This window comes from Streptopelia decaocto (genome assembly GCF_964273445.1).
Source record: "Streptopelia decaocto genome assembly, chromosome: 13".
Lineage (NCBI taxonomy): Eukaryota > Metazoa > Chordata > Aves > Columbiformes > Columbidae > Streptopelia > Streptopelia decaocto.
Window position 1 is genome coordinate 7,530,849 of NC_138668.1, and position 238,546 is coordinate 7,769,394.

The window sequence follows — 238,546 nt, forward strand, 5'->3', positions numbered from 1 at the left end:
GCCGGGGAAAACCCCCGTGAAGCTCCTGCTGGAGAATGAACGTGGCACAAATGTTCGGCCGCTTGGCTTCCGTTTCAGAGAGCACAGCGGAGCGTCCCTGCGCACCGCGCTCTTACCGCCTGGCGTTGCGCGTTGTACAGAACCCGTTGGCGGCTCGTCCCGTGCGTCGCTGCTCGGTCCCCGTTCCGGTCACACCCCTGGGCGGGGAGGGGCGGGGCTGAGCCCTGGCGGCGCGGGTGCGGTACTGCGCGTGCGCGGGGCGGCCGTGTGGCGAGGGGGCGGTGCCGCGGGGTCCCGCGCGGGGCTGAGCGGGGAGCGCAGCGCACGCCGCGGTACAGCCTGAGGCTGCTGCACACGCGGCACCGGCGGCTGCTCCAGCGGCGGGGCCGGACCGGACCGGGCGGCTCCAGCGGCGGAGGCCTCGCTGCCGGCGGGGCTGCCGGGGCGAAGCCGCCGGTTCCCGGCAGAGGAGGTGGGGCGGCGGCGCTGCCATCTCCCTGCGGGGCGTTACCGCTTTTTTACCCACCTGTCCTCTGTGCTGGTCGGTTCGCGGGCGCCGGCACCGCTCCTCTGTTGTAACAATGGCAGTCGTTTCTTGCTATTATTTAACTAATTCTTTATTATTTTCTTTACTACGTATCGCAGTATCGGAGTTCCCTGCTGGGGTCAACAAACTGGTTTGAATTGCAGCACGGTATTTGCTTTACTAGAGACGTGAACCACGTTCAGCTGGTTATGGATTTGGGGTTTGTGTTTGGTTTTTTTGGCTGGTTGGTTTTGGTGCTGTTCGGTTTCCTGGGCTTGGCCTTTGCAGTAGCTTTAAGGGCCGTTATCCGGGATGTGCTGAGATGCGCCCGCGGAGCGGCTGGTGCCGCCTTCTACGTGCAGTGCTCCGCGAGTTCGAGACCCCTCAGCGGCTCCTGTGCCCCGAGCGGGGGCTCCAGCCTGCTCAGCACAGCCGGGCCTGCTCACAAAGTCTGTGTCTTATCAGGCACGAAAAATTTGTTCATGTTATATTTTTTTTTCGGTGGAGCAACTATAAGAAGGATTATAAATTATTCTAACACTTGTTGAAATGCATCCTGAGGTACCTACATCTCCATTAGGCATAAGCTGGGAACAGGTAACACGTTCTCAGGTAATGTGCATGATCAGTCATGAATCCTACCAAAAAGAAACCAAACAAAACAAGGCAAAAAAACCCCTTAGATTGCTAATTTGAGTAGGGCATAATTTATGTGTTAAATGTTGGTTTTAAAAAAATACCCACAGATGGTTTGGTTCATCTGGTCTTTACATTATGTTTTTCCCCACGTTACGCCAGATTCAGTATATTCTAAGATAACAGCAAAGTCTCTTTGGCCAAACTTTGAATTAACTTATTCCAAAATCTATATGAATGCTGTTTGGATTTGTATGTGTCTAAAACTTTAAAAATTCCAGGTATTGAATCCCTCTTTATTTTTTCTTCGCTTTTTAAGATTTTATATATATATATATATCCAACCTAAATTAAGCATGTGATACTGGTTTTTAGTCAGGAGAACTGAAAATCAGTAAAATGCTATAAAATGATTTTTTCTCAAATCATTCTTCAGTTTCAGTAAGAGATTTTGCAGGACTTAATGTGGTTAAGTCTTAAGACACGTGTAAGAGAAACTGCAGATAACAAACATGTCCCAGATCGTTGTGTGAGTTCTGGGAGTTGAGCCCCATAAATTCAAAGGGAGATCTTTCTACAGCTGTGGAGTTTTTGGATTTGATTCTTTGTTTTCTTTTATTGTCCTTTTTTTCTAAAAAGAACGGTCACCTTAAAAAAAAAAAAAAATGAACATGTGTATAGTTTCAGATACGGATTTTAAAGCAGTTGGGCCAATGTGAGATAGAACTGACTTAGAGCGTTCTTTCATGAATCTAGAATTCATTAGAATACAAAATTATGTGTTGTAAAGTAACTTATAGTACTTCCGGCCAACAATGTAAACAAATACTTTTGTTGGTGCTGCAAGTGATGTCATTGTGGAAAATAACCATATGGATACAGGCTTGTTTTCAAATCAGACTGATTGTTATTTCATTTTATACTGTAGAGAGCTTTTCTGGAATGACATTGAAGTTTAACTTTCTTACTATAAATAGATTATATCAAAGCAATTAAGTTTTCTAAGCTGTATATATATTGCTTTCTGAATAAAAAATGATTCAAATATTTTTTTCAGTGAAGTGATGCACAATTTAATATGTGTGTTTACAAGTTATTTTTTCCTCCCTTCCTCAGAATCATATTTTGGGGACAAAAGTTCTTGTGTAGAAAATACCAGCACACTGAACCTCACGAGTTCTTCTGTGCGAGGCCTGAACAGCGTGTGCGTCAGAAAAACCCCCTCTCTTCCAGCAGGTCTGTGTGTGTAATTACCATATGTAATCTAAAATACCTATTATCTTAACCCCTAAGTTGCATTTAAAAGAAGAGTTAATATTGTGATAGGCTGCTACTGATGGGCCAGGGGTTATTCTGAGTAGAAGATTCAGAATAACAATTACATTATCAGCAGGCCTCAGATGGAACTTTATGTGAATGCTGTTGCTGACATCTTATGGCCGGTTAAATAAATAAAGGTTCAGACTCGGCTGTGTGCAGCATCAAAAGTTCGCTCAGGTGGTGGCCAGTTGCAGTTCAAACAGCCTTTTAATCTTAAATTCTTAGATAAACTCTGATTCTGATCTTGCTCTTCCAGATTTCTGGTAGGATTACTTTTGATTCTTGGAGTACAAATGGAGTTTACTCAGAAGAAAATGACAGGTTTGGTGTATTCTGTGTTCTCAGCAGGATTGTTCTGTTATTTCGTTACTCTTATTTCATTGCTTTTCGAGAGCAAATTCTGTGAAGAACGAGGTAAGGTAATGGTGGAAAAGAACATAAATAATCACAACGAAGCAAGTGGAGTTCATTGGTGTCTAGATGTCTGTGCTATCAAAATCTAATACTGTTTAGATGGTTTTGGAAGGTTAAATGGGGCATTCCTTATCTATGCAAGTGTTTTTCATACTTTGAGTACTTTAACTTTCAGCTGAACCATTAAAGACTAAAATTTACATCATGAGGGGTGTTTCCAGTTTGAGAAGTTACACCAAAACGTATGCAGCAGCTGTTTTTCAGTATGATCAGTGCTTAAAAATCAATGGAACAAGTAGACAAAAAGTTTAAAAGAATCCCTTCCTAAGCTGTGCACAGACTCAATATAAAAATCTGCTGTTACAAACACTAATCTTGGTGCAGAGTTCAAAGGAATTGCATACATTTTAGATCTTTCTCGCTAGTGACATAGTTTTAAAATTATGGTCTGTGTAGGAATGAAGTGACTCAACTCATATCCTTACGTATGCCATTGCTATGAATGTCAACTGCGGCATGCACTTGCATGAATATTTCTTTCAAAACAAATACCAAGTTTTGTCCTTGTATTTTTAAACGCTAATTGTTAACAAGCCATGGAAGCAATACTTTCACCTAATAAACTAATGAGATATGAATAGAAACCATAAAATAAAGCACCTTTAATAGTTTAAACGTTTTCATAGTATAAAAGACTGCATGTAACTAAAATCTAGCAAGTGATGCATGTACAGCATTTTAAGTATGTCCAAATAACAGAAATTCAACCCAGGAGTCTAGAGTTCTTTAATATATCAAACAGATCTTCAGTCAACAATTTTTTGAGATGCTGATTTTTTCCACTATCTAGCAACTAACTGAAGTACACTTGGTATAAAGTGTCCCATGAAAACAGCTAGCACCAGGAAACCTCTACCTTTTAAAGCAGAGTGCCTTCATGGTCCTCGACCAGATTTGATTCTATAAGCCAAATACAAAAATACTTCTCTCAAGTATCTTTTTAACTGAGATTTCATCTATATTTACATTAATTAATTTGGAGATACTTCAGGTTCAAATTTCAGCCTGAGTATGCACACTAACCCCAGAGCTTTACAAGCCGCTTCTTGTCAACAGCCCACCACTTTGCTCAACCGCATATTAACAATTTTATCCTAAATGCAATTTTCAAATATCCATCAAAATATTTAGATTATCTGCTCGTTCAGCTTGATAAGCAGATCTATAAGCAGCTCCCTGAGCTCCTCATTCAAACGACCACAGAAGAGGCAGGAAATGAAAACCACGGCTGTTTCCAGCCTTCCTGTGGTTTGCAAAGTGGCTGCAGACGGGCTGTGGTGAGGGACGATGGCACCTTCCTCATCGCCTGGCAAAAGCCACAGACCAGGTACGGACTGGAGAAGTGTCTGTTCTGGTTAAGTCAGAAGATGGAACTGCATTTTTTCCCATCTCCATCACAAAAAATGAACTCTCAAAGAGCAAATGAAACGTAGGTGCATTTTTGTGTATACGTTTAAGATGTACTAATATGAAGCAAGATGCAAACAGTAGATCACTTTACAGGAAAGAAAAAAAATGAAGCTGACAAACAACTTGAACTGAGTTGTTTTGGTTTGTTTTCTTTCTGAAGCAAATTTATTTGTAAGAATAAAACTGATTTTTAAGATACTTAAGGATGATTGTGATGCACATTTTCAAGATTATTTTTCACGGAGCTACAGCTGTAGAGATAACTGCATTTCCAAGTGACAAAGTTTTTCATTTTTGCAAAAAGTTTGGTGCAAAAAACTTCTACTGAGAAACCTAAAATGAAATATAAGGTTATTGAAAAGATGCCCATTCTAAATGTTCAGTTTTAAAAATAACCTTAATATGACTGTGAAAGTCATTACATTATGTATGTCATTAACAAGTGTCACCTTTTTTTCTTTTTAAAGAAGTGCACATTCAAGCCTTTACAAACATACTTAATTAAGTGATTTATGTAGTAGATATTAGGGCTTTGGAAAGGTAGAGATTTCACCTCTGTGTCTCCCTGGAGTCCCTCCATGGGTCTTCAAATGAAGACTTGAGAGACTCCTTTTCCTCAAATTCCATGAGCACCAAGACAAACGTGCTTCACACTGACATTACCAGCAAACTGACAGTCATTTCTCACATCACATTTGGCTCAATTCCTTCCTACACATTAATAAAGGTCCCCCCAGCTTCAGAAAATTTGAGAAGTAGTTCGAAAATCCTTCAACAAAAACCTTCTAACAATGCGCAAACAGGCCTCTAGTGCCATGACTAATTAAAATACCCAGCATCTGACACAACTCTTTACACTAATTGGTACATCTGGTGCTGAACCTTGTTTATGAAATAGGTTCAATTAGAAGTTGAGGTGCCACACTTCCTTACCCAGATGATGTGCTCTTTAATTGTACTACAATGAAATCATGCCTGAGTATCCCCTGCCTCACTAGTTAGCCTTTATACCGAATAGGTTAAAGCACAGGTGTTGACATTTTGTGATTCACAGAAGGCAAATCAGTTTCACAAACTTCTAGTGGTTACGACTGTGTTAATACAGATGAGCCAAAAGAACAGACTGTTTAAGCCAGTGAGACGCAATATGACATTACTTGCGTTTCTCCCGGAGCTGGATGACAATCCCTAAAAGAAACTAGAGCATGAGTCTTAAAAACAAAAGTGGATTCCCAGGCAATGACAAATTTTGACTGAGGCCACCGGCTGGCATCGTGCGCTCAGCCTCAGACTGCAGCGTAACACCCACAGCCCCGACAAACCGGCTGGACACAAGCATCTTCCTCATCTTTCTTCCATGACTTGAACCACACCAAGACAGAACTAAGAATAAACGCTTTCCTAGTCCCGAGGGCTAATGCCAAGGGGAAATGCTGCTGAAACAGAGAGGAGAGGCCAACAGGGAGCACGGGGAAGGCTGCGCTCCTCCAAGCCCGCGATGCTCCGGCTGCCCAAGCCCTGTAGCACTGTGGCTCCTGGAAGGCAGAGGGCTCTGGGCACCTGCAGAACTGCAAGTCTGGAGATGTTCGCCTGTTAAAACTGGGCAAATCAAGCTACTTTTTTCCTCAGCGGCTCCTTATTCCTTGTAAGGAAATGAGAGAAGCGCTGACCGACAGGCACGCGAGGCGCAAGGATGGCGACGCCCGCCTGGAGCCGCGGCAGCTCCCGCGCGCCAGCGCGTGAGGGGATGCGGCTGAGAGGAAGGGCGGCTCAGGGGCCGAGCCTCTCCTCACAGGCACCCCGGCGGCTCCCAGCACGGGGCAGCTAGCAGCCACAGCTTTCCCTACGCCTAGTCGCCGCTGTACCAGCTCTGCTTCGCCGCAGACACACCGGAATAACCCCCAGCAAGCGCTCCCCGCCATCAACCCCTCGGAGCCACAGCAACCACCGCCCCTTCCACAGGCGCTAACCCACCTCCTCTAACCGGAGGCTGCGCAGCTGCCTGCTGAGGCGGAGTGTCATTAGCCCGGGTCCACCTTCTCGTCGCTCTCATTGGCGGCATAACATGAATTCGCCTTGTGATTGGCTCAGGCTCCTTTCGATCTGTCCGCAAGACGGCTTCCCATTGGCTGCCTGCAGGGGAGGTGAGGGTGTTGTGTTTGAATCGCGGAGAGACGGTGGGCGGGTGGCTGTAGCTTGCCACGTTGCCGCCGGTCGCTTCGCGCAGCCCGACCAGAAGGGGGAGAGGTTCGGCAAAGTCCGGAAACGCTCGGCAATGGCCGGAGGCGGCTTTTAAAGGAGAGGAGCGGCTGCCGGCTTGCCCTGCCTCGCCGTCGCTGGGCGTGAGGGGACTCGTTCGCGTGGGCGCTGCCGCGTCGTCCTCCCGCCGCCCCGGGAAGGGAAGGGGCGCGATGCTGGCCGACAGCCTGGTGGAGGAGTTCGAGATCCGCGAGGATGAGCCCTGGTACGACCAGCAGGACCTGCAGCAAGGTGAGCCGGCGCGGGGGGCGTGCGAGGGAAGGGGCCGTGGCGAAGAGGGCGTGTGAGGGAAGGGGCCGCGGGCAGCCGCTGCGGGGGTCGGCGGGGGAAGGGGTGGCGGGCAGCGCGGGGCACCGGCACCACGGCGCTGCGGAGCCCGGAGGGACGCGGGGCGCTCGGGCGGGGCGGCGGGAAGGGCGTGAGGGGGCAGAAGCCGCCGGCGAGGGTCGCGGAGCGGCGGGTCTTGTGCCGCCCCGCCACGGTCGTAGCCGGGAGCCCGGGCTGCCCTGCCGGCCGCGCTCCCACCGCCCTGGGCGCGCAGGCAGGGGGCTCGCTGGTGTGGCTGCGGGCTGCAGCCGGCTTTGTTTGACGGAGGGGCTGCTGCAGCCCGGCTCAGGCGTGCTGGGTCGCTCTCCGCCCGGCGGGGAGGGAGGGCAGCGGCTCTGGAAAGTTGCACCTTGTCGGGACGTCGTCAGCTCGGGCGGGCGCTGGAAGTAGCGGCCAGGATGCTGCATCGCGTCCTTTTGAACCTTTTATAAGGGCTTCCAGTCGGTGAAGTTGCAAATGTAGCTGTGTTCGATTAGCTGTGCAGGTCCATTATTAAAAACTTTGAGTTTTCTTCCTAAAATACACAACTCCACTATGTGTTTGAATTATTTGTACCCAGCTCCTGTATGTCATTCTATCAGTAGGTCTTAAAATGCCACATGCAAGAGGTAAATACTGTTCTCATTTCACCAGTGAGGGAGGAGTCACAGAAATGCACCGAGTATGATCACACTAAAAATCTTCTACAGACACGATATGGAAAGAATGTGCAATTTCCTTAAGCGCTCGGTGGCATTTACAACTGGTATTTACTTAGTTCTACTTTTTGTTATTAATCCTGAATTGGTGTTAAAAGGACAGCTCATAGCTGTGAAGTGGCTCCCTGCAAACTTGCTCCAGCCTTTGGCTTTTTACATTGAAGAACATTAGTTCTTGGGACTGGTAGGTGCTACCTTACTATAAACCATAAAGAAAGACACTATTGAAAGCTCTTCCTAGCTAAGCGCTTTTTGCACTGAGATCAGGGATCTGACAGCAGAAACTTTTTCTGAGACAGGAATAGGTCTCTAATTGTATGCTTTGACTATAAAATAGGTGTTTGAAGGCTGTATTTAGATACTCTTTGCTTGAAATAGATGTTTTCATGGCTCTAAGATATAAGCCAATCAGTTTAAATAAGATCTTGAATCTGTAGTTTGCTGTCAAAGGGAAGAGAGCTGAAAATTTGAAGACAAAATTTAGCAATCTCTTTACTACGTCAGTAGTAAAAACTACTTATGGGGTGGAAGACCTACAATGAGACTTCACAATGTATAGCAACTGACTTCTTGCCTTATTGAGGGTTTTTAAATTTCATTTTTTAATTAAAATGAGTCAAATAATCACAATTTTCTCTCTGATGTGAGCTTTTGAGAAACAGTATTCCGTTCTAGAGGTTAGTGCATTTTGAAGGGGATTATCTCTTTACAAGCCTAAACGGAAGTGACTAATAACCTTGCCAAAAGGGAAAGGAGAAAAATAAACTGATGGGCAAGTTGAAATGCAAAGAAGAAATTCCTTACAGGAATGTTGTTTAAATATTCTATTATAGTTTATTCCTGAAGTCTGAAAGACACTCTTCCTTCTCCTCAGACTAAGCAATACCAATGTATGTAAATAGAGTAGTAAGATTCCTTATCGAGGTCTCTTTAATCTTTTCAACAAATCAAACAATCAGTGCACGTTTAAAAACTGAGTAGGTTTATGAGAAAACTGAGGTTGTAAAACATTAGGAGGCACCCTGAAACAAGCTTGTAGACCTAATCAGCCAGTCTTTAAATCTTGAAGTTAGGGTAGGGTTTTGGAAAAGCTTTGACAGTCTTTGTATGCACCAAAAGCTTTTGCCTTGACAATGGAGGTGGGCTTTTCTGGCATGCCGTTCATGAAAACAGAATGCTCATGGAATTCTTTTAAGGATGGGATCCGCCATCCTTCCTTCTGCAGTATCCATGCTGTGCTGCAGTATGCTGACACTTGAATTATTGTCTGTGACCGCTCTTTTACATCTTGCTGTTAGTCTCTTTAACAGAACAGAGGGTGATCTGAACATGGAGTAGGAAATATGAAGCAAGTAACAAAAATTAAGGGTTTAATTTTACAGTCAAGTAAACTTCAGCCAGGCTTTCTTACGTATCTTGTACTACTTTTGCTGTTGAAAACAACAGGCTTATTTTAGATTGAAAATTCCCTGTATCATTTTGTTAGATGGATTATGAAAAAGTAGGATTTCGGTACTGTTGTGGGTTTTTTGTTTTTCTCGATTATAGTAACACTGTCAGAAGAGATTGTGGAGAAGTGCTGCTAACTGAGGGCTGTTCAGCATCTCAGAGGAGCTACCATTCAAGTTTTGTTTTGGTTTGGGGATTTCTGATGGAGCTGTTACACACCCGTACAACTGATCAGATTTACTAAAATGAAGATCTTAAGATCTGCGCTATGCAGTTTGCATTATTAAAAACCTCTCTGCTTATATCTTCCTGGTAAAAAGGAAAAAATGCATGTCTGTGACAGAGCTAGCTGTTACTTAACATAAATTTACAAAAGAAAATGCTGGGTGCATCTGGTATTGTAGAGCAACTCTAAGAGACATGTAAATTAACTTTTGTTTCTGTATCTGGAGAACACAGGTATATTGTACATCTCGCTGTTAAAATTTGCTCTTCAGAGGGGTTATAGGTACTTAACAATATAGAAAAATGGATGCAAAGCAAATTCTTATTTTTTGAAGAGGTCCAATTGTTTCAGTTCTTGCTTTCTCTGGGGGTAGGAGGTTAGGGTTTTATTGCATATTCCTGAGCTCTTCCATTTGTCTTCTCCCGCTCAGAAACAAATTGCCTTAATTACAAAAGAGCATGCTTCTCTTATAGTAGCTCATTTGTGCTTCTGCCATTCTAATGAACAGAATGAGTCTGTAAATATAATGACATGAATTCTATTATTCACATTGTATTCAAAGTACTGTGTGGTACGTGCTACTTGGTTTTGTAGATGAGGGGGCATGTAGGAATGAAACTATCAACTCCTAAATGTACTTAAACATTAAAACAAACTTTCACTTTGGGAAGGGAAATGGCAGCAAGTAATTCCATTATTTATTACATCTTTAAGGTAATCCTAAATCCTCTCTAAACCTCTTACTCTATTAAAATAAAAGAATGCACTGTTTAGTCTTTGCTTTGAATTGTTGACCAGCTTTAAAGATTGTGGCTCCTAGTAAAGATTTGTGTAGTATGAGAACTTGTGAATTGGGACTCCAGTTTAAATGGGATGATAGATTCACTGGATTTGAAGACTACAGTATTCTGTAATGCAACGGAACAAACAGCTTGGTGTTGACTGGGAGTTACTCTGTCCATGGGTAAACAAGGTGCAATCTCTGTTTTAAAATGGGAAAAACTTAAGCAGGACACTTCAAGGTTTCCTTATCCAAATACTTTAAACCCCAGCTCTAGAACAGGCTCTGTTTCTTAACAAGTGGTGTTGCAATGAAAAAGCTGTATGAGGATAAACTCCTAAGCAGAGATCAGTATGCCATGTGGCTCCTGGTCATACATCTTCTCAAACTGTGAAGAGCTCCTATGCACTGGAACTTGTTTTAAATATTTTTTGTGGCATTTATTCTAAGAATCTGACCTTAAGGTAGGAAAAAATGCACTGCAGCTGTAAAGAATGTGTAAAGAATACCACAGCTGTTGTTTTGCCAGAACTAGACATCTACAACTTAATAGACAAATGCTCCTACTCACTTGTCCTTGTACGTCCAAGTTTGGTCTTTGGCTTCTGTATGTAGGTGGAGTAATTGTTTTGGACAGGCTGCCAAACTGAAGGTTAGCGCAGACCGATCTTGGAACAGTGTTCTGTCTGTTACAATAACTAGTTGATAAGATTATTGGGAAAGGGCAGGAAGGAAAGAGATAAGTTAAAACAAGGGCATCTTAATCACATGAAAGTGGAATGTATTTTCTGGTCTAGCTGCCACTACCGATGACGCAATACGTGTCTCTTGTATATTAATTTCTTGAAGTGAATCTAAATTTTTCTTGACTTTTCTTCTGTCTCCTTCCCATTGGTGATGCTAGTTCTTTGTGAAAACTAACAACGTTGTATGCACGCAGGCGAGAGACAACCTGGTCGTGGTCCAGGTGATGGGAAGGAGGTGGAAAATGAGAGGGTTTGAAACCTGTTGCATTCTTAACATGTAATCCCTGTACAGAGTAATTACAATTTTAGCAATAACACCGAGATTGATGCTTTGTCACGTTATGTTCGCTTTTAAATTACGCGTGTCTTTAAACATCAGAATATAGAATACCTAGCGCTACTGATGCTGTTGAACAAATATCAAGCTTCCCTGTAGAAGGAGACTGAGTGTTCGGATGACTTATTTCTTAATTTTAAACAACTACAGTCACTGCACCCTGGAGGTGATCGAGGATGACTGAAGTGAAATTGAGATTAAGTGCCTGAGAACAAGTGACATTTAAAATGATGTTTTGGAGCACATAAAACAATTCTTGTCTCCTAGGTTTATGAGCTCAAAAAGCAGAATAGCTACATTTCTTTAGCAGTGTTATGTCTTTTGATGTTATTTTTTTCACCATAAAAAGCATGTGAAACTTTCATTTAGCACTTTGATCCAGTATGACCTGCGCTCCTCGGTGAAAGGGCAGTGGGGAAGAACAGCAAATGAATTAAGAGGGCAATCAGCTTTGGGCTGGGTTTAGCCTGATGAACATTTACAGGGCCTTTTATGTTTTATGTGGCTGAAGGACCAAAGGAGAAACTAAGGAAGATTCATTAAATAAGAGCAACTTCTAGGTTTTAGGGCTGACTTGTGTTTTAGATGGCATATGAATGTTCTATTTAAGTGTAAGCTAACTTTCTTTTTGGGTACTGGAAGTAACTTAGAGCAGTTAAAACAGCAATAAAAATACCCCTCGAGTATTTGCTTAAAATACCTTAAAATTAGATTGTATTGTTTGCTCTATAACTTAAGTGCAAACATGATTTCTTTGTTTAGATCTTCACCTTGCTGCTGAGCTTGGGAAGACACTCCTGGACCGTAACACTGAACTAGAAGAATCTTTACAACAAATGTATGCAACAAATCAAGAGCAACTACAGGAGATAGAGGTAAATATTTGTGGGATCCAAGTGTTAAAGCATCTAAACCTGCAACATAACAGCACATAAGTTGAGATGTGAATTTCTTGGCATCTGATGGATACTTTAAAGAAAAATACTCAACAATGTTTAACTACCTCTGCTACTTTGAGAATCTGAGAACCTCTATAGGCTTGATCATAGTTAGAACTTTTTGTCTGATTACTGGAAGCTTTGTGCCATTAAGCTTTATGTTGGATTTGGCTTGTTTAATGCCAAATAACGGGTGTTTTTCTTTTTTGTACAGAAAAGTTACTTCAGTTATTTTATTGCTAAGCTTTGCTGATCTTACCAGGTAAAATGGCATTAAATTAGATGATGAATAAATTAATAATTTAAATCATTATATGACAATGGTAGTTGTTACCATACTGAAGTTTAAATGCTAGTAAGTGCAGGAAAGATACGAAAAATCTGAGGCTATATACTTGCACTAAACTGAGCTGTGGTAAAGGAAACTAAAGTCTATTTCATTAAAAAACAAAAGAAACAAACAATAAAAACCCAACAACAACAAGCAACAACAACAAAAAAAAAACCCAAACACACACACAAAAGGCAAAGCCAAACACTAAAATAGTATCTAAATACAGGATGTAGTGGATATATTGTTCTGTATTTTCTAGGGTGGGGAAAAAAAATCATAACCACCCTTTCAAAACCACTTGTCTTTGTGCTATTTTGTGGAAAAATCTGGCCATTTTTGGCAATTTTCCTTTTTTTTCTGCTTCAGTATTGCTCATGTTCTTGCAGATCCAGCATTTGTCAGCATAATGAATTTTTTTTCCAGCTATTAGAGGGCAATGCATGGTCTCTAATAATTAAATTATTAAATATTCAGTGCTTTGCTGACTGACAACATATTGGAAACGTAGTCAGCATTTCAGTTTGGTTTCGGTGCGAGTCACAGAGAACTGGCTGTGACTGGTATACATGAGATTTTTACAAAATCCGAGTTCTTTTGTGCAAGCAGTACTTACACAGTTACAGATGGTATGTGGCTTTTGTACAGCTGCAACTTAAGACTTAAAACACGTATAATTGGAGTGGTAACAGGTAATTTAAGGAATCCTAAGCTTAATACTTAGAGATATCTAGGTATCTTTAAAGTAGTCATGTTAACAAAAAATGCAGCATTTTTATTAGGTCATGCACAATTTCTGGGTGCAGGTTTTATTTTCTTTATAAGGTATTTTTGCTTTCTACCTGATACTTTGGCTATTTCCTGTATTATGTGCTAAATGTCATCTTTGTTATTCTATTAATTCTGTGATACAGTGGTTGGAATAGCTGATACTGATATTAGTGGCACAGCATTACAAAGAAATGTATTTAATGCAGAAACTTAAAATATCTCATTGCCATTAATGTTTTTTATAAAAGATTAATTATTTCTTAAGATTTAGAGAGGACAAACACTTTAAGGTGCTATACAAATACTGATCTACTTAAGGTATGAGCAACCGTGTCTAAGGAAGTGTTCAACAGTTACAACACACCTTTTGAAATAACACAACATAACTTCGCAATAGGTAACTAACCTGCCTCATTGAGTGTAGCTACTCCTTCAGCAGATGTATTTGATTGCTATCTTGAAATATGGACAATATATTGTTGCTAAGCTGCATTCATTCATAGAAACAGTCTAGTGCCATTGAAGATGTAATATCCTGTTGGCTTAAGCCAGTTTATTTGCTTAAGCTTTTTTGGTGGGTTAGCATTTATTGACTAGATAAGAGAGCTCAGCAGGACGTGGTCACAGGTGTTCTTCCAGTGGTGATCTATAGTTGATGTGTCCCAGTGTCAAGTACTTGTATGTTCAGATAACCTCAGACAGTGACAGACTCATTTATTCTCTCGATACCTTGCTTTGCTTAGTCAATCAAAAAATAAATCAGGACTTGTGCAATGCTACTTTTCAAAGCTTTTATCTGATACCTATTTCTTCTCTTTCGTCCTCTCTTCCAACATGGGTAGGAGCATATATTGGGAAAATCAAATGAACCCCTTCTTCAAATACACAGAGAACCTCATGATGGAAGAACTGAATGTATTAACTTATTGGCATAAGGGTCGATTCTGTGATTCTGTGAATTCACTGAAACAAATGCCAGTGAAGTTAGCGTGTGCAATGTGCAGTACTTTTTAGCTGGTAAAAGCAGTTCAGTCAGTTATTTTCAAACCTGTATTTCTGTCTTTTGTGGGAAAGCAGGAGACCCCACTGCACAGGATATGTGTGCAAGTGGCATGTCCAGTCTCCATGCTTGGTGTTTCCTAATTTTCAAGTGCATGTCTCTGTAACCTAAAGGTGATCTTGCAGCTGTTCCTGGTGCTACGCTGCTGCATTTTTTGCTAGCTTTTTCAGTACAGTGTATCAGAGTAAATCTTTGGGTTTTTTTCCTATTAATTCATATCTTGTAGGTTGCAAAGTCCAAACTGGCTAAGAAATCATTCTGAAATACAGTACTATGTTATCTGCACTGAAGGGGAAGGGTCAAAGGCTTTGGGATGCTTAAGATTACATCTAATACATTAAATGGTGACTTATTAAGTATTTTACAGCCTTAGATCATTATATCTGACCTCTGTGCTGACACGTGTGCCACTAACTAATTATTATAGATGTAATAAATGCTGGATTGAAAGGGCAGCTTTATTCCTGCCTGAATGTTCTCAGCACTCAGACTTCAGAAATACCTACGCTCTCCTTTTATCATGTGGGAGAACGCAGCAAGTCTCAACTGCTGCTGCATGTTAGGTGCTCAGTTACAGGGGAGCTGGAATAAATGTGAACTTGTAAAGCATTTATTACCACATCTATACTTTGTTTTGGTGGCCTGATAATTCCAGGCCAACTTGACACCAGCACTGAACATTTGGGAGATGCAAGGTGGAGAAAATGGTGCTTCACCTCTTCCATTCATCTGAAACTTCTGCAAAAGCCCATTGTTGTAAGTGGTAGCATCTAATTCCGGCACCAAAGCCTTGGTTTCTGTGCTTAGCCACACTTGTACTGCTGAAGAAAATCTGAAGATCTCCAGCTCCTTCTGAGAATAACCAATAGGGAAAGTTAATCTGAAATGGGTCACATTGAGATTCTGCTGCTAATCCACGTACTATTTTTGTGTAAATCCTCTGTCATGTGCACACAGGCCACAAAAGGATCTGGCCAACTGCTGTCATGTTGCTCTTCTAGGAGTCTGTATGTAGCAGTTACTAGTCCTAGATTAACTTATTATCTGTTCTTAAATTGCCTAAAATGTAAACCCATCAATCTTCTAATGAGGTAAAAGGTTAAGTAGAATATTAGAACTTTTGAGTATCTAACAGGCTTATGTAAAGAGAAGTAACTGCCCAGAAGTGTGCTGGATGTTCCTACTGGAAGTTTATTTTTCAGTAAGTAGCATGTGGTAATACAGAATATATTGCAAGAAATACATTCTAGGTAAGAACAAAGTATTTCTGATTTAAAGGGTTAGGGGTTTTTGTTCAAGTCTGATGCAAACTCCTGTGTGGAGTTTTAGAATTGGATCAGCCCTATCCTGGGTGGGACAGTATAAGACACTTGTATTAAGAGCCGTAGGTGATTGTTAACTGCTCTTAGACTGAGAATTCCAAGCTTTCTGACATAATTCAAGAAACTTGATGGTCTGTGTTGTTAATTGTAAAACTAAAGAGGATTAAAATGAAATACTTCATGTTGAGTTGTTGGGTTTTTGGCAGGAGAACTTTTTTGGGGGTTACAGTAACTGGAATAGCTCCATGTGGGTAATTATAGATTGAATTCAATAATTTGATTTTACTTCCTGACACATAGTAGCCCACATACTGTCTTAAGTGCAACCACAACCTAAATTCTGTTCTGCTGAACGTAGTGCTGCTTCAGACTGGAAAAACTTTGGTCAGTTGAAAAGAAATGTTAATTATGGATAATGCTACCCAATATTTCAGTTTTAGTGCTAAGAAAATGATTGGGTCAACACTGTTGGAACATTTCTGTTGTAGCCCACTGCAGCTCTTAGAAGGGCTGTTTGAAGCCTGGATCCATGGCTGTGTCAGGGACGGCTGCAGGACAGACAGCCCAAGGCGGAAGGTTTGGGTGCTGGCCGAGCTGCAGCAGGGCTGGATGAACACGGCTTGTACAACCAAACCAGCCCCTCTGGACAACAGGCTGCTTGATCAGCCTGCGCTGACCTCTGTGACAGGGCAAACCGAGCTACTGATAGCGCCAGACAACCAGGCATTTACCAAAGCAACCACTGGAATCTGCATTTCTGAAACTTAGCAGTGTCTCTATGAATGTGAATAAAAATGCAGAGTAGTAGACCTGTCTTTATGCTTCAAGTATAAACGAGTAACAGCAATACTGTCTTGCAGTACCTCACGAAGCAAGTGGAGCTCCTGCGTCAGATGAATGATCAGCATGCAAAAGTCTATGAACAGCTGGATGTGACAGCAAGAGAACTAGAAGACACTAATCAAAAACTAGTTGCGGAAAGTAGAGCTTCACAACAGAAGATATTAAGGTAATGAACTTAGACTAGACTCCCTTCCCCAAGCCCCAGTTGAGAATATGAAAAAGAGCTGTCCAAGTGTATTTGTGTAGTTATTGGGTGGCTGTCTCTGTCTAGTGTTGTTCTACAATACTGTTAAATTGAAAGGATAATTTTATTTAAAGGTCTTTTGGGTCCAAAGAGCAGTCTTCAGAGAATAAACTACAATATAAGAGGATGAGAAATTCCCATGTCCTTGACTAAACACTCAAATGTTTTAACAGCAGTCCTTCACCTTTTTAGCTTGACAGAGACTATTGAAAATCTGCAAACACACATAGATGACCTGCAGCGACAAGTAGAAGAACTGAAGAAGTCTGGACGAGGTCGGATGAGCCATGAGAGATCTGACCAGCCAAGATCAATGCACAGTTTCTCTTGTTTGAAGGAGCTGTATGACCTTCGCCAGTAAGACTTTTTACCTTGCATAGCAAATATGATATTGAAATTATTTTAAGCAAAGCTTTAAACATTAAGACACAAGCACAGATGTCAAACAAGCTAACAGAAAAACATCTAATGTTGTAGCCAAATACCTGCACTGTGTGGTGTTGCCACAGCTGCTGCCACACTTTGAGACTGCACCAGTCTTTGTGCCACAGAAATGGCAGGTTCTGCTTTTTGTCTTCGAAAGTTCTTTCCCAAAGTCTCCAACCATATCAAATTGTAGCCTAGAAAGCGTACAGCGATTCGCACCCCACTTTTTTCAGTCTGATAAAAGCCCACACACAGAATCTGAAAAACTAACATCCCAAATGCAAAATACTTTCTGTAACTTACTCTTTCCTTGGATGTCTGTGGATGTTTTCTTGACAAGGAAGGTGGGAGACCTGCAATAGCTTTCATGAACTTAATCTAGTGAAAATTATGCTTAAACTGGTAAAATGGTGCCTGGAGCTGTGGGCTGCTTTTTAAATCTAGAGCAGTTTGACCCAGCTGAACTGCATTAGCATGCCCATCAGGACAATCACCTGGGGTAAAAGCTCAGACCAGATATAGTCCTAGGAAGTAATTTTATAAGTGAGGCACCTCCACAGACAGGCAGAGCAGGCTCTTGGGGCTGGGCCCTCAGCACTGAATGGAGAATAAATCTCTATATCCAAAAAGGTGTTATTTCTTGACAACTCAAAAATAAGTGGATTCCATCAAACAGCCAAAGGCGTGTAGAAATACCAGCCTACAGAATTGCCTTGTCAATTTTGAAGCTTGTTTCCACAATCAAGTGACAGAAGTTACCAGATTGGAATGCTGCAGAAAAAAAAATCTGAGCATCAGAAAGCATTGCATGTTTATTTAAACTTAAATTGTAGGTCTAGTTATTGAATAAGCTTGTCTGTAACTTGAAACTGTTAATAAGCTGCCATTCTGCTTGAGCTGGGAGGCTTGATTTGATGGCATATAAGTACTTAGAAACTCTGATTACTAAATGGACTGATAGGTTAGTAAAATGACCGCTATGTATACTTGGAGGTGTGTTAGCACACAGTTTAAATCTGTCATTAGTTACCCAGGACAAGAAGACTTTAGAAGGTGTGGGCAGCTGTACTTCCTACATTTGATAAAACTTACTTTTGTTTCTGCAGGTACTTTGTTTATGATCACGTGTTTGCAGAAAAGATTACCTCAATGGATAGTCAGCTAAGTCCTCTAGAAGAAGAAAATGAGAACCTCAAAAAGGCAGTTACAGTTCTGCAAGCCCAACTTAACCTAGAAAAAGAGAAGAGGATAAGAATGGAAGAGGAATATAGTCTTATGGTAAAAGAAAACTGTGACCTCGAACAGAGGCTTGTTGATACAGACTTATATCGGGCTCGTGCAGAGGAGTTAGAAGTGGAAGTGGCTGAAATGCGACAAATACTTCAGTCTGAAAACACATTCCATAATGCAGAGAAATTGGTGCCAGAATCCTTTTTCATTTCATTCAAGGAATCTTTAGAAAGGGAGCTTGGTCAGAGCCCGGCAGACGATGGACTTCTGACTGTATCGGAGCTCGAGAAGAAGGCGCTGAAACGGAGCAGCAGTGAAACTTTCCTAAGCAGCGCTGCAGGGGGAGACATTCTAAGGGGCCATGAAGAAACCTGCATTAGGAGAGCTGAAGCTGTGAAGCAGCGAGGAATCTCTGTGCTTAATGAAGTCGACGCTCAGTATAACGCTCTGAAAGTGAAGTATGAGGAGCTGTTGAAGAAGTGTCAAATGGATGAAGATTCTTTGAAACACAAGGCTGTACAAACGCTGAAGCAGTATTCCAAAGACCTAGATATGGGGAATACCCAGTGTGATCTTGCAGCTAACACTGAAGAATGCACAAATGTGGAGCTAAGTGACTCTCCAACAAATCCTCCTCCTGAATATAAAGCACTCTTCAAGGAAATTTTTAGCTGTATCAGAAAAACAAAAGAAGAAATAGATGAACACAGAGCTAAGTACAAGTCTCTCTTCTCTCAGCCATAACATTGGACACACTGATTATCCATTTTTGGTTGATGACTGTTAGTCAAGAAGGGGAAAAACAACACACAAATGTCAGAAGCCCCCGATATGGATGTATTTCTTGAGCACTCGGAACGAATGTTTTGAATTGGCTTGTAGACCTGTAGTTAACAAGCTACTTAGTTACCCACTAGTTTCCCTATACCTATGTAGCAATAGATTTAATGTTGTTTAGCACTGTCACACAACTAGTGGTTGTAAAGTGAACAAATATCAGAGCTGGACTGCTACTTTATACCACACTTAATCTCCGGCCAGAGCAGTAACTGACACTAGTTTCCTTAGTCCGCTTCAGAAATAACAGTGCTAAGAAATCTGTACTGTACTTCTCAAAGGAATCAGACTAAAGCTTTCCTTTGGTTGGCAGGTGATGCTCTAGCCCTGTAACTTCATCCGTGTAGAAGATGAACAAAAACAAAGCCCCTGACCAGCTTCATGGGCAGCCTCTCCTTGATTCTGGAGAATGAAGGCAGCTGTCTAGTTGAGCTTGCTTTGGCAGGGAGCAGAGAGCTGGCACAGCAGCTTGCACTGTGCTTTGGTTAAGCTAAAACCACGTTTTTACGTGCACTAAACTCTCCCACAGATTTATATAGATGTCTGCCTACTAAGAAAAGATTTGATGTAAAGTTTGTGTGGCTTTCTAGGTATGGTTTCGTACGTAGGGCACTTTGTCTTAAGGCAAGATACTGTGAATTGACTATGTATGTTATTTGGGACCTACTGTTCTTTGGTGGAATGTCTGCAAAGTACATTTGTATGTGTATTTGGTAAGAAGATAGAAAGTTGCGGTGTAGCTATTTAACTTTAGCGGTAGCATTGACGTAGTGGAATAGCTTTTAGTCTTACATACCACGAAGTCCAAGTGCTTGAAGGAGAAGGGCCTGGTAAAACCTTATCATACTGGTTTGGCTGTTGATTCCAGTATCAGCCTGAGTGTCCATGCTGCCTGGGGGTGGGTGGATGGACACAACGCTGCCAGAATGGATCCTACCGAAAACAAGGCACCACGCTCGTGTTCTTTCTCTCCTTCTCCACTCCCTAGTCATAATTCTTATGTATTTAAATTCTGAAAAACAAAGAATGTGGATTAAAATGTTCTTTAAAACTGCTTCAAAGTGTCAAGAACACAAAGCCTAAGAGGTGGTGTGGGGGGAAGGTGCAACGAGAGGCGATGTCCTTTTCCTCACAAAGGGTCTCAGAGCTTAAAGTGGTCAGTGGTTCTCGGGAATCAGCTTACTGCCTGTTGGAGCTGCTGTTATACCAAAGGGCTGACACAGAATGTCGACAATTTCTCAGCTTTAGCTCAGCTGCTGCTGTTGCAGGTCTGTCTGCCTTACGTTGTACCCTGCCGAGTTGGTGTATAGTTGTCCCTCAGTTGCAGTCTAAGACTTAATATTGTGATAGTTTCTCTAAAACATGTATTGCATTCTGAAAGTTATTTAAGAATGGGAATCTGAATCTTGTGAATATTTTTTCTAAGCAAATAAATAATCCAGTCAAGCTACATGTCTAAGTAGTAGTTGTTATGCCCATTTGTGCTAAGCAGGAAACAGCAACAGCACAGATGGCACCTCTGTTATCTAGTCTTGCCATCTTTCCTGCACAGCTTAGATGGAGTTCCCATTAAATTTGCATTTTAAAAAGGTTACACTAAATAGGAAAGGATATGTCTGGGATAGAAATCCAGAGGGAACTCTCTCTTCCTGGTTGTGGTGTTTGTCAGTGCTGTTCAAAAAGGAGGGGGACACAAACAAGGCAGAAAAGCTGCTGTTGTGCCATCAGGTTAACTGTGTGGTCATGGTTTCCCCAGCACTTGTATCCTCATCACCTGGAGCTCTGCCCCAATTCAGATACTGGAAAGCAGTAACCTTGCGTGAGAAAAGCACGACACTGTTAGTCACAAATGATCTACTGCTAATAGTCCGCACCACTTTAGGGGAAGGGCAACCCACACTGCTGGACCAGAAGACATGTAAAAGCACCTCAGAATCTTTGGTAACGTGGGTGATCTTTATGGTGTATTACCGTTGGTTAATTTAGAGCACTTTCACATATACAGTTTTTACGCTTTAAAAGTATGAAAAATGTTCCTAGATTTCCACAGAACTAATTGATTGTTCTGTAATGTCACGTCCCCTCGACTACATGTGCCATTGCTAAGTGCTGGCTGTACTGTACTTTGAATTGTACATATTGTGCAATAAAAAGCTCCACGGCTGGGTTCTTCTTTCCTACCTTCTCTCACACTGTGGCTTTCCCAGGGACAAGCTTCCCAGATGCAGCCATAGGTGACACTACGGCAGCAGGGCTGTGTCAGGGACCAGGACAAAGGCTGCAAAAGCTGCCTGAACTTAAACCACCTCCCAGTCATACTTATGTAGTTAGTTAATAAACTGCACTAGATTGTTAATTAAGGTAGAGTTTTAGCAGTTTAAAAATAGGTATTTTCCACAGAAATGTGAAATGCCGTAAGTATGGTAACAATATTCTTAGCCAGTCTTATCGGGATTAACTACCTTAATCTGCTTATTTTAGTCAACAACTCAGCCTTTTCTGAGCATTAAGTAGATGAAATTAATAGAATCGCCCTGAGCTCCTCATGTGATGGAAATTATAGCAAAGAGCACAAACAGTAAAGTAACCATGTTCTACAACACTTACTTACAGTGAGATATTCCTTATCTTAGTGCAGCTAAGCTTCCGTGATAAAGCTGTAACAAAGAGATCAGTTACTGTACCTTGTGCCACAGGCCCTGAGCCAGCTCCCTCTGGTACTCCTGAAGAACATGATGTGAGCAGAATGATGTAAAGCAGTTTACTATCTACCTCGGAGCCCTACTAAAACATTCCTCACATTTCCTTCCTCTGTAAGCCCTCAGGCTATAAAAGGAGTAGGTGCAGCTTCCACTTCTTCTTGGACAAATACAAGGCAGGTAGAATTGACCTTCAAGATAAAATTTTATTAAAAACATTACACAAAATAGAGGTTTTACACTGTTGCCATGTTGATAACTACAGCTGGATGCTTTCCAGAGGTTGCACTCAGTTACTTACCTTGCTGCATTTGCATACAGTACTGCAAAAAAATCCCTCAAACAAACCCCACACCAATAAAAGAAATCCCATAGTTGTTCCACATCTGTTTCAAAGGGAGGTACGTTCCAAATAACTCATTTCACAGAGAAGAGGTGAGAACGGTTGCTATGGAGTACAGAGACAGAGATTTTGTTCCGCGCTCCCTGTCCTGGCATTTCCATGAATATGATGAACAAGGGCTGTAAGGGCTACTACACTGCTCAGACCAGAGTGTGAGCATCTAGATATTTAACAAAAACTGGGATGTTTGTAAACAAATTAATTTATTGGCATTACTTACAAAATAAAGTATTAGACCATGATTTTCCATCATGTCTGTGTCAGTATATCGTTTTATTTTCTTATAATGAAACAGAACAAGAATTGAAATACACTAGAAATCCCAGATTCATCAGGCTGCAGACAGGGTCCCACATTGTCTTCCTCGCTGCCCCTGCACCCAGGCGCCCGTGCAAACAGGCGCGTGAGCGTGCCGGGGTGTCGGTGACCGTCCGTCTGCAATGCCCACGTGCCCCTGAGCGGGTCAGATCCTGCCCCACGCTCCCCAGGCTGCGGCGTTACTCTGTGCTGCCCACTTCAGGTTTCCTCTTTCGTCCTGGAGATCCCTTGAAGTAAAGAAACCGCTACCACCGCTGTCAGGACTGCACCGTCCCCTTAAGATACCACATTCCACCGTAGCTCACACAGCAGTCCTGGGGAGAACAGGAAAGTCTGTCAGGTCTCAGGAACCACCGTCTGGCTTTGGGACAACAAATGTGATCGATAACAAGAGTCTCCCTCCAGTGCACAAGAGAGCACGAATGCACCCTGAAGACCACACAGCTTAAATGAAGATGACAAACACAAGAGGGGGAAGGTTGAGAGACCATAAGGAGGACAAGCAATGAAGTGGCAGCAACGGAGGACAGGTTGCGGGGAGGGGTGAGGACAAGGGAACTGAGGGGTGAACAGCGGCTGAAGCTCAGAGTGAGGGCAGCGGCCACATCTGAAGCCTTTTCAGAAACAACGTTCTGCGACCATGAACTGTCAAACTTCAGGACTGTGCTCTGGCATTCTGACCACACGTCTGCTAAGCTTGTAGTGGGTAAGCACACAGCAAAGGACTTCAGTAAACGGGTTTTCTTGTGGTTCATTTTCTTATTTCTATTAGATGAGCACCAAGTCCCTCGAGCTCTAAGCTAGTGGCTTCTCTTTCTTTTGCTCCCAGCCCCCCTTTAGGTAATTCAACCCCAGCTCGAGTACTGCGACACAACCCATGCTCTGGAGACTAAAGGGAAAAATATCTTTTTCTCCTGAAGTCTTGGGACTTGCACATCACAAAAGCAAATAAGAAATTAAGCATGGAAGCTAGAAACATGGTTTGCAGACTTGATCTGCAGATGCAAAAATACGAACCCTGTCAGCCTGTTCCTCTGTGTATGAAAAAGGAGCACACGCGGATGGGGAAATAGCAGTCAAAAAATCCAATTTCATTCAAAGAGGAATACAATCTCTCATGGTTTAAAGCTGCCAGCGAATCTTCCTAATTCATTAAATCATACTTCTAACATTTATTTCAGAAACAGAGATAATGTCACTTTGGTGACAAATGCATTCAAGGCGAAGAAGCCTGACACAACATGAGGCTGGTCACACCATGACTTAGTGACGTACGTCAACTACCCAGTTTATTTGGGCAAGGTCTTTTTTTCTAGAAATAGGTTATCTGTAAAATAGCAACAGCATCATGAAAAACTAATGCCAGTAAATTGTCTGGATGTTCCAGGAGAGCTGATATTTGAGCTAATCTAGTCATTTAACAAACCTTCCAGCACAGGCGAGCCATGTGAAATACTGTCTGGCAGGTAAAATGTCTGAGCTTATTTTAACGCTAAGACCACCAGGTTCTTTCAAGCAAGACCAGTTTGCTTCTTATCACAGCAACAGATCTGTAATTTTTCAAATATGCTATTACTCCCTTTTCAGATCCCAATGTAATAAAGTACTTAAACACTTGTCTTACTCAAGTGGGTGACAGTGAGCAGAGGCCCAGCACAACTATTAAAAGTATTACATTAATTGGCAACTTTCTACTCAGCCATCCTGCATGGCTTTGAAAGCCTGTTGATCATGGCCTGTGTGGTCTGTACCTTAAACTTCTTTAGCAAGTAAATGGTGTACCTTCAAAGACAGAGATGAAAGGATTCAAATAAACTTTCACAAGGAAACGTGTTAACTACTACTTTGCCTGCTTGTTTTGGCTACGGTTTTGCTCCGTACACTGCTGCACGTCCTGCTACGCAATGAAATGCGTTTCCTTCTGAACATGTGGCACTGTGCTCTTCAGCATTACCCAGCAGCAGTCAGCCCGCAGGCTCAGCAGGCTGCGCAGAGCCCTCCCACCTCCGTCATGTCTAACTCCACGTTATTTAAAAATAACTCTGAAGTGTCACTTCTACGATACTCTATTCTCTGCTGGTCCAAGATGACAAATAAAGATTTATTGCAATAATACAAAACAAACATGCATCAAAATTGCTACTCCTTGGAGAGAAAAAAGGTGGCATGAGACAAGCGTATTTTTAAGAAAACAAGCTAAAAAACAAGCTCTGTCCGCATTCCAATAACAATTGTTCTACCATGCTTATAATTTGTTAGTTCAAGGTAAAAATATGATCCTTTGCTCAAATTAAGCATTAAAAATTCACGTATTCATTGGATCAAACCCAAAATAGAACAGAAACTTACCTTTAACACTCTATCCACCTCCTGCTTGTTTAGATCTTCCCCACATTCTTGACTCAACTGATTCTGGATGACGTTCCTGCGCACTCGATAATTTTTCGAAAATATTTCAAGCAAAACTTGGCGATGCTTTAAAACAAAACGCATCATAAGTACAAAAAGAACAACAATTACTCCCGTCTTTCTATATATCAAAACTGTACGTGCCTTAGACTGTACAAAACCTTCACAGAACTACATGAGAGGATTCTTGCTTCGTAATCCTGAAGCCGTCCCCTACAATCTGCTCTCCGGCAGCGCCCCAGCCCCTGCGGGCTCTGCGGGGACCTCTGCACCCCCGGCCAGACCTGCACCTGCACCTGTCTGGCCTGCGGCACCTCCAGAGGCACAAGAACATGCTGAAGAAGGGGCTGCAACATATTCCTCTCTAATGCTTCCATAGGAGTTCATGTGGTTCGCTCCAGCCAGGAGGCTGGATACATTTTTCTCTAAAGCAATGCATGAGTCTTTCCTATAAAAATTTATTTAGATAATGGACACAGGATTTACATTGTCCATTCACATTTTGTTAGGCACCTTCCCTTTCACTTCATTTACTGTGATAGCAATTAAAACTCAGGAGATGTTCACATATGCCATCATCATTTTCTGTTCTAAGTATAAACAGATACATGAGGTAACAACATCATTTCACCTCTGGTGCATGTTGCATTATCATTAAAAGAAAAATTGACTGGATCTGGAGTGAGGTCTGCGTTGGAGCCCTCTTTCTCCTCACAGGTCCAAAATTATTTATATTCCACTGAGCCAGTTCCTGACATGCATTACCAACACACTGTGTTGTCCTGACACAGGAATGACCACGCTGTGGGCTCAGAGCTCCCTCTCAGCTGGAAAAAGGTTGGTATTGAAAACCAGACACTTCAATGGGGAAAGAGGAAAACTGCCTGCTGTACCAGTTCCAGAAACACAAATCTAAACAATGCCAATAAACATCTATTTAGGAATGTAACTTATTTTTATGTCTACCTGATCATAAGTGTCACCAGCTTCCCAAAGTGCATAGACCTTTAGTTCATCTGGTGAAGCAGCAGTCTGTGGAGGAAACTGAGAACAAGAGGCTGTTAAAAATAACCTTCTATTTAATGAGTTCTATGATACAGTATCCCTGGGCACCTATTACTGAATGAAAAATGTCACTGCCGTGTAATGAGAACTGCTGGAACAACATAAGCTGCTGTCCCACTCCCCACTCGAAGGGGTGACTGCGCTCAGGCACGGCCTGTCCTGCTGACACCTTCACCCAGGCCCAATGGCTTCAACACACAGGATCCGTATCAAACCCGTCCTGCTGGCTGATCCTGTGGCACAGACCCCAAATTAACGAGGGGCTAACTATGGGTGCGTGCCTTGATACACCCGGGTCACAGCTGATCGGTGCTTCTGGTGACAGGGGGGTCACCCACCCCTGCACCATGGGCCCCGTCTGGCACACCAACAACCAGTTCAGAGCTTTAAAAGGAACTGCTGGGCACACTGGGACCCTATGAATTTAGCATGGGGACAGTTCCCTTGGACAGTGGACAACCACCACACAGCAGAAGAACAATCCCAGGGCTTGGACCTTTGCCAGTATTTCACGACAAGATGTCTAGATTTATCCTGTCAGCAGTATCTGCTTCCACACCACCCAGAGCAGTATTCAGCTGGGAGCACCATGTGCATTGCAGGGTCTTTCTGGAGGTTTTTACATTTACTGTGGCAGGTTTTAGAGATTCAAACTCTATACTGTATTTATCTGCTTCACTAATCCCAAGTCCGCATTACTGACGAGCACCGTACTTCTGCTGTGTTCGTCATCTCTGTTTCAGTGCAGACTACAGGACCCCAGAAGACTGAACACTGACAGACAATGAACAAGACACGTGCTCATTTCAGGCTCCAAAAATGAAGTGGTTTTGTTTGAATTTTTTCCCCCCATGTGCCAAGCTCAAAAAATACATTTGGGGTTTTTTTTGTGAGACAGAGGCCTCAAACCCTGGCACACACAAAGGAACACAACTGCTTCCCTTCTATACCCCAAGCTCCTAAAAAAGTAAAGTACCATCCATTTGCCTTAACATTTCTTGTTGGAGCAGTGACTAACGAGTGATGCTGGAATGCGCCTTCACTCCTGACACGTTAGTGACAGACAGAAGAGACAATTTATTCCTCGCTAACCGCCCAGATGACCTAAATCAATCATCTATGAAAAGCTAACAAGCCAGCCCCGATTGTTCCAGCATCCCTCTATCCCGGCTGCTGGTACAACCCAAACCTTTCTTCCCAGCCTCCCTTACAACACACCAAAAGACTAGCGCACCGCAGAGTGGAAGATCAGCCTAGCCTTTCACGCTTTGCCTCTGATCTTATTGCAAAGGGGAAGAGTTTTGTCGAGTGGGAGCTGCCTGGCGGGATCAGCAGCTTTGGCTCTCACGTTGGTCCAAATGCCTGGACTATAACAAGGTTTTCACACTTGGTTTAGAGCCAGAGTTCAGGTTTATTAGGCTTGCAACACCTGGCATAGTTCTGTTCTCCTAAGGACACTTGCTTTTGAGGAATGCTATCTCTTGTATGCTTTCAGGACAGATAATATCGAATCTTTCAGCTTCCCTCCAAGAAAAGCAGCCGCAGGAAAGGTGAGTGCAGGGCACCAGAGTGCCCAGCCAGAGCCACCTCGCTCAACACAGACCAGAGCGCAAACGCCTCCTGCCTCCGCCACACGGCTGAAATGCAGCTGTGCTCATCCAGCCATTCTGCGAGGAAACGGCTTCCAAACCAACACAATATTTGGGAAGAAAACCCCACCGAATCTCCTCCTCTTGTCCAGCCTTACTCTGCCAACTGTCACAAACACGAGTGCCCACAGCACCCTGCTCGCCTGCTGTCACACAGCCCGGCCACAGGAGCGGGAAATGCCGTCAGCAGCTCTTCAGAGACACCGCTGTGTGCCAACAGCTTCGCTGTCCTGCCATCCCCTGTCCTTTTGCCACTTTATGTTCGCTATCTCGATCTCTCCAGCCTCACCTCAAAACAGCTCTCTACTGCCTTAAAATCCTGCTTTAAGAGATTTCTCCTGTGCCTCATCCTGCTCTAAGGCCTCAGAGCTAATGTAGGGCTTGCAGGAGATGAACTGCTGCCCCAGGTCCTCGGGGCTGCCACGTTAAAACAGAAGCTGTCGGGGAGGAGCCCTTGGCTTTGGGCTGTGTCTCACTCAAGCACTGAGCACACCCTAAAAATAGCCCCTGCCAGGCAGCCTCGCATTATAGCTGAACCAGACTGAAAGAGGCTGAGTCTGCCAGAAAACAAAACCTTTTCAACTGGAATAGTCCTCCAGGTAAACTGCTGAGCGTACCTCCCCGGGAGCCTGGCAGCGGCACTGCCCCAAAAGGCTCACGGTAAGGACGGGGCTGCGTTCCCATCCTGTCACCCTCGCCAGGCGGGACACCGGCAGCGGTTACATCATTTCCTGATGCCTCGAAAATATCCTCCAGATGTGGGCAGAACCTTGCTGCTCCGCAGCCCATGGGGAGGGAGCGGGCGTACCCCACCGGTCCGTGGGGAATGGGTGCAGAGACTCAGAAACCAGATTCCCGTGCAAACGTTTCCCGTGGGGCTGGACGCAGGCTCGGCCCACGCGAGCTCCAGACACACGCAGTGCTGGCGCCGGCCGAGGCGCCTCTGCCGCCCAGGAGCAGCACAACGCGCTTGGATTCGCTGTTTCCTTACGTGTGCTCTTCCCTCCCACCCAAGGACAAAACAAAGCGCTGCAAGCACAGCACCCTGCAGCCATCCCCACAGCCTCACCTGCACATGGAGCAGCATCTCCTCTGGCTCTCCACAAACACAGGTTCTCATACACTGGGTGCAGTCAGTCAGCTTTATCATAAATCCTACGTTCTCCTGCTATGGTTTCAATTGCCATCTTCAGCAACATGTTTTCTATAATAGGGCAGCGTGGAAGCCAAGAGTGTCTTCGCCCCCCACAGAACATCATTTTAATTACCTCAGATCATTGATTTTTATCACCAAAGCACTTTCAATTACAGAAAACTAATGAGCAACTACGAAATCCCACACTAAACAACCCTCCAGGCTTTCCCCGAGCTCTGGCACCCCGGCTGGGTTCTGACAAAATTGTCCAGGGGAACAATCAAGAAATACCAAAGTGTATGAGCCCATGCAAAGAATAAAACCAGCCCTGGCACCTTTGCCATCTGCACAGAGCACTGGGGGGAGGCTTGGGGCTAGTGATTTACATAGCTGGTAACAGCACAGGCTTACACAGGCTCCTCTACAAGATCTCAGGTTGTGCAGCAAATTTTGGCTTAGCAGACCTCTAGCAAGAAATGTTCCAGTGACCACTTCTATACCTCTGCAGGTCTCCTGTGACAGGGTTTTCCAGACAGAAGGAAGCTCCCAACCACCTCTCTTCAGGAGGATTTTATTTTGGTGGGGATTTTTTTCAGAAAAAGAAACTATCCTACTTTCACTCCTCACAGCCTTCAATCAAAGAGTGGATGTAATAATTTCGAAAATCCCAGAACTTCCAAAGCAAACAAGTCCCAGTCCCAAGTGACAGAGCAGCAATGACCTCAGCTATTTACCATCAGCATGTCAAATGCACACACTACACTGTGTAAAAAGGAGAGCCCAGTCAGCACTAAGAGGCAGTTCCAGGCAAACATTACCCCAGGACTTGGAAGCTGTCAAGAGAGAAAGCAGAAAGCACTGAAATTGGTGGTCTCCCTAGTGGCATTTCCAGTCTGTTACTCAGCTCCTAGGTGCCACAACATGTACTTTGCACACGACTGAACATGTTCTTTCTGCCCCCTCGTATAACCCTTGTTCCCCAGCTGGGTTTCAGCTCCCATGCTGCAGGCTCTCTCTCTCGTCAGCCTGCCTGCTTCCTCCTCTTCCGAGCAGTTTGCACGTCTTCCTCTCTCCCCAAAGGCAGCTGACTCCCAAGCTTTGTCTGGTTGCAGCCCAATCAGCACGGCCAGATGTCTTGTAAAATTAATTTCCTTTTAGGCTCTTTCCCATGATGCCAAATTCCTTTTCCTTTCCCGAGCAATCTACTGTCACACAAACCTGGTTGTGTCTCACGCAATCACACCTTTCATTTCCAAAACAAAGACACCCCCTGCACAGTCTAGGAGGAACAGGACTGACCCAAGAAAGCTGCCACAGATATGGTTTGTTGCTTCCCAGAGGGTTCTGCTGGGTGTGCCTTGCGGCTCCCAGGCAGGCAATGCCACCTTTCCTCCCCCCACTGCGTCCCTGTCCCTGAAACAAGGAGCTTGTGCAACCAGGAGAGCTGGTGGGAAGCTGGGACTGCCTTAGATCACGTTAACAGGAGCAAGCTGGGACAGTGAGTCACTGCAGCCCAACAGCCTGGACGTGCAAACAGAGCCCCAAATGCAAGGAAGCTACACAGCGCACCGCAGAGCACAGAGCTGAGCTCAGGACCTGCCAGAAACAGGGGGCCAGCCAAACCCCCAGCAGCTTCAACGTGTCCCACACTGGAGAGTCACCCAGAGCACATCTGTTCTTCCAGTCCAGCAGCACAGGACATAAACATCTTACCGCTCAGATGTTTAAACACATCTCTCCTCCCCAAAGTACACCAAGAAAAAAAACCTACTTACAGGCACCAAAATCTGTTTGCAGCCAGTGTCCAGCACCATGTCCTGTAACATTTTGTCCGAAATGCCACTGAACAACGTATGTCCCGGAGGAAGACTGGCCAAGTGAAGATTAAATAACCGTTTAAGCTCACTCAGGGTGAGTACAAACTGTTTCCTAAACGTTGACGACACAAATGCCTTCAGTTCTTGGGCTACCCGGTCAATGCAGCCTCCAGGCAAGTGGCCGTTTAAAGAGTCCGTGGAGTCCTCTGCGTGGAGGCCGTTGACAATGCCGTTGTTCATACCCTCGTAAGCCGAGGTATCCATTGGCTCCTCATCACTCACAGGCTCCTCTTTAATGTGGATATTGGAAACATCTATCTTGGCTGAGGTGTCATTTGATTTCATCTCTGCCTTCTGCTTCTGGAACTCCTTCTCCAGCTGCCCATAGTTCTGCTTTACTTTTGCTTTAGCCATGTTGACCCTTTGCTCCCCAGAAACCAGCAACGCATGAGCTAGTATGAAAAAAAAGATACCATAAATCTCACCACAATCAGAGCTCCAGTCTTGCACAATGCTTCTTTATGAGCTCATAGTGAAATAAAACCAGCAAACATCATCTGCTTGTGAAATCCAAGGCATAAACCCAGTTTGTTGATTAGATTTTACTTTTGGTTTTTTACTGACTTTTTCAGTGTGTGTCTTTTTTTTAACATGCTGACTGTTGTAAGCCAGATGCTTGGGGAAGGGTGTTCCAGTCAAGGAACCTGAAGCAAAGACAAAGTGCACCCGTTCAATCACTAGGGCCTTTTCTGCAAATCAGGAAACCAGAATACAGACTGCTTATACCTCTCTACTTGTGATCCAAATGCTTCTTTACCCAACAACCTTATATTTTAAGAGTACCTAGTGGCTGGTGGGGACTGCTGCAGCAACTGCCAGAGCCATCACAAGGACATCCTATAGGCAGAGTGAGGACAGTGAAGGTGTTAACAGTGAACCTGAACACCATTTTAGCATAATGTACACAGCATGAAAGTCTGAGACCCTCTTCTTACTATTACTATCCAGTAATGAGGAGCAAGGGACAGGAGGGAGTCTTTTCCCAGGGAAACCTGCACCTCTTCCCCTGTGTCCGTTCCACACCAGCTACCCAAAGGTGAAACAAAAAGGCATGTTGGCAGCAGACAAACCCAGTCGCAATGCCAAAGGACGGAGCGCTGTGTTTAAGGCAAAAGCACGCACAGCACACACACTGTTATCTTCTCTGCTGTCGGGTTTGCTAATCCTCTCCAAATAACTCAACACTTAATCCTTCCAAGCAGGGTATTGAAATGGACACAGGGTATTGAAATGGATTCATATCCTTGTTTGTCACTTTTGCTTGTATTCTTCATTGGCTCTCGTGCCTGGCAATGAGCCACATGCCTAGTTAAAAATCTCTGGAATCTCAAGTTTTCACGATTGTCTAGGATTATAGAGCAGCCACTTTAATATTCTCATTAGCATCATGGTGGAGAAGGATGTCAAATAGAGACAGCTTCACACCTCCTTACAGCCCCCAGCCAAACACATTCTTCGTTAATTGCTCAGCCCTCAACCACGGCGCAGAGAGCACAGTGCAAATGAGGGGAAACAAAAAAAAATAGTCACCTCATCCAGGTTAGCTTGCAAACAGAGAGGTCAGAATTACCTGTGCACTGGTCCTGTCCTCTCTTCAGGAGCTGCCTACACCCTTACACCACACAAGATGGCTCAAATGAAGTACTGGATTAAAAGAACCATCAGATTTTATACTATCAAATAGCAAGTCCCCAGCGCCAAGGAATCCTCTCTGCTCTGCTACAAGGGTGCTACAATAAGCTTGTGTCACCTCAACATCACTGATGTTAGTACAGACCAAAATCTGGCTCAAACAATCCAGTGGAAATCACAAGAAAGGAAAAATATTAAACAAGATCAGTCCCCAACACATTCAAAACACCAGAGAGGAACTCCAAATCGCCCAGGAATACAGAAGGATGCATGTGCTTCAAGATGATCCAAGCACAATTCCATTTACCTGATTGTGCCTCTTGTTTCTTTGGTGTCAAATGTTCCTTTACGAAATTATAGACCTTTTCTAATCTGAAAGACAAAGATAAAATATACCAGGACAGTTTCAGTTGTTATGCCTGCATGCAGCCACGCCAGCTTTAGCCACTAGCTAGAAAACTCAGTTTCTCCAGGGAGGCAAGAACAGGAATGGCCTGAATGATGCAGTGACACCCCCACCACACCACTGCCCAGTGACTGTGAGGGGGAAACCTCTGAGGCAATACACATCAAATTATCTATCAATGTCTATGGAAATTTTGTATTAGATAGTTCTCTGGTTTTAGCTTATTCCCCCAAATAAGATAAGTCATTTACTTGGCCTGAATGCCCATCCACAGCATATGTTGCCTCTGAACTATATCTGGATGCTTCTTCACAAAATCTTCATCATAAGGGAGCATGAACTCCCAACCTTTGTTTATTCTTGCCACAGACATGTGCTCTAGGAAGTCTTTCACATCTTCTGGGCAAAGCTAAAAGAAAAAGCACAAAAAATATGGAAGTCAATTTACATAGGACATACGCAGGCACGAGCAACGGGCATCGTTCCATGAGACAAGACGAGCTGGACCAATTTGGTGTATATGGGCCACGTCCATGAAGGCACACCCAGCTAAGTCAGAGACACTCACCCTTCTCTGCAGCACCAACACTTTCACACAATGTTAAAAACACAGGACTTCAGAGAGCAGTGGTGATTAATCACCTCAAAGTCAAATAGCTAACAGCATGTTTTGTGAAGAAAAGGGAGTTTCCAAATGGAGATTAAAAGACTGTTGTGAAGAGAAGCATATTCTACAAAGTTAATCTTATTTTAGAGCTGCAGGTCAGACATGCTGCACCTACACACGCACAGCTTTTAAGTAGTAGTGGATCTTACATTCAAAAATACACAGTCTGTGCATAAATTGACTCGTGTTTCATCATTTTACTGCATTTTGAAGAAGGATTGTCCTCTTTACTTAATGTTTCTCATTCATTTGCCAGTTTTAGCAGAATACTCAGGTGCCTGACTTGCTTTAAAGCTTTTATTCGATATCAATAACTGGCAAATACCAACAGAAGAGTTGCTCTTTTATAACACACCTAAAGCAGAGTAGCTAGCGTGGACTGCACAAGCACTCAGTTGGTCAGCTTAATTCAAATTGTGTCTGGCTTTCCACTGAAAGAGATGAGAGGCCAAGATGCATTCCGGTGGCTCACCTACAAGGACAGTCACATCCTGTGCAGTTGTGTAACTGTGGGAGATGCTTGAAATGTTTCTAAAAAGGGTACGTATCTACAGCTGCTCCACAGGGAAGGCATGCCTGGTGAGCAACACTGCAAATCAGCAGTAATGCAGATGCTGTGAACCTGAGAAAAGGCTTGAAGCAGCATCCACTACTGACCTGCAGACAATGTCCAACACTTACCACCAGCTGCTGATTTAGGGAGGGGGAAAAGAAAAAAAATATATCACTCACTTTTGTAACTGCTGCCACTTCCTTTCTCACAACCCAGCGGTCCTGTGTGAACTTCCACATCTAGGAATGGAACAAAGGGAAAAAACCTAATAACTGTATTAGGCAGTTGCTTTACTGAAGTTGTACTGACCCTGTTCAATGATGTTACCAGAAAAATGGAAACCCCCTTCCTTTCAAGTAGGTGATTCTCAGCCAGGTAGCAAGAAAACACTTTCTGGCCTCAAACAGCCATGAACACAGTATCAAAAGCTTTGAGAGTGCGTGGTTTGCCTTCATGAAACCTGTGACTACAAAAGCTATGAAGACTCTCTTAACTCAAACTGCAGTGATGTTGAGACTCATCATCTTAAAGAAACTCCTCATCCACTTCTGCTAATGCAGAGCCCTGTAAAGGCTGCTGACTGTTGCTTTTCTGCAGGACACAGACCCCAGGAAGTGCCTGTCCCCTTCTTCAATGCACATCGTGGCCACCGACACTTACGCTGGGATGGCTGCTCACTCACACACTTGTCCCCAGGTAAAGCAAAAGCTGGGGGCTCTGCAGAGCAGCTCCGCAGGTCTGACACCCTGAGAGGCCGAGATGGGCTGACAGGGACACACGAGGACTTGAGCAGAACGCTGAACATGACCACTGATTTCTTCCTAAATAGACTACAACCTCTTCTAGTATTTGTGTGAATAATGTTGTGAAGAATACAAAATCTCATTACTGCCAATTTCTTCCTGCCCCACGACATTGTCTATGCATCCCTCTCTCTGCCCACAAACACACATAACCACCACGCTTGCTTTAGGGCACAGGGCTTTTCTGTTTGAAAGCACAAGAAGCTGCTGTCCAGAGGAGGCAGATCTGCCAACTCGCCCTGCACACCGTTCTGAGGCAGCTGTTTCTCATTAGGCCCTTTGCCCTCAATCAGAGCCCCTGGTACTCAGGTCCTCTGAGTTCATTATGTGAGGAAAAAACAGAAGCTTTCCGAAAAGACACAAAGTACGTTTCCTCCTCCCCAAAGTACAGTATGGAACAGGTGGACACTAAAAGTCACTACTGGCCATAAATATTTTTTTAACCTTATTAATTACCTTACACAAATATATACAGGGAAATAAAGTTCACTTTTTAAGCTAGAACACATTTTCTCCACAGATGCAATACAGCATTACATACTATTTCTGAGCCTTATAACCAGACATTTCACTTTGTCTAAAAGCCAGAAATACTGATGCTTTCTATTTTCTAAAATTTTAACTTTTTCTCTGTTGTAGAGCTAATCAGCAAATTACTTGTCTTTGGGATGAACACAGATCCATTTCTCATGCAAGGTATATCTGACAGAGTTCAAATGAAAATAATTTCTCTTTACATCTTAATCGCTAAAACACTACTGCTTACTTCACTGAGCGTAACTTCTGGTCCCTAGGACTTTATACATGACCTGTCACCTAATCTGTTGTGTCCTGAAGACTTATGTCACTGGGTCACACCTGAATCCAAGTCTCCATATGGCAGATGTCTTGGGCAGACATCAAGACACCATAAAAAGTCAGTTTCAATCACCATCACTTTTATCTTACACTAGTACTGTAATACCCTTAAAGTCTCTTGCACACCATGCTCCTATTAAGACCTAAATACCACAAACAAACTTTGCAAACAAGCGGAACATTCAAGTCTGACTGAAAAAAGAGAAAGCAATGCACTCATCAGCTTCTCTTTGATGAGGTAGAAGCCATAAACTGAATATGAACTTAGGAACCACTTAGGAACTAAATTCCTTCCATGGTTAGTGAAAATAAACACAATGCAGAGGTTGTTCCTTTTTTGCTGTGGCCACGTCTGTGTTTACAAGACCAGTATTCATTTTGACTTCCATGTGCAGCTACTGCTCACAAAAGGTGCCTGGGAACAAAGTCCTTTCACTGATTAGCAGCTCTGGGGAATAAAGTCCTTTTCAAATATCAACAGTGCGTGCTCAGGAAGCACAAGGCTTACCCAACCTGCCCTCACGGTCCTGAGCCCACAGAAATATATCTGGAAAAACAAGCACTTTGTTATTCAGTCCTGGGTTTTCTGTAAGCCCCACAATGTGGCGGCAACACGATAGTGGCTCTACAGCATGTGTTAGAAAGGGATGAATACTGTTAATGACAGATGATCTGAACCTGCCAGCCAGCCACAATGTCAGTCGACACCAACCCTCCCATGACACACTTGAAACACCACCTTCAGGATTAAAGGACAAATAATTTCTTCGGGGGAAACACCTTATTGCAGGAGAGCAGCAGAGTTTTGCAATGCCATGGCCTCTCAGGCAAACTTCACCTGCGTTTTCCTTTAAAAACAACACATACTTTAATACTTACAACAAAGTCTCTCCCTCTACAGAGCACTTCTGCAGGGACTCCACTATGCGGACTAGAAGTATCTTTTGGGTAGAGGACATCACTGTTAATTAAAAAGGAAAACGGATTAGTTACTAGGTACTCCAGAAGAACTGCATTGGTAACGATCCACATAACAAACATGTCCTCCCTGTTCTGCAGTTAAATTACACCTTTATCCAAAGCATGGTTTTCATTAAAGGAATTAATATCAGTGTAATTACACCACTGCAATTACACTAGTGCAAAAAGGCTTATACCTGCAAAGCACAGCCTTGTGGCTAGCAGATGCGTGCAACACAGGTACAAGCTTTGCTAACAAAGCAAGAACAGCTTGCAAAGCCTATTCTCTCTTGGACTGGTGTAAACAAGACCAGGGTGATCCTAAGAAATGCTTAGGCCAACCTGGTACACAGCCTTGAAGGCGGCATTTAGCCAAAATGCTGATGTATGGGCATAAGGGTTTTTTATTTCCTTCCCAGGAATCAAAGGCTTAAGAGAACAATAGTACAGAATGTCAAGCTCAAACCAAACAGCCTTGAGACCAACTCTACGCTGTGTCTTTGTCTGCTTGCAAGACCAACTGGCTGACACTGGTTAGCATGCCCTCCAAAGCCTCAGGGCAACCCAGGTTCAAGATCTTGATTCTACCCAGGCCAAATAAATAGGTCCCCCCTCCATTTAAAGCTCTGATGTGTGCACATGCTGCACTGTTCCCAACCTTCCCAAACACACCACACCTACCAGAGATGCACACAGCTAGAACATAAACCCAACCTGAATGCTAATACACTGTCTTTCAACTTGCTTCCAGCTTCTTTCTGGAATGGCTGGATGGACAGCATAAAACTGCTGTAAAAACTGTTCACGTTATTAATCCAGGTCTGTATCACAACAGCTGAAATATATCCTGGTAACCGACCTGCACTGGTAGCTGGTGCCACTCATCTTAACATAGAGAGATACCCCAGAGACCATCACTCTCCACATGTAGTGCTTCACCCAGGAAAAAACAAACAAACAAACCCAAAACATACTGCACTTTAGACTGCAATTCCCAGTGGTATCCTTCATCCTAATAAACAGGAGGATGATACAGAATCCATTTCATGGGGTACACTCAGTACCCCACACTTGATCTACTAAGTGGGCAATGCCTTCTAGAGGGTAGCTTGCAGCTGGCAAGAGCAGCATCCGCTGATGAAGAGCAAGGTGACTGCACAAAGATCTTTCTTTGACTGAATTCAGCTAAGAAATATTATAGCTGACATTGGTTTCATTTTCTGTGTTTATATTTGACACTGATCTCTGGAAGAATTTGGGAGTCCTCTTACAAAAGAACCTGAGTGAAGACAACATCAAAAATCTGACATAACTCAAATGCAAACAACAGATTACATCACTCCTTAGCCATAAGTCTAGCTGGGGTAGGTATTAAGGTATTATCCCTTAACATCAGCCCTTTGAATTTTGAATATCTGACTGCATTAAAAAAGCACCAAACATTAAATCAAGGTTTTACAGTGCTGTGAGCTAAGAACATGGCCACTTTGGGACACAAGGAAGATTAGTATATAAAATCCATTGTTCTGATCCTCTCCTTAAAGCAGAAAATCATATTCCAGTAACAAAGAGGAGCCATACCTCTTCACCACCCAGTTTCCCTGGACCAGCATTGCCACCTGCTGTATACAGCGCAGAACTGCCGTAGAGTCAGTCCCAGAGCCCAGCAAACTCATCAGATTTGCAAATGGCATGACCTTCACTGAAAGGCAAAATACACACCAAATTGAGGGTTTCTTCAGAGCACATGATAGAGAGATAGATTTATAAATCTAGGATAATATGATTTATAAGGAAGTTCATGGTCAAAGATATATCTTGGAAAAAAATCCAAAACCTAAGTTCTAAGTACCCCCCTTGCACTACAGTCCAGCATCTGTTCTAAAAATATCTGCTAGTGCTGCATTAAAGTTGATTATCTTAACTGGTCCCAAATTAACACATTAAAAAAAATAAAAAACAAATCTATGCCTTTGGCAATATTTGGAAACAGAGACACCTGACAAGACAGGAAGCTCCTGAGGCAAAGTCCTCAGGATTTTGCTCTTATCAGATAGTAACTCTGAATAGACAAAATAAAAACCCCAGATGACACTCATAAAGTGGGTATTACTGAAAACTTCCCAGAAGATGCTGAAGTGCAGCTTGCTGCATTAACCTTCAACTTGTAATTCACACTCAGACCCCACATTCTAGGAGATACCTGCTGCAATACATGTATCCAGGAAGCTACCATCAGATTAGGAATTATTTTAAGAGTAAATTGACTGCAAACATTCAGAGCAGCAGTCACGTCTGCTGTTACTGCTCTTGCCTGCACAGCAGGTCTTCTTAAGGAAAGGCTCAAGATTTGGATTCTCCACAGAATCAGAGAGCCAGACTCCACCTGGTGGGGTGACAGGACTGGTACTCCTAGGAAAGGTCCCTTATCTGAAGCAATTAGAAGTCACAGAGCGAAGTGCAAGTGTTATTAAAAAAACTACAAACCGTTCTTCATCAGGATCTTAATCTGATCAGCGAGGGGTAAAGTCCTCAGCTGGGCCATGGAAAGCACGTTGCTTGGAGCCATTGGTTTGTCACTGCAGATAAACAAGCAGAGTTGCAGCCCATGAAAAAGAGCATCCAGCCTATCTGGACTTCAAACATTCTGTACAAGTACTTACTTCTCTTCCGCTACGCTTGGAGGCATCAGCATCATTAAATATTCACTATAAGAAAAGAAAACACGTCCTTAATGCTTGTCTTGGGACTTCCCAGGCTTAAGTACAGTTATTTCTTGCTTAGAGCAACCCTACTTGTGTGAGTTGAAAAAACAAACATTAGCCTGAAAAGAAAGGTCTCCCCTTTCCTCTCTCACTTTCCTCTGTGAACTCAGCACTAGAAAACGCTACTGACATTCATGTGCCTGAAGAGAAGGTGTGAAACAAATGTGAGCCAGAATCCCAGCTCTTCTGTACATCAGAAGTGTCCAGTGGAATTGCAAGAGTAAATACATTAAACACAGGTGCTCTGCCACAGCAGTAAGAGAAGCCACGTGAGGTCCTGTAGACACAGAATCAGGCCAGCAACAAGCAAAAAGTCTTTTCCACCCATGTAATTATTAGTGTCTGTGAGGAAAGAATCCAAAAGACTTCTCAGAACACCTAGCACTCTTCCACTGAGATGTTAAATGTTAAGACAAAACACACCCACACCATTAAACAGAGAGAGAGTTGCTATTTTCCTATTACTTGGGCCATGGTTCTATCAGATTACGGCAAAGCGCTAGTACTGACTGGATCATGGGAAGATTCCTGTACAGCTGCAGTCAGCAAGAAACAAAGCCAAACAAGTTTCAAGTGGTTTCAGCTGTCTCTCACAAATCACAAAATAAAGTTTTCTAAGATTTGCTAACCACAGAAGTTACTGGCTTCAGAGTTTGAATTTATTTTAACCACAAGGAGCTTTTATTTTAGCTTTCCTTTACAGTATTCACAGCCCAAATAATGCAGGGTTGTGATAACGTACGAGAGGCTACAAACCCAAGTGAGAACAACTAATTTTCATCTCACAGTACAGGGAAACAAAGAAAGAAATCTGAATAAGTTGAAGGCTAGCTTGTTTCTGTATTTTTTAAACAATTCCATTTTTATCATGTATAGAATTATCAAAGATCGGACTTTTAAACAATACACTTACTTATTACTCAGAAAACAATCCCAACAAATGACTACAATTTCTGTAGGAAACCACCAACCATTACCTGGGAGATTTAATTAATTCCGTGTTTTCAGCAAGGCCGTGACCTTGACTAAATAAATACTGGCGCTCATGTTCAGAACGGCTATCCTGGAGATACAGAGAAAACCAAGAGTCACTACCACATCCTGAAAACATACAAAATGCCAGAGAGCTGGATTCTTCATTCCAGACTGTGACCACCCTGTCATTACTGCACCATTCAAGCATTCCACATCACTAACTGATGTTCTATTTTCACTTTCCTGAATAACGCTCATGGGATGTGGAAACGTTTCTGTTGCTATGACTTAAAAATCTCCTGACATGCATGCATGTGGGTCAGACAAACAGGATTTCTGACACCCAACAGACTGAGTTCACCAAGTCTTTCACAAAGTCCAGTTCATATTCCAAGACCCAAGTGATTCTTGTACTCAGACCTCCCTTCTTGTTTGTCCAGCTCTCAGTTTTAAACCTCTTCCAGTGTGGAGATCCCACAGCGTTATCCAGTAGAGGAGCTACAGAGCACTGCAGGCTCTGTTCAAGCCTGCAGACCTACTTTTGTTCATTAGCTTTTGATGATTCCCTGACTCTCACGGGCTCAGATTTAGAAACAGTTCTAGACTTGGTTGAACCTTCAGGCCCAGACAGCCTCTTCAGCAGCCAGCACACACTTACCTTTAAGCCATAATAATGTAGATGAACCCAGTGCTCTTCTGCTTGTCTCTTCTGCAGGAACTCATAGGACTGAACGCGTCTTTGACGAGCTTGTTCGGTCTCAGGGCGGGAGAATCTTACCTAGAAGATTTGGGGATCATTAAATACAGCCCCCAAATCCCCAAAACAAAACATGTGCATGATTTGTTTGGTACATCAGCTAGGGGCCCCAGCTCAAATGAATCACTCCTTGTTGTGAGTGCCATTTTTATGCTTGTACAACAAGTGCAAGTCCATCCTGCTTCCCCCTGCCAAGCACAGGGTCAGCAGAACTAGCTGAGGTTTCCTGTCCTTTTATTTGGCTGTGAACTGTTATGCTTTCTTGTGAACTGTTGCCTGAACTACTATAAAAAGGAAACTTGGACATACAGTAATTTGCTTAACATCATCTTCAGCTTCATCCTGGGATGAATCACCACCTGCCAAAAAAATAAAACAGAATAAACACAGTAGTGCAGTAAAAGAGCCAAAGCCCAAACTTTAACTGTCTGGGGATCCATGCAGGAAGAAAATGGTACCAAGAACTAAAAAAGTGAGTTCAGTCCCAGCTTGCCAAACTATGCAATGTATGACAGCACCACACTGCTGCTGTGACAGGAGATACTGCACCCATAACCTCTGCAGTGCAACTTCGCAGTGGCAGGGGGGACACTTTCCTTACTGCTGCCCTTTGGCACAACCCACCACCTCCCACCCCACTCCCAATCCCTCACACTATTCCCACAAAAGCATTTATGCAGCAACATTGAAAATAAGGTCAGTGAAACAATCTGAGAAATAGCCTTATAATCAATATGTTGTCAAAATAAACAACTTCAGAATAGAATGACTCTTATCAGTAGAATTATAGAGAGAACTTGTATCTCAGCTCCTAAAAGAAAACACAACTTATGGAGCATTTACCTTCATTAGCAGCTTCTCTTTCTCTGTGTTTTGCATCAGCCTTGTCCAAGTAGGTGAAGCTTGGCCTCAGCTGAAGAATTCCATGTAGTGGAGTCAGGTGAAGTTCACCTGAAAAAGAGAACTAACGTTGGTTAAAATCATTTTTTCCACTGCGCTAGGACAGCACTTTTCATTACCTCTCTAGCTCTGTAAAGGCGCAGCTTCAATTGAACATAAATATTTAATACAGTAAAACGGGATTGAAATGAAAAATTCAGCCAGTGTGCAGGATTTCGCAGGAGTATGAAAGACCAAGACCTATTTTTGTTACTGTCCTTTCTGTGTTGAAACCAGATCTTGTAGAGAGCCACATTCTGGCTCAGACCTGACCTAGAGTTCAGGAGACTCTCAGTAAAATGGTTATTCCTGAAAACAACCTACATATTTTCATCTCAAATGATCCTCAGATAAAAACTCTGTGATGGCATTAGAAGGCAAGAGAGGGGCAAAAGATTTGAACATGAAAATGAGACAGACACAATTAGCTGGAGATAGTAATATAAATAACAATGATAAATTTATGCTACAAATGTGTATTATTTCACGCCATCATGCACTGTTAAGATCCTGGAGGCATTTACAAACCCACAGTGTTCAGATATAATATTTACAATTTTGCTAGACCTTGTCAAGCACTCTGAGGGCATTGATAAGGAAAAATCTTCCTTTCTCTAAAGACGCATCAGTCAATTAAAATTGAGGCTAGAAAAAAAAAGAACTGGTCTTATTTTAACTTTGAAAAAGCATGATTCACTGATGTGAGGGGTCTGCAAAAGAAACTTACCTTTTTTATAGACAGCAGCTGCATAGCGGGAAACATTACTCGCAGCTTGCGAAGAGCAGAAAGTTTGCTTGTCCATCAGCTTCCTGCAGACAGATGAATGCTGTGAGATTGTATTCTACAGGCCATGTGGCATTAAAGGTCTGAAAGCACCAATTCTCGGACTAGCAACAACTGCAGCAAATATATATACTCATCTTTCTGTTTGCAACTCAGAATTCATGAACAACACCAAAAAACATAGGTTACCTCCAAGAATTCTTGCTATATGTGTCCAAAGCAACCCCTAAGACTGTACAGCCACTTGTTCTCACCGTTCCCTGGTGGACATACCTATATCTATGCTCACCACAAAAAGGAAATGAGGGCAAAAAGGACACCTACGAGGAATAGGTGCTTGATTCATCTGTACATGTGCCGTCTACGTTGAGAGCAATCTGTTCTCCTTTGCTGCGACAGTAGTTAGGATTCAGAGTATCAATGGCCATTTCAAGTTCAACCTAAATAATACGAAAGACAGCGAATTACCATGGTAGAAGGCACAAATATATAAATTAAAATTCAGTCTCACACTTGCTAACATTTCCATAGGTTTACAGCAAATCTACATCCACAAGCAGCATGATTCCAACCCACAGGACCAATCTCAAGCATAAACTTGAGCATGTATATGGGGTTTTTGTAGGATGCGGACCTTTTCACAATAGGCTGGAGATATACAAACTCCCATGTAAAGGAACAAGAGCAGAGAAACAAGAGTTCTTTAGGAAGCCCCGAAAAACACCTTCACTTTGCTGGATACCTTCCACTACACTATGAGTCTAGTTTACCTACCAGTACACATCAAGTGCACAAGCAATATCCTTCCAGCCTCCCCGACACTGAGGATCCATTCAGAATCTCTCAAACTTAAGGTACATTTCTTTCTAGTTTGAGTACCAAGCAGTGTAACATAACTACGTCCTCTCTAGAGTCAAAGGCCTTGGTGCTGGTAAGTTTGAGACTGCAGCACTTACCACTGACTTTCTGGTTATTCCTGATTTACACTGGTCGAATTAGAGAAACAAGCTCCAGGCTTTTACTTTCAAGGAGAACTATTGCCCACCTCAAACTTTATACTTCAGACTAATGTTAAAAATAAGTGTTTTCTTGCATGACATATCTCTTTATATACTGTAACCATACAGTATATATTCTTCCTCAGGTGTGCCAAAGCCTTCATAAATTTGCATATCACAGCTGTTGCCTCATTTTTTCTTCCCCTTTATATTACTCGTAAACTGAACTAGTTACAAGTCCCTGGATGAGACAGCAGATTTACAAGCCTACACAGGGCTTACAATGCAAATATTTGCTAATTTTAACAGAAGACTTCCTGAACACAACATGAATCCTAACTCCAAAGTTTACACAAGCGTTCTCCTAACCACTTCCCAGAACAAAACGCTAATATTACAGACATTTATTTCTGCGTTTTTTATATAAGGCATTTAAAAATCATAGCCATGGTTTTCGGGTACCTTTACAAGCAAGTGTAATCATTCTGGCTCGGGCTACACTTTCACTACCTGTACATCCTCACTGATTTCAAAAGGACTGCAGATGATTCACAGCCGGGCAAGAGAGAAATCAAGAGCTGCACAGACACTGACAGACAGAGCACGCTTCCAAAGCTCAGCTTTTCTGAATGCTGTAAAGGCCTTTTAAATCAAGCTATATTAGCACAAGCACCTACAGACTGAATTAGTACCAGTATCTACGTTTCCCTGAGTGACTCTATTTTATATTAAAAGAATGACTTTTCTATCATGACTTTAATTCCTCTGCTTTATAAACTACTCTTATTCTAACTTCTACTTTACAGACACAATGAAAGACTCCCCCATACCTCCAAGCACAGAGATCTGCTCCTGCAAGTAGTTGCACAGTTTTAACAACTTAATAGCACAATACACTTTTCTTAAGTACATTCTACCCAACATTAAACAACTCTTACAGACTGGACTCAAATGATGACCAACCTTTTGCTGCTTTGGTTTTATCTTCGCTGATAAATGTGTAACATCATCGTATGTCATGGATGCTGGACGAATAGGATACTGGAAAACAAATCCATTTTATAAAATCCTCCTCATTTAAAGATCAAAGAATTTCACAGAAATGAACTCAATCTTCCCTCTCCCCACACATGTAGATCCACTTGCCAGATGGATACAAGACATCAAGAAAAGAAATAACGTGACTGATTTGTGAGTCATCAGGGGATTTGGGAGTATGACCTAAAAGCCTGTTGCTTTCCCGCCAAGCCTTTGTCACAACACAACCTTCTTCACGGCAGAAATCAGTGATGACAGAAGATGGCCTAGAGACTGAAGATTTGTCCAAACCATGATAAAAAGACACCATCTACTAAAAGCACGCCCTTAGGGTGGTTCAAGGCAGTGGTTTAATGACAAGTCTGTGCCATAAATGACCAACCCTCTCTTGGCAATGATTTAATACTAAATGTTTGAACTGACTGAGACCCAAACAGACTTGCCCATATCCCAGATCTTGGCATGCTGAAGCAGTAAGGAAAGTTACTGCTCTGAATTAGTTTTACACAAACTATCACCGCATAAAAGTTAACTGAAATACCTGAAACAGATACAGCTTCTCCAGTAGACTTCTGGCCAGGAACACGTCAATCTAGAAAGCAAAACAAATTACTTTCATCAGACACCAACTGTAATTGATGGAGCCTCAGACAAAACTACAAACCCTAGAGCTCAAATACAGGAAATTTTAGCTTTTCATTACAAACTCTAACATAAAACACATTTGTGACTCTCTTGTCAAAGGTCTCCTCTCTGCTGATTTTGACATGAATATCTGCAGTTAGCCTTTTTTAAAAAAACAGGCAACCCCCCCACTATGATAATGCAGCAGACAGTGGCTCTAGCTGTGTTTTTTTCTTTCTAAGGAAACTTGACAAACAAAACTGAAATGAAAGATGAAAAATTTTTGAGGGGCTGAAGTGAATCTGTTATCACAATTAAAGAAAGGGGAAGAAGTTCTCTCTTTGGCAGTATGACTGAAAATAAATTAATTACGAGTATTTTGTCATAAAATCTTTCTAAATTAGACAAGAGACACCCACATCCAAAATCTAATTCAATACCATTTTGCCACCAGCACCGAAAATCCACAGATGTTTTATGAATATCACATACAGAAGCTGCCTTTTTGCATACATTTAAATACATTCCTCACAGTTCCTACCCCTTTTCTTATGGCTTTCCTCCTTCCTATGAGCTTGCCCTTCCTTGTACTTCTGGTGTGTAAATTCAGACACAAAGCAAACAGGATACTGTGGCTACTCTTTGGGACACAGCAGTTCTTTGAAGAAGACCAGAATCAGAGCACAACTGCTTGTTTTAGCAGAAGACATGAAAAATTTTAGCTTCACATTTAACAGATAATAACTCATCAAAGTCATTCCAATTTTTACAGGTCTCAGAGACATGAGATGGAGTCACCGGAGATACAGAGGCAGAACAAAGTTCTCACCTGTATTCCTTTTCTGACATGGAAAGACTACAAAGGGTGAAAAACCTAAGCGGAATCTGCCAACATGGACACTGTTATTTTGGCAAAATACACCATGAGCCATATATTCGGCCCGTACAACATATTTCCTTGCACAGAGCCAGATGTCAGTTATAAGACAACCACAGATGTTGACCACATATTGTTTCAGCAATGTAAGAACACTGGGAACTAGAATAACAACATAAAAAACCCCTCATGTACAATCACTGCTGCCACAATGCAATTTTACCTCTTGTATAATTGGATCATCTTCTTCATTTGCCATGCTAGGATACAAAAAGCTTTTTCTTGGCTTATTCCTTGGCACAACCTGAAAGAAAACAGAAATGGCATATGAGTCATTACATCTGTGCCATGCACCACGTGTAGCCTAGAGTATTTGTTCAAGTTAACTCCGTTCCTTTCAGTGGTAATCTGTTCAGTCTGTTTTTCCAAGGAGTATATGTGTTTGCATGATCAGGTCCCTAATACTCCACAATCTTGAACAACCGCCACCAAATTTAAGAGACATGCAAATGTCTCAAATATAGGCAAGTTCTTGTAACCTTCCTGAAAGCCGGCAGTTAAGTGAGAATGAGGGCACTGAATCAGTGCTCTACAGAGGGAAAGGCCTTTTGTACTTGCACAAACTATCTATCTTGTATACTGCATAGCTGTAACACACGGGGAGCAGCCGGTTTTCCAGTCAGCACATTTACAGTGCACTGGCTGGTCCGTCAGCACGTGTGAGCTCTGAAGCTGCCCCTGCAGTTGTCACTGTCACTAAGGACGATGCCATGCACTTCACAAGCTTCGCTCCTCAGAAAAATACCTTGAAAGCAGAAAATTGAGAAAGCTCACAGCTGAAGAGTTGGGAGAAGAAAAAAGCCTGTATGAACCCTGTGCTTGGGACCAGTCAATACTCCCACCTCTGAATGTGCTGATCTTGACTTAATCTACCTGACCTGTTGCAGCCTTGTCTCCTGACCCATCACCCTTCACTTCAGCCTGTATTGCTACATGAGAGCTCCAAAATACCTTTCTCTGTCTTTCTTAGGGTCATTCAAAATCATCAGAACAACAGATTTTACTTCATAAATACACCAAAGAAAACAAGATATTAACTGGGGATTGGGTGCTCTATAACAAAAAATCATCGTGTTCAATCTAGTGCTGGAGTCAACAAAAAATGATCCCTCAGCTAAAGCAACAATAGTTTTCTCCCTGCTGAAATCAAACAAAAGGATTTGCAAATTATTGGGATGCCACTGCAACAACGTTAATTAATCCAGATCATTTAAGACACCATTAACCAGCCAGTGCTGGTCAAGACAGGCATAAAAAACAAGATCTCTCACAAACTGACCACCATGGGTTTTAACACCAAAGATAATCAGGCAGAGAAATAAGGTCTGTGCTCAGGAACGCTCCCTCCTGCCTTCTCCTCCCCAGCCCAGCTCTCGCTTCTTTGCTGGGCCTCCCCCAGGGCAGGGAAAGAAGCAGCGTCCAGGATCAGCTGGCGATAGCAGCTGCAAGAGAAGGAGCCAGTGGCCATGGTACATCCTAGACAGTGGCATTTTTTTTTAAATATACAAGCCACCACACAATTTAACCAGCAAAGTATAGTTGAACACACTTGCAGATTCCTCAAAACATTAATATACACACAGCTGAAGAAACCTTTCAGAGAGGCTGGACAGGCATTCTGGATAAGAGTGTTACATTACTACGTAGGCAAATTTCCACTCAGGCAACACCTCTGGTTTATTTACACTGCTTCTGCCATTCCACCTAGAAATATGAGTTCATATTTTTCACTTACGGGTTCTCCACGACCAAAAATGTGTCCCTCCCAGTACTGAACTGGAACTTTCAATTTCTTTATGCACCAGCATATCTCGGGCTCTTCCCACCATACACCTGTGTTTGAAAATTTACCACTCAATAGTATTTCAAATTAATATTTGCACTCAATAATATTTCAAATTAATATTTGAAATAATGTTGTAGAAATGCAAAACCTTCAAGGCAAAAAGTCAGTATGTTCAGCTAACCAGCTGTGATCAGGCACTCAGTTCTCCCCAAAAAATACATGCATGAAAACATTGTTTTAAAGAAATGAGATTTGTCATTCCAATCTTGCTTTCCCCACACACAACCCCTGGGTGGCCTGACACTGCAGGCCCAGGGAAAGCCGGCCTGATAGCTCTGCATCAAACGGACCGGTCGCAGCTCCCATTCAGAACAGAGCTGATGACAGGAGGATGCCCCAGATGTGCAAGAACACGTGATAACACCCAGAAGGTGGGAGACTTGAGTCCAAACCTTCTGTCCTCACCCCTCTGAGAGGACTGAGAACCACCCTTCACTTCTTAGCCTGAGCACCAACTATGTGCTACCTGTCCTTTCTCTCTTGAGAAAGTGATCTGCTTTCCAGAGGAGAAATTAAGATTCCTTGGGCTAAGGAGAGAAAGAGAAACGGAGCCTGAAAGATCTGGTCTCTGGTCCCTCTTCTAACGCTGCTTACACAATTACACACAAAATCTCTTTGTGAATCCAGATGTCAGTATTCAAGGAAAATGTCATATTACAGAGATTACATTTCTTATTCATTTAAGGATAAAGAATGACTATAGTTCCTTTTATTGGAGTATCAGGATGACAAGTCTATAAATAAGAAGCAGCATGTCCCAGCACAATTCGTAATACTCATGAAGGAATCCTGTGAATCAGAATGAAGCTTTCATGGAAGGCATGCAGACACAATTCTATGTCTACGTTATATATATAGATATATATACACGGTGATGTTCATTTCTGCATTTGTCATATGTATTTGCACATATGACACCACAAGAGCTACAGAATGGAATTAAGCACAGGAGATAGCAAACACGGTCAGCGCAGTTTCAAATTTCCTTTAGGCAGAATTGTTTTCTTTTAAAAGGGACTTTTCTTTGAGATGCAAATCAATATTAATGCAAGTTACTAGTATGAATCATTAAACTTTAGAGCAGCTTGCACAAGAGCAAGAGATTTACATCTTCTCATTTCTCCCGCAACGTGACCAAAGCCGGGACCAATGAAACCACTCATTAGCTGCCCATAACATCACCAATTTAGAACCAATGAAGAAAAATATTGTGGTTAAAGAACCGTAAAAATCAGTGATGAAACAGCTGAATCCTATCTCTGAGTTTGAGCTCAGAAGGCCATTTGGGTACTAGAGCTATCTTTTCTTAATACCAAAGACTTTAATATATTAAACTGTAAGCAGGCAAATTGCAAATCTGCACGCCCTCTGACACACTTTTAGCGAGGCCTGCAAGAAACGCTCCAGCATTTCACTGGTACCTAAATTTGTCAATAATAACAGATCCCTGAGATGCCAACAATGAAACTTGAAATATCCTTCATACATAATTATGCATTGCAGAAAAGGCTGGGAACACCTGCCACATCAGTGCCATGAATGAGCAAAGTGGGAAAAGTGCCACCTTCTGAATCACCACCATCATTTCCTCCAGCACCTGGACTTTCTTGTGCAGGGGGGCTCTCAGTCCAGCCCCAGCACCGACCCCCTAGCTCGGGGTGGCCCATGGCACATGGTAAAATGGAAGCTGCAAAAGAAGCTGAAGCACCTTCCAAACATTTATGATAATTACAATTTTGACCCAATTATTTGCCTAATTTTCTCTTGCTTTGCTCGTCTGCAAGCAGCTTTGCACCGTCATCTTCTGGTAGTGAACACAGAGAGCTCTTCCGCACCAGGACCTCTCTTTGGAGGTGATGTCACTGAAGCACATCTTCAGCTTTTAAGAGATTATGCATTAATCATGCATCTTTAACACCGGAACGTTTACGTAGCAAAGTGCCGGGCGTGTTCTGCCAGGGCAGTGATTAAGCTGCTCGCTGCCGCGTGTGACTCTCAGCCCACACCGCGGGGTCGTGGCCCCAAGCCCCAGCTCCACGTTCCAGGCGGGCAGCGTCCCACCCGCAGGGGCTCAGCACCCAACGCTGACAGCGGCTTCGTCAGTCCTGCCAACTCGCGAGCCCACTTTCCCCTGACACAGCAGCCCGGAGCAGAGCGGGACGCCGGGAAGCGGGACCCGAGCAGCGAGGCCGCAGCCAACCGCCCACCCTGCCCGGGGCTGGGGCAGCGGGTGCCCCGGCGGGGCAGGGCTGTGCCGCAGCCCCCGCACAGCCCATCCCCGGGCAGGGCCAGCCGGCCGCAGTTTTTAGCGTGTGAGCTGCGCCCTTGCAGGGCGGGCGGCGCTGAGCTGCCAGCCCCCGGGAAGGGCCCCGGCCGCTGCCGCCGCTTTACCGCCCCGGGAGGACCGGCCGGCACCCCCGGCTCGCCGCGGAGGGGAACCGAGGGGTCGCGGCCTACGAGCGGACCCCTACCCGCTTCCCTCGAAGACCCCACCACGGCGGCGACCACCCGCGCCGGCTCCTGTCAGGGCCCCGCACGGAGGGCGCGGCCCCGGTACCTACCGCGGTATCAAGTCCTCAGAGAGTCTCGTCTTCACCGCCCTACCGGACAGGCAAAGCCCACCTCACCCCAGCCCAGGCCACGCTGCCCCCTCTCCACCACCCGCAGAGCCCCCACCGCCCGCGCGGCCCCGGCAGAAGCAAAACCGGCGCCGCCCCCGCGTACCTTGCGGCGGGGCAGCGGGGCCGCCGGCTCCCCGGTGGCGGTGCGCGGCGGGCGGGCGGCGCTCAGGCAGCGGCCATGTTGGCGTCACTCCGGCCGGCACGTGGGGACGCGGCCCTCCTCCTACCCACAATGCTCTCTCGGAGGCGGGCGGGCCGGCCGCCAGGGGGCACTGCAGCGACGGCGTCCCGCGGCAGAAAAAGTGTTACTGGCAGCGGTGGGATTCGAACCCACGCCCCCGAAGAGACTGGAGCCTTAATCCAGCGCCTTAGACCGCTCGGCCACGCTACCGCCGTGGCGGCATTTCTTTCGCCGCCACTTTTACTTCAGATCAACCTGTTTTCCACCCCGTTCTTCTCACCAGCCCTTCCCACCTCCAAGCCCCGGTTCCCGCAACCACTCTCACTACACGCCCCTTCCACCTTAAAAATAAAATGCTGGGGGTTATTTCAGTCGCCGCCTCCAAGCAGGTGCAACGGTAGCGGTGCAGTGCGTGCGGGGAGCCGGGGCGGACGGGGCTGGGCTGGGGCCGAGCTCCGCCCCGCTGCCACGTGGATGCCTGTGCACCCCTTCGAAAAGTCTAAAACAAATCTAAAAACTGGGCATTTTAATTTTCTGCTGCAAAGCCCTAACTCACTGAGTTTGCAAAGTGAAAAGCCAGGAAGCTTTATGGTTGTTTTGGATTTTTTTTCTTTCTTGCAGCAGAGGGACAGGCATGGCAGGCTGTAGTAACACCAGTAGTAGCAGCAGCAGTCAGAACTGTGAAAAGGGGCAGTAGCACACTTCACCTGCCTCATGCCCCGCGGAAGTGCCCTCGGGACTCTCTGACCACGTTTTTTCTGAAAGTCTGGCCAAGTTTTCTTGGGGAATTAATGCTATTGTCACCCTTTAATTAGAGGTGAAGGGTTGTGCTTGGAGAAAAGTTCCAGCTTCTCTAGGGCAAGGCCACAAAGTCCTAATGCAGCAGAATTAAAAATTCCATAGTTATGGCAGTCCATTTAACCAGGATAGAGAATATAAACCTGTTGGAGCCCTCACCCACCTCCTGCAGCATGTCCCACAGCCGGCCTGTCCCTGCAGCACCCTGCAGTACCAGCTCTGTTCCCCAGGAGCTGCTGGACGTGGTTCTGCCAAGAAGCCACAGCTTTGCGGTGTCTTGCTAAAAATTCCATTCACTGCCTACAAGCGCTGAGGAGTAACAGCACACACATGTAATCAGGAATGGGATCCTTCTTCAGTGCTGCTGCAGCTTCACACCCTCCATTCAGTGCCTTGTCAGAAAAACATGGGGTGTTTTGAGAACAGAGGGAGCTGACACTCCTCCCACATCACCCGCTTTGCAAGCAAAGCAAAAGAAGTCCAGGGAGAAGGCAGGCAGACCTGAACTGGCCTCACACAGCAGATAATCTGTAATCTGTTCAGGCAGAAGTTTAGAAAAAAAGTCTGATTGAGCAGGCTCCCGGCACAGCTGCATGCAGCAGTGGACATGGGTACCACCCACAGCACTGCACCTTGGCGTGGAGCGGGGAGATGTGGTGCGAGGCTGCAGGGAGCACATCTTACAAGTGGTGTTCTCAGTGCAAGGGCTGCTCAGCACCACTGGTCCGTCTGCCCAGGCAGTGAGAGGTACCAACACGCTCCTACAGAATTTTTCTGCCACGGTTGAGCTCAGCCTCTGTCCCTGAAATGTTTCTGTGCCTGGTGTTATAAGGGTGTAATTTAGGGTTCTGCTTACTGCAGAACAATGTTTAGATTTGCTAAAGAGAAGTGCAACTTAAGAGTTCGGTGATGGATTGACTCTATTATTTACTGCATGGGGGAAATATGCCAAGACAAATGCTGCTGGCCTGATAACTGTATGCAGAGCAGACTTCCAGGACAATAGTAGGGCTGGCCCAAGCTCGGTACCTGTGCAGAGGTCTGCCCGAGCACAGAAAACCACAGACTTTTATATCTTTACAGACCATTCATACCATGATTCAGCCCAACAGCAATATTTCACTTTGGGGTTTTCTTGCTTCTCATTGGATCTTTTTTCTGATTCCATGTGGGCCTTTGTTTTGTTCAGCTGTACACACTGTTTATGGCTGTCCCCATGAAGTGTTCAGGCCCCCAGCAGTGGGAGACACCGGAGAGATGCCCCTGAACTTAAACCAGAAAACAGCCTGACTCCCCACCAGGAGCACCAGCCCTGAATCCAACCTGAGGTTCACGTGAAATCCTCCCTTTTAACACTGAGAAGAAAGTAGCAGCAGCTATAGCTAAAGACAAGACTTACAAGTGCCAAATTTCACCATTTTTCATTTTAGTTCCACTACAGTGGAATGAGGAAGCCCTACTGGGGCTTTTTTGTTAGAAGATTCTGCTATTTCAAAGTGCCTTTGCTAGAGAACAATTTCATATTGTTTAAACTATGCAGGTGTAATAAATTATACCTATCTAAATAAAGCAATAACAAAGCTACACTAAGAGCTCCATTTTTAACAGTTTAAAAGGGCTAGTAGCAGACCTTTATTCTTGAACAGATATAGAAATAAATCATACTGAAGAGGACAGTGTACCATTGGATACTGCAGCCATTACAAAAAAAACACCACCTTCTCCCACCTCAAATCATAGAGGCCAAGTATTTCCATTATTTTCTCAGGACTAAGCATAGATTGAAGGCATAAGGATGCCTCTGTAGCCATCCTGCCAATGAGCATTTCAGTCCTTACATCTTATTGCTTTAGTTACAGACATTGCATATCTAATTGAATGCAAATAAAACAGCACATCAACTATTTTGTTTTCTTGAGGAAAACCCAGATTTTCATGCTACACATCTAGTTGTTTTTCTTTCCACTTAGTTATTTCTGACTGTTGAAAGTGAATGAAATGGGGGATGGAATACTAAAAACACCACAGAGGATTTCTGGAAGCTTGCAAGAGTAGGATTGATCTTTGGCAAATTATAAACAAAAAACCAAAATCAACCCTCCACATGGAATGGCTAAAACACTACTGAGAAAAGTGACAAAAAAGAACAACTTTATTGACCAGGCACAATGAAACCAGACAAAGTGAATGGGAGGACCAAGCGATGCAGGCAATCAGTATTTGCATGTCTGACATACAAAGGCTTCCACCTCGCTGTCCTTTCCCAAGCAATATTCCCACTGACATCCAGAAACACTAAACCCGGCCAAGTTCTGTCAGGCTGAGCCTCAGATTTATTTTCACTTTTTTTTTAAATATAGATTTTTATTTATTCATTGTGAATAGATTAAAAATACAGCATATAGCAATATCATTTCACAAGTCGGTCAAATATATTGGTTTCATCTTCAAAAGAATACAATATTAGTTGTGCATATTCTGTAAACAATTTCCATTTTCAATTTATTGACAGTCCTATTTATTGTATAGCTATATAATATCACCTAAGGGCAGAAGGTAGTCCACATCACTAAAAAAAAGTAGTATAATTAAAACATTGTTGGCAAATAACTTTTTTACTGAGCTGTGCATACATTTACACACCAGATCTACAGAGAAGTGTCAGCAACTTTAGCAACTGATAAATTTAGCAAATTACACCAAAAAGTGTCAGTAATTACACTCTACGTCCCTTACTTACACATTTTGGATTGGCACATCCAACCTCCTCCCTACATGGTTGGTGGTGGTGTTACACACAAGATCTTCCTTGGAAGGAAGCAAAGACTTGGCATCAACACCTTATGAGGGAAAACAAAACCTTTTGTCTGAATTTGTTATAGTGCCTACACTGTATCAGTTCTGCACAAAACACTCTGACTGTTCACCGTTAATTGAGAGCTGATATTATAATGTTATGAACTGAAAAAGGTCTCATCCAGAAGAGGTTTTGAGCACCTAAAGCAGAACTTTGGAAAGGCACTTAACACACCCATCTGACCTGCGAGCCTACAAAGTCTAGTTCTATGTCAGCATATTAGGCCCAAATAATGAGGCCCCCCAAATTTGGTTATGTTAGTACCTAGCTTTGTATCTACCTGAGCACAACTGAGATCTAGAAATTAGACATTCCTCCATTAATGGGTGAAGAGCTTCACCTTCACTCTCAAAACAAGAAACAAAATTTAAAAAGGCCACGAGCACTACTTCCCCACACCCCCCCGCATTATACGGCAAGGAGATGCTGCCATGTGTTACAAAGCCACTCATGGCTACAACAGCCTGGCAGTTACAGCACCCACCCAGAAGTACGACATCCTTCTCTCCTAGAAAGGATTAAAATCATCCCATCCGACTGACTTAACCACTAGGACATCACCTCCCAGACAGTGGCAGCTGTTGCTAACATCATGCTTGGATATTGTTTAAACATTAATTCAAGATCCATTTGCCAGAAAGAGAATAAATGGGGAGCATAACTTTGGAGTTCAGTGAAAGGCACTCACACAGGAAAGGAAGAACTGATTTCTGTTCCATAAACACTTTCTACATTTTACAAAAAAACTACTATTACTTAGCTATGCATGCAGAAGTCCCAATGAAATCAACTCCATAATCTAGCAGCCTGCTTAGTTTTAAGCAGACTTTTAAATGCTTGGCTAAAGTGCAGCTGGTGAGCAGTATAGGTCAGTCAGCACTTCATAGGGGCTGCCCCTTATTATCAATTTATAGCCTTAGGAGACTGTAAGGCCAAGAAGGCCAAAGCTTCCATCTTCATCTCCTGCAAAATGACTGTTAACCACAACCACAGAATAGGAACAGCTTCTGTACTATGCATGAGATGGCACAGCAGCTTTGGAATAAAATACTGGATTTGGAAGAAACTTATCTCTATGCCATGATAATCCAACCACCACCATGTATTTGTCCTGCCATTACTAGTTAGGTTTATGCAAATGGGACACAGAAATTCAAGTGTTTAATTTCTTCCTTTTAACCAGCAATTTTCTCTAACTAGGATTTGAAACTATTTGCAGATAAAACACTATTTTAAAAGCTATTTAAACCAGATAAATTATACTCTATATATAGAAGTAGGTGAATCAACATCCTCTAACCTTTTCAAACATCCCTCTGGAAAGGTTGGAAGCGTATTCTCATTTCAAGTGAGATGATCTAGTTTCACTGAGAATTGAGAGATCACTGTAAAAATAACTTCAAATTACCCATATATTACAGATCTTGCTACTATACATCATTGGACAAATATATAAGATCAGTAAAATTTTATACAACTAGGTTACTTTATGGTGCAAAATGTGAAAATAAGAGAGGTAGCTGGATGCCTCACCTCATCAGGAACAGTGATTTTCTGATGGTAAAATATGCAACGTTGGTAATGAATAAAACATATTCCACTGTGAATATCCTCACTGCCAATCTGAAATATCTTCCCCAGCCCTCCCCAAGCTGTAAGGATTCTATCTGGACTTTGTTTGAGAAGGATAACAGAAGTGCCCAAGGACACCACTGTGATAGAGTGGGACTACTTATTAAAATGAGTAGCTGCATGCTTAAACTGAAAATTTACATTCACATGCAAATTTGGTGTGATACACTAAAAATTATGAAGAAATGCTGAAAATTAATGAAAATTTAGGAAAAATGCAGGGAGGAGAAGAAAAATGTAAACAGACTGAACATTTGCTGTGTGAAAAAACAGGACACGTAAAACCTAAAAAAACATCAGCCTCATTTTTTGTCAAAAAAATCTAGGGTGCTCAGTTCTAACAAAAAAAATACAAAAGGTCAAGTGTGTCTCTATTACAGCTTTAAAACACTAGCAAAAGTAACACTATGGCACCCTACATACCACTTACATTTGGATTTCTCCTCTCAAAAAAAAAAAAAATTAGAGAACTAAAATACAAAAAACCCCTGGTACCACCACACAAAAATACATCTTTTTAGCTGCAAATGCAGCAAGTTTATAAAAAATATATATATATATATATATATATACAAAAGCTGCTGAATTGTGGTATCATTCTTCCATCATTGCCCAAGCTTCTTCTGCTTTTTGATAGTACTGATTTGCCAGTCTGCCTTTCATGGCTTCCATTGCTGCTTCTGCTGCTTCTGTGTACAGCTCACCTAGAGGAGGAAATAGCGTCAGTTATTTCGATAGGGTAAAGAAGTAACAGCTCTCTACCCCAAAGCAATTAAAGGACAAAAAGAGCAACTGAGGTCAAACTACAGGGCTGATGTAAGAGTGCATTTTAATAGTGACAGCAGAGTTACATCAGCTAGGAATCTGACTTTAGCTTCTTCAAGTTGAAAGTTATACGACTGGCTGCTGATGGCTCTCCAATGTATTTGCAAGGACTGGAAATATGACCAGCCCACAGGAGCCCCGAGACGACTGACAGACTTAAGAGGCCTGACACGTGGGTTACACAACAACAAAGGCAATGGTGTGTAGGGCCAGAGAGTCATGGGTGTAACTCAAAATTCAAGCAGCAACCTGCAGTTCAGAGGCCTCACAGCCTGACAGGAGGGAAGGTTGCTTGCTAGTGACTCAGGGTGTCACAGGATTGCACCTACTACCTCCGCCATCAGAGAGATCTCTTATTTCACTGTCTTCAGCCTTTTATCACTCAGCATCATTACAACTTCATCCACAAATCTGAGGGTATTTGACTCTCTGTATGTCTTATTAATAGCTGAAGCAGAGAATGTATTTTTGGGGTACAAGTTGGGGGAAAAGGGAAGAAAAAGCAGGATTACCGATTACAGAAACAAAACGAGGACTCACCTGATCTCTGCGGATCCTTATTCAGGTGGAATCCTCCCATCATTAACATCTCTGCCTCCCTGGCCAGGAGCAGATACCGGGGCTCATCCTGGGTGCCATCATATTCACCTCCCTCATCATAGTCAGTCATGTTCAGTGCAGCATTGTACCAGTAAAGCGCCTCCTTCCAATCCTGTACTCTAAAGTGAAAAATAATTTTTTAAGATTATACAAATGTTCTTTCCCTTTGAGATTCAGAATTCAATATTGCACTGGCTTCTCAAAGGCTTGATGCTCTCCAAAAAAGCAAATGATCTCACAGAGCCTCACAAACTCAGTGCACTGCATCAGGTCACTAGATCACAAGAGGCTGGGGTCACTTTATTCAGTAATTACAGAGAAGAAACTATCAGACTGAAGTGTCTTGCTGAGCTCAGGTCTGAGCTTTCACTACTAGCTGTATGGGTTTGGTCTGTCATTTATATTTGTGACGATAACTGACTTAGAAACAATCTGAAGTTGCAGAGAGTCTTGTTTCATATATACGTTTAAACCAGCAATTTTCATATTGAGAATGCTCAATGTACCTCAATGAGAAGTTTAACTTTATCATAAATTTCATCATTTCCATGCGTTTCACTGTTGCGCAAAACAAAACTCATGTAAATAACAAACACATGCTACAACACAAAAGCAAAAATCCCACTATCAACACCTGTTATATTTGGTACTGAAGAAAATTACTACTTGTCTACTTTTAAAAACTCATCTAAAATGCTAAAAAAAATAACATCAAGCCAATATGTTGTATAGCCTTTTGGCAAATCACAATCTATTTCTTAGTCACAATGCTGGTCCTATGCCTCCTATCAAGACAGGAGTGCTAACCAAGTTAAGAGAGACTTACTGAGATAAAAGCATTTTTAAACTTCTTAGAACTTAAAATCATTCTTAATTAAAAATAACATCCTCAGCATTAAGACTATGTTCCTATGTTCCTACTTTTATTATGAGAAGCAGTGAAAGACTACAACTGTGACAAATACTTTGTTCATCTGACTGCATCTTGTCTATAATCGCTTTACAACTTCACCTATTTCTCCTGTTCTACAGCATCTTTCGCAGCCTAATTAGGCAAAACAAAACAAACCACTTTTCAAAGAAATTATGCTTAAAAAAACAAAACACACACACACAAAGAAGGAGCCATGGCAGTTGTAAATACTTTTCACTTATTTTTAGGGTTCTACGTGTTCATTTTTTCCCCCACTGGTCTCACAATTTATAAGTATGCATCTCCCAATGAAGTCACCAACTTCAGAGGAAAAAAACTTGGCTATCATTGGGCAACCTTGGTATGAAGGTTAAACTCAAACATACAGGCGAAGCCAACAGCAGAAATCATCTCTGATTTTCTTTCTGTGTTGATATATCATGGCCTAAATGCTGCTTTTGTTTACAGCTGGCTAAGTCTGAAGTGACTCAAAAACACTCCTTCATAGCAGCTCTTCATGGGAATGACAGACACACAGCAAGTGCTTCTCCACCCCCGCCCCACCATGGAGTACCAGCAAGTTAAGTTACTCAGTCACACACAGTACCTGTCTGAACCAAGATTTACACCTGTATCATACGCTCTTGCTACCAGAATCATGGAAGGCCGGTCTCCAGCTTCTGCTGCTCTCAGCAAGTAATCAAATCCTTTATTTCTGTTCTCCTTTGTGTCCTAGTAAAGCAAACAAAACCTTTAAAATGTGTGTTTCTAGGTAAAACCATCCCTTCCTTCCTCTAACATTAAATGCAGTTTCTCTAAGTCAGTAATGGCTGCAACTGTTTAGTATGTCTGAGAAACAGGCCCAACCACCAGAAAATAAGAAGCTGAATAGTAAAGATCACCTCAAAAACTTCCCAAAATTATGCAATAATTTGCTGGCAAAACCAGGAACACAGCATTTTTTGCTGCTTTGTCCAAGTCCTTAATTACAAAGACATCTATTTTCTCTGAAGAGGCTACAGAACACTTAACTATGGTTATTGTTTCGTCTCCATCTCCTGCCGTTCTTACATTATTTCTACAATGGACTACAATTCTGCATTTTGTCATTTTCTTTGATCTTTCTGTTTACCTCCAGGGTGACCTCAGAAAGAATGTGATGTGGCAGCTGAGAGCACATGAGTCCTAAGCCAACAATGGCCTCCAGCTCCCCACAGTCTGCAGCACGCTCCAGGTGAAACAGCGCAGACTCCTGATCCCACTCCTTGTCTTTCTCACAGAAACGCCCAGCTTCGTGATAGCGAACCATGGCCAAATGAACCTAGAACACCATTATACAAGAAAGATATACAAGTATTAAGTATGGATCTGCTGCTTCAAAAGCCCTGTGCCGATGCTTTACTTACACACCAAAATACCTCTCTGATGTCACTATTTAATTAAAGCTAATTTCATACCTCTGTCACTGAGCAGAGGACTAGTTTGATAACACAAGGACTCGGAGCCTGACTTGTGCCTGAATAGATCAAACAGATAAAATGCAATGACTATATGCAGTGCAGCTGCCTCTCCAGTTCTGTAAGTTCAGTTACACACAGTTTTATAAACTTGACTACTGGAGATAAAAGACCTAATTCAGCAAGACAGTAGCTCCACGATGTTTTCCCACATTCATGCACCCTGAGCAGTATCACAGCAGGTTGCCACACCAGAGCACCAGGTCTTAGGGGCCTGTCCCAGCAGATCTGCTGGGGCCTTTGAGACCTTTAGGAGGGAACCATAGCTAAGGGCATCCAGCCTGCAACTGCCTAACGTGCCAGCCAGCACGGCAAACAGCAGCGACCACGGGTCACAAACTTCTGTGTACAGCAAGGGCCCTCACAGGAAAGGAATTAACCTGGAGCATAGAAAATCAAGAATGTTATCCAGGGTAAAATCCTCTTACTACTGAAGCTTTTATTGTCAGTGGGGGCAGGATTTCATTCCAAACATGTAATTTTTTTCCTCACCTCCCCAAGGGAAAGTCAGGTTTCTTCTCAAACCAAAAGGTTTGAGAACATTTGAGCCCTCAGGATGTTCAGGAAGATCTACACCATGTGTTTTGAGAGTGGGCTTAAGCTCATACATAAACCCAAACTTATTTCACATTTGCATTGTCTGGGATAGTCTAGAGTAAAAAGAGTTGGCCCACACTACTGTGTTTCAGGAGCCCAACCCTGCCTATTTGCAAGGTATGTGGGTCAGACACACCACATTTATCCCCACTGGATCCTCCTGCATGATGCCTCTGGAAAGGCAGATGAAACAGCACAGTCCTTTCCAAAGGAACCCAGATGTTCCAAGTCCAAAAGCAGACAGAATCCATGGGTTCCTGAGCTTACATGTCACTTATAAAATATGATTAGGTGACAGAAAGCTACAGACAGGTTATTTGTTTTTACCTGCACAAGTAAGTCATGCAGGGCAACACCTCTAAGTAAGTAATAAATACAAATGTTTCTTTCCAGTTGGGAAGAACAGGATCACTAGACCCATCCTACCTTCCCAAGGACCGACTTCCCAATTTTCTTTTCGAGTTCCAGTGCATTGAGCCTCTGAATTTCTTGGGCGACACATGACGGTCTGTGGATGTGGACTCTGGAAGAGTTGTAGAGATTCCATTTCTCCACACTGATCTGAAATAGGGAATATACTATTATTTCTATCCAAAATTAAAATTTCCATACTATTTATTTGGATTACCATCCAGAAATCAAAGCCTCCATTAATATTATTACTTATTAGTAAAGACTGTAATTTAAGACGCAGCTTTCAAAAGTCAGGTTAGTAACTGAATAAGTGGTTATTATTCTTCACTAAAGATACATATAAGCCCTCTATTTCTAATTCTAACATAAAGTATCTTCCATAAATGACAGCAGCAAAGCATTATCTTCAAGTTCTGAATCACAAACAAAGGTACTTATAAAAATAAGCACCTGAATAGTCACACTGCAAGCACTGAGGTTATCCATGCACACAAAAATTAAACCCATACTTTTCTGGTCAGAATTTGAGTTCAAAACATTTCAAATGCTGATTGCATGCTACAACTCTAGAAAAATTAGAAGTAACAGTGCAGAAGATGATAGGCAGATGTATGAATTGACATTTCTCAGATGTTTAACATAAATGAGAACAAACAACTTTTCAACAAGACGGATGGATGGGAAACAGTAGCCTAACCCAATCCTATCAGAATGAAAGCCTTCGGAGGTAATGCAGGGGAAACAGGACAGGGAAGATCACTGGCACAGAACTTCAGTCTGTTAAAGCTGTTTCAATTTCCTGAAACAGCAATATATAATCATTACAAGAAAATTCTGAAAAGCATCTCTAATTAAAGTATTCATTGTTGTCAAATCTCTGTTGTTTCCTCACTTGCAGAATAGAGCTATTTGTTTAAGCTTATAGCCACAGAAACTAATTATCACAGAAGCTATATTTTCTAAAAAAAAAAAAAAAAAAAGAAAAATACAAGAAGGTCTGGTCTTCCCTAGCTCAGTGAGATACACAGTGGAGAGAGCTACTGTCACATATTTTAAATGCTTCACATTTTAAAAAAATAATAATCCAACCATGTATGGACACAATTCTAAAAATAAAGTGCAGAAAGGGAATACAATCTAGTTATGCAGGAAAAAAAATCCATAGAATTATAATTTCTTTTAAGTGAGAAACCCAAGCACAATCACTAATTTATGTCAGGGAGCAGTTACAGAGGTGACATTTTGGTCCTAACTGTACTTCTTTAATTGGGAAATAAAGACAGAAATAAAAGGAAACAACACAGAGTGGTAAGTTAGTATTAATAAACACATTCTGTAGCTGGAAAGGAAGGAAAACTGACATCTGATTTAGTGATGTGAACTCAAATGGTAGATGAATGGAACAAAGGACAAGCAGAGTGGCAAACTCATAGTCCATGAACATTTCTGCTTTATTTACCCTTGCACAGCTTCCCAAACTGTCTTCATCAGATTCATGTCTTCGGTTGTTGTTTGAATGGGCCTATGTTAATGTAAAGATTTACATCATTTAATCTGCAGCAACTGATGTGTGCCAGTTATCCCTCTAGACTATTCCGATCCAGCAAAATTAATAGTGACAATGACCAGAAGAGTTTCCACGGGATTCTTTTCTCTCAGTGGCATCACAACATAAAAAGAAACATACTGAATGGTAAAGAATATGACACACCCAGGCTTGAATCCAGTAAACTGGAAAATCCCCTGACAAATACCTCACTGCTTCAAAGGTGACAAAAGGAGTGTAATCTTTGGAAGCAGTATTCTCTTTCCTATGTTCTAACTAAATATCTAGTTAAGATCTTCAGGTAAAAAAAGCATTTATTTAAAAATTTGTATTTTAAAGGAGTAACAAACTAACCCACAGGAATCCTAAAGTTGGATATTATTAGCTGATAACAACATTAAGTTTGGTGAGCTCTCAAGCCATAAAAAGTCATAGAGAGTCGAGAGGGTAAAGGAGTCTGGAAGTACATCATATTGATGGATTCCATATAACAAGAAGCTGGCTACATTTCTCAAATGCAATACAGTATACTTAAAAAATCCACAGCAATATGCAATCACATGTGGTGTTTGAAATTAAGCTACTCATTACAAACAGTTTTTTTTCCTGTAGAAGTGTCATTAATGTTCCCAAGACGAATAAGTAATTTTGCAACATGTGGGAATTTATTTCCTCTTTTTACAAAGTCTAGATCAAGGGGGTAAAAAAAATAAGATTCTTCTATGGAAGCAGTTCAAGTATGAACAGATCCAATTCTGTTAAACCCAGAGTCAGGTTCTTACCCTCTCTCTGTGATCCAGATCTTCTAGCTCACTTCTCTTTTCACTGGGATATCCGCTGTCTCCACCATTTTCAAAATCCTACAGAAGGTAAGAACAAAACATCAGAGCATTAGCCCCATCCTTTGTACGGATCTCAGACTGACATTTCGCACAGAGAAAACCTTCCGCTGGTTCTATGAGACATGTTGGATGGATATGCTGGATGAAAATGATTGTATGTTGTGCTGCTTCTGACAGACAGAACAGGATTTAATGACCCAGGAGGTACTGCCCAAGCTTGTGTCCTCTCTTAGATACATTAAAAAAAAAAAAAAATCAACGATTCACATACTTTATCAAACCAGGAGTCCACTTAATATAGTTTTCAGTCTTTAGCCAGTTAAAAGATAAAACAGTAACTGACAGTCCCTGGTACTAAGGTCCTCATTATTGCAGGTGAGGTTCTCTAACATCCCACAGCACCAGTATTTGCAGAGACTTCATCAATGGGGATTCTGTTTAGCTTTCATACCACAGCAGTTGGCATTGGTGCCAAAGACACAACATGCAGGCAGCGGAACAGACACACACTTTATCTGTTAAAATACAATAGATGAAAATAAATTTCTAGAGGGGGAAAAAAAAATACTATTTTAAAATAAAATGTTCTTCCTTTACTAGAAACAGCAAATGCATGCAGGTAATGTGACCTGCAGCAATGAAAGCAGGCAGAACATCTTTATGTGCTTTTACTGAACACAGCCTTCAGCCAGTCCTTTAAATAAGGAATTGAGGAGTTGCAATCTTATTTTCTGCTGGAAAAATACTCACCCTTTGGTTATCAAGCTGATCATAGTCTCTGTGAACCAGGTTATCTACTTCATTGAAAACAGGCCAATCTAGGAAGAAGAATATTTGTAAGGATAATGTGCTTGAGAAGAAAGCTCTAGATACCATCATTTTACTACAGTTTTTCCACAGAAACATATGTGCATTAATTATCTGCATAGAAGTACTTTTAGTTTCATTTCTTCTCAAAGAAGAATGCTAGAGACAAGTATTCTGGACTAAATACAACATGCTTTTGTGTTTAAAACCAACAAAATAAAACAAGTTGCTGCCAAATGTTCAGAAATCCCCAAGGAAGTTATATATGGGGCTTACTCACTAAGCATGTCCATCTTTTGGCTGTGAGGGGTTGCTGAGGAAGGAGAGCAGGGTAGAGAGTCAAACGCTACGTCGCTCATGCTTTCATCTCCAGAGTTTTCAGACAGGCGGAACAGCAGAGGAGGTCGACTACCAGAGACTGTTCTCACCCGGCTGCTGCCACATTTTTCCTCTGTGCCACGGAGAATTGTTTGAGCAGATTCCTTGACAAATTAACAAGAAAGTCTCATGAATAATGCTTCTCTGTATGCTAAGCACGCTACATAAGCCAACATGAGTGTTTATTAGGAGTCCTCTACAAAAGGGGGAGTATAAATATGCACACATATACATAACAATTTGCTTTGAAAAGTTCTACATCCTAATAGAATACCAAGTCCTGTCACTGTTACAGTCAGAGAGAGTTCTGTTTAGGACTGAATTTCATTCAAGGTGTTTCATCAAGTTCCATTCCCACTAGTATCAGTTGAAACCAAGATCAGTTAAAGACAAGCAGATCTATTCTTTTTTTCTCCACAAATTAGGTTTGTGAGATACTAAACTGATTAATGATTTTACCCTTCAAAGATATACTTGGCCCTAACTATACGTGTTACAAGGATCCCTATTAATTAAAGCTACAGCATTAATTCAGAGACAAGTATAGGTAAGTCAGCTTTAAACTTCTGTATTTTAAACAGCAACATTAGTGACTAAGGTGTTTTTATTTGCCATGTAAAAAGCATATTGCAGTTTTATTTACAGGTCTTTTAAAGTTAGAATAAACCAGCTATACTGCTTAGTTACACTATTTTAATCAAGCACTTACAAGCAACTTTCTATTACAATCCAAGGCATCTTTCTCTTTGGGTGAAAGATCAAATGGTTCAAGCCCCATGCTTTTGCAAATCTTGTTGCAGAAATGTGAATGAAAGAACAAGGCCATACCTCGAACACCTATGGCATTAAGAAAAAAAAAAAAAAAGTGAAGGAAGAGTTTACTCAAAGTTTATATGATAGTTTGCTTACTAAAAGTGAAAGTCCCAAAGCCTTTTCTAAAAAGTCAAAGGAGAAAGAAAGAGAGAAAATGCTTTGTAGCACACGCAGCTCAAACCCACTTCCATTTTATTTTGACACCTGTAAGGGCTTTTCACTCTTTCTCCAAAATCTTCAAAAGCTTTGTATACACAGGATATACCAATAAATAAATTGAGCTGCATCACTGAGAAATATGCCTAAATTTAATCCTGCTTACAAAATGTGCTGTGCCCTATGAACAACTTCATGGATAGACACCTGGAGTTTTTAAAACATGCAAGGTTTATCTCTCCACATTCAGCTGTATCCATTTCTGCAATGTTGCAAGGAAATTCAAGAACACAATTGTTTCTTTCACATCACAGGAAACTACTAGTTTCATGACTTTAAGAGTAGGCCAGGAGACATGAGCTGAGATTAGCTCTCATTTTAGATCTGCCCTTGTGTGGCAGCTGCCATGTTCAGGGACTCCTTACAGTAAAACTTCCCCAGCTGTTTGCAAGACCCTCAGAAATGTGCCAGCTCGCTCAGCCACATAGCAACTACCCAGCAGGCAGCTGGGAAGAGAAAACAAGCATCCATTTGTATGTGAAACAGGATCATTGCTTTTACCTAGGTTGCCATCTCCAAAATCTGTACCGTTCTCTGTATGGATCTGAGGGTCCGTGTAAAGATCTCCAACTCCCTGGATATCAACAATAATCAGCTGGTGTCCTGAGCGCTCAAACGTAAAGTGACTAAAGGCCTGGGAAGAACCATAGAAGACATGTGAGAGAATTCACCCTTCAACTACTGAAAACAACACATATTCATCTCTTATAAATGGACAAAGAAGTCTGATAACCATATTGGTGAAATATGACTGGTATAAACACCATGATGAAAGGAATGAGAGACTAAAAGATGTAGTGGATTGCTTCTCCAACCTGTCCCCGCTCAGAAACAAGCTAAAAGAGGTATGGTGAAAAGCAGCAGTGAGAACGTGCAGGGGAAAGGAGATTGCTTTATTCCTCCTTCCTGTACTGGAGATTCTGTTTTCCACTACAGCCTTCACCTCAGGAAGCAGAGAGCTGCCTGGCAGAGGGAACAACTGTGGAACTGTGAGCTCTGCAGCCCTTGGACACTATTTCCTTCTGTTAACAGGCAAAGCTGTGCCATATTTTGAAAAGAAAAAAAAAAGTGAGTATCCCCACAAATTCTCCTTCCCCTACTACACCCTCTGGGAGGGTCCCCTGAATGGCTGATCTGGCTCCATATTGTGTATCAGATAATGAAATGCACATTGGAACTCTTTAAATGCAGCATTTCAAGAATCAGGTATAAAAAGCTCTTCTCTTTGGCATAAAGCTGAGACATTAGGAATCTTCTGGGAAGGCCTCCAAAAAAACACTGCCAGGCCTGGGGGAGGTGACTGGTGGCAACAGACAAACATTTTAACTGCAGTAAATCTCATAGAACATTTTGTTCCCAATCTGGGAAAGCATAGCACTGATTCAGCGTATGAAAGACAGCCCAGAACATAAACCCTCTACTTACATTAAAGCATCATGACAAATAACTAAAAAAGTGAAAAGAACAAAACCCTCAAGCGCCAGTAAAACACTCCTTTGCTACGCTGACCTGTTTGCATTTTTCACCAGTATTTTAAAGTTCTTTTATGAGATCCAAGAATCACTTGAAATCTGCAGTTGTATTTCTACACACAATCTCAGATTCAGCTGTTCAGAGGTTGTAGCTGAAAAAAACCAGATTCTTATATGCAAATGGACTCGATGTTTAGTTACATGAGTTGGGTGTCTGCGACCTCCTTTTGTACATTACGTTAGGCACCAGAAGACTATTTAGTTCATAGTACAGAGGTCTCCCTCCTCGTTTTAATTTGAAGAGAGTTTGAAATATATCAATGCCTGCAACTATAATTAGTCAAAGGGCTTAAGGTTTCCAAAATGTAATAGCCATGTTCAACTCAACTAATATCAGACACTGAAATGCAATAAAGAAGTACGCAGCGCTTGAAAGAGTAGCCCCCAAAAAAGGGGCAGACATACTGCAAAAAGAGAAATTAATTTGGCATTGTACTGGAAAGCCTGCAGTTTCCTTTCTTGGCAGTAATGCAAGACCTCTGGATAGAGCCAAAAAATTCCCTGCAGCAGACTCTATGGAAAGCATTAAACAAAGCCTTACTTGCGGAGTAAGACGAATGTTGTCGTCTCGCACAAATCCAGAATTTGAGTTGTATTTTATGTATTTGCCCTCAATGTAATGTTCTAGATGAAAAAGAGGCTTTCCAGGTCTGTTCTTCATTTCAATAATACAGGTCTGCACGATATCCACCTGGGGAGGGAAAGAAGATAAACAATGACTAACAGAATACCATCTTCAGATCAAAGTGTGTGTGAACCCACCAGCTGTGAAAACTTCGCCAATGAAAGAAGCTGAACAACTGCAAAGATCTGTCTGTTTAACAAGGGAGTTGGGCAAGAGTCACATGCTTGTTAGGTTATTGGAGATATTCCATAAATTAAAAGCAGTCACTTGAGCTCACTTCTGCAACAAATCCCTCTGAAAAATTCTTAGTAAGTGTTGGCTTCCTATTTTATTTTTGTGTGTACCTTAAGAGTACTGGAGCGCTAACAGTTAAGTATTTGCTCAGACTGCTGCTGGCAACAAATTCTGTGACATCTCTGGTTATCTTAAAAGCAGCTGGGCAAATATCAAAAAGAGCAATACAAACACTCTTTTATTTCGGTCTTCAGTCAACAGCTGAGAACACTCAGATATTCACAAACACATAGTCCCTAATTATGGAAATATAAAGCAATTTCTGCATTTACTTCATTAAAAATCAGCTGCCATTTAATGGAAAATACAGTAGGGCAGAAAAATCTAAGTAATTAAATTTAATGGAATGTGCACAAGTAATTCTCTCTAAATTAATGTGAAAACTAATCTAATGGGAGAGCAAGACCACATTTTTGCTTAGCAAGATCTTTGAATGTACCTGTTTTGGTGGCTTGTGCCGGTTGTACTCTTCTCCCCAGAGTTTTGCTTCCATCTGAAGTCGGACATCCTCAAAATACACATCCCTGCCCACACTGTCTATGTATTGCTTGGCAACATAGTTATAGGCACCTTTCCAGTTCTGTGTGTGTAAGAAGTTGGACAGCTTTTTCCTGAAAGACAAATTGATCATTGGTGAATCGAAAACCAGGAACTTTAATTCAATCTTCCCTATTTCTTTGCCTGCACAGAGCGAGCCAGGCCCTGAGATCAGCGTTAACCTCAGTTATTTACCAGACATTCTAGCTGAAAAGTGAAACACAGGTAGGGGGTGAGGGAAAAAGCGACATTCCATATGAATGGCTGGGACATGCCAAAGTGCCTGTTTGATTTGACTGCAGTTAGTTCTACCCTGCACTTCCTCACTTACTAATTTTTTTTCCCTCCCACTTCCTTCAAACCTAGAGTACAAAGGGCTGGTGCTACCTCAACACCCTGTCCTAATGTCAACAATTATTTTCTGCAGAAATTAACAGGTAGTGGCCTTTCAAACATGATCTGAGAGGAGAAAGTCCTCTCCTATGATGAGAGCAAACTGCTGCCTTCTCAATACACAGAGGTGACTACTTAGTATCCCCCATGACATCAGAAGGAAAACTGCTTGTGACAGTTTTTATGATGTGGCTTTTAACTTTTTTTTATGTGCAAATCTTGAATCCACAGATTTCTAAAGAGCAGGGGAAAAAAAAAAAAAAAAAAAAAAAAGGACTTTATGACTTTAACAACAGAGAATCTGCTGGCTGCCAACAAATAGATTAAGCAGTTACCCAGTGGTTGCAGAAGATGCCAACATTCAAGTCAAATGGGGAAAAGCTCCCACTGTTATCAAGAATTTCAACCCAGACAGTCTTCTTTCCTAGAGCAACCTCATCCATTTATATGGGACTCAAGGGAAAAAGCACTCATCCTCCCTTCAGCTCTCCCAAGAACTTATTTCAAAAGAGAAGATGGCAAAAAGGTATAAAACATCTCTACTGTGGAGACCCCAGCAATGCCAAGCCAGTCTGAAGGGGGAAGAGGAGTATCTAGATGAAGGTATAGCCAGCTGCCGAGCAGTTCTCACATTCTGTTCAGCAACAAACAACGGTTTTCTGAGCCTTTCTTTGTGACATGGCAAATTGTACATTTTGAGAAACAAGTAGCAGCACTCAGTCTCAGCCGTCCCTCTCCTTCCTTTTCTCTCCCCCTCCCAAGACCTTGGTGCAGAGGTAGGAGTACAGGGATGCTCTAAAGGCAAAGCAACTCCCGATTGTCTGTCCTCCTGCTGGGGCAGGCAGACAGTTGCTATAACATAGGCCTTGGAAAGAAGGAACAATCAAGTGAGATAAGAATTTTGGCCAGGATTTGAAACCTTTCCAGTTCTCTGAAGAAACAGATTTCTCTCCATAAAACAAGGCAACTCGTGCTCTTCCAAAGCAAACACTCTCTAAAGTTTGTTGAGCCTAGTGTAGCTAATGCTGTCACGGTAATGACTAAAGACTTGCAGACTTTTAAAAACCCACAAGAGAGAGCTCCAGAAGGGAAATATCAGTGCATCACCTAGAGTTATGGAAAATCCAGGAGCAGGAAGCCAACTTTTTTTTCCCTTGTACAAGAGGTTAAGGCAAAGCTGCAAATATACATTTCTGTTTATGACACTACTCATGATATTTTGTAAAGGGGAATTTGGTCATTCAGAAACAAGAACTAAAAGCAATGCAAGCAGCAATGTCAGCAGGCTGAGGTTTGTTACTTTCTAGGCTTCGTTCACTGCTGTCCCTATCTGACTTCCTAAGATCAGAGCCACGAGCATGAACTGATACTGAAACAATGCCAAACTGGAGGACTGAGGGGTTATTTTCCCCCCTTTTTCCTCAAGTTCAAAACATCATGTTTTGTTATCCAGAAGTTTCTCTATTTCCAGAAGTGAAACCAGACACAAAATGCAGTTTCTCTGGTTTCTGTAGTTGGAAAGACAGAGGAGCAGCCTTAAACACACACATGTATGTTTTCCAGGAAACATTCATTTCCAGAGCCTGAGGAGGGTGGGGTACTCTTCTAGTAGGAACTATCTATAGTTGGATGCTGATGCCTGCAACTGTATTTGCTAACACTCTCTGCGAAAAGAGAAGTTCCTCCTCCATCTGCCCGCAAACTTTACCCTTTTTGAAAGAGTAACTGTTAATATTCAAGCTCTGCCTTACTAAGGACAGCATTATTCTAGTACATGTGATTCAAACTAAACTCTGGGTGGAAGACCTTCTCTACCAAGGAAGGCTTCCCAGTTGAGATTGCACCATCCAACTATTCTTTCCCCTTTTCTCTGCCTAATTATGGGCCTTAAGCTGGCCTTCAGATTGCACATACCTATGGCCTCACATCAAATTCAAAGATATTTTAGAACACTAGGGACACAGGAATAAAGTAGTTGCTTCTGTACTTTTATGAGTATCTTGCCTCCAAGAGATGGTGGAAATAGCATAAATCTATGAATTGCTGATTGAGAGGCTGATCATACTTGCTGGAAGTGGACATGACTGCAATTTATCCATCCCATTGCAGTTCCAGGCATGATGCTTGCTCGTGCTTCCCTTAAGATAATGTTCTGCTTTCTGAACCCCACCCACTGTGCTGTGGCTGAAGTCACACAAACAGGAATAAATCCCTCAGGTATGTCTTTTAGAGAGGCACTGCAGGGAGCTAATGGGTAGCCACACTTTACACAATTTCCACCACACCTAAGTGAAATTTGAGTCACCACAGAAGAAAATACTGCATGGAGGCCAAAAAAGATAAAGCCAACAGATACTTACGTTCTGAAGCACTCTCGCATTGCTCCACGGCCAAAAGGCTAGAGAAAAAGAAAAAAACCCAGCATTGACATTTCCACAAGATTAGTTTTGTCTCCTACTGGTTAGAAAATATGTCTTCCCCCTTTATATCCCACAGAAGCAGTTCTCAAACAGGCTCTATACAGTATCTGTCTCATCAAAGAAAAGTGAAAACCCACTGGCAGTATATGCAACAATCTGAGGAAGAGACATTAGGAATAAGCTCCCCCCTCAGTATCCCACGGTGCAGGTGTCACACATCTTTCTAAAGAAGCTATTTAAATTTTCTCTCCAGTTTGGAAACAGCTCCGCTGTCACTGCCTAGAGAAGCCAGCTTCACAGACCTCATGCTCTCTGCCTTGACGCTTCAGTGCAGGATGTGCCCAACAAAGCAGCACCTCCACAGACACCAGATACTATGTCAGTAGCACACAGCAAGGTGACTCCAACACATCACCAACCCCATGATTTAACTGGGAAGCAAGAGTAGCTTCTACTCACACATACAGAAAATTCAGTCTGTTTTCATCCTAAGTGCAGAAATCATTTGGAAGCATGCAAAACAGTAGGACTATTGCCAGGCAGGGAGATGAGGCCAGCAGGAAATGAGAGGTCTGAAATGGGAGGGAGATTATTGGGAAAGGAACAAATGCCTCATGTTGTCAATGGAAAAGGGCTGACTCTGTATTCTACTCTACTCTGGGGAGAAAAGGCTGTTGAGACACCAAAACATAATGGATGTGCCAAGGAAAAAGAGAGGCAGGAGAAAAGAATAACACTGAGACTTCAAAACTTCTATATGAGGAAAACATCTTGCTGCCACCGTTTAGTAACAGGAAGGAAACTACAAATTTGGCTGCTAATAAACATGAACGATGGTGTGATCTTACTTGTGAAGCCATCTTGATGAGGACTTCATCTTCAACCCAGTCCCCAGTAACTGCATTGTACCTGCAAAATCAGACATGCCTCTTATAAAAATGCAGAGGGAACCCAAATCCTCCCATCTCCAGCACCTATCCTTCCTTATCTGTAGCTGACTGCTAAAAAGTGCTACTGCCACTCCAACACAAAAACTTCTACTCTTCCCATCACATTCCTGTCCTCCTTACTTCAGGTGGGAAAGAAGAAAAATGTATAGCTCTTTGAAATAACACTGAATTGTATTGACAATGAACAGCTTCCGCTACCCAAGCTAAACTTTTGCAACAGTACAAATTAGGCTTTACCTGCTCTGGCTTTACATCTCCTCTGTGACACACACGCAGTACTTCAGGGCAGAAAGAATATTACCAAGTCCTACACACTGGACAGGTTGTCCCCTCCAAACCTGAGCTTGCATAAACCTGGTTCTGCCTGGGAATCTGCTGCAGGGTTGTGGAGGACGTGAGCAGAATGCAGCACCAGGTGTGGCTGTGAAAAGCAGTGGGGCCAAGAACTGCCCAACACTGCACCACACAAGGAGCAAGTCTCTGCACAACCCTATGATAACACAAAGAGTACGACTGTGGTTTCTCCCCACCCACTTAACTCCCAACACAGTAAAAGCCAAATTGAGAACCACGCTGGCTGAGTCACCAACACGATTGTTTCCAGCTCAATTCCCCCAACCTGCACTGAGTACTTCACGCACCCAGATATCCCTTTATATATTCTGTATCACCACAGTTTGCAGCAGACAAAACAGGAGGAAAGAGGAACACCAAACCCATCTCCTTTTAACAGGGTATTCGGGTAGCCCTAAACCAATATTATCACTTATTTGTATTTTAAAATATGCAAACTATTTCAGGACTGCGTGGCTGACCAGGGACAGATGCACTCTATGGGGAAGAAGTGCACTGCAGTGTCATGTGATTGGGAGGCCTCCCTGAACACGGATGCTAAGTGGTAATTAACTGGCCTCTAACTCCTACCCCTTCCACCCAGAAACCTGTGTCAGTAGGGTAAATGTCTTGGCAAAGCCTGTACTAAACCATAGAGAAAAAATTAAGGGCCAAACTCAGTTCCAGCACGTACGCCATGCTGAGCTATTCTGGGCTTTATAGGGATTTAAATTCCAGCCACATGCAACAATACTGCATGGACAGGCAACAGTGAAACTGCTATTTTGGGAAAGGCACAGAGTGTTATGTTGCTTTTTTTTTCTAAACTATTTAAATTAAGTATGCTGCCTCTTTATTGGGATTCATTTCCTTATTAGATTAAGTTTACAGCATTAATAAATCAACTAGAAAATACTTTTCAGCTGTGCTTCCTGTCTGTATGGTGAAACTCACAGATACTACTTAGGTGAGAGAAAGAATGGGACACTGGTTTGCTGAAAGGTTTCTTTTCTGAGATGTGCAATATTTACATATTCCTGGGAGATCCAGTTGAGACACTGGGCATTATCGAAAGTTCTTCAGCCATGTAAATACACATGTTCTGCACTACACAAACACAGCCTTCACATAAACAAGCACATTTTGTTTAACATCAGCAATAAAAGCAGAAAGACCCACAGACCTGTAACGAGTGGCTTGTTCCGTCTCAATGTCCTCAAGATGAAATTCTGCCCATGGATCAGGCATGTGCTTAGCTTTCTGAATTGCATGTTTCCAGGTTTCCTGAAGAAATTACAAACCAGCAGGTAATTCATAGTCAGCTACAGCTCACAACAACAGCAAAATGCTACAAAAATGGGCAAATTCCCAAGACCCCAAAGAACCCACCCTTCAGAGCAGGGACCAAGTGGTACAGAGGACCACTCTGACATTTTATAGCTTCAAGTACAATGAAACACAGTTCAGAAATAAAAAGCAACAGGTTTCAGTTCAATTTACAACATCATAAAGCTACTGAGAACAGAATCTGGTTTAGTGTATATCAAATATTATTTTCAAAACCTGCTGTAATTTGCAAATATCTCTAACACGTGCTGCAAACAGTAACAAGTCACACCTAGATTATATTCATTCACTTTTCTGTTTTCAATTTTTAATGTTTTGTAACTAATGGCATATGCTGCCAGCATAAGCATAAAAAAGACCATACAATAAATAAATACAATAAATAAAACAAGTTTAAAAGACACGCTGAGAAATATTTCCTGCATGTTTCTTATCAAAATGAAGCTGCCTCAGATCACGTGATGATATGCCTTTCATAGGGAACTGGGAACTTCCATACTTGAATATATGAGAAAGAAATAGGGAGATAAAAACAGGTAGTATTGCTTGGTGAGTTATCTATGTCAAATCATTTGTGAGTAGGGTCTCTCTCCAAAAGATTATCTGTGTCTGTGCTAGATAATGTTTTAAACAAATTAAATACTTGTGCTTAATCTTGTGAGGTGCTTTGTACAAAAACTGTATTCTAATCCTCAAGCAAACAGAAGTTGGACTTCATGGAAATGGTGCTAACAGTGCAATTTTTCTCCTGCTGCAGGCACATGGCTGCCATACACACTAAGTAGATGGCCTGCATCCATTGTTATTGTCCACAGTAGGAAATACTGTAAAGAAACAACTACAGATACACACTCTAGGAGAAGGAATATTTCAGGGTAGAGAACAAAAGATGGGTATTATCTCATTTAAGAGATAGCTTTTTTAGTTTTGACTTAGTGATTTTTATGGGCTGAGACAAGCAGTTCTCCGAGACAATAAAATAATGAACAAAAAAAGGCCATAAAGGGGGAAAATAATCTTAATGCATATATTAGATATGGCGTTCACATTTTCTTTTTAACCTACCCGACTATGGTCAACCACAGAGCCGTGCTTAGAACGATGCTGTGTGTCATTCTAAAGGACGCATGAGAGACATAAAAGTAGGAAAAAAACGTGATAAGACAAACAATTGACAAAGAGTCTCTGTTCTCTTTGTTAATTAAAAAAAATCCACTTAAAAGCCACTCCTCAATTTATATTCATAATTTAAGTTAATTCTTAGAATGTGAACAAACCAATTGGCAATTTTTGTTATCGGAAAATGTGTTAATTTAAGTTAATTCTTAGAATGTGAACAAACCAATTGGCAATTTTTGTTATCGGAAAATGTGTTAAAAGGGTCTTGCCTATTAACTAGTTAATTAAACACTGCTGAGTCCCGTTTGAACAGGGATAATTAATAGTAATTCTTCTGTCTCTGCACTGCATTACCAATGGGCGACACTGCAATCAGCTTTGGGGTCCGTGAGATAGACCCGGATCAGTCAAGGCCATGGTGGTTTAAGATGTTAACAGTCCTGGCTGCCCAATTCACTCTGTGTCACAAGTCACCATTCCTGCAACTTAAGCAGCAGATGGAGACTTGCTTGCTCCACATCTCAAGCTAACACATTTTATCTGTGATAGGAGCTAAAATGCCAAACGAGGCATTGTGAAGCCCAAAGCACAGGCATGTTTATTCTGCAGAAGCAACGTGATAGCTTAGGAAAGGGGAAATAATTGCAACTTCTTCAATCCTTATCAGTTTTATCTCAGGCCACATGACTCAGAACTCACACTGTAAACCCAGAAGCAAGTGTTTAATATGTGCTAAAATGTACAAATGAAAACTAAGTTCCCTATCAGGTCTTAACTTGCTTATTAATAGCATATATACCATCTGTCCCCTTATCTATACTAAACTTTTACTGTTCACCTTCCTTAGGAACATGTACCTTGTAATGTTTCTGTTAACTAGCCTTGGTAAAAATCTTACAGCAGACAAGACAGTTTCACTTTTAACATGTTGTTTAATATGTTACCTGACTGAAATAAAACACCTGGTGTCTCTCCAGAAATAAAGCATGTATTAGGCATGATCAAGATTTAGAGTATCTACTAAATAAATATGTTAATATTTATCACAATAAATGTGTTAATAAAACGCATTCAATCCTAGTCTAGATAAAATGTAAGAGACACGCCAGTTTACCACAAATGGTGCATACTTGGAATATCTAAAGAGCAAGTGTCACTTGTCTTCTTGAAGCGTCAAGGCCTGTCGTTTGTCTCCATTGCCTGGTCTGATCTGTGCAAAGGTGGAACAGGACACACTGCCAAGGAAGCACCAACTATGGCCCCTTTAACCTCTCTGTGATGCTGTGATTGCTGTTCATTTCAAAAAGGTCAGATACTGCTCAAGTACACCAGCAGGAATTACTGTCAGTGTGACACTTCATGTCCAAGCACAAGAATCAACATGTTAAAAGCTCCCTAAGAAGGAACGATAATCTGAAAACCTATCATTAAAACTTTATCATTTGCTATTTTATTTGTCCAAATAAAAATATTATGGATTGTTAACTCTGCCTGGCAAATCCATAATAAAATATCTTCTGCCAGGCCCCAATTTAGCTTACAATAAGTATCACCTTTTAAATCTCCTGATCAGTGTATTGCTTTTTTAATGGTTTGATCATAATGGCAGTGAATTGTTTGCCTGGAATCTGCTGCTTATAGATTAAGACCTCCCATTGAACTGAAAGGGACAGTATGCAGTTCAATGGCAGTGTTGGACTATTGGCTTAATAGGAAACTGCAGGTCTGGAAAAACAGATGTATTTTTTAATTGAAAATGTTAGTTACAAGAGATGAAGCAGTTAGAGAATCTCTCATGCCAACTAAGTAAAACCAAAACCTTAGTGAAGGCTGGAGCCAATACTTACCTTAAAGCTAAACGAGTTTCTAGGAGAAGAGCTTGAACCATACTGTTCAGTTTTTGCTAAGGTGCTATAATAATTGTCATGTTTTATACTGGCAGACTTGTTAGAAACAGGATCATCAGTTATCGGACAGATAAAATAATTGTCTTCATCATCACTATCAGCATCAAGGTAATTTCCAGAGTTAGCTGTAGTCGATCTAGCATTATCAATTCCTTCCATACGAAAAATGAGGTCCTCGTCTGCCATGTTTGCGGGAGGCCAGTTTAACTTCTGCAATGATTAGAACAGCCACTATTCCAGTGCACATGCAAATGGAGGGAAGAAGCTGGATGGGAGAGAAAAACGCTTTTTATTAAAAGAACAAATGATGCATGAAACAGATGTCAGTACATCTGACAGAAAAAAAAATCATTTGCATATGGCTCTACAAAAATGATCCCTGAGTACCTACAGGTGGTTCTGAACACCTCGGTGCTAGATCTGCATTTCCAGAAGGCATTCAGTTTTCACACTGCTCCAAGACTGAGAAAATAAAATAATCACGTATAGCATAATACTTTAAAATCTGAGGGACTGCAAACACCACCTGCTGCCTATGGCTGACATATGTTAATGCTCCTATCTTCTCCTCTGAATGTTTTTATTCTTCCTTATCTGAAAGGTTGAGTTTCACAACACTGATCTTAGAAACTCTACCTGAAACACCACAGTCAAATTTTCAATTTTTTTTCAGGACAAGTCTCAAGGATTTCACATTAAAAAAATTGCCAAAGGAGCTAGAGACACCACAGAACATTGTCCTACCACTGCTGAGACTTACTTTGGCTTTTAGCTCACATAGAGCCAACAGTTCACAGTGCAAAGCATGCTGCTGCAAGTGCAAAGCATATTGCCCAGGCTACCCAGAGTGACCTCAGAAGCTCAAAGTACAAAAGAGGCCAAAAAAGGAGTCCTGCCATTCCACTGCTGCTGCCCAAGTGTGCTCACTAGCAGACTACAGAGACAAGAGGAGGTACGTGTAAGGGCTACCTCAACCCTTCTGTAAAATACACTCTGTGAAGGGATTTCACTTTGGATCAATCTTGTGTGATCTAAACGATCCTCTTCCAGCTCCAAAGACAGCAGATATGGCAGTCTGCTCAGCAGCATCAAGTCTCTGAGCTGTGTTCACTTTAAGCATAGAGCAAAATGAAAATATATTCTCCCTTATTAATAGTTCTTTTCCAAAGATGTTAGAATGCTTGATTTTTTTCACTGGTTATTTCAAGCTTTTTAATTGCCTCCTGGATCCTAAGAGAACAGAATAGGTAGGGTTTGGCTCCTCCTGGTTCCTAGTAAACTAAGCAAATGGAAAGTGAAAGCAACAGTATGAGGCAGTATTAAAATCTGATCAATTATTTCTAAGCCCAGAAGGTAAACATTTCCCTAAGGCATTCTGACACATTAAAGAATGTTAGAGTAAACGATACAGGGACTTCCATATGTGTATCAAAACTGCAGCTCTGCAAAGTATCCTATCTTACTGTAGCTTTTCCAAATCAGTGACACCAGTTTGAGTGAGGCATAACACAGACCCAGCACAGCCCAACTGCTGCAACAGTTGTGTTATAAAAAAAGATAGGTGAATCATGGAAGTATTTTTCCTGAAGCTTGGGTTCTAGCCCTGGAGATTTTACAACAGGAATGTGCCCAGCAGCCTCCACCCAAGCAACAGTTTGTGATGATTCAGCAGAACTCAAACAGAAATAAACTCCTACAGACCCAAGCTACAGAAGCCAAGTATTGTGTCTTTCACATGCTAGCAGCCACACAGATGCGAACAGTTTCCATTCTGCTACATTTCACCACCCAGAGCCACTGGCAGCAGGACACCACCCCTGACTTTTCAGAAAGTAGAGTTTGCCAGTCTCCAGACCAACAGTGTCTCCCCTTTCCAATCCAAAACACAGATTCAGCAAGGAGGCCTCTGAAACACATGGGGACAGGTGACCATGACACCCTTGGGGTACATTAGCATTGCACCTTCTGTGCAAGGACTCATTTTAGTCCACCACCTATGACTTATGATGCCAAGCAGAAGACAGCTGGTCTGGTCTCAGGGAGTGGATGTCACCAGTGGCTGTGCTATGTTTTCCAGTTAAGCTGTTGCTGGCTGAGCTGTGGGAATGCTGCCTCCGTCAGAAACATGTTAGTTACTGCCCTTCTGACAGAGGTAGCACTCCCACAGCTCAGCTAGCAACACAGGTAACACCAGAACCCCACCTGCCATCAGGCAGCATCAGCTACAGTAAACCACTGCTGAAGGAGTCTGGAGCCAACTCATCTAACTGTGCACTGAAGCAGCTTTGGAGCATCTATGTTCTGCTCTTCTAGCAAAGACTATGCGAGAGCTGTCATTTCTTGGAAGAGGGAGTTGTGCATAACTGGAAGGGGGAGGTATCCTTAGTTGCCACTACCATTTTACAGCGATCGTCTTACTAGAGTCTGACAAGTATTTGAGAAGGTTAACCTCTAGCGCTTGTCAGCACACACTGATAGCAGATGTAAAATGATGCTTCAACTAAGGGAATAACTCCAGGACATCCTGTAGCACTCATTACCCACAACTGCTGTCCTATGCCCATTTCTACTACTGCAGTCAAATACACATCAGCAGATCCGTTTGAGATGGTCTGAGAAGCAGCAGCAACAGGAATGCACATTTATGCAGTGATGATGGCAAATATTCACAATTTCTGTGACTTGCTGTGTAAATGGAACATCATAATGTAAATCAGTTTGTATTTAAAGCTAATGGTGTTTATAAAACTCTTGTCAGTTTTTCTTGGAACCATACTTCCTGTAAAGGACTTGTGGTGTTTACTTTGGAAGTGTATTTACTAAAAAGCATCATCACATAGCATGGTCTTTAAAACAGAACTCAATAACCCAACTTTAAACTCCACAAACACATTTTTAAACCGTCACAGTTTATTTGACCAAAAGCCCTACAAAAAAGCCTGAGCTTCATCCCAAGGCTTTTGCATCATGGCATAAAGCCACACTATCTATGAACCCCTGCTTCTAATGCTGCTACATTTTCATCATTTAGTCTTTAATATCCATTACAGAAGCTTCCCTAGAGCTAAGCAGTAAAGAGCATCAGACTGCACAGAACCCAGCCTACAAGCCTGCATTATCACACACAACCTGTAATTTAAACTGCTCACTCCAATCTACTTTGAAAATTTATTCCTTTTTTAATCAGCCTTGTGATTTAAAATTAAGATAATCTAAAATACAATCATTTATTAAATCTGCTCAAGACTCTTTTTTGTGAGGGGCTTTTCCAATGCCCGTCTGAAGCATTTTTCTTTCTCTTGCTTTTATATCCAAGAACCACACCACCAGGAGGGGCAGCTGAGGTGCAAGGACAATCAATCCACTGTGTTGCCAAGCACTGTGCATGTGCAAACACAGATAAACAGAAGGGAAAATTCACATCACATTGCTGGCAGAACGTGACTTGTTTCTTGTAGGGTGTCTGTTGTTACAGAACACTCCTGTTTTGCCAGGACTCTTAAGCAAGACCCCACAGCTGCCTCAGCATTGAAACCTGCCTTCATTCATCCCAAAGAGCTAAGTGACAGGAAGGCTCTACTCTAGGCAGCAAAGGAAGAACAAATGGAGCATCTCCAGCTACTTCTTAGTGCCTGTTCCAGCTCAGACACAGCTCTCTGCACCACTTCAGCATAGGACACAGGAACAGGAACTGCCCTATAACAGAGGAAGTCCAACCTTCTCTTGTAGAGAGGCGTTAAAGCAAGAGTAACCCCCCTCTCCCTGGTATAATACTAAATCCCTTTTGGTTTAATGCCACATCAACTAAAGCCATCTAGCAGGATACCTGTAACAGTAACAAGCAGACTTTTCTTTTACAAGAAAAATCACTTGTTTCTGATTAACCCTCTTTCAAAACACGGATCTGAAATTCAACCTAAGCAATGAAACAGGCTGCGCACCTTACAACGTAATGTTATCATCTTTATGAACTGCAGACACAAAGGTACATAACATAGCCCAGAACAATCTCACTGCTATGTTAACATTCTGCAGCACCTCACAGAACTGCAGTGCTTTCCAAACACCCAACCAAGCTTGTGAACCAAACATCTACTCTCATCTGCACCACGCACTGGCAAGAAAACAGGTTTAGTGAGTCAAGGCAACAGCTCTGATAACAAATAGGATTAAAAAAAAAAACCAAACAACTAAAAATGTTGCAGCTCATTGGCTACCTTTTACAAACCTGGTCCTACCAAGTACAGCTCTTCTAATGAGAAGCCTTTACTTCAGGTCACTTCCAGTAGTTCACTACTGCAAACACCGTGGCACAAATCGCACCCAGTTAGTCTGCAAGCACAGCTGAGACAGATAATACATTGCATTAGCCAGAGAGTGTTAAGAGCAACAATACAAAATTCATGAAGCGAATGAGAGAGTTCGCCTGCGCCAGCTCAGAGTACGAAGCATTTGAGACTCAAAACCCTGTGCAAAGTAACACGCTGCAGCTTCAAACACACAAAAGGCATTTCGAATTGCAAGCAGGACAGCACAGGAACAACCCTTCTCAGTCAAGTCAACCCTTCTGCCAAACACACAAATACTACATCAGCAGTAGCCAAAACATGAGGCTATAAAAGGCCAAAAAAGGAACTTTCAAGATAACTTTAGAATGTCCTTCCATTGCCATTAATAGCTCCGTTATTTCAACAGGCTTTAAATATACTGAACGATTAACTATCACTGACTTTTTGTAAGCATTTGCTCAGTACTCCATGTTGTTAATCAACCCATGCTTTGTGCAAACTGAGGCATTTGAAAAGCTATCCAAACACGAGCAGTCCTCTGCCCCACCGGCTGCCCGTGTCCCGGCCGGCTGCCCCGGCTGCCCCTCCCGCCCGCGCTGCAGGGCCGGGCGGCTCCGGCTCCCCGCAGCCCCGCTCCCGGCTCCCCGCGGCCCCGCTCCCGGCTCCCCGCGGCCCCGCTCCCGGCTCCCCGCGGCCCCGCTCCCGGCTCCCCGCGGCCCCGCTCCCGGCTCCCCGCGGCCCCGCTCCCGGCTCCCCGCGGCCCCGCTCCCGGCTCCCCGCGGCCCCGCTCCCGGCTCCCCGCGGCCCCGCTCCCGGCTCCCCGCGGCCCCGCTCCCGGCTCCCCGCGGCCCCGCTCCCGGCTCCCCGCGGCCCCGCTCCCGGCTCCCCGCGGCCCCGCTCCCGGCTCCCCGCGGCCCCGCTCCCGGCTCCCCGCGGCCCCGCTCCCGGCTCCCCGCGGCCCCGCTCCCGGCTCCCCGCGGCCCCGCTCCCGGCTCCCCGCAGCCCCGCTCCCGGCTCCCCGCAGCCCCGCTCCCGGGCCGTTGCACGCTGAGAAACGGGATTTTGGGACTTTTAAACTAGGCGTGCCCGAAATAAATCGCAGTCCTGAAAACATATATGGATGAAACTATTATCTTCAGGCGTAAGTGCAGAAGCGTTGCCCAATACAAAAATATCAGGTTATTTTTAGGTCCCAGCAGAAGCCCGCGGCTTGGCCGCCGGCCTTTCAGAAATTCCAACCGCCAAGTTCTCCACATTTTCTGTCACTAAAAACGCCCATTCCGCACGTCACCCCGCGAGCAGCCTGGCCACAGCTTTCGGCAGCCCGACTCCCCCCCGCGCCGGTGTCAACCCCCGCACAGCGAAGGCACCTACCGGGTTAGCGCAGCCCAGACGCGTCGCCCCGGCCGCTGCAGCCCGTCCCCGCTGCAGCCCGACCCCGCTGCCGCCGCCCGGGCCAGAGCAGGCGGGCGCGCAGCCGCCCTGCTGAGGGGAGGCGCGCGGCGGGGCCGCCCATCACCTCCGCGCTACCGCCGCGCGCCGCCCTCACCCCTTCCCGCCTACCGCGCGCGCGGGCGGCGCCTCGCGCTCCCCTCAGAGGCTGCGCGGACGCCCCAGGACAGTGGGGTGGGGGGTCCTGCCAGACACTTTATTCCTGTGAGGAAAACGTTGAAAATTTGAGGAGACACCCCTCCCCCCCTTCCCGATGAGGTGTTAGAGATGAGGGAATCCCGGGCGAAAGGGAGCAGAAGGGATAGCAGCTGTGCTGGAATCCTGCATGAAGCCAGGTCTCCTGAGCGCTGCTCACAGGACAGGCATCCGAGTTTCATTTCTGCTTCCTTGAGGTTTGGAGCCAGAAGGTGGGTGTCCCGGGACAGGTGCTGCACTCCACAGCAGCCCCCAAGGGCCCCAGCCCCGGGGGAAGGCAGGGAGCAGACAAAGACAATAACCATGGGACCTGTGGGGGCTCCATGCACTTCAGACTGGCCTTTTCAGCTAAATTAAAGTGCACAGCGCTCTATTTCCCCATGAGAAATGGCAGAAATGTGCACCAGATTTCAAGTTTCAAAGGCTTCAGATTTCCGCAAATCACCCGTATTTGCTTTCTTCCTAAAGAATGGGTTTTCTGGGTTGAAAACGTCGATGTTTAAGTTTTTCCTCAAGCTAGAATTTGTGGAAAATTTAAACGCAACTCCTTATCCTTACATGGCAATTAAGTGGGTTCTGGATTAATTTTATTACTTGGCAGCCTGCAAAGAATCTGCCCCTTTTACTGTCATTTAATCTTGTATTCATGTAAATAACCCTCATTAGTGCTTCTTACTGTAAGTAAAGGTTACAAAACCAAGATGCAAGATGTCAGTATGTCCTTTGTGACAGACAGACAGACAGACAGACAGTCTCTTGTGGCATCACAGACAGAAGGATGCACAATCCTCACTCTCTCCAAACAGGGAGCGACTGCAGAGAAACACTGCTGCAGGACTAGCACTGAGATAATCTTCAGGAGGAAGATTACTAATATTTAATTAAAAACCCATGGAACAGATGCTCTGACTCTCTGCCAGGAACACCCACTTACACCACTGTTACTTACATAAATTAAACTGTAACTTTATTCTGGGGAGGGGAGGGAGCAGCACATGCCTGCAGGAACGCTGCCTGCAAATTTGAGGGTACCTGTAATTTTGGCAGCAATTTCCAGCACTATGCTGAGGGTGCAGCCCTTGTTTGAGAATGTAAAACAGAGACTTGACTGAGCCCCCATTTAATGCTGCTTCCTACAGGCACGCTTCTAGGTAGCCTCAAATTCCTGCAGTTTAAGCTCAAATTAAACACATTTACAATGTTTGTGGATTGCACAGAAAACCTCTGAGGTCCTATTAATCTCCCAGCTGCAAATCACTGGCATAAACGTTAATAACTGTTGAAAACTGAGTGCTTTTGCCCCATTAGCACCAGAATGCGTGTCTCCCCATTTCCCATTCCGTGGGTGGCCCAGCTGAGCACCCTGGGGAGAGCAGCACCTGACAGGGCTGCCAGGGATGCCTCTGGGAAGAAGACAGACTCGACAAATTAATCCTGAAGGCCTGGTGGAAGCCAGATGTCTGGTTCCCAATGCATGAACATGTGCTGATAAAGGTTAATAAAACCTCCATCTGCTATCGTAGGCTACTAGATAACGGTGGAATGCTATTACCGGTGTGATTCATGAGCACGCTGCACAAGTCACAAGAGTAACTGGCTTTAAACTCATGCAAATACACAGCATCGTTTTGGACTAAAAGGGATGCAGTGGTACACAGTAGTACTGTGCTAATGGAGCATCTTCTGCTATGTTAGGAACACAGTTAGGTCACACCATCTCAAGGTACACATTTCTCATCCTTTTAAATAAGCCAGCTCTGGTACCCTGATGCAAGGATGTTCTTATTTTCAGGTTTAAGCGTGGGGTTTCTCTTCTCTGCAACATTTTCTTAAAAGAACAATCAGTGATGATAAAAAAGGGTTTAATAAAATACTAAAGATAAAATACTGAAGATAAAACACTAAAATGCTAAATAAATTAGATATTAGCCCAGACATGCTGCATCTTCTGGTTTTACTTTTCTATTGAGATGTTACCTATTACATCCTTAACACTTAGGGAGTTTGATTCACATTTATATTTTGTTTGAAAATATTAAAAATTACATTTAAAATTACAACCTAGGAAATCGGTGACCTGCAAGTCTAGTATGTTACTCTTTCATTTAGTATGCTCAGCAATTCATATATATTTTTCAAGAGCACTGAAGCTTGTGAAGTTCCAGTATGCTCATGTTAAATGAGGGTCTTTAGGAATTGCTGTTCTAGGGAACTGTAGTTTTTGAAAGGAAAAAAGGAAAGCATACCCCAGATGACACTAACTTTTAGACCAATTTTGATTTGCATTCATTTGAAAATCAAGGTGAAAAATTACCTTTTAAGTAAATTAATTCTCTTGACAATTTGTGCCTACATACTCCTATGACAGTCCCTTCTTAGATGGTAAATCCAGTTGGTCATAAAGCTCATTTCAGCTATACTATAGGTGCATATACTATACATGCATAGAACTTCGTGAAGAACCAGTGCATGTCTTCCTATAGGAAGAGAGGAAGGGTAGACATCATTTCTCTGTATTAATTACACAGCATTTAGTCCTGGTTTTAACTCTGTCTACAAAGTAATTTTACAAATTCTTCCTGCAGGCCTCCCAGGGTAAGAGAATTTGTCTTTCTACTCACCAGTGACAGCTTGAATCTGATTGCCAACCCCAAGCTCCCACATTGAGATGGGAAAGAAAAGCATGTGCTTACACCATGCCAGAGCTCAGCAGCAGGTGAGTGAGTATGTGGCAGGACCACGAGCTGTGCATGGCCAGGTCTGGCCACAAGCTGCACTTTGTACCAGCCTCCACAGCTCCATGTTGAGCAGCACAGAGATAAAGGCAGCCAGGGGTCTCTGATTTCAGGTGGGAACAGTTCAGCTGCAGGTACACTGAGACGCCAAGCCAGCAGCTGGCAGTGAAGGTCACCAGCCCCACAGCGCGCTGGCAGCTCTGGGGTGGGCAACAGTCCCTGCACTGTGGTGGGCCTGGGGGCGGCTCTCTCCCGAGCGAAGCTGGGACAGAAGGCGGTGGGTCCTGCTTCTGGGGCAGGGGGCGGGCCGGCTCCTCTTGCTGCAGGGAGGTGTGTGCAGAGCTGCTCTTGTGGCTGTAAAGGCACGGGTGAAGGGCGGCGCTCGGCCCTGCACGGACAACCCCGGGGTGGTGGATCCGTGTGGCCGGGCAAAGCCTTCCTGAAGACCGGCTGGCGCTCCACTGCTGCTGTGGGGCACAGCCCCCAGGCACCGCTTTGCTGCGATGCCGGCCCGCGCCTGCAGGGGTAGGAGGGTCCAAGGCCCGGTGCCGGCTGGGCCCCGGAGGACGGAAACCGGGCCGCGCGTCGGGCTCCCCAGGCGCCGGCCGCGGGTCAGGGGTCAGCGCGCGCGGCGCCCAGGCCACGTGTGCAGCCGGCGCCGGGCGTGCGGCAGTGGCGCCACCTGCCGGGCGCGCGACGCCCGTCCCGGCCGCGGGGAGGACGTGGGACCCGGGGCGGGGGACGGGCCCCGGCAGCGCCGGCCGTGGAGCCATCGGCCGGAGGGCGGGGAACCTGTGCCTGCTGCAGTAGTTGCGTTTCCCGGGGAAGGCGGGCGCCGACCGGCCGCGCTGGGGGCTTGTGGTAGGGCAGACACAGGTGGGCAATGTGTAGAGGTGGGTGGGGAGAGCGGTGGCACCGCCCCCTTGAAAGAGGCCTGGCGGGCGGCAGAACACCCAGACGGTAGCGTGGCCGAGTGGTCTAAGGCGCTGGATTTAGGCTCCAGTCATTTCGATGGCGTGGGTTCGAATCCCACCGCTGCCAAGTTGTTTTGTCCCTCCCGCGCCGGCGGCTCGTTTTCTCCGCCCGAACTGTGAGCCCGCAGGGGCGGCCCGGACACAGTGCGGCTCCCACGGGCCGGGCACGGCGCCCCGCGGCCACTCGGGGTGGGCGGCTGTTGGGCGTTGCCAGTCACGTTTGTTAAAATGGGATTGTAGAAAATAGTGGCACGCGCTAAGGAAAATGGCTTCTCCTCTCTGTGTCTTTTGTCTTAAAAAATTAAATCAGAAATGGTCATTTCAGCAGTTCTGCCTTCTCGTGCCATGTTCGACTTAATGCAGGTTCAACCCACAGTCACTGTACCTTGCCTTTGCTGCCCTCCCTGAGGCGAGATCTAGGTGCTCTCAGCTTCTCTAGATTTCTCAAATCCACCTGTGATTGTTCCCTGTCCGCTACCCAACCCTGATTCCTCCAGATCTCCTGCCTTAGCCCTGGTACTGTTTCCCAAGCTGACTCTTACGGCTCATATCGTGCTCCTGCTTGTTCCCGCCCCATGTTACAGGCTGGAAAAGCTGCAGAGGGGAGATTTCTGTGATAAATCACCAGTATGAGTGGTGGATGGGAAGGAAGGGGCCTTCAGACCCCCTGTTGTTTAGGCCCACATTAGCTGAACAGTAATTCAAAAAGCGTGTTGTTCACTTCAGCTACTTGCAGGGACTTGCAAAGCACAACTGCTGTACTTTAGAAATCAGAAGCAAAGTCTAGTTGTGCCTAAAGTTCAGCTGATAATCAACTAAACTCTATTGTTAGTTATTTCCCTCAATAACTCCAGGAGTACAGTATAAAGCAGTACAAAGCTTAGTGCAGTCCATAGTGGCAGATTCCTCTACTGTGACATAAATGCACTTAACTAATGTAACTTAGATAATAACTTCCAATTTAACTAAAATACACAGTTTTGACTAATGAAAAAACATACCTGCATGTACTGCCTAGGCATCCAAACTGTGTCGAGGTGCTGTTGCAAGTGGCTGTGCACCCCAGGGAAGGGTGGGGAGCGGTTCTGGAGCCACCTGCACAGAGGCACAGGGTGGACTGCAGCCGAGTTTCATGTACGCATTTATTTTCCCTCATATGCAGTGATACAGCTAATTCACAAAATAAATTTACACAGTGTGAACTCTCTGTATGGTTTGTATATGTTATTTACAGTAGTCTGTTCTGTCTGTCCGTTGGGTTGCTCCTCAGTTCCCCAAGGCAGTGAGCCGTGGCAGCAGCTGTAGTCAATCTTTCTCTTTATTTTAGCCATTCTTTTTTCACTGGGGAAGCACTGCAGGCTGGTTGTAGCTCTTGTTCTTTCTGCAGATTGTCATTTGCTTCAACAATCAGTTTGGACAGTTGTTTTTTGGGTGTGAAATAAACCTGTTTATTGGACTGGCGCTAGTGACTATTGAGGAGATTAGAATGATCCAGGTAGCGCTGCTGTGAGTATGTGCAGTTCATGCAAGTCACTGTTGCGTTTCTTTAAAAAAATGCAAAACTGAAAGGCTGTCAAATTCTAAAGAAAGAAAGATCAAACTTAAAGTAACAATTAAAGAAAGCAAAACTTTGAAGAAGATGTGATTATTTTGGGCTTCTGGTCTCGTTTTAATGTAATGGTCCACGGAGTCAGCAAATGCAAACTTCTCTGGGCTGTATCCCAGCTGACTCCGTGCCTTGTCTATTCGAAATGTATGAGTTGTAGAAATGTTCTGTACCTGTAGGGCAAAAGAGTCAACACAGAAAGACACGAATACATAGGAAATTGGAACAAAGTCTGTAAATGGTAGCAAAGGCACAGTTAAAGGAAACTTAACATAAATACCTCCCCCCAACACAACATTATATCAATGTCCTATTGACATACGTCATGTTATCTTTAAAATTGTTCACTCGAAAGGAGAATCTTGAAGGCCTAAATCTTGAAAGATTTTGAATCTTGAAAGCCTAATGAGGCAGTAAAATCTGCAGAACAGAATCTTCTAGTCTTGAAAACATCCCTGAAAATGCTCTGCACTCTTGTTTATATACCTAAGCAGGCACATAAAAGCCATCTCCTAGATGCCTAAATATCTTCAGAAATGAGGGCCTGACTGACCAGCTAGAGCAACCCAGGATGGGCCTTGGAAGGAAGGAGCTGAAGCAGCCTCTCCCACATTGCAAGCACAAGCTCTTATCTTTTCTAAGATTATGGTAATGAGCACAATATGTCTAAAATGTATGATGCATACACCTGCCCTGCAAACTGGAGGCTGAAGTAGTACTGGGTGGATTTTACTTTCTACTGACTTAATCTTAAATTGTGCCTCAGTATTAATGTGTATGTGAGCATTCTGGGAAAGCCAAGGGGAGCTGACAGACAAAGATTTTACCTCATTTCTGGTCAGCAGTGGGGACAGTTCAACAAATGGCTTCAGCATCAGATGAAGGTATTCCATCACTATGGCTGCATAACAAAAGATTTCAACTTGAGGTAAGAACAGTAAATTGCTATGCCATTATGATTTTGGCATATCTCGCACTGTATACGATAGCGAAGGATAATCACATGCCTAAATGCTCAGGGCATTGGTACTAACATCAGCAGGACCACTTGCTCACAAGGGGGTAGGTTTAATCTTAATACTTCAATCAGCCTGATTTAGGGCGCTTCTGTGAAAAGGGTTTGGCGGGTTGATGACAGGTCTAGTGAAAAGATCATGAGATTTCATAAAAAATACGCTAACAACAAAATACTCAAAGTTGCATTCTGTCTTAGCTGCACATGGGAGTTGGTTCTGGAGAGCACACAGGATACAGACAAGAAATTTACCTGTGCAGCAAAGCAGATACTCTTCAGCATATTTCAGAAGTTATGGATTTTTACATATAACTTTTTATATTTAAACCATTAACTCTACAAAGTTTTACATGTATCAAGTCCTACACAGAACTTGTTTTTGTGGGACTTCAATAGCAGATCATTCTGGTTTCAACACACTGCTTAGAGCTGAACTTCACCCCTAACTGCTGTGCACTAGATAAGCCCACAGCATATTATTTTATACATTAAAAATGTGGGCATATAAAAAAACCAAAACATTATCTTATTATTAGGAATGAGGGTAGTGTGGACAGAAATAATAAATGTTGATAACATATTTTTACCTGATGCATAAACTAAGGAAGTAGGAATACGTATCCGTGGTTTACTGCAACCTAATTTTTCAAACTGAAAGAAATTTTTAAAATAGTGAAAACAACAGAAATGTCAAACAAGTGTTAAAGTTTCAATAAAGAAGATATTTGTAGAAATATTTACTGATTAAAAGGAAAAAATCATCAATGCTGTTTCTATTTGAGTTTTCATTTTGCAGGGAATTCCAGTTAAATGTCACGTGCAGACACTATCTAATTTTCAAGTGACAGTCTCAAAAAAAGGAAAAAAATGGTTTATAATAATCAGTTGAAATGTCATAGTGTGCTGATACCTAATTTAACATTGTGACATGTTTATGGTTTTGAGCCCATCGTTAACAATAAAGCAATCTTTTGAAAAGAATGTATATTACAGATTAATAATTAGGATTTATATTTTTTGTCCACCCAAAATAGCCACCATTAACAGGTGTGTGCTCAAGAAACGACGATAATGGCAACTCAAAGGATACTGGTTTAAATGGTCCTTTGAGCTCAGTGAAGACAGTTACTTTAATGTCATGTTTTAGGTAGATTTTGTTCCAGCACTAATTGCACTGAACTTCAAGCAGAAATTAAACCTGCATTCAAAAGGGAACTCTTACACTCAAATCAAACACCAAGCGTAAAATGCGCACAAAAGCTGCGGTTGTTTACAGTCAATGAAATTAATGTATTTGCAGATAAAGTATATATTGTACGTACAAGTGGAGTTAACCATTCAAAAAGGTTGAATTTTTCGCCATCATTAATGAAATATACCTGGCCACTCTGTTAAAGAGGTAGAGAAGAGACAAGTTAATAAAAATAATACTGCATATATCTATTGACTTCCTGCCTGACACACTGCACAGCCAACACTGCCAGATCCCACACTGTGCATGGCACATTTGTCAAGTAAAAACAGAGACAACAACATAAGCCAAGGAACCATAACATGTACATTAATTATTGCTACTACAGTTGTTATTATAGTATGGAATACAGGGGCAAGATCCACTGTCCAATGACAACTGTGTTGCTTTTCTTGTTCACTTACAGCTATGTAGTTCTTTTCAGGGGTGAGAGCAGCAGCAGCGAGAATTTGAGCTTGTATAAGATTCTCTGCGTGTACCCAGTTCATTTTAGCAGAAGGATCCCCAAATTTGAAGTTAAGTAGCCCTCTCTCTATGTTTTTCTGTAGACAGAAACAAACATGAAAGCAAAGCAAAGTGGGTTTTAAAATGGGGCACAGTGCACCTTCTTGTCCAGCTAAGTGTAGGTTTGTCCCTATCTAAAAAAATTACATTAATCAATTAAAAACAGTCAGGAGAAGTGCAGAGAGTCTAACTTCATATTGTACTAATGCTTTTAAAATAACTGACTCATACAATTCTACAGGGATTGCATTCTAAACACTGTACCAGTCCTACAATTTAAAATTCAGCAAGTGAAAAAGAGTAAAATGTGAGCACTTCAGCTGTTTGCCCTTTAGTAACCTGCTGTACCAGAAAGTGCTTCCGACTCCATCACTTGTTTCATTGGATAGTGAAAGCTGTTAATAGCTGAGGCTGGAAATAAGATATTTTGCTGTATCTCTTTTCATTAATATTTTATACCATTTGGTGTAAGTTGCATGTGAACAGACATTTGAAATACCATAGATTGGCCTGAATCTTATAGTGAACATTGGATTATAAAGCTGTACTTACATGTGTTTGTATTTTTTTTAAGAAAAAGCTTTCTTTATGTAATATACATTCTTTACAGATATCATATAGTGCCTGTTAACAAAAGTTATAATATCCTCAGCAGACAATTGAATTATTGAATTGCTGCCCACTAAGAAGGTTTGTCAATTTATAACACAAATAAGCGATGCTGTTGTATATAATGGAAAATTCTGCTGAATAAGGATTAAAATACATACTGCCAGCCTTGGCAAGTGCCTTTGCTCTTCTGGTCCATAGATTCCTGGTGGGCGAAGAACACATGTATAGAGTATTCCACCTCCTGGAAGAATGGGTAAGACCATTTTTAAGTGACTTTCACATGACTATGATACATCTTCGTTTGCATGAACCGAAGCCTGTGGTAGCAGAACTCACTCTGAAATAAATTAACTTCACCATCTTAAAAAATAATACACAGCAAAATGTGTGGAATTAGTAGCTGAATGTTAAGTTGGCAGAATCAGAACATGAGAAACAGCAAGACAAGATTCAGAGAAGTCCTGCCAGCATAGTCAGATTCCTAGAAATTAACGGATATTTGGAAACCTCTTTCTAACCAGTTCTTTGTCTCTGTGCCAAAGCAGCAAATGAATGTGCCAACGGTGGTTTGCTGAACTGAGCAAGTCATTGGTAGGAAAGTGGAATGAATCCAACTAATCTCATACAGAATTATTGGTGGGAAGCAGTGACTCACTGGCAGCACAAGGTAGAGCTGCAGGGCTCTCAAGCGTGGGCACAGCCGGCTCCCACTAGAGCTGCTGTAGAAGCTTGTGGGAACTTCAGTGGGGGAAAGTAAGGACCACCATCAAAATCCAGTTGCTTCCCAAGTACATCAGTTGGCTGGTTCATCATCTGCTGTAACTGGTCTTAATAGTACTTGAAAACATGCGAAATACTCATATGGCACAGGATCAAAACGGGATGTTTGGAACAGTGACTGGATCTAATTTCATTGACAAATGCAGAACTGTGTATTGCTCCTAAAATTAAGAGGGTCGTTGATGTGCAGAGGTGCTGAGAAAAGAGGAAATACGGAAAAAAAATAAACAAAATAATTCTATTGGGATGGAGTGTCCATCAGTGACTATATCTCTTTATAGCACTCTGCAAGTATCAAATGAAGAGAGTCTTTTCTGTAAGTTGTCTACAGCTAAATTTAGCTCAGTATCACTTGGTCACAGAATCATGTTGCACTTTACATTAATTTGTTTTGCACTGGCAGTTATAGTATCTCACAGGTGAGCTTAAGTATTCAAGTGTATAACCGGCTTCCTCAACACGGAAAACTTTGGGAAGCACTAATAAATAATTCCAGGTTGTAGTATCAGTTGCCTTCTTCAGATTTTAATATATAACTGGGGGGAGGGGAGGTAACAACTTAATCACCATTCATGTTTTACTTATGTTGCATAATACAGTGACATTAAATACATGTTTTTGTTTAATTTATAGCTGTCTTCATCTTTTCAATTAACATACTGAACTCATTGCTCCCATGCTAAAACCTTTTACAGACACTATGGGAAGTAAAAAAAACTAAAGGTGATTTTTAAGTGAAAGTCTTTTGGTTTGTGAGCGGGGGTAGAGAACTTGATTTCATAATTGCTGGACAATATTGTCCCCCAAGGATGGATACAGGATACAGGATGTTAGGGAAGAACAGGAAGAGGAGGAGTAAATCCTACTATGAATTCATGCTAAGACAAAAGTACCTGCTAGTGGAGTTCCGTTAGCTGCTAGTACCATTTGTTCTGCAATTGATTTGGTTCTGGAATAATGATCAACATGCTACAGAGAAAAAGCAAATACATTTTTATCTGTTCTTGAAATGACAGGGCAGAGGGGCATCTCTACCCCACTAGTTTTTACTTAGCGGATGGCAAGAAATACCTTAAAATATAGAAGCCGTGTGGTATTACTTTAGGGTAAAACACGTGCATATTGCTAAGGTAAACAAGCATTTTAATTTATGCAAATCCAGTTAATTAATTCCAGCTCATTTGAGAAGCAATAAATATATGTATGCTTTGAATGCTGCCAAGAATGTAATTGACCACTACTTTGCAATCTGGATTTCTTTTTCAGGTAATGGAAAAGTCAAAAGCCAAGTTTTGAAGACATTACAATTGGTCTGAATTATCCTGTTCACTTTCTTGTGGCACTGTCCTAGAGAAAATATTTGATATAGTATTCAAAATATTATTCAATATTTTCTCTATCCACCTCTACTTCTTGGGAAACTGTGAAGTACTTAATGGAGTGAGGAGAGACACAAAACCCAACTATGCATGCAAAGCAAGCAGAAGTACTTTCTTCTTCTTAAGTGCAATAAAACCACAGAAAAATAGGCTGCTTTTCCATATCAGCTCTGTCTTAAATATATGTCATCTTAAATACAGGAGAAACAGAAAAATCTTATAAATAATAAATAGCTAAAGAGGCACTGAGCCATATAACACAATCCCTATGTCCAGGTGGAATTTCATTGATGTTAATGGGTCACACTATGAGTTATTTTCTAAAATCAAGGCCTGGATAGGAAACAAATAAATATAAAACACAGTGTACATAAAACTGCTGTGCCAAGTTTGTGAACAGCATCTACAAATGGCGCAAAGAGTTTTCTTTCTGGGCACTGGATTCTGCCATCAGGCAAAACATGGTCATGTAAACTCCAGAGCTTTTAGAAACAAGAAAGTAAACAATGAGGAAACGTGAAAATGTAAGACAACCAAAATACCTTTTCAATTGGAAAATATGGCACAGTTTCCTCATCACCATCTTCAATAGGAAGCCCTCCGAACACCACATTTACTGTACTGGTGTATATCAGTCTAGTGATGTTCCTTCGTTTGCAGGCTGCGGCAATGTGGAAAGTAAATTAGTTTAGTGCAAACTGAAACAATCTGGAATAAAGTTTGCATGACCTTTTTCTGAGAACCTGTCAAATCTTAAAAGAGCTATTTTTATGATTAGGTGACTTAAAATGCAAAGCATGTTTAAAGTGAAGACTCGGCTTCCAGCCCTGCCCACTGCCTGTGTACAGGCTGTTAGACGGCAACCGGGCTTAGTGCTACAAAATCCACATGGAAATCGTTAACTCCTCACGTGGAGACAGGTTCTGATATCACGTCCAACACAGTTACGAAAAGCTGAAGTAGTTGAACCACAGTGCTGGCTCTCTTATCACACTCCATACCAGAACTGAGCATAAAAACCCCCCAATGACACATTTCCTCATCTTCTGCCAAAAACGTAAAGTATTTGGTAAAAAATAGTGTGTGCCAAAAAGGCCAACTGGCTTTTTCTAAGTGCTGTAATATTTTGATATGCTATACTAACACCCAGTGGCAATGTTAGATACGTACCATCAATGATGAACTTTGTTCCATTAATGTTTATAGTTTCAATCTCTTCTCTGTACAACTAGGAAAATAAAGAAATTGGGCATTTTTAAATAATAATAAATTTTAAATTCAATAGAGGGGTGTTATAAATGTCCCCAAATAAAGGTCATGAGTTTAGTGCTTTGATTATAAAAAAAGATTGTTCAGACTGGTATTTCAGACTTCAAGAATCACTATTTTTAAATTATGCCTGTATTTTTGGTCTCTTTTTACAGGCTAGCCTACTAGAAGCAAAGAGAATCATGTTACTTCTAAACATATATCTCCAATTATTATACATCTTGCAGCAATATGTTAAATATCCAGGTTTCAATAGCACTTCAGTGACCTGTTGCCTCTTCCCAATTCCAAATACAAAACTATTTGGACTCACTTGCTCTCTTCCTGACATTCCATATGAAGCGACGTGAAACACGCAGTCAGCCCCTTCACAGGCTGCAAATATGGCATCATAATCCCTGACGTCTGCCTGTAACACATAAGAAAAGATACTTGGGACTTGAAATCAAACCTGCAGGTTAGCATTTGTCGTGCAGTGGGTTAACACAGAGGGAATGCATATATGTAATTGAACTTACTGCACATCCTGGGACTGAAAACCCATTTCAGTACTTGCTGATAATCGTACTTTCCTTCCATAGAACTCAAAGGACTTTAAAAACAGTAACTAAGCCTCATGATACCTCTGTGCTCATTCTACAGGTGATTAGACTGCGGTAGTGAAGGCAGTGACTGGGTGCTGAGGAGTACTTCGGAGTCAGGAGGTGAAGTGGATACTCTACACATTACAGGTTTAATTGTTTTCCTTACTTCAAATATACTTAAAAATCAGTTGTCAAAAAAATCACGTGGGATATCCACACAGTTAAACCAGTTATTGGTATTTGCAGTCATTTGCAATTAGGTATTTGGATTCTATGAAAACTAGTAAGGCATTGTGGAAAAGGCGAATGAACTAACTGACTGTTGTGAAAATATAATTAATCGTACCTGGATACACACTACTCCATTGGGAATTTCCCAAATAGGCCTGTGTACATCATACAGAACAACTGAAGCTCCTGCATTGGCAAGAGCACATCCCAGCTTGTACCCAAAGTAGCCTCCGCCTCCTGTCACCACTGCTCTCATACTTCTTCCAGTCACTGCTCCAGCATTTCCCTTCGCTTTAGAGTTCAAGGTTTGGCGCCAGGGTGTTGCTACCCCACTGGGTGTGAGTTTTCTGTCAGTGAAATACTGTCTTCTGTTACCAGACACGTGTAACAATTTCTCCTCCATGTTGAAAATTGCTCCATAGCGCTCCTGGATGCAGTCGATTCCAGTGAGTTTCATGTTAACAAGCTCTAGTCACACCAACAAAGTTTTACTTTAATGCAACCTGTTGAAAAGAGACAAAAACAAAAGCACGAGCTACAAAATTTCTAGATTTCAAAGATGTATTTTGAAAGACCCATTTAAAACTTCTGCTTAAATTAAGAATTTGTTTAATTGTAATTCTCACATTTTACAAACATTTAAAATGCCTGTATACTATATTAAAGACAGCATCCTGAAAACACGTAGCAAAAGTTGCATGTTTTGGACTAAATATTTATTTGCAAATTGTATCCAGAAGAATAAAAGAAAAAAAATCCCTAATGCAGAGAACATAGTTTCAAATGTTTTCCACAAATGGGTCAAAAATAGAATAATGGTACAGACCATATGTTTTTATTAGCAGAAGAGAAATTGCTGCCTATGTAAAATACATCAACTGGTCTTAGTTCAATTAATTCTGGTCTGTCACCAGCTCAAAGATGGTCACAGGTGATACAGAGCCATGCTGGAATTTGAAATCTTGAACTGTCAGGAAAACTCTAAAGATGAACAAATTGCATTTAAGTTTCTGTGCTTAAAAAACAAGCAAGCAGGGCCAAGCAGAACAGCAGGAGAACAAAACATCACCTAGAGCAAAAGAAATCTGTAATGCTTCTTCCACTTGTCCCCACTTTATCACAAAGCCAGACATCTGAGAAAAGGGGTATTTTCAACTTATTTCTAAGTAGCAACAACAGAGTGTAAATTAAGAATACACTGTGTTTTCGTCATTGGCCATGATGGAGTTGAAATATGTGAGGATTTCAGCAGGAAGGACGAATGCTTGATACTTGCTGTGTATCTTTAGAAGGTGTATCAGAGAACAAGGCTATCAAATCCCTCGCTTTCGAGGGGAACTAGAATAAAATAAGTGCTATGTGACAGAAAGGGTCAATAAGTACATCAAGGAAAAAGTCATAGTGAATAATTTATTTCTTACACACAGAGGTTCTTCCCCATTGATACCAAATGGTCAAGAGTTCACCACAGACAGAGAAGGCATTTCAGAGGCTGCAGCTACCGATTTCCTTAGTTACCCACATCCCTCCGCTGCGCCGCAATGAAACATTAAAAGTCACCCGAGCTGCTGCTCGGACTCTCCGCATCTCACTTGCAAATTCGCGAGGGACCGCTCGCTGCCCGGGAACAGCGCTGCGCTCCGCGGCCTCAGCGCGGCCGCCCCGGGTCCCTTGCGGGGAGCGGCCGTTGCGGCTGTTGCCCCCGCACCCCCATCCCCGTCGGGGCCGTTGGCGGCCGCTGGGCGGGTGCGGCCGGGCCGAGCGGCGGGGAGCGGCCCCGGGAGACCCCGCCGCTCCGCAGGGGCCGCGCCCCGGCCGGGCGCTCACCCCCCCGCCGTGGGAGCGGGGCCGGGGGGCTCCCCACGTGGGACGCATCGGGCTCCTTGGGGTCCCGCAGCACCCCCGGGGTCCCGCTCATCCCGCAGCACCGCTGGCAGCCCACTGCACTCCCAGGCTCCCACAGCCCACCCCTGGGGTCCTGCCAGTTCCACAGCCCCCGTAGGGTCCCCCAGCACCCTGGGGTCCCACTCATCTTGCAGCATCTTTGGAATCCCACAATATGCCTAGGATATTGCTCATCCCACAGCACCCCTGGGTTTCTGCTCATCCCACAGCATCCCTGGGATCTTTTGGCATCCTGTGGTAGCTCTTACCTCCATGTGTCTTCATACAGCTGCGACCACTGCGTGAAAGCATCCTGTTGTGGCTGGGGCTCTGTCCACACTGAGACACCTGTTGAACAGGTTGTTCAGGAAAAACACACCATCTCTTGGTTACCAGTTGGATCACTGGTGGTGGGACATGGCTCAGACAGATGCAGAGCATCAGAAACACCTGCAAAACAGCAGCAATCTCCAAAGAGGAAACATAATCATAAACAAATAGGCACCAAGGTCCCTGCCCTCCGGAACCAGTAGCGGGTCTCTGTTCCGTTCTGTAGTCACTCGTGTCTGAGACGATATGAAAAGGGTCAGGAGCTGCAGAATTTCAGAGTTACCCATCCCAGGCAAAAATTAAACTTTGAACATGTTTACCTCTTCCGTTGTAGCTGTGCCATGTCTGAATGTTCATATTAAATTTTAATCATTTAAAGACACACTTGCAATTACATTAGAGCATAACTCAAACAACAGCCAGCCTAAACTAAGACTCAGTAAAGACTGACAGAAATTAGACAGCTGCAATTCCAAGCTAAGAGTTTGCCTAAAACTTCAAATACTGGATTTGTAATAATGATAAATCAATTGAATGAAGCCAGTTAGTATTAATCAGTACTGTTAAACACTGATGTAAAAAACCCATCTTGCCTGAAATAACAAATCAGAGGTTTGGGATTAGAGAACTGGAGTGGTGCTACTCTACAGGGACACGCAACCACAACAGCAGCGAATTCCTCGGTCGGTCCTTACTGAGGAGTACCTGACATCTCTTCTGGAAAGTGTTAGTGTAATCCAGGATGCAGTCCTGAGCTATTGGTCTAATAAAAGCAATATATGAAAGTTTCATAAATAACTAATTTAGAGCAAATTAAATGTTTGCATAGTCAAAATAGTGGGAAGTAACTTTATACTTGTGGTTTTCTATTCTTCATTTCCAGGGAAGCAAGGTCCACACAGTACCTCTTGTGCGTGCTTGTCTGTCAGTGAGCTCCACCTCTGTACTGATAAACTATGAACTTAACCAGTTTTAACCCAACTTGACTAAGTGGATGAAGGTCTCATATATACACTGAATTTCTTGAAGTATCCAGTCAATAGGTAGTCAGGAATAGGAGAGGGGTGAGCAATGCCTCTGCTAAGGGAAGATGTACAGTGTGAGTTCAGTTTGTATAGACAAGAAGAACCTCTGAATGCAAATCCATAAGACACCAGGCTTTACTGCTTTCCCTCCACACATAAATATTTGTTTTAAAAGGGGAAAAAAAAAGAGTGAAAAAACTCTTTGCTCATGTAAATCGCAGCAGTAATCTGGAATCCCACAATATTCCTGGGATATTGCTCATCTCAATAGCATCCTTGGGTTCCCACAGCATCCCAGGGATGGGATTTGTGGTTGCTCACACATTTTCCTGTCACTGTATATCATCTTTTACCCATAGCATTTTATTCTTGTGGGGTTGCTGTTGGCTCTCCTGTGTACCCTGTAAACTTAAAGATACAATGAGAGAGTCTCCATAAACTTACCAGTCTAAAAATCCTGTAAAACGCTAACACAAAAGCAAGATAAATGGAGAGTGGAGATAATCAGATGGCAGAGCTTTTCCATCACTCTCATCTGTGTCCTACACTGCCAAGTCCAGCTCTCCTGAGCCATGTGGGGTGCAAGGGAGGGAGCAGCTGCTCCCAGGGGAGAGCAAGGCCGGCCCCTGAGAGAATCCTTGTGACGAGTAACCTTACGAAAACTTGTCTGAGCTTGCTGAGCAACAGGGTCTGTGCCCTCTGTCCCCCTTCCCACAGACTCCTTAAACCAGTATTTGGTTCAGTTATTTTTTATTATTGCATTGAAAGGATATTATTTGATTTACAAACACACATAATGTTATTTATTACATTTTTACAAAGCTTTTGAACAATACAACTATTTTACATAAATATGACTTTCAGTCCTCTCCTCACCACCTGTTATTTATAAATATTTACTTTTAATATTTTGGGTACTGTTTCCCAGGTCTTCATAATTCCTCATACTCACATACAGTAGTGGCAGCAGTGGCTTCATCAGAGGAATTGTTTAGTCAACCTTTTCTTCATTGGAGCCACTGGAATTACTACAGCACTGCAGTCCTACAATGGTTTCTCTTCTTCCAATTTCCTATGCTTCTGAATTATTATTTTTAGAAAATAATTCTTGGCATGAAGCAATCTATTAAAGAAGATTCATTAAAACTATTTCCGCAACCATTAGCCGTTTCCCGTTGTGATACTGCCTTGTCCTCTGGGAACATTTCCTGATATGTCACTGTGTTTTCACTTTTTTTTTTTAATCAAATCAGAGAGATGCCATCATAATCATAAAAACAGTAAAGTCCACAGTGACTGAGGAATGTACCATGACCAGATCATTAATACCCAGAAGTGAACCCAGGTTTTCTGGAACAGATGGGTAGTTACTCAATCTTAGAAGAAAGAAAGAATGATCAAACTTAACAAAATGCCCAAAGCAATCAGCATTTTAAGGAATGTGTGATCTTCTTGACAAGTAGGTCTTGTTTTAAGATAATGATCCACAGCATCAGCGAATGAGAATTTCTTGGGTTTGTAACCAAGTTGATTTCGTGCCTTGTCTATTCGGAACGTGTGAGTTACAGTAATGTTCCATACCTGAAATCCAACAGGACAGTGACAGAAGTGAGTTTAACATTTGATTTTCTAGAACTTGCATGAAAATATGTCAACAATGATATTACAATGAAATCTAAAACATTAATAAATCCTGCCTACATCCAAAGGGTATATCACATACTTCATAAAAATTTTGGTCAAAAATATATAAACATTCCCTCTTTTTATATATTTACCTCATTCCTTGTCAAGAAAGGTGTAAAGCTAAAAACTGGCCTTAGTATCAGGTGCAGATACTCCATCACTGTGGCTGTGAAACAGAATGTTACTTAATGAGACAGCTGGAAAACAAACTGAGATTATACTGACATTGCACATCCTACAATCGCTATTGATATCAGAGGATGCAATGAAGGTGGTAGAACACAGTGTTTAATTTTAAAAGTAAATGATGGACTCAGTTTATAAAGAACCTTTAGAGTTTATCTTGCATAATTAATGCCAAATGGCATAAATTATTATTACATTAATTAGAATAATGTTAAGCTATATAATTCCTACAGTTTGGGTCCCCGAATTTGATGAAACCATTACATAACTTTATAGGAGTTAAATGACATAATAATCTATGTTATTATTTTTACCTGCTATATGAACCAGAAGAACAGGAATATGTATCCAGGGTTTCCTGTAGCCTAATTTTTCAAACTAGAAGGGGTATAAAAGGAAAGAACAATGGAGCATTTGTACCAAATCGAGGGTGTCAGTGAAGCATGAAAATGGAAAATGAATACTGATAAAACATGTATCTAAACTTTTTCCAGTTATCTTCCTACCAACGCTGGCAGTAGGAAATACAATTGAAACTCGCTACTCGTTCTTTGGTGTCTGTCCCCCTCCCACCCTTCAAATGCAACTGGATGGTAAAGGGGAAATAATCTACTTCCAAGGGACAGGTGACCAGACTGCAATACTTAATTCCATTCAGATACAGGTCCCTTGCCTGACTGCAGTCATTTTCCTGGAAGACTTTTCTGTGTAGGCATTGCAGAACCAAAACTTTAGAATATTCCTAAAACCCCAGCCTGATGTTTATGGAAATATAATGCTGCCTCAGTTTAGCTTTTAAGTATGATTCTAAATGGCTTTCCCATTTGTGCCACAGCTGATGGCAGAATAAAGAAATAAGCAATAGTTGTAAGAAGCACCTGCCAGGTGCTAACAGTAGAACTTTTAGTGCGCTATGAACTTGCTTTACAGAAATGCCACTGATCTGTAGCGGGTTCTATATCTTGTGGAACTTTGGGACATGCAGGGAGAACAGGACTGACTTCAATGTTAAATAATGCAGTAATTAATATGTGTTGAACTTCATTTAGTTAATATGGTCTTTTAGTTAATGATACAAACAGGGTCCATATGGTGCATTAGAGCTAAATGCATGTGCAATACATACTAAAGGGACTATCCATTCAGAAAATACGACGTTTTCACCATCATGTATGTAATACGCCTGACCACTCTGTTAAAGAAGCAGAGAAAAACAATTAGAAAAACACTATACATAGGATGGCATTTTCTTTCTCTCTCATATCCACCTCTCTTTCTTGATTATGTGAATAACACACCAGCATGCATATGGTGAATGTCCACAAATCAGCACAGCAAACTGCCTTCATTGGAATTCACTGTGATCTCAAACATGTCTCATACTTTCGGGCAACTTCATGACGGTTGTAGAGCTAATCATGATTAACCATGGTGTACTGTAAATCAGAGTTTGATTTCACTGTGTCGTGAGCATTAAGCTCCTCATGATGTGCAGGGGACGGAATTATTTTCAGGAGTCCCACTTCCTTGAGAGCTGTGCTGTGGGTGAGGAGTCTGTCCAGCTGTGAGCACTGGGGACACCTGAGCACCCAGGCGGATCCTGGTTGTTCCGACCTGATGTCATTCTAAAGCAGCCGTGTGGCTTCCAAGCACTTCACTAGTGGAGAGCACATGGTGAGAAGTTCAGGCACATCTGTACCTGTCCCCTACATGTTCCTACCACTATCAGTAATGCTGGAGCCTCCAGCTGCTACAACACCGTCAGTTCTGTAACGCTTCACAGTCCTTAGGCAGTTGTTGCAACTATGACCAGTAGAAGAAAAAGAAAAAGCTTTTTAAATTGTCGATTAATTTTGTACGAATCTTTTTGGAATTTTCAAATTTGAAAATTAAACTGGAATGGCTCAGAATGGTTGCTCTAAATTTTGTGTTACGCACCTAGAATCAGAATCTATTTTCAAAAAAATAATAACATACAGATTTGTATGATGGTGAATGTATTAACCTGGTTAAAAATACTGTTTTCTCCAATCAAACAGCTAATTATATATTTTCAAAACAGAAAAATACATCAAAATATTAGCAGAATGTACTTGCATTTGCACTGTCCATGTGTTTCTGGAGCCAGACACAATTTTTGAGAATTTAGCATGTGACCTTTTGGAGAAGACTTGATCTCAAAACATCAAAAATTAAACCTTAGAGCTAAGGCTACTAGGACACAATGGTTATATTGTCTACTTACAGCTACATAACCTTTCTCAGATGTGAGAGCCTCCGCAGCTAACAAGTGAGCTTCTACCAGATTTCCTATGTGAACCCAGTTCATCTGAACTTTGTGATTCCCAAACTTGAAGTTAAATAGTCTGCGCTGGATATTTACCTGTAGAAACAGAAAACATGAAATAACTAAATGATTCCTCCACTATGCAGTATAATGTATTCATTTTGGCTCAGCCTGAACACTTAGAATTTGCTGTATTTGTGAACAATTACAGCACAAGAAACGTGTCACAAGAAAATAAAACACCAACTAGTTGGTGGTTTTATAAATCGAGGACTGTTGCACTGATATGCAATGGTAAAATATGGTGACCTTATAATGTTTGGCTGAAATTAAAGTGCATATTTAAACAACAATATTTACATTAAACAATCAGGGATGCAAATCTAGTTCTTCTACCATGACATTTCAGCCTTGCATTTTTTTTTTCTCTTCACTTGCCATTTCAGCAATGCTCATATCACGCTATTTGTTATCTTGTGTCATACAACCTGTCACCAAGTGTTCACAGCAGTTTTCCTGGAGGAATTATTAAGAATTGTAATCAAGTTACTTCCACTTGTATTATTCCCTTACGACTACTTGTAGTGTCCTCCAGAGCTGACTATGTAACACATACAGCTACTCGTGGCAGGTGGCGCTGCTCTTCTGGTCCATAGATGCCTGGAGGACGAAGCACACAAGTGTGGAGCTTGTCCCCTCCTTGGAGAGAAAACAAAACGTGATTTGCAGATAGCTTTGATATCAACATATGGCTGATACATATTGTAGGAGTTTTACACTGTGAAAGTAAAGGGTCAGTCGGACCATTCAATGTGATTGTCTTCCTCATAACTTGTTTTAATTTCTGTATAAAATTGAATTCAATAGTAGTAAAAGTCCCTGGCTTAGCAGCCTGAAAACCTGAATCCTTCTGACCACAGAAGAATTTTAATAGGGACAGGACAAATCAAACTCTCCTATAGACATGTCTCCTGCTTGATTGACTTTTGCTATTTGCTATAGATGTAAGTTTAAAACGTGTGTATTTGTCCATCATAGTAGACACATGCAGAAGATCATTCAATCTGCTATATTTAGATGCTTGCAGCTCAGTGGCATCACAGAAGAATGGAAAAGGTCTCTTAAACAGAGGCTTTCACATTAGAACATTTTAAACCAAAGTGAATACAGCTTTACTTGGCAATCAGTGAGCAGCCTCCTCTGACTCCTGAGACGAGGCACAATTGCACCTTTCACGTGGGAAGTGTAACGGGCAGCAGGCATTTGCTCAGTAGTTAATCAAGGATGCTAAAATTGAATCCCCACCTAATTTATGTTTGCCAGTCCGCATGACCCTGGTATCGCCAATCTGTTTAAGAAACTGCAGTTATTGTTGCCAGACACCTGCAAGCCTTTGGGGGTTCTGAGAATGACCTGTCAGACAGTGCTTAGAGACTGGGATTATCAGAGAAGCTCAAAGTGATACACAGAATGGGAAATAAAAGCACAAATCCTGTGTCTATTGTAAAACTGGTAAACTTTTAAGATTATTCAAACAAGTAAGGTTAATTTTTTGGAAATTTCTCATCTATTGCTCACATATAATCTCATATCTGTCTGGGTATACACATAAAATTAATCACCCACCAAAGGGAAGAGTAGAAACAAATAAAATAAAACCTCACTTCATGTAGAGTATAGTATTTATTGATAAACGAGTAACCAGAGAATGGAATACCCTTTAGCACTACTAATGATTGGAAAAGCCCAAAGGTTTTATACATACCTTTGAGTAAAGTTCCATTGGCAGCAAGCACCATTTGGTCTGCAATTGCCTTTGTTCTAGAATAATGATTAAATTGCTACAAAGGAAGGTAGAATATGATCAACATTTTAATCACATTATTGCATCTAAAGGCAAACGTACTGTTTCTGTCTGACAACATTTAAATCTAGCCAGCTTTAGACATCAGCTGACAAAAACAAACCAGAAATACAACATTTAACAAATATATACTTTGTTTATGGCAAAGAAACTTATCAGACTTACATTTTAGTTATACAAGTTTAACTTCAGAGTGAATTTAGGTCCACTCACTTTTTGTGCTGGGTGTATTGAAACAATGAATATCAAGCCAAATGTTCTGATGGGTCAGATAACTTTATTTTGAAAAAACATCCATTTTGAATTGCAAAAAGTTGTTTAAAACAGTAAGATAAATATGAAATTAAAAATTCAGAATTTCCTAAAAACGTTTCCATTTCTTATTGAAGCTATTTGGGAAGTTATCAATAATTATCTCCCAGCTGTACCTTTCACTATTAACTTTAAAAATCGCACCCATGTATATTTAAACAACGGGATTCTGGACACAGCGCGTGCTGTGATTACTCATCCACACGAGGCTATTTATGTGTCTGTTGAATTTTGTATTGCCATGCTTTATATTGAAAAACATACCTAAAAATCCCACCATGGAAAACTTTTCTACTCTCCGGTGGCTTAATCCACCTGCTCCACCTCTCTCCACGCTGCACCTACTCTGCTGCTGCTGTTACGTGAGCACCATTAGAAAAAACAGATGATTAGGGCTCAGACAAATGCAACTAATTGCAAATTCCTGCAATGGTTTCTCAGAAGCCGGAGGTGCCGTGCGGGCTGGGCACAACCTGACGTTCCCAGCCACGTGTCTCTGGAGGCACCAGCAGAGTGGCAGTCGGTCCTGTTTAGGATTCCTGACACGGGATGTACTTTCTGAAATGAAATTAAATAGCTCTGAACTGCAGGCAGTGTGGTGGGAGCAGGACAGAACAACCCCAGAGTGCCCAGGATGCACTGAGCTTCAAATTTCAGCTAGAAAACATTTCCTAGATGACCACAGCAAAGAAGGAAACGGTGTTTCAGAGCAGCCCTGAGGTGACTGGAACAACCACCCGGGCTGCCGTGGGAAAGCCGGGTTTGAGAACTTGAAAGAGGCGAAAATGTGTGCGAATAAAGATGTAGAATTTGATGTTTAACCAATCATTCTTCAATTCAAAGGCTCACAGGGGCCATAAAATTCACTATTTACATAGTGAATGGTCCCCTGGAAGCCCCTTCTCTTAAAACACTATTGTTAAATATCACATTCCACTTTTCTTAGTCAATTTTAGGTATTTTAACATCTCAGATCTGTCAAGTTATGGCAGATTAAAGCCACTATGATTGGAGTATTTCTTCATTGATCATGGGTCGATTTTTATTAATGAAAAATAATTTCATAGAATTTGATGTGATCTATAGTAAAACAGCTTCTACTCTCAGAACAGCTTTCAGATAATCTGTCCTTCAGAACACAGCAAATGCCACGGCATCCCACGAGCAAAGTACCTTTTCCAGTGGAAAATACGGCACCGTTTCTTCATCTCCTTCTTCAATAGGGTTCCCTCCAAACACCACATTGACTGTGCTGGTATATATCAGCCTAGGGATGTTTCTTTGTTTGCAGACTACAATGGTATACAAAATAAATGATTTTAAAACAAAGACTAAGAAACAACATATGAACTGTCAGCTTCTCGTTTTGAAAACAAACATTACACGTTTATAGAAAAAGTAATATTTTAATATTAACTTATCATGTAACGTGATATTATATTTCATTCAGCTGGGATCAAATGACACGTTAGCAGTGTCATTTGCTGCTGCTGTATATGCAGTAGTACAGTAACCACAAATGAAATTAATATTATTTATAGAATGAAGTGTTAATTATGGATTCCATTTGGATGTCAAGATATTTTGTCTAAATTCTGCTGCGTATATGTCATTGCAAACTTGAATAACATAAATTTCCATTTGATTTAACGATACTTCTAAAGTTTAAGTGAATTAATATTCAAAGTCAGGAATTTTTAGATTCTCCAGAGCTGTCAGTCCAGTTGGCTCATTGACTCATTTTGAAAATAGTGAATGTAATTACTGCGTTGTGACTACTTGGAGCACAAGACAATAATATCTATTATTAAAATGTAGATTAGCAGGTTCATGCTCTTCCCAAGGCTCTTGCTCTGTTGGTAGCCCATGGGAATTTGACTTGACATGTTTCTGCAGGTTCAGAGGTTGGGGTAAGAAGAAGGGAATATGTGGCAACCTCTTTCCTTTAACTTCTTCAGGGTTTTACTTGCCTAATTCAGTCTAATTACTCCTGCTTTTTTCAGTAATAATCCACAGGCAGATGAAAATGGGTCTAAATTAAAAATGCTTTTGCATTTTGATTTTTTTGTCATTTGGCTTTGGAGGGAAAAGCAGAGAGAAAGGAGCTTTGCTATTTACCATACACTTTGAAATGCTCTTTCTAGAACTGAATATACAGAAAGAAATCTCCTAACGTTTTCCAGAGACAGAGGTTAAAACTCCCTGTATAATGAAAAGAAATCCCATTTAGATAGATAATCAGAAGGAAGATAAATGGGATAAAGTAATAGCTAAATATACTTAGCACATCTATGGCTCCTGTTACCAAATGTTTACAACACAACAAACAGCACAATATGTCTCATGTCATTTCTACTTCTCCATTACAGAGTAAAGGGAAAAAATAACCCATCCATGGAGCAGAGGTTAAGTTGGGCTGTTGAGGAATGAAGTACCAGGTTGAAAACCAGTCCTCATTTCCAAACAGTGGCAAATCTCCTACCGGTTTTATTGGGACCTGCACAACTACCTTTACATCACACTCTGAAAGGGGGGAGAAAAGAGCCTCATTTTACTGCCAAATCAGCACAGGAGACATTCAATTAGAAGGTTTTTCATTCATGGTTTGGATCAGATGCCAAAAAAGAAATCTAGGTACATACCATCAATGATTATTTTTGTGCCTCCAACATTTATGGATTCAATCTGGTCTTTCTTTTGAAGCTAGAAATAGAGTTTGCACAATATTTAATTAATTGAACAAGTCACATTCATCATACTATTATTACAATTGCCAGATCTAGAACAGCGGTGGCCTTTTTGTGACGTGTGTTAGTTCTCTGTCCTTCTGACATACAGTGATTTCTAGTAGTTCTCATTTTTATTGTCTTGTTCAGTGTCTGAATAAAGAAAGTTGAAAAATGAAAGATAAAATGCATCTGAAAGGAAATTAGAATGCTTTGGGGTTTTTTTTGTTGCACCCCAGATAATCCATGATATAGAAACAGGAATTACAGGCAGGGTTTATGCTCCCTGAGAGTTTCCACCAAGTCTTGTTCCAGTGGCAATCTGTCCTGTTCCTAGAAATAAATCAGTAATTTAATGACTGTTTTGCTAACACTCTGTGAATCTCACTGTTATTCAGCAGAACTATATTGAGTTGCTGGTCTGGTTCCCCATGGCTCTGAGGTCCCAAGAAGAAAACCCATCAGCATTAGTTTTACAGCAATATTGTCACATTTCTTCAGATCAGAGAAAAATGATTTGCCTTCTTATCCAAGATCTTCAATCTCTCATCTCATTTTTCTAGAGTATTTTGTGTAGTACCTTAGTTTCATACTTTGACATGTATTATTTAAGGAATACCTCTCTTGTTGCCTGCGTGGATGACCTGACCTTTATAACTAACTTCTGTCTGACATAAATATCATATAATTACATTCTTTGCTACATACTGACAAATTTTTGCTTTCACAAGAATAAAGAAAGTGTTAGGAAAGTTGTACTTGCTTGTTCTAATCCTGACATTCCACATGCAGCCACATGAAAAACACAGTCGGCTCCTTCACATGCTTTGAACACTGCATCATAATCCCTCACATCACCCTGTAAAATGAGAAAATAATGGATTTTGACTGATTAACCATAGTTATTAATGAAATCTAAAGTAATTCTGATACATTTTTCACAGTACATAACTAGCATTAAATGAAACATTACAAACAGAGAAAAATCTGTAAGGATTTTGTTAGTATTGTGTTGCAAAACAAATGACTCTTGTTAGCTTAGACTATAATGCGTATTTTCACACTTAGTCCTGGCAGCCTGGCACAACTTGTTTTTCTAGAATGGGAGCAGCATTCCCTCGAGGGCTGGCCAATCAAGCCCCAAGGACAATAAATCACAGCAGGCAGGGCTCAGCTCTTTGCCATCTTGTCACCACATCAGGGAACCCCTTTTCTATTAGTGCCTTAAGATCTGACCTGTGCACCCTGGACAAATGGCTCTTTGCCCATCTAAGGTTTATTTTAGGTGCACTAAATGACAAATTTAGTTACAGTTTTGTACGAGATTAAACAAAAGAGTACACACTATAAGCATTTAATGTCTTAGTATACATTAGTGTATTATAATCACTTTATATGAAGCACTACATAGCACTGAACGCTGTACTGTATTATATACACACACACTATATCTAGTATCAAATGCTATGCTGTGTTTCAAATATTATATTGCGATTTTGTATACCAGGTAATACTATACAAATAATTCTCCACATACATGCAGATGTCAATAAAAATATACTACCTTTCTTTCCAGAATTATGATATTTCAAAATAGTATATGTTATTTAATATACTGTAATGAAATTGGTAGAATAATCACAAAATACCCTGTGTGGAGCTAGAACTTGTGCAAGATGTGCAGAAGATGTGTGCTACACTTTCCCCTACAATAGTCTTCCAGTCTCTAATACTAATACTCTAATCTCTAATACTCTTCCAGTCTCAAGTGTTCTAATTCAGATTTTTTGAGCCTAATTCAGTTTACCTAGTAATCTTCAACGGAAGTAAATGTTTGGCGAGGCTTTGTACATGCCTGTTACCCACTGCATGAAAAACTAAACTCGTTTTGTTTGTATTGAAGTGACTCCTCCCCATTTCACCTGCTGGCCCTTCCTTCTTGTATCGGAAAGGACAGTGAACCGTCAGTCCCCACCCGTCTCAGTGCTGCTCACGGTTTGTGGAGCTCTCCTGCTCCCACATCATCTCTTACCCAGACTGGAACGTCCCAGTTTCCTTAATCATTCTCTGTAGGGCAGTCATTCTACATTTGTAATCATCTTTATTGCCTTATCTTCCTCCCACCTTTTTACTCCAAATAATTTCCCTGAGCACTAAACGTTGTTGCTCCACTGCTCACTCATTCACCTGGGTGATCTACAGATGTGTTGAATGGCGCCTCCCAACCTCCAGAACGTCCCTGGTGCCACTGAGAGAACTGACCGCTTGGACTCTGCTGTCTCTTCATCAGTTCCTTATGCATGCGAGGACAGTTTCCCATGACTTCTTATTGTCCTTGAAGGCTTTTCAGTGAATGCTTTAACAAAAAACCCTTAAGAGGAAGCCTTGCTAGCATCCATAAAACTATTGGAACTTTATTTCACTGCTGTTAAATATGTAACTTCAACATACCTTGACAAAATGTGCTCCATTTGGAAGTTCCCATTTAGGTTTCCGCACATCAAACAGAACAACGGCGATTCCTGACCTGACCAGAGCACATCCCAGGTGATAGCCCAGGTAGCCACCACCTCCGGTCACCACTGTCCTTCTGCTCCGGTTGCCCGGGGCCCCAGCACGCTCTGGGAGTTTGTTCTCACACCCTTGGCTGCTGTGGAGCTCTTCTGTAGATCCCTCTTGCATCACGACTGCGAGACAGAAGATTTGTTAAAAATTCCTGTGATCTGGGTAATTTCAGTAAATTCCATGTTACAATGCTCCTTTAAAGACTACACTGCTTTTATATATATACTTTTATTACCTTAACATGTTTAAAATGTATAAATTCATCATTTTGGTGAGGGTTTTTCTATGTACAATGAATACTTTTGTCTTCCAAGATTTAGTCTGTTTCTCATACCCACAAGTTTCTCTTCATTTCTATATAACATGAAATTGCAGGATTTGAGACACATTATAATCACCTTGCTTTAACAGGTACAATTACATTTTTGAATGCTTGGTATATCAAACATTTTATCCTTGAAAACTCACTGACTTCTCATATATTAATGCCAAGCAGATGTTACCCTACTTGTCAGGAAAAAAAATAGATAAGGAATTTAAGAAAGGATTGATTCTGCTTTTAAAATACACTTTATTTCACATTTGGGTGACAGTTCTTCAGTACTGAGAAAAAATTGTTACCATTTTAAACTTTTCTGGTTACACACTAAATATGTTTAGCTTTCTGTCCAGTTCTTACTAACTTTTCTCTATATTCTCATGGCTCCATTCATATACAGCTCACCTGACAAGGCACAGAAGGGATAAGCCACGAGCCCTGGGGGTTCATCCACTTGGGAAACTGATTAGAATAGCATTCTGTGATAAGCAATTCCACAGTTACCCATCTGCGTGCTTTGTTCTGTATTACAAGCAAGTTTATTCTACAATAATCACTTCTCTTCAGAAATTTACTCATATTCTGCAATTGAAATTACTGATATTCCAGATCCCAATATACTCCAATAAACCAGTCCAGTTCATTTTCCCACACAGACAGCCCCTGCCAGGGTGCTTGCACATCAGCATCTAGGCTCTTATGTCCCCAAATAACAGTCCAGAATAAATACACCTGAATTAAGTCACTGTAAACTGGGAGCCAAACTGGGTGTCTGTCTGTCTAATATAGGAATATAGACTCAATTCCTGCAGATTATTATGGTTTTCTCCTCATGTCCCTCCAGCTGGCCAAAGCCAGTTCCGCACAGTTCGCTCCCAGTCATTTCCAGCGGAGACGATGCACGAACTGGCAGCTGCCTCACTTCCAGGGGGACAAAAATACTAGAAAAGCAATAGAAAACACAGCCCATAGTGCACAAAGTTCTGAGCTACTTTTGCCATTGCCTGGTTAAGAAAAACATCCCAAACAAAATTATAAAAAAATATTTTATGCATTGTTTTCCAGGTTTCAGACACAGGGAAGTAAGTACCAGATCCTCTATGCTCCTTTAACACAAGTGTCAACTCACTAAGTTCAAGGAACTGAGTCGCATAACACAGCAGAAAACACAGGCTCCTTCTGTTTAAAAATATCCTGACATTTCCAAACTGAAAAGTAATCCATATTTCTAAAATTTAAATTAGAACCAATACAATAAAACTAAACCAAATACGCTTCTCCTGTTCAATCAATTACATTTAAATTTGCATCTCTAGATTATGCTTTGCAGTAGTTTTAAGCCATATCAAATTATTTTGCCTTGTCTTCTGTGAAAAATCAACTTTGTATACACCGTAAGAACTAAGGTCAAGCTTGTCATACATGCCATAAAAAGACACATTTGAACAACAGCATGTATTTGAATACTTGTCATTAATATCTCCTTATATTCTAAGTAAGCTGGAGGTTCTATCAAGAAGTTTGAAGATTTTGCCAGAAAACTATTTCTTAAAAAGCACTAATAACATTAATATATTAATCTGCTTCATGGAATTAGAAAATTGTCATCAAATTCTGAATGCAAACAATTTCCTGTAAGAAAACACTTATTTCTAGAATCAGTAACTTTCTTGTTTCTCTAAATTTATAAGAACTATTTGGAGTTATTAAAAGATTCTACATGATGAACATCAGTTACACCTTACGCAGCGCATGCGACGTGGGTCGTTCTCAGCTCCCCTACTGTCATTCCAGATAGAAACTCAGAAATAACTTCCCACAGAAAGCTGTAGTCGAACAGTTCAGGTTGTTAAGAACAGCTAAAGGAGTTGTGAGTACCCTGGGTAGGATCCGGGTGCCAGCGCCGTCCCAGGCCTTCCCGCCCCACAGAGATGCTGAGACTTGTCTTTGCCGGCAGGAACTGAGGCGAGGGCATCGGGTGCTCGCAGACAGACAGACAGATGTTCACGTGTGCTCCGGCCCTTGTGCTGCTCCTGCTCCAGAGCTGGTGGCTGGGCTAGGAGCCAAAAAAGGGCAGGGCTTAATGTGTATATAATTTATGTTCCTTTTCAGGAAAAAACAAAATATATTCTTCACATTAGACCCTTCTAAATCAGATGGTATCTCTGACTGTTACCTGGTAAAGGTATTGATAAGACACTAGGCAACACAAAAATACTATTGGTATCATCATTCTGTAGGCAAATTGTACTGGATTACTAAAATGTCTCACATGGTGTTTTTTAAAAGTACAGAGGAGCAGGTTCTTTACTAAAGAAAAATAGTAAAGGAATTCTAACACTAATGTTTAGAAGTGAACCCCTCTCAGATGTGGGACACTTCCGTAGGATACTTCTCATCTAGCAGGAGAGTGAATGGAAATACTTTCTCCTACCTACGGTTTTCAACCTGAATTTGGATAAAGAGAAGGAACAAGAATCTTGTTTGGCATTGGTACTTCGCACTTGCATCCTGACTTTATCTTCATCCCCAACGCAATTATGTATTTGCAAAGAGGCTTAACTGCACGCACAAGGGTTGTTCCTCAGCTTCCAAGAGAAATGAAGTACAGGCAGCAAACTAACTGGTACACAACAGAATAGGAAAAGGTGACTTACTATTAAATAATGCATTTTAAATGAATAATGAACTAAATTATTAAGTTATAGATGTTCTCTGATCCTAAGATTTTAAATCACTTTTAAAACACTCATCCTTTTGTGAATTAAACAATGAGAAATCAAAGCCAACGTTTTAAAATGGGTGTGTCTAAAATTAGGTCTCAAAGCAGTAGTTAAGATGCTAAAGAAACACTCCCAAGCCTAAATATAAATGACTACAATTTTAAATGTTGGCACATTAGACATATCTCAAGTTCATAGGTGACTCTGCAATTAAAATGGAATTCAATGTTCATGTGCTGACAAGAACTCAAACTGACACCCAGGCAAACGTATTTTAGCACAACTTCTATGTATTTAAGCCCCTGTAGTTTGCGTTAGAGCTAGAATCTTCGAACCTGTCGAGATAATCTGCACTTTGATTGCTGGATGGGTGACAAACTCAGCTCAGGGTAAAAAAAAGAACCCAAGAATACCAAATTGTCTCCTTTGAGCCGTCCACAGCATGGGTCGCCTTCGCCATCTAACCCAAGGGAGAAAGTGGCTGTTCAGTCCCAGGACCACTCCAGAACTCCTCCACAAACCAAAGCAGCTGCTCAGCTCATTCAGCAGTTCAGTCCCTCATTGCTCAGTGAAAATCAACATGCAGTATTTGAACTCGGCCTTGGGTTCCACCTTAGCCAGGAGGAAACGCCTCACAAGAGTTTACAGAACTGGTGTTTTATACCTTATCTGCTATTTTTATTCTCGTATTTTTAATGAAGATGGGTGGCCATATTTTATTCACTGCATCGTACTAAATCTTTTTGACAGAAACAGAAGTTACAACATGAAAAGCTGTTGCATTAAGATCTAACCTTGCTTTTGGCCTTGAATCACAACTGCCTTTTTCTACTTTTTCTCCTATAACCACTCGCAGTTCACGTAGGCACACAGAAATAAACAAAAATCCAGTACTTCTGGAGATAACTGTATAAACTACAATGGCAAGGTGTCAGAGAGTTGATTTCTATGGAGAAGGTCCACATTTCTGAAAGGTTACGCTGGCTTATCAAAATGTTACTCAGATCCAGACTGTAAAGCAATGTTGAAATAAAATTGCAGAGTTTCAGAGAGGAAGGCAGTGCGCTCACACCCGCTGATTTCAAATTACATGCTGACAGATCCACTGATAAATCTGAATTGAGTCAGAGTGAGCAGAACCTAGGGCATAAGAAAGACAAGATGCCACATGTCTCCAGCGTCCAAAGGAACAGTCGTGTCCCCATGCTGGGTCTATGGGCACCAGTGTTGGGTACGGGACCACAGACAGGTGTTGGATTATGGCCCAGGAGATGTGTGGGGGAGACTGGGGCTCTGTTCCTTCCAGCCAGCAGGTCACTCTGTACATCTGCATTTCCAGGCCACTGAACAGGAGCGATGCTCCAGCTGTGAGGCGAGAGGAACCTGAATGAGAGTTTCCAATTGTGCGGAAGATACTATGCAAAAAGGAGCCTTTAACAAAGACGTACCCAAAGCATGTAGAGCCAGACAGAGGTCTGAGTTAAACGGCAGCCGGATGCTCGGCCTGAGTCACAGGCCGGATGGGATGTTCTGCAGCGCCCAAGGGCAGAACAGCAGAGAAGGTTAAGAGCCCAAGCTCTCGCTCAAAGCCACTTCAAGGGCAGGATTTTGCTGAAATACCCGCATCATAAAAATATCCTCTCTTCATCTGAGTTATTAAAAATCCTGTATCTAAGCCCTAAATCAGTAGAGTTGTCCAGGCTCTCCATGTGTTTGAACACCTCCTTGTGCACTTGTTCACATCCCAGTGACAGGTACTGACACAGCCACATGAACTCAGAGCGGTGAGACTCGTCTGGGCAGCGTCCCAGCCTCTGATCCTCTCTGCAACCCCAAGGAGTCTAGACAGATCTGCTGCAGGCTGTAAGAACATTTGACTTGGCTCTTTGTGACTACAAAACCAATCATCCTCAAAACAAGGACTGAGTCTGAAACAACAGAGTTGAGAGATGTGAAATGACAATGGTGAGGTATTCACATGTTAAGCGAGAGATGACAGAAAATGTCAAAAAGCATTTAAAACAGAAAGTATTGCACTGCTAATGGAAAAGAGGAAAATAATGGAACCCTCCTCTAAACATCACACCTTGCTGTGCCTAGAATTTTTGCTTCAAAAAGAGAATTAATGGGATCTGAACTCTGGAAAGGAAACTTAAGAATATTTATTTTTCATAAAATCAAATACTAAACATTGGTACATATCAAATATTTCTACAGAGGGAAGTCATCCTTAAAAATAGCTCCCAACACTGTATTAATGCAACAACAGGTGTAATTTAATACTCCAAATATACATAATTCAAATGGAACATTAAATGCTTTATGATCATACAACATTCTTCACATTCCTTGCTACGTTTCTAGAAAAGTAAGAAACAGAGACAAGGCAGCTTACCCATGTCCTGCTGTAAGTCCACGCCAGAGAGAAAAGACAATCCAGATGTTTATTCCTGTGATGGGACAAAAGGTGTATTTTTGATGCCTAAGACAGCAAAAGAACCAGTGCATGCCAAGACTAAGTTAAGATGCCTTGGGCAGGAAGGTCCCTCTGACTGCTGGTTCAGCAAAGATGTTCAGCATTCAGCACTATGAATTTCAATAGCTTGTCTTTTGTGAAGATGTTTTGTCTGTATAGCAATGCATTTTGCCTGTATAATGTAATAATAACAGAAGAAAGTTACAAATATACATTTAGTAGACATGATACTATGTTTTTTCTTTTTCTCATGTCCTGTCATCTGTTAATGGATTTTGCATTTTAATACTATCAGATATAGTGTTTCTAAACCAAACAATACCTAGTAGTTTAAATGTGTGTTTCCTTCTTAAAAAAAGCCTTACAAGTCAAGGTTTTCTACTATATTCTTCAGACAGCTAGCTGCAAAGCTAAGAGATCATATTCTTCTTAAATGCATCAGTTCCTCATTAACATACATAAACATTCTTACTCTATTCCTTCCTTTTTCCTGTGGCCTTGTGTATTTATTTGTCTTACAATTTTGCGTCTTTCACCGTTTCCTCATGGAAGGAATGAAGCATACGGAAGTACTTCAAAGCACGGCCTTGGAATGTGTCCTATAAAATGCTTTCCAAATGATGTTGTTCTTGTTTACTTTGCCTTCACGGTTGCTTTGCGTGCTACACAGATTGATTTACTGGTCCAGTGAAAGAAGTGTGAGACTGCATTGCCACGTCAGGTGGAATTACCGGAAGAAACAGCCACTTCTAATAGCAACAATGAACATGCTCTTTATCAGCTCCTATGTCTTGTTAGAAAAGGAGACAGTTTATGCAATATTTGAAGGTAAGGAATACAAATACATCATACATAAAAACAGTGCATTAACTTGTACTGAATGTTTCTGGTGGTGGATTTTCCCTTCTTCTCTTTCAACTATTCAGAAATCAAACATCTAATAAGTACCTGTTTGAGATGGTCTCACAGAGGGCTGAAGTTCAATGGAAAAGTATCCTACACACATCTAACTGGTTCACATGTGTTAAAATGATTCAACGAAAATTCTTGTGACTTAGTTATATTAACAAGTTTGGTGCTAAAGTTTTGGGACTTTGTGGTTATCAATACAAATCTAGATACACAGTAATAGCAGGTAACATGCTTATAAAACAGAGAAATTGTTCCTGGAACCAAATTCTAAAGGGTGCAGCACAACACACGCAAATTGCTGTTAAGTTCTTTGGACACAGCACAAACTTCCTGGGGCTGAGTCACATCCAGGCATATTTAGATGGAGTAATTTGTCACTATCCCAAGTTGTCCCACCCTTCCGAAGGCTGTTGTCCCCTGAAGGAGGTAAGCGGAACCACGCACAAGGGAGCTCCTGACCTGCCAGCCCACACTGAGGCTTGTGAACAGCCGCACCAGTTCAGTGCAGCACGGCAGCTGGAACTCGACTGGGAATGGTGGCAGCACATGAACTGTTCACACGGAAGCTCCCCACTCCTGCTGCAAACCCAGCGCTCTTCTGATGGGGTCACAACACGCGCTTCAAGGTACCAACTGATTTTTGTCTTTCATTCACTGCACGCAAAATCAACATATTCAGTGAGTCGTGGCAACGACATGATGTACAAGCTGGTAGAAAAAATAGAAATATTTGTCAATTATAAAACTCCTATTTTATTATGTCTTGAATACAGTGAATTGCATGGCAGGAAATATAAACCAGGAAAAGGAAATGACATACACATGACAGATCAACACAGAAAACTCATTAACAGAGCACTCAATCAGGTCATCATAGCTGAACTGTCTCCTTAAAATGACTTCCTGACTAAGTAGCACTCAGATTGATGGGAGGATGTACGACAAGAGTTTCCAGGTAGGCGGGCAGAGACAGAAACCATATTTTAAGGGAAAGAGCTGCTCAGAATAGACAGCAGGACTGAGCAGCCTGTGAGACAACAAGGCTCCAGCAGCACCGAGAGAGGCTGCACAGCCTGAGAACACCTACAGAACTGAAGCTGGATGGGATGCAATGGCTAAAGACCAACTATTTTATGGCTTCTGTGGTTACACGGATACTAATGTCAACATTTATTCCCTACTTTTACGTTGCATTTTTCTTGAACCTGTCCCATTTATTAGGGATAGTGAGCACCAGCAAAGAAGTCTTAAACCACTGCCAAAAAATACATCTTATCTTGGACATACCACCAATTGACTGAAGCAATTATTAGTGTGCTGCAGTAGCAGAGAAACAAAAATTGTGATCCTGTATGGCTACTAATTATATTAGAAATACATTACACTTTTAAAATTTGTATTAGCTATATGGAAAAATATCCTCTACTTATGTCTAAAGTTTGGAGAGTTCAGGGCTTGATTTACTTTGAGTCCTGCAAAGTCTGCAAGTGGAATTAAGTCAGTAGCATTTATCATCTGTAACTTCTTCTCTTGCCAGCAGTTCAGAGAAAACAAAGAATGCATCTTCCCTCCTTCCACTTGAAGCTGGAAGCTTTAAGCACGCTCTGCAAAGCAGCAGACTAGTGGTACCACTCCAAACCTCTTCAGCGCATTTTCTTAATGCAAAATTTAATCCTATAAGTCAAGCACATGAATAGTTTTTTTAAATACAATTCAAAATAACAATTCAAAATATACAAGCTGCATAGACTTACCATCACCCTTGACAAAATGGTCTTGGAAAAACAATATAAATTAACTTGATTAACTTCCCATTTTCCTTACTTTCGTGTTTAATTATGTATTTGTTTAATGCTGTGTAATTTCTGAAGTACATCAACAGGAATTCCTTCCTATGCACTCCACAAGCAATACAGTTTACCTTGGAAGGCTGAAAGACAGAGATGCTTGTGGAACACCAGCCTCTGCCTACACATGCCTGTGACAACATCCTTGCTGCTACAGGACAGTTATGTATGTTTCCTCTCCAAGAATCTCTCTTTTAGTGATCAGCCCTTATATGCTGAATTCTGCACACACTTGACCAGGCTCCAGGTTCCATTCTCACTATATATTCACAGTCTCACTATGTATCTGCTTTACCCAGTTCATCGATGAATATCATGGCAGCCCTAAGCTCTCTAGTGCAACACTCTGTATTTGTCTGCATGTCTACTTTGTCCCTCCAACAGCTCTGTGACAAATGCTTGTCTTGTTTAACCCTAAAAAAGCAATTTCTCTTTTTCCTGTAATTTTTACTTTACCAGTCTAAAAGCAGCATGTTGGCTCTGTGAGAGCTTGAGTTTGTCCAGCTGCCTCTCCTACAACTTTCTAATGACAGTCCAGTGTTTGCTGAGGCTGCCTTTAGTATTAGTGGGGTCTTGTTTCAGTCAGCCTTGCCCATTTAACTGATAAATCATGCAACCCATGTAGCAATTACTATTATAGCCATTACATCTGGTCCTAACTCTCTAATGTCCTTAGCTGTTTGCTCTTAGAAAGAGCCGAACCATTAATAACTACAAGTGCACATCTGCCTTGCTCCTTTCACCCCAGACATAGTTGATTTGAACTGCTCTTTATATAGATTGGGTTATACTGCAGAGTAGCTCAGCTAAGAACTAAAATCGTTACAAGTGTTTTCAACTTTCGTAAAAGTCACTGCTGGAAATTAATACATTTTACATTAGACTTATGAAATATTATTATTCTTTTGAAATACATAAACTATATATAAACCTTAATCTATTTGTAGTGCCTATTTACCTGAGCACTTTTTTTACAGCAAGACTTGTCCTTTTGGTCTATATTCCATTTTTGCAGTAATAGCCTGTTGGAAAGAAAACCAAAACAATTACAGCAGCTTTTAACAGAGACATAGAATAACAGACACTGGAAATCAGATATTCTTGTCTTCCTTCCATGAAATAAAAAAGCAATTATTGAAGATTCTTCATAAATACTCACCTCAAAGATTTTGCCTGCTTTAAGAAACCTCTAGCTTTTGTCACTTCTTCAGTAAGTTTCTTTAAATCATCTCCTTCAAAGTAAGGGAAAACGGGATCCTGAAAACAGAATTAATATATTCTACTTTACCTCGCACCTATTTATTATTTACAATTTCTATCAACTTAATTAACTGAGACTAAGCTTTAAATCTCCCTATTCCTATCTACTTGCAGAGAAGGTCTTGGTCTTACAAGGGAAGAGCAGAGCAGCTCGGGATTGAATATGGTTCTGTTCACTAACGTATTTTTCGGCTGGGCAATCCCTGAGGTCTCCTACTGGAGCATTAATGTGCTTGACACTGTATAAGGGTTTTACACTTACATACAAGAAATCCAAGAAGTAAGGATAAGAAGGCACAGTAGAAGCTGAAGTTAGCTTAAAAGCCACAGTGTCAAGATACAAGATTTTTTTTTTGCTTCTCTTTCAAAAACAACATTGCATTGTATACGTCTTTCTTGGGTTGGGCCACCTGGCCAAGGCAGCTAGCAGAGAGGCAAAGCCAGATATTGAAATTTCTCCTTTCATTTTCAATGAGAAGTATCTAAGGAGCCCTATATTAATTTTTCGCATGACTTTTCTTCTTTAAATGTAGTTTAACTACTGATGAACAACTAAGTTGAAATGAAACAAAACCAAATACAACAAAACGGAACTATTTAACATACATCTTCATCATCAAGCCCCTCTGTCAACATTCTGTGTGCTGCTAATTGTCCATCCACATCTCCAAACCCGCAATGGTAGCGCCCTCCTGTTTGGGAAGCAAGCTTCTTCAGAAATTCATTAGCTCCTCTGTTAACAACAAAGTAGTAAGTTACTTATGAAAATTATTTCTCTGAAAGCAACAACAGTAGAAGAGAATTTCAAGGAATTCCTCAAAAATATTACATCAAAACAGTCTGGAGGATGTGATTATAAACTTCTGTTAGCACCTGACAATCAGAAATGATAATGAAGAAAGTAACATTGCTTAGCTGTCATAACCTCCAAACCCAAGCTATTTTTGGACAAGAGGTTCAGTATAGCAGTAAAACCAAAAGAAGAAACCAAACCAAGAAGCCCAGAAGGCACGCTGGCAGGTAAAGGGCTGTAATATTTTACACAGGCAAAGAAAACCACAAGCTGAAAAACTTCATAAAGGAAAAGAACATTTTGTGCATGTCTCAGATTTATTCTCTTGCCTAAGCCTCTATTAATTGCCATTGTCCAACAAGAACCATTGGGATAACTGGCACAGTTGTTACTATATTCTTGTTGCAAGTATGTGCAATCACACACTCATACTGCTGTTTCTACATTGTTTGAGAGTCCTGTCTCCCAAGCACTAGCATTGCAAAGTCAAAAATAGTCACACATCCATTAATTTCAAGTAAGCTGCAAGGATTGATTCCATTCTAGAACTGAACACTAAAATCTCCACAAGTCACTAGATTTCTTTGAAAGGAAGCAGCAGATTTCTTTTCAGAGTAACTCGTAGTCAGAAGCGACATCTTCCTCCCTTATTACCAGATTGCCTTAACATAGTTATTGCCTACTGACCAGTTACCCAAATTATATGCAAATAATTTAACTCAAAAATATTCATAAATAAAGACTTAACATAAATACTTAAAGTTGGCTTTTTCAACTTAGGACCAATAATTCTATCTCCTAAGAAGTCTACTACTTCTCCTCTTAACAGCTTGTAAAATGACATCCAAACTGTCATATTTCGAGGGGTTTAGCTCTGAGGTCTATGAGCTACCATAGCAGTAGCTTTGGAGCAGTAATGAAGTTTTGAAGCAAATCCTCCAATTACTTTTGTCTGTGATGTGTTGGTTTGGCTCTCACAGCCACTCTGCTGTGTGCAAACTATATTTATTTAGCAAGAGCCTAGTCTAGAAACTCCAGTCTATTATACATAAGCTCTCAACATTTTATCAGGTATTATTGTGGTTATACAACCACAACATTCTCCAGCGTACACCTAGCAGACATGCCCACAGATGACTCCTGAACCATCCGGAGCTCTGCAAATACCCTGAAGCTCTAATGAAGGGTCCAACCCTCGCTGTGCCCTATTTTCTCATTGCTATCATCTTTCAGACTTCCTTAAGATCCTGCTGGCCCTTCCTCATCCATCCTCACTCCTGCTTTGAAATCTTTTGCCTTTCCTATGACCATATTTTCTGTTGCACGTTCACCTTCCTAAACCTTTTATTTCTTTTACTTTTTAATCTCTTTTTACAGCTCTATTCCATTGCTGTGGCAACCTCTACCTCACAGTTCAGCTGGTTGCAATCTGGGACCTACCAGAAATAAAACTGCTTGTCAGCTTATGCTACAAGGGTAAAAAATTTCTCATGGCATCTAGATTACCCAGTGGCATTATCCAGAAGTTGTTAACCTCAGGACTGCTACCGGGATGGGAGGGCTGGCAGGCAATGCTGCATTCAATTCAAGAATACAAAGGCTGCATTCTTGAAGACCTGGGACAACTGCTGTATTTTGAGGTGGCAGAGTGGACGTGCACCTGTTCTAGAAAGCCTGAAGAGCTGGTGACCTGTTTGGCCATCTGTGCCCTGCATCACACAGCCACAGGCATGAATGAGAACCTGGAGGAGCACACACTTTTGGATATTATCGCATGATCTCCAATACTGGACAACATAAAGATGCCTGAGATATCCAAAGATATATCTTTATCCCACATCCCACCACGGCACGCATTAGCACCTTCCCAGTGCTGATTCCAGTCCAGGTCAGCGTATTAACTTTTTATGCCTCTGTAGGGATGTGTATGTGACTAGAGACAGGACTACAGGAATCAGCTCAGTGCTGCAGACTAGTGATGAGATCGCTTCTCTGGGTGTGAAGACGAGTCTCTCGAGGACATGAGCTGTAGGAAACGTAGGCCAGCGGGCAATTCCCTGTGCCAGAACAGCCCTCCCAGTGCGCGTGGGCACACATCAATGTCTGGCTCAATCCTGGTGCTCAACGACCTGGGCACGTGGCACATTTTGATAACACAGCCTTTTGATAATAAATAACTAGTAATTTCAAAGATTTTTTTGTTGTTCTTACAAAGTATCATATACCTGTCTGTACAGCTAAAAGAAATGGTGTGGATTTTAGTATCTTGTTTCTTTCTCAATCTTTCAATTTCTTTCAAAATCAGACTGCAACTGGTGTCTGGTTTTCCATCAGTCAACACATAAAGTGCCTCTACACCTTGGAAACCAAGCGCTTTCTGAAAAGCAGAAAATAAGCTTAAATAATTAGCACATTTATACAAAACCTTATACTTCAGAATGAAAACACTATTCCAATGATTTAAGATAGCTTTATATTTACCACATCATTAATCAAGTTAGTATTGTCTTTTCCTTTTCACTAAGTACGAAAGAGCTCAAGGATACAAATTTGAAAAATAAACTAGTAGATAATTTGTAGCATATGGCAATATATTCATAAGCAGGGCATCAATAAAAACTGACTCACTGAAATAAGCAAATTAACTGGTTTTGGAGAACTGCTGACAGAGATTTTTACATCACATTTTGTGGGAGTTAAAGATGCTTAATGTCTGCAAATCAGGCTCACAAGGACTTGGCCTTTTTATATTATAAAAACTGGCTACAGTAATTGACAATGTGACATGTCTGTCATACAGACATGCCTTATAGTTCTACTGGACTCAGTTCACCATGAATTCCATAACATTTATAAGAAGATTCTGAAAGGGTGTCTAGAACAAGAATCATCCATTTAAGACAACATGTATTTTTTTATTCACATGATATTGCAAGTTCTTTCAGTCTCTGTGTTAAATTATTATTGCTAGTTAATTTCTAAACAGAGAATTTTTATAGGAGAAAATGTTCTTCACCTGTTACTGAAGTTCAAGAATTGCTTCTTTAAAATCCCTGTTTGGCTCAGAGCAAATGTACAACAGCCATGGTTGTACATAAGCATCACTTTGAGCAACTGGATATTTTCTCTCTCCGGTATTCTTTGAACACAAATATTAATGCAACCATTAATATTTCACATTTTTCTTAAACTCAGCATGAGCAACGGATTCTAGTATCTATGAGCCCTGGGGACAGGAACAGCGGCTTGATTACAAATCTGTTCAGTGTTTTGTATAGACAAATGTTGTATGCTTTGATCAAATAATTTTCCTAAAACATTATCACTCAGATGGAAGTGTTTTAGCCTCAAAAGGCACAACGTCTTCTCCAAAATGTGGTATACAATTTACTAACCTGTAAAGCCATAAGGATGCGTGTATTACCATGAGCATGGAATTTGGATGCCCACTGCACAGCATCATGACATGTTTCGTCAGTTGCCTCTACAAGACACTCCTTCCAACTCTCTGTATTTTCTGCAAATCTCAGCAGGTTAAACCTAAGGAGAAAGATGGCCCATAACATTTAACCCTAACCAATACTATCAGTCACCTCAGATAAGCCAGTATTGAAATAAATAAAAAAAACCTCAACAAACCAAACGCAAAACTAAACCAAATCAGTAATTCATCATACCTGACTTCATTTTTTCTCAGCTGTTCCCAGATAAGGGAGGTAAGTTCTTTTGTGATATGTGGCAAATATGGGTCCATGGAACCAGATGTATCAATCAAAACACAGACATTCGCTTCTAAGATGGTACCAAACAATCTTCGGCTTCCTGGGCCAGAACATTAAAACTAAGTGTCATTACATATGCTTATTTTATTGAATATATGACTTTATCGAGCATACTGTAAAATCTTCAGTCTTTAGTGGTTTTTCTGGGCATGTTTCTACAGAAGAAATTATACTCTGTGTGGAAACTAGGTAGTTCAACGGTTGATAACAGAAAAGGCTTCTGCCATTTCCAATCTAGTACTATCAAGCATTAACTACTAGGCAATTGTAGCAACCTGCATTAAGCAGTTTGTAGCTCCTACTTTACCATCCAGCAAAAAACTGTTTCCCAACAAAGATCTTCATGAGCAACAGAAGGATCAAAATACTTTTCACCAGCAGTGACGCTGAACTTCTAAATAGGGCATGTTTTTAGCACAAGAAACAGAAAAGCTCATCTTGTTTGTATATGTTATCGTATATATTCTGTTGATAGGAAGCTTCTGACACCAGGAACCTTGTATTAATGAACACAACACACAAAAAGGAAAAACATCGCAGCCCTATTTCTTTCACAGCAAGCTAGATGTTCATCAGCTACAGAGATGCTGAATTCTCTTGCATGCTATTTTATTGACATAAAAATACTTTTAAAAATTTCAATGAAATGCAAAACGAATGACCTTTATATCCAGATTATGTTCAAATTTATTCCATTAGAAATAGTAGACAAGAAGATTTTATGTACGTTTAAGTTGTGCTTTATAGAAAACCAGGTGCACACCAATACCTGACAGAAGCCACTGCATTCTTTGTATATAGCGCTGCAACACTTTCTCCAGTTGTTCAGTGTAGATTTCCAGTTCTTTAGATTGAAACTGCAGATGTTTCACAACCCCCTGGAAAAAATCAGTTTGTATAAGAGTATCTTGCTTCAGGAGATTTGAGCTCAGCTGCTATATATGCAATGTCTACATTAGAAATCAGGGAGATTAGTTTTTTGTCTTTACCTCCATGAAATAGCGTTAGAAAATTTTTGTCACTCTCTTGCTACTAAATAACTGGTTTACCCAAATCAAGAAAGTCTAGTTCTCATCACAGCCAGTTGCACTGGGCAGTAAAATGATATAATTTGAATGGACAGGTGCATCTGTTGCATTATTTCTGACAGTTTTATAGAGATAATAGAGCAATAATATCCTGGACTTAACTTTCAATGCTTGTCTCCAGTCATTACACAAACCGAAATAATCAAGATCCAAAGATCCCATGTAGTTTGCACTTGAAACATACTAAGTGTTTTTTGTAGTGAATAAAAGACCTTCCCTAGCTTTGTAATAGAAGAGTGACTTAAAAAGAACAAGGAATAACGGCGGGAACATCATACTACCAAGCCACAAACGCTGAACAACATGGATTGTTTTAAACAAATACAACCCTTTCAATGACGTAGGCAGATGACATCAGCAAAAGCTTACTTTGATTTCTACACTTGGGAAGATACGACAGTATTTTGCTGATACTTTCTTGTGCAGAGAATCCACAGTTTTCTTTTGGTGAGTACAGCCTGGACCAAACAATCTGGGCAGTTCTAGCTTAAGCTTTTTAATACTGTACTTGGTCAGCCACTTGTAAGACAAACAAACAGAACAACAGGTTGTTAGTAAATAGTAGAACAGTTTAAGAAATAATACATTGTACAGAATTAACATGTTCACGTTAATTCAGATGGATAATTCTAAAATGAGAATTTATAAGTAATGAGCAAAATACCTCTTTGCTTGAACAGATTTCCTCTTTTTTTGGCAACGTAACAGAGGGAACAGACTTTCTGATGCACATTATCTTTGGATACTTTCGGTATACTGTACCTAGTTAAGAAAATTACCAAAGTAGTATTGGGAGCCCTAGGTTTAAATCATAGTCCTTGTGAATCACATCTGACCGGTGATTAAAAAAAACCAAAACCAAACAACAACAACAAACCACAGAAGCAAAAAACCTCAAAACCCACAGACTAGCATTTCATAAACAATTACACATTTGAAAGAAAATAGTTTCTGTAGAAATTACTTAAAACCCCCTTATTTTAAAAAATTGTCACCTTAAAAACATTCCAAACCAAATCTTCCATAAACATCTAAGCTGTGACAACATTTTTCGTTAGAGCATCCTTGATCAAAACATCCCAAAGGACTTTACAAGAACAAAACTACCAAAAACCGGTCCCCCGACTGCAAAAACAAAATAGAAAGAGCCAACCCCCTCCAGATCTCCCAAAAAACAAACACCAAACCAAAACCCTCACCACTATTTGATAAGTGAAATTCACTTTCACTCACTATTTAAAGCTAATTGATTATCACTGACGTAACATCCTACCAATTTTATAACATAAACACTCATAAGCAAAAATCTTCACCCATCATATCCTGATAACACATACCCACGTTTCTTCCTTTATCAGTATAAAATACTGACATGGAAGACTCTGGCTCCTTCCTGGGTTTATTCTTTCTTTTATTCTCACTCTGAGGCCATTCTTTAATTGCTTGTGCTACAAATAAAAAAGATTATGACTTACTCCAGTCAGATAAAACCACAACCACAATGCTTCCTATCAGTCTGATTAAAGATTAAAATTGCAAGTGTTTCTACAAACTTAAATGAAATCGCTAATTAATACAAAAGCCAAAGAGACTGAAGACAAATAGCCGCTCATCCATACACACCTGGTGGAATTTCTGCTTTGGCACTAGTGGGACGCCATGCCAGAGCTCTTATGGAAGCATTTCTCTCTGCACCATGGTTCTCTTTAATATTCTATAAGCACATATAATTAAACAAAATTTAAAATTTTAGAAGTATTTCAGTTAGGTCATAACTGAATTATTCAAAACTGACACTACCCTTTATTATTCTCTAATTCCTGCAAGTTAAAACGTAAATTCAGAGTACTATCACAGTGCTGTCTTGCTTCCTTCAAATTTTCAGCCTGAGCACTTCTCTTACAAAGAGCATCTCACATCTGATAGTTGGGTAGAATCTCAAATTTAAACACACAGTATCTTAAAACGGGACCATTTCAAACCATTCTAGCCAGACTCAGAGCTGTGGGTTTAGGAGATGGCAACTTGTGTGGCCTTCTTTTCTCATTCTTCCTGAGCATGTTTGAGTCTCCTTCTGGTGTAAATGGATTAACAGACCGATTTACTGAACGTTGCTTGAAGGATTCCACTAGGAACGCACACTGAAATGGAAGTTCACATCGTTTAGTTATCCATATATGTGAAATTTAAGTAAGTGACATTTCAAAGACATTTATTACTTCAACAATAAATAAAATTCATAGCAAATGTATTAATCTGGTAATACTTGGCATCTAAGTGAACAGAAAGCCCTTTGTGCTGTGCTTGTTCAAACACATAGCAGGGAAATCCTTCTTGCTCTGAGCAAACATTCCAAAAGAAAATGCAACAATATGCAAACCAAGACCAGAACAAATTGGAAGATGATGAACCAAGTATATGCAAACATTAAATGATAACAAAATCTTTTAAGATCCCATTGAATATCCGCCAAATCTCCTTTTTAGAAATACTTTCGTGACTCAGACTTGCTTGCAACAAGGTGCTTGGGCTTCCGGACATATATCTTGCTGCATATATATTTTTAATGACACTTTTGTAAGAAGCAACGACCCTACTGCTAGGCTGGCTATATTGCCGCAGTTGCTTCTACCTTTGGAAAAAGTCATGTGCTGTAATATGGAGAGATACAGTCTAGTTCTACATCCTTAGTACATTTCAAAAAACAATTGGTTTAGAATTGAACAAATGTGTTTTGAAAATGACAACCTCTCCCTCTACTGTGACTTATATAATATTATCTATTTGTTATATAATATGTGTAAGTTTTAAATATATTTATTTTTAATATATAATTATAATAAATGATTAATTCTACTAGAGAGGAATTCATTAGAGGATTGGCAACAAAAAGGAGAATCACTTCAGTTGTAAATTCCTTGTATTTCATAAGGAATCATGGCCACTGCAGCACCAATCACTGCAGTGCTATTGTACAACTGCTACCTAGGCCACACTTACTCTATGGTGACTATTCTCACGTTCTAGAGCATTCCTGCCCATCTTACAAGGATTTTCATTTTGTCCAATCTTTTGCATTGCCAGCTAAACAAATGCTGTTGAATTTTTTTCTGAAGAAAAACATAACTTTAAAAGATATATATAATTAATACCTTTTGGGAGTAGTTGTTTGCTTTTTCCATTTCAGACACAATGACAGTGATATCATCACTTTCAAAAATACCTGATAATCAAATATATGCTAATCAGTTTGGAATGCTTAAGTGTACAAAATATACTCAAATAGAAAAAAATATTCAAATATTAAAAAAAATATTACATTCCTGCATTAAGTCTTCATTATAATATTCTGCAATACAATCAAAAGCCTTAATCAAACTAGGACCTCTGTTTTTATATCAATGCTAGTATTGTATTATCACATTCTAAAAAGTAAACTACTTGGTTTCTGGGGAAAAAACAATAATAAATATTATTTCATTAATGAAAGAGAAGTATGTGCTGACTTTTCACATACCTGCTTCTCCAAACCAATGAAATCTCCCATTGCCTGCCTGTGCTATTTCTCTAAAAGCAACGGCAGTTTCTGTTGGGTTAGCATAGCGGGCTGGAATAATCCCACTGGAGTCAACAGCCTCCGTTACACTAAACAGACAGACGTGAAGCTGCAAATCAACACCTCTGCAAACCTGAGCCACATAAGCACTGACTCTGTGCTGCAAGACAGAGAAGACAAACAGAAGAAAAATCAATAGTGACCCTCTGCCTTAGATGAACTCCCACCTACTCCACTGGTTCCTGAACCGATGTACAAACACTCCTGACCTCAGCAATTCAGTACGGGAACACACCCAGAGTAGCTGAGTGCCTCCTCAAACCACGCACATATACAAAAACTGTCATTATTACTAATGGCAATGGCAACAGCACTGCTGCAGCCATGACATGAGATGGGGCAGCTGTAGGAATCAAAGATGCATAGTCAAGGACTTAAAGGTAGCCTTGCACTGAAGCAAAGAACTAGGGATGGAACTATTCACTTGCCTTTTTGCACATATCCGTAATTTTCCTGCTATCCACATGGGGTTTTAATGACTTTTGCCCAGAATTTCCAGAAGTTTGGTAACAAAAGCAAGAGACACCCTACTGTGCATGCATGGTTCTTCCAGCTGGATTTCTGCATGTTCAGAAATCCCAGGCTGTTCACGTGTCTGAACAGCCACAGAGCACGTGCACTATGACCATACATGCAAGCAACGGATTCCTGTTATTAAAAACAGGAGCCATCTCTACATAGTGTACCACGTAGTTCCACCATAAAATTATTTGTGGCTTTGTTCCCATGAGTTATACAGAAATTATATTAAAAAAAAACAAATTGGTGTGTTCAAACTCAGTAATGTGCAGTGAAATGATGGGCAGATGGGAAAGGAATCCTAAAAAACACCTCTTGAATTTTCTACGATTCACACAGTACTAATAACTGCTACCTCCAACACATGAATTGAGATCGCAGAAATGGAAGTTTGAGATCCTGATAGTTGTGCTGGCTTAGATATGTAAAGAATTAGTATTCTGCCAACAAGCTAAGGTGACTAGCCAAAAGAAACAAACAAACAAACAAACAAAGAAATTCATTCTGATAGGAACTTACAGAACAGTTTCAAACCCTGTGACGATACTTACTGTTTCCTGATCAGGTACTCCAGTAGCCAGCAGGTAAAGTCCCTGGGATTTGTGTACATCTTTGTCTTTGAAGTCTACTTCCACAGCTCTCCTCAGAGCACTCATGACGTTTCTACTCCCTCTGCACTGCAAGCCCAACACCCACCTAAAAGATGTTTGCAGTTCAAAGAATGAAGCAACAAAAGCTTTGTTTTCTGCTTAAAGAAAGAAGAGAACTAGACATCTCGAATAACACTGCACAGGAGTCAAACATTTTTTGACAAGAGAAGGCAAAACTAGATTATATAATGACCCAAATTATTTGTTCTGGTTACTGTACTGCTGCCATGGCAAACCAGTTTTTAAGATAAGACTCAGAGCACAGAGATGAAAGAATTCTCTCTTAATTTTACATAGAAAAATTGTGATATAGTAAACTTAACAGGAATAAAAATGAAACCACAGAGGTATAATAAAACCAAGGGTGTGACTCCACAAACATTTGTTTCCATTGCATGTGGGTAAAAACCATAGTTTAGCTTTCCCATACCAGCTGAATTTGAAGCAGTTTTCAATTATTTATGTAACCTGTTCATTTCATACACAGACACTTCTACGTGTGTGCACATATATATTCTGTATACGTATGAAACACAAAGTCACTAGGACATATTAAACTTCATAATGCTGTTTTCACAAAAAAAAACATCACAAACAATCAGTACAGAACAGTTTATCACAAACTATTTTTGTAATATGATACATTTATAAATTTTGTAAATTGTTGACAATGCTGTTTAACTCTGTTTCATGGTACCTACAATCATTTAATTCAGATGTATGGGAAAGTTACTTGATCCTACCTCCAAGCATTTTGCAAGTTTTCTGGTTGGGAAGGAACCAGTTCCAGCTGCCAAGGCAAAACATCACTCCCAAATCTTTTATGGAAAGATAAGAGCAATTAATTTTCAGACTACACTTTAGAACAAAAACAAACAAACAAACCAACACTGAGTAAATTAACTGAAAAATAAAAATCTTATTTGGAGTATTACAGACGTAAAATTACCTAATGCTCTTTTCTCTTTCAAACAATTTAATTATTCACATTTATCCATCACTCAGGGGTTGTCGGATTTTCAAGGTATTGGTACATTTTTCTTTCCTGAACAGGACACTAAGTGAGCTGGTAAAAGCTCAGCAGAATTGTGACAAATCAACCCCGACCCTCAGATGCTGCCTGTATCTCTCTTGTGAAGTGAACAGCTCTGCTCTCCTACCAGGTTTGAACTGCATGAGCTGCTGTCTCTTGCCCAGCTGTTGCGCCACACATTTCTGACTACCGGTGCTGAGTACAAAATTCTAGTGCTACTATATATTTTTAAAAGTATTGAAATTACTGTAAAATATAAAGGGGTTCTGTTACGGCACCTGAGACACCTCCAGAACCCTCTTCCAGAAAAAATTTCTGACATGTGAACTGATACTGTTACGAACAATATAGCAGGAAGAAAATTTGTTGCAGGTAAGATGCAATCAGTTTCAGTTAGCCTCACCCAAAACGGTGATTTTTAATTACTAATCTTGTCTCTGCACATCTGATCCATACACCTACCCACAAACGTTAAATCAGTGCTGCTCTTCATCATAAAGTGTCAAATACAATTAAAAAATCTTAAATATGCCCATTAATAACTACGATGTCTCAGCACACTCCTTTCATTGCACTGTGTTACAATTATTTTAAAAGCATCTTAAATAGTTGCTTACGCTATAATATTGAAGTAATCCTTATTTGACATTTGTTCCTCAAGCAAAAGCCGCAAATAATGTTGGATATGGACGATGTACATGGAGTTTGTCACTGATATATCAACAAGTATAACCACCCTATATAAGAGATGTTATTTGTCAAAAGAATATCTTATTTAATTACGTACTCTTGTCTTCACTGCACTCTAACTCACCAAAGAGAGTATCTAGATATGTATCCAAATATAGAAACACTGAATCAAATTAAAATTAAAAAATCTGCAAATCATAAGTAACGATAATGGAAAACTCTATATTTCTTAAGCTATGCAACAATCAGGGTACTGGCACATGTAGTGCCATAATATAACAGCTGTTGAACCCTAACCAGGTCCTCTTCCTTCTCTGTACTTGAATATCGAAAACACATCTGAAAAGTGTGGCCTGCTTGCTGGGTAACTCAAATTTAAGACTCTCGTTCTGTCTCATGGAAATTGCAGTTCACTGGATTCAGTAAATCTACTAGATCATGAAAAAAAGCTGAATATCTGTTCTCAAAAGTGGATTTCTTACACTGCTCATATCTGCAACTGTTGTCGCTACATCCAACTATTTTCTGCCCTGCATTACTTGGTGCCGACTTAGCCACAAAGCAAAGGCTGGCAAATAAGAACTACCACCAATACATGGAAAAAAGGACTATCGAAGTGCAATACCTCCTTTCACAAACACTTCCCCATATTCTTCTGCTAGCAACAGATAGCCAGTCAATTCGTTTCTCATAGATTCTCACCATTTTAGCGAGCATTTTCTGTTGATAAAATATAGAAAATTTAAGTTAAAAAGTTCAAATAAGTCTTTTATTGCCAAATGTGCTTAATCCAGAAGTAACATGACAGCATAATTTTGGAAAAAGTAATGACTTTCATTCATTTTGACAGTAGCATTTCATTCTCAGTAAAGGCAGGAGAGAACAGTCCATGAAAACAACATACAATGATAAAAAAATAACCAGGGGTCTACAGTCTTTTCAGATTTGCCCTTGCTAGCATGTCTCAAAATGGTGGTCAAGCACATTAAAAAAGAAAAAAGTTTCAAAACACAGTTTTTGCAAGATTACCATTTCAATAGCAATTCTAGGCAGTGTTCATAATAAAACACATCATTTAAAATAAGCACAACATTTTCAAACACATATCATTCTTTAACACAGTATCAATTTGAAGACATTAAGGCACTTTGCCCAAACTATATAGAATATGACCTTTGCAAGCATATATATACCTAATACATAATACATATGAGGGCAAATTAAGCTAGAAAAGGACACCAAATCAGAAAAAAAGCTATAAGGTAGCATGCTTTTGGAGCACAAAATGTGGAGTAATTAGATGGTAATCTGGCTCTGACAAGGCCACATCACTATGGACAACTCACCTGATAGTTGTATAATACCGGTAGGTCAACGTGGATATTTTTCACAGTTCCATCGTACCATTCGAACTGCATCATCGCTTTCTAGAAGGATAAATAATACAGTTACATGTTTACAGAAGCCTGTATAGGCTACACCAACATGGAATTCCTTCCTGAATCATTCTTAAGAATGGCATAAGTATCTGACTTGAATCCACGACACAAATTTTACTTAAAGCCTGTAGAGTTTCATCATCTTATAAAGTACCAATTTTAATTGGGAAAATGTAGCAATAGAAAGGAAAAAAAAAAAAGGTCCTTATCACTTACCTCATGTAGAGTTGATGATACTTTTTTTTTAAGAATAGGTACAAATTCTTCCACAGGAGAGAAGGCACTGGGAGCCAAAACTTGATAAAGGTTTAACTTTTTAGCTATAGCAAGGAACAAAGAAATGAAATAAAACACATTCTGTGTCTTTAATTCATGTTTCATACCTGTTAAGTTTTTTTTCTCTGTTCTACCTTTCAATCCATTTGTCTTCAACCAGTCTGTTGAGGTTGTGCCCAGGACACATGGCGTTTGAATAACTAACGGTCCTTCGTGCTTTGGAGGCTTTGGTAAGAAGCTGGAAGGTGCTGTATTTGCAAATTCTGTGGAAACCTAAAATGGGTTTTAAGAAAAACTCTTGCAAGTTTTAGCATACTTTTTCTTTTACCCTCAATCAAAAATATCCAGCATGGAGTATTAGTTTCACTTATGTTCACCAATACGCTGGGATTTCAACAAGCAAAATACTTTGAAAATAGCTATCTCATTGGTCCTCCTAAAAAGTAATGGATTTAGACAAGCCCTTATGATTTTTCACCTCATTTAAGTGTCTGCCTTAATCGGGTAGGAGTAAGTATCTTTTTCCTTAGAGGACTCTTGGAACTTCATTAAATGATCATGCATACAGTTAGGCTACCCATTCTCTTAGATTTCCATTATGATCATGGCAAAATGTTCCTTTCATTGCATTTTGGTTGGTCTATAAAACTTGCTGCATTTTGGAGAATGTCTAGCAAAATGTCTCCTTTACTGGTCTTGGACTTAATTTGTTCTTGCAATGGATGGCCAATACAAAATATTAAAAATTCACTTATTTACTTGATTAATCATACATATTTTTTTCATACTGTGAACACTAAAAACTTCTACTGCTGCTACTTCAAAGTACATCTGAAAATAAAAAGATACATACCTCTTCTATTCTACTAATAAGTGAGCCACCTATTCTTCTTTGAAAAGACTGTTTGATGCTCTTGAGTAGGTTCTTAGCCTTCTGAGATTCCTGAAGTAGCAGATGGACATCACTGCTATCAAAATTCTGTACATATGAAAACAAATGAGGAAAGGTATGTTAACTATCATTCAAACACCAATCAAACACAGCTTTCTTTGATGTGCATACATCTATACAAGACTGCCTGGCATAGCAGAATTTAGTGTAAATACATCTAATACACTGCATAGAAGTAACACAGTCTCCCACAGCATCCTTACAGCTAAATTGAGGGAGTGCGGTCTGGATGATTGGGTAGTGAGGTGGACTGCGAACTGGCTGAAGGGAAGAAGCCAGAGAGTTGTGGTCAATGGGGCGGAGTCCAGTTGGAGGCCTGTACCTAGTGGAGTGCCTCAAGGGTCAGTACTGGGGCCTATATTATTCAATATATTCATCAATAATTTGGACAAGGGAATAGAGTGTAATATCAACAAGTCTCAGCACCAGGTCTTGCTACAAACTTCTACTCAGATGATAACTACCTTCTAAACATAAAGAATCATCAAAAAGAGAGAAAAACACATTGCCTCTCTAGCTGTCACCTACCTCTCCCTTTGAAGAATAGCAGTGATAACGGCCCCTTACAGCTTCTGCAAGGTTCTTTAGAACTGCCTACATGTATAAATAGGAAGAAAAATATTAACTTTGATTTGGTTGTCTCTTTTGATAACATAGGTTGTTGGTATTCAATTATCAATTAGAGACAGAGAAAGAATCTTTGAGGTACATGCAGTGAGAAAGCAAAGTAATTATATTCTCTTTGTCTTCTTATCAGTCTTACTTTAATAGGGCTGAAAAACTAACTCAGTAAAGAAATTTACAGAAGAGGTGACAAGGGTCAAGTTCATTCACCTTGTGTTAAAAGTGCCAGTCGCTTTCTCTTCCTTTGAAGGCAGGCTTGTGCTACTCAGATCACAGGCATATTGCTGAAGCCTGCAGCTATAAACAACAGGCTATCCTTTCCCCACCTGCAATTACCTCTTAAATACTTTGCTGCCATTTTCCACTCTTCCATCTCCTTCTCTCCTATCATCTGCCACTGCAATCCTTTTCCCCACAACCGCAATACTCTTACTGCATCCAATCTTCTCTTCAAATCACGATTTCAACCGCGTCCTCCCTGCCACCAAGTCATTACATGTCTTAGGGATAAGCTTAAACAAGCAATCAACACCCAAACCCAAGTTTCTATGCAGAAGCTAATAAAAAGTAACTGCTTATCCTTCTGTTCTCTTCCTTCGGGTAATCACTAACATCCAAACCATTGTTCATGACGAACACTGTAATTTGAGCAAGGCTACTAGGTCTTGCACTAACGCTATTCCGTACAAAAATATTTCTACCCCAGAGACCGCTACACTCATTTGATCTCGCTCCCAAGTCCTTGCCTTTCTCCTATGATCTCTCTCCCTACCCCCCTGTTCCTACTGCAATATTGCCTTCCTGAAGTCCTCTTTTTTTCTGCTTTCACCTGCAAAAGAGCTCTTAGCCCCAAGTCATCTAACACACAGGATGATTATCTGGAAATAACTGCTCCCCTTCAGCTGCCAAGCCTGTCAACATTACTTGGTTGCCACTCCTAGCTTTTGTATGAACTAAGATGAATGCTCCAAACAATTTTTTTTCAGGTGTGCAAATCTGCTCTAAAGAAAATACAGCTCTAGATGAAGAACTCTTTAATGAATAAGTTAGCTTCCCCACACGTTTATGAGAGAAAACATTGCAGGTGAATAGGAAACAAATGACAGGACTCTGAAGGAAGTAAGTATTAACACAAGTACTTACAAGAGAAGCAGGATGGCTGCAATCATATGTAACAGCATGAATCTGCAGTTTTCTCCCCAGCACACACTGCTGAGCATAGCCGGACAATATTTCTGAAGACTGATCAGGGCTGATATATAAATAAGGAAAAAAAATAACAATGGCAGTAATCAAATGGGGAAAAATGGCCATCCTGAAAATACAGGGAAGAAAACTTAGTGGGGAAAAATATAACAAATCATGGGAATGTAATCCAGTAATTTAACATAACTTGGCCTCCTCTCCCTCTTTCAACAGTTACTGAGGTACCACTAGTGGGGTTTGAGAACTGTGTGTTCAGTAAGTTAGCTGAAATGTAATCTGTTACCCTAAATATCAAGCTTGCCAAGCTTATACCATCCCTTTTCTGTACATTTAAAATAAATAAAATGAATAAATTAGGAGCACAGTAACACTCCCAGAATCCTTACGGTAGTCTTTGTCTTGTAATCTTGACTCCAGTACTGCAAGTTTGCAAGTGATAACAACAGTACTGCAGAATTTAAATCCAAAATTTATCTAATCTCAGCCTGATTTTGTTTATTTCATCAGACATTTTAACTTTTCCATCAGCACCCAGATGACAGAGAAAAGACAATGCTTATTTTACAGCAAAATCTAGCTTGTTGTCTAATCTTCCCAGAGATGTAGACTCTTTCAGTGACATCCTTAATGGTGCTGAAAGATTTTTATTGATGTAACATTAGAGCTAGAAGACTCTCAATGAGTTACTGTGATAACAGATCTGCAAAGGAAAAACGTAGGTTTATATGAGAAAAGAGAAGTTTTATAAATAGTAAAAAAGGGAAGAAATAAAGGAATTCGGTGGTATGAACTACAAATACATAAAACCTGGATCTTAAATTTTCTGTTTATTTTTGTATCAAGTTCAGATTCTAGTACCAATTCGGTATCCAAGTTAAAGCTGGTTGTTGCAACAGATAACGAATTTACCAGCTTCCTAATATGAGAACCAGAGAATTCAGTTCTTTCATCGTAAGGACATGTTTTAAGGCTTTCAGCAAATTGCAGCCTCGACCAGGCTCCAGCTGTTGTATCCACTGTTTTGCTTCATGTAGCCTAGGGGAAAAAAAGGGACATGTACACTTAATGTGCAGGTACTAAATAACATAGATCGTGAAGATTACTACAAAGCACAGGAGCAGCAAAGATACTTCAGGCATAAACAACCAGCTTGAAATCACTGAATGCACTTAAAATTCATTACTTTCCCCTCTTACAAATCACTGCAGGCACAAGATGAAAGCCAGTACTTGTTATCTACAAGAGACTGCTCTAATTAAATGGAGACCTTGTTTGAAACACCTTTATTTTTCAAAGAAATGAACTTACACGTGAACACTGATGCTTTTTGGACTCTCCCACAGAGGTGAAATTTCTGTACTGAATGAGAGGCAGTAGAGTTGCTTCTTATAACATAGCTGTTCATCTATTAAGCACTAATAAAAAAATAGTAATGCATTACTATTCATGCTGCTTCTAGTAGGGTTATTACGTAAAAGAATCAAAACAGTAATTTCCTAAAATAGTTGACAGCAGTATTTTCAGCTACCACTAAGAAAAGCTTCCAAGAAAAAGTCATACGGGTTCAAACATCTGGAACAGAGACGAAACCTGCAAATGTATAGTAAACCAGCCAGTTTGTTAATGAGGCACGAGGCAGGCAATATTTGTTGTACTGGTATCAGTTTTTCTCTTCAGTTGATGATCACATGAAAGAACATATAATACTGATCTAGAATGGGCATATTCACTCATCAAGCAACTACTAAAAAAATGTTTCACGCATATTAATGGATAGGGCCAAACAATAGTTCAGGTATTAAGGCTGAGCCAACCAGACACTGTGGAACTTGAGTTTTCCTGAAGTAGTTTTACTGAAAATGCACAAATGAAAAATGCAAATAATAGAAATAGAAGTTAAATAATTCCTGAATGCAGGAAATGAAACTGTACAAAGTTTCAAAGTTATACAGCAACACAGATAGATTGTATCTTCCTTATCATAGAAGTTTTATAAAAATAAAGAGCACAATGAAGCACAACTTTCTTTTGGGACTTCAGGAAGCGGCAAACTTACCAAGGTTCTGATCAAAATTGTGAGGTGTGCCTTGTTGTGACACAACATAAAGGCATAAAACCCCTATATTTAAATCAATAGCTCTATGTAGAACTTGGTTCTAGCTCTTGCATCTGTTTCTGTTAGGCAAGTTTATTCCATTGAGAATGCTGGTGCAAGAATTAAGACATTTCTAAATATTAATATGAAAAGTATTATTATTATGGTACATACTGGAGTTTGTTTGGATCTAGACATGACCAAGGAACATACTTTCAAAGACACTTAAAACATACTCTTCCACAACAGAAAACTTCTACTGTATTGTATATTATGAATTTAAGCAGAGTTTTTTCTACTTAGTTCCTGGCTTGCACTTACACAAGAACTTGATTAATATGTTATAATTGCCACAGTCTGCATTATTATTATTTACCAAAAGGGCCTTCTGAAAATCCAGTAGTCTATGTCCGTAACTTGTATCAGACACATGAACCACAAGTCCAACTTTGGTTCCTTTTATAAGGCCAAACACCTTGAAAGAGAAAAGTACTTGTAAATACTAAGCTTATCAAAAGTTCAAAAATGTTCCTGATTCTTCTGTACAAAACCACTTTAAAATTAAACATTAGGTATTTATTTTCACTTTAAGCTTTTTAGCGTAAAGATGACAGAGTGGCAAAGCCAAGAAAAAAAAAAAAGATAGGTCTACTGGCTCCCGTTTATCCTCATCAGTGAGTCATATTCACTCCTTCCCAAGACAACCTATTCATTATTTCAGAGGATGAAAAATAACTTTGTCTACAGCATCTCCTTCAGGTTAAATAAAGCAACTTAGTGGAAGCTAGAGTTTGAAATGCTGCTTCTTTCTCTATCCCCTTCAAGAGGGAGTCATGTCCACTTCCCATTTGTGACTATTCGCCCTGCTATGCACAATAACTGATTAACCAGCTGTGCAAGAGAGGGCACAACAGACTACAAGACAGCTCCACTCCAGTCACAGAGGGCAAGCTCAGCATTGCCTTTAAACTGCACTGAGAGAACTTGATGATTAAAATTGCTAAGAGAAAGAAAATTACTAGATCTAGAAAGCAAAAAACTGCATACCAATGAACAATCAAGAAAAACAATCCATTGTCAAGATAAGTATCACTGCACATGATCATGTGTAATTCACAGTAAATAAAATACATAAGCTTTCTGGAAGCCACTTTTCACTACTATTCAAAAGTTCATTTATTCTTTAATGCTGTATACAGTTCAATTCTAAAAATATACTGCAAAGTTAAAGTTACCTTTCTGCTGTCCTGCAACAGCCACTGAATTCGCTGCTGATAAAGTTCAATCACTCTGACAAAAGGCATAGCACACATTTAGCTAAGGCATTCTCTTGCATTGTGTATCAATGTAACTTTCAACCATTTGTTTTCATCACATCTTTTTTCTCACAGATGCAAAATCACCTTTTAAAAATACTGTTTTCAGTGTTCTCATACAACTAGTGGTTGCAGGGCTAACCATTTACATCCTTCTTCCCCTAAAGCTGTGTGACTGACCAGATATGTAGCTGTCTGAAAAACTGGATCACTGTTTTCTAATCAGTTGCTGACTTATTCTGTTTAGAGACAGGAGAGGGGTATTCACCATGGGTATCTCTAAACAACAGAAGCTCAGGCAAAACTGAGTTTAGTTAATTACACATAGGTTATTGCCAGGGGATGTACTTAATACAAACTGCACTATTATTAAGACACTCATGAAATATAACCTTGTGATTAAAAGGCAGCATGCTCACAGAAGTGCCAGACTAACTGCAGCCCAACTTTCAACAATTTCATTTCAAAATAGGTGTAACCTGAAATAAAACAAAATGCTTGCTGTCCTCCAAAATTGTTTTATTTCTATCAACTTATTTTTAATACCATGTGCACAGTTTTTACAATTATGTGAACAAAAAGTTTAAATTGACATTTCAAAGGGGGAATACTGTTTGCTCTTTCCAAACACAAAAGCTACTTCCTTTTTAAACCAGATTTGCAGACAGTTTGCTTAGATGGCACAGGACCCAAGTACTGATGCTGAACCTTCTGACAGTTCTGGATCTTCATGACTGACACAGTGGGGTGTGTAGATGTAGTGGCACCCCTAAGAACAGTTTATCAAGTGTTCTGAAGACCAGCAAAACCACTATGATTACTCTACAGCTTACTGAACCTATTCATTAGATGTTTTCCTCCATTTAAGTTTCCTTGATTTTATACATTTAAAATTCACTGAGAAAACTCTTACCTTCCGCATATTGTGACTAGATCCATGACCTGAAACTCATCCAAGTTACAGTAAACGTAACCCAAAAATATGCAGTATTACCTGTGAAAACCTAACCATTCACTAGCTGCCTTTCTAAAACGATGCAACTGTTTCAGTTCAAAACCTGGTTGATAGGCATCCTCATTAAAAAAACAAAAAAAAACAAACAAAACACCACCACCAACAAAAACCAACCACAAACCTCAGCTCTAGTGACATATAATTATCACCTACCCTAAATCTCAGCAGAAAGGATTTAATGCTGAGATACTCTGAAGTCCCTAGTGATAACAAATTAAGACTTGCAGCAGTACCTGTAATCATGGCAGATGGGGATACAGTCAGTTATACATCAAAATCATAAACAAGATGGATACTTACTCAGAAAGTCTGGACTCAAAATTGGTAATGGTCTCTTCTGTAAATTCAACCTCTTCAACACCAGTTCTTGAATCCCTGGAACACTGTGCATAATTAGCATCAGAGATGTAGACAAATTAGGACTGAGTAAAGAAAGGACGGTGTTGCACTTACAAAATAATGTTGCCTTTGTTTATCAGATGCTTTAATGTTAATTGCAAGGATTCTAAACTGTAGTTTCTCAGCCATTCTTCTGTGGTTTGCACCTTTTCAGACTGTATTTTCTTCATTTGTACTCTCTATAGATCAAATAAGAAAAAATAAAATGTGGTATAAGAAATGAAATGTGCTGTTCAAATGTGACAGAAACGTAAGTCCTAAGGACAGCTGCTAGTAGGCAGTGCATATCCAAGAACAACGTAATTTTAGGTATTGGCATACTCTTTCAGATGTGGGATACCACGGAAAAGCAGGTTTCAGAATACTCTCATATTGTGAGCTAAAGGTTTCAGAATACCCTCAGATTGGGAGCTAAAGGAAGGGAAAGGAGAGCTTAGTTCGGAGGAGACAGGAAGGAAGACAAGGAATAGGAGATTTTAGTGAAAGAAAGAAAATCAATACTCCAGTGATTTACCAGAAAGGAAGAAAAATTGAGTATCTCCAAAACCCACCCCACAGAGTTTTAAGGGATATATATTGTCTTCTGCTTTTCTGAAGAAAAATGCACTGTCAGCAGTTGATCTACCTGTATTGTTTTGCCTGATTTGTTCACAGACTGATACATCTCTGCAGAGACACTGTATGTTAGTTTCATAACTTTCGTTAAATTGCCTGTGTGCATATGCAAGTATATGTAAGGAAACATAAAAGTTGTCTATCAGCTTATTTATTCTCCACTCTGTATTTATACTGGGCATGTGTTGCTTTTCTTGTTGCTCCATTTAGCAGGAAAACTTGACTACCAGCAGATCCTGTGTCTCGTTGATATGTGTGACCACCAATCCATTATCTGGTCCTACAGCAGATGTAGTAAAATCTTGCCATGGTGGACAATCAACCTCTAGACTGGATGTTGTGGTCACCCTACAAGACAATGAATTTTATGGGATGACTTCATTACCCATAATATTTCTGTATTATCATAAAGTCTTTACAAGTTTTTTCTGTAGGAACTGTTCTATATTTTGACATTTGTCTACACGTCCCACTTGATACATGATATATGTTTTGAAGTGATAGAGTACCTAGTTTATACAGACTACAGTTATTTACTCTAGATCTACATACAAAGTCTCAACAAGATTTTGCAACTGTAACCTTACCCAACTTTTTCCAAAAACTGATCATTGTCCAACAACTGTGCCATATTCCTCATGCATGTATCCATTAGATGAATAGACGTAGCCTTATTAAAAAAAAAAAAGGCAAAAAGACAAAGCATTAGAGTAGAAAGCTTAAATCCTCAAGAATATACGCTATTAAAAAGGTATTAATATTGTCGGCAATTATATGATAATTACATTGCATGTGGGACAACAGCAAATTAAAAAATAACTGCAAAGAGAAATTACAGTTACTCATCTATAGAAAAGCCATATAGGAACTATTCTGCAAGTTATTTGTTAAGGGATTTGACGCAGTTAATTATATGTATGCACAGCTGCTGGGAGAGCAGCTCCGCAGCTCAAACAGAAAAAAAAGTAACCAAAGCAAAATCCAGAGCTCCACGGCTGTGCAGGTAGGGGAGCTGCCCCTCGGGTTTAGGCAATAAAGCCAGAGCAAAAACCATAATAAAAATCCTGCTTTTCATTTCGTTGGGCCTCCCGCCTCAGTCCGCTGCCGGCCCCCCCCAAACCCCCGCCCACCAGCGGGTGTCAGAGCAGCCGCCGCCCCACGGGCCCGTCCCGAAACTCCCCTCACCTCACGGGGGAAAGGCTCCTCAGCTTCCCCGCCCCCGAGACTCCCCTCACCTCACCTCACGGGGGAAAGGCTCCTCAGCTTCCCGACCCCGAGACTCCTCACCTCACGGGGGAAAGGCTCCTCAGCTTCCCCGCCCCCGAGACTCCCCTCACCTCACGGGGGAAAGGGTCCTCAGCTTCCCCGCCCCCGAGACTCCCCTCACCTCACGGGGGAAAGGGTCCTCAGCTTCCCCGCCCCCGAGACTCCCCTCACCTCACGGGGGAAAGGGTCCTCAGCCCCCGCGCCGTCCCGCCCCCGAGACTCCTCACCTCACGGGGGAAAGACGTCCTGAAAGCCCAGGCTGCCGCCACGCCGCTATTCGGGATCCCCCAATCCCCTCAGCATTGCCAGGCCACGGCACCCACCCGACCCTTCCCCCCGTGCGGGCCCGGTGCGGACGCGGCGCAGCAGCCGCCCAGCCGCACGCCCCGCCGGGCGCAGCGCTCCCGCCGTGTTACGGCGTTGCCGCTGGAGACGCGGCCACGGGCGGGAGCCGCCAGCGCCGCTTCCCGCCGCCTGAGGGCGGCAGCGGGCGGGGCAGCGGGCGGGGCAGCGGGCGGGGCAGCGGGAACCCCGCCGCGGAGGCGGCACGTGCGGGCGAGGGGCGGCGCCGCGCCCAGTCAGCGCAGCCGGGGCCAGTCGCTTTCGTAGACAATTTATTTTGATAAACTCGCTCAATAACAAAAATACAAGTGAAGAAAATTATGTTCATTTTATACAGTTTGTATTAACAGTTGTTCGGAAATCATTAATTGAAAAATGTTCCAACCAATTAGAAAACAATTCTCAGTAAAGGCCGAGGGACGCAGATGGTCAGGCCTCGAGCGACGCCCGGGCAGGACAACCTGCTTGCAGACACCGTTTCCTTCATCATTTTCATCCTTCACAAAGGTTTTAAAGGACAGCTTTCACTTTGTGTGTGTGTGTGTGTGTGTGTGTGTTGGGGCAAACAGCAACCTACGAGTTGTGTTCTCAAGTGGTTAAACGATGGCTCTGAAACACCGGAGAGGACAGGAGGGCCCTGGTCTGGCGCTTTTCTTCAGGCAGAGGACGGGCTGGGGTGGTGCACGCCGCCAGCACCTCAGGAAACCGGCATCGCTGCAAACCGACCTTAAAGGGTCAGACTGGTGCATCAGGGAGGCACAGCCCCCCCCAGGGCTCCCACAAACAGCTCCCAGGTGATTGTTTCAGCTGAGCTCAACAGTAACATTCATACAGACAGATTAACTAGTTCTTCCTTCTGAAGGTTATTTTGAGTTTCCGGTCTTACATTTTGTTAGCCAAATAAACAACAAAGTGTGCACAAATCACATTGTGATGGGACATCATACCTTTGGGGGAATTTTGAAGCGAAAGGCTAATTAATCCCTAGTGATGCATGAAATGAGGTGTCCTTCAACAAGTTAGATATAATGGCTGGCTGAATCAGAAAAGTTTATGTAAACACTCACACAAATATGGGATTACCTTTGGAGAAGATTCATATGGAAACATTTGCTTTCCATGAACTGAAAAAGTCTACAGCTATTCAGGCATGTTCAATACAAACCTCCTGTAGTTTAAACCAAAACCTTGTGCAAATAAAACCTATAAATAGTCTTCAGCAGATTTTACAGTGATGCTCTTCGGTATGAAAAGAATGCACACAACTTTAAAACAAAAGTAACAGACATAAGGTTTGACAAATGATTGCACCATAAAACAGTGTTTTATATACAGTTTACAAGATATGATTTTCTGCTATAAATTAATACTGTACTATATAGTACTTAGTGACCTTATTAAAAGCAACTGTTGACAGCCGTCTCTTCAATTACTGGGTGTTTTTTTCTTTAAATGCAGACGGTTGCATCTATTTCTGGACTTAAAATGCTCAAGTATTTAAACAATTACTAGTTAAATCTCTGCTATCATTTAATAATTCATACCAGTAGCATTGGCAGATCAGATCCATTTCCAGCCAGCCAGCCACAGTCTGGGTATGCTCCAAGAAAAGTGTTTGTATTTTTTTTATTAAATGAAGATCCCTTTAATCTAAGCCTAAATCCACTGTATACATTATGTTACTATAACTGAAGTAAGTTGGGGGATGAGAAACATCAGTAGCTGAAAAATTCTCCCCGCCACCTGTGTTCTCATTACAAAAATCTCCTAGAACTATTTACAAGAGTGACATTTCTGAAAAAAGGTGTTTTTTAGTTTTTTTTCCCAACATAATTTATGATCTAAGTTTTAGTGAATACTTCATCTTAGGACACAGCAGTGATAACATCAAATATTTAGACACATACAGAGCAGCTGAACCCTGCATTTTACATCCACCAACATCACTGGGGATCTCAGCCTACCCATGCAGATGAAGGCTTAAATTAGGAACCAAATAATATTTAAACCACTACTTCCAAAAGTAGATACCTGACTGTATTTACAGATTAGTGTACTTCAGAAAAATTTAGTGATTCATAAACACTCCCTTCTACCTGTGAGTGAGCTGACTGGAAAAAAAAGACATTTATAGACCATTCCATTGGCAATTTGTTCAAAAATCTCAAAAGAAAAAATATTTAATTCAGCAAATAACCTTTTTGTATTAAAACACTTCGGGGAAAGGAGGAGGAGGAGGAGGAGGACAGGGACCCACTAGGGTCTGAATGGCACACATTTTAAAAGAATTGTGCAAATTGTCTTATTTTCAAACACTTAAGCTTATCTGATAAGTGACTATTTTGGAAACTGCTGATTACATTAACAACCACCTCATTCTAAAATACAGTCTCACTAACATTTGAGAAAAATGTCTATTCAGTAATGCAGTTCTTCTTAATAAGCTCAATGAAACAGCTCTTGAAACATACACATTTTTGTTTGTTTGTTTTCATAATGAATCTCAGGTAAATCACTTGTTAACTGGAAAATAAATACAGTGCAGGCAGCTTTCCTGGGACACTAAATGGTACTTGCTGCAGCGTTATATTGAGTAGTGAATTATGACATCCATGGATTCAAAGGTTTATCTTTGTGATGAGAAATAAAACTACCTTTAGTGAGGAATATTTACTCAAAATCTGGGTGGCCCTTAAATCCACATTTAAAAGAACAAATTCAGTAAACAAGGTATATATTATTTAAACTATTATATTGCTCTTTTTTTGTAAAGATGAATTAATGCTCAAAATAAATTCATCCATCATTGCAGTGGAATAGTGTTTGCATTACTTTAAACACTGTGTTTTACTTGTGCTAAAGAAACACTTATCTATGGTGAAATGCTGTGCTTGAATACATATGAATGATAATGTAACAATGCAGTAGAAAAAAGAGACTCTCTGTACAACAGTTGCTAATAATTTAAATAGTGTCAGTTTCCCAAAATTAGGATTTTAACTTTAAGGTATGACATGATCTCACCTTCTACCCTCATATACAAATAAATTACCATAAAAAGAATTTTAGCTTAACTTAAAATTGCACCTAGAAAGGCATGGGATCGTTTGTACCTATTACAAAAACTGTTAAAATCAAGGGCTGCTACAAAGAATGAGGTAAACTGAAGACTCTCAGCTATGTGGCCTTCAGAGAAATGGCTTTTTTTCTATTGAGTTCTAGTTTTGCACACCACAGTGTTTTGCTAGCAAAGCGTTCTGACGTCTTTTCCAGGAACCATTTGTGTATATATACATATATATACATATGTGTATATACACACACGCACACATACACACACACTGTATACTGCATCAGCAAAATATATATATATATTTATATATATATTTATATAAATATAAGGAAGAAATCCCCCTCTAAAATGTTCCTTAGTGTTTTTCTAGAGCTTATGGGGGAGGAGGGGATGTATGTCTTCTTGCTGTTACATACATTTAGAGAACATGTTTTGATCTATTGGCTTCTTGGTGCAGTAATGCAACATTGATCCACATTGGTGCCAAAGGCTTTGCTCATCAGAAGGAAGATGTAAAATACTAATCTCCTAAACAGTGAGGCCAGCCTCACTTGAATTCCTCTGTAACCCTCTGGTCTACCACAAAGTTCATAAATACTTTGACTTCCAAATCATTAGACGTTAAAAACAGGAACAGTACAGTAACATGGGACATTATGCTTCTCAGTGTAAAGCATTCTTCATTAGTTCCTATCACAGTGCAGACCTGACTGCATGAAATATGCTCAGGAGATTAGTCAACGTTGTCTGTATTTGGTTATGGGAAAGGCTCTCCTTTTTTTTCATCCAAAGTGCATAGTGAGAACAAGTCAAAGCATTCTTCTTTTCAGTAAGTGTTCGATAGTCTGATCTAGGCATCCTCCTGAGAATGCAATTCTGACGTCTTGTTCTTTTCCAAAATAAAGTCCCACAGTTCAGACATTCATCAGCCAGGCAAACAAACTTTGCCAGCAAATAGAAGTCCCACTATTGTAAAGAAAATGGATAAGACAAACAGTACATACGAAGACCCAACCACTGTGTTATTGGGTAATTTATATGGTTGACCTCCAACTTCATTGATGTAAAATCCTATTGGAAATATTAGGGCTGCCATGCAGAATAGAATCACTGCAAAGAAAAGAGAAAAGAGACAATGGTCACTGCTGTGCTGAAGTCAAAATATTTACCAGTTCACAGAGTCGTCCGGAAAAGCAAGTAAAGTATTCTGACCAAACTGAAGAGCTGAGATATTCCAGTACATAACTTGCTTCAAACAGCTGAGTAGGCTTTATCTGGCTTTTAAAACATCCCTCATCTACTCCCAAGAAAGCCTAAAAGACCCCCAATTTGATGGTAATTTCGGTCCTATTCAATACATCATGAAGTGTCTTTACAGAATAAAAATGTGGTGGAGGTACTTCTACCACCATCCACAAGATTAGTCACAGACTTCATCACTTTCCAGTTAGAGTCATTTTCCCCCAAAGTCAAGATAAACTAGCATTCAACACTGAACAATCTCCTTTCTATTATCAGAGTTGGCTTTTTACAACCATAGTCACCTTCTCCCATTCTTCCACACAAATTCATTTTCTGTGTAAGTTTTGCTAAAAAATAGAAAACACACAGATTGTCACTGCAGCTTCATTTCGATTAAAAGATACCAGTTTCCTAACGTTATATGAATGTTTCCTTACATAATGAAATATCCTTAGGACTTTGCATTAGAATACAAAGAAAGTTTTCTGATTCAGTTTAATCTAAGCTTCTTGGTGAAAAACTTCCAAGTTCAGACTCCATGAACAAAGAGAACCAAGCAATGAGGTTTTTTATTTCACCTGAACAGACTCAGGTACACAGTTCGTGCTTACAACTGGCTCTGCATGGATGTACAAAAAAGAAACCACAATTCCCACTAAAGCCATTTATTAGAACTACATTATGGATTTCACAGGCCTTCAGGTATCGATAGCAGCCAACATTCCTCGTGACGCATTTCAGTACTTGGACCCAATCCAGGAAAGAACATCCCATGTTATAATCTTTCCCAGATGACAACTTCAGTGTGCCTGTAGCGTACCTTTGGATGAGTAACCCTGGTCAGTTTGAACATAGCAGTGTGCAGGGCTCTGCTCTCTCGACCAAGGGAATGACTTCCAGATATGGCTCCTCTAAGAGGCAAGACACTCTTCACAATAAAAAGGATTAGCTTTTGAATTTGTTGATTGCATATGCAAGAGTATATAATTAGGGTTTTTTTAATCAGTATTAGAATAATACAGAATTTTATCTGATTCTACCAGTTCAGTCATCTATTAGTGCTTTACTTTTATTTCACATCCACGTATTTCAGCTTTGTTTCAAACACTATTTGTGAGTGGAACATGGCATCCCAATACCTGTTCAAACAAATTTAAATTATAACTGAGGGGAGAGAGGGGCTGAGCTTACTCTGTTCTCCCACCAATCCTACAAATCCACGTATTAACACCAACATCTCCTAATGTGATGCACAGCTAACACTGAAGCCTCTCCTGGTCCTCAAAGTCTACTTGTAAACCTAGCCACAGGAAAAAGAAAGTTCATGCCAATTTACAATGCTCCTGCCTGAACAAAGTGCATTACATGCTGATTTTTTCAGTCTTCCCTCAGTGAACTCAGACTGCAGCTCTTTGTTAGTAAGGGACACAGGTGCTGTCCTCATCTCCCCTTTCTCCACTCCACCACTAAGGGACAGAACAAACTCTGTGGATGCTGTTCCCTGCTTGAGCTTCCCCACAAGCCAAACAAGCGACAATAAAAACCTCTGGGAACAGTGATAACCATCGCCTGACTCCTCGGTTCCTGTGCAAGCCAGCAGCGCTGCAGCTACTTTTGTTTCCAAAGGTACATAAAACAAATTCAAGAACTTGCCTGTCCCCTTAGGCCTTACCAGGGCAAAGTTTCTAGTCTTTCCAAATGAGGAAATTATGGGCTGAAAGAGCCTCAACCATTTTTAACGTAACTTCACTACTAAATACATAGGCTCCAGTGTTACATGCCCACTCTACCTTTTTTTTTTTTTTGTGGACTCCATGTTTACCCAAGACAAACAGTTTATCACGTATTTCATACCTTAATGCTCAAAGCTTGTGATTTGCGTAGTACAGGTCTCAGCTTCGAGGAAAAAACTACTGATGTTGTATAGAACAGGCTAGTTATGGGTGTGATGAATTTGAATTCCAAAAGTGTTCAAGTATGACTTGGGCATAAACAAAAAAAAGGACAGTTTCATAAACCGTGATCTGCATCACAACACCACCTTGCAAAAACACCTCGATTCAAAAGCAGCTGGCACCAGGATAAGACTTTCTTTCATTTGACAACACTGAGCAGGAAAAACGGAAATGTTCCACTAGAGTGAGCTCGTGTCTTGCTTTTAATGTAACACTACTGGCAGATCATTTTTTAAAGGGGAAGAAAAAATATATAAACAAAAAAAATCCAGCAACTGCACAGTTACTACATTCTGCTCAGTGCTACCTCATTAGGCCATTTATTAAAATAAAACCAAAGAATCAGCAACCAGATGTTAAACATTAAATAATATAGAAGTTTTAATCTACCTGAATATTGGCCCACTACACAATTGAATCCTCAAAGACTGCTTCCCTTTTTAAAATTGTATCTTAACCAACAGCTGGTCCATCTGAGGACAGAAAGCTTGGGTGTGTATTTCTTGTGCAGATCGGTGTAAGCACAGAAAAGCTCTACACCTGAGTGGTCCAGAAAACAGTGGTGGGTGTGTAATTAGTAACACAACATACTATTAATAACAGTTTGAATATTTTGGGTATGAGTCACATTATTGTAACCCAGCATGCTTCCTTTTACATCCAGTTTGACCCTGACGAGCATTCCAGTTTTGTAGAAAACTTGTTGTACTTTAACAATAACACGCTTACAGGAAATAGCTTTAGGATTCTGAAAACAACCTGCACTTTCTAGATTAAATCTCCTTTATTACATTCAAGAACTACGCATCTGGAAAAGTTCTGGTGGCCTCATGGATATGGTTGAAGAACAGATCTTCATCCCTCTCTACTAAACCGCTGTTCTTTGGGGTGCATTGTACATACGCACACCGGCGCTCCTAAGCCTAAGCCCTGCCAGCAGCACCGTGCCACCAGCTCAGCGTCTGCCCTGCGTCTCCTTGTGTTCCTGCCCAAGGACAGAAGGGTGCGGGTACCTCAACTCCCTCAGTTCACAGCAGGAGGAAAAGATAAATTCTGCACGTCCAGGCAGTATGCAGAACGCTGACATGCACACACATTTCAAACATTTATTACAGAAGTAACCATCCATCTTTTCTCTTCCAAATAACAGTGCACATGTTCTGCTGTGAGTTTAATGAAATAGCAAATGAAAAAACGGATGGATCTAAGTCTCTGTCATGTTAGGAAGCCTGAATTATGGCAAAGTTTTGAGAAGTCATTAAGAAAAGACCACATGATAAATTTCTAAACAACAAACTAAATAACCAAAAACCAAACAACTAAAATCCAGACACGAAGTTCTCAGGTAACTTAGTGTGAATTCTTTCAAAAGGAGGTTTGTAAGGTAGAGGATGGGAATTCCTCATACAAGCTATAGTCCAAATCTAACTCACCATATCTGTTAGTATCAACTCAGTGAATTTCCAGCAACATCTTCAGCAACCCATAAAAAACTTCTCCCTCAAGAGCACTTATGATTACAAATTCTTCCTTAGGTAGAAAAATTTGCAGAAAAGACACTTATTGAATGTAATTTCTATTACCAAAATATTTAGGTAACAAAAACCAATCATTTCTAGTCTGCTTCTGAATGGTGTCTGTCAAAAAAGCAAGAGGTTTAGAGAAATTTGAAGTAGGAACAGTAAAAAAGGAGCCATTTTGGAGACAACGTGGAACAATGCCAAAGGAAGGTTATTTGTCCTGCTCCCAACTAATGCCACTATGTCACAGGAACGCCAGGAGGAACCCACTCTCCATTACATTGTACGGATTTGGTACTGCAGTTAACAGGACTCAAACAGCAATGATAGTTTTGATAGTATCTATGCCTAAAGTGACAATACCTATTGCATTGGTAGGAATGCTCTGATTCTTGAAAGACTCTTCAGTGCAGGATGTGAAGGAAAACTGTTGCACTTGCCTGTGACTTTTGTCACTCATGCAGAGTGAGCTGGAGGAGGGAAATCTTCTCTCAACAGAAGTGTTTTGCAGAGAAGCCAGAAATACAAGTTTCTGCGCAGTAACACCACCAATGGATGGCGAAGGATGCAAATACTGTGCTAGTAAATAATCCCTCAGGTACATCCTTTTAGCAGTGTATAAAGGAAAGAGAACTGACAGGTCAAACTTTTGTCCTTCATGTGTCCCCTTAGCTAATCAAGACAGACAAGAGCAACTCTCAGCAATAACTCATATTTATAGATGCACAGCTGAAAAAAATCTGGAGTCATCCAACATGACAACAAGAAAAAACTTCACATAAAACACCAGCTATATATTTATACATAAATTCCAGCATAAACCAGGCAAGAGTGACCTCTTACCAGACTTTCCTTGCTGTTGTCAGAGGCAAGGGCGGAGCAGGGGGATTCCTTTGTGCTTGGGTCATTTACTCTAGACCCCTGTGCATCTGAAGAGATGGGAGCTGCCTGTCCCACAGCTGCCCCTGCAGTCCCCGCAGACTTCCCTGCCTGCCTGGGACAGCGTGTCCTATGTTGTATTCAGAAAGTTCTGCAAGAAGAATATCTGCTAGCAGCCTACACTAGGCTGTTGAGTCTTGAAATTGCCTGCAGAAGAAATGTAATACAAGCATGAAGTTTTCCCTGCCCCCTTCTAATGAGTTACACACGTCCTCATCATCCAGCCCTGACACTTCTCAGGAAGGATCCGTTCATGGTACTCCAGGTTGATTCCACACAGCTACATTTCCTAATGCTATCTAAAATAGATTACTAATTGCCATCCAATGAACCACAGAAGTCACTCTCATCAACTTGTTGAAAAACAAAGAGCTCTTCCTCCCATTCACTTCTTTTCCAAAAGTGACTTTCCTTACAAGAGACTTAAGTAGTAAAATTTCCCATCATCATTGTTAACAGGAATGCAAAGGTCACAGAGTCGTATGCATTGGAGATGAATAGTTAAGACGTTGAATTTTAGAACTGAGACAAAACAGCAATCGTATCTTAATAGATTTATGAATAATTCTAAGTTGAGAAAAACCCCAAATTAATATGTTTCATTATTAAACATCTCATAACAAAAAGGCAAGTGCTGAAATAAAATGAATATCATTCTATATTTGGACTTCTAATAATGGACCTGTTGCAAGCCTAAAGAAATCTGCAGAAAAAAGAGCTTTAGGGTATCAAATTTTTTGACTGAATTAACCATCACAGTTGTAGAAAACTAAAGATGTAGGGATGTGTCAATTGGAGATATTTAAAAAAAAAGACAGACAACAAACCCACATTAAAATACACAAAGCCCAAAATACAAGCACTTAATTAAGAAAAAAGACCTCAGTAAATAAATGATGACTTCAACTATTAATATATAGTACCCCAAAACCCCTCTTTACCTTAGAGCTTTCACTTCAGCCCGCTGTAAGCATCTTAATTTTATAAGGAATTTTGAGTTTACACCCTCTCTGCACACATTAGATATACATGAAATATGTATAAACAAACAAGGGCACTGGAAAAGTTGGGATGGAATATTCAGTAACACTCTTGTCTGCTATTTTAATCATTCACCAGAAAAAGAAATAAAAGTCAATCATAATGGATACAGCATTTCAATAGCTCCATTGTCTGCAAGAGCTGCACTACTAATTTAATATGCCATGCAGCGAAGTTGTCAGAAGGATGGCTTTGATTGTACAAGTGCCTCAGTGAAGTACCTTTGCTGAAGCTCGGTGCTTTTTAAATATTATTCCCTCCCCCAATACAAGGTTAAATCTCATTCATATTAGATATCATTAGCTGTCACAGAGCTCCATTAAACCTTATTTATGCCTGTGTAAACCACAAACTTGCATTTTCTAGTTAGTGTTCACACTACCTTTAGTGGTATGTCATAATTCAAGTCAATTTAAAAGCCCTCAGGTTTTGAGTTTTTTCATGCTGTCATCCCCACCATTAAGGCATCATTTCACAGTTGGGCTAAGCCTGTAACACACACCAAGAAAAGGAAATTTGAAAATTATTTCCCTTCATTGTTATAACTACTTTTCTTTTGCACTGAAGTAGCCATAGGATATGTTTACATGTGCGGGAACACGGGGCTGGCTAGAGGAGGCTCAGCCTTTGCTGTGAGCAATTATGCTGGTGCTCAGGGGGAGCAGAAGGACGCCGGTACCCTCCCTCCAGCCGAAGCGCTGCTGCGGGTCACTAATGGCAGTGAAAGTCTCGGTGCTGTGAAGCAGAACAGATGCTCTGCAGTGGGCAATCCTCCTGCATAGCCAATTAGGATGCAGATATTCTGAATAAAACACCTGCTGTGAGCGTGAAGCATCAACCCTGGATGAGGTGTTCACCAGACACATGAAGCAGGGATGGATTTCAGACTGTACTAAGTCTCGGATGCCTCCTCTTCCTAGGAGAGGGAATTTCAGTCATTCCTTTCTGCTAGGAGTTAAGTACTGGATTTATGGGAGTGGGGAAGCATGAAAGACTATCAGACACATAATTCAGGACTGACCTCTCCTATCCCTGCCCATTTTCTTAGGCCAATTAATGGCACCATCCAAGGAAGATAAAGGGTTCAAGCCTTCCTTTCTCTCACCTTGGGCCCACAGACTACTAAACCCTCTCAATTATACTTACTTAAGATTCCAACCCATTGATTTTTGAATATTTTTATTTTTCCCTTCGATGTGGTATTTAAAGAGAAGGAATCGTTTGTATGGTAAGAGCCCTAAGCGCTCCTTGACAACACTGTAGTGTTATTTTAGACTCCACCAGTTTATCCTGCATACAGGTCAACTGTGTAGTTGAGGTCACTTACTTCCAGTGAAAGCTATCCAGCGGGCATATTTAGTAGCTTCTCTTCGCCAGTGGGAAGCCACCAGCAAACCACATGTGACAGTTAGTGAAATGATTCCCATAATGATGAAAAATAACGTAGTGACCCACTCAGGAGGCAGCCGTGGAGGAATACAGGTCCTGTCACGTCCATGGATGGTTTGACACTGTCGCACAAGGCCAACTGTGAAAGCACCTGAAAATACACAGCAGAGAGGCAAGTAAACTTTCAAAATCCTCTCTGAGGGGGGCTCAATTGAAAAGCAAAGCTCAGAATTGTCCAAAAATAAGGGATTCTTTCTTTGATGAACCTTAATAAGCCTTTGAAGTGCAGAGGATGGGGGAGGCATGCTTTAAACATCTATCTTCATGTTCTTTCGTCATACGCTTGCACAAGTTGAAGTGCAATGGCTGCAAGCTGTATCTGGCTCTTGAGTGGCAATCAAGGTCTCATCAAAGGGATAAAGCACCCCTATAAAGCCTGCCAATATCAGCTAAAGTGGTAGCTGAGTTGTACAGAGGATCACTCCCCCATCTGTGCAAGATGAAACACTTTTATAATCTAACAAAAACGAGCTCCAGCCCCCTAAAATGCCTTTAGTTGTCTAATGCCTTTTCCCCTCAACTGTAAATACAGCTTTAATCCTCAAAGTCTTGCAGCAGAAACTGCATTTAATTCATACTGATTTTTAAAGAACATTAAATAAACCACTTATTGACAGTAACTCTTTAAGAGCCCCTCTCTGCAAAACCATGGTCAATTCTTTTGGTAGCTTACGAGAGTTACTACACACTTGAACTGGGATATCTACACAAAAGGTCTATCAAAAATATCCTAGAAAAAGGACAAGACTGGTATGGGAACCATAAAGTTTTACACAAAATCAAGTATTTTCTGTTAAACAAACAAAAAATCTGATTTAAAATCAGTGTTTTTGAGACTCACAAAGAAGTTTTAGTAAGGTTTAATAGTGGAGTTCTCTTTATTTAGAGAATTTTAACCCAAAATTAACATGCAAGATTAAAATCCATTTCTCCCAGTGACTTTTAAACATCAAGCCCTATATTTCTCAGTGTTGTCGCTTCTTCTGAACTGTTTTCCTAAATAATCACAATTGTCCTTTATCTAAATTAGCAGTGAAAAACAACAGTGGATAATATGAGAGTCAACATGTTCCTGCACAAATTATTATAAGTAAATATTTTTATTTTAAACAGGTCAACTATAACAAGAGGGCAACTCTGAAACAACTACAGTAAGATTTGGAAGCTTAGGTTTAGCATGTCTTTTGGAGGGAGAAAAGACTGTCGTACTTTTAAGCTTATTTTTGGGAAAAAAAAACAAAACAAAACACAAACCAACATGAAATAAAGAAGTAATTCAATATCATCACCTCCTAGCACCCTGGAGCCAATTTTTACGAGTGTTCAGACCCTGTCTGCTTACACCTCAGCAATGAGTACCAGCAGAATCAGCTCTGAGCTTAGAATCTCTGGGTTAGGAGGCAGAATATCACATTAGATTAGGTGGAGCACTTCTGATATACTCCTAGAGGGTGAGAAGAGCCAAGAGCAAAATGTCACTGAATCAGTCCTGTTGAAGCATCCCTGTAACCTTTGTTTAGACTACGAATTTTTAGCCTTATTCAAATACATCCTTTTAATTACATATTCATCCACTGGAAGATTCAGAGATGAATTTTCAGCTGAAAGTCGAAGTAAAATCCTTTAAAAAAGTGTCAGTTACAGAACCAACAAAACTGGCATTTTCTACTCCAGGTACAGAGCAATCACACCATTGCTGTGCACCAGGATTACACAAACCTGAGCAATCTTGCACAGCTCCCACACCTCTACAGCAGAGTTTTCCATGAACTGCTTCTCAGTTGCTTTTCCATAGCCTGCAATGTTTTCATTTTCCATCAGCTACTGGGACAGAGCGAAGACCTGCACGTGTCCTGAAAAGTCAGGCTCCCTGAAACACACACACATTGCAGAACCTCCTACAACACAATAAGTAGTTTCCTGTAGTCTGGGGATGAAGAGGCCGTTCACTGCAGGACTGTGGAACAGGAAATTAATCCAAATCACTCTGCAGGACTAGGATTTGACAACAACTTCACTATACTTACAGTAGAAGTCAGTTTTCTCTAAACTGCAGTTCTAAAGAATGACGTCATAAAATGACATCACACACTCAATAAATGTTTTCTGACTTCAGAGACCTCTCCTGAATTCAGTGGCAATAATTTAGTGCATTGTTAACCTTGGCAAAAGCTGCACTGATAAGAACCACTGTGCTGGACTCCGTTCCATTTTGTGTGTTAACTGGAACTGAAGAACAGTTGCTATAGATGACAATGTATTAGAAAGAGACACTAACAACTTGCGATGCAATTTGCAGTTTATATTGAGGATGTTTTCCAATTAACAAGAGCACATTTAACATGTCAGATTCAGGACCAAAGCTAAACCTGGAGGAAACAGAAAAGAACTCCACCTTGAACTACTATTTTTCAGCGCATTTTTTTTGCTGTCAACATCTACTTTTCCAAAGGCTGATTTCTCAAAGAACCCCCCAACACACCCACAACTCAAAATAAAAAACATTTCATTTATTTTATTAAAAAATAGCAAAATTCTCCCAATTGCAAGTACCAGGGTAGTATCCCTTTTGAAGATACAAGATCGTTGCAAGAAACCACTCAGAGCAGGCTTTCCTGAACATCAGTTCTGGTGCCCAAGTGTGTCGTTCTACTCTTCTTTTTTCTTTTCCCCTTAAATCAGAGTTTTAAATCATCAGCAATTAAATTTCAGGATCTGCCATTTGGAGGAAAAACACTGAACTGTATGGTTAAGCTTTTGCTAGCATATATTCAGTATTTTCTCTTAACTCTGCTTCATGGATTACAAACTTGAAGTTGATATACTCCATATTCAAGGTTTTGTACCTTGAGCCTGCAAACTCTATGGAGGCAAATGGAGCACAAGAGAAGGTTTGTGAACTATTTCTCAAGTTCCACAAAGACAGTTGGGAGAAACAACCTCATTATGTGCTCATATGTTTCGTTCAAGTCTAAGTTCACTATACAGCAATTCCTCACTTGTATACATAAACTGAGCAGAAGTAAATTAAACCTCATCACTTGCTCCCATAGTGACAAATCTTCTGATGAACACAGACTTCAAAAGAAGTCTCTAGTGTGGAAAAAGAGTATTTATTTGCCATGAAATTCAAAAGAAGAGTGGGTTTACATGATATTTTATTGCCTTGCTCCCAATCTAAAGCAATCAAGCAAACAGTTGCCAGGCAGCTGCCAACAAACTAAGGTGTTAAAGAAAATCTTGTTTAACCTTCCCTAGTCTGTAATTGAAATGATGGGCAGAGATACTGAATCAAACAGTCCTCCTGCCTGCAGTTAGAGAATAGTCCAACAGTCCATTTCAAGCCAGTCACCAAGTTCCACTCTAATCCCTAGGTAAAAGAGGTTTTCTGTCATTCCTTCAGAGCAATTCCAGAATAATTTCTGAAAATCTAAGTACCTAACACGGGTGTTAGATAGCACAGCTAATGCTAGCAGATTGGGCAGCTTAAACAGCCCTAAAACATGTGGAGTAACTACACCTGCCTGTCCTCCCCCTCCCAAAGCCTGCACTGCACAGCCCGCGGGAGCTCTAGTGACAACCTGGAGATGCAGGGGGCTGCTCCCCTTCCCTTGTGTGCCTCTCTTGGCTTTCAACACTGGCTTTATGCAGGTCAGGACAACTAGTGCGAGAGGTGACTAGGATATATATTATATATTTATATACATATATATTTCTAATTGCTAAAAATGAGATTCAGTCTTGATCAAAACAGAGGATGCTGCACTGAGCAACTGTCAGTGAAGTGGTCCTTAGTCTGTTCCGGTAAATCTATCCCCTAAAGTGCCACTGCATTTCACACATATTAAAAAAACCTTCCAGTAGTGACAGGCTGACTATAACCAGGACTCCAGTTTATACCAGTGACAGGTTTCATGATCGTATTCCTCCACTACCCCACCCAGCTCCTCCAGACCACCAGAAATGCTCATTTTCTGACACTGCACATATTCGCTAGAATCACTAATAAAAAGACCCTAAGGAGTCTTTTTACACCAGCATCTGGGACCATCACGTGTGTAACCATTAAGTTCCACAAACCGCTGAGGGAAAGAGGGGCAAAGGCACCAAACCAGAGGAAAGCGAGCCCTCGTTTGTCCCCTTTGTGCAGGTGTGCAGCTGCAACAGAGCCGACCCACAAGTCCCACTCCGGTCCCACCGGTGCAGTGCCATCCCTCTCCTGTTTCCATGGTAACCACAGAGCCACCAAGGAGGAGTCACGCTACAGAGACAAACAAAGATTGCTGCAGCCCTTTCACTCCCCCACCTCTCCGTCACTTCTGAATTATTAAAAGTGGCACAGCAATACCATGGCTGGAAAGCAGTAGCATAATATAACAACAGCTATTCAGATGTTTGCTGTTCATCTATTATTTGATTGCCAGAACATGTGGGATCAAGCGTGCCAGACGGACACAGGAGAGGTGCCACTGCCGTGAAGAGCTCACCTTAGCATAAGCAGCAGCTAATATGGTAAAAGCATAATGCAGTGAACAAGGTGGAGCTCAAATGTTGGAAGGTCACATAGCTCAGCAGCTGTGCTGTCACAGGAACACACAAAGCACAAATCCTCAGAACTGCTCCTGCTCATACAGCTTGGGGTACCTCCTCTTCCTCTGTCCTCCCCTCCCGTCCCCACTTGAAAATGTCCTTACTCTTTCTCATCATTTTAGAGAAAATGCAATTCCTTGGGTTTAAATGCATCTGCAACCCTTCATATTCCTTGACAACAGCTCCTCACTTATACCTTCCATACATCAACCACATCTTTAGCAAAATGCTTATTACTAACATTAAATAAATATTATGGGCCAATATGCCTAGTGAGGAGGTTAAAACATCCAACCACTCCCAGCCAGCCCGCCCGCTCTCCCTCCTTGGCTGTCCTGATGGGATGGTGTGGTTCTGCTAGAAACCCAAGTAGTGACTGCCAGACAATTTCTGATCAAACAAGATACTTTTTTTTAGCGTACTGTGGACTTGTTAAACCATCTTTGCTAAGCAAAGAGCACAGTTTACAGGGTTCCTAATGAGGTGTTGGTGACGTAAATCTTAGAGCGCCGCCAATGTGGCAAGGACACCGATAAGTTTCATGTTTTAGTAATGAGCACAGTACATGAAGCTATGTTATTTGGACACACTGAAACATTCATTGCTGCTGGTTAGGTAACAGTCACATGCCAGAGAACGGCATATGTAAAATAAGGGCAGCTCAGTTAAGCCATTCCCTGTAACTCTTATTGGGCCACAGACAAGGACAAGAGGAAATGAAGTTGTTCTCGGAAAGTTTCTAAGTTCTATCCAATTAATAAACTTGAACACATAAAGGTCTAGGTCCATCTATAAGGAGGAACAGGCCACAGCCGTAGCTTGCTACCCCATCCAAGTTGAAACTTTAAATGTCTAAAGAGAACGCAGTGATTTGGTCATGGCAGACTCATTCCCTGTACCAATGTTAACGATAACCATCAAGTTGACTTTGGCCACCTTGCCTTTACCATGTCTGCTGCTCCTTGCCTGCAACCAAGCCTCTCTGACAGAAGACGGCTTTCAAAGTGAGCGAAGCATAGCCGAGGAACTCCTGAGAGGAACAAACAACAGAGCATGGTAAGAATAGCTCCAACGCAACTGTCCCTAACAGCAAACAAGGAGGAGGTATTTCCAAGGAGGAAATTTTTCAAAGTCATCCAAGGAATTTGGCAGTTTGAGTGGGATATTACCCAGTCTTACATATGGAATTTATTTTCCTGCAACGGGCACTTTAAGTGATGTTACCATACAAAAGGGAAAGAGAGAATGACTTATTTAGGTTTATTTATATGTATTTTGTTTTGAGGGAAAATTCCAGTAATTCTATATCCCAAATATTAGTTCCTTGGAAACTGAGTACTCTCCCTCCTGCCCTTCCCAAAATCCAGGGAACTGACGCTGCTGCCCCTTCCCTACCACAGCCTGGGAGGTACTCCAGGGTGAACATAGTTACTTCTACTTATTCCAGTGTAAAACTCCATCAAAATCAGGCCCTGTATCCTCTCTTACAAGATTAGTCACACTTGCAGTAACCAGTGCAGAGGTTAGGGAAAAAGCTGTGCTTTTGCAGGATATGCACCATTTCTGGTATGAAGATGATGATACAGAACCTGCTGGTTTGCAAAGCACTTCAAAACCAGGGAGGGCAGAAGGATTAGTAACACTGACGAAGACCTCTTGATTCTAAAAGGCATGGTCCAGGTTGTAACAGTTAAACAGAATCCCACTGAATGACACCCACAGGCACAGCTCATAGAATTTTTTTTTGTATCTACAACTGCTGAGACTTACAACTTTGTAAAAGGACATATAGTTAGTCCTCATCTAAATTTTCAGCTATTGACCCATTAAAGCCATTTTAAAATGCTTACCGCCTCAAATAATGTAATATCAGAGCATTTTGTAAAATAGCACATACACATAATTAACTGCAGCTAAGTAACTATAAGCAAGTCGAACACAATTTCCTTGACTTCTTTGGTTTAGGTCATCGTTACAGAACAACACAATAACTGGATTATACTTAAATAACTACAAGACAGTATATTGAAGAATCAAAATATAAGACAGGATCAAGTGTCAGTTTCCAGTCAAGCATGAGAATACCATATCTGTTACTTATTCTGTAAGGGATGGAGGTAGTTTGAATAGATGCTCTTTAGTACTTATGCTGCTGAAATAATTTCGAGGTTACCATGTGAGTACGGTGTTCAGGATGTGGCATGACAGATTGATTCTTTCACTGCGGATGTTCCAGTATGTTGTTCAGTTAGTAGATTAAAGAGGCAACTGAGTACAGACTTTCTAAAGTAAGATTTATGAATGTTAAAGGATGATCGAGAGAAAAGCTTAAAAGAATAACGGAGCATTAACCGCAAAGGCACAGAACATCGAGGCATTCAAAACAAAGGGATTATGAATTATCTTTCCAGTCCTTTGTATGCCAAATCTTATGTTTATGGCATTCACTCTGATTTGTCTCTCAAATATTCTACTGGGTATTGTAACCCCAGAAGAAAAGCTTTGGAGTTTCTCATTTTGAAGCAAACCAGATGCAAGATCAATTCATACACCCACTGCCTATTTATTGATAGGAAAGAAGCACCTAGAAAGTATTTATACAATGTTAAAAGATCAGTTTTAATAGAGTTAGATTTACTTGCAAAGTCCTTGCTATATCTAGAGTGCATCTTTTAAGAGCAATTCAAAGCCATATTGCAAGACAGAGCATGTTATTATATAAGCTACTATTTCTCTTCTACTCCATTTATCCCCTTCTCTGAAATCAGAATGTTCTCCCCTTTCAAACCAGCTCTGAAATCCATCCATCTTGCTCTAGAGATGCAAAGGGATTTCCTTGCTTCAGGAACTAAGCGACTTTCTTAAAAATACTCATATTGGCAACAATAGGTGAGGTAACATCCCCAACTTCAAACCCAGCTTATGCTACCTATGAGGAACCTAACGACTGAAATCTATTTAACAAGCAAACGTCCAGAGAATTTAATTTATTAGGTACCATTTTTGGCACTCTTTAGAACTCCAAAGCTTACCGGCTTTTCAACAGAAGAATTCTCATTTTTAAAGTCTAAACTCCATGTTAACAGAGTTGCAGTATATTAGCAGAAAAGTCTGCCTTGCTGCTGAACACCATCTGGTGCCTGAGTTGTCTCAAAAGTTTTCAATTCAGTGTTTGTATCATGCCTAATTCAAACCAAATTCCCCTTTCCACAAAAACACATGGTCTTCCCCCTCCTCCCACCCCCAAAGAGGGAAGAAAAATAAAAATCAGGGTCCATCTATTGGGAAATATCCCAATGACTTATACATATTAGAAAAATTTATTACTACACATGACAATCATTATGATATATGAGTTGTAAGTGATATTTAAATCCTGACATTTGGACGAATTAAAAACAAGTTTATTTCTGAATTCTAACATACAAGTTTCAATGCTATGCTGCTGGTGTATTGGGGTGTGTTTGTTTTGGTGGTGGTTTTTTTGTTATTGTTGTGAGTGTTTGTTAGTTCTCAGAAGAGATGGACCACCATGCACTATCCTCAGGCAACAATGCAGGAACAACCCTCCTGAGGACATAACAAAGCTCTGTGTGTTCTCACATGCCAGAGCCAAGAAATCTGCCCACGCCGAAGGTATTTTTTTCCAGCTTCAGAAGACAACATTCAGTAAATGTTGGTAAACAGGATCTCTAATAAGTTGCATCCTTCTGGTTGTTTCTTTCCTGACACTATAAGCATTTTCACAATAGGATAGTGTTGTCAGTGACTAGAATCTCTAGAATCTTCACAGTTTCTGAAGTCCCAAGGGCCTGGAAAAAAGAGATAACTTTAAAAACAAAAGAAAGCAAGCTTAATGTTTTATTTAGTTTAAATAACAAACAAAAAAAATCCATAGTTATTTTGATTTTCCCCACAACCAAAATAGAGCTACTCAAATTTGACAGAATTCACTGCCTAAAAAAAAGAAAGATCAAAGGCAGTGTCAATATTTAAAAGTGATTTTTCTAGTCAGCTACACCAGTTCTATGCCACATGTTCAGCTGAAAGCCAGAAGCTGTGACACCTACAGCTGTTCTGCCATTTCGCATCTGATGAGTCTGTGTTCTTTTTAATAGAGTTATATCTGGCTTCAGCCAGAGCTGTGAAATGACACCTCTCCATCTAATAGGCCACACAACCCTACACCAACCTGCTCAGAAATGGCCTGCAACCACTTCCCAAGCGTGCGGTTGATGTGCAGGCTCGTGCGGGCCGGGCAGCACCTGTGGCAGCCGGTGACAGGAGGTGGCCGGGCTGGGTTGGCCATGGTGGCATCAGCTTTTGCCACATGGTACAAACACAACCCAACCAGCAAGAACACAAGTTCTGCATCTTCGCAGTTTTGTGGATCACGTTCCTCATAGGTGTCTTAAAAGGCAAGCTGTTCACGGGCTGGCAATAAGTAACCCTCAGAGCTCTCCACTCAACTCCTGCATATCTAAAATCACCACTTCACCAAGTCATCAGACTTCCAAATTTAATAGATGTCGAATCAGAGCAGGACAGGTATACCAAAACCCCCAAATCACACCAAGTGAAGTACCCCATGGTTCCCTCTCTTCATTCATGAACGTGAAATATCTGTCAGCCTTCCTGGTTACTGTCTAAAGCAATTTATCCAGCCTAGTGACAAGGGCATTCAAGGGTAGGCAGAAAATTCAGGTTCTGGCCCTGCCCTCAAATGGCCCTTTATCAAATGAAATTCAGGAGGAATAAGGATCCTACTGTTGTGCTGCGCGCTGATCTCAGCTTGCATCAGACATGCTCCAAGGACACCCACTGATCTGGCTCTTCCACAGCCTCATGAATCAACCACGGTGTAAGGTGAAAAGAGATGGGTTGAAATGCCTTTGGGCATTTATATGGTTAGAAACGCATTTAGAAATTTTAGGTGTCTGTTCTGCAAACACTCAGCCTAAATACACCTTATGTGCTCAAATGCTTTCTTACAGCTGAGCCTAACTTTCTCCTGATCCACTGCTGAGAGCAAATTTAGGCCCAGACTACCAGAAAGTACAACAGACCCAGCTAAACAAAGAACAAAATTTTCAAAGAGCAAATAAAATGTACCAGCGACTTAGTGGCAATTTCTTTAAATCGTATAACTGACAGCAGGATTGTATTTACAGCAACGAGGACATGAGAAGGCGAGTTTGCAGGTAGTAGTACCTTTTATTAGAACAACTACAATTATTGGAAAGATGAAGCACATTTCTGGTCTTGCAATCCCTTCCTTGGACACACAAGTTTCCCCCACTCTACTGACTGGGGATATAAAAGATACTATCTCTGTCTACTACACTTGCTTTATTTCATAAGACACCTCTATCAGTTGAAGAATGGCACCGAAATGTCCCAAGATGTGTTTCACTGCAACTGAAGTAACACTTCAAGTAGAATAAAACCTAACATTAGTTTTTATTCCTAAAGGCGCTTTTTAAGTGTTGCCAAATCTGTGTACAACATGCTTGTAACCACTGGCAATACAGGTTAAACTGCACTTTAAATAGGGATTAGGTACAGGGCCAACAAAGAATTTATTATCTACAAGTAACACTTGATGTGCTGAAAGACAGAGTGAGGTATCGCTTAACTGCATACAATCTGTCCTCAAGACCAGCCAGCAAAGTTTCCTGGCTGATTAACATTTTAAGCCCCTCCCAAGTTTAAAAGGTAGCTTTAACTTTCCAGGCAAATTGGAGGGGAAAAAAAAAAAAACACCACAAAAATCAAACAACAACAACACACCCTCCCCCAACAACACAAAAAAAAACCAAAGGAACCCCAAACCCGCACAAACAAAAAACCAAAAGCAAAACCCCACAAACAAAACCAAACACACAAACCCCACACCAACTCCTTCTGCAGTAATAATTCTCAAATTTAGGCATTTACTTGTTTTTCCCATCATAACAAAAACATTAAACCCAAAAAAGAATAGCAAGGTAGCGACCATATTCATGATTTATCCTGAAGTTATATTTTCTTATCCCTTTTGCTAGGGCAAGTTCTTGTTTCAGAAGCCTGCACAATTTAGGCCTGAATTATTTAGGCAATTAACAGGTGCTGTCTGTGTGGTGATAACACTTGCTCCCTTATCACAAATCTACATCTACAAAAATAGACTGTAAGAGTCTAGAGACTTTTTTATTTTTGCTAGAATAAGACAGACCACTCCTGAACAGTTAAATTTGCACTTTACTGAAATAAAATATGACTTTATCTTAACAGCAGAGCTGAACAAGTGGGACTATTCTTAAAAAGGAATCAGATGTTTTATAGTGCTCCAAAGAACATATCTGTTAACATATGTTTATACAGTTGTTATACTGACATTCTGAAACAGAATTCTCTCTAATTTTGGATTCAATATAAAAAGGCAAGAAATGCTCTGTCTTTATCACCAACTTTATCTGACTGAACATGTACTTACAAAGAGCATTTATTTCAGATTACACTGGGCATAAGCCAAACTTCTGTTTGTAAAACAACAACTACTACTTTTAGCCTTTACTCTCTTTATTTCACCATTTTTATGTATTAAGCTTCAGAGTACTTCTTGTAATTGCCAAGTGACCCAATAATGTTCCACTGAAAGAATTTATGAGGCCACATTAGAAATTCTTGGCCATTCAATCTTTTTGGGTTTCCTGTACAATCTTGTTGTGTAGCTTTTAAATTGAATTAAGTCTGGGTTTAAAAAACAAAGTGAAACACGCTTCTTCCCACACGAGTTTCTACCACGGAGAACTACATCATTAACAAGTGCATTTAGGTGTATGTTAAGTTTCAGAACAGAATTCAACCTAAAGAAAACAAAAAATCTCTTTCTTCACCTTTGTGACTTCTCTTCCCCTCCAGCACACAACACCTCCAATGCTGCTCACAGCTGCAGGCACAGAAGGTGCAGAGCGTTTTCTCCTCTGCAAGAGAGGAGATCAACATCTTCCATTGTGGCAGTTTGGGAGCTGACGCTTCCACCAACTGTGGCAATATCATTGGTCGCTGTCTGTGCTTAAGAAACGATTATCTCTTCATGCTGCAATTTACAATATCTCTATTTTGCACAGAGAAGAATGAACAGGAAAGCAAATTTTCAAGTCAAGCAAGTCATCTTCTTTACAAAAGTCAACCTTCAGGAAACTTAAGGTCCACAACAACCTCTTACCAGTTTTCTTCACTTTGGTATAAAGACATTACCATTAGAGGTTGTGTAAGTTTGACATATTAAGCTCATACTGATGAAGTTCCAAATAAAACCATTCGTCTTTACTTGTATATTTGCCTTGCCTATCATGGAAGTCAGGATCCATCTCATTTCAGATGTATACAAAATTTGATTGCAGAAAGCAAGCAATTTCACCGAGACACGCTAATAACATGAGTATAAATGCCATCGATTTGAGAAGTGTAGAAAGAATCTAGAAGCAAGGCAAGAACAACATGGGCACAGAGCAAGAGAACAGGGAACCCAGGAGGAAGAACTGCAACACTATAAACTGGGAAGCTGGCTCAATGATGAACACTACAAAAATAAACTACTTGACTTTACTGCCGAGAACACTGTCATTTGATTATTAAATTCTTGGGTGTACCAAGCTCAGAGACAGCTCAGCCCAACTAATGCAGTGTCCAAACAACTGCATGAAGAATTGCTCGTGGTCACATTCGAGACCTAACGCGAACTGTCCTCAACTGGACAAATATTTAAACATCTATGTGGGTTATTATCATTACACCTTGAGAGACTGTCATCCTTAATAATCCCAAAGTGCTTTGTAATTTATGGCACAGAACTGCAGCTACCATGAGGCGCTTGGGTGGCAGCCAACTGTTGCTTATTGCACTTGGTTGTGTGGATAGGAAATGCTGGCTCCTGATACTGCCGTAGATCCCTGGGAGGCTTTTGATGCCTTCACAAGGGAGCATTTTAGTTCATCCCAAGGACCCAGACATAATAGACCGAGTATATGTTCCACTCTAAGAGAAGGACAAGACTCTACATAGTCTGTGGAATTCTGAACCTCTAACTCTTAGCTGCTGGTGTTCCATACTTGATCAGCTCATCCCACAGACAAACCGTCACTATCACAGGATGTTTCCTAAGGTACCCAAGAAAGACAAAACTCTTGTAATCAACTCTATTTACAAAATATAGAAATATATACAAGATAGTACATCAAGTAGGAAATCAAATATAATAGGAAGAAACCAAGAGTTTCACCCTGAGAGAGTATGACTCTTAATTCCATATAGATTGCTATGGAATTAGGCCAATGTAAGTGCTTTGCCAGGCAAATGCCCTAGCTCGTCTCCCCTCTCCTTAAAACAGACACGTACCCTGCACAGATCCTCTTCTTGGCCACATCTCCAGTTTTTCAGATGTGTGTATATCTCCATCAGTCAGAGGCTTGGGGAAGAAAAGTGAGATTGAGCAAAGCAGCTGGAGAACACATAGGGCATTGCTGTGAAACTACCAGAGAACTTTTTTCCTGCATATAGCCCTCATTAAAAAAAAGACTCTGTCCATTAATAACTTTGTAGGCACCGTGAATTACAACAACAGCTTATAATTATAATAAATTGATTTTAAAATTTAAAATAGTATAAACTATGAATTTATAATAATTTATCATTTTCCCAAATAACTTTGTACAAGAAGTTAAAACAGCCTCCCTATTGTACTTGTTCCACCATACTACAAACATCATTTTGCATTTGATTTTAAAATAGACAGCAGCATTTAACCTCTTCAAAGGTCAATATTCCTCCTCATCCATGCATCACTCTAGTTATGTCCTTCTGAAATACACAGGTATCGCCCATTGCTCAAAAAGGATTCAAGAACTAGCTAGAGAACTCCTGCCTAAGATGAAAATCCTACATACTGCAGCTGCCAAGAAAAGTTAGTTCTCTCTACTTTGGCTCAAGACCAGCAAGAAAATTAGTGGGAAAAAGTTGAGCTGTTGTGACGTACCTGTAAAAAAAGTAGGTCAGGCTTACAAGTTCGACCTACTGATCTTCTTTGCTTTGGCAAAAGTACAAATGGAGTTTACATAATGCTGCTCACATGTAAGTGCTGGCTGGAAACTGAACGATACAAGTGTTTTTAATAACCTTCGGTCATTAACAGGATTCCTTTAAAAAAAAAAATCAGACAGCTTTAAATCTTTGTTTTGTGGTACAGACTATTGAATCCTTAAAGATTCATATATTTAAGTCACTCTTGTGTTAATTTCAGTGTCATATTGTGGCAGCAAATGTAATACACAGACCTAAAATCAGCTCTAAGTTGACTCAAAAAAAAATCATCACAATTAGTGAAATGCAGATAGTTCTGAAGCCACAAAGCTGCGGTCTCAAGGAAGTATCTTTCCCACAGTTTGTACTATCTATAAAGCAGATTTACAGCTCCATACTTCTCGAGTAAAGCATAGGATAGACAGAAAACAAAACTCTATCTGCAGATACCGAATAGGATTTATTTCTATAGTGATTGTACATACTACTGTGAAGTAAATACTTTGAAGAAAAGAAGTTATTCCAAATACATGCAACTCAAGTATTTTAGTAAAAACATGCAGTATCAGAAAAGACAAATGAAATATCTGTTATTCTTAGATTTTTCTTCCTCTAAGAGAGCAAAACTGTGCTAGGAAACAAAAGGTTTTTTTTAATCAAATTAAAGCTTTACTGCTAATGCTAACAGAAGTTTCTGTGATAAAGACACCACCTCTATTTTACAGAGGAAAGAAACTGATGTAGCACCATTCTAACAATAACTTTCTGAGATCCAGGGTAAGTCATGCTAGATTTGAAAGGTAACTACAAGTTACCGTCTCCCAGATCTGTACTCTGTAATCAGGTATTTTTTACCACATTAATTAGAGAATGAGGAATTCAACGGGATTTGGTGGAAGGCAAACTAATAGTTTAGTACCTTCACACACTAAAAAGGAAACAAAACGTTCACCTAAAAGAAGCAGTATGAATTTGTATTTGTTAAAAAGCAGATGTAAAACATCAGTTCCTCTATGGACAAAAACAACCGTCTCTCTCATCTCTGCTCTGGCAGGCTCCAATAACCAGGCTGACACAGCTCTCTTTCATGAAATTCTTCCTACATATAAAATAGTTCCATATGTTTAAATGCGGAGCAGTTGAGCAAGCACAAAATTAATTCATTACAACAATGCCTTATTATTAATTTTTCTTGTCCCTTAAGGCCTGGACTATTACAGAACCAGAGCACAAGTCCAACATTCTGCTTTGTAAGATTTTTACATCTACTTGGAAGACATCACCAGTCACGAGGTGGAATGGAAGTGTTAATTTTAAAGATGGCACTGACGCTCCCAGTCCAGGCACACCTATTAACAGACTCTAATAATACTCTAATCCTTAGAGTATTCAGATTACATCGGGTTTAGATTCTTTGCCACTCCTTACTAGTTGTTATTTGGATTTTGCATTGTTGTTTTTAAGACACTGGCAACCCCTCTAAAATGCACGTACTGTTAGCACTGCCTGCCTCTTAATGCGGGTCCTAATCCCCTCACTGTCCAGATCAGCAATGTACAGAGCACCACCTTTCCCTCCTTGCTCACATCTACCAAAAGGAAAGAGTTACCTAGAAATTATGTTCCAGGACCTGATTTTAACACTCTGATGTTCAGATGGCTTTGGAGATTGCTTTTCAGCAGTCACTTCTTTCTAGGGCATGGTGGTACATAATTCTTCATTCTCTGTATCATCACCCCATAGTTATTTTTTTGTATTCTCAGCATGCAATCCAAATAGGTTCACAAAAGGGCAAATAACTTCTCCTGTCACTGTCACTACATGATACAGTACAAAAAACATTAGGAAAAAGTAATTTTGTAGAACTGCTTTCTATCATGTCCCATCATTCTCTACTGAGAAGAACCATGAGAAGCATGCTGTGTTTTGAGTATATTGCGAAGTCCTTAACAAATAATCACCAGAACCGTTTTACAGACAGTTTTTGAAAAGCCAACTATCCACATATGAAAGAAACAAAACAAAATAGTATCTGCTTCAGTGGGCAGCATGGTGATTGCTCTACACCATGGTTTCTCCGCAGAGGAACACTGTACATTAACAGCTTCTCAGCACAGGCCCTAAAGGGCAGAAGTAAGTGTTAATAAGCCATCATGATTTTTACATATCACTACTTTTTGAATAGAAAACTGCATTTAGAACAACAGTGCTAGCTGGAACTCAAGTTTACACCCTCTTTTAAGTTGTTGGTGCTTTATTTATTCTGTTCTTTCCTACCCTATCTATTCTTTTTAGAAATATGGGTTCATTTGAGTACCTTAATGTGGTCTTGGGTTTATTCCATGTACAGTCAGTGCTCCAAGTAGAGAAAAATACCTTGGTGGCAATATGGTCTCAAGCTCAGCAGGAGCTGTGAATCATTGCTTGGTTCCATCACCTACGATAGTTCATTAGGTTGACTACAGCAAAGCTACAGCTCCTGTTGGAACTGCGGAGGAAAATTCCTCAGGAGGAGCTATCACATGCAGAGGAATAACACTGAACAGCAGCAATTCACCACTTAGTACGAGACAATTTATTTCACAGGAGCAGGGAGATAACTGCCTCAGGAGGAATGGCCTGCTGGCTATAGCTTGCTCTCCTGTAAGACCACACATACCGCTCACTCTAGCATAATACTTCACAAGCAAAAAAGCAGCTGTGTACACAAAACCAAGAACTACACAGAATACTTTGGAAGGTACATGGAAAGGCATCATTTGTAAACAAAACAGACAATTTAAAATAAGTGGCCTGTTGTAGATACATTATCTACTGTGTTACTGCACAGCATGGTACAGAAGGCAGTTTAAATGAAAAGTGTAATTCCTAACATAAGTGACCTTGATGCTTATGTCACAGATGCAAGATGAAATTGGAAGCTCTGCTGAACACCAGTATCACCCAAGCCAGCACTATTGCGCATACGCTGAATGGCCCGGCCATAACATGATGCTGTGTGCCTTGCTGTGACGTATGCATCCGCATGAGAGGATGTGATAAATCCTTGCTTTAGAGACTACCCATCAGAGTTCAGCAGCCTTAAATTCTGACATCCGTATTAACTTAGTGACTGCTATAAAAAAGGTACATGTTGTTCTGTAAATTGGAATCAAATGAACAATCATGCTACATAGGAAGGGATGACTAAGTCACATAAACAAACTGATAGCTTAGCTTACTGAAGGGGGATTTTATCTGATTAAATTCTCCTCTTGAATTATTTGACCTATCCTAAAAGCATTTTAAATTGTCAACCGCTCCACATGTGCAGCTTTTAACGTGTCTAATTTCAACTGTACATACTATTCATACCCTTTTCCCTACAAAAGGGTTGAGAGCTGAAGACAGAGCAACTTATAGCCCCCTCCTCCCCTTCTGAAGACAAAATATCAAAATCATTAAAGACCCTCCCACAAAACAGAAGGAACATATGGAGACAAAACTATCAGCTTTTAAGCTTAATCACAAAAGAAGTGTAGAGATACAGGAGCAAAGTTCATTACTACTGAAATCAGTGGGAGCTTAGGCACTGGCTTAAATTAAAGCCAACTCTGTCCTATTTCTCACATAAAATATTGGTTTGATAAGAAAAGGATGTCAGTGCAAGAATACTGAGAAGCCACGGGTTTCCAGGTTGGAGTTACCAGTGCTGTGTACTTGCACACCACAAATAACTAAACCTCAGTGAGAACTCTCTGAAAAAGACCATTTAAGTTTCATCTTTCCTTGATTATCTTCAAGATTTATGAAACACCTGAAACCAAGTTATTACAAAACTGTGTAAAGAAAAAGCGCCCCACGGAGACTTGGACCCACATCCACAAAGGTGTAGTTCCTCTGGCCTGAAGGCAGATAAGCATCTGAAACCTCCAATGACCTCATAATTGCAATGCTGAAGAGGAATTTTTATAGCCAGCATTTTTCAAATGACTGTAAAACTTATCTTTAAGAGCAAGATTTAGAAGACTAATCAGCCCTTCTTCTAAATTGATTTCCTCAGAATACAAGCTCCTTTAAAAAAATTTTAAAAACAATCTATATTTTTCAGAAAAGCATTAAAGCGAGTGATTTATTTTGCTATCCAATTGAGCAGAAAATCATCATTATCTCTGGAGTAAGATGTACGCATTGTGTAGCATTCAAATCAGAACAGATTTTTTCTTCCTGAAACATAAACCCAGGTTCCCAACCTTAATGGCTGCAAACAGCTGTGAATGAGCCAACGCAGTTCTCCCTTCCCAGGTTTGCCAAGACCTCTGCTCTCTGCAATTCTCAAACAGTTGCAGTATTGAGAAGACCGGGCCATTCCCCACTGCTTTTCGGAACACCGAGGACCTCAGCCAAGCAAAGAAACACCATTACTCCCATTTCTTCTTGGTGCTTGTGGCTTGTAGAAGCAGAACCTAGAATAACCCCAGAGGGGATGAACCTAAGAGCACAGAGGTAAAGCAAAGAAATACTTTCTGCTGCCAGCTGAGAGCAGGATGCTTCTCAAAACCTGCTTCTTAGTGGCACATATGGAAACTCAACAGCTTGGTTGTGGTCCAAGTACGGTAGTCTGCTGAGAGTGCTGGAGTGTCGCTGGCAGCTGGGACAGGCTTTGCCACCAGGGCTGTGTCCTCCTGTACCAAACTTCTCCACAGCAGCCTTGCGGTAACAAACAGCCCTCGTAAAAGCATTTATCTCATAGTTCAGTGCTACAGTGTTTGCTACAGGAAGTCCTTGATTCAATGGGCATGCTTGGGCAAAAGGCTCATTTTAGAAGGTCTAACTACTAGAAATATACATTTAGATTGTTTTTAACCAGAAGTCTTATAATAGAGTACCTTGAATCCCATATCAATAAAAATCTACAAAAGAGTCATTAAGAAAGGATGACAGCTAGCTCTCCTCTATGATTTTATCAAGTCAACAATTGGTTTGGCTTCAAGATATAGCAAAAAAAGGCTTAGGTCTGTCAAAACATTATTTGACTAGTGAAGTCCTTCAGAAATATCAATACAGATTTCGCGTTTGCCAGCCTAATTAAAACTGTTATCTGCACCTCTAAAAAGAAGTACAGTAGAGAAGAGGCAGATGACTCTTAAGTAACCATCAAGTAACTAAGAATTAATGATTTCTAGGTATAGTATTTCAGGAAACAATTTGTATTATAACGAGATAGTAAACATTTTTCTTTACTAAAGAACGTAATGAACTGTGCTTATTTCCCAAAAGACCTTTCTTTCCATCTACAATTTATTCAGAACAGTTTTTTTCTTTAAATCTCTTTTCTATATAGGCAGATAGAATCTCACACATTGCATAGGATCTATTAACAAGAGGCAGGACTCAGGAAATACATACTTAAATATTTAAAATGGAGATATTTTATTTGACTGTAAGTCCCTGAAGAAAAGTTCATTACTGTAGCACTACTGCTAGGTGGAACTGTAAGAGGAAAGAACCAACTATTTTCTGTAGCCATAGGCAGGAAGATCATCACAATTAGCTACAGGAGGAACGATGAAGGCATCTAGGGGTTTCCTGAATGGTGCACATTTGGAAGGAAAGTGACTCATTCCTCTCCTCTGGACCACGTAGGAAAGGCCAGGTTCTAGACTAGGTACCTGGAAGCAATTCAAACAAATCATAAAGATAGTCTGGTCAGAGGGAAGGCCCACTCCTCAGTCCCTAATAGCCAACATTTTTAATACTCTGCTTCATCAAATAATGGAAACATGACTGCATTTGAACCAGTTCAGTCCTCTTACTTGCACTGAATATTAGGTATAGAAGATGCAAGACAGATGAAGAAGATTTTTTAAACCCTCTGCAGGAATGTATGACAGAAGTCTTTATTCCAACACCCCTTCTCTCTACTCTATACCTGTAGTTTGCTTGGAAATAAGTTTAGGAAAAGGTGGTTAGGTTAGTTTCATCTGTTTGCAGTAAGGATGGCTTCTTTTCCTGACACAGAGATTTGCCTTTCTCTGGGACATGAGATCAAAGAGCAGCCCTCCTCCTGTTATTTCTCCCTGCCTCACTCATCAAAACCTGCGAGACCTTATCAACAGGCTGAAATAAATCTTTCATACAACCAACCACATCATTACTAAAAAGACAGATGCACCAATCCTTGTTCTTTTAAAGAAGACAATGTCACATTCTAAAACAAAACCCACATGGGGTCTAGGCCCAAAACTGCCAAAATTCATTGTGCAGGAAATATTCAGGGGAAAAAAAAAAAAAGAGCAAGATATTCCCTGCAACAAAGGAAAGTGTACGAAACCCTTCCAACTCAGGACACCCTATGATTCTATGAAAGATTCAAGACCTGCCACGAACCAGGCGGGGAGGCTGATCTGAATTCCCTGTCCAAGGTGACGAACCGCCCAGACACAGCGGGGATGCTGCCCTGGTCCTGCGGCCGCAGGGAGCGGGTCAGGGGCGCCCGCGGGCCCTGGGCTCTCGGGGCTCCGCACGGCGCGTCCCGCCCGCGCCCGGGGCAGCAGCGGGGACGCACCGCGGGGCACCCGCGGCTCTGCCCGGGGAGGTCCCTCGCGCTCCGCACCGGAGGGCCGGTCCCAGCGCTCCTGCAGCCCCCGGCTCAGCCGCCTCTCCCGGCCGGCAGCCCCCAGACGTTCATCCCCTCACCGGTCCCAGCGCGACAGCCCCGGGCCCCGCGGGTGCTTGACCAGCGGCCCCTCAGGAGGAGCCTCCCCGGCCCCACCGCCGCCTCGGCCGCGCACCCCGGCCGCCCCCGGCCCCCACCTGCCCGCCCTCGCCGGAGGGTCCTCGCCATCGGCCCCGCTCACCCGCAGACTCGCCGGTGTTGATCCAGTCCGGGTTCGCCAGGCTGGCGATGGCGAAGATGTCGGCGGCCAGGAAGAGGCATCCTGAGATGATGGTCAGTTTGTCCATCTCCTTCGGCTCCGGCGGCTCCCGGGTCCGGCTTCGGCCCGGCTCCCACAGCGGGCCCGGGCCGGGGGCGCCTCACAGCCGCGGCTCCATGGACCCCGCGCTCCCCTCGGCAGCGGCGCCAGGAACGGGCCCCCCCGGACGCAGCCGGAAGCGAACCCGGCGGGCGGGGGGGCGTTGGTGACTCCGGAAGAGAAACCCACTATCCCCGGCGTTCTCCCCCGGGAGGGGCGGGGCTTCCAATGTGGGGCGGGGACACCGCTGCAGTGGGGCGGGGAAACCCCTGAGGCCGCGGCGCCTTTCTCTGGGGAGCTTGCCCGTGGTGGGCGGGGCGTAAGGCGGGGCTGGCCCTAAAGGGGCGGGCAGGGGCTGGGTGCGGGGGTGGGCTGTGCAGAGGGGCGGGGCGCTGCAGGTGGGCGTGGCCTGGGGAGGGGGCGTGGCGTGTCTCCACGGCGCCTGCAGGGGGCGCTGTGGCGGCTGGTGTCGCCTCAGGGCGGGCTCCCCGTGCGGGGCGGCCGGTACCCGGGGCTTCGGCTGCTCCTCGTCCCTTCTCCTGTTCGCCATGGGGGGCCCCCGGGGTCTGCACCTTCCCTGCCCTCAGGCATCAGCGGAAGGGCTGATTCATGGAGGTTACGTACTGCAGGGCGCTGTAGAAGCACTGCGTTGTGTTGCTATCTGTGCTGTGTGTTTGGGAGAAAACCTAATTAATACTGACTAGAAAACTCACCCAAACACAATGATTTTTGATGACATGCTCTTCCATGGATTCAGCTACACTGGAGTGCAGGAGAATCTTTGTAGCCAATGAGTGAACAATGCACCAATTGTGGGAAATCAGCCCAGTTTTGGCCACAATAACTCTGTGCCTTCAATATTGCCACTCCACCATGGGAATGCTGAAGGAAATTAGTCTAGCAGCCCCCACGGCTATAGGTACTTGGAAAATATCTAAGTGCTCATGCAGTTTTTCCTTCTAACAGCAAACACCCACCTGTTTTTTCCAGAGCTGATCTGTACAGAACACCTTGGAAAGCCAAGCAGGCGATTGTGCTGTTTATGTAAGTCTTTTATGTAGATGGGTGACTATATAAACACAATGGATATATAAGTAAAATAATCTTAAAGCGTTCAGCAGCAATCAGCAAGGTTATTATTTGGAGGACGAGAGCTGTACTTCAGTTCTATTGAAATCGCCTGTTCTTGACAGATTTTCTAAAGGGTGGAGAAAAGAGTAAGACTTTGGACGAAATGCAGCTGAAATAATTCCCTTTAAACAGGGAACAATTGGTGTGTGGAAGAAATGGGAAAATTGATTTTTTATTTAAAAGATTTAAAAAATTATATTGCACTAACAATGGGAATCTGGCAGCCTTGAAAAGAAGTTATTTCCAAGAATCATCTGCAACTATCCTATAAACTGGCTTTAAGTGGTATTTAAGTGTCTTTTAACACAAGCATGATGTAAAAGTCTGCCTTAAAATGAGTTTGTCTCCAAATAATTCAGCTTCATGGCAAAAAGAATGAAGGAAGGAGGGGCAGAGAGGGTACCCAAAGGGAAGATCTGGTTTTCATTGGCTTTTGGTAGGAAGGCAAATATAAAGTCAGAAATAGTGACAGAATCCAGTCTTCATACCCGGCAGGCTGCGTGGTCAGTTATTTAATCTTTCTGGGGTTTATTACGAGATGAGTACACGGCTCAGGATGCGGGGGGTGGACACCGCTGGCTGTAGTTCCCCGGAAGGCTTTGGCACCTCAGACAGAGCTGCAGCACTGATGGATGGGCAGCTGAAACCAAATTACTCCTTTGGATTGAAACTGCACTGGGCACTGGCACAGCCCGTGCCCACCGCCACATTTCCCTGTGCTGGTGTTACTGGTGCAGCACCCTGGGCAGACAGCAGGTCTGTGGTCTCCAGGCCAGGAGGGGACAGGCTGGTCCCTTGGCTGGAGACTCGGAACCTGCCTCGGTGTTCTGAGCAGTTGCTGGGGGCCGAGGTCACCTCCTCACCTGCTGGTGGACTCTTCCTCCACAGGTCGTCATGGAGCAGTAGCACATTTCCAAGAGGCTCACCCAGGACACGCCTGCCCAGGGGTTTTTGCTCCAGAGAAGAAACTCTTCCTCTGGACTCAATGGAACGTACAAAGTCTTCACCAGTGGCTGGGCAGGAAACTAAGAGTGAGTTTCCTTCTCTCTCGGTTATTTCTTCCTCTGTTCATTTCCATCTCCTCAGTGCTGCCCCAGCAGTACTCTTCCAGTCTTGTATTTCAGTATCTCAAACTTTTCAAGTACTCATTCTGGAAGTAGGAAACTAGGATTCAGTTCTCCCCTCTGGCTGAAGAAGACTGAAACTTGAAAAGTGACCAAGAACACCATAGGAAATGTTTGAATTCCTTCTACTGTTCCTGTTCCACTTTGCATAAATTCCTGAGACATCCGACCTCTAAGAATTATCAACACAGGAAAGTGTGTTCCAGAGTGTGTCTTCCTCTGCTTTTCTTCCATGACCATGAAATTTAAGTATTTCATCCAAATGAAATGTAGTATTCTACTCAACAACAACAAAAAAAATCTGCATTTTTCATTGGGAAGGAAAAAAAATTCAAACAGTTCCTGCTTTCTTCTCTGTTTTTCAGTTCAGCAGCCAAACTGACAACTTAGATGTTCACATTGCTACATTTTTAATCCTAATTCTTTTATATTCTGTGCTGTCATTTAGAGCATGATCCAAAGCTTTACTGAAGCCATTTGAAAGATGAACAAATTTCCATATTTTACAGAAGAAGGGTAAAGTGGTGGAAATTTTCATTAAGTGATTTCAGACGGTTGGAGATAGACTTCTCAAGCAGTTAAAGTTATTGCTACCCTACTGTCAGAAGTTGCATTTAGAGATTACATCTTAAAACAGAGCATTTTAAAAGTAATTTTTAACAGAATACAGTTTGGTTTAGGAGTCTCAAGCGCTCATGTGACAGTCTTAACTTTTCCTGGCTCTTGATGAAGAGAGCAGGCTTGAGAGATGGAGGATTTGGTTTATTACCCTAATATATTTCTTGGTGGAGACCCTGGGATAATGTCATTTATATTGTATTACTTGTATTATGCATTTTCATGGATAATGCTGCTCAAGAGTATTTTATGTCTGTAGGTCCTAAATATGGCAAGTACAGTCCCCTCATCTCAGCAGTAGGGTGTGGAACCAGTCTACTGGAAATTTAGAAATTAATCTCCTTTGTAACTATTGATTTTTAATAGGCATGCAATTTTTTCTCAAATCCTTAACAGCTGACAGCTCCTCTGTTCTGTTATTTTGTACTCTGTTCTCTACCTTCCCTGAATATATTGCTGTTTGTAGTAAATACTCAAGCAACAGCAATATTGCTTTTTCTCTTCGTAAAATATGTGACTTCTTAAGAAATAAGTTTCTAAGTAAAAACTACTTTCAGTATATTTATTTGCAGAAAGCTAATTTATGGAGTACACTAACTTTTTGTAAGTATTGCTATTATGGCATCTTGGCAGTAACTCAGAAGGCAGTGCCTACCTAGAGAAGCAATTAGGGACGAGGGACTTAACTGTTTGGACAATTAAGAATGGATACAACACCTGCTCAAATGTCTCCTTAAACGTTTTCTTGAAGAATGATATCACACTTTCAACTAGTAAAATTTTCCTCTCACTTTTCAAAGGGCAGTTGCCAGAATTGGGAAACATCTCTCAGCAGACATTGATTGCAGCAGTGAAGGCAAATATTAGGATGGGTGAACGAGGATTAGGACTCATAGTCATACAGAATGGGTCATATCTCCAGATAACAAGCCTTGTTGAGAAAAGCTCTGCAGCTAACGACGGAAAGCTAAAACCAGGTAAAAAGTACCAACAGTGATATTCAAATTCATAGCATTGAAAATATTCTTGTTCTGCATTTATGCTTTGAGCCTGTCTCTGATTTATTTACACTTATGCAGATCAAAAGAAACTCGATTTAAAATTATAGAGAAAAGAAACTAGCACAAACTGCATAAAGCTCAGTGCCAGCATTCCACTGTGATGAAATACCTGTGATCTTAAAACAGCTGATATGGGTGACTGTTTCATAATCAGATCAAGATTTAAGTCTATATATTGTCCTCCAGCAAAAACAGATTTCCTATTAATCAGCAAGTTTGTCCAAAAATAGTTTGATTATTACCTTTATATAGCAACTAAACTTGACTAATATCATTCTTTGCTTGCTGCATTATTGTTCAAGTAGTTTCACTCTACATGTAACAGAAAACTTCCCAAAGCTTGAAATTAGTTTGCCTTATTATTTGCTCTTTATTTCCCTTTATTATACAGAACAGCTACAAAGTGGCAATGGACTAATCTCTGTGCTGTAACAATCCATTCAGGTGTTCATTTGCCAAATGCTTTAAACCTGAAATGTTGCATATCAGTACAAACAGACTATTACTAGTTATTAAGCTTTCTTGTGGAACATCGCATACCGATATTAAGCTTGTAATTGAAAGCTCTGTAAATTTGACTGTTTCATATGGGTCTCTAGACCAATTGCATTAGGCTCAGGAACTACAGTTTGGGGACGACAACGTGCTATGTTATTACCAAGTATTAAATTGTCTCTAACATAGAAATCTATGAAGCTAAGACTTGAGCATAATTAAGTCATTTAGAAATTTACTGGCTGTACAGTGAAAATGCATATCTTTAAGTAGAACAATTTTCCCCACATTGACTTTATAGTTTGGGCAGTCCTCACTCTTTTCAGAGAAAATTAGAATTCCAAGCACTAGGAAAAAATATCTACTTGTTTGATGAAGTAAAAAGCACTGAATAGAGTTCTTAACCTCTTATTAGAAAAGGCTGTGCACTTTTGATCCAAGTATAAAATTCAGTGAAAAAAAACCTGAGCATAATATAGAAATAGATTTGGATTTGAACTGAGTGCTTTTTTTTGCCTTTTTTTTTTGGTATTATCATCTTAGAGCTGATAGCTTTTATCTGTTCCCTAAAAAAAACCCCCTATGGTATACAAAAACATATATATGATACTGATTTGTTTGTTGGGGTGTTGGTTTTTCACATCCATAAGGTAAAAAATAAATAATATTAATCACTGAAACTAAGTAGTTTTGTTTGCAAAAACTTAAAAAAGGCACACTCCAAAAGCCTTTTCAAAAAAGGCTACAGGAACAAGGAGTCAAATTACTTCTGACATGTGGTGTGTATGATTACTGCAGCAAGTATTGAACAGTTTAAAGGTGGTTGAGGACTGGTAACAAACATTGTCCCTTTGTAGCTGATCTTAGCTTTTGGAGTCCAAAGAAACAATTAGAGCTTGCTTCATGGAGCACGTGGATCTAACTCAGCACATTTCACACACACAAAAAAGCAAACACCTGAATTTGTTCATTTCATGTTTAGAGTGAACTTACAAAAACTTTGCATTTAAGATGAAAGCCATACAATTTTGCCTAAAATATAGTATTTTGTAGAAGCTGCATCTCTTAATGATACCATAGGCAGCACACTTATATTGGTGCTAATACCGATGTACAGAGCATGGGGCTGGAGTAAAATATGATGCACAAATGCACTGCTTAGGAGTTTTTCTTGCAATGAATTAGGTTTTATCTTTATCGACTTATTTTTCAGTTAAGTAAGCTGAGTATTATCTGTACAATTTCAAACTGGCATCTAAAAGAACAATTTCGTTATTGCTTGTAGCTTTAAGGGGCTGGTACCATTCTGCTGACATTACTGATGAGAAGGAAGAAATTAACAGAGGTAGTGGGAGGCACTAATGCCTTAAAATCCTACAGTCGGGCTCACCAAACTGATAGGTACATATACATGCCCTGTTCCCCATGCCGGCAAGGAGAAACAGGACTGCTTAGTATGTGAATTTCCTTAAAATACCTTTGTAGTGCAGGAGTGGCCACTGAATGATACCAATCACCAAACTGATGGGTGGACTGAAAAGCTGTGTGTTTCAGACTGTAGATGCTGGAGCCTAGGAGCAAAATTCTTTACATCTGCAGTTCAAAGACAGTGTTGACTCACCATAACAGTGTTATCAGCAGAAAAAAAAAACCACAACAGAATTCTGAAAGAATGTATTAAAAGCCAAGAGTGTCTTGCAGATATTTTAAAGCATAAGTACATTTATGTCTATGAATTTTGAAACATGTAATCTGAGAGACTTACCTTTCTGTTTGAGGCTGAGAACATACATCAAACTGTTGGTAAAATGTTTCCTGTTGCTTTTTTGTTATCTGCTATCCTGGTACTTGTTCCGAACTTCTTGTTGGCACCTCAGTAGAACCAGTACCTTCTGATAAGCTAGAGTGGAGAGAGGGTCTGATGATGATAGAGTAGAAGGAGTAAGCAGTGGAAAAAGTGAATGGGAAAATGGTAGTCAGTAGTTATGATAAACAGTTTTAAAGCCTATAGATTTTTGCTACAGACATTGTTAACCTAAAAGGGTTAGGAAGAAAACAGAGCAGATGGAGAGAGGCTCCTTGCTCTGCCTAATATGGCAGCAGGCAGCTGTATCGCCTGTTTAAATCCTCTGTGCTGTTCTGTTGTGGTTTACTACATAATGTTTACTGGTACTGCTCCTCTGTGCAACTGTCTCTGCCAGGCTGCTGATAGAGCTGTGGTCTGCTGCAGATTGACCTGCTTGCCTTTTGCAGTCTCCAAAATCAGAGGTTTACCCAGTCATTCTAACAATCCCCAGCCCCTTGAAGCCCATCCTGTTATACTCCATTATATATATATATATATATATATATATATATATAGGTGCTTAGGCTCTTTTGTTACTCTGTTTACTTTTGTTTACTCTCTTGTTCTTGGATTCAGTACTGCTTTTTGCAAAACTGCAGCTCGGTGCCTTCCACTGGCAGCAGGTAATAAAAACACTATTTGCAGCCGTGTCCCTTAAAACAAGCAAACAAAAAAATCATCACCCCCGCTTTCTGCTGCAACTCTTTAGTTAGATCCTGCACCAGCTCAGAAGTGTCCCCTGCTTCTCCCCCGGCCTTGCTCGACGTTTTCTTGCAATGTGGCCATGCATTGGTTGTTCTCACAGCAAAGGGACAGGCACCAGCCACTAAGGAGAGTCAAACCCTCAAATCTTTCAGGGGCCCAGACAAACACAGGGTGATGTGGCTGTTACACAGATTCTCCAGCATCCACCCAGATGAACAGCACCTGGGGTCAGCAGCAAGGGACACACAAGGGCAGGCAGCAGAGATGTACTGACCGGGTATTCCAGCTGTGAGAAGGTACAGGGGAGCTGTGGGAAGATGCCAGTAGCGCTGTTCAGAGTGCAGCTATGGAACCTCAACTCAGCCTTGCTGGAGTCTATCTGGTTCCAAATAGTGGTCCTGGATCAGATTATTCACCATTGTACTTTCATCTTGCCTAAAAAAACCCACTCATTCAAAAAAATCCCAAAGTAAATAAGTGAACTGCAGCTTTCCTTAGTGTTGTGAAAAGGCGAGTTCTTAACAGAGCTAAAAAAACTTTGATTAAACAAGAAAGCAAAACCAAACTTGCATCCAGTTGAAGAGCTGCTAAACACATGCTTTCACACGCTTTTAAATGTGCAAGTATAGTGGTCAACACTACGTATTTTATCATACAGACATAAAAAAAAATTGAAGAAGTCTCTTAAACTGATTGCTGCCAATTTTCTTCCTTGGCAGGTGATGTTCTAGTAAAAATTGGACATGCTAACGTTATAGGATGGACTCTGCGAGAGCTCAGGCAACTCCTGCGCAATATTCCTATAGGAACTACTCTGCAAATCAAAGTTTACAGAGATTTAGTTGAAGTACCTCAACAATGGCAAAGTGCAGCAGAATTAATTCCTGAAGTAAAGCTTCCTGTGATGACAGCAGAGTAAGAAGTATTGTACATAACTAGAATTTCACACCTTGCTTATTATTCTATTCATTATAGCATAATAGCTTTTTCATTTTAGAATAAAATGTTAGCATAAGGTTTAATTTTCTTTTTCTGGAATAGAAAACTGATTTGAAATAGGCAAATACCAAAAGAAATGTTTACTTTTCCAGTTACAGTGAAGACAGGATCAGAACATTAATTTTAGCCATGCCCCTTCCCACCTCCACAGAGGCCATAAAAAGTCTGGCTGGCAATAATGCCGCTGCGGTCAGAGGCTGTGTCCATTGCAACAGCCAAGGATCCAGACGATTACAAGTAAAATGTATTCCAATCCTAGAGGTGGCTCATATAGCAGGTATAATTAATCTAGATGGGATATAAGACAGTTTCAAGTTTTCCTGAGGCACAAAGTTTTAATAGAAAAGAAACCTCAGAGGTAGGGGGAGGAATAGAAGTGTTAAAATGAGATAATTAGGCTTGTGCAGCACAAAGGAAGCTCACACAGCAAGGGGCTTTCCAAGAAATCAAGCCTGTAAGTTTATGTTTAAATAAATCAAATTATTTGCTACTCTGAAGGAGAAGAAAAAGGATAGCTTGCTTTTCTGTTGGCCGAATTACAACTTAGCTATCAGAGTCCAAAGGAAACAGTGTGCAAAGGACTATGGACAATAGTATTAGTTTGATATTAGAGGAGCTTCAGAACTAATGAACTTGTCTTTAGAACAAGTAGTTGCAAAAATACTTACGACTCCAAGATTAGTTAAATAAATGGCTATGGGAATTATTGCTTGTGAAACTGATGCCGCTCTGTGTATTTTCAGCACAAGTGACGATACTGAGGACGAAGATGATACCAAGTCAAGTAGCGATGATGATGTAAACTTGGAAACTTTTCAGCATAAACCTTTCCAGCCATAGCATTGAATTCACGTATAAGCTATCGTCAATATCCCAAATTTGGCAGATATCTGATACATGTGAGACACTTAAGAGTAGACACAGACACTGATGTGATGCTGTACTTTACAATGATGTTGATGCATTGTGCAACCCTAAGTTTGATGCTGGTGGAGTCAGACCTTCATACGGGGCTACAGAAAACAATGAGACCAGTTCCTCTTCTTCCTGCCCTTCTGCATCAGATACATCCTATCTGGAAGAATCTGCCTTTGTTTCAAAATAGATCAAAATTCAACTTCTTCAAAACCTACTTTCTGGAGTTGTATCTGTTTTAATACATGTCTAGAACTTAAAAAAAAAAAAAAAAATCTAAATATCCTAAGATATTTGAAATTATATATTAGCTATATAAAGCTGCTTTAGCAATGCCCTCCCTCCCCTCAAAAATGTCTCTCAATGCTGCTTGTGGAGAAGACATTCAGAAACACTACCTGTGCTAGTCCCAGAGAGGCAGCAGCTGCAAGCTCTGAAGTCTAATATATTAATCTCTGTTTGAAGGTAAATTTCTTCGTTTGCTTGATATAAGGATGGTGCAGACGGTTTATCAAGAATTTTCCCTGAATGCATGGACAACTAGTGGCAATTACAGTATTTGTCTGCATCACAATTTCTGATATATCCTTTTTTTACATCAACTAAAATTCACCTTATTTTTCCACTGTAGTTTGACATTCACTGTACAGAGCCAGACTTATCAGCATTTTCAATGGGAAAAAACTTAGCACAAAATGTATGAACCCAGCACTTTATTTGATAAGTGCAAGCCCACAATTACTCCAGATTAATTTTCTGGAAGAACTGAATTCATAAATAACATGTTAGTAGTAATTTATTTAGAATATAGGTGACTTAGAGCTCAGGTCCATCTTGAATCCACATCCTGGTTTATGTTTTTACAACTCATCAAGGAAAGGAGTATTTCCCAAATCCCCACTAGCTGCCATGGATTTCTTCCCATTGACAAACTTCTTTGCAGCCTGAAAATAAATCAGAAATATAAGGAATTATTCACTACAAAAGAATTTATCTTGCTGCTCATAGCCTCGGCTTCAAGTTATTAAAATAAATGACAAATCCCAAAACTACTATAGTACATCATCAAGTAAACACTTTTCCTTTTGCTGTCTACATTTACTGGCTTCTAATCCAGCTCCTTGTTCCTTTATAATCTAAACAGGAATGGCAGAATGACAGTGGGATATAAAAGGCTTGAACTCTTTGAGAGTGGTTACTCCTAGAATAATTGTTACAGTGCAAGATACAGTGGAACTCTCCTTATTACTAGAGCTATTGCTAGTTGCTACTGCAACAGAAATCAATAGGGGCTGTGAAAAAACAGTGTTCTATCTTAGAATTTCTCTGATGGATTTCTGTTTGAAGTTTGCTTCAAGTATAAGCAACAACATAATTTGCAATAGTGATGCAGTTATGTAAATTTATCATTGAAAGCCTACTTGTTTTATTAAGTCCACTGAATGTTCTAGACTTGGGAAACCTAAAAGCTTTGACACAGGAGTGTCTGCACTGGAACTAACGTCAGGTTTTCCATGAATACTAGTTGGCAGTTTTGGTAAATTTAAGTGAGGTAGATGAGAATTTTACATACTCCCAGCTACACTAGTTTTACAGTGTATTGGATTAAAGAGTCTTCTGTTAAAAGTAAAGGCATCAATAGATAGCCAGCTGGGATTTGTAAATGAGTTGCTTTTTCTAAAGACAGTAGATATCTGTGTTTACAAACACACATAAATGAGCACCAGTTTTGTATAAAACAACCTTACACAGTGATTAAGGAACACCTGTAGACGCTGACACATACTTACATTCACAACATCAGCACTGGTTACGGAGTCGATTTTTTGAGCAACAACAGATGGTGATGTGTGTGTGCCAGAAACCAAGGACTCGGAGCCAATTTCATTCAGTAACCCTTCTGCACTCTCCACTGACATCAAATACGTGGCTTTCAGCTGATTTCTGCCATCAAACAAAGCATTAAGGATGAGTGAGCATGAAGTCCTGCTATTACCTTCCCTACTATCCCCATGAGTACAATGAGTTTTTTGTGCTTTTCAAATTTTGAAGATTCCTCTCCATTTTGAAATGTTTTCCTTTTCAAATATGGAAGGGTTCTGTAGTTAGGAAAGAGGCACCACAAATTGTCCAAGCATGAAAACAACAGGGTACTTGAACGCTTACTGCCTTGGAATGATCTACCACCCCCCACAGTCAGATGTCTAGCTCAGGAATTAGACAAACTAATATCCAAGTTTAAAAATTAGGTTTAAAATTAATTCCTGTTTCTCATCAAGGGCAGATGTATGCAGAACAATTTTGCTGTAAGTGACAAAGAAACAGTTAATGTAAATGGTTAGGTTCCTTGTGCAATTGTTCCATGTTCTGTGAAAATGGAAGAAAATGGTTTATTACAATAGAATATGATTAACTAGTTTAGTATTTCTGACTGAATTGCAAGGCTCTGCAAATATCACTGACCCTGAATTAGGAGTTTTGGGGGGGTTTTTTTGGTCACTAAAGGAAAAAGAGCAATACAGAAAAAATATGCGACGGCATTCCAGAAAGGAAACTAAAAAAACCCCAACCAAACCAACCAACCAACAAAAACCTCAAACAAACCCAAAGAACCTGAAACAAAAACCCGAACAAACAAAACCAGAAAAACCAACCGAAACCAAGAGGGTACAGCACTCTGTGTTAACTCCCTCATACTAGGCAGCTTCTTTAAAGAAAAAAAGAAAGAAAACCACAACCCCCCGCCAACTAATAATGCCAAATACAAAGATCCAGAATAGGCCATTTAGCTACTAGTGACTAAAGCACAACCAATCACATCTAGGTTAACATGTTTTGTATAATCAAGCTTTATGTGGAGTCTTGTACATATTTTATAGACACAACAGACAATATTTTTGTTTTTCTACTTGAGTGAATCTCTACTATATTGTTATATTGCACAACTACAGTTTTAAAAGCTCAGTGCAGTTTAACACTACCTGGAGATCAAGCACCAACTAACGTGCAAAACCCTCTACAAATTAGAAACTCTAAAACTTTGTTGGTATTACTGCATCTCTAAGAGTAATTTTCCCCCATCTCAGGTACTCCCAGGGACATGCATTTTGAGCACTTGGAAGTAACATCACTAATTCAGTGCTTTACGCTTGCAGGCCCTCATTACTTTGAGGATGCAGAAGATTGCTTAATATAATTGTTTTGGGAATTGCTGCAGTGCAACCAAAAGGGAATTATCTAAATAATGCAATTTAGGATTCTAATTTAAATACATCTTAGTACTACAGAGTATGATTAAAATGGCAGCATCTGCTGATACTTGCTAATATCTTACATTGGAACAGTTTTCTGAAAACCTTAATGCTTCTAACAAGTTTTTATTAGGAAATACCTTTAGCAGCGAATCAGTAGAGCTTTGAAAAAAGAGTATTGACAGTGTGTCAATTTTAATGCAGGAAAGTGAGCAATTCCCCACAGAAATAATTAGAGGACAATGATACGCTCTGCTGTAAAGAATAGCCTGTTTGACAAGTAGCTACATGTTAAGAAACTTCGCTTTACAAGACACAAGACAGTTCTTTACTCACTTTGCCATTGTGATATCGTCATTGGTGACGCCGCCCTGAGCAACTGCCTTTATCTGGTTCATAGCAGCTTTAATGACCTGAGGAAAATTAAAATAATTTAAGGCTTTTTCCAGCATTAAATTTCAACATGTTTTTTCTCTTATCTGACACCTTAAAAACTTCAGGGAAGAGCAGCTGACAGTGTTTGGATTGTTAGACTGAACTCAATGCTGAACAGCTTTAGAACAAAACTAAACCCGCTGTAACAAATGCCAAAGCGAGATACAAAAAACAGTGTGGATTTAAATTGCAAGACAACATTAATTTGCATGGTCTCACTGTTTATCATGAGAGGATTCAGTTCTGCCAGCTTCAAGAGCCAGCATGCTCTTCATGATATACTTTGGCTTACACACGTAAATCAGCAATTACAAGCAGCAATTCAAGGTATTTTACTAGCTCTAGTTCATATTAGGCATTGGTACTTCCCAGAAAGAGTCTCATTCCCAGGTTGCAGAGTTAAATCACAACAGAATGTGCAGCATTCTTATACAAGAAACCAGATTAACTGACTTTTTTCAGATCAATCAGTCATTATCTCACACCAAAATACTAGTTGGAGGGTTAAGGTGTTAATACTTAAATTCTAATCAGCAACTCACCTCCCCAGCATTTGCAGCCTGGGATATGGTATAAAACCCAAAGAGCCCGGAATCAGAGTAATTAACATTAAATGCAGAAGCCTGCAAAACAAAAATTATTATTAACTGTTTCAAGTATCAGAACAACTCAGTATAAAGCACAGTAAAATAATTACTATATGGATGTAAAATACTGGAATTTGGGAAGCTAAATTCCACCTGTGCAGAGGAATCTCAGACTGGAAGGCCTTCTCTGAAATATTGTAACTTGTGCAAGAATGAACTAATTATGATTCTCATTGGAGGTGGTAACCTCTTGAAGGATGGCATACATTTTATTTAGAATATTAGAGTGCGGTAACCCTTTGAACTTACGTCAAATGGCTGGGTAGTTGCTTTAGCAATACCCTGGGACAGTTTGCTGGTAACGTTGCTTCCCCTCTTGATAAGGGGTCCAGCCCCTAAAACATGCTGAAGAACACTGAATGCATTCGCTTCTGCACTTCCAACAGCAGCTCCTTCAGTCACAACAGCAGCGTGGACAAGGCTATCACCATTCTGTTCCCTGATTTCTCCTAAAAATGCAACAGAATAAAAGGTAATGCAGCATTCAGTTAGAAACTACTGTACATTCAGAGGTATGGAAGGGCAAGATTTCAAGCCAGGAGTTAGTCCCATGAGAGAGAAAGCCAGGGTGTGAAGTTACTGCATGTTCACTCAGGAAAACAGCAAGAAGCTGTTTGTAGGCTGTAGGTCACACTGTAGCTTCCAATCATTGGTCCCCTTTATACTGATAATCCTTACAGGTTATTCCTAACTCTTTTTAAAATTACATACGTATACTAGACACCTAGTACACTATATAGATAGCCTTTTGAAGAAATCATTCAAAAAAGTCCTTTACATTCAAAAATTTTCCTGCAAGCACAAGCCCAAGTACCTTACTATGCTTTATTTGAACCTGATCCTAAACCACAAATAGTATGAGACAATAAAACTCAGTGAGTCTTCAGATAATAAACATCCAGAAAAGTTGTGTACCTTCTGTTCATAAGAATATTTATCCTGTTTCATAGAAACTGAAGTTATTCCAGTCAAATATGAAATGTTGGAAACTTCTTTCCCCTTTATTTACAGAGCGATCTGATACCTTCACTGAAGAATAGCTATTGGTATTAGTACAAGATGCTGCTCTAAAAAAGCTAAGCATTGCTTTGTCTTTTATGAAAGATGACATTCGAACAGATCATCGTTAAAAAGAAAGCCCACCGCCACTTCTAGACAGTTTAGAACGGATTCTTAAGGGAATCTCCCAAAAAAAGCCGAGACAAACCAGATGTTAGCTTGTTTTACACTTTTAAGACTAAATGATCTTGCCAGTAAAGCTTTGTTGGAGATATGGGTTAAATTTTACTCCAGAACTTTCCATGGAGGGAATAATCCTCTACTTAGACTGGAAATGCCTCTGAACTAGCACTTCCTGCAACTGTAGTTTTCAGCTGCAACTTTGAATAATGCTGTATTTATAATAATCACAAAAGCAGTCATTCAGAACACATACAAGATACATACTTACCCCCTCGATAGACAGCCTTTGCACCAGAAATACCAGCTCCACTCCGGATATTTAGAAAGTGCTCTGCAATTTGCTTTAAGTCAGAGTGCTTTACACCTGCAATACAATAGTTTATTCCAACTGATGTAATGTCATTGAAAAGCTACAGCTGCTACGTAAAAGTGTTGTAAGTATACTGTAACATTTTATTTCTACAGAGCACTCAAAATTCTACAGTAGTTTTCCTTTATAAATTGCAGTGTCCATTAAAAAACATACATACCTATTCCTACAAGAGCCATTCTTGCACTTGTGAAATTGTTCTGTACAAAATGGTGAAGCTGCAACAGTAAATTCACATTTTAGGGTGTTTGTATAAAGTACAAAAATGGGAAGTGTGTTTCTGATATCCACTGTTCAGCCTTATACCTCTTAATGCAGCAAACTCCAATGCTCCCAAAAGGAACTGTCCATAGAACAGCATTTTGCACATTCTTCAGTGACAACTACAAAACCCTTTTATACAAGAACACTTCCGTCTTATTAACAGCTGTCCTATCAACAAGAAGCCACTGACATTAACCACCTTTCTAACTGTGAACATAAATTCTGTACCCAATATTAAAAGCTACACAGAAATAAAATATTTAAACACCAGACTAACATGGTAGCAAATACTGTGTATTTGCCAAATTAAATTTCTCTCTCATCTACCCTTGATGAAGAAATTGAAACAGATTTATAACACAACATAAATATTCCTACCTGCTCAGAAGTAATTTTTCCAACTGCATAATCTGGACAATATAGAGGGTTTGCCAGAGCATTCTTATAAGCTGCAGCATGCAAGTTTTCAAGCACTCCTAAGAGAAACAGTTTCAGTGATGATGATTAACATAAAAGACACTTTTAATGAAGATCATGAACGAAACTAATGTTACCCCAGTGCAACAGAGCTGTGGTCCACTTTAAGGAGCACAAGCAGGTTGAAATAATCCAATACACGTGGAATTTTCATCCAAATCCTCAAGCAACAGCATCTGGTCTGAGGCATTTTATTTTTTTGTAACTTATTAAAACCAACACTTACATATGCTCAACCCTTTCTGGCCTCAACAGCAAGCTATAAAAGTAATCAGTGTTCGGGGGACATGGAACAGTAGAAAACAACAACAAACCCAAACATCTTTTTAATTAGTTTTAGAATTATCATCATCTCCACTGTACGCATCCTTTGTTCTTGAGCTTGAGAAAGAACTGGCTGTTTAAAATACTATTTGTAGTTTTGTGTGATGTCTCATCCATCTCCCTATTCAGATGAAGGATGCTCATGTCTTTAATTCCTTTCTCATTATTTTTTTCTTGCATCCAGTAGTACTCATTTCTATTTGATAGTCTCAAAAGATTTTCAAGAGAAAGATGACACTCCTTTCTTCATAGTTCTGATTCTGAATGTAACTGTAACTGAAAATATTAACTTACTATGAAATGAATCTGTAGTTGATACACATTTAGAAGACAAAGACTGTTCTTGATTCTGATTTAAAAAATAGTAGTGCTTCAATATAAGCCAGGGATTTTCCAAAGCCCAGCGTTGTGTTGACACCTTTAATGGGTTATGAAGGTGAGCACGCTTCACAGAGTAGTACAAACCATGTTTATTGTGCAGAACCACGTAGGGAAACTTGGATGACTAGAGTTAAGTAACACAAGATACATTGGAATAGGCTTGGCTGAGGCTTTGTGTCTGTTTTTATGAACCTCAATTTATAAACCTGGAACTAGAATCCGTTTTCAATGTAATGAAAATACATATTGCTTTTATACCAAAATAACCATACAAATTCAAAAAGTCTTTTGTAGAATACTGTTTCCGTATCAATGAGTAACACCTAAATACTATTTTCAGAACATGAGCTGCTGCAAATATATTGTCAACAATAGTAATGACTGGCACATTCTTTGGAGGAAAAAACAGGAAAAATGGAAGCTGTCAGGAGAATGGTATACCCTGTCCTCAGCATGTTCCTTGCTAATGATTGTTATGCACAGGCTGGAAAAACTTGTGGATTTATAGAAAAAAGTTTTGTAACAACAGAAAGACCACACCTACCAATGGGAAAAGCTGAAACATTAAATGGTCACATGACACAGCAAAAGGGAAACCCTATTATTTCCAAAGTTTTTCATCTTGAAGAAACTCCCATGAAGCTAATGAAGTGGATCAGAAAATACACTTACCAACTTGAGGATTCTGAAATGCAATTGCTTTGTCAACTTTTAGTTGTGGCTGAAGTTCAGTCACTTCCCACGGTCTGAACTCTGGTGCTGTGGTGACGTTCAGAAGGTACTCCATTACTGTATCACTAGATTTAAAAAGTTACAAAGGCATTAAACGCAATAGGCAATTCAGAATAATCCATAAGCAACACATTAACAACAAATTATACCACTCAAGCCAGAGTTGTTATTAGCAATGCTGTACAAAGTATGAGAACTCAACTTCAGTTCTGCAGCATTTGCATGCTTAGTAACATGATACAGAAGCCAAATATTAATACAGTAATTTACTGATTTATTACAAAGACATGAAAATAAGTGTTACTCCTACCCTGTAAAATGATAAGTCTCTGCTACAGAGCAGTTTGTAAAGAATGCAGTAATTCAGTTTACAGCATATCTAGATACGTACACATAGTCACGCAGGCATTCAATAGAGTAAGTCATTTTCTCTCTTGTTGAGTATACACTAAATAAGAAAAAAAAACAAAATCCATTTTAGAAGAGAACACAGAACTGGATTTTCACACATATTCCCCATTGATTGAATTAATCAGCAAGATACTGACTAGAACGTCTAGTTAACCTTAAATCTGCTTGAGATGACTGTTTAAAGGAGTGATCATATACACACACAGCAGGAAGAGACATAACTAAAACTCATCTCTTAAGTATTCAAGTAATAACAAGCATCTTGCGACCATCAGAATCTAAGATAACACAATAATTCAAGGTGAAACAACGAATAAAGCTGAATAACAAAACTTGATGAAAAATGTGTGTATGTATTAAACAAGGCAATTTAGAAATTATTCTTTTGAGGTAGAAAACATAGTTGGTCTTTTCCAGTTGCTTCAACACATTTGTGATTAATGGGAACAAAAAGGGATAGAATCTCAAGTTATTTATTTTAACCAAATTCTGTATAAAACAATCTTACTGGATGATTTCAGGATACATTGCAAGAAAGCAGGCACAGCAAGATCTCTCTTTTATTTCTCTTAGGCTTGTTTTCTAGGGTTTGAACTCTGACATCACAAAAGCCAACTCCTGTCTGAATTATTCCCAAAGCTGCAGTATGATGAGTGGTCTCTATTCATGAAAGACGGAGGAAAAAATAAATCTATTGACTTTGGGAAGTTTAATCTTGAAGCCTGAAAAGGCAGCAAGAACATTAAGCTTTCAGGACAAAATATTTCTTCCAGGTACACAACATTTAGATTTTGTTAACTGAATGATATTTCTAAAATAAAAATCATGGGTGCACTCTTGAACCTTAATAGAACAAGAAGTACAAAAGACATTCCTTGTCAACATTCACCATTCAAGTACCATTTCCACACTTAGCTTATCCACCTACAGACCCTTATGGTTATTGTTTAGTTTCCATTAGTCATTCATCTTGTTTGCATTTTACCAAGACAGATTATCTTTGTACGTGGTTACAAACCTTAGGCTACCCCCAACAGCTTCAATGCCACGAGTAATCCGGAAAGAAGATGCTCCTTTAGTAGTCTATTTAAAAAAAAAAAAAAAACGCAACTTAAAATTCTGGCTATTTTAAGGACATATTTGCCTGAGGTTGTTCAGTGCTCACGCAAATTTGAAACAGTATCTGTTTATTTATACAGAGGCTATTTTGAAAAGTTGAGCCAGCTTACTGCATCCCTACTCCTGATCACTTCTTCATCCTTTCTGATTTTCCACCATAATTGCTCAGATATTTGCTCCCCAGCCTCATTCTAGAACGACCCAGGTTTGCCTGGACATTTAATAGGATTGTCTGAATTAGATAAGCTTGACAAAACCAGGGTAAAGAATGCCCACACATCCTGTTATGCTCACAGCTGTCGAGGGAAATAATTTTGGCCATCAGCTGGGAAGGAAGTGATGAGCCACTGGGATATTATTTTTTCCTTTTTCTGCCTGAAACTGATGTGGATTGAGCCCACGCAACAGCAAAGGCACGTCAGTGGCACTGGGAAGCTCTAACGATCACAGCCTGGCTGGTGTGGAAGAGGCCGCGTTTACGTCTGCAGCCAGAACCAGACAGCAACCAAGAGCAACAGGAACATGGGGAACAGGCACAGCGGGTCACACCCACACGACATCCAGCCCAACGTTCTGTACCTGACAGCGGCAACAGAAGAGGCTGTTTAAATATAACATCCCACAACCCATTCAATGGTATTCCTGCAGTACCTACAGCAGTTATTCCCTTTAGCAACTGTTTAAGCACCTGCTGTCAATGAATCTGATTCTTTCTTAAACCTGATGATATGTATCTGCCCCCACAGCATCTAGTATAACTGAACATAGACATCAGAAGGAAAAACAAGTTTAAAATATCTTGATGGCAGCAGTAAGAGAAACTACTCAGAAATATTCAAAACACACATAAAATTTAGCTTGTATCTGCCACCCAAATTAGTTTTTACTGTGGCTAAAATAAAATCAATTACATGCATAGTTTTATATATATATGTGTGTGTGTGTGTGTAGCTTAAGACACCACTGGAGAGCATAATTCTAAATAAACATCACTTCCTGTCTTCCAGGAAATAATGACATTTCTCCTACACTAACCAAGAATCAATGTACATTGTTTTCCAATTTATAACATCTCTTACATTAAATTTTACCATATCATTTCTTTCTGCAATCATAAACCTGCCACCATTTCATCTACTGCGAACATCGTAACAAAGAGAATAAACACCTACCAAATTAGATGCAAGACGAAGCAAGTGAGCAGTTCCCAAGTTACCACTGGTTTCATATCTGCTGCCTGCTTTAATAAACACACCAATTCTTGAAGCTGGAGAAAAGTTTTCCAGAGATGCAATAATTAAGCCATTTGGTAATTTTGTGATCTGTATTAAAGAAAAAAAAAGGTTTAGTCACCCACTGGAAGTACTGTCACAGTTCTGCTTTGGCCGAGTTTCAAAAATAAAATAAAAGGAAAGGGAAAAAAACCCAGTATTGATACTGACCTCAAGATCCTCAGATGCTGGAGATAATTTCACTCGTTCTGCAGTTTTTGAGGTTGCAACTTTAGGAGCTACTTTGAGTGAGTAAAGTCTCTTCTGGAAGATAATGGATTTCCTGAATTAGTTCATGACATATCCCATTACACACTGAAAAAACAACTAATTTTAAAGTACAAATACAATTAACAACTTCAAGCCCCAGAGTAATAACAGTGATTCCCTTGCAATTCCTTTTTACACCACTGTTTGAACCTATGCAACAATTTATAAGAGGTCTCTGGGATGTTCAAGCACAGTAAGAAAATAATCTCTACCTGATACTATAGTCTGTTAGACCACTATACAGCAATTAACTGAACAAACTGCTACAGCAATCCACATATGCAGAACACAACTTTGGAGATAACCTTCTAATTTATTAGGTGTAGGCAGTTCAACTCCTACAGTCACCCCTCAGAACCCCAAACTACCCACACTGTCTGCTGTGCACAAAGAGGACATGGATGCAAATCCTCAGGCTGCAAAGTAATAACCAGAAGCTGGCCTTCAAATGGAAGAGGTGAACATCACAAGAGCCTTCCCTCCAGTAGCTGGCGACAGAAGTGACATGACTTGATTTTAAATACCCCCCACCTTTTTTTGAAGTTTCTTATTCTTGTCAAGTATATTTATTATCATTCTTTTCACATTAAAAAACCCAATAACTTCATCCCCTTACATCTCAAACTAAAAACTGAGCAACAGAAACACCGCTGCACTCAGCTGTAGGGATACCAATGCCATAATTCCGCTTGCTTTGCCACAGACTCTGTTCGATGTATGAGTCAAGGAAAGACTCTGTTCTTCTGCCACCACATCCTGGTTTGTATTCTCCCAAGTAGCAAGTGATATGACAAGAGTAAATGGCCTCAAGTTGCACAAAGGGAGGTTTAGATTGGATATTAGGAAAAAATTCTTCATGGAAAGGGTTGTCAGGCACTGGAACAGGCTGCCCAGGGCAGTGGAGTCACTATTCCTGGAGGGGTTTAAAAGGCCTTTAGACGAGGCTCTTAGGGACATAGTTTAGTGCTAGAGTTATGTCATGGTTGGACTTGATGATCCTGAGGATCTCTTCCAACTGAAATGATTCTGTGATTTGAATTTTAACTTCCAAGCCTACTTATTTACGAATGGCTAGTGCACATCTAAAATTGACTCACAAACGTACTGTGCTTCAAAAGTAATTTGCCACCCTACTCCAGAGCATATTTCCAGCAGAGAATCACAGACAGCCTGCAGCAGCCCCAGAACTCTGCCCGCTCCGGGCCGAGCCAGCCCCCACCGCCAAGGGCACCACCTTGCCACGAACAGCTGAAGCTTCCCCAGCGAGCAACGATCCCCTTGAGCCCGCTCCCGCCCTCTCTCCGGCCGTACGGGCGGCCCTGCCTCCCCGGTCGCTGCCGGGAGAGGCCGCGGGTGATGCCCCCGGGGACCCCTCGCCCCGCCGGAGCTCCCAGCCAGGCAGCTGCGCACAGCTCGCCCCGGGCCGGGCCCGCGGCCTGTCTGACCTTCAGCCCCTCCGCCCCGCTCCGCCACCCGCCCAGCCCGATCGACCCCGGCCCTGACCCCTACCAAGGCCCTCACTGACAGCCCCACCGGCACGAACGCAGCCACTGGACCGCCCGCCCACCGCCCGCCGGCCCGGCTCACCGCCCGGGGCTGGCTGAGGTCAGGCCCGCCCACAGCCCCCAGGGCCCGGACAGCCGCTGTCACCGCCGCCTATGCCTCTCCCCCACCGCGCACAACGCCTCCAGGTCACCCTCACCGAGAGGGAACGCGCGACCATGGGGAATCCCTTCATCCTCCCGCGCCCCTCGGCTCGGCCCTGGCGAGGAGAACAAGATGGCTGTCCGGAGGAAGACTCTGCCTTCCCGGCGCGCTCTGCGCCGCTTTGACTTTCTAGCGAGCGAATGCCGGAACTCTACTGCTCGTGCTTGGAATCACGCCTTGAAGGTAGAGCGCCACCTGGCGGCTGTGCGCATGCGCAGAGCGCCCCCGCCGGCCGGTCACCGGGGCTCTGCTGCTCGCCCGGGGTGGTGCCTGCGGGCTGTGCTGAACCGCAAATGTGTCCCGGCAGACCCACTTCGTGGCGTTCGCAGCCGCCCTCCCGTCCCGCGGTGCCTGAGGAAGGGCGGCTGCGGCGACCGGCGGGGCCTGAGGGGTCGCGGCTGTTCCCGGGGCGCCGGAGCTCATCTGAAGCCGCCACACGGCGCTCAGCGGTCGGGGGGTGGTGTCCGCCATGCGTGAGGGGAGCTGGGACCCCGGCGGCTCGCAGCGCGGGTGCGGGGTGGTCCGCGGGGCGGTGCCGCCGCGGGGCGGGCGGCAGCGGGGCCGGGACGGGGGGCGGGGGCGCCCCGCCGGGTACTTAGCGGCGGCGCTGGCCGGTACGCGGTGCCGCTGCTCCGTCTCGTCCAGCCGATGTTCGCCATGGGCTCGACTCCCCCCGTCTTCATCGGCGCCGAGGAGGTGGAGAAGCACCTGCACCGGGCCAGCCTGCTGCTCCCGGCGCTGGAGGCCGCCCTGGCCAACTTCTCGGCCGGCGCGGCGGGAGGCGTCGTGCAGCCCGTGCGCGCCGTGGTGCCGGTGCAGCCGCACGGCGGGTGAGGCGGGAGCGGGGCTGCGGGGCGGCCTGGCGGAGCCCCGCGGCGGGACGGGGGGCGGATGGTCCCGGCGGGACGAGGCGCGGCCCCTGGGGAGCGAGGAACGGGGGTAGCGGCAACGGGGAGCGGACCTGCAGTGGGGAAAGGGAGGAATGGGAGGAGTTACAGCGTCAGGAAAGGTCATTGGCACCGAGGTACTGATTATCTGGTCAGTAGCCGTTGGACGGTGACTGCTCCGGTGGCTGTAGGCTCCCATGGGGGGTGCATTAGTAACACAAGTCATTCTCTGCCAAGGTACCTGGGCGTCATGCCCGCCTACAGTGCCGTGGATGATGCGCTGACAACCAAGCTGGTGACTTTTTACGAACACATGAAGGATTCCTCAGTCCCTTCCCACCAAGCGACTATCCTCTTATTTGACCCCAGAAATGGTTCCTTAAAAGCTGTGAGTTTCTCGCCCGCTTCTGCGTTCTCCTCTGTTCGCATTCTGTCAGGTCTCCCTTCTGATCATTACAAGCTGGAGCTGGTGTAAATTGGTCTGAATTTACCTGCATCATCAATGAAAGTGTGTTTGTGCCAAATGAGGATTTGGCCTAAAGCAATATATCTTTCATATGTGTTAAACCGTGCTCTGTCTGCTCTTTACTGCTACTTGTGAAGGGGATCTGTTGGCTTCTAGGGTGACTGGAAGAGAGAACTAATCAGGAAAAGTTTATCTTGCATTTGAAAGGAAAATAATCCCACTTCCCTGAATAAATACTTGATCTTGAATAATCTTAAATCTAGAAATTTGCAATTGGTATAACAGGGAGTGGTATTCAGAGTCTGATTTGTTTGTTTATTTAAAAAATTTGAGAGTTTTTTTAAGAATATTGACCATTTTCATTACACTATAATAATAACTATTATTAAAGGGCCAAAACTGGTCAAGAAAACTATATTGGGCTTTTGTTCCTAAACTGTATCAGAAAACATATCAGCTTTTTAAGCCCCTTAATTCATTTGTACACAATAGCTAATACACACTGAGGGTGGAGTGTCCCGCTGTGTGTGATGCACGTTGAAGGCATTCCATGTGTCCCTGTCATCCCGTTTTACAGACCAAGACTGTGCGGGGCTGCCGGGTGCTGGAGCACAGTGTCACACTTAGCGGTGGCTCAGCTCTAACTGGTTTTCGCTCCATTTCTGCTGGTGGAATGGCATGGAAGAACCGGGATAGAGAACCTGCCCAATTTAAACATGTGATTTTATACGTTTTGTGGTTGCTCTAACAGTAATTGCCAATTTTTAGATTATTATCTGTGACTTGTAATAGCACGTAATTCATATATTGGATGAAATGTTTGGTATTTACTCACGTTTTCGGTGTTAATTTCAGTCAGTTTGAACTTTTTTTATTCTTTAAGGTCCTAGATGGCAGTGTCATTACAGCAAAACGAACTGCTGCAGTTTCTGCAATCGCTACCAAGGTATCCAAACAGAGTCAGTTTGTGGTGTTTATATATAAAATAATTAGTGGGAATGATGTAAACTGCTTTCAGTGCATGTACGTTTTCATCAAATATAATTTTAAGTTGGATTTATGATAACATATGTATCTTCAGGCAAAATTTAAAAGTGCAATTTTCTGTTTTGATTGAGTGAGTCATGTCTAACTTTAACACTTTGCATGTGATTGGGAAGGCATCTGAGCTAGATTTTTGTGGCTTCTTCTGCACGCCTTTCGTGGAATTTACTGAGGTGTCTTCGTCTGTAATTTTCTTTATTTTGTGATTATCTCAATGTGCTCCTTTGTGGCTTTGGGTGATGCAGCTGTGGTCATAAATTCAGTTTTGTTTAGATGTAAGTTTTCTACTCTTGGACCAGGACAGATGGGTTGTACTGGACCTGGAGAAAGAGGAAAAAGGCCCATTTCTGGGGGCAGTGTGGGTCCTCTTAAGGTAGATGGTGCCCAGGACAGATGGATGGCTTGTCCAGAAGTGTCTGTTTGTCAGTTTCTCTGTTGTCATTAGACAATGTCCAGGTGACTGTCCCTGAGTACAGCCATAATCTTCAGTGTCTGAAGACAGGTGAGGTGTATGTTGCTATATGTTGCATTACATCATTTCAATTTCAGTTGGAAATTGTCGGTTTTGAATTACTTTTTTTAAACTATATTAGGCTGGGTTGCTAATAGTGGGAAGAGAGCAAGTCACCGTCCATTGCACAGCAGAGTTATAGTCTTCACCTCAGAGAACAAAGCCATACGAAGAGGCCCAGAGCTGAATAATACTTCTGTTTTTCACCCATTGCCTTTGCAGCAGATTGAAGGCTGATCTCACCGCTTCGTTAGTGGCAGTTTTCATGCCAGTGTGACTCTCTCCATTGCAACAGAGCTAAACTGACATCAAATTGGAGTGAAGAACCTGTCCCCAGAGCTTTCCCTGGTCCAAGGGACAGACCACTTTACAATGGATTCCTCGGACATGAGGTTATAGGACCTCATTCATCTCAGTCATTTTGTACTTGGGCAGTTCTGACAGTTTTTGCACAGTGAGGGCTCTGCTGGCCTCAAAGGAGTTTGGCTGCTGAAGGGACTTCAAGATCAGATCTTTCATTGTCGTCTGCAGTTTTGGGAAACTTTCAGGAGTGTTTGAGTTTAGGTCATAGTTGTCATCTTGTTCTGCTTGTGGCATTTGTTTTTCAAAGACCCATGCTTTTATATAAGGGACTTTTGAAATCAGTGCTTCAGAGTCTTTGAAAGGAGCATGAAAAAGAGTTCCTGTTACTGAAGAATGGGATCAATGAGATTTTTTTCAATTTATTTGCAGCAGAATAAGTGTTGACAGGCTAGACAATTCTAAAGCTTTTTATACAGAAGCAAGTGGCCACAGCAAACGCGTAAACAAGACACAGGGCAGCTTAGGGCTGGACTCCAGCAGCCCTCTCCTCCCCTTTGCCAAGTACTGGTGAATCACAGGCAAGAACTAAACCAGAAAACCAAAAGCAACCATAGAACTGAATTTTAATATTGGTTCTTCAGAACCAACCCTATTTTTACAGTGTCTGATGCATATACCTCATGGCTCTTACAATGACAGGATATGCTTGTGGTATGATTTATGGCTGAATTGAAAAAGAAGTTTAGTATGGGTCTACCAGGACCAGTTTACCCTCACAGCTACTGCTTTCAGAACTGATAGCTTTCGGGATTATGAGCCCTGTTTTCAGCCAGTGCAGAACATCAACACTATGGTTTTACACTTAATTAGTCACTGAGGTGTAATACATGATGCTAATATTAGAGTGTGCTGAGGTCCCAGGATTGACTCATGCTCTTGCATGTTAAGTCTGAATATCAAGAGTCAGACAATTCAAAACAGGATTCAAGCCAATATGTGTTTTGGTGCTATTGACACTAGCTTTTGTGTTTTAAAAAAATATATATATAGTGTCAATTCAATATTGGTTTATATTAATATAGCTTTTGCATTTAAAACATTATGATTTTGTTTGAAAGTATCCTTAGTCCGGCTTTATATTATTTTGATATGTATTTGTCAGATCTGTTAATATATTGGTCTTTTTCTTTTGATACTGTTCAGTTATTAATGCCAGCTTTTGCAGAAGTGCTGTGCATTTTGGGAGCTGGTGTTCAAGCATATAGCCATTATGATATCTTCACGGAGCTGTTCTCTTTTAAAGAGGTAATGGACCTATCTTAACAGGATACATCTATTTTTCTATATTATGTTTCAGGATAACTTAATACAAATAAACCATACTACAACAAATGAAGGTAAGGGATTACTCATATTTTGATTCTGTTTTTACAGAATCCAAGAATACTCTGAACAGCTGTAGAATTTCTTGCTCAAATGTTGGTCTTTAAACAAAAAAGGTTGGAAACAAAGTCAGGTGTCAGATAGCTTTTTCTCTCAGTGTGAGAAAATCCTGTGTGTGCCATACTTGGATGAGCTTTCTCTGACTTTGCCTTAAATATATTTATTGGAAATTTCTGTATTTTATAAATATGCCTCACAAGGAGATTTTATTCTGGCATCACAAAACAGTCGTTCAAATGTAGCTGCACACACGTGAAATGTAGTCACTTGTATGACAAGAACATAAAGGGAAAAAACTCCCATGTGTAAGATATATGTAATTATCTACTGAAAACTTATCTATTGAAAACTGTTCTGTTTCAGCAAGGAGGAAATTCTCCAAGCTAATCAGTTTGTCTTTTCTTTCCTGGAAGGTCAGGATATGGAATCGCACCAAAGAGAAAGCGGTGAAGTTTGCCAGTTCAGTCAATGGTCCGGTGCGGGTCTGCTCTTCTGCGCAGGAGGCAGTTAGTGGGGCTGATGTCATTATAACAGTCACTATGGCAACAACACCAATTTTATTGGGAGACTGGGTAAAACCAGGTGCCCACATTAATGGTATGCTATGTTCTCATTGTTTAAATAATCTATTGTTGTATTGTTTAGCATCAACAACTGTTGAAAAGCAATCCTCTGTGCTTCTCAGAATGAATGTTCTTTCCAATTTTGACTTCTCCCCTTTAGTGAGGACCACTTTTCACAGCCCTGTCTTCCTGCTTGTCTAGAGCCAGAACTCCTGCACATTCCATCACTGGGTGTTTGCTGGGGCCTGGGATGCACTTTTTCCCTAGTGGTCCATCATCTTTGCTACCATGTTATCACTTGATGCTCACCTTGCTCTCCATTTAAATAACCCATAAAAAAATACAAACAAGTGGTTACTGGTCATTCTGCTGTTTCTCTGGTAGTTGTCATGTTTGTGGGTTTTTTTCCCTATTTTGTAAGCTCCTCTGTTTGGTCCTTTTTGAGCTGATCTTTTTTTGAATTAAAAAGATGCAATAACTGAGTTAAGAACTTCACAAGTTGACCTCTAATTATGATGAGATTTGGGGCACACTTTTTGTTTTTGCCTGCCTTGTAATGATGTTGCCACACTATTGTTTGGAGTCTCTGGACATGCCCACATTTGTTTATTTTATTAATTGTGGGTCTGATTCAGATGACCTAGTGCACTTTCCCAATGGCATGGTAACAAGACAAAAGCGTCTTGTCAAAGGGAACAATTTAAAGAAAGGTCCCACATTCCAGCAGCATCCTACCAATTTTTCAAACTCAGTTTAGTCCTTTGTCATTGAATGTTGTTGTCTGTGTTATGGCACGGAAGCCAGAAGTACAACAAAATCAATTAAGGTCTACAGTCGCTGAGGCGACACATACACAAAAACCCCTCTCCTTCCTTTGCCTCTTTTTTTCTCTCCATTGAGGCATTCATGCTGTTTGAAGAGGCATTCAAGCAACATGGAATTTATTATTCCATATACAGTTGGACACTTTTAAAAAACATTTGACTACAGCATAACAGCTTTAGCCCATTGCAAGTTGATAATGGTCTTGTTATATTTTAAAATTTAAGCTCCTTGATTTTTCATTTTCTCCTGATAAGTGAAAATCCAAAACCTGCTCAATTTGTACTGCTTTTAAAATTTCAAGGAAATAATAGAAGGCTATAGGTTTAAAAATCCCAATTAGTAACATGGAGCTCTCTGCGCGTGCAAGTTTTTGCTGCACAATACTTTGGTTCTTAGTCGTTCCGGATAATTGAAGTAGTCTTGCAATCTTTTCTCTATAGACACATAACGAACACAGTCTGGATCAGATGAAAGGACTACAAAATTCAGGGCATTTGGTAATGATCTGATGAGAGACAAGGGTACAAAAGGTAACGGACAAAAGGAGATTATTTTCTTATGCCTCAGTTACCCAGAGTCTGCTGACAAGGGTATTCTGACAAATCAAATATTGAATGTTTTAGAGGAGCTGTATTAGGTGTTAGTAAACTCGGTTTAAAAAATTAAAAGCAACAAAAACCTGTTAATTTGGCAGTTGCAGAAAGAGGTTAATGTTTGTCTGCAGAAGGTTTGAAGTCTGATCTTCCCTGAGTTGCATCACCAAATGATCAAAGTTTATTCTAATGTTGTCTTCTATAAGCAGAACAGAGTAATTACGTCACTTATTTATTGATGTCATTTTCAAGGCTCCTAGCGAAGGTTTGTTTGTTTTGTATCTAGATATAGTTACACAAATCTTTACATTTCTTGTATTGATATGAGATGATGAAGGGCTAAGCAGAGCTACCTCCCCTTCTCTGTCAGTGTTATTTGGAAGGAGCAGTTTGACCAGTGGACCAAAGAGGTGGAAATGGTGCCAGCAAAGACTCACTTCTGCTTAATGAAGAGCTGCAGTTTAATGCTTCAGCAGGTTGAAATGTAAAGGCCAATCATTGCCAGTTCTGACTGTGCTTACGGGGAACACAAGACTCATCGGCAGTAGTGTCTGCCCAGCCAGAGGTCAAGGGTGCTCTATGTTTTAATGTGCTGTAATGTGGAGGCTTGGACCTAATACCATCCTTGAAGGACTTCAGTGGAAGTTCAGGGGATTAGTGCCTTATAGAAGCAGGTCGTATATATGTCAGCATTACAGCTGAGCCCAGGTTGAGGTTTGTTCCCAGTTGCTTAGACACATCCTGGTTTTTGGTTGGGCTTTTTTTTGTGTTCTATTGATCAACATGTCTCCAATGCTAACATCATATGGTTTGTATTTCAGATTGTTGGTATCTTACATTTCCACAATAATGTCCATTATCACGTCACACATGTCTTTTGGACAGAATGTGATTTGAATTTGTTTTAATTATTCCTCCCAAGTTGATCAGTTTTGTTGTCTTAGCTGTTGGAGCAAGCAGACCAGACTGGAGAGAACTGGACGATGAACTGATGAAGAATTCCGTTCTGTTTGTGGATTCCAGAGAGGCTGCTCTTACAGAATCGGGAGATGTTATATTATCAGGAGTAAGACTTTCTTAAATTATGGACTTTGTTTTCATGGCAATTGGCTTGTGTTTGAAATGAGTTGGTACTGATGATGTGCTGCACTGAAACTTTTTAGAGCATCAGATGTAGTTTTAATGCTTTCTGCAAATTAGCAGGCTGAAAGACAAACTGGTTTCACATTGAGGCTTCTATATATTTATGCCAAAACCATGTAATGTCTCTATCAACGAGTAGCATGTTTTCAGCACTGGCCTTTGTGTACAATAGCAAAGTATTGGTTTTGAAGGACCTACATTTGCTGCACTGTTTGTTACTTATGTTAAATATTTTTCGAATCTGTTTTTTAAAACCTGCAACATTATTCCCATAACATTTCAGTGCGATTGACACATGTCAGACCTCTAGAGAATGAGTGACACAAGCTAAGCAGTCAGTGATCTACAGAAATCTGATGGCAAGGACTCTTTTAGGTTTAATGGATTCTGCTTTGGTTTGGGTGTGTTTTTTCTCTTAATGTTTGTGTAGAACAAATACGGTCTCCCTTACTGAGGTTTAACATAAGAGGTCCAAATACAGTCAGGTGTATGGAACCCACTGTTTTGTTGGATAAGTAACAAGCCGTCCACTGTTACTGATTGAGGAAAGTCTGAAAACCATTCCTCTGTGATTTCTGTCCATTTTCTGTATTGTTTCTCTGAATACTGATCTGCTTCAACATGGAAAGGAATCAGTTCTGGGACAGCAGAACTGGAGTGGTTCTTTCTTTTGAAGTCACTCAGAAAAAAAGTTTTTCTCTTAACTCATGTATGGATATTATGGGGTTTTGTATAAATATGTATTTGTTTTACAGGCAGAGATTTTTGCTGAGCTGGGAGAGGTAGTGAAGGGTACGAAACCAGCCCTGCCTGAGAAAACAACAGTGTTTAAATCGCTGGGTAAGAACAACCCCTCCTGTGTACAAGTCTCGCAGAAAACAATGCCTTGTTATTTATGATGTCCCCCATGCGTGGGAAAGCTGCTGATCATCTTCAAAGCTGCTGTGGCAATGCACTGTCTAGAAGAAGCTAGACTGTGATTTGCATTTTCCCTTATTTCCCTTTTTATTTATGTAGCAGGACTGATGTAATGAGAAGTGATAGTAAAGCAAACAAACAATAGGAAGAATTACATTTTCCATTTCACAATCGTTCAACACATGACTGCAGTGTTTATTAATACTACTCTAACCCAAATGTCTTGCTGTCCTGCCCCTGGAGCCTATCTGACCTACAGACAGTGGGGCAGTGTACTGCAGGGCTGGAGTTGATGTCTGGGGGAAAAAGGTCTGAAAGGGCCACGTTGTTATGTGAACACTGAAAATTAGATTCACACTATTACATTAACTTCATATAGCAGAGCTAACAGTTACATGATGGCTATAAACTTTGAATGTAACACTGTAGGTGTTTGGGATGGGGACTGATTCCTGTTCCTGTCTAGTTAAATCATTTCCTGAGTCCTTCTGTTCCCTTCTGAAGCTAAATGATTTTGTACAGATGATGAACTCTTTGAAGGTGACTTCAATTCTTTTTCAGGGATGGCGGTTGAAGATACAGTAGCAGCAAAATTTGTTTATGACTCGTGGTCAGCTGGTAACTAAAGAGAGAAGTCTACAATGCCACCAAGGCCAAGAAAATTGTTTGCACTTAGTTTCTTTGGATCTTTTGTTAACAGGGCACCAGTTCCATCTGGATGTGGCCCTTCTAGAGCATTCAAGAATGAAAAGTAAAATTTCAGCAATAGATTAATTTTTACTGTTTTCTAATGGCAAGTATTAGATACATTTATTAGTAATATTGCAGGTATCTCATGTAACAGCAAGTATTAGATGCTTGAAGTTATAGTAGCAAGGGTATTTTAACCTTTTTTTTTTTTATATATGATTCTTGAATCAATGTCTTCTTCTTTATCTATGTAGCAGAAGTGTGTGGGTAGATTTTGTGTTCTTTAGAGAGGTAATTCATACTGATGTAAAATACATCAGTTTGGAGAATGGACTCTGGCATCATATTTACCCGTGATGATACTTCAAACGCGACTGTGGGTTTCAGTGCTGCTCTGACAGGAGTGGAGTCTTCAGTCTCCTGGGAACACAGCCCACCCCTGACTCCTGGACACCTATTACCTTCCAAATCAGACCGGGATCTGGAGGTCGCCATCTGCACTTTCACCCCCCACAATCCCCCTTCCCTGCCCCTTTAAGAGCACACTCCTGGGTGGGAATCTGTATAGATAATGATGTCTCCATACAGTTAGGTTTTTGTCTCTTTTTGTAGAAGACCTGGCTCAGGAAGACTTAGAGTGCAAAAAGTCAGAGCTAATATTATATACATCTTAACTGGGAGGAAACTATACTCAGTACCTCCCTTAGTACATTCCTGGTTGGGATATTGCCATTTTTGTATTGCAAAGAGTCCCCCCAAATGTGAGCACTAAAACTTGTTCTGATTTGTCTATATTCTATGGGGAGATTTTGTTATTAATCTATGGTGTTTGTAAGTTCTTTTTCTAAGCTTCTTGAAGGTTGGAACCATGCAAACTGATTTCAGTAGGATAAACCTCAAGTGTACAGGCAAATGTTTTCAGCTTGGCTGTAGCATGCATCAGTTGGTTATTGTTCTTTTATCCCAGTGAGTATTTGTGGGGGCAGGAATTTCCATGATGCTTTCTTGGCGGAAGAACCCTGTGATGTTCTACGTAAGGAAAAGTTCTAGTTTTGTGCTGTTATGCAACTGCCTTACGAAAGATTGAGCATCTAATGAAAACCAGACATGGTTGCCCTGGAAACAAATTCCTGTTCAGGCTCAACTTGTGCCTTGTGAAATTTTATTTCTACTTACATATTATTTCATGCAAGCTATTAGGTATTTCTTCATTCTGTGGAAGGATTAGATGGCATGGTCATTTTGTGATGATGCCAATAGAATACAGTGGAGCAGCAGGAAGGAGCTTCAGAAGCAGATAGCGTGAAAGCCCTTGATGGTGCATAAGTATAGAAGAAGTGAATGAGTACAGTGCAGATGTGATGTAAGGAATCCTCTGAATTAGAAGCTTGGTGTGAACTAGTTGGGAAAAAGTAGTAAGTGGCAGAGCTTGTAACCTGCAGAGTTTTAGCATGGAGGGGTATGAGACCAGTAAGTGAATAGGGCCAAAGGATGTGTTTGTGTGGGTAGAAATCTGACTCCATTGAGTTTGTTTATATGGGCAGAAACAACAACAGGAATTCATCTATTAGCTTTTGCATTTTTCAATTCTAGGAAAATTACCCTTCCACTTTTACACTTTTTTTTCTTGTATATAATTTCTGAAGTATTTGGAAATAATATGTTGACTTGGCCTGTTACTTCAGCAATAGAGAACGCCACTAGCCTGTGACAAACAGGACAGCCATTGATGTTCTGGAATTCAAGAGCTGTGTGGAAACTTGAACTTACTGTAATATTTATGACAATATTATTTTAATTCTGTGCCTGTGTAAAACAAGGTTTCTGACTTGGAGTGAGACATAGTGTTTCAGAAGAAGACAAATACAGGGTTTTTTTCCACATGTATTCTTCTACAAACCATGCACTTTAAAAGTAGATGGAACCAGTCCAAAACCCGGTTCTGAAAACCCACAGTGTTCTTTGCTTTCATTGGCAATTGGAGGTTCTGGGAGTCTGGCTTCAGCCTTGTACCTCTGAATACATGAAGAGAATTCGATTCAATTACAATGGGAGTTGCTTGGATGCTGTCTTTAGATTTTTTTTTTTTTTTTTTTTTTTAGGGGAAATAATAGCCTTAATTTTCATGTTTCCTTCTCTTGCAAATCAGAGCCACAAGAAATTATGTAACTTGTGTTATGTTGAAAATAAATAGATATTGCTGGTTTTCTTTGACTGTCATTTTGTTGTCTGTTACTTTTGTTTTGGTGTGTGTTTGGTTTTTGAAGATGAGGAAGAAAGTATTCAAATTGTTGCAGTGACTACACTCTCAGTAAATGTGATCACTGAATGCAAAGGGAGGAAAAAATGAGACTGCTCTGCTCCACTGTGATTCTCAGTTTTGCAGTCACTGTCCGGTGCTCCACATCCCCTCCTCCGTCTGTCCCATGCAGAGTATTAATCCTTAAGGAAGGAGAATCTTGTACTTGGCAGGGCTGTGATCGTGTGAGATCCTGTGGGTTTATGATTGGGTTTGGATTGGGCTGGAAGATTGCACATGTGGAACATGAAGTCTCTTCAACTGAACTGCGCTGTACAAATGTTACTGGGGAGTCAGATCTAGGATTCACTAATTTAAATACTTACAGATTATAAAAAAAGCAGGAGTTAGTGGAAAAAAAAATTGGAAAGCAGCAAAGCACGTGAGTGGGGAAAAAACCTGAAATGTGAGCATTCCTTTTTATTTTTTTTCCCTGGTTGTTCCACTTGGCCACTTTGTACCAGAGACCAATTTCCAGGATGACTCTGCAAGAAAAAGACTGGCAGTATTGCACTTTTTAAAACCTTATTTTGAAAGGGTATGCATACTAGGTTCATTCAGTTGCCTAAAAATGTGTTGTGTGGGGTGTGCTGGGGCTGCTTATTCTGTCTCTGGATGCAGCTCCAGAAGAACAAGGGACTCTATCTTGTGCTCTATCTGCTGGTTCCATAGAGTTACTGTGAGTACCTGGGGACAAACTGAAACACACTGGGTGCTTGTGACAATGGAGTCAATCAGTTTATGTGCAGATAGTCTCTGCGGTTATCTCTGGCTGTCAGAGGCTGCAGCAGCTGGGCAAATTTACAGATGAGTGTGCAAAGAGGCAGATTTTTTCCATGCAATTTAGAGATAATTGGAGCCTGATTCCCCCTAAGGTGTAACTTCTCCAGGTGCCTTCTCTCCTACCTGGCTCCCAGCAGTGAAATTCTTAGCAGAATTTTTGAAAGCATTTCCTTGGATACGTGGATCTAACCCAATTATTTAAAATCTGGCCGGAAAAGGTGCATCATGCTCACCACTTTGCTCCAGAGAGAAGTCATCAGGGCAGCACAGACCTCGTCTCACCCCTTTATGCTGGGGATGGTGGAGTTGAGTGCTGCAGGGAGGTGAGGATGTGGAGAGCGATGTAGCTCAGCTTGCTGCTGCTGGGGGAGTGAGAAGTGTCTGCATCTCCAGGATGGGGAGTGCCCTGCATTTTTACATCAGCTATGTGACTGAGAAGGATAGGATGTGACCTTTCAAAACCCATTCATCATATGCCCTCAAATATGCAAGATTCATCATGTCCTTCTTGCTTTGTTAAATGTTTGGGAGTTTCTTAGCCGAAATGAAAACAACCCAGCAAGGTTAACAGCACAGAATCTAGGGAGATGCTGTCTGGTTTAATTATTGTGCTGAGCACAGCAATCAGTTAAGGTTGCACAGAACAAGACTTTGATTCAACTGCTTAATAGAAGAAAATGTCAACTGATTGAATCCAAGGAGGAAAGAATGCAATATAAAGTCCAGCTAGGGAAAGGAATTATAATATACATATCAAGGTAACTAGAAGAAAGAGGAATGAAAAAAGTAGATTATTAACCAGAGTTCCTGTCCACAAATGCAGCATACCCCTAAGGAAAAAAAAACATGGGTGACAAATGGAAATCTATCAAAGATATCTAAATATAGAAGTTCTGCTAATAATTATGCCTATAAAATCTGAGATCTTAGCTAGAGCATGGCTGTTGTAAAACCCTATTAGATTCACAAAGCTCAACGGGAGTGACTAATTCACATCAGATAGTTCTGGTTTCCTAAGGGAACTGGCCCGAGGGAGATGAGGGGAACCCAGCTGTGGATGCCTCTGGACTGTAAGGAAAGGGATCCTCCACAGCAGCACAGCTTCATTTTCTTTTCACTAGCTGTGTGTGTGTGTGTGTGCCCACTTACATGCAGTTTTTAGACCAAGGCTGATGACAACCAACAGAAAATGTGGTATGGTAAGAGTTCTGTTTTCTGGGGCTTTGCATGGAAAATGCACCGTAGAGGAACCAAGTTGAGGATATACCAAAACAGATCACAAAGGTTGAAAACAGAGCCTCAGCTTCTTGTAGTTAAAAGTATTGCAGTCTTGATGCCATTTAGGACATGATGGGTGCTGGCAACTGTGTCCAGCCTGATGAGACAAGAGAAAAGAATATACAGCTCATAATGGACATCTCTTGGTGAGGTACTTTATGTGTTTTAAATTAGTATCAATACAGTAGCAAAACACATTACTGACAAGAACATGAAACTTGCTGTAAATTAGTGTGATTTACATTCATTCAGAGGCTATTGAAGTCAATAAACCTCAGCTGAAATCAAGATTCAGGTGTTATTTCTAACATATCATCAGTAGCAGGAAGGGTAGTTTGTAGCAATCTGACAGAAGCAAACAGAGAAAACTTGAAGCTCTCAAGCTTTGGAAATGCTCTTTGCATTGTGGTTTTGGAGAAGGAAAGGGCTTTATTAAGGAGTGTGGCTGGCGTTCACTAATATTTTAAGTTGTTCTGATGAGAAGGAATCCAATCCCCATAAACAGTTCAGAGAGAAAAAGCTTTAAATCTAGAGCTTTGGGGGTTTTGCCTTCACATTCAGTCTTTTTGACAGAATATGCTTGAATTAATAATATCCTGCGTGCCACAGCCATTCATACAGAGGGAAAAATCTTTATCCTTTCTCTACTTTCTACAGCAATTGGTAACCTCTCCACCTTTTGCTTTGGCAGATGTCTGAAAAGAATTGCATGCTCTTCAGAAAGAGGAAAAGATAATGAATCAGCGTGCAGTCACAGCAACAGGTCTGTTAATTTATAAGCAAGTATCTACAGTCTTTCCAGGGTCCTTGAGTGCTTCTTTTCTTTTATTCACAGCATTCAGGACTTTCTTTCTTGGCCCAAGCTCCATCTGAATGCTCTGTAGATCTTCATCAGAACATAGCATCAGGGCATCTAAATCAATTTTTTCCCTCATGAAGACTGGAAGAAACTCATCCAGCATCTGTGATGCCAGAAATACCTCAAGGGGTGTGTTCTCTGCTTCCTCATCATCCCAAACAACAACTTCTTCATGCCAGGGGATATCAGCACCATTTTCAGCATCATCTTTGTTGCCATTCTCAGCATGTTCATACTGAAAGAGCTCGCTGGACATTTTAAAGCTTATATCTTCTTTCTCAGAAGACACTGTTTCAGGATTTACGTCTGCAGCCAAATTCCTTCCAAATACAATATTGCCGAGACCTGGCCGCTTAAAGATGGAGAGCTGGCTGTCATTATCAGAAAAGTTTTTCTCTCCGAGGTCATTCAGTAATTCATCCTCCTCTTTCTCATCGAACAAATGCATCACAGTTCTCTTACCTGTACCTTCCTCTTGGCCACTGCTTTGTGTTTCCTGGCTTCTTGTGCTGTCAGTTGTCTTTTTTGCCCTAAGTTTGAAGGTATCTTTCAGATTTTTGGAGAAAGGACTTGTTGTATTTGAAGTAAATAGACTAGGCAACTTTACTCTGGAGTGTGTCCCCTTGGAAGAATTTACTGTGCCAACATTTTCTTTCATATATGTCCTATTCATTTCATGCTGATGTTTCTCTTGGCGCTTCTCACATTCCTTGATTTGTTTCTCCACATTCCTCTGGGCCTGTGCTTTGAGTTTGGAGACCCGCTTTGGGTTCAGGATGTTCTGCTCAGTGGCGGCTTTGTCCAGGATTCGGACACATTCATTGCGATCTCTGCTGGCTGCCACCTCCAGGGGAGTGCGGAGATCATTGTCCAGAGCAAAGATATTGGCTCCGAAGTTGATCAAAAAAGAAACACAGTGGATGTGACCATTGCAAGCAGCATGGTGGAGAGGAGTGTTCCCCCAGATGTCACATTTGTCCGGATCACCTCTGGGAAGGAAAATAGCATATGGTGAGTTGGACGTACCCAAGCATAACACTGCAGTGGGATTCAACAGATATTAAACATTCAGCTCTGCTTTGCTATGAGGAGTACAGCCCAATTAAAATGAGCCAGCTTAGCTCCATCCTCTAGACCAGCAGTGCACCTGCTTACACGAGCACTGAGTTTGGCTGCATGTGCGGCATAAGCTCCAATTCCTACCTGTCTGAATTAAGCAAACGTGTTGGGCCTGAGTGCGACTGTGGAACAGATCTCCAAGTCATTGAAATGCTCAAACCACCAAGAGTAGAAATTTTCCTTGTAAATTTGGCCCCTGGCTCTGAAGCTGTTAAAGATTTTGGGTCCCTTGAGACATTTGAAAGGTGTTTAGATGAGGTTCTTAGGGACATGGTTTAGTGCTAGAGTTAGGTTAGGTTATGGTTGGACTCAATGATCCTGAGGGTCTCTTCCGACCAAGATGGTTCTATGATTCTATACGCATGACGGAGCCGGGGTGTTTGTGTTGTGCCACCCAGGGCCGCAGGGCTGCTGGCAGCGCTGGCTTTGCCACGGCCGGGCCCACCTGCCCCTGCCACAGGGCAGGAACCAGCAGCCCTGGGGGCAGGCAAGGGCTGCAGCTCCGGCTGCGCGGCTGCTGGCGGCTCCAAGTGGGCTCAGGCTTCGACTTGCACTTATTGGAATTCATGGCAAAAGGGATTCAATAGCCTTTGTGTGGCATATTTTACAGTCTTTTTTTGGTGACTCTTCCATTTTGCATGTCAAGTGTAGGGGCAATGTTAGGAGGATTCTCCACTAGCCACAGTGATGCATATTTAATGAGCGCATGAAGTAACCTTTTTGGTAGTTAATTGGTAAATGATTAAGAGTAAAGCCCTGATTACACATTCATCTCCACTGCTATTAGAGTAAGCTCAGATAGATGCTGTTATTTTTCTTGACTCCTTTGTTCTCCTTAAGCTGCTTTTGCTCATGGGGTTTGAAAAGCAGAAGCTGATTTGAAAATAAAATACCACATCTTTTCAATTGAATTTAAAGCCAGTGAAAAGTACTGCTTTCTTCTTAATTCTTGCACTGACTTCACACTGAACTGCCTGCAGACGAGAAGCAGCTTGAATCTTTTATTCCATATTTGGCAGGATCAACATTAGCAATGGTTCAGAACAGAGCTCGAGTCGTCTGCAACCAATAACCAAGGCGGCCACAGTAGCCCAAGTAATAACTTCAGAGCCAGGGGCCAAGTTTACAAGGAGAATTTCTACTCTTGGGGGTTTGAACATTTCAATGACTTGGAGATCTGTTCCACAGCAGCTGTACTATGAATGAAATAGTATGTCCTATCACAAAATCTCCTTCAGGCTTTGATCTCTGGCTGTGAGTATCTCTGAAACAATGCACTAACATATTTGTTGAGGGCCAAATCTGAAAAAAATCCTTCAGCCTGAAATTCCGCAGGCTAAAGAGAGGTTGGGGATGCCAGGCTGCGAGAGCACAGGCATTTCTACAAGGAGGCGGCAGCTGAGGATCAAAGTTTCTCCTCTTAGGCATATGGAAACCATGTGTACATATTTCTGCTTCCGTGGCTCTGCCCGGGGGAGCTGCCTGACTGTGGCTGAACACGCCAGACTGTAATTCCCATACTAGTGGAGGGGCTGCATTATCCTGAGCCCTGGGAGGGCCGGGTCACCCATCCTCCCCGGGTCCCTTCGCGGCTGTTTGTGGTCCCTTCTCTCCCCAGAGCCTGCCAGGCTTTGGGCCTCAAACGATTCACAAACTGGAGTGTCTGTTCCCAGCTCAGTGGGACTTTTGGATAAGGTTTGACATCTAATTTGGGTTCTAATACTCCTCTTTTCCCTGCTTTCCCAAGAAAGAGGCTCGCACAAAAGAGAGCAGATCTCCTACTTGGTCTTGCCTTTATTCATGCACCTGCAAAGCAAGCAGAGAAAACATCTCTTGATGCCTGGGATGATAAACTATTTCAAGATGAAAGGGTTTTATTGTTAGTATTGCTACGTTTTCCAAGGGCTGAATGGGTTGCAAGATTCAGAGTCCTAAAGTCTGCAACCACTCTGAAGAAAACTGTCCTGTATATCAGTGCTTTTGTCAGGAAATCTCTTCAAGGAAAGGATTAATTTCTTAAAAATAATTGCAATACTTTCTTTCAAGAAAACATTAACTGACTGCAGAACAGACTGAATGTCGTCCAAAATGCAGCTTCTCCCAAGAAAACCAGTGAGATTACAGCCCTGTCTCTGACAGCCCCAGCCTGCTGATTGTGTCAAGAAATCCTGGATTAAAATGGGTGTGAATGCATATGTTTGAAGATTTTGAGGGCAATACTGTCCCAAAGCTGTCCTTTACCAAGAAGAAGAGTTAGAAATACATTAAACAACAAATACATAGAATTTCTGATCTTTGTGTCATCCGCTGTGACTTCTATCAGCTTTTTCACTCAAACTTTGAGAAAAATTATGTTGTTATTTGTTCCTTAGCTAGTCGTTCTGTCTTGTAGGTGTTCAGACACAAGTGTTTGTTGACTCCAGATATTTCCTTGGAGCTGCCTTATTTATAGGAGTTGAAAAACCGTCAATCTATTTTTGCTTCTCCCGAGGACACAGCGATAACCATGCAGTCCAAAGGTCTTTTTTATTGTGTTATTACAGCCACACCTGAACTCAATGAGCAGTAAAGTGAATCTATGAAAAACCTATTTTCATTCCATATTTCAATTATATTTTTAATAAAAGAAAACTCAGATACATTATAATGGTTACTCAACTTTCCCTTCCAAGCTTCTTTAATCTATTATGATTGAAAATACAGGTCAACCTAATCTTCATCTTAGCCCAGAAAGAACATTTTATTAAATATATCTCTACACAAGAGCAGATTTTCTTTGGTTAGATCTTATTACAGAATCACAGCTTAAAAGTTAGGCTCAAAGCAAGAGAGTACAGAGGGTGGGGAGGTAGTTACCATTTCAACAATACATTTCAGGAATGTAGTACATTTCCATGACACCAAACAGAAATATTACTATCAGAAAATACACCTGTAGAAAACTTTACTTCTGTTTTTTTTCCAGTTTGCAAGTCTCGTACCCCAGCTTCTGAAACAGCGTTCTCATTTTTAGCATGATGGTAGTTGCTAATACTATAAAAAGCAGAGAAATATCAGTTTTAGATGTTACTGTCTCAAAGCTAGTGGTTGTGAGTTGCCTCTGGAAAGCATTAAACCTTCACAAGGGTCTACTAACTGCATTTTGGAAGCACATGGGAGAGGTTTTTTGCTCAAAATGTTTCAGACAGTGCATTTCTCTAGAGCCACTTTCAAAGAGATGCTCTCATCAAAGGCTGCTGGCCAACTTCTCCACTACAGCCAGGGGAGGCCCCAGGGCCCTGCTCTCTCCGCTCCCTGCAGGCCCCAGGTACGAGCAGGTCCCGCTCATGTCGATGCAGCGTCACTGACCGCACATACAGACCTGCTCGCAGCTTCTGGGTCTACACTATTGCGAACAAAGAGAAACAATTCTTGACAATGCACTGAAAGAAATGACCATGATTTTCAGCCTTCTGGGTCTGAGGTCATTGAGGCATTAGAAAAATGACACACTAATTATAGTTTTAAGGCACAAGCTTTAAGCAATGGAGGCTGATTCACTCACCCCCTCCGGCATATGACTTCCAGAGCTTCTAGATACCCATGGTATGCTGCCAGAAGGGTGGGCGTCATCCCATCTTCATCTGAAGTATTGAGGTCCTTCCTAGTGGCTTCTTTCAAGAGGTCCAAATTGCCGTCGGCTGCTGCTTTGTGATACCTGCTCGACATTTTCTGTAACTTCTGTTTTCCCAAAGCAGTTCTGAGCGATATCTGGGCTGCAGAGTCACCCTTCCATTACAGGGATCGTTCATTAATGATTACAAGTTGAGACGTCCCTGTGAGGATGGAAATGAGGAGGCAAAGTTCATCCCAGCAGGCAGCTCATCTGCAGCTCTGCATAGGTAAAAGGGCGATGTTGTCGTGAATGCTTTCATTTTCTGGAAGGTGACTCTGCCGTTTACCATTTGTTGCATATTTGACTAGTTAGTCATAGAGGGGATTCATTCATCTTCTCTGTGTCTTTGCTTAACTGTTCTGAGAAAACTTCAAAAAGATCTTGAACTTCAAAAAAACCCTTAAATAAACCTTCATAAGGCCACGAATGAGATTGATGAGATTCCACCCTAAGTCACAAAGTATCTCTGAGTTTTGATAGGGTGAAATGCATAAGCAGTTCCCTTTACTGGTGAAGTCCTTCGTAACCTATAATTTACTGGCTTGCTGCACTGAAAAATGAACCTCTCCCCCAGCAAACCAGGCACATCCATGAAGCCGTTTCGTGTGCACAGATGGATGTGCAGATGGAAACAAGCCTGTCAGGACCAGGGAGGTGTTTGGATAAAACCACCAGCAGGTCTGCAAGTCACAGCAGGCAAAACCACAGCCTGGTGTGGGATCCTTTAAACTGCAAATTGCATTTCATTTGAGGATCTTAATGCACTTGGCAAATTTACATTGATCTAACAGGTATTGCAATCTTTGTTTTAGATGCAAAAAAATGTGCAGGGTTTCCTCAGGATAGCATGGGGAATTCCAGAAATGGGAACATGGTGGGTCTGCACCCACTGCCCCAGCCTGGTCACAGAATCACAGAGTCCCTTGGGAACAGATGGGTCCTGTCCCCATCTCACATAACCACTTTTTGCCTCAGAAATTATTTCCCCTGATTTCAGTGGTGTTAAGGGCTACGTCTACAAGTAGAACCTTATAGAGTTAGACTGTAATTCTAATTTTTAGGTTCAAAAGAATTACTAAGAGAAAACCCTGTAAAAGGTCAGTTTGAAAACTGTAGCTGAGAAGAAATCAGCAAGAGACTACCTGCTGCTTAATAAAATGCTGCAGTCTATCTGTTTTTCTGGTCAGCTTCACAACAGCTGCCAGATGTTCATTTTTGTCGAGCTCTTTTCTATGACTAACTGAATTAACCTGTATCTTAGAGAATTTACCCTCAGCAATTAGCAGTGAGGTTTTGTCGTTTATTATGCCCGTTACTGAAGCAGTTGCAATTGCAAACCAACTCATTGTCCAGAGCTGGTGCAATTACTGAACGGAGTGCCACCTCATTTACTTCCCACAATGCCACCCATGTAACAGACCGGAGACCTCTCCAAATGGGCTTTCTCTCTTAATTATTTTCTCAGACAGGGTTTGAAGGGTTCCTCAAGAACAAACTTGTACCAGCATTTTTCGTCCATGAGGGCAAGGAGAGTCAGTCAGATCCCGTGACAGGTTTGAAACTGAATTACCAAGTCTAGGTAGGAGCAAATAAAGCCCTGGCTTTCCTCCATGTCTCCCACAGACACAGCCTGTCCTGCCATCTCAGGCTTCACCAGGCCACCTCCGTCCCTGCAGTAGAAGACAATCTTACCCTCAGCTATTTTTCAAGTTCACTGCACTGCCGTTAATACTTTTTCGATAAAAAAATGCAGTAATTTGTTCCACTTTCTATTTAATCGGGCTCAGCACTGAGTTAAGTTCACAGCTACTAGAAAAGACTAGCTGTTGCAGAACAAAGACAGGTAATACATATATATATATATATGTATGTATATGTAAGATTAGCTGTTTCTTGATGCCACTGAAGTTTGTGTCCTTTACTGGGTATTGTAAGCTTTTTTACTCTCAAGAGTGTAAAGTAATCACCAATGCACATACTGCATATGCCACCAGGGCCTGGTAGAAGAGAGGAGATAACGTTTTTCTTGTACATTGATGTTTCGCCTTGTCAGCTACACCCATGAAAGTGAGTTGGTGGCAAAAGAGACCTTTTCATTTTTCAAGATTATTGATGTCTGCTACAGAAGTCCATTAATTTTCTGTTAATTAATTCAGCACACAAAGGGTTGATCTCAGAGTGATTTTTATAATCTAACTTCTGAAAATATGGATTTTAAAAGAGTGTTACTCTGTACAATGCTAAGTGGGAAACTATTGTTACAAGTTTTAATTAGAGGTAAAGCAAAACCCATGTCAGTTGAAGAGAAGCTCCAGGACTTTGCAAGCTTTACTGTTATTTATGTCACAAAAGTGGGCATCACAAAAAAGAAAGAAAAAAGACCAAACAAAATCTCCATCTGTTTCTAAACTCTTGGTATTTGTTCATCTTTGTCCCATCCAAACCCCTCAACTTAAAATGCAATAAATGATTCAACATCAAATGAGCTAAATTTCTCAGCCTGAATGGAGATTATTCTTTTGAGACTAAAGCTCGAAATTGTGAACTTTTTAAAGTCCCTGAGTGTCAGAATGAAGCTTTTCTTTTGGGGTTTGAAAAGAACTTCAAAACCATTCCACTCCCAATTGAAATGTCTTACCAAGCTCAGCAAAAACTCTGTTGTGATGGTATGTGGTGTTGTAAGCTAATGAATTATTTAACTAGTAGTTTTGATTTATTACTGGATTTTGCTATGTCTCTGATTATATATCTATTTTTTTGAGAACTATCTTAAATAAAATATTACCAGTTTAAACAAACTATTTAGGCTGAAACACTAGAGCATCATTACTTACATTATTCTAGGTAACTCAGTGCCCCCTCTGAACAGTGATGTTGTTGTGCCAGCTGTTTTGCATGAAGTATTATCCAGCACAACATTTCCTCATCGCAGCTTTTATAAGCACCAGCCGTGGTATGGTCAAGGCCATACTGGGGGAGGTAAGTAAGTCTCTGCTTGTCTAATGAGATCCTTGGAACTAACGGGCTTAAGGAAGAATGAAATTAGTCACACGGGTTATTGTGGCTACACAATTCAGAGATGACGACAACATTTAAACAACAATAAAAGCTTATTTCTTCACTCCTTACAGAAGCAAAACTGCTGTGCCCAAGGACACTGGTGCTGGATGTCTTGAGCAGCAGGTTCCCACGGGGAGGTTGAGAGTGACCCACATCAGTACTGCCCAAGACCCATCCTGATGTTATCTGTGTTCAGGTGTAACCGTGCTCGAGCCGGGGGTCCAAGGGCAGCCCTTGCAGTCTGCCTGCACCCGGCATTTCAGGAGCCAGGCCCTAATCCATAGGGAGAGAGACATAAAATTGAAAAGCAATGAAGCCAACTCTGCCAAAGCCCTGTCTTTCCTCACCTGCACACCTTAACACCTGCCCACACTAGGCATATAAAAGCAGACTGGGGGACTTATGTAGGGATAGAAGCAGTGATGCTATTTGTTGTATCATAGCAACATTTGCAAATAAGAGTTTTTGCTGGGAATGCTCAAAACAGGAGTCCTGACCTGGCATTTGGGCTCTTGGCATTGCTAAAGCCTTTGCCTTGGCTCTGTGTTGGTTTGGTTTTTTGTTTTTTTTCCCATAGTGCCATCAGCAGTGCTACAAACAGTCCCGAGGAAGCCACGCTGAGCTCACTGGTGTCTCAAATGTTGTCCTGTTGCCCATGTGTGAGGGACAGGGACAGCCAAAGCCCACAGAAAAGTGCATTGATGTTGAGGTGATCTGTGCTCTCCATATGCAACGCCCCAGTGCTCAGGGGTGTTCGGCATTGCTCTTGGGCAATGCCTTTTTTCCTAACAATTAGGAAACCAAACAAGCAAAAGAGAAAAGCAGAGGATTGGAAGAGGAGACCTTGCAGGGTTTTGAAGCAGAAGAATAAATGAAAGCCATGGAGATAGTTTTGTGTTTCAGGCATTAATCTGCTGTCCCTCTGCAAGGGGACTGTGCATCACCGCTGCCCAGGCCTCTGCAGGTTCCCCTGCACAAGCTGTGTCCCTCCGGTGTGATGTGGGATCGAGTTTTTACCAGCGCAGAGGCAGCCAAACTCTGGGAACGTGATCCAAAGCTCCCTGGGACTTACAGCTTTTCCACCAACATAATGAAGCTGGGAATCAGGGGTGGGGAAATTACGAGTAAGCTTGACTTTACATTGGATTTGACTGCCTGAAAGTACCTCATTTCTGTAATTCTTTAAAGGACATATACCTGAAACACTTGTTGCCCTCTACTGTGTTAGCTAAACCCAAGCTAAATAAAAAATATATATATTATACAATAAAGCTGTGCCTGGCTTCAGAGTTTATTTCATTAATTTTTTGTATAATCATTGTATTTGAAAACAATTAATCTGATCGTATAAATAGAGAGAAAGGAAAAAAAGGTAGATGACGTGTGTTTGTGAAGTCTGGAGTCTCTGGGAAGTTAATTTCTTGCCAAAGGTTAGCTACATGCTAATCCTATTGATGGCAAAAGCAGAAGTGTAATATCTTTTTTTGCTACTGACATCAGGTGCTATTTACTCTGCTGTAATTACGGATCTGAGCTAGGTCCTGCTTATTGCTATGAGTAGCATCATGCACACTTAGCATCTCCACTTGCATAACAGCTTTAACTCTGCATTTGCCATGTCCTCACATGGGTATGAGTTAAAGAGAGTCTTCTAAATAATGTAGTTTTTAAAATTACTTGCACTAGTCATCTGCTCTGCCTGTATGGATCGTATTGCTTTGCTATGCTGCGTACTGACGGCACCACATGCTCTGCCAGCCACCTGCCTCCACTCATGCTGTTGTCCCGTCCAAGTTCCTGGCACTTTGGTACCTACCAGCAGTTGACAGACAAGCTCTTCTCACAACTTTAATCTTTAAGAGAAATGAGGCTACTGTCACTTGGCTGGGAAAAATTAAATCTACTCTAGGTATAGGTCTATAACTATAAAAAATATAAATGAATACATTTTACATGAACATATGATATATTAACACAAAATTTATTATTCCCTGAAGCCAAATTTAACTTCCCATTCCTAATTTATCATCCATAATATTAATTTTCCCCTGTTCCTATAATCTTTTTGCTTTCTCACATCTCAAGAGTTCAATTACTTTTAAATATATGAGTTTTTTACAAGCCTGTCTGAGATCAAAAGCATTGGGAAAGCTGAAAGACAACATAAATCTGAGATTTTTCTTTCCAGGCCTCTTCCCCACAGCTTTGAACAATGACAGCCCAACCAAAGCCCCCGGATATCTTCCAATCTAAAGATCTGATTTAGGACTTCTCTTCTTCCTTAACCTGCTGCTCATGTTTTTATCCTAAAAAGATCTATATCAGCATTGCAGATATGCCCATACAGGGGAACAAAATATTCTCAGTCACACACTGGTCTACCAGTGGAATTGCTTAAAATCATAAGAAAATCAAAGCTGCACAGAAATATCCTTTTTAAAAAATAACTGCCAAAAGATGTGCATTTTTTTTCTATGCAACATCTGGCAAGGGAATAAAGAGAGTAAACTATGAGAGCAAGAAAAAGGATGCCTTAAAAATAGAAGGAAAGAACAACCCATGCTAAAGATTTAATATCACCTTAAGATTTCCTGTAAGCTCCCCTCTCTGCAGCAAGGAGACTGCACCCCAACGAGAGGCAGGTGCAAGCTCCCTGCTCCGCGGGCAGCAGAAAGGTTGCACCTGTGTGGAGCTGCCCCATGTCCTATATAGTCCTCCCTGGGCAGCCTGGGAGTGAGCTTGTGGTTGCAGGGAGTGGATGGGGCTGGTTGAGGGCCAGTGGTGCCTGTGCTCCTCAAGGATGTGGTGTGTTTTGGGATGAGATGGGGAGCTGGTTACTTTCCTCACTGCTTTCTCATTTGGTTCTGGTTTTGCTTGCAGGTTGCTGCTCCTGTTTGGATTTTTGCTGCCTTTAACCCCTCGTGCTGATGGCTGGGAGGATCAGGATCTCTTGGGTAATGAGGCCTCTCTGAGCTGTAGCGGTGTAGATGGGGGCTTAAGGTTTGCTTGGAGCTGCCTTGGTGTGGAAGGGGTCTCTGAAGTGGGGCTGGCTCACAGGGTATGTGCTTCCAGGTGAGCGAGGGGGGAACTGACTGTGGTCTTCCCTCTGCAGAGAATGTGACCTGTCACAGGGATAGGATGGAAGTTGAGTTTTCCAGAGAGCTTGGCAACTACTCCTGGCTTGTGTATGTTGTGGGTAGGTATTGGATGTGGACATGTGCTTTCTGGCCCTTTCTGCTGTGGCCTGAAAGTAGGTGCCTGCAGGACTAATCTTTTGTCTTCTCCACAGATGTGAGTGGTGAGGAGATGGTGTCCTGTGACCACACTGTGGATTATGAGAGGCTGTTGCTCAGTGTCTTGTTTGTCAACTGCACTAGCCTGGAGGTAAAAGGGTCTCCATTCTGGAGAGGTGCTGTGCTGGAGTGGGTTTTTCCTGGTCAGGACTGAGTTTAGTAGGGTTTCTAGCTTTAGCTTTCTTCAAGAGTGAAAAAATGATTAAACTATTCCATAATTTAAACTAAATGCTTAAATTAATTCCGTAAGAGCAGGTCATGACTGAAGTAGTTCAAAACAAACTCACTAAATGGTTACCTAATACTTATTCTTGAAACTGGGTATTAAACCCTCTAAGACACTGTCATAAATGTTATGTTTTCCTGTAGAGGAATTGAGAGCTACTTCAACATACTGTAGGGAAGTGGATAAGGTCCAAGAGTTTCATAGCACAACTCTATTTACACATATGTATATTGAGAGAGCAATTAACAATGCATGCTATTTGTAGCTATTGAGGTAGGATAGTAAGTGGAACACTAACCCAAATTAGCCTTAAGGAGAGAGCATCTGCTGATATCAGTTGCTTATAGGTATGTGAAATACCAGAAGACTCTTGGTTTTGGCGTTTAACTTGTTTCTTGAACAGCTCACTCTCTGGTGCTACAGCCTGCCAGTCCTTGAAGGCTTTCTTCTTGGCTCCTGCACTTGTCTTGGTACCTTCTGCTCTTCAACCTAGCCTTCTGACCCCATGCTTTCCTAGAGAACTCATTCTTTTCAAGAGGGCTTTTAGAATTTCAATTCATATTGCCCTTACACTGATACAAATGCTTAAAACAACTCTGAAGTTTGAGCTTAGTCTTAATGGCTTTTAGTTGTCCTCATGCTGCATTGAGTACTGTGACTTCTTTCTAATTAAGGTCTCTTTTCTATAGCATGATCAGCACTGGCTAAGATTGAGGCTGATGGTGAATGACACAATGGGAGAGGAGAAGAATGTAACCTACAGTGCCCACTGCAACACTGTTCATGCAGATGAAATCACTACTCCTTTCTTTGCTGATGTAACAAACTGTACAAAAGACTTCATGGCAGTAAGTAGAGGGATGAGAGTGATATAGACTTCAATTAGGGGCTTGCAAGTCAGCATAGCTGTCTTCTGGCACTGCATGGCTGGGATCTGCAGAAAGCTGGGAAAGCTCCAGTCAGCTTCAGGGAGGTCTGTTGGCTGTATGTCCATCTTGGCATGGCCACTAGCTCTTTGAAGAGCTGGTTTGCAAATGGTCATTAATGATGCACATGGTCTCACTCCATCCCTATTGCAGGGGAAACTGCAATGCTGATGCCAACTGTCCACTTTAGAAAATCATAGCAGAGATTTTTCTTAGAAAGCTGTGGGCTTGTGGTCACTGTTCCTGTGGTCTAACCCTGTGCTGTGTTCCAGGTTACTTTCCCAAGACTCATTCCAGACTCTGGTGATGAACATATGGTATGTGCCTTCTTTCTTGCAAAGGGAGGGTGTGGGAGTACTTGGGTTTCATATTTAAACAGAGCATGATATCTCTAAGCCAGAATAGTTCACTCTTCTGAGGCACTTGAATCTTGTTGGGAAGCCCAAATCTATACTATCAATATAGGGAGTTTGAATGTAAAACCTGCAAGGTAGCAGCCCTGCAGGGTGAAGAGTTGTGTAATGCCTTGCTGCTTCTGCTTTGTTGTGCTTTCCCTTCCTAAAAGAGGATCTCCTGCTTTGTAGGTTCCAGCAACTCCATTGGCCTGGACTCTATTAATTGATGATGGGACTAGAATACAACAGCTCAGCCTTGGACAAGCCATGCAGCAAGGCTACAACTTTCTAGCTGATGGCCACAACCTGATCTTTCAGGTGTCCTTTACTGCCACTGGAGTTGTCTCCTACAAGGTAAGTGAAGAGATGTAGCACTGAGGAGACAGTGTTGTTTTAGCAGAGGTTAGGTATCTCCCTCCTGTAGACTTATAGGTCATGGCCAGAGCTGGTGTCCAGCTGATGCAGTGCTGTGCTTAGAAGGTGTGGGCAAAGCTATTTGACTCTGCAGAGCTGCAACTGAACTGCTCAGCCCCTTAGAATGGGGAAGCAGAGTGTGTGCTTCTGTATAAATAGGATTCTAACTATAAACATAACTAACTATAACTGTAATCATCTGACTGGTGGCCTCATGAGCAGATACCTTTTTGAAAGGGTGTTGAGATGGGGAGAAACTGCTGTTGCAGACATGAATAGCAGCAGTCCTGAAGTGGACAGAGTATGTGGCTCTGCAGGGTTTGGCTTATGATGGATCATGAGCTGAGTACTCTCTAATAGAACTCTGTACCTTCTTTGTTAGCACAACGATAAGGTGCTCTACACTGTGGCATTCAAGCTCATGTATGGCCCTCCTGAATACAGACTGACTGTGGAGTCAAGAATGCTTTGTGCACCAGGTAATACATGGATAAAGTCAGAAACTGGCCGACTTCTGCTCTGCGGAAACTGGTGTTATATTTAATGATGTTGTTGCAGGTCCAGCAAGCTGTAATACAACACACATGACTGTTGCCATCCCAGCCTTCCCAGGGACCCTTATGGCTGTGGGTGTAGAGAATAAGACCATTCCTGTGGACCAGCTCCAGGAAAATGGGATTGCTCTGGACACAAAGAGGGGGGTCAAGCTGCATATTAGCAGGAGAGACCTGAAGTCCAGGGTGAGTTCTAGTCCTCAAATCACAGGAATTGGTGTGATGACAACTCCCTGGTGTTTACTGAGGACCAGAGCACAGTGGCTTTGACCTTGACTAACCCCCTGTCAAGTCAACCATGTGCCCTGTGGCTGGCTGAGGGTGGTTCTGATTAAGATGAATGTAAACTGATTTTATTATGGATGGGCATTACTCAAAGGTAACTTGCTTCATGAAGTCTCTTGGCAAAAACAGCTGGAGTTGAAAATATTCCTTTTGGAGTGGGTTGGTATTTCACCTACCTGGAGCAATGCAAATTGACTTATTAGCTGAGTGTGAAGAGCACCAGGGCCCCAGGGCAAGTGAAACAGCTCTAACACATGCATGTGTTAAAATAAGCTCTTGTATCTACACTCTAGGGAAGTAACTCTTGTCTTTCAGCTACATGGGGAGAGCTGCTCAGGACTTCAGTCTTACATGCCCTCTTTAAAACTGGATTTTCACTTCAATGGGAAGACCACGGCAATGGTGATGCATCCAGAGTGCCCCTGTGACAAGCATGCACCAATAGGTAAGTGACTGACTTTTACAATGGATTCAGTCCAATGTGCTGCTCAGTGGTCTTTTAGCATGGCTTGTTCTTGAACTAGTCCTTCACAGGGATGTGTTCTGCAGCCAGAACACAACAGCTCTTGGCAGATTGAGCTCTCACTGACTGGTGAGACAACTTAATGTGAACCTTTGTTACAGCTGCTGTATGTACTCAGGATGGGTACATGGATTTTGAAGTCCTTGCTGACAGTACTACACCACCATTAGATCTGGATACGTTAAGGCTCAGAGATTCTGCATGCCGACCAGCCTTTAAGTCTCCTTTGAATGACAGAGTTTGGTTTCATGTCCCACTGAAAGGGTGTGGGACCAGGTATTGGGTAAGTGTGTAGCCAGGACTGGTGGGCAGGGCCTTGTGCATTGATTATGCCCTCACTAATGTTATTATTTCTTCTCAGTTTGATGGAGAGAGGATAGTTTATGAGAATGAGGTGAGAGCATTATGGGCAGACCTTCCACTGCGCATTATCTCCAGGGACAGTGAATTCAGGTGCGTCTGGAAACCTCTTTGGGTAATACTTAGTCCTGGGTATCCTACATATGAATGTAAGATTTACCTGTTCCTTCCATTTTACAGGCTAACAGTTCTGTGCTCCTTCAGTAATGGTGATGCCTCCCTCACTATAAGGGTAGACAACCTTCCTGCTCTGGCTTCTTCAGTGAACCAAGGTCCACTGTCCTTAGTTCTTCTGAGCTACCCAGGTAAAGCTGACTCTGGGCTCAGGTGCTGGGGAAGCAACTGGAGCTTGTAGAGGGAGTGTCTACAGGTGAACTGTTCTGGTGCATGAGCTTTTAATGACCTGATGTGCTTCCTTCTCTCCCACCCATGCTATTTGGGGCAGATACCTTAAATCTGTGACTCCAGGACAAACTGCATCTAGTAGAATTGCTGTTGTTGAAGAGCATCAGAGTTTCTTAGTCTTTTTGCACACTCACTTATCTAATAAGGCTTTGGTTCTTGCAGACGTCTCATACAGGCAGCCGTACCGTGATGATCAGTATCCAATAGTAAGGTACCTGCGCCAGCCCATCTTCCTGGAAGTTCAGGTCCTGAACCGCAATGATCCCAACCTCCATCTAGTATTGGATGACTGTTGGGCAACAACTTCACAAGATCCAAGCTCAATTCCCCAGTGGAATATTGTTGTTGATGGGTGAGTGCCCTATCAGAGAAATGGAAGCACTTCCAGCAGTGGGTGGATTCCCTAATTCTCATCTGTCCCATCTTTAGGAATACAGCCCCTGGTACAAGGGCTTGTATGTCCTTGGTATGCTGGAACTTGTAGGAAGATGATAGCACTTCAACCTTGAACTCTAGCCTGCTGTTTTAAATGAAAAGCAAACCCACAACCAACATCTCTGCTCTGCTGTTCTGACTTATTTCTTACCCACTGGCAGGTGTGAGTATGACCTGGACAGCTACATGACTGTGTTTCACCCTGTGGGACATGGTGTCAGCTATGCTAACTATCGCCAAAGGCTGGAAGTGAAGACTTTTGCCTTTGTCTCTGGTGACAAAGCCCTCCCTGGCCTAGTAGGTGACATTCTCCTTCTATTTAGAGTGGTAAGTAGGGGCAGTACATTATCAAAATGAATGGACCTCTCGTTCTCTGTCCTAGGTGTATTTCCACTGCAGCGTTCTGATCTGTGACCGCTTTCAACCAGACTCTCCTCTGTGTATGGCAAGATGCCCTAGGCCATCTAGGAGCAAGCGAGGTAATGTCTAGGCAGATGTTTGGTTATACTGATCCAACATAAGCCACTGTACTATGGGGTTCACGTCTACTACATTTCTCTTTTAGAGAGTGGGATGCCAGATGCCAATTCTGCGGTGGTGAGCTTGCAGGGTCCTGTTCTCCTTGTGCCAGAAGGATGGTCTTCATCCCAAGGTACTAAGCCAATGTGGTGCTAATGAATGCTGCTGAGGTTTAGTGAAAAGCTGTCTCCACAAACTATCTTTCTGCTTGCTTTATAGGGAGCAATCTATTGAGCAAGGAGGTGTGGGCTGGTGTTACAATGACTGCTGTTGGAATTCTCTCTCTGGTGGCCACAACGCTACTACTTTTGGCTCTACTTAAATGGCTAAAGAGAAGAGCATCTATGGTAAATGTGATATATTAGTGTATTTTTTTCAAATAAACTTGGAGTGGAAATGTGACTGTGGATGTCTCTGTGTATTTCTGGAGGTGTTGCTGTATCTAGCACTCAAAGAGCTAGACTGGACAGAGATGGCAGATGTGTGTCTTGCTGAGTAGTGGCACTGAGTGCCATCTCTACCTTTGTAGGTCTGGTCCTCATTTTCAGATATATTGCTGTTAGCAATGTAACATAGAGGGTTTTCTTATGTGTTGTCTGCTTTTTCTATTACCTGTAGACCAATTAATGGTTTATTTGGGGATTCCAGCATATATGTATTTTCACTTACCTGTTTATTGCACTTATCAGGCAGAGAAGTTTTGAACAGCCTTGGAGCTGTTTGAGATGCAGCTGTTCAGGCTCCTGGTGTGATCTGCTTTAAAATCCATCCTTCAGTAAAAATTGGTCCCCATCAGCAGCTTGAAGATGTTAGTGTTTCATGTTGAAAGAAGAAGGGTTTGCTGATTCCTTAGAGGTCTGTGTGTTTGCTCAGAAAGCCACTGCTCTGAGCATCAGCAGAGGCTATTAGTGTGGGTTAAAAAGCAGCTTCTCTGCTCCCTGCACCCTCACCAGGCAAAAGTGACACCAGGAGGTGATGAGGCAGCAGGACCTGTCACTGAGCTGGCAGCAGAGAGCTGGAAATACACTGTCAGGGCGAACAGACTTTCTTGTTTTAGTGCTGAAGGTGGTGATTGGGTCCACTGATAGACTGAGCAATGAACTTGTGCTCTGGAGAGGTAAATGGGGCCTGGAAGTAAATAAAATCCTCAAAATAAAATGTTAGGTAGCCAGCACTGGGAGCACACTTTGCTTTTAGAATCTGAGTACAAGTACCTCAATATAATACTGAACCATGTTAACCTAAAGTCAAGTTTGCAGCAAGATTTGCAAGTGAAGATTTGGATTAATCTCTTTAGATTCTAGAGCAAGATCATTCTAAAAGTGAAAAGGTACAAGTTGTGTGAGTAAATATGTAGAAAGCTAGTATTTTCTGGCTGTGTCTGAGTTGTAGCACAGATGATACACAGCATCATTATTTCCCTCCTGTGAAGCATTTTCATTACCTTAATTCACTTTAAGGTCTCAAGCACAGTAATAAAGACTTATATATGTTTCATTTTAGGCAGACTGATAGGAGGTAAACAAGGGATTTCTTTCACTTGAAATTACAGCTGTTTGGCATGTAAAGAAGGCAAAACACTGGAAATGTTAAATAAATGAGGTGGTAAGTGTGTTATAATCAAGTCACTCTAATCTCTGCCTTACTTCCCTCACAAGCTCTTAGCAGCCAGTAAATTCCTAGATTAAAGGCATCAGTGCCCAGAAAAGGCAAGATTTGGAAAGCAGGGTTAGGCTCAAACTGAATCCTGATGATGGGGGCTGGCAGCCTGGTGAAAGGCAGGAAGGATTCTGTAATGACTAGAATGCTATTTCAAGGCTCGCTTTTGGTAGTTAAGGATTTCTAGCACTTAGAAATATTTCTTATTTCAGTTCTTCACAGGTACCAGTTCATTTGCACAGGGGATAAAGTGTTCTATTTGCTGGGCAGTGCAAAACTCCTCCTTCACCCAGTGCCCCTGACACACTACCTCGTTGGAGTCTCTTCCTTGTCCAACACCAGGATTTTCCAGTGTTCTGCTGCCCAATGTGTGCTCTGGGGAACTTGCTTTCAGGTTGTATTACCTACAGGTGTGAAGTGCATCACTGTGCAGCACCACACAATGGTTAAGAAGAGTGTTCTGTTCCCCCTGCACCTGTAAGTAAACTGGCAGAGCTCTGCTCTGATTGACAGCAGCTGCAGATTTGATCCTAAAGTGAGATAACAGCAATGTAAAAAAAAAAAAAAAAAACAAACCAAAAAAAAAACACCAAAAAACAACAACAACAACAAAAACAACCACAAACAAAACCCAAAAAACTACATCTATTCATGTTAAATCTTTGTTCCATCTTTTTTAGATGGATTTCTACAACTGTCATGTGAACAGTGCCACAACACTCATTTTTCTTACAAGGCAAGTAGGGAAAGTACTTTTCCTATTTAGTTTTCTTTTTCCTTCTGCCACGTGTATACTACTATCAACTGGAAGTTTTGAAAATTAAAGAGGGAAAAAATTCTGGTTGAGAAAGTTTTGAAGCACCTGAAAAAACAAAATGTTTATCTACATTGTAAATGATAGAAATCTGTTATGGTCTCCATTCTGTAAGTCCTTCACCTTTAAGTGAATTTAATAAGTACTAAAGCCCTTTATGAATCAACACCATGTCAGCCTCCTGCAGACAGTAACACAGCAAAGAGTTAAGGATTGATTTCACTCTGCTGCTGAACTGTGGGGCCACCCATAGGGTGTAGAACACATTATGGCTCAGATAAACTTCAGCTCCATGTTGGGAGTCAAACAGCATGTTGGTTCATACAAAACTGGAGTATTACACTAATTTAGTTCTTTGGATTCTGCATTCCCTCCACAGGCATGAGAAAGGGTCTAATCCCATGTAATACAAGCTGTCTGCAGTTTGTGGCTCAGCAATACTGGCCAGCCAAAACACTTAAAGTAAGGACAAAAATTCAGCTCCAAATGTAGCTTTCCTAGATCTAGAAAACTTGGTTTTTTGCTATAAAATAAACAGGAATAACAAGACAACCGGGTTAAACAAACAGCACTTTATTCAACTAACATAGTTAGATCCTTCCTTAATGCTTAATAATATAGCATTTGCAAAAATGAAAAGAAGCTTAAATAACATACAAGTTACAACTGAGAAGCAAAACAGGCTATTTAAATACCTGAACAAATATGACAAAATACAACACCTAACTGCATACCATTGATGTAATGAGGCAATAAGGAAAAATCCCTTCAGAATAATACTACCACTTAAAGGTATGTAAAAGCTTATACCATGACCTAACATAGGACAAACCCCAATCTTCCTCGTATAATAAACAGAAAGCATTAACATGGCGCACTCATACTATTTTAACAAAGGCTGTTAAGGCTTAAAAATATTTTTTAACATTCAAAACACATTTCTGGTGTTCTGAGCTTTGACACTTATGTATCAAAATGACCAACTGCTGCACACAAATTTCAAAAGACATCCAGAACTTCCAAACAGGAAGTCAAATACCCACCTACTCTTTCTTTTGCCTAATTATCACTGATTTAACAGTGGCTGTTGTTGTTACATCTCTTCATCAAATTCTGTGGAACATTCCATCATGCACATAGACTTAATATCGCATTGCACTGCTGCTTAATGGTTATTCTTAATACTACAGTGACAATGCAAGATGCATATTAATTTTTTTTCAGTTCCCATAAGGAGTGCACAAGGTTGAATGCTCAACGAGTAAACTATTACATTGCAAAGGTCAGAATAGTACAGTTAAGTGCCTATGAAGGAAGTGGGGAGAAACCCACTTATTCCGTCTTTCCATTATTGGCAGTAAGATCCAAAACAGGAGGATTCTTCTGTGGCAAATTTCCATTGCTGTCTTGCTTCCTTATCTGACTCCTGTATATAGGAGAAAAAAAAAAAAATGGGTTTACAGTCTTTTCTTCTATTAGGTTATTGCTTACTTTTTCTGAGAAAAAAAGTTAAAAGACAATGTGAGATGTAAACCTGAGACTCCCAGAACATTCACTGCTAGGCTACCAGAGGTTCTCTCAGAAGACACAGAAATACAAGAAGAATGTTTTAACATCAAAGCTGTAAGTCACTATGACTGGTCTGTAGGTTGGATTGTGTATTTAGATATGCTACAGAAAAAAAGAAACCTGGAATTGGCAGGCAACGTTAGGGCCTGGCAGCATGCCCTGGAGGAGGGGTTCGGAGCCCTGGAACAAATGCAAGCACATTGGGCCTTGCACTGTGATCTTGTCATCCTGACAGTATCATGGGCTCCACAGGCAGTTTTGTGTGCCCTTGAGAGCAGCTGGGATGAAGAAACAAACTGAGAAAGTCTAGGAGGGAGCGGCTCTAATTTTTCTTCTTGCTCTTTCCTGTGCTTAAGCAGCGATTATAATTTTTCATCCCTGCTAGGTATCTAAGCAGGCAATAGGTGGCACTCCAGCACAACCTGCTCCTGCCTCTTACACTGATGACATTTAAAGCAACAAATATTCTGAGTGAGGCAAAGTTATGTTTTATTGCTTGATGTCACGTTGTGTTAGCACATGCACATTTAAAGACTATTTACATTTCTTCTTTCCTAGGTGGGAAATAAGGCATATATTAACTCTTATTAAAATATATATTGATGACTAGACATTTATATGCTGCACATTAAGCCACCAGGGTAGCCAAAGATGCTGTAGCATTCAAGAAGCATGTGTTAAGCTAAGCAACGGTGCCTCACTGAGAATAAACGAGGTAGTCAGTGCAGTAGTACAGTTGCAGAGTTTGAATTCCAAGCATGGACCAAGACTTTAATACTCACCTTGAGGCGTGCCAGTAGTTGACCAGAGCTGAAAGAACAACGTAACTAATACTCAGTACTCCAGAAACTCCCAGTGAAAGTGCACCCAGGCCACACAGCACACAAATGAGGGCTATGCCACCTATGACTATTACAACACCTAATAAAAGAAAATCAGTTTGTTATTTAAGCAAGTTTTTTGGCAAGTAAATTAGAAGAGCTGACATTCTACAACAACCCCAAATTCAAACCACTGGGAAAATAGTCTTCTGCAACCAACTAGCTAGCCACTGTAAAAGCTATGCCTGGTTAAGACAACTGGCTTAGCCATATCCTGGTGGCTGGGATTAGAAAGGGAAAAAGGATTTCCCCTGTATAGATTACAGTTAATCACATTATGATTCTTGTATTAAGATTTCACTACCTCTGAGAGCTGAGGACTACATACAGAAGTCCTCAATTGCTTGAACCGGAAACTCCATAAGGATGAATTAAAAAAGGAAAAGACATCATGCCTTAAAAAGGAATAAGTACATGCATACAATACCTTCCATAACTATCACACCGATGCAGGCCATTATGGCTGTTGCAACAACAAAAAACACGAAAAATGCAACAGGAATAGCAGACACTGCAATAAACATCAGGAGTGATAAGGCAACAAAAGGATGGTCATCTAAATATTGGCCAACACGAGAATTCATAAATGCAACAACCTGTGGATGAAAGAAAAATATTTCAGATTCTGTTTTTATAGCTTGTCATAGATAACTTTCAAGGGTCAAGTCTGTCGCTCGAACGGAGGGCAGCTGTTGCCTCTGTATTTCAGAAGCATAAGGATTTATTGCAAATTTAGGTAAAAGCATAGCAAATATGATTCTATTAACAGTAGACATGTTTCTCTTGGACTTCCCAGTTACATTCTTGCATAAATAAAAAACAAACAAAAAAACCCAACTTGAAAGCAAGTAAAAAAAAAAAAAGAAATAAATCCCAGTTTAGCTGCACAGATCTCAGTAGAGTATCGAGAACTGTTATTTTGATCTAGAGAACTGTATTTGTTAAGAAAAAATTATTATGATTTTTTTTTTTTCCATGCCTTGGTACTATCTGCAACCTCCTCATTTACTGAGCTTAAGTACAGTGCAGGCACACCTGTATCACAAAGTTGTTAGGAATTTAATTATAATGGTAGTGATAGAAAAGAAAAATCCTTTATACAGAGGCAGTCATACCTATACACTGGAATTTTACTGTAGTAGAGACATTTTCCTTTCCTTAAGGAAATATGTATAGTAGTTTTAGTTCTTTTTATAGCAGCACAACCATTTCACTAAAATGCCATTCTACTATCTCAAATGGTTATGCCAGTAAAACACAAAAATGCAGAACAGGTTTCCCTGTTTCTTGATTGCTGAAGGTGTGGGAGGACAGCCCTTCCTAGAGCCTCCTCCTCAGTGTTCACTTGAAAAGGGAGTGTCAATTTTCTCAAAGAAGAAAAAAAAGGTTTAAAATTGCATTTAAATAAATTAGGGTGTGATATTCCAAGAGTAATGAAAGGAGCATCTTTATAAATATGGTCTATAAAATTATAATCCAGACCCACATTTGAGTTGCTGTGGATGGACTGCACCATGGAGTGCCATTGCTTCTGCAGTTCTTGCATTTCTTTAGACATGTTGTTATCCTCAGCCACGACCGTGAATCCTCCAAACATCCAGTTCTCACTCAGCCATCCAGTCTTCCTTAAAATTAAGATAATTAATAACAGGTTCATGCAGATGTTTCGTGAAAATGAAATATTTTGCAAAACCAGCAAATGTAGATTTCAGATGTTAATGTGATCGACGGTCTAAAGCATTATATTTTCAAAAGTACATCTTAAGGCTCATCCCTGAAAGCTCTTCTGAAACTCCTAAATCCAAGTATCAAGATACAAGGTGACTCTCACCTTCCTTCGTTATAACATTAAACCCGTATTTGACCCTGAGGGTGTTGAATTACCAGTAAAAAGGTCAATTCCAACTATTTGCACGGAGAACTTATTGCTACTAGTGCTGAACTTGGTTTTGTGAGTAGGCTCATGTTCAGAATTGAAACAATACCCTGTACAGCTTAAAAACTCTGCATAGAAAGGCATAATGCCTTCAAACGCTCCGAACAGATTTGTGACAGTTTAAAGGCAACAACAACTCAAAAATCTCCCCCCAGAAAACGGAATCTGTTGTCGCTAGGGAGATTCTTACCAAGGGAAGATTAAGAGATGCAGTTTCCTGCTTGTATGTCTAGACAGTTACTGTGTCAATGTTACCGTTCTATTCTCTGCCTGCACACACGGTCTCTGCCTTCGTTCACACACTATTTTCCTGCAGCAGCGTTTGAGTCCCGGCAGCACGGGCAGGGACACCGGCCGTGCCACCCCGAGCCCCGGCCGTTACCGTCACAACGGCACCCGCGGCCCCACCGGACACTCACACCCGAGGTCAGGAGCCGATGACTCTCACCCGGCCGTGCCGCTGCTGCCTCACCGCCAGTGCCGAGCCGCCGTTACCCTGGAAGCGGGTCGCCGGGAGGCAGCAGCTCAAAGGCAGCGGCCGGTCCAGGGACCGCCGTCTCGGCCTCCCCCGACCTGCAGCGCCGGGGCGCAGCGCGGGTCTCCCCGGCAGGCTGCGCAGCACGCCGCGCTGCAGAGACAACGCGGGGCGGGCGGAGGGGGCAGTGGGGAGGCCCCGGTGGCGGCAGGCTGTGGGGCGCTGCCCGCCCGAGCCGAGGGAGGTAAGGGGGACACGGTTCCCGCAGGGCCACAACGTGCTGCCGGCCTTCCCGCTGCGACCGAGCGGCGGCCGGGGCTGGCAGGCCGCCCCGCGCTCCCCGGCCAGGCTGAGGGGGCAGCACCGCTCCCCGCCCGCCCCGCTCCGAGCCGGGGCCGTCGCTCTCACCTGCGGCTCCTGCCCGCCGGGCCGCAGCCCTTGTGGGCGGTTTGTCCTCCCGCCTTCTGGATGGAACGGCCGGCGCGGCCTGGGCTGGGCCTGGCGGGGCTGAGGGAAGCGCCGCCGCCCTCCCGCCGCTGTCTCCTCCCCGCGGTGCGGCGGGCAGGGCCGGGCGCCTGCGGAGGCTGAGGAGAAGGGAGAGCCGGGCAGGGCCACACCGCGGAGGGGTGTTTAGCAGCAAAGAGGCTGAAAATGCTTCCACAGACCGCCCGAGGTTCTTGGGGCTTTTATTTATTTCCCTTTTACGTCCTGTCATGTCCCTCTTTCTGTCTTTCCTTGCACCTCCTGGGCCCTGCCTCAGCTGCTCAGCTCTGGGCACCCTCGGGGAGCAACCCAGGGGTTTGTGTGGCTTTGGGACACACAGTCTTGAGCTTCTTTGAATTAAGGATAGAAGATGAGGATATGTATGTGCAGAGGCACCCTGAGCCCTGTGAGACTGGGGTGTGCAGGCCAGGCTGTGAGAGATGGCTGGGGGGAATTTGGTATCACAGCACTGTGGTTGTGCCGACCTCGCTTCTGAGCTGTGCCTCATGACCCTGTGTGCCAGGAATTGCTCAGATACGTGTCTGTGATCCCACCAGCCTCAGTGAGAAGGCTTGCTGCTGGTGGAGGCAGCTTGCAGTCAATTGTGAGTGTTCAGGCAGTCACACCACATGATGTAGTGGATGGGCAGTTGTGAAACACTTCAGCTGGTATAGCCACCTTCCCATGTCTCTGGTTACTTGATCCCACACCTTTTCACCCCATCCTGCTGCCTCCAAGGGTGTTTGGGTGGCCACATGGCAAACCTGTTTGGGGAGGTGCTCCATGTGAGGAATAATTGCTTTAAAATTTGGCTGGGTTTTTCAGCCAGACCAGTGTATGCTATGGTGTCCCAGCACTTGAAGGGCTGTGCTGAGCAAGAGCAGGCAGCAGGGGGCTGGCAGGCAGATGGGACTGTGTGTCTCAGAAATGATGCTGGTTGAGGTGTGTTCCATGACGGTTTGGCCTGGCTGCTTTCCATTGTCTTCATGATGGTGTTACATGCGAGCATGAAGCTTCAGTGAATTCCCAGCTTTTGCTGTGTATGATTTTTCATTCTGTAAATTACAGTCAGAAATTAGTAGACTCTTAATGTTTGTCGTGACTGCTTTGATCAAGATTTTGATTTGTGCCACCCATGAGAGTTCAGTGCAAAACTGAATATTAATCATTATCATTTTTTAAAGGCAACAAAATAAATAGCATGTTTAATTTGGAGCATTCTGGTCTTATAAAGCAAATAGTCGTTATAAGGTATGGGGGTTTTAACTTATCAGGCTGTCAGAGCTCTGTGTCTTTGAGGCGCTGATTTCAATGAGCTCTGCAGATACAAGGATCTGTGTAGAGAGAGAAAGTAACACGTAAATTTGCATTTTAATACAAATTTGGACTGTGGACTCTTAAAAGCCCAACACAAGATACCTGCAAAAAGAGGATGATGGGAGCAAGTTTATTTTGCTTTAGCTGTCGAAGTGTTCATATTTCGTATTATCAAAGTGCATAGTGTAATTGAAGTTTCTAGAAGACTAGTGTATATAAAGTTAAATTTCAATTAGTTGGGTTTTGTGTATATTTGTTTAAGTGAGCATGGGGAAAAACTAACTGGTAGAATTATAGTGTGACACGATCCAGTGATAATGGTACTATAAAGTTTAATAGCTCCACCAAGTTTAGAAGTATATTGGAGATTTTGAATTTCTGCCTGTTTTCAAAACATGTCGTAGCTGCTGTTTTAGAGATAGTCTTGTACATCTTAGTAAATTATTTTCCTGCTATGCATAATTATTTATCCTGCTAAATATTCTCTTTCTATATAAAATAACTGGTTTTAATGTTTCCCAAGCAGCACAATTTATTTAACTTCAAAGAGCATGCATATATAAGCATCCAAGTTGTTTTGCACAGAACAACAGTAGTTACTATTAACTGTTGCTTAATTGAGCTTGTCTTCATGCCAGCGTCAGCTCCAATTGTCGGGAAAATACTTATGTTGCAAACCAGCACAGAAATATTTGGAGAATTACCACACATACTGGCCTAGCAATTGGCAGCTCCAGCATTAGCAGCGCTGGTCTGTACCCCACACTGCTGGTCTGTG

At 41.4% G+C, this 238,546-nt stretch overlaps 12 protein-coding genes across 25 annotated transcripts; 4 read left to right on the forward strand and 8 right to left on the reverse strand.

Annotated features, from left to right (window-relative positions):
• The first annotated feature begins 6,547 nt into the window (after positions 1 to 6,547).
• CDR2 (cerebellar degeneration related protein 2) lies at positions 6,548 to 20,637 on the forward strand. The gene is made up of 5 exons (XM_082064576.1): positions 6,548 to 6,856; positions 11,952 to 12,064; positions 16,472 to 16,620; positions 16,891 to 17,055; positions 18,231 to 20,637. The coding sequence occupies exons 1-5, from the start codon at positions 6,778 to 6,780 to the stop codon at positions 19,096 to 19,098; spliced, it is 1,374 nt and encodes a 457-aa protein (XP_081920702.1). The 5' UTR covers positions 6,548 to 6,777; the 3' UTR covers positions 19,099 to 20,637.
• A 144-nt stretch (positions 20,638 to 20,781) lies between these two features.
• POLR3E (RNA polymerase III subunit E) lies at positions 20,782 to 51,250 on the reverse strand. Of its 3 annotated transcripts, none has more exons than XM_082064574.1 (21): positions 50,850 to 51,250; positions 46,606 to 46,686; positions 45,423 to 45,473; positions 44,807 to 44,884; positions 43,170 to 43,285; positions 42,789 to 42,871; positions 41,966 to 42,073; positions 41,432 to 41,481; positions 41,024 to 41,143; positions 40,368 to 40,453; positions 39,289 to 39,333; positions 39,113 to 39,204; positions 38,207 to 38,327; positions 36,545 to 36,626; positions 34,184 to 34,243; positions 33,036 to 33,193; positions 32,686 to 32,750; positions 30,645 to 31,138; positions 25,987 to 26,064; positions 24,961 to 25,086; positions 20,782 to 22,925 (listed from the first exon to the last, which is right to left on the reverse strand). In XM_082064574.1, the coding sequence occupies exons 2-21, from the start codon at positions 46,639 to 46,641 to the stop codon at positions 22,869 to 22,871; spliced, it is 2,106 nt and encodes a 701-aa protein (XP_081920700.1). In that variant the 5' UTR covers positions 46,642 to 46,686; positions 50,850 to 51,250; the 3' UTR covers positions 20,782 to 22,868. The 3 variants fall into 3 exon arrangements, with proteins under 3 accessions (XP_081920700.1, XP_081920699.1, XP_081920701.1); XM_082064573.1 differs by having other exon boundaries at positions 51,013 to 51,249; XM_082064575.1 differs by lacking the exon at positions 50,850 to 51,250 and adding an exon at positions 48,178 to 48,228.
• Positions 51,251 to 54,022: 2,772 nt separating this feature from the next.
• On the reverse strand, positions 54,023 to 83,091 carry EEF2K (eukaryotic elongation factor 2 kinase). 4 transcript variants are annotated; one of them, XM_082064101.1, is made up of 21 exons: positions 82,966 to 83,062; positions 81,520 to 81,646; positions 77,694 to 77,764; positions 77,243 to 77,567; positions 75,342 to 75,392; positions 74,113 to 74,213; positions 72,495 to 72,555; positions 71,587 to 71,624; positions 68,736 to 68,907; positions 67,919 to 68,068; positions 66,347 to 66,479; positions 65,526 to 65,653; positions 64,719 to 64,920; positions 64,382 to 64,449; positions 63,572 to 63,649; positions 62,703 to 62,765; positions 61,256 to 61,390; positions 59,848 to 60,036; positions 59,323 to 59,447; positions 57,743 to 57,921; positions 54,023 to 57,081 (listed from the first exon to the last, which is right to left on the reverse strand). In XM_082064101.1, the coding sequence occupies exons 4-21, from the start codon at positions 77,486 to 77,488 to the stop codon at positions 56,972 to 56,974; spliced, it is 2,229 nt and encodes a 742-aa protein (XP_081920227.1). In that variant the 5' UTR covers positions 77,489 to 77,567; positions 77,694 to 77,764; positions 81,520 to 81,646; positions 82,966 to 83,062; the 3' UTR covers positions 54,023 to 56,971. The 4 variants fall into 4 exon arrangements, with proteins under 4 accessions (XP_081920227.1, XP_081920226.1, XP_081920228.1 ...); XM_082064100.1 differs by lacking the exons at positions 77,694 to 77,764; positions 81,520 to 81,646 and having other exon boundaries at positions 82,966 to 83,091; XM_082064102.1 differs by lacking the exons at positions 75,342 to 75,392; positions 77,694 to 77,764; positions 81,520 to 81,646 and having other exon boundaries at positions 82,966 to 83,091.
• A 4,991-nt stretch (positions 83,092 to 88,082) lies between these two features.
• Positions 88,083 to 119,075, reverse strand: SDR42E2 (short chain dehydrogenase/reductase family 42E, member 2). Its single transcript, XM_082064685.1, has 27 exons — positions 118,939 to 119,075; positions 116,482 to 118,182; positions 113,798 to 113,986; positions 113,242 to 113,419; positions 110,931 to 111,166; positions 109,243 to 109,338; positions 108,396 to 108,456; positions 106,927 to 107,045; positions 105,343 to 105,418; positions 104,194 to 104,276; positions 103,536 to 103,673; positions 102,417 to 102,482; positions 101,605 to 101,668; positions 101,197 to 101,270; positions 100,808 to 100,999; positions 98,333 to 98,513; positions 96,295 to 96,647; positions 95,678 to 95,773; positions 95,266 to 95,323; positions 94,638 to 94,756; positions 93,610 to 93,685; positions 92,095 to 92,177; positions 91,225 to 91,362; positions 90,891 to 90,956; positions 90,156 to 90,219; positions 89,381 to 89,454; positions 88,083 to 88,726 (listed from the first exon to the last, which is right to left on the reverse strand). Exons 4-27 carry the CDS (start codon positions 113,336 to 113,338, stop codon positions 88,478 to 88,480), a joined length of 2,859 nt encoding a protein of 952 aa, XP_081920811.1. The 5' UTR covers positions 113,339 to 113,419; positions 113,798 to 113,986; positions 116,482 to 118,182; positions 118,939 to 119,075; the 3' UTR covers positions 88,083 to 88,477.
• VWA3A (von Willebrand factor A domain containing 3A) lies at positions 119,013 to 144,275 on the reverse strand. Of its 4 annotated transcripts, XM_082064234.1 has the most exons (33): positions 144,183 to 144,275; positions 143,277 to 143,359; positions 142,917 to 143,037; positions 142,129 to 142,253; positions 141,976 to 142,050; positions 140,580 to 140,634; positions 139,721 to 139,819; positions 138,558 to 138,664; positions 138,159 to 138,284; positions 137,187 to 137,295; positions 135,321 to 135,446; positions 134,602 to 134,740; positions 134,408 to 134,511; positions 134,099 to 134,179; positions 133,378 to 133,472; positions 132,680 to 132,799; positions 131,773 to 131,847; positions 130,931 to 131,075; positions 129,762 to 129,960; positions 129,397 to 129,467; positions 128,227 to 128,385; positions 127,868 to 127,958; positions 127,582 to 127,692; positions 126,909 to 127,006; positions 126,614 to 126,763; positions 125,926 to 126,034; positions 125,052 to 125,196; positions 124,770 to 124,914; positions 123,600 to 123,751; positions 121,188 to 121,314; positions 120,481 to 120,578; positions 120,280 to 120,343; positions 119,013 to 119,148 (listed from the first exon to the last, which is right to left on the reverse strand). In XM_082064234.1, exons 2-33 carry the CDS (start codon positions 143,339 to 143,341, stop codon positions 119,143 to 119,145), a joined length of 3,492 nt encoding a protein of 1,163 aa, XP_081920360.1. In that variant the 5' UTR covers positions 143,342 to 143,359; positions 144,183 to 144,275; the 3' UTR covers positions 119,013 to 119,142. The 4 variants fall into 4 exon arrangements, 3 of the variants coding, with proteins under 3 accessions (XP_081920360.1, XP_081920361.1, XP_081920362.1); XR_014185288.1 differs by lacking the exon at positions 119,013 to 119,148 and having other exon boundaries at positions 120,301 to 120,343; positions 121,188 to 121,273; XM_082064235.1 differs by lacking the exons at positions 119,013 to 119,148; positions 120,280 to 120,343; positions 123,600 to 123,751 and having other exon boundaries at positions 120,484 to 120,578; positions 121,188 to 121,273.
• Positions 144,276 to 144,562: 287 nt separating this feature from the next.
• On the reverse strand, positions 144,563 to 176,341 carry MOSMO (modulator of smoothened). 4 transcript variants are annotated; one of them, XR_014185359.1, is made up of 4 exons: positions 176,009 to 176,341; positions 155,395 to 155,607; positions 154,450 to 154,556; positions 148,349 to 148,480 (listed from the first exon to the last, which is right to left on the reverse strand). XR_014185359.1 is itself a non-coding variant. In XM_082064989.1 (3 exons), exons 1-3 carry the CDS (start codon positions 176,112 to 176,114, stop codon positions 148,296 to 148,298), a joined length of 504 nt encoding a protein of 167 aa, XP_081921115.1. In that variant the 5' UTR covers positions 176,115 to 176,341; the 3' UTR covers positions 144,563 to 148,295. The 4 variants fall into 4 exon arrangements, 1 of the variants encoding a protein (XP_081921115.1); XR_014185360.1 differs by lacking the exon at positions 148,349 to 148,480 and adding an exon at positions 148,925 to 149,523; XM_082064989.1 differs by lacking the exon at positions 154,450 to 154,556 and having other exon boundaries at positions 144,563 to 148,480.
• Positions 176,342 to 179,768: 3,427 nt separating this feature from the next.
• PDZD9 (PDZ domain containing 9) lies at positions 179,769 to 184,944 on the forward strand (the record flags this gene model as incomplete). Its single annotated transcript, XM_082064686.1, has 3 exons — positions 179,769 to 179,975; positions 183,825 to 184,020; positions 184,848 to 184,944. The coding sequence occupies exons 1-3, from the start codon at positions 179,867 to 179,869 to the stop codon at positions 184,942 to 184,944; spliced, it is 402 nt and encodes a 133-aa protein (XP_081920812.1). The 5' UTR covers positions 179,769 to 179,866.
• Positions 184,945 to 185,715: 771 nt separating this feature from the next.
• On the reverse strand, positions 185,716 to 198,013 carry UQCRC2 (ubiquinol-cytochrome c reductase core protein 2). The gene is made up of 14 exons (XM_082064647.1): positions 197,856 to 198,013; positions 196,055 to 196,147; positions 195,785 to 195,934; positions 194,512 to 194,576; positions 193,474 to 193,530; positions 193,023 to 193,147; positions 191,547 to 191,644; positions 191,065 to 191,122; positions 190,803 to 190,898; positions 189,602 to 189,801; positions 189,248 to 189,328; positions 188,607 to 188,683; positions 186,810 to 186,963; positions 185,716 to 185,963 (listed from the first exon to the last, which is right to left on the reverse strand). Exons 1-14 carry the CDS (start codon positions 197,889 to 197,891, stop codon positions 185,880 to 185,882), a joined length of 1,374 nt encoding a protein of 457 aa, XP_081920773.1. The 5' UTR covers positions 197,892 to 198,013; the 3' UTR covers positions 185,716 to 185,879.
• Positions 198,014 to 198,460: 447 nt separating this feature from the next.
• On the forward strand, positions 198,461 to 209,460 carry CRYM (crystallin mu). Its single transcript, XM_082064648.1, has 8 exons — positions 198,461 to 198,690; positions 198,985 to 199,135; positions 200,097 to 200,159; positions 202,275 to 202,376; positions 202,928 to 203,111; positions 205,440 to 205,561; positions 206,394 to 206,478; positions 207,118 to 209,460. The coding sequence occupies exons 1-8, from the start codon at positions 198,509 to 198,511 to the stop codon at positions 207,180 to 207,182; spliced, it is 954 nt and encodes a 317-aa protein (XP_081920774.1). The 5' UTR covers positions 198,461 to 198,508; the 3' UTR covers positions 207,183 to 209,460.
• A 2,919-nt stretch (positions 209,461 to 212,379) lies between these two features.
• On the reverse strand, positions 212,380 to 217,388 carry ANKS4B (ankyrin repeat and sterile alpha motif domain containing 4B; the record flags this gene model as incomplete). Its single annotated transcript, XM_082064342.1, has 2 exons — positions 217,129 to 217,388; positions 212,380 to 213,454 (listed from the first exon to the last, which is right to left on the reverse strand). Exons 1-2 carry the CDS (start codon positions 217,290 to 217,292, stop codon positions 212,380 to 212,382), a joined length of 1,239 nt encoding a protein of 412 aa, XP_081920468.1. The 5' UTR covers positions 217,293 to 217,388.
• Positions 217,389 to 220,194: 2,806 nt separating this feature from the next.
• ZP2 (zona pellucida glycoprotein 2) lies at positions 220,195 to 228,999 on the forward strand (the record flags this gene model as incomplete). Its single annotated transcript, XM_082064687.1, has 19 exons — positions 220,195 to 220,218; positions 220,877 to 220,956; positions 223,180 to 223,253; positions 223,412 to 223,495; positions 223,589 to 223,683; positions 224,508 to 224,666; positions 225,017 to 225,061; positions 225,329 to 225,493; positions 225,936 to 226,032; positions 226,112 to 226,293; positions 226,708 to 226,837; positions 227,017 to 227,198; positions 227,277 to 227,368; positions 227,456 to 227,580; positions 227,843 to 228,032; positions 228,277 to 228,412; positions 228,498 to 228,594; positions 228,681 to 228,767; positions 228,854 to 228,999. 19 exons carry the CDS (start codon positions 220,195 to 220,197, stop codon positions 228,997 to 228,999), a joined length of 2,190 nt encoding a protein of 729 aa, XP_081920813.1.
• Positions 229,000 to 231,664: 2,665 nt separating this feature from the next.
• On the reverse strand, positions 231,665 to 236,534 carry LDAF1 (lipid droplet assembly factor 1). Of its 3 annotated transcripts, none has more exons than XM_082064389.1 (5): positions 236,377 to 236,534; positions 235,044 to 235,182; positions 233,985 to 234,153; positions 233,459 to 233,597; positions 231,665 to 232,533 (listed from the first exon to the last, which is right to left on the reverse strand). In XM_082064389.1, exons 2-5 carry the CDS (start codon positions 235,152 to 235,154, stop codon positions 232,440 to 232,442), a joined length of 513 nt encoding a protein of 170 aa, XP_081920515.1. In that variant the 5' UTR covers positions 235,155 to 235,182; positions 236,377 to 236,534; the 3' UTR covers positions 231,665 to 232,439. The 3 variants fall into 3 exon arrangements, with proteins under 3 accessions (XP_081920515.1, XP_081920516.1, XP_081920517.1); XM_082064390.1 differs by having other exon boundaries at positions 235,044 to 235,178; positions 236,377 to 236,531; XM_082064391.1 differs by lacking the exon at positions 236,377 to 236,534 and adding an exon at positions 235,913 to 236,275.
• Positions 236,535 to 238,546: the final 2,012 nt, after the last annotated feature.

What these genes read in the sequence shown, in the direction of transcription:
- VWA3A (XM_082064234.1), bottom strand. Translation starts at nt 143,341, where the DNA reads ATGGATACATGCATGAGGAATATGGCACAGTTGTTGGACAATGATCAG. An exon ending in GAAGACAAATGGATTGAAAG is followed by an intron (nt 134,512 to 134,601) that starts GTAGAACAGAGA and finishes TCCTTGCTATAG; the next exon opens with CTAAAAAGTTAAACCTTTAT. An exon ending in AACTTGCAAAATGCTTGGAG is followed by an intron (nt 131,076 to 131,772) that starts GTAGGATCAAGT and finishes AACATCTTTTAG; the next exon opens with GTGGGTGTTGGGCTTGCAGT.
- POLR3E (XM_082064574.1), bottom strand. Translation starts at nt 46,641, where the DNA reads ATGGCAAATGAAGAAGATGATCCAATTATACAAGAG. An exon ending in ATGATGTTAAGCAAATTACT is followed by an intron (nt 41,144 to 41,431) that starts GTATGTCCAAGT and finishes CAAATCTTCTAG; the next exon opens with GTAAGATTCTCCCGCCCTGA. An exon ending in CTGGTGACACTTATGATCAG is followed by an intron (nt 25,087 to 25,986) that starts GTAGACATAAAA and finishes TTTGTTTTAAAG; the next exon opens with CATCGCCAAGTTTTGCTTGA.
- UQCRC2 (XM_082064647.1), bottom strand. Translation starts at nt 197,891, where the DNA reads ATGAAGGGATTCCCCATGGTCGCGCGTTCCCTCTCG. An exon ending in GCTGTTGGGGGTAGCCTAAG is followed by an intron (nt 193,531 to 194,511) that starts GTTTGTAACCAC and finishes TTTCTTATTTAG; the next exon opens with TGTATACTCAACAAGAGAGA. An exon ending in CAACTACCCAGCCATTTGAC is followed by an intron (nt 189,329 to 189,601) that starts GTAAGTTCAAAG and finishes TTTGTTTTGCAG; the next exon opens with GCTTCTGCATTTAATGTTAA.
- LDAF1 (XM_082064389.1), bottom strand. Translation starts at nt 235,154, where the DNA reads ATGTTTGGAGGATTCACGGTCGTGGCTGAGGATAACAACATGTCTAAA. An exon ending in CCATCCACAGCAACTCAAAT is followed by an intron (nt 234,154 to 235,043) that starts GTGGGTCTGGAT and finishes TTTCATCCACAG; the next exon opens with GTTGTTGCATTTATGAATTC. An exon ending in CGGTGTGATAGTTATGGAAG is followed by an intron (nt 233,598 to 233,984) that starts GTATTGTATGCA and finishes TTCTTTTATTAG; the next exon opens with GTGTTGTAATAGTCATAGGT.
- SDR42E2 (XM_082064685.1), bottom strand. Translation starts at nt 113,338, where the DNA reads ATGCCCTCGCCTCAGTTCCTGCCGGCAAAGACAAGTCTCAGCATCTCT. An exon ending in CTGAGAAAGGTTATGTAGCT is followed by an intron (nt 102,483 to 103,535) that starts GTAAGTAGACAA and finishes CTTCTTTAACAG; the next exon opens with AGTGGTCAGGCGTATTACAT. An exon ending in ATGGAGTAGTGTGTATCCAG is followed by an intron (nt 95,774 to 96,294) that starts GTACGATTAATT and finishes TATGTGTTACAG; the next exon opens with GCAGACGTCAGGGATTATGA.
- CDR2 (XM_082064576.1), top strand. Translation starts at nt 6,778, where the DNA reads ATGCTGGCCGACAGCCTGGTGGAGGAGTTCGAGATCCGCGAGGATGAG. An exon ending in AGCAACTACAGGAGATAGAG is followed by an intron (nt 12,065 to 16,471) that starts GTAAATATTTGT and finishes ACTGTCTTGCAG; the next exon opens with TACCTCACGAAGCAAGTGGA. An exon ending in GAGCTGTATGACCTTCGCCA is followed by an intron (nt 17,056 to 18,230) that starts GTAAGACTTTTT and finishes TTGTTTCTGCAG; the next exon opens with GTACTTTGTTTATGATCACG.
- CRYM (XM_082064648.1), top strand. Translation starts at nt 198,509, where the DNA reads ATGTTCGCCATGGGCTCGACTCCCCCCGTCTTCATCGGCGCCGAGGAG. An exon ending in GAAATGGTTCCTTAAAAGCT is followed by an intron (nt 199,136 to 200,096) that starts GTGAGTTTCTCG and finishes TTATTCTTTAAG; the next exon opens with GTCCTAGATGGCAGTGTCAT. An exon ending in AGCTGTTCTCTTTTAAAGAG is followed by an intron (nt 202,377 to 202,927) that starts GTAATGGACCTA and finishes CTTTCCTGGAAG; the next exon opens with GTCAGGATATGGAATCGCAC.
- EEF2K (XM_082064100.1), bottom strand. Translation starts at nt 77,488, where the DNA reads ATGGCAGACGAGGACCTCATTTTTCGTATGGAAGGAATTGATAATGCT. An exon ending in CCAAAAGATGGACATGCTTA is followed by an intron (nt 64,450 to 64,718) that starts GTGAGTAAGCCC and finishes TCTTCTTCCTAG; the next exon opens with ATTGGCCTGTTTTCAATGAA. An exon ending in GTTTGGGAAGCTGTGCAAGG is followed by an intron (nt 61,391 to 62,702) that starts GTAAATAAAGCA and finishes TCCCTATTTCAG; the next exon opens with ATCAGTGTGGAGAAATGGAA.
- MOSMO (XM_082064989.1), bottom strand. Translation starts at nt 176,114, where the DNA reads ATGGACAAACTGACCATCATCTCAGGATGCCTCTTCCTGGCCGCCGAC. An exon ending in CAACACCGGCGAGTCTGCGG is followed by an intron (nt 155,608 to 176,008) that starts GTGAGCGGGGCC and finishes GTGTATTTTCAG; the next exon opens with GTGCTTTCACAGTTGGCCTT. An exon ending in CTGGATAGCTTTCACTGGAA is followed by an intron (nt 148,481 to 155,394) that starts GTAAGTGACCTC and finishes TTTTCTTTGCAG; the next exon opens with TGATTCTATTCTGCATGGCA.